The sequence below is a fragment of the Schistocerca gregaria genome, chromosome 9 (assembly GCF_023897955.1).
Source record: "Schistocerca gregaria isolate iqSchGreg1 chromosome 9, iqSchGreg1.2, whole genome shotgun sequence".
In the NCBI taxonomy this organism is placed as follows: domain Eukaryota; kingdom Metazoa; phylum Arthropoda; class Insecta; order Orthoptera; family Acrididae; genus Schistocerca; species Schistocerca gregaria.
In genome coordinates this window covers 121,216,437-121,504,794 of record NC_064928.1, presented here as the reverse complement: position 1 = coordinate 121,504,794, position 288,358 = coordinate 121,216,437, and the positions used below count along the sequence as shown (strand labels likewise).

Genomic DNA, 288,358 nt, shown 5'->3' with positions numbered 1-288,358 from the left:
ATATACTCTAGGGCACGAAAGATGGTGACCAGCTCAGCAGTGTAAACGCTGCAGCCAGCCGGCACTGAACGTTGTACGGAATTGTCCCCTAGAGCTAGCTCATAACCAACACGACCAGCAACCATTGATCCGTCAGTGTAAACAACGGCAGAGCCAATATACGTAGCGAGGATGGAAAGAAAGCGGCGGCGGAAGGCCTCTGGAGGGACTGAGTCCTTTGGGCCCTGTGCCAATTTCAGCTGAAAGCGAGGGCGAGGTCGAGGCACACACCACGGGGGTGTATGCAGATGTGCCCGGAAAGGAGGCGGAAGAGGTAAAGCCCAAGCCCGGAGAGAAGCTCTCTGACGCAGACCGCAGCATAAGCGGCCAGCAATTGTTGGCGCCGTAACCACAGTGGAGGGACACCTGCCTCCACTAGTATGCTGTTCACAGGGCTGGTACAGAAAGCACCAGTGGCAAGGCGTATCCCACTGTGGAGGATTGGGTCCAGCACCCGCAACACAGATGGGGATGCTGAGCCATAAGCCAAGCTCCAATAATCCAGATGGGACTGGATTAACGCCTGGTAGAGCCGTAAAAGGGTAGATCGGTCGGCGCCCCAGTGGGTGTGGCTGAAGCATCGGAGAGCATTTAGATGCCGCCAACACATCTGTTTAAGCTGCCGAATATGAGGCAGCGAAGTCAACCGAGCATGAAAAACCACACCCAAAAACCTATGTGTCTCCACCACAGCAAGAAGTTCGCCATCGAGATAAAGCCGCGGCTCCGGGTGGACAGTGCGTCGCCGGCAGAAATGCATAACACAGGTCTTGGCTGCTGAAAACTAGAACCCATGAGCTACAGCCCAAGACTGCGTCCTACGGATAGCGCCCTGAAGCTGACGCTCAGCAGCTGCAATGCCAATAGAGCTGTAGTAAAGACAGAAGTCGTCAGTGTACAGGGAAGCGGAGACAGAATGTCTCACCGCCGCAGCGAGCCCGTTTATTGCAATTAAAAACAAGTAGACACTGAGGACAAATCCCTGTGGTACCCCGTTCTTCTGGTCTCGGGAGGAACTATGGGAGTTGGTGACTTGCACGCGGAAGGTACGATACGACAGAAAATTGCGGATAAAGATCGGCAGAGGGCCCCGAAGACCCCAACCATGAAGCGTAGAAAGGATGTGATAACGCCATGTCGTATCGTACGCCTTCCGCACGTGAAAAAGACAGCGACCAGGTGCTGACGGCGGACAAAGGCAGTATGGATGGCCGACTCCAGGCTCACCAGGTTGTCAGCGGCAGAGAGGCCTTTACGGAACCCTCCCTGAGACGGAGCCAGAAATCCCCGTGACTGGAGTACCCAACTCAACCGCCGGCTCACCATCTATGCAAGCAACTTGCAAAGAACGTTGGTGAGGCTAATGGGGCGGTAGCTGTCCAACTCCAAAGGGTTCTTGCCTGGTTTCAGAATGGGGATAACAATACTTTCCCGCCATTGCGTCGGAAACTCACCCTCGACCCAAATACGGTTGTAAAGGTCGAGGAGCCGTCGCTGGCAGTCCACTGAAATGTGTTTCAGCATCTGATAGTGTATGCTATCTGGCCCAGGAGCGGTATCAGGACAAGCACCGAGGGCATTGTGAAATTCCCACTCACTGAATGGAACTTTGTAGGGTTCCGGATGGTGGGTTCAAAAAGAAAGGCTCCGACGTTCCATACGTTCTTTAATGGTGCGGAAGGCCAGTGGGTAATTGGAAGAGGCGGAACTCAGAGCAAAATGCTTTGCCAAGCTGTTGGCAATTTCGTGGGAGTCTGTACAAACTGCTCCATTCAGTGAGAGTGCAGGGACGCTGACAGGGGTCCGATAGCCATGGAGGCGTCGGATCTTGGCCCAGACCTATGATGGAGACACATGGAGGCCAATGGTGGACACATACCGCTCCCAGAACTACTGCTTGTTTTGTCGGATAAGGCGGCGGGCCCGCGCACCCAGCCGTTTGACGGGGATGAGGTGTTCAATGCAGGGATGTCGCTTGTGACGCTGGAGCGCCCGCCGGCGATCTTTAATGGCCTCAGCGATCTCAGGCGACAACCAAGGCACAGTCCTTCTCTGAGGGGACCCAGAAGAACGGGGAATTGAATATTCTGCGGCAGTAACGATGATGGTGGTGACGGAGTGAACCACCTCATGAATGGCGGCATTAGAGAGAGGCTCAATAGCAGCAATGGAGGAGAACAAGTCCCAGTCAGCCTTATTCATAGCCCATTGGCTAGGGCGCCCGGAAGAGTGAGGTGTTGGCAGTGACAGAAAGATCGGAAAGTGGTCACTACCACACAGGTAGTATGCACTCTCCATTGGACGGAAGGTAAGAGGCTAGGGCTGCAGATCGAAAGGTCGATGGCGGAGTACGTGCCATGCACCATGCTGAAGTGAGTGACTGCACCATCATTTAAAATGAAAAGATCGAGCTGTGCCAATAAACGCTCAAGGGTGGCGCCTAGACCTGTTGCCATTGACCCACCCCACAGATGATTATGGGCGTTGAAGTCGCCCAGTAACAAGAAAGGTGGCGGCAATTGGGCTAGCAGTGCAGCCAGGTCATGCTGCGCAACATCATCATCTGGTGGAAGGTAAAGACTGCAGACGGTAACAGTCTGTGGCGTCCACACCTGAACAGCGACAGCCTCTAAATGTGTTTGTAGAGGGACAGACACGCTGTGAAGAGAGTTAAGGACATAGATGCAGACGCCACCAGACACCCTTTCATAAGCTGCCTGGTTCTTATAATAACCCCAATAGCCACAGAGGGCGGGGGTTCGCATTGCTGGAAACCAAGTTTCCTGAATAACAATGCAGAAGAAAGGGTGAAGGCTGATAAGTTGTCGGGGCTCAGATGATGGAAGAAACCGGTGCAATTCCACTGGAGTATGGTATTGTCCATGTCTGAGAAAGGCGTGATGGGACTGGGAAGGCAGATTATGCCGCTGGGTCACCTGCAGCCTCCGATGGAGCACCCGTGCAAGTGTTATCCATTGCGTCTGAGAGACAGGCGAGAGCGAGGTCCTCAGCGGACACAAGAATTTCCCCCTCATCCTCAGACGCAGAGCATGTAGGTAGCGGTGGGGTAGGTGCCACCGCAGGTGCCTTGGTCTTAAGGGTCTTCAATGTCGTTTTCTCTCGCTGTTCCTTTGGTTGCCGTTGTTGAGAGGGCTTAATGGAGTCAGTCTCCAGGACCGAAGATGATCGCGAAGCTCGACGACCAGCGACCTGTGGCTCCTTCAGCCACTGGTTTGTGTCTGCTGTGCCGCTGGTAGGAACCTGGGAAAAGGGAGTAACCCAAGGGATCCCTTCTGAGCGAGAGAAGCCGAAGATGACTTACGCTTCTCCGACTTAGAAGTGGTGACTGGTGTCCCCTGTGGTTTAGTGGGTGCTGCTCCGAGGTAGATGGTGTGGGACCAACAGCGAGAGAAGGGGCCCCCATCGTCAAGGGGGCAGGTGAGGTCCTCTGACTCTGAGCGCTGACTGTTTGTGGTGCAGCTAAAGGAGCTGGAGCAGGAGTGACAGTGGAGGCATAAGATGACATCATGCACATGGGATGTAGCTGTTCAAATTTCAGCTTAGCCTCAGCGTAAGTCAGTCGGTCCAGGGTCTCATATCCCATGATTTTGCGTTCTTTCTGTAAGATCCTGCAGTCTGGCGAGCAAGGTAAATGCTCTCCATAGTTGACACAGATGGGAGGCAGGGCACATGGAGTATCGGGATGAGATGGGCGTCCGCAATCTCGACATGTGAGGCTAGAAGTACAGCGGGAAGACATATGGCCGAACTTCCAGCAGCACTTAAAGCACTGCATCAGGGGAGGGATATAGGGCTTGACGTCACATCGGTAGACCATCACCTTGACCTTCTCCGATAATGTATCCCCCTCGAAGGCCAAGATGAAGGCACCGGTAGCAACCTGATTGTCCCTCGGACCCGATGAACACACCGGACGAAATGAACACCTCTACACTTTAAGTTGGCGCGCAGCTCGTTATCAGACTGCAAAAGTAGGTCCCTATGGAAACTAGCACCCTGGACCATATTTAAACTCTTGTGTGGTATGATGGTAACGTTAACATCCCCCAACTTGTCACAAGCAAGCAACCTGCGTGACTGGGCGGAGGATGCCGTTTTTATCAAAACTGACCCAGAGCGCATTTTGGACAAGCCCTCCACCTCCCCAAACTTGTCCTCTAAATGCTCTACAAAGAACTGAGGCTTCATGGATACAAAGGATTCCCCATCAGCTCTGGTACAGACGAGATACCTGGGCGAATACATGTCACTGTCATTTATTGCCTTTCGTTCCCCCCATGGTGTGGCCAGGGATGGGAACGATTTGGGGTCATAAACGTTAGCTTTAAAATGAGCCCTCGAACGCTTAAAGACTGCTGGTGGCTGGCCACCAGCAAGAGATGATGTGCCACTTTTCATTGCTTGTCATCCACCCTGATACCACCTACTCCGACCAAGGGCCCTTCCCATGGGCGCCACCCAGCCACAGCAAGGGCCACCTGGCTGGATGGCCATTGCTGGGAGTCCCGATGCCCCAGGGAGATGGACCTCTACTCCTTGGCATACATGGGGAGTAAACGGCGCAGGCATCAGCAGAGCGATCCCTGTGTTGTCAGGGAGCTACAACCAACAGGGTACATGGCGGCCCCACCACAATGGACTGGCTACCGTGCTGGATCTTAGCTGCAAAAATGTATAAGGTCGTCGTCGCAGCTAAAAGCAACACTGCACAGTGCAATGTGGTAATCGCACCCAGGGACGTTTCCTCGCCCAAGAGGTGGAAAACGAGCGGGACACCATTGCAACGACGAGAAAGCCGGCTGAAGGTCTCAATGCACGACAGATACAGTGCACCATGTAAGGCGCCCTTCCCCAATTGGCTCGCTCGTCAGAAGAATTTAGAAAGATGGTCAAACCCGAGAGGAGACCATCACAAGGCCGAAACATTTGAGACTCCATTTAGTCGCCTCTTACGACACGCAGGAATACCACGAGCCTATTCTTACCCCTGAACCCGCACGGGGAGGTAACAGTATGAACTGGTTTTTTTGCATTACCAGATCGTTAAGGCGCAACATACAGTAGACCATGCAATAAAGGCACCTATCGTCAGTCAGTTCGAACGTGTTTGAATGTCCCACTTTCTGTCTACGCATGATTGGGAACTGGAGTCAGTTAAGGTCATTGGTACAATGGGTATCAGAAAAACCTCTCTACTTGCAGGATTTGTGAGGATCATATCCTGCATGACGTAAGTTCGCATTGTTTTCATCTGCAAACGGGTAGTGTAACAAATGATTGTGACAACATCAAAGACTTATTGTACTATAGAAAGCTTACCTGTTACGCTCAATGTACTATCAAAGGGAATTGAGTTAAGAAATGTGAAAACCATGTAAAACTCACTTGTTCCTCTTCACGCTTCCGCACAAGAAGATCCTGTATATTTTGTTATCGTAATTTTATGATTAAGTAATGGTAAGATGGTAGAGGTTTATTTAGTACCACACTACATTAATCAAAAATCTTATGTATTTTTCTGTCGGTTAAATTACCTGGAAGTCGTCCAAATTACAAAGTACATCATTCGAGCCTGCAATTTATAAACTTAACAGAGGCCGATGTTGCTTACTGTTTTGATGCAAAGGTGACTTTTTGCGTTAACTGTGACAACTGGTATCATCATGTTTACTCTTTACCATCTACGACCTCTGGCTATGGACATCTCGACGTTATTACTACAAAAAGGCACTAAAGGTAAACAACTTTTCCCATATCACTGAATGTAGCAGCTAAACATCTTCCTTTTCTTGTCGGCTATATGACGTGCTACACTGTTGAGACAAATTTAACTTTCAAACATTTAACGTTTAAAGGGTGTACTGTCACGTAAAATGGGGATATGAAACTTCCCATCAGACTAAAACTGTGTGCCAGACCGAGACTCGAACTCGGAACCTCTGCCTTTCGCGGGCAACTGCTCTACCAGCTGAGCTACCCAAAGACGAGTCACAATTTGGCCCCACAGCTCCAGTTCCGCCAGTACCTCGTCTCCTACCTTCCAGACGTCATAGAAATTTTCCTGCGGACCTTGCAGAGCTAGCGAAAGCAAAGGTTCCGAGTTCGAGTCTCGGTTTTAATTTGCCATGAAGTTTCATATCAGTGCACAGTCCGTTAAAGAGCGAAAATTTCATTTTGGAAAGGGGGATACATTGCGAGTGTAGCAGTATTGACAAGTTGCAGACGACTGGAACGGCGTAGTAATATTCGAATCATAAGCATAAATAAAATTTATCTAACATACAGGTTCTCTCCTAAGAAAACAAATCGGCATAGAGTTGTGTAAACAATTTTTGTTTATAATTATGCAGTGACTTCTGGCCATTTTGTATATGGTGAAAAAAACATCCGAAAGAAGGGTTCTGCGGCGATACTTACACAAAATCCTTAAAACAGTAGCAAATGAGCAAGGAGAGGAAACGGGAAATAAAAACCAGGAAAAACGTAAACCAGCCGAAGAGAAGAAAGGGAGTACCAAGAAGACTGCGAAGAGCAGCGAACCGAACCCCAAAAGAGCTTTTTTTGACGACGATAATGATGAAGAAAATTTTTTCAGACTAAACACCAGAAGAGCAGTGGTTTTACTACCAATGCTGCTCCCTCTGCGCCCATCAAACCCCGTACAGGAGTTGAGGAACGCATTTTTATTTTTATTTGTGAAAACTGTACAAATGTAATTTGAATCAAGTTTTAAAATAAAATCTATTTATGAGGAGAAGAAAACAGCCTTGGTTGCGATATTTAAACTACTGTTAATTTACACCTACATCTACATCCATATTTTGCAGGCCAACGGCCGGTGCGTGGAGGAGGGTACCTTGTACCACTATTAGTCACTTCCCATTCCTCTCGCAAACAGGGCGAGGGGAAAACGACAGTCTACATGCCTCCGTATGAGTCCTAATTTCTCGTATCTTATGTTCGTGGTCCTTTCGCGAAATGTACGTTAGTGGCAGTAGAATCGTCCTGCAGTCAGCTTTAAATGCTGATTTTCTAAATTTTTTCGGTTGCGTTCCTCGAAAAGACAGTCGCCTTCCCTCCAGGGATTTCCATTCGAGTTCTCGAAGCATGTCCGTAACACTTGTGTGTTGTTCGAACCTACCAGTAACAAACTTAGCACCCCGCCTCTGAATTGCTTCCATGTCTTCCTTTAATCTGACCTGGTACGTATCCCAAACACTCGAGCAGAAGTCGAGAATAGGCCGCACTGGCATCCTGTATGCCATCTCTTTTACAGATGAACCCTAATTCTTCTAAAATTCTCCCAAAAAACAGAAGTCGACCATTCTTCTTCCCTACCACAATTCTCTCATGTTCGTTCTATTTATTCATTAATGACGCACGTTTCGCGTAATTACTTGATCATAAGGTAATTTAACTACTAGATATTATACTTCAGAATCTGCATATTATAATCACTCATTTGTATCCATTCCCGTCTACTGCTTCTCAGCTTAAAAAATAGGAGTACCTTAACCCAGCCACATTGCTTGGCTCTCCCATGTAGTGTAAAACTTTGATGTTACTTATAATCCGTCTTGATTGCAAAATTTTTATTCATATTACCGGTTTAGGTTGATTCAGATGTGACGCAGCATGTGAAAGTTGCTGGAATTGGTCGGGTTATTCCTGTAACTGAAATATCAGATCTGAAGATGGTTCTGAATGAACCGAAACCGGTCATATGAATAAAAAATTTTGCAATCAAGACGGATTATAACTAGCATTATACAATCACTGATTGCTGCTATCCCATTAGACATTATGTCTGTTTTTGCAAAGTAAAACTTTGAAGTAAATCAGCCATGAACTTTGCGAGGGTTTTTGAAACGACGTTAAACAACTTTTCCTTTTATATCTTGCATCGCTTTTTCTCAACACATTTAATGGTACAGGGACGAATGAGGTATTGTTAGAAAAGCTTTCCAACCAGCTTCTGACACTGCATATAGATTTTGCGAATAAACTTACTATTTGTGGAAAATTGTAATAAACGGTACTTACCTATCATAAACAAAAAGGCATCTTGGATGACCAGCTTCATACCTATATTTTACTCAGTTAACTTGTTAATCACGAATAAGAAACTACCTTTCCATTTCATCTTATTACAAATACCATTTTATTTGTTTTAAAGTACTCATTAACTGAATAGTTTGTATAAAGCGTTACCGTAGAAAATAACCGTGACCACTGCGGTAGTCCACTAACTCTGCCTGTTGTACAAGTTGACGTTTCTAAACGAATATAGTTTCCGAAACGACAGTGATCCTTATCCCAAGAATTACACTTATTCCAATACCGTCATTATTTACAAGGAGAGGAAGTTTCGCAGGACCCCCTGTGTTTACAATTGCTAAGATGACAGTTGCCTGTTAAAATTGCATTTGCGATCACTATATACAAATCGCATGGACAAACACTTGAAAGAGTATATCCGTATTTACCAAATCTCGTCTTTACTCACGGATAAATGTATTCAGCCATTTTAATGGTAACTAAATCAATTAACATGTTTGTATCTCTTAAAGAAAATGCAGAACAGAAAGTGCACATGGATTACATTTTTACGTCAAAAGTCCTTTACACCAAGAAACTGAAATGCTCTATAAATAACTTTGTTCAAAATTATGTGCCTGGAAATGCATATACAAGGATTTATCATAAATTCATGATTACCATTTCATGTCGTTCGGTTCATTTTTAGGGTTCTGTACCTGTCGGTAGAAACGGAACCCTTATAGCATCACTCTGTTGTCGATCTGTCTGTGTCCGCTCGACTCTTCAAGATGTTTCTCTCGGCAACGGGCAGATGCAGCGTACCAAAATCGGTGTGACATATTTAGGTCTACAGTCTCTTGCCGATGTAAAAAGTGAAACCTTTAAGTGAAAGCACTCAAAGGTTACGGCTATTTATGTCAAATGTTCTGATACAGACTCATTCCTCAAAACCTAGGAGGGTTTCACACTACAATCAAACGAAAAAGTCCAAAAACTGTTAATCTGACAATCTATTAAATGAAAAAAAAAATTTTTGTCATTTGTTATCAGGGTGTGTGACTGTCCGTCGGTCTGCTAAGAGGCCTTTTTCTCAGGAACTGGTTGAGCAATAAAGCTGAAATTAATATCACATTTAAGTCTACGGTTCTTTCGCGGTATAGCAAACATTAGCTTCTAAGTCAATGCAATCAAAAGCAACTGCTATTTATATCACGTATTTTGATATTCGTGAACTCACCCATCAGAACCGACAGTGGACTTCCTGTTGGTCTAGAATCATGAAAGTATCGAGAACAACGGTTCTACTATACAAGTAAATAAAAATGCGATAATTGTAAATTTTTAATCATATCACATAAAAAAAAACGTTTTATAATTTCTTTTTATCCGACTGTCTTCCTGTCGCTCCTTCTGTTGCGATCCGTTTTTACATGAACGGGTATACGTATGAGGTTGAAATTTATGTTGTGCAGTTCTTCGGCAGTTTAAAAATTTCAACTTTCTAAATCAACGCAATCAAAAGATACGGCCATTTATGTCACATGTTTTGACACAAACTCACTCGTTAAAACCTGTAGGATACTTCCCCTTGAGGTAGAATCATGAAATTTGGCAAGAAGAAAGGTTTTACAATGCAAGTAAATGAAAAGAATAAGAAAATCGTTAATTTGTAACGATAGCGCACGGAAAAAATTTCTTTTGTCATTTGTTTCTCTGTCTATATACACAGTGAACTTTGTACGGAACACGTAGTGTCCTACTCGCACTTGGCCAATTTTCCTTAAAGATGTTTTCTCTTCACCGAAGACTACATGCTGCAATTATTTAAAGCTATAAAACTGCGAAAGTTTCTCACAAGTCGCATGCTATTAGCATAAATTACTTTAAATTTGTGCCACCTGAAAATTCTTTTACTGGAGGAAAGTCAGTTTGGAAATACGCACTCCAGCTTTCAGTTCGTAGCGTATCATAGGGGTAAGCTATAAGGAGAGATGGGTGATATTCTATATGTACAAGAACCAAGAAGAAACAATAAGAGAGGAAGATCAAGAGCGAAGCGCACTTACTGAAAAATGTGTAAGACAGGGACGTCGCCTTTCGCCCCTGGTGCTCAATCCATAAGTCGAAGAAACAATGCTAGAAATGAAAGAAAAGTTGAAGAATAGGCCTAAAATTCAAGGTGAAAGGGTATCAATGATAAGAAAGGCTGACGACACTGCTATCCTCAGTGAAAGTATTGCAGAATCTGTTGAATGGAACGAAGAGTCTAACGAATGAAGAGTACAGATTGAGAGTAGATCGAAGAAAGGCGAAGGTAATGAGAGATAGCAGAAATGGGAAGAGCTAGAAACTCATAAGGATTTGCTACATAGTAGAATTCCTTAACTACTTCGTGAGCATCAATCCTGATGATTTTTGTTAGGGTTTTGCGCCCTAAAACCATAACAAAAATCATCAGGATTGATGTTCACGAAGTAGATTAAGGAATTCTGCTAGGTATCAAAATAACGCATAACGTGCAGAAAAAGGAGGGCATCAAAACCAAACTAGTACCGGTCAAGAGGAGTCTGCTACTATCAAAAATAGTTCTTAATTTGAGACAGAAATTTCTGGGGATGTACGTTTGGAGCACAGCATTGGACTGTAGGAAAACATGTCCCGTATGAAGACCGGAAGAGAATCGAAGCATTTGGGATGTGATGCTACGGAAGAGTGTTGAAAATTGGGTGGACCGGTAAAGTAAGGAATACGGTTCTGCCAAGAATCGGCGAGGAAAGGAATATAGGGAAAACACTGACAAGAAGAAGGGGCGAGATGATAGAACATGTGTTAAAGACATCAGGGAATAATGTCCACGATACCAGAGGGAGCTGTAGAGGGTGCAAACTGTAGAGAAAGACAGAGATTGGAACACATCCAGCAAATAACTGAGGACGTATATTTGCAAGAGCTACTCTGAGATAGTGAAGAAATAGGTACAGGAGAGGAATTCGCGGCGGGCCGCTGAAAAACCAGTCAGAAGAGTGATGACTGAAAAAGGCCTGACGTCATAAAGCTGTCGCATAGAGCTAGTATGCAGTATAAAGGCCAGTTCTCACAAGAGCGCGGCGTGCGGCAGCGGCAGCAGCAAGCGTTTCCCGCTTTGACGCGGCGGCTCGCGGAACTGGCGTTCCCATCTGGAAGCGGCAGACGCTAGCGGTAGCCAATGGCGGACAGCCACTGGGGTACGGGGTGGGATCCACCGAAACGACCGGTGTGTTTGAATAACTGTATCTTACACCTACATGAAGGAAAGACGAAGTTGGATATACCAATTTTTCATTTTCTACACAATGTACTCTTTCACATATTTCATTATCCATGTTTTCTCATTTCAACATAAACAGATTTCATGACTACCGTTCATGATTGTTCACTATCTCCTAACACATTGAAACAATGTACGATAAAAGAGATTATTCAGATAGTTAAGCGAGACAAAAATTTAAAATGTGATACGGTAGCGGGTACACGAAAACAGTAAGAACACAAAGGCTAGGTGGAATTGATGAAAGTGGAAGCCACCTGATAGAATTTCCCACAGAGCATAATGTAATCATCGCCAGGACCTTGCTCAAGAATCACGAAAGAATAATATATATTTGGAACAGAGTTTTCGAAACCAGATTTTAAACTGTAAGGCATTTCCTGGTGCAGAAGCAAACCTGACTGAAGACTGTCAATAGCAAGAAAAGCGTTCTGAGAAAGAAAATTTGTTCACATCGAATATAAATAATAATGGTTGGATACTATTTTACAAACGTATTTGTGTGGAGTGCAGCCTTGTACGTACGTGAAACGTGGACGATGAACAGTTCTTTCAAGAACTTTCAAAACGTGGTGATCAATAAGAATGCTGAAGATTAGATACGAGGATCGTGTGGCTAAAGCAGAGGTACGGAATTAAATAGAGGAGGAAGAGGAAATTTTGGCACAACTTTGACAACAATAGGGGTTAGTTGACAGGACGTATTATGGGGCGTCACAGATTCTGATAATAATCATCTGTTGGAATACTATTCTACTGTTTTATCTATTAATGTAAGCAGTGAATTTACTCTTCCACGCACTCCTCCACAAAACATTCCAACCAAAACTGAAATCAGCTGAACACCAAATCTTTCAACCACTGTCTGACAAGTGGCACACTAGAGCTTGGACTTACGCTACGGCCGGGCGGCGGAGAAGAGGCCGGGGGCGGTGGTGGTGCTCGTGTCCCTGGTGGTAGAGGTGGTCGCGGTAGTGGCGCTCGTGTCCCTGGTGGTAGAGGTGGTCGCGGTGGTGGAACCTCGACCCCAGAAAGCAACTCCCTGTGTGCGGCGCCGACCTGCCGCGAGGCTGCGACTGCGAGCGCAGACGTAGGCGGCTCGTTGTCTGCTCGGCTAGGCGCTAGGTGGGCCGTGCAAGGTGACTGGCGGAACAGAGCAGCCGCAACAAGGCGGGAGCCGACTTGCGCCAGCTGCCGCCGCCCAGACTGGCGCCAGTCTACCGACGTCTCCAGAAAGTGTAGTTACATCTCGCTACTTTTCAGTTCGTACCTTACTGGTAATCAATACTTTGAAAGTTTACCGTCCAGCCCCCTTGCCTAGGGACCCCAGATGACAGATGATGTCGTCAGGCCCTGAATCGAAATTGTGCAACGGATAACTGGGGAGGGGAGCTTGAGAGCGCTATCTAGAGAGCGTGCCCTTTCTGTACGATACTAGGCAAGGAGCTGGAGGGCTCACACGCTGATGTGTGGCTCCCTGCATGCTATATCTTTTATTTTAAATAAAAGCCTTTAACTTGACTTCTTTGTGATTTTTAAGGTATGTTAAATATTGATGACAATTGATTACGTATTTATTCTAAATATTATCGCTCGATTTTACAGCGCATGCAGCAATTGTTCCACTTTACAGATATTACAATTTTACAACTTATAGCTCGGGTATATTATACAGGGTGTTACAAAAAGGTACGGCCAAACTTTCAGGAAACATTCCTCACACACAAATAAAGAAAAGATGTTATGTGGACATGTGTCCGGTAACGCTTTATTTCCATGTGGTGCTAGAACATGTGCCTTTACAAGTACGACACAACATGTGGTTCATGCACGATGGAGCTCCTGCACATTTCAGTCGACGTGTTCGTACGCTTCTCAACAACAGATTCGGTTACCGATGGATTGACAGAGGCGGACCAAGTGACGCTGGTACGTTCTCTTTCTGTGTGTTTCCATTCCATGATTAATGTGTTTTGAAGAGAAGTAAAAAAATGAGTTCTATCATGGAAAGTATGCGTTTCCGGACACATGTCCACATAACATATTTTCTTTTTTTGTGTGTGAGGAATGTTTCCAGAAAGTTTGGCCGTACCTTTTTGTAACACCCTGTATACTAATCTGCACGCACATTTCTACGGGCAAGACGGAATTGCGTTGGCCAAATGTATAGCACCGAAGTCTCCTAATATCTTACATAGGACATCCTCTATGTGAGGAGGATAACGGGCAAACTGGGGACCAGATACACTAACACAGGGGCTCAAATTTCCTAAATTAACGAGACCATTCATTTCCTTACACAATCCGAAGCTGGAAATAAAAGAATTATTAAAAATATTGAAATACCTCTCTTCCATGCGTGAACTCGCCAACATAAAAACAGTGCAATGGATAATGCACTTGCCAACATCAAAAAGAGAAATAATTTTATACACAACAATGTTAACTATTGTTGTCGTTGTTGTTGTCTTCAGTCCTGAGACTGGTTTGATGCAGGTCTCCATGCTACTCTATCCTGTGCAAGCTTCTTCATCTCCCAGTACCTACTGCAACCTACATCCTTACGAATCTGCTTAGTGTATTCATCTCTTGGTCTCCCTCTACGATTTTTACCCTCCTCGCTGCCCTCCAATACTAAATTGGTGATCCCTTCATGCCTCAAAACATGTCCTACCAACTGATCCCTTCTTCTAGTCAAGTTGTGCCACAAACTTCTCTTCTCCCCAATCCTATTCAATACCTCCTCATTAGTTATGTGATCTACCCATCTAATCTTCAGCATTCTTGTGTAGCACCACATTTCGAAAGCTTCTATTCTCTTCTTGTCCAAACTAATTATCGTCCATGTTTCACTTCCATACATGGCTACACTCCAAACAAATACTTTCAGAAACGACTTCCTGATACATAAATCTATATTCGATGTTAACAAATTTCTTTTCTTCAGAAACGCTTTCCTTGCCATTGCCAGTCTACATTTTATATCCTCTCTACTTCGACCATCATCAGTTATTTTACTTCCTAAATAGCAAAACTCCTTTACTACTTTAAGTGTCTCATTTCCTAATCTAATTCCCTCAGCATCACCCGATTTAATGTGACTACATTCCATTATCCTCGTTTTGCTTTTGTTGATGTCCGTCTTATATCCTCCTTTCAAGACACTATCCTTTCCGTTCAGCTGCTCTTCCAAGTCCTTTGCCGTCTCTAACAGAATTACAATGTCATCGGCGAACCTCAAAGTTTTTACTTCTTCTCCATGAATTTTAATACCTACTCCGAATTTTTCTTTTGTTTCCTTTACTGCTTGCTCAATATACAGATTGAATAACATCGGGGAGAGGCTACAATCCTGTCTCACTCCTTTCCCAACCACTGCTTCCCTCGACTCTTATGACTGCCACCTGGTTTCTGTACAAATTGTAAATAGCCTTTCGCTCCCTGTATTTTAACCATGCCACCTTTAGAATTTGAAAGAGAGTATTCCAGTCAACATTGTCAAAAGCCTTCTCTAAGTCTACAAATGCTAGAAACATAGTTTTGCCTTTTCTTAATCTTTCTTCTAAGATAAGTCGTAAGGTCAGTACTGCCTCACGTGTTCCAACATTTCTACGGAATCCAAACTGATCTTCCCCGAGGTCCGCATCTACCAGTTTTCCATTCGTCTGTAAAGAATTCGCGTTAGTATTTTGCAGCTGTGACTTATTAAACTGATAGTTCGGTATTTTCACATCTGTCAGCACCTGCTTTCTTTGGGATTGGAATTATTATATTCTTCTTGAAGTCTGAGGGTATTTCGCCTGTCTCATCCATCTTGCTCTCCAACTGGTAGAGTTTTGTCATGACTGGCCCTCCCAAGGCCGTCAGTAGTTCTAATGGAATGTTGTCTACTCCGGGGGCCTTGTTTCGACTCAGGTCTTTCAGTGCTCTGTCAAACTCTTCACGCAGTATCGTATCTCCCATTTCATCTTCATCTACATCCTCTTCCAGTTCCATAATATTGTCCTCAAGAACGTTGCCCCTGTATAGACCCTCTATATACTCCCTTCTTTGGTTATAACTGGTTTTCCATCTGAGCTCTTGATATTCATACAAGTGGTTCTCTTTTCTCCAAAGGTCTCTTTAATTTTCCTGTAGGCAGTATCTATCTTACCCCTAGTGAGATAAGCTTCTACATCTTTACATTTGTCCTCTAACCATCCCTGATTAGCCATTTTGCACTTCCTGTCGATCTTAGTTTTGAGACGTTTGTATTCCTTTTTGCCTGCTTCATTTACTGTAATTTTATATTTTCTCCTTTCATCAATTACATTCAATATTTCTTCTGTTACCCAAGGATTACTAGCAGCCCTCGTCTTTTTACCTACTTTATCCTCTGCTGCCTTCACGACTTCATCCCTCAGAGCTACCCATTCTTCTTCTACTGTGTTTCTTTCCCCCAATCCTGTCAATTGTTCCCTTATGCTCTCCTTGAAACTCTGTACAACCTCTGGTTCTTTCAGCTTATCCAGATCCCATGTCCTTAAATTCCCACCTTTTTGTAGTTTCTTCAGTTTTAACCTACAGGTCATAACCAATAAGTTGTGGTCAGAGTCCAAATCTGCCCCGGGAAATGTCCTACAATTTAAAAGTTGATTCCTAAATCTTTGCCTTACCATTATATAATCTATCTGATACCTTTTAGTATCTCCAGGATTCTTCCATGTATACAACCTTCTTTTATGAGTCTTGAACCAAGTGTTAGCTATGATTAAGTTATGCTCTGTGCAAAATTCTACCAGACGGCTTCCTCTTTCATTTTTTAGCTCCAATCCATAATCACCTACTATGTTTCCTTCTCTCCCTTTTCCTACTGGCGATTTCCAGTCACCCATGACTATTAAATTTTAGTCTCCCTTCACTAACTGAATAATTTCTTTTATCTCATCATACATTTCATCAATTTCTTCATCATCTGCAGAACTAGTTCTCATATAAACTTGTACTACTGTAGTAGGCATGGGCTTTGTGTCTACCTTGGCCACAATAATGCGTTCACTATGCTGTTTGTAGTAGCTCACCCGCACTCCTATTTTTTTATTCATTATTAAACCTACTCCTGCATTACCCCTATTTGATTTTGTATTTATAACCCTGTATTCACCTGACCAAAAGTCTTGTTCCTCCTGCCACCGAACTTCACTAATTCCCACTATATCTAACTTTAACCTATCCATTTCCCTTTTTAAATTTTCTAACCTACTTGCCCGATTAAGGTATCTGACATTCCACGCTCCGATCCGTAGAACGCCAGTTTTCTTTCTCCTGATAACGACTTCCTCCTGAGTAGTCCCCACCCGGAGATCCGAATGGGTGACTATTTAATCTCCGGAATATTTTACCCAAGAGGACGCCATCATCATGTAATCATACAGTAAAGCTGCACGTCCTCGGGAAAAATTACGGCTGTAGTTTCTCCTTGCTTTCAGCCGTTCGCAGTACCAGCAAAGCAAGGCCGTTTTGGTTAATGTTGCAAGGCCATATCAGTCAGTCATCCAGACTGTTGCCCCTGCAACTACTGAAAAGGCTGCTGCCCCTCTTCAGGAACCACATGTTTGTTTGGCCTCTCAACAGATACCCCTCCGTTGTGGTTGCACCTACGGTACGGCCATCTGTATCGCTGAGGCACGCAAGCCTCCCCACCAACGGCAAGGTCCATGGTTCACTCCGGGGGGGGGGGGGGGGTGTTAACTATTAACTCTCTGAAATAACATTAATGCCAAGCACAATATTATAAAAGTTTAATTGAAAGTTTCTTTACATTAATCCTAAGCACAATAATATGAAATTTTAATTGGAAGTTGTTCCTAGACTTACATTATGATGTTGATCAGTACTACGAAAATCGTCCGATTCCCGATCAAAGTTCGGTACTACTTAGAATGACGATCATGTCTACGGTGGATGATTAGTTAAGTGACAAATTTGAGTGCAAGATTATCCAAGGTCGTTCGACATTATATTGGACATAAGCTGGTAAACCAACAAAGTTTACACCTATGCGCGCAATATTTACCTTAATTGCGACGTGCTGCTGTCTGCAAGGGCGCTCCCTCCCACTGAAATTCCAATAAAACTAATCTGGCCTTTGCTGAGCTTTCCAACAGTAATTTTCCCAATGTTTCTCGATATGCAAGAAAATATTAACTCTGCCCTAGTCTTATTATATGGCGATATACACGTACATGGTTGGAGCAGTGTGCATATTATAGTGCCCTCTCAGTCCTGGCAAGAACAATTAACTCATCTGGCTGGTTTGTTTCTCCACAGTTGGAGCTAAACGTTGCTACAGTTAATTTCTAGCTGAAGTGCAGCCACTGTGAATACAGTGTCCACATAGATTTCTTCTCAGAGTCGCACAGAGCATTAAGCCCTCCATTCTGCACCTGAAGCCAGTTCAGAGAAGAGTCCCCTTAAAATTTCTCTCTTGTCCTACTCATGGCAGAACTGCCTCCCTCCACTTGTGTTCCTTTTTCACATCACGTCTTTTTTCGACCAATAAGAGCGTTCCTCTTATTTTGTAGAAACTCTCTCTACCAATCACAATGTTCCTTCTATCAAACTGCATCGAAACTTCAGTTTTTTCTCCTTCACAGTGCATCCCCACTAATCGGACATTTTGTGCCCATTCTAGACGCCTAAAATACATTGACCTTTCCATGTGTCGCACTCGCTGGACGAAAATGCGTCACTTGCTTTTGTTCGTATCCCATTGGAATTCCGAAACGTAGCTTTCTAAAGCTTTCTTTTTTCCCTTTTGCAGATGTGCTGCTACACGACTTTTCTGGCCTGAATTACCTGGCCCAGGGTCACTGACCTTCCTCCTGCCTCCCCTTTAAGTGGTTTCCTGCACAACTCCCACAGCACAGCTTTGCTACTTTGCTATACTGTTGTGGGGCTGACTTTTCAAAGCTAAAAGTGACTTGTGTTCCCTGTTCCACCTTCCACTCAAAGACATGCATTGTATAGGAACCATGTGTTAATTACTGTCAATTGGCTGTCATCCCTTTTTGCATTACATACTGATAGACAAATGTTCGCATAACCGCCGAATTACATTATGGGTCATCTTCACCTTCTCATTGCGAAGTGTAAAGGTCTCATGTAAAGTGCGAATCTGACCATTTATTCTGCCACCTTACAAACTCATTTACTACTTTAAGTATCTTATTTGATAATCTAATACCCTCAGCATCACCTGATTTAATTCGACTCCATTCCATTATGCTTTTATTTTTGTCCATATTATATCCCCAAAACACTGCCCATTCCTTCCAGCTGCTCTTCCAGGTCCTTTCCTGTCTCAGAGAATTACAATGTCGACAGCAAACCTCGTAGTTTTTATTTCTAAATAGCCTTTCTCTCCCTGTTTTATCCTTGCCACCTACATAATTTGAAAGAGAGTATTCCAGTCAACATTGTCAAAAGCTTTCTCTAAGTCTACAAATGCTAGAGACGTAGGCTTGCCTTTCCTTAATCTACGACGGCTACTCGGAAGTCAGGAACGATAGGTCGCGAAATTGAAAACACACACAAAATCAAAACTGTTTTATTTGCACCAGTTAGCTACAACTTCCAGCTACTTATCTCCATAGTTTCCGATGCGACTTTGACGTTTGTCATAGCCTTGTACCAACTTTCCAATACCCTCGTTATAGAAGGCAGTCGCCAGTGCTTTCCGTCAATTCTCTACGATGGCCTACAGCTCGTTGTCTGTGTCAAAATGTGGTCTTCGTAACCAGCGGTTCATATGAGCAGAGATAAAACTCAGAGGGAGACAATTACGGGCTGTACTGTGGATAAACATTTTCAACTGAAAACGATGCAGGAGCATCTTCATTCCACTGCAGAATGTGGCTGAGAATTGTCTTGAAGGAGAAACTGAATGACAGTTATGTAATGTTGGCTGCATAGCTTCAGGAGGAATTTCTTACCAGGTCCCCGTGCTTGGCGGGAGACGCTATTGTTCTAGGTATCTTTATGTATTCCCAGTGTGCTCAGAACAAAAAAGAAAGATGTAACGCGATCGACGGGCATACTGTCCAACACACCTGTGCAAGACTTCATCGGATTTTCACTGTGGTTTCCATTTTGCGACCGATCGCCCCTTTCTTTCCGAATATTCCTCGTATCTTCTAAGATAATTTGTAGGGTCAGTATTGCCTCACGTGTTCCAACATTTCTGTGGAATCAAAACTAATCTTCCCTGAGGTCGGTTTTTCCATTGGTCTGTAAAGAATTCGTGTTAGTTTTTTGCGACCGTGACTTATTAAACTGATAGTTCGGTAATTTTCTCACCTGTCTACACCTGCTACCTTTGTTATTGGAATTATTACGAACTTCTTGAAGTCTGAAGGTATTTCGCCTGTCTCATACGTCTTGCTCAGCAGATAGAAGAGTTTTGTCGTGATTGGCTCTCTCAAAGCTATCAGTAGATCTAATGAAATGTTGTCTACTCCCAGGGCCTTGGTTCGACTTAGGTCTTTCACTGCTCTGTGAAACTCTTCACGCAGTATCATACCTCCCATTTCGTCTTCGTCTACGTCCTCTTCCATTTCAATAACATTGCCCTCAAGTACGTCCTTCTACAGACCCTCTATGTACTCCTTCCACCTTTCTGATTTCCCTTCTTTGCTTAGAACTGATTTTCCATTTGAGCTCGTGATATTCATACACGTAATTCTCTTTTCTCCAAAGGTCACTTTAATTTTCCTCTAGGCCGTATCTGATACATGCTTCTACATTCTTATATTTGTCCTGCTTAGCCATTTTGCACTTCCTGTCGATCTCGTTTTTAAGGGGTTGTATTCATTCTTGCCTGCTTCATTTACTGCATTTTTATATTTTCCCCTTTCGTCAATTGAATTCAGTATTTCAATACTTCTTCTGTTACCCAAGAATTTCTACTAGCCCTCGTCTTTTTACCTACCTCTGCTGCCTTCGCTATGTCATCTCTCAAGGCTACCCTTTCTTCTTCTACTGTCTTTCTTTGCCCTGTATTTGTCAATCGTTCCCTAATGTTCTCTCTGAAACTCTCTACAACCTCTGGTTTAGTCAGTTTATCCAGGTCCCATCTCCTTAAATACCTACCTTTTCGCAGTTTCTTCAGTTTCAATCCACAGTTCATAACCAATAGATTGTGGCTGGAGTCCACATCTGACCCTGGAAATGTCTTACAATTTAAAACCTGGTACTAAATCTCTGTGTCACCATTATATAACCTGTATGAAACCTTGCAGTGTCTCCATGTATGTAACCTTGTCTCATGATTCTTAAACCAAGCGTCCGTCATGATTAAGTTATTCTGTAGGGAAAATTCTACCACACGGTTTGCCCTTTCATTCCTCCCCCCCCCCCCCCCCCCCCCCAGTCCTTACTCACCTACTACGTTTCCTTCTCTTCCTTTTCCTAGTATCAAATTCCAGTCCCCCACGACTACTTAATTTTCGTCTCCCTTCACTATTTGAATAATTGCTTTTATCTTATCACACATTTCTTCAATCTCTTCGTCGTCTGCAGAGCTAGTTGACATATAAATTTCTACTACTGTGGTAGGCGTGGGCTTCGTCTCTATTTCGTCTACAGTAATGCGTTTGCTATGTTGTTCGTAGTAGCTTATCCGCTTTCCTATTTTCTTATTCATTATTAAACCGACTCCTGCATTGCCGTTATTTGATTTTGTATTTTTAAGCCTGTATTCACGTGACGAGAAGTTTGTTCCTTCTGCCAACAAATTTCACTAATTCCGACTATATCTAGATTTAACGTATCCATTTCGCTTTTAAAATTTTCTAACCTACCTGTCCTCTTAGGAGATCTGACATTCCACGCTCCGATCTGCACAGCTCCAGATCTCCTGATATCGACGTCCTCCTGAGTAGTTCCCACTCGGAGATCCGAATGGGGTACTGAATATTTAACCCGAAAGGGCGCCATCATCATTTAACCATATAGTAAAGATGCAAGCCATCGGTAAAAATTACGGCTGTAGTTACCCCTTGCATTCGGTAGCTTGCTGTACCAGCACAGCAAAGCCGTTTTGGCTAGTGTTACGAGGCCATATCAGTCAATCATCCAGATTGTTGCCCCTGAAACCACTAAAAAAGCTGGTGGCCCTCTTATGGAATCACACGTTTGTCTGACCTCTCAACAGATACCTCTCCGTTGTGGTTGCATGTACGGTACGGCTATCTGTATCAATGAGACACGCAAGCCTCCCCACCAACGGCAACGTCCATGACTCGTGGGGGTGGGGGGCACATCACACTACGGTCACGCAAATGCCGAATCCAACTGCCCGGATGTATGGAGAAGGATTCTACTCATCTCGCGTCCACTCTCCCACTAGCCGTCTGTGTGACACCACACACGGATAAATACTTATCAAAGCTCTTTGATCAAATCTTTCTCAGTGTGTTAGATCTTCTAGCAAAGATCATTGATAAAAGTTAGAGCGAGGGCCGTTGCTCGCATGTCACCTCGCTTGGTTTAGTGCGTTTAAGCCATAAAATGACGAAGTATGTTTGTTGCGTCGCTACTACCACAGCGATCACTCAGAGTATGAAGGCTACGACACTTCTCCTAACAGAAAGCACACTGACTACAAAAACCATGATGAGCCATTTGTGTGTTACAGAGAAATGGTTACAGCAATTAGCTGCATACAAAGTTCCTACTACAGACGATTTTAAGCTTATGTCTAAAAAGAAAGAATGTGGAAGCAGAGGGAGAGGTGAAAATGTAACATGCATAAGTGACATAAATGCATTTATCTGTACTCAAAGTAACCTTATTAGTCTTCATAAATTCCTCCTTAGGTTGTTTACATATTCGTCACATGTTCCTGGAAGAATGTGTATATTGGTACACTGTGAGATTCGAGTACTATATTACAAGATAGAATAGCTTTCGCTTGTTGCTAAAAGTTAACGTAATCATGAGAAGATCATCAGAAATAGCATTCATAATTTAAATAATTTTACTCTGCACCAGTTACGTATTTTTTCACGACTTTCACGATGCTTTACGAGAGTTTATTCTCGAGATCAAGTACAAATATTTACATAGTTATGTTAAGTAAAGTATCGAAAAATCGGACAAAAGATGTCTGTCCGATTGGAGTAAACCATAAAAATACAACTGTAGGTAAGAGAGGCAGAACAACACCTATACAAGCATCACATAGAATATCTATGCAAATGTTTCCTCTTAATGATGAGAATAAATTTTCAAAAGCGAAAAAATTGGTATTTAGTGAATTGTTTCCTTATTTAAACCGTGAATGACACAGCTGCACACTATCAAAAAACATCAGGAATGATGAATGATCTGGAACCGCGCGCCGCGGAATTTGAATCCGCGCCAGACGTTATGGACGTCGAAGACCCACAGAGGTCTCTGCACTGTAAGCTGTGGCGGCGCACGCCTCCAGGCCCACTTTTAGCGGAACACGTGGTCCCAGCGGCCAATAGCGGCGCCCCCGAGAGCGTACTTAAGCGCCGGCCTCTCGCACATCAAGTATCGCCGTATGTACGTAACATTTTATTCTTATTTTAAGTTGTCATGTCACTCAGCTGAAGAGCGGCGGATTGTGCCGCTGACAGCCCTCCTCTGCCGCCCGGGGAATGAAATCACAACAAAGAAAGAAAAAAATAGCACATCAAGTCTGTCTTATCTCGCTTATGTCGGTTGGCACCTCACTTGCGCTAGACTGCTTTCTTCCTGGTTCGTGTACGAGTTTGTTTCCTTGTGACTCTGTTGTTTGGTCTTGTCGTATTCGTTCTGTCCTACATTGGTCGTGTCCGTCCTTCTCTGTTGTGCTGTTGTTTGCAGGCCTCTCTGCAGGTCCTGCCACGCCTTTCGTCAGTGCTACACCGCGACCGTCCTGGTAGCAATTACAACAAATGAAATTAGAAAGTAATATGAGTATCGTATGTGGTCCCGCCACACCTTTCGTCAGTGCTACACCGCGACCGTCCTGGTAGCAATTACAACAAATGAAATTAGAACGTGATATGAGTATCGTATATGGTCCCGCCACACCAATCGTCAGTGCTACACCACGACCGTCCTGGTAGCAATTACAACAAATGAAATTAGAAAGTAGTATGAGTATCGTATATGCAGATATGTGATACCAAATTCATGTGGGCAAAATGAAGTTTTGTTCTCCCATTCTCAAATAATTTTCATTGTTCTTTATGTCGTCGCACGGTAGCTCACGAAGCAAATGCTGGTCAACTTTCCGAGCTTCCCTTCTCGCTACCAGTTGTTTCACCCACACTTGTTCCCATTTCTCTTCATTTTCAAGCACTGAGCTTGCCACCAACATGTCGTGATGTACAGGCGATATGTTTGGCTTTCATTCACGAATAAGAATGGCGAAAAAGTTTACAATTGTGTAGTAGCTCCACTCAAGTAGTTTGGTCAATGAAGGTCTTTTACAGTGAAATACGGGCCTCATGCTTCAGGTGTTTGTGTTGGCTGGCAGGAACACTACACCGTTGACATCACACAGGTGAGCACTCAGGCCGGTATTTATCGTAAGCCACGACCGCAGTGTCTATGCACTGATAAGCCAGAACATTGTGACCACTGCCCACAGCAAGGTCAGACGCCGCCTGGAGGAGTTGAGGGAGCTTAATATGGGAAGAGAAGTATATGGGGCACAGAGACGAATGGAGGCTATTCTAACGGCGAAATGGGCCATAAAGTGGGACATCTGTTGCGACAAGCGTCTGTGACAACCGGTAAATTACTATACTAGTAGAGAGATGAGGCTCCTGGCACAATTTTGATATGCAAATTATTTAAATTGATCAATTAATTATCCGCAGCCACAACCCTCCCCCGTCCCAATTCCGACATGTGTTTTCCTCAGCCTGCACGTGGGTCCCCACACCCTCCCCTCCCAGTTCTCCAAATACCCTCTTGCCTGGGATTTCGAATTATGGATGGATTTTTTTTGTGCCAGGGCTATGTTGACGTACAACCATGACCAACATCCCCCCCCCCCCTCCTAGAATTGCCGAAAAATTAAAAATAGTGGTTCCGTTTCTGGGTCTCAAACCGTGGTCCTTCTGGATGGAAAGCCCAAGTGCACCCTACAACACAATGAAACTGCCCAGATGCAGTAGGAGCATATTCAGCATGTGCAGAGACAACTTGACTTCAACAACAAACAGTTTCTGCAAATACATCTTCTACTATCATCTACGTTATTGCCTACCGACTAGAATAATGTCGACAGAATCACTCACCTGCAAGCGTATGCAACTAGTGAAACCGCCGCCATTCGCCAGAAGAAGAAATTTGAGCAGCCAGCAAAGATATGGAACACTACGCCTCGACTGGATACATCTCGAACAGTGGTGAACCTTTCATCTCATCCCATCAGCAACGCAGCTACAGAAGCACTAGCTAAAGCACTAAACTTTGCTGTCACACCTGAGCGGATTCACACGGAATAAATTATGAACCCGTGGAAACAGCACTCCGACATACATCTGCGATAGAAGCTGAGAAAATCAGACAGGAAACCGTTCGAGTTCTACTACGTGCCAAGCCACAGAAACAAAACCTTAACAGAGAGGAAAGAGCAGCAGCTATCAGGGAACTGAAGAACAACGATGAAATTGTGATATTAACAGCAGACAAAGGCAATGCTACTGTCATCTTAGACACCTCGCTTTACGAAGAGAAGATGAAAGAATTATTAAATGATCCCATCTACAAAGAACTAAGGGCGGACCCTACGGCCAAGATAATTCGTAAGACGCAGGCCGCGATTAAGTACTCGAGAATTGACGCTGACACAGCCAAGGGTCTTATTCCCAGTCTCTCCTAGAATTTACGGTGTTTCAAAGATACACAAGGAAAGTTGTCCTTTGAAGCGAATAGTGAATAGGATCAATTCGCTTACTTACAATTTGGCAAAGTACCTAGCCTGCAAACTAAGACGTCTAGTTGGCAAGACGGACTTTTATGTGAAGAACTCGACACACTTTATAGAATGCCTAAAGGGGGTAACAATTCTACCTACGGCCATCATGGTCAGCTTTGACGTGAAATCACTATTTACGAACGTGCCAGTAGATGAAACCATCCGCATCCTACAGGAGCATGTCCCGCCAGACATAAGCGAGCTGGTTGAGTTGTGCCTGAATTCAACGTACTTCAAGTGGCAAGGAAAATACAACGAGCAGACAGACGGCGTAGCAGTGGGGTCTCCCCTAGCTCCGTTGGCAGCTGACATATTCATGGAAGCCTTTGAAGCAATGGCCCTCGGTTCAGCTCCTTTACGCCCACGTTGCTGGTTCAGATGCGTGGACGAGACACGTTCTCTATATGGCCTCATGGTGATACGGAGCTACACAAGTTTCTCGAATATTTGAACAATATGCACGGGAAGATACAGTTCACGCTGGAAGTAGAGAAGAATGGTGCTATCCCACTTCTAGACGTCGAAGTGTACATGAGAACGGAGGGCATACTGGAGCACAGAGTATATCGCAAGCCTACACATACAGACAGGTATCTGCACGCCCATTCCTACCACCAACCAGCGCAGAACAACTCTGTCATCCGCCCTTTGGCAATCCTTGCGCAGCGCCGAAGTGATGCTCAAAACATAACATCTGAGTTTAAAAGGTTACACACAATGGCTATAGCCATAAGTCGATAAACTCAGCCTTGTCGACGAACACAAGCAAGAACGATAAGCAATGAATAGAGAAACTGCAGCCAACAGTGCGCTTACCTTATCTGAAAAACGTCACTGACCGAATAGGCAAACACATCCGCCGCGTTAGGGTGCAGCCTGTCTTCTACAGGGCTATTACAAATGATTGAAGCGATTTCATAAATTCACTGTAGCTCCATTCATTGACATATGGTCACGAAACACTACAGGTACGTAGAAAACCTCATAAAGTTTTGTTCAGCTGAAGCCGCACTTCAGGTTTCTGCCGCCAGAGCGCTCAAGAGCGCAGTGAGACAAAATGGCGACAGGAACCGAGAAAGCGTATGTCGTGCTTGAAATGCACTCACATCAGTCAGTCATAACAGTGAAACGACACTTCAGGACGAAGTTCAACAAAGATCCACCAACTGCTAACTCCATTCGGCGATGGTATGCGCAGTTTAAAGCTTCTGGATGCCTTTGTAAGGGGAAATCAACCGGTCGGCCTGCAGTGAGCGAAAAAACGGTTGAACGCGTGCGGGCAAGTTTCACGCGTAGCCCGCGGAAGTCGACGAATAAAGCAAGCAGGGAGCTAAACGTGCCACAGCCGACAGTTTTGGAAAATCTTACGGAAAAGGCTAAAGCAGAAGCCATACCGTTTACTATTGCTACAATCCCTGACACCCGATGGCAAAGTCAAACGCTTTGAATTTTCGGCGCGGTTGCAACAGCTCATGGAAGAGGATACGTTCAGTGCAAAACTTGTTTTCAGTGACGAAGCAACAGTTTTTCTTAATGGTGAAGTGAACAGACACAATGTGCGAATCTGGGCGGTAGAGAATCCTCACGCATTCGTGCAGCAAATTCGCAGTTCACCAAAAGTTAACGTGTTTTGTGCAGTCTCACGGTTTAAAGTTTACGGCCCCTTTTTCTTCTGCGAAAGAAAACGTTACAGGACACGTGTATCTGGACATGCTGGCTCATGCCACAACTGGAGACCGACAGCGCCGACTTCATCTTTGAACAGGATATTGCTGCACTTCCATCATGATGTTCGGCATTTCTTAAACAGGAGATTGGAAAACCGATGGATCGGTCGTGGTGAAGATCATGATCAGCAATTCATGGCCTCCACGCTCTCCCGACTTAACCCTATGCGATTTATTTCTGTGGGGTTATGTGAAAGATTCAGTGTTTAAACCTCCTCTACCAAGAAACGTGCCAGAACTGCGAGCTCGCATCAACGATGCTTTCGAACTCATTGGTGGGGACATGCAGCACCGAGTTTGGGAGGAACTTGATTATCGGCTTGATGTCTGCCGAATCACTAAAGGGGCACATATCGAACATTTCTGAATGCCTAAAAAAACGTTTTGACTTTTTGTATGTGTGTGCAAAGCATTGTGAAAGTATCTCAAATAATAAAGTTATTGTAGAGCTGTGAAATCGCTTCAATCATTTGTAATAACCCTGTATAATGGTCGTAGGATCCAGGACGTGCTTGGCTCCACCAAGGACAAGGTGAACGCATTACACACTGCAGGCGTTTACAAGGTGGAATGCGAATGTGGAGAGGCATACATCGGCGAGACTGGTAGGCCAATAGCAACGCACATTCGGGAGTACGAGAGTTATATTCGTGTAGGGCAACACAAGAAATCCGCAGTGGCAGAATATCACCATGACTGCGGAAAAGAAATAAAATTCAGCGAAGCCTGTGTGTTGGCCAAGAAGCCAATTACGATGAAACGCAAAATCAGAGAGGCCATCGAAATACTTAAACACCCTAACAACATGAACAGGGAGGACGGACTCAGGCTTGCTCCATCTTGGCTGCCAGCAATCAGAGCCCCCAGACCTCACTGTCAACACGAGGCACGAGCACCACCGGCGAGTAACTGTCTTCCGACGTCCGGCAGTTGGTAAACAGCAGCCAACTTCTCATTCGGCGGTGACCACCATCATGGTACATAGCACAAGACCCAATAGACAACAGAGGTCACGTTCTCCCTCCACCACAATACCTTATTAAAAATAAAGTTCCCTCTCCTTCTTCCTTAAGTGACCAATAAACTAACTACCTTTTAAAATTATGACGTAATGGCATGCGCAGTGAACACTAACAACAAAATATAAAGGACAGTGCACAGCTAGAACGCACCATTAGACCCAGAAGAAAGTCGCTGCAATCGTGGCCGAAACGTTGGTTTTTTCTCCAGCAGCAGTAGTTTTTACATTATGATGTGGTACCAAACCCAGAAAACTTTTATGTCGTCAGGTGAGGAAGGTTAGGTTAGTGTACTGTATTTATTTTGGTTGGGAAACGGAAGAAAAGATTGGTCCTAATTACGTAATTTATCACATAGATCAGTCCTAATTACAAAACTGTATGCATAATGCTAAACAAGAACTGCCAAAAATCGGAATACAGCTCAAAAATTGAAGCTATCCAGCTGGGAAAAAATTTCACAATACCACTCAAAACTAGTGGCAGACGCACTCAAACTCTACCTTTCACCTACAATGTAGCAGCAAAAAGGCTGGAGTGTAAGGAACTATCTTTATTTTTTTCGTGGAAAATATATTCAACTGACAAGATATACAGACAGGAGTTTAACAAGTTCTGGTGTGCATACTGTAAGACCTTCGTTACACACACCATCAGACTATTTGACTAGTCGCTCTAACGAAGTAGGCGAGTGTCACCAATATATCTCGTGGTCTTATCGTGGCCTGTTTATCTTCTGCCGTTAGGTCAGACGATAGAAATGCCACTGGCATGCTTAGAGTAGCAGATTGACGGTGACCAACTTTAAACAGAACTTGATTAATTTTCACACACATTTATTAAAATAGACATTACGTAACTTGATTCTGGATGCTGTTTACAATTGACAATACGTTAATCTTATTCTCTGATACTTGACAAAGTGTCTATACATTTACCTTCATGGCTATGTACAGGAATATGATAATCTTATTAGTTGCACACTTAAACTTGACTACAGACTGGTACAGACTAATGTAGACTGGTACAGACAGGTGCAGATAAATGCAGACAAATGCAGACTGATACAGACTGACTAATCGGAGGTCTGTACACATGTCATAATACCTCGCGTGTTAAGGTATTACTGCGTGAGTGTGATCCGCAAGGAGAAAAGGTTCTATGTTAGCAACAATCTCATTGGCTGCGTTACATATCAGTACGTGGATTAGCGGAAACAGAATTTGGTCCGTCTCTAAGGCAGCGCCATCTCGTAGTGCGGAGACGGACGAGCGCTGCGCCTGCGCTGTTGTGCTCAGCGGGGCGCGCTCTAGTGGGAAAGTTGTGTATGCGCTGAGTACGTGGAACTACCTGTTAGCGTACAGCTGAGGGCTGTATCTATCGCTGTTTGACAACAGACATACAGATGTCTGCTTGACCACCACCTTGCAGCCCAGGTAATCAAAGCCACCACAACTGATGGAACATGCACCACTGCTGCAATTACACATCGAAATTGTCGTGAAAAAAAAAATCAGCACTCGCAGTGAACATGTCGTCGTGCAACTGTACTGGGGAAAATAGTCCTCTTAAAAGATTGCAGAGGGGGCGGTAGCAGAGCATGCATTCTCCTCGATGTACCATCACAAAATGCCAAAAATCTGAGGGCATCTTACCTCGCCTCATCCCTTCTCGTTCCTCCCTCCCTCGCTAATCTATGGGGGAATGCAGGCTTTTACAAACAATCACCTGAAACTGCCGAGGGCCTCGCGCAGTTTTTCTGAGGCCCAACACTGTTCTGCTAGTGGAAAATAGATACCCGGCCCACCTTAAGGCAATGGTCCTTCACCAACTCAGAAGTGTGTAAATCCAACTAATCAATAGGAACTAAATGAAAGCTGCCCCACCCAACACGCTGCGGCCTGATGGGGACATACCTGCCTAGTATGACCACCCACACATACACACTGGACCATCCCCTATAGCGCCCCACGCAAGGAACTAAAACAATTCACTGTAACAATCGTATTTAATGTCATCACATGTCTTGTAATCGAACATCTATTAAAAAAGAAACCACAATCATGATGATTATTAATGCACTCTTTCCTCAAAAATAGGCGCAATCCATTTTCTTTTAGTTTTATGAGCAACATCGGTATAGTTTTTAACTTCGACTGCAGAATACATCTCGTGTTTCATTATTTGTGAAAACCGATTAAGTGCACCGCCACTGATTACATATGACCAAAATTCAGAGGTGAGGATATACACCCCCAATACATGTCCAACCTACTTAAAACTGGAAAAACTTCCTCTGTTTGACTGCAAGAACTAACTGTCACCACAGAATGTCCTCATTATTTCAAAACCGTCATAGGAGTAACGCAGAAGCGAGAATTTAAACTCCAATGAAAAAACATCTATATTAAGCAATTTCATTCAGCTTGATAGACCACTTACCAGACCTGAGAGTCTCTATCACTTTCAGATAAGTGGCTGTAAATAAACTGTCACGCATGCGTTTATTCCAAACATTTCAGAAACATAAAATAGCATTAGAGAATACAATGATTCATGCCATTAGCTCACATTTCGAAAAAAACACAATCATTTTGGTTCTACAACAAGAAGCTATAATTCAAGAGAATGTTGATATTTTGCTCCCTTTTTCAAATTCTGCTTTACCAATGCAGTGCTATATCACAACTTCATTTATGAAACAATTCCTGAGAGCCTGTTTTGTAATGGAACCTCCTACAAAATTTTACCACATCTCTCTCTCTCTCTTCTATTACATCAAAACATATTACCGTGTGTGCTTACATTTGACATTTTGGCTCCATAACACAACTCCACCGACATGTCTGTAAAGTTTCTATAATACAGCAGATTCTTGCATTCTAGTTTTGTAAGCAATTTCATCATCACAGACTGTTTCACACAATCTACACATATGTTGGGTAAAAACACCATCCTTTCTAGGTTCCACAGTGATCTATAATTCAAATGTTGTCTACTTTATAATTAGAGGTTATGAAGTCTGAAAGAATGCAGGACATGTAACACAGAAGAGAAATGTGCAGCGGGGTACATCAAACCACTCAGAAGATTGATGAAAACAAACTGTCTGATATACATGGGATGAAAAAGTAGAGTTTGATATACTTCATTTACATCAAATGGTGTCCAAGAGATGTGTATGCGTTTTGGAGCTGTGCCAGAGTATTAAACGACCTCTGAGGTATTATCATAAACCCATTCACACTGTTTTGTAATTACAGTCACCAAGGTATCATTGTCGGTCACATAGCAAGCGAGTGGTCAAAACTGTTGTGAATAGGGCAAATACTGTTTCCAATGCAGACAATAATTATAAAAAATTGTTATACACGTGGAAGATTAACAGGGTTCCAACAGTCAAAGCCAAATTAACAAAATTACAAGAAAGACGTCATGTTGGTTAATATCCCTTCGGTAGCTAAATAGCTTTTACTTCATATATTTATTATTATGCTCCTGGACAAAAAGTTATTTGGTGCGATAAAGGTAAAGGAGACACCATGAATAAAAAAATAACTGCATTCACACCTGTCACAGCTACACTGTAGAAGTAGTCTTCTGGGGATAGCATACATGCCAACAGGACCAGTTGGACAGACAGCTGACGCACGGGCCGTTAGATTATTGGTCCATATACAATGGGGCACATGTGCAGCAGTTGAACGAACGTGAGCAGTGTTGGCCAAGCTGTTCATGCGTCTGTGTAACAGGGCTACTAGGCACTGAGCTGAGTGCCACCTTAAATGTCCACATTCTAGACGTCAAAGTTGAAACAGCCTACTGTAGAGCATACAGACTCAGGTCTGCCGCCAAGCGGTGGTGTAGCGGCAAGTGTCAGGCCTTACATCTTCTGAGCTGTGTAGCGGAGCTGGATGACTATTCTGGACATCAGTTTCTACCCCCAGTTGCTACCTCTATATACCCTGCACAACTAGCAAAGTTTTTCAGTAACACTTCGTTATACTTGTTACACACCCTTGCCTCTTACTGTGTTTATTCACTAAAAACGCATTCACAGAAAACATCGCAGAAATGTTCAGAGGTTGTTGAGATGGACCCATCAGTCCAGCACATTACGTCACTATAAATTTCATTTGTCATATTCCATGGATCCCACAGAAAGTGGTTTCTATGATGTTGAAAGAAGCCAGTGATGGTCATGTTATTTACTTGAAGTGAATACAATGAAATTACTTAATATCACTAAATGTTATTGTATTGCAATGCTAGTACTAAATGGTTCAAATGGCTCTGAGCACTATGGGACAACTTCTGAGGTCATCAGTCCCCTAGAACTTAGAACTACTTAAACCTAACTAACCTAAGGACATCACACACATCCATGCCCGTGGCAGGATTCGAACCTGCGATCGTAGCGAATGCTAGTGCTAATTACAATATAACCTAATCTGTGTATTGCGTTTGAGCGGGTACCGATGGAGAAGCTTCGTCCCCTCCGTAGCCGTAAGCGGTTCACAACCCCACAACAGGCCACAGCTGTCCCCTCACCCCACTGCCGCCCCACACCGAACCCAGGGTTATTGTGCGGTTCGGCCCCCAGTGGACCCCCACCGAACCATCCCCTCCCAGGAGAGTCTCATACAAGACGATTATAACACCAAAGTTAGCTTGGTAGAGTAGTTATGGTGTACACGTACATAGAGACAGTGTTTGCACAGCAATCACCGACATAATGTAACTGAGGCAGAATAAGGGGAACCAGCCCGCATTCGCCAAGGCAGATGGAAAACTGCCTTAAAAACCATCCACAGACTGGCCGGCACACCGGGCCTCGACGCTAATCCCCCAGGCGGATCCGTGCTGGGGTCTGGCATTCCCTAGTACTTGGGAAGCAGCAAATTAGACCACGCGGCTAGCTGGGTGGGTATATAACCTAATACTTAAATATTAACAGGTCCTGTGAAAGTATTGCTGAGTGGAGTTGAAGTAGTTCCTGAACAGCATTTTCTTGACTTCAGTCTTCCACATCACAACTTTATCCGCAAGACATTTAACATGCTCTAGCAGAGTGCTCAATACACGAGTACCCACACATCACTCCTTTTGCAGGACGAATCACCTAAACCGTGCACTGCAAATTGTGGAAATGGTTAGTGCTATTGATGTGCAGTTTTCACAGAACAAATTGATAGTCAGTTGCTCCTACTGTTAGCCAATAAACAGATTTTAATAACACTGAGTAAGTGTGTTTCACAGACACACACTTTTTTAAATGGAACACCGCCTACTGACACTAACAAACCAAAAGTAGGGTAAATTAGAATTTCAGAGGTATTTATTGCAGCATTCTAGTGAGAGTCGTTTACGAAATATCGTATTTAGAAAAGTTTCCACACTTACACTTTTTTGTGCCATTCAGTCACTGGGTACGATGTTGCTATGTTTGCATACGGTGTGCTTGTGTGTTCCTCAAGCGCACTGCGACTTGCTAGTCAGTCGGTGCGTGACAGTCCAAGCAGTGGGTGTTGGGTGGACGATGGAGCGCAGCCTACCAACGCAGGACAAGCTGACGCACTCGTGGTGTATGGAGAGCGTAGGGAGAACGCAGTTCGTCCTTGTACGGTGTGTATCCCACTAGACGTCTGTTATTTGCCAGCCTCTTCACCCATTTACGTGAAAGTGGTAGTGTAACACGCAGACAACGTAATACGAAGAAACAAGTGACGGCAGAAGAGGTGGAAATTAATGTTCTTGCTGCTGTTGCAGTTGATCCGCACATTGGCTCCCGTGTAATGGGATGAGGAACTGACACGGGGCAGACAAATGTCCTACGCATTCTCCATCGACATAAGTTCCACTCAGAGTACGCGAAAGAACTTGCCCCCTTCTAACAGCCGTGTACCGCAAGTCTCTGGAGGAACGGAAGGTTCCAAATGATTGGAAAAGAGCACAGGTAGTCCCAGTCTTCAAGAAGGGTCGTCGAGCAGATGCGCAAAACATGTTTTTTGCTCGATTATCATGTCGTTTTTGGAAACCCAGAATCTACTCTGTAGGAATCAACATGGATTCCGGAAACGGCGATCGTGTGAGACCCAACTCGCTTTATTTGTTCATGAAACTCAGAAAATATTAGATGCAGGCTCCCAGGTAGATGATATTTTCCTTGACTTCCGGAAGGCGTTCGATACAGTTCCGCACTGTCGCCTGATAAACAAAGTAAGAGCCTACGGAATATCAGACCAGCTGTGTGGCTGGATTGGAGAGTTTTTAGCAAACAGAACACAGCATGTTGTTATCGATGAAGAGACGTCTACAGACGTTAAAGTAACATCTGGCGTGCCACAGGGGAGTGTTATGGGACCATTGCTTTTCACAATATATATAAATGACCTAGTAGATAGTGTCGGAAGTTCCATGCGGCTTTTCGCGGTTGATGCTGTAGTATACAGAGAAGTTGCAGCATTAGAAAATTGTAGCGAAATGCAGGAAGATCTGCAGCCGATGGGCACTTTGTGCAGGGAGAGGCAACTGACCCTTAACATAGACAAATGTAATGTATTGCGAATACATAGAAAGAAGGATCCTTTATTGTATGATTATATGATAGCGGAACAAACACTGGTAGCAGTTACTTCTGTAAAATATCTGGGAGTATGCGTGCGCAACGATTTGAAGTGGAATGATCATATAAAATTAATTGTTGGTAAGGCGGGTACCAGGTTGAGATTCATTGGGAGAGTCCTTAGAAAATGTAGTCCATCAACAAAGGAGGTGGCTTATAATACACTCGTTCAACCTATACTTGAGTATTGCTCATCAGTGTGGGATCCGTACCAGATTGGGTTGACGGAGGAGATAGAGAAGATCTAAAGAAGAGCGGCGCGTTTCGTCACAGGGTTATTTGGTAAGCGTGATAGCGTTACGGAGATGTTTAGCAAACTCAAGTGGCAGACTCTGCAAGAGAGGCGCTCTGCGTCACGTTGTAGCTTGCTCGCCAGGTTCCGAGAGAGTGCGTTTCTGGATGAGGTATCTAATATATTGCTTCCCCCTACTTATACCTCCCGAGGAGATCACGAATGTAAAATTAGAGAGATTCGAGCGCGCACGGAGGCTTTCAGACAGTCGTTCTTCCCGCGAACCATACGCGACTGGAACCGCAAAGGGAGGTAATGACAGTGGCACGTAAAGTGCCCTCCGCCACACACCGTTCGGTGGCTTGCGGAGTACAAATGTAGATATAGATCCCTTCACATCTGTCGCCATCAAGAGCTGCAGTGAGACGATTATGAAAATTGTCGTAAATCCCTTACATGGCCATCAAGACAGGATACTACAGATGTATTATGTATTTCGTTTAGTGGTGACGCCACGTTTATCAATCATGGCCACGCAAGCCACCGAAGCGTGCACTACTGGTCTGTTAACAACCTAACAGACTTCGTCATTTGTAGTATCGCAGTCCATGGAGTGTAAACATGTGGCGTGGGACAGTGAACCATTAGCTCATAGGCCCATGTTCATTGACGGAACACTGAACGCACACACATCACGGTCTCCTAATAGACCATCTTCCACAGATGCTAGAAGATATTACCCTGCAGGTAGGAGCAACCTGGGGTACTGACATGATGGCTGTCCTGCCCATACTGCACGAGGTACTCTAACGTGTCTTCACGAACTGTTTCCAGTTCGTTGGATTGGATACAGAATTGTTGTGCCTCGGCTGCCCCACTTCGCGGATTTGACACTTGTAGACTTTCTTCTGCGGGGAAAGCCGAAGTATGCTGTCTACGAGGAATCTCGAACTACATCCAGTGATATGCAGCGACATATTACTGCACCCTGCTCGGACGTCTCCACTGAGATGACAGCACGTATGCGGCAGTCGTTCCATACCAGACTGGAAGCGTATGCTGCCGCTGCCGGTGGCCATTTTCAACACAACCTGTGATGTTCTGTGGCGGAGTGCGTGCTACCACAGGGACCGTACAAGTCTCGGTGTGGAACAATTCAAAATAAGTCTCGTAAATGACTCTACATCCACATTTACATGGATACTCTGAAAATCACATTTAAGTGCTTGGCAGAGGGTTCATCGAACCACCTTCACACTTTACTATTATTCAAATCTCGTATAGCGCGCTGAAAGAACGAACACCTATATTTTTTTCCGGATGAGCTCTAATTTCCGTTATTTTATCATGGTTATCGTTTCTCACTATGTAGGTCAACATCAACTACATATTTGCGCATTCGAGGAGAAAGTTGGTGATTGGAATTTCATGAGAAGATTCCTCTGTAGTGAAAAACGCCTTCGTTTTAATTATATCCATCCCAAATCCTGTATCATTTCAGTGACACTCTCTCCTCTATTTCGTCTTAATACAAAACGTGCTGCCCTACTTTGAACTTTTTCCATGTACTCCGTCAAACCTATCTGCTAAGGATCCCACACCGTGCAGCAGTATCCTAAAAGAGAACGGACAAGTCTAGTGTAGGCAGTCTCTTTTTGTTACATTTCCTGCCAGTAAAATGTAGTCTTTGGTTCGCCTTCCCCACAACATTTTCAGTATGTTCCTTCTAATTTAAGTTGTTGGTAATGATAAATCCTAGATATTTAGTGGAATTTACAGTCTTTATATTTGACTTATTTATCGTGTCACCGAATGGAGTTTTAGCAAACATGTGGATGACCTCACACTTTTCGTTATTTAGGGTCAGTTGCCAGTTTTCGCACCATACAGATATCTTTTCTAAATCGTCTTGCAATTTGTTTTGATCTTCTGATGACTTTACTAGTGGATAAACGACAGCGTCATCTGCAAACAACTTAAGATGGCTGCTCAGATTGTCTCCCAAATCGTTTATATAGGTAGGGGACAGTAAAGGGCCTATAACACACCTTGGGGAACGCCAGAAATCACTTCTGTTGTACTCGATGACTTCAATTACTACCAACTGTGACCTCTCTGACAGGAAATCAAGAATCCAGTCACAGAACTGAGACGATATTCCATAAGCACGCAATATCACTATAAGCTGTTTGTGTGGTACTGTTGTCAAAAGCCTTCTGGAAACCCAGAAATACGGAACACATTTGAAATGCCTTGTCAATAGCACTCAACAGTTCGTGCAAGTAAAGTGCTAGTTGTGTTTCACAAGAACGATGTCTTCCAAATCCGTGTTGACTATGTGTCAAAAGACCGTTTTCTTCGAGGCAATTCATAATGTTCGAACAGAACATGTGTTCCAAAAGCCTGTTGCATATCGACGTTAACGTGTGGGCCTATAATTTAGTGGATTACTCCTCCTACCTTTCTTAAATATTGATGTGACCTGTGCAACTTTTCAGTCTTTGGGTAAGGATCTTTCGTCGAACGAAGGGTTGTATATGATTGTTAACTATGGAGCTATTGCGTCAGCATACTCTGAAAGGAACCTAACTGGTATATAGTTTGGACCAGAAGACTTGCTTTTATTATGTGATTTAAGTCGCTTCACTACTCCGAGGATACCTACTTCTATGTTACTCTGACAGCTGTTATTGTTGCGAATTCTGGAATATTTACTTAGTCTTCTTTGGTGACGGAGTTTCGAAAGACTGCGTTTAGTAACTCTGCTTTGGCAGCACTGTCTTCGGTAGTATCTCCATTGGTATGGCGCACAGAAGGCATTGATTATGTCTTGCCACTAACATACTTTACGTAGGGTTAGAATCTCTCTGGAGTTTCTGCTAGGATACGAGACAAAATTTCGTTGTGGAAACTATTGGAAGTATCCGCGCTAAATTTCAGTCTTCTGTAAAAGATCTCGAATCTTGAAATTTGTGTCTGTTAAAGTTTGGCATGTTTTTCTCGTTGTTCCTGCAACATTGCTCTGTCCCTTTTTTGTACCATGGGGGATCAGCTCCGTCGTTTGTCAATTTAGTTGGCACAAATCTCTCAATTGCTGTCGATACTTTTTCTCTGAATTCAAGCCACATCTGGTCTACACTTACGTTGTTAATGTGGAATGAGTGGAGATTGTCTTTCAGGAAGGCGTCAGTTGAATTTTTATCTGCATTTTTCAACAGGTATATTTTTCATTTAATTTTGAAAGATCTGGGGTTACAATACTGAATCTCGCTACGACAACCTTGTGTTCACTAATCCCTGTATCCGTTTTGATGCTGGTTGCTAACTAAGGATTATTTGTTGGTAAGAGGTCAAGTGCAGTTTCACAACCGTTTATTATTCGCTTGGGCTCATAAACTGACTGTTCGAAATAATTTCCAGATAATGCGTTTAGCACAGTTTCGGATGATATTTCATGCGTACCTCCGGAATTAAACATTGCGACATATTGATGGTAAATTAAAGTCACCATCAACTATAACTGTGTGAGTCGGATACATGTTGGAAATCAAACTCAAGTTTTATTTGAACCTTTCAGCAACTGTATCATCTGAATTGGGAGGTTGGTAAAAGGATCAAATTATTATTTTATTCCGGTTGCCAAGAATGACCTCCGCCCATACTATCTACTTCAATTTCACGACAGCATAAACTACTTCTAACAGCAACAAACACGCCACCGCCAACTGTGTTTAGCCTATCCTTTCGGAACACCGTTAGGTTCTTCGCAAAAATTTCGGCTGAACTTATCTCCAGCTTTAGCCAGATTTCAGTGCCTATAACGATTTGAGTATCAGTGTTTTCTATTAGCGCTTGGAGCTCTTGTACTTTCCCAACACAGCTACCACAACTTACAACTGTCATACCAATGGTTCCTGTATCTACGTTCTTCCTGTGTTCGGCCTGCACCCTTTGTGACTGAAGCCCTTTTTGCGATTTCCCGAGACCCTCTAACCTAAAAAACCGCCCATTCCACGCCACACGGCCCCGTGCAGCCGCCTCCTGCGTGTCGTGGACTCCTGACCTATTCAGGTGAACCCAGAACCCAACCACCCTATGGGGGAAGTCGAGGAATCTGCAGCCTACACGGTAGCTGAACCGTCTCAGCCTCTGATTCAGACATTCCACTCGACTCTGTACCAGAGGTCCGCATTCGGTCCTTTCGACTCTGCTGTAAATGCTCAGCTCTGCTTTCATCTTGCAAGACTGGCAGCCTTTACCACTTCTGTTAGCCGTTCGAAACCAGAGAGTATCTCTTCCGATCCAAAGTGACACACATCATTTGTACCGACGTGAGCCACCACCTGCAAATGGCTGCACCCTGCACCCTTCATGGCATTCGCAAGGACCCATTCCACATCCGGAATGACTCCACCTGGTATGCACACGGAGTGCACATTGGCTTTCTTCCTCTTCTTGGCAGCCATGTCCCTAAGTGTCCCACAACGCGCCTAATATTGGAGCTCTCAACTATGGAAAATCCCACTCTCTGTGATTGACCGGATCTTGCATGCTGAGAGGTTTCTTTTGAAACAGGACAGGCGACTGCATCTGGCTGAGCGACACAGACAGCACCTAGAACCTGTTTGTCAGACAAACCGGGGAAGACTTTCGTGCGGCCGCCTGTGCAGTCTTTCACTGCCTACCCATTCGACTACAGGTGAGGGGTAAGCCTCAGTGCGCATTATAACAGGGCAGGCCACTGGCGAGAACCGATCAGAGGACTCGGACGTGCTTGACGTTCATTGGATCCCCACAGCTGGCCCACAACAGTAGTGCCCATCCTCTGCTATTTGAAGCTGTGTAACTGAAGCTATCACAGCCTGGAGCTAAGAGCGAAATGCCACCAATTCAACTCGCATCAGGACACAACAATCACAGTCCCTATCCGTACAAAAGACCGTGGAAAACTAAACTACCTAGATAAACGGACTATCAGCACGTGCTGCAGAACACGAAAACGCAGAAACTGTGTCTAATAAATTAGATTTATATTGAGAGATTCAAAAACCTAACTCTCGAAGGACTCTGATAAAACTAAATAATTCGCCCCTGATTAGGAATTTGTAATATGTCACAAAATCTGTTTATTTGCTGACGCAAACGGAAGTGCGATAACTGTGGCCATTAGATCTTAAATTAACACACAGAAACTCAAGAAACTAAAACTATCAAAGCACACAGATGAAATTACGCAATTCTCTCCTAGTTGGGAACTCGTAAAAGTCACAAAATCGGCTCCTTCCCTGTTGCTGCGTCTGTCTCGGGCAGTCGCTGCTGCCTGACTGGCTGACTAACGCCAACAAACCTAGAATCCTGAAACGAAAAGATAATGACTCATTTACCCTACTTTTAGTTTTTTAATGTCACTAGGCACTGTTCCATTTTAAAAAGTGTGTGTTTGCACAAAACATATACTTTCTAAATATTATCGAGTCTGTTTATTGGCTAAGAGTACCAGTCTCTGACTACCAATCCATTCTCTTAAAACCGCACATTCATAGCACTTCCCGTTTGCGGTGCACGTTTCAGGTGATACACCCCTACACCTTGTTTTTCGTGCTACCACCATATTTATGCTTTTCCCTTTATTTGAGAAACGGGGAGCAACGTTTGTTGCACTGCTGATGCTCACAGATGCTTCCCGGTGACGCTGGGCGTCCTTCAGTACTCGCCGACCCTCAGACGTCGGAATAACGCAGCACTAGCAGGGTCTACTAACCAGGTCTGCCACACATTATGCACCCTAGTAAATTGATAGAGCGATTTTCAACAAGAAAAACGTTAAAAATGAGGATCTCTAAGTAGGGAGAGATTTTTGAGAAGCGAATAAGGAACTTTTATTTCAGAATTAATTTATTTTATTTACAACAATGATTAGAAAAACCTTTGGACCAAAATGTTTGAGATCATTGACAAAATAAAATGAATATATCGTACACTTCCTGGATCACTGTTTTAATCCGCGACCATGGCGTAGGTTGTGGAACATTTAGTTTGCTGGGCCTATCCCTTTCATAGGGAGTCGATGACTGAATTGTAGGCAACACACAACGCATAGATGTAGCACAGGCTATCTACACCCTGCAGACTCTGAGTACAGTATTTTAAGAATATAAGCGTGTGTTACGAGAATTATAGTTGGCATAGGTCTAGAACATTCTGCATATACCTCTTTAAGAAACTTTGTAACTTTTATAGTGATATAGCGAGCAAAAATTTTTAAAGAGCTATCTGCAAAATGTTCTAGAGCTGAGATCCAACATAATTCTCATAATATGGTTCTGTGTTTTGAAACTACCGCTGTCATAAGTTGAGTTTTCTCAAAAAACGATTTCATAACTCATTAGTAAATAGAAATTTTTAGAATAAATTGGTCCTTTCATATTTAAATGACCCGTATTAATAATAATGGGAGGCAACATCTGTAGCTGAGCTAAGGCACTCTATTAATTCTAGGCAGTGAATTTCCAATTAAAATTATGCTCTGTCTGTAACCCCAAAAAATTAAACATTTTCGTATTTAACTGTGTAACGAACCTATTTTCATAGCTTGTAGATAAATATGACAAGTAATTAACTGTTTGTACTGAGTTACTATGGTGAGTGGTACTACTATTTCTTCCAATACTTGTATGAGTTACAAAAACGACAAAATTTACATCTTCTTAAGCTGTAACTGGAAGATCATTTATGTGTACCAGAAACAAGAAAGGATTCAAAACAGTTGTTGTACACCATTTTTGATTGCTTCAGATGCTGAGTGCATAATGATATATGATTGACGTGAACTGATACGCTTGTTTGTAAATAATGTCTTATGTCAGACATTAACGCAAAATTCTGCGTGTAACCTGTAATTCCCTTTGGCAATGCATAGCATGTAATTAGTATTATCATTCTTATCAGCAAACATCTTCTGTTCTGCCTGTTATGGCGCTGTATGAATTGAAAATAAATGAAATACACATGTTTGATTAAGTGCTTTATTGTACATGTTATAATACATGTATTTTATGAAATGTTGACGACACATGAGACCACTGATGGTGCTGTACACATGTATGGATGTACTACATACTTAAAGTTGTGTTTCCTGTTATACATACAAAATCAAATATGCTGAGACTTCGAAGTGCTATAAGCTCCTAGTCACAGAAACAAGGAAAGTTTTTGGTTCATAGAAAGTCCAGAACCGACACTGGGACACTGCAGAGTTGTGTAGTCCTTTTGTAGCACGAAAGGGCACAGTGATACAGTCACTTTTCTGTCAAAACACACACGGGCGCACATCAAGGAGGGTCTTATGGGCATACTGTAATACTCCATATACCTGAAGCTGAGTAGGCGACAAACAAAATTTGTCTCAGCAAGTGACATTAGATGAAAACAGTTATGCGCTCAAGGAATGTCGGCCTAAAGTTATGAACTTTGTAATCACACATTTGTGACAGAAAATGTTGTCTCTTAACAATTTATTCAATACATATATCAACATCGATAGCCTCAGATATATTTTCACAGCATTTAAACTTTAATGCTGTTTGTTACATGATTTAAAAAGTTATCTAACATGAGTATATTATCACTAAAAGAGAACATCGTTTAAATGTATGGGAATAAATACAAAGACATATTTTAATACTCATGTAACATCATAAAACTAGCATAAAACTATCATGGAGTGAGAAAATGATTTCCAGTAGTTCGCAGCAAAGGCAAAATGATATTTTGAGTTGTCGTGTATAAACAATGAGCTGCTAAAATGTGAAAGAATTTTTTCAGTAATAGGCAGCAAAGACAGACTGTTATTGGGAAATATCAAATAACAACACTTAACTATTACCATTGAGAGCAAAGACGGAGGCGTACTTCAAATTGTTATTTAATAATGCTCATATATTACAAAGTGAGAACATTTGAAGGTTAACCTGTCCTCAATTTGTTTTCATTATTACTCCATTCTTAAAACACATGGCCGCCAAGCAAATAATGTACCATTTGCACATTAATTCATAAGGAAAAAGAGTCAGCAAAGTCAGTCTGAAGATGATACATAATTCGCATTTTCATCAAGGTCACCTCGTGTTTAGAAAAGCTCAGTCAGTCCTACCTGATGCGTACCACATGTCAGTCACATCTGTTGCGGAACATTTGTCCCATCTTTTACCTGGTCAATTAACAGGTCGTACGTAAGATTGTCGTGAAGGATTTGACAACATATGACTCAAAATGACTGGGTTTTATTTCTTGCTCCGTCACTTGATCGCACTGGAATTGTTATTGTCCGGTAGGTAGTACGTCATTTCTGTCACGCAAGCATATCCGAGGTGACCTAGTCAAATTCAGAGTGTTTCTGTCGTTCGTGGGGCTGTCGTGAAGAGTCTATTCTGTGCTAAGTCGTGAAGATGGCCAGTCTATAACATGTTAAATCGTGCTGTATGTCTTTTTTTTTTCCTCGCTGCGTTTGTCCGTATTCCAGTTGCCTGGTTGTCCTCATCATGTGGGTTATATGTTGACAAGAGACGAGAGAAGAAAAGTGAAAAAAAAGTGAAGACGTACTAGGCGAAGATCAGTGTGATTTCAGGACGGGCAGAGATAGCAGCTGAGTCAGTCTGACGTTCCGCTTACTGGCGGGAGGCAGAATGAAGAAAAATCAGGACATTTCTTGATCATTTGTGAACCTGGAGGAAGCCTCAACGATTTAAGGTGCAATAAGATGTTCACAACCACGAAATACTGAGGCTCAAGTACGGAGGCAGTTGAATAACAATTACACAAAAGTGCGGTGGCAGTGCGTCATTTGTAGAGCTATTGTGAGGAATGAAAGGTGATACATTACTATCCTTTTTTTTAATCATCCGTTCTATTATAGTTGTTCTTGTTCTGTTCGTCGAATAAGGTTGAGGGAACAGGGACATTCAGCCTAGTAACATCTTCCTACTGTAGGAAAACCTAAGAAGCGTTTGACAGTGTAAGGTGTAACATGAAATAAACAAACCGTACAAGATTACTGAGCCAGATGGATAATATGCAGCAACTACAAAGCCCTAATGGGTGTAGTATAAATAGAGGGCAAAGAAACACAGCTGTTATTAAGAAGAGTATGGGAAAGGTTTGCAGCAACTTGTAAGTGAACGTACGAGAAAATTTTGAAAATGGGATTAATGTGTAAGGAAATAACACACGATTCCTACGATTAGCAGACAATTAACCCTTCTGGGCTGATGAAAGCGAGACTTGGAAGACCTGTTGATAGAATTGGAAAGGATACTTAGCGCAGTATGTTGATGAAGAATAAAGATACGTAAGACGGAAGTGACGAAGAGCAGTAGAAACAGGACTAATGACCTGCTTAATATCAAAACTACAAGCGACACGGTACTGGGCGTTGTTAGGAAGAAAGATTAAAAAGGGTAGCGAAGCAAATGTATATATCAGGACAACATGCGCAAAGGTGAAGAGAGCTCTCTACGAAAAGAAAGAGCACCAGTGGTACGAGATATCGGTTTGGAAATTGGAAAGAAATTCCTAAAGCATGAAAGTATGTGTTTAGATGGACGGATTGAGTTTGAAATAAAGGAAGACTACAAACAATAGGCGGGGAAGGAGGTCTATGAAAGTGTGTTACCAGCAGAAAGATCAGATTGCTGTCTTCTATGGCACATATGAACAGTCAGCTCGAACCTGGATGGACCAATAGAGGGGAAAGTAGTAGAGCAAAAGACAGGGACACAAAACACATTCTATAGGGTAGACAAAATATAAGGGGCATTCAGATAAAAATGGGAGAGATAGGAAAAATCTTAGTAAATTGTTTATTACTCCAAAAGTAATCGCCGTAATTGTTAATACATTTATCCCACTGTGAGACAAGACTGCCAGTGTCTTCATGGAGAAATGTCGGCAGTTGCCACCGGAACAATGGTTGTACTCAGGAATGCATCCCTTCGTGTAAAGCAAACCGGCAACCACGTATATCTTTGTTCAGGGCCCAAAAAATATGGATATCGCATGGCGAGGTATCGGGACTGCATGTAAGGGCTCCCCAGCGAAACTTACGCAGCGTACTCAAAACAACCGTGGCAACGTGTGGCAACATGCGGGCTCACATGTTGCCAAGGCTGTGTCGGGTTTGCTGGGGAGCTCTTACACGTGGCTGCCAATTTGCTTCAGACAAAGAGATGCATTCCCGAGTACAACTATTGTTCCGGTGGCAACTGCAGACGTTTCACCATGAAGGCACTGACAGTTTTGTCTCACAGTGGGATAACTGTATTAACAGTTATGGCGATTACTTTTGGAGTAATAAACAATTTACTCACTTTTTCTATCTGTATCGTTCCCATTCGACTGTCCCTTGTAAAGCGACAGAAAATATTTTATGCACCTTAAGACAGGCAACGAGTGCGGAGAATCTAGGTCGCCTGCCTATCTTAAGGTACATGGCATGTTTTCCGGGGCACTTTTACTTTCCATGTCCTATGAATGACTTTGCACACTGTGTTTGCGGTGATATGAAAAGATGCGGACAAGGTAGAAAAAGTTGGAACACAGTCTCCAAAGACTGAGGAATCAAAATAAAAGCAAAGAATAGTCGGCAGTTTCCTTGATTTCACTGTGAACACTTCTGTACGTATTCAGTCTGTGTGCAAGTATACAGTCGCAGATACGGTCTATCGTCGTGCACGTCCAGGAAATAAAAGTCACCGTGCTTGTCACGTCGCCGTCTGTTATCAGTCTCAAATGTTTTACCGGTCCCTTCTATCAACGAAGTGAATAAAAACATTTTGGTGCATCTGAACTGCAAGCTGTTTACAAGTCCGAACCATACTTCTATAAGGAATGGATAATGCAGTGGCATCGTATGTATTGCGCCACGAAAAGTCACACGGAAAGTTAATACGTAAGTAGACAAGTATCGTGTTTCTTTTGTAGCGTGAAGTCACGTTATGGAAGCTGTTCATCACGTGAGAAGTCGTCCGTCCTTTGTCATTTCTCGTGCACGTAAATGTAGCGTCTTCTGTACCGTCCCACTAGAAAGATTATACGTCTCACATCGACGTTTCATGTTCAATAGTTTGAAGTCATGTAATGGATGGTGTTTACAGAGTGGAAACTCGTCCATTCTTTGGCATTTCTCTCGCACTTAAACGTCGCGTCCGCGGCATGAAGAGTATTTCGTGTCGTTCGTCAGAACAGGTCCAAATTCACGTAACACTAATCCTGTTTCTTCTCAGAAAGTCGTCCATTTGCCACTGTGCCGATAGTGCCGTCATTACATTATCTGTCACGTCCCACGGCCGTCTTCTGTCTTCAAACAACTTACGGGAATTCGGCCAGGTAGTATTAACAGCGACCGCCGATATTTCGTCGGGAGCACGCCCCGCCATTTTCAAGGTAAACCGCAACCCATAAGTTTAAACTTCCTGACAGATTAAAACTGTGTGCCGGACCGAGACTCGAACTCGGGACCTGCACTCTGCGGAGTGAAAATCTCATTCTGGAAACATCCCCTAGGCTGTGGCTAAGCCATTTCTCCGCATTATCCTTTCTTTCAGGAGTGGTAGTTCTGCTAGGTTCGCAGGAGAGCTTCTGTACTGTTTGGAAGGTAGGAGACGAGGTACTGGCAGAAGTAAAGCTGTGAGGACGGGGCGGGAGTCGTGCTTGGTAAAGCACTTGCCCGCGAACGGCGCAGGTCCCGACTCTCCGACCGGCACACAGTTTTAATCTGTCAGGAAGTTTCACATCAGCGCACACTACGCTGCACAGGGAAAATCTCATTCTGGAAGCCGTAAGTTGTTAGAAAATTGTATACGCCAGGAGAAACTCAGGTCCCACGTCTTCTGTCGTCTAGAACGTCTTAAACTTAGCTTCAAATTCACAGAGGGTCGGAACCTCGAAATGTTGTCCCGACAAAGTGCAGGATGTGCAACAGCGCAAGACAGACGCTACACTCAAGTCGATGTCGACGTCAGTATCGAAGTCTTTAAGGTAACTGCGTCGTCAGGACGACAGCAGGGAATGTTCGCGTTAAGTAGTGTGTCTACCTCCGTAAGAGAGGTGAATAAATAACAATTGTGAATAGATAACAACTGCATTTCCTGAAATAGAATACGCCATGGTCAGATAAAAGGAGGAAGATTCTGGTGCAAGAGTAAAAACATGACGTAACTGCTGTAGTGGTTGAGCACGAGACGTGACAAACATTTTTGTGTATTTCGCCAGCCCTGTCAGTTCAGTCCCAAACACGTCTCGAGAACCAGCACGAAGCAGACAACACAAACACTACAGCCTGTGTTTCAGCTGTAAAAGTAGGAAAAGTGAAGTGTTATTTCAACGTAAGTGTCCCAAATTGTCACACATTGTGCGAATCGTGTCGTTCAAACCCCTTCCTCGTCTTGATTAAGGACAACTCAGAAGCTCCTCAACTGCTATGGTTCTGTATTGTAGTCGAAACGGCATGAGAACTGGGGAGGTATCACTCTATCATCGCTGCACTTTTTGGTTCAAAATGGTTCAAATGGCTCTGAGCACTATGGGACTCAACTGCTGTGGTCATTAGTCCCCTAGAACTTTTTGGTGAGACTGGTAGTTATACACGTCAATTTACATCAACATCTGTTCATACACGCAAGCCGGACACGTGCAAATGTTTGGGTGCCCAGTTGCAGCTGTGAGTGTCTGGACATAGTGAAGACCACCTAGAAGATGCAGCAAGCTACGTACGCCTATACCCAGTTCACATCACCAGAAACACATATTCCGGTGTTCCTCACATATTATTCGTCCCCGTTCCTGCTGAAAGTAATTGAAAACTGCAGTCATGGGCCAGGAGGAGAGCTCGAAAGTTTAATACTTCCTGCCAGTATTATCATACAACCCTATACACTCCCAGACAAGCAAAATTAACCAGAAACCCCCAAATACAAGTCTGTCTTAGAGCTGAAAAAACAGAAATGAAAGTGACTTTTGAATGTAAGTGCCCTCATATTATCATGCATACTGCTGATCTTGACAGTCAAATTTCTTGCATGTCTCGATAGAGATGTGAGTCAGAAATCGTCAAATGTTACAGATGAAAGTACGTGAAAACTTCGGAGCTTCCCACGAGAACGCACCCTTATTTTGATACTTGTTGGGTACTACCAGTCAAGCTTCACCGACGTCTAAGCAGACACACAGAGAACAGCAAATGGTTAGGTCAACAGTTCAAGCTAAGAGCGCACGAACACGGTTTTCTATCAGAAGAGTCCTACACTTCAACACGTGCTATGTGCATCAGGTCCCACTCTCTTCTATACAAACTCATCAGGCGCCCCCTAAATATTATGTGAGATCCACTCCAGCTGAAAGTGCACAAAAGCTGTAATGATTACCCAACACAACTGCCTAACATTTAAATGTGTACTGCTAGTCTCGTCCATATATTCCCATACGTGCCTGTATATAACATATGAATCGACACCCTCATATGATGATGTCTGTATTACAAATGTAAATTCATGAGCCTGAAGTTTCATCTTCTGTGCCCCGTTTGTGCCCCCCCCCCCCCCCCATATGTGTTCTGTGATATCTTAGTTGCCACTTCCATGATTTGATACAGAGACGAATGAGAGATAGTTCAAATATTATGGTCCTGTGTTCTAGCTGCAATAGAACGAAAGCCGACGAGGTTTCCCACTACATGTACTCCGCGTTCTGACATGTCTGAGTGTCATGCTTGTCAAATTACGTCCACATCTGGTCAAAAGCAAGTCACAAACTCACAGCTGTCGGGATCCCTCCCTCCAGCTAAGAGTGAACGAGCATGAACTGGTTTCCCACCAGAAGAGCCCCACTTTTTAACATACGCAACAAGCTATATACATCTAGTTACAACCACACCACGACGAACAAAGATTCAGAAACCCCCCATATATTATGTGTCTCCAATCCTGCTTAATGTACTCATGAAATGTAGTAATTATCCAGGGTAATTGGTCGTTAATTATGTCCTCTTGTCCATGTAGTCACACACCTGGGCGAGCAATAATAATCTGAGTATCCCAAACGTTACAATCAGTATTACACTCTTAAATGCGCGAAAAGTGGTTCCCTAACGTAGATGCCTCATAGTATGATGTGTTCTGCAAGTCATGTCGGTCTAGAATCCACAACGTCCTTATCGAGGTATAGGTCGAGAGCAACTCAGACATTACCAATCTGTATTCAAGTTGAAAGTACTTGAAAATTCAATGGTTTCCCACTAGAAGTACCGAATGTTTCGTTGCATTATGGACCCACAAATGTTTGGCCTCCATTCCAATCACGAGCACACGAATATTGAGTGATTTCCTATCAGATGGGCCCCGGTGTTGGACATGGGTTACAAGCTACGTATCGTTGGTCTCACCATCTGAACAAAAAACACATTCAGACCACCCTCACATGTTTTTGGCGGCCATTCTAGCCTGCGGCGCCCGAAAACTGAAATGTTTCCCCTGCAGAAATCCTTGATGCTTTGGCACTAGCTAAAACTGTTGTCTGCGTCTTGCGAACTCTGCGAGTCATATATGCCCCTACATGTATTTTACCTTCGTTGAAGTCGTAAGTAGCGCGAAATGGTCCTCGCCTCGTAATATAGAGAGGCCCTCTCAGAGAGTATCACCTGCCTTTCGGCACCCAAGTCTGCAGTGTTCCATGCACCGTACTCGTCAAGTTGAGTCCGTTTGCGGAGTCCATCCTTTGGATGCGTCACCATCACTCATCCCGATGCCGGTGCGTGTCGAAGAGCCCCCTCTGCGCCCGGCGTACTGCATTCCAGAAGGCGACGCCTGCTGACCCGTCGCCTGGACCGTTTTGGTACCTGGCACGACGAGCTTCGGCCAGGGTCTCTTCCATGCGCTCTTGCACGGTGCCGAGGTACCGCGAGAATGCCTCGGAAGTGCTCTTCAACAGACTCAGCCCCAACCTCATCTTGAACTGGGCGATCCTTCGCAGGACATCCGTGAAAGACATCTGGTTGTGCTGGACAGATGCCGAAGAGCTGTCGGCAGCATTAGTGGGAGATTCCTCGACTGGAGGGCCTCTGAGCGTAACCAGACCTTCACCTTCTGTGCTGTTGGGTGGTGCTGCTGTGTGGGATTCCTCTGTCGGCGACACTACCTCAGTGACGAAGACGGCTGGTTCACCACTGGTGTCCTCTGACAGACGTGCCTGATCAGTTGTGGTCTGTGAGTCCATGTCGGCAGCTGAGAGTCGTGTGCTGCTGCTCGTCTCTTCATCAGCCTCACTGAACGGTGTGGCAGATTCGGTCGTTACTGGCAAATTTGTGCTCTTCTCCACCATAATATTTGTTTTGCTTGTGCTTGTAAGTCCACCCAAAGTAGAAGTCTTCGAGTCTTGGACGGGACTCGAGTCGACATTTATCCATTTGATGGGCTGTTTAGCACTTCCGATCTCCTTCTTTGGTGGCCACTTCTTCTCCTTGGCCCAGACCACATCGATGTCATTGTCCAGAAGCAGCGAGTCTGGACTGACCACTTCATCTTCAGCAATGTCTCTGCGCTTGCGCGCCTCGATACGTGTAGCTTCAGTGGCTCCAGCTTCTCGCACAGTCACCGTACCTGTGTCAGTGCCGAGGCTCCGAGGTCCGTGTTCTGCGATGGCAGACGAAGCCTCGGCGACCTGGTGGTGCCTGACTCGGCCTCCGTACGCCACCTCCACTGTGCCCACTCTGTCCCCGGCAGCGACCACAGAGTACCCGATGGCCTTGTCCTGCTGGCGCTGGCGCTCTTCAGAGAAGGCTTGCGAACTGTCTCCCGTGCCGTACTTTGGAACGTCAGCCGTCCTCACGTGCACGGCCTCCGAACCGTAGAACTTCTCCGGAGACACGGATCCTGCGGCCGCCACCGGCGACGCTGCTGTGGCCGCGTGCTTTGGAGTGGCCTCCAGCCGTTGGTGGTACTGAGGTCGACGGTAGTCAGCAGCGGCAGCGGCAGCGGCAGCGTGGCCACTGTAGTACGGTCCGGGCTGCCCTGCTGAAGGTGGAGTTGTCGACGACGCCATCGCCCCATAAGAGGCCGAGTAGTGGTGGCCACTGTATCCGGACGCTACGGGCCCTGCCGAGTAACTGTATGTGCCATCAGAGTCATCACTGGCCTGCGGCTGATGGTAAGACGATATTGGTTCGTCCGCTGGCGCCATACCTTCAAACACCTGGAACAGTTTTGATTCCATTAACAGAGGTGTCTTGAGATTCGTCCTGATAGTGTAGTATCTATCAAAAAAAAAAAATGGTTCAAATGGCTCTGAGCACTATGGGACTTAACATCTACGGTCATCAGTCCCATAGAACTTAGAACTACTTAAACCTAAGTAATCTAAGGACAGCACACAACACCCAGTCATCACGACGCAGTATTATCAATTAAGACTGTTACAACAAAGAGTAAAAAAAAATGCACCTGACAATGAATTCAGTCACACAGATATCTCATCTAATTTCCTTCTGAAATTAAGAAAATTACATATTTTTTTCAAAAATACGAGTAAAAGCTCATATGACTCTGAAGGTGTTTCCAGCAGGATTCTAAAAATTTTTCACTTGCTAAAAGTAGTATCTTGTCCGAAATATGTAATACATCAGTAACTCAGAGCATTTCTCCAGAAAGTCTGAAATATGTCAACGTTAAGGTCTCTATGAGAAAGATAATAGGAAGGATATCAACAACTACAGACCAGTTACACTGTTGTTGTTGTGGTCTCCAGTCCTGAGACTGGTTTGATGCAGCTCACCATACTACTCTATCCCGCGCAAGCTTCATCTCCCAGTACCTACTACAGCCTACATCCTCCTGAATCTGCTTAGTGTATTCATTTCTTGGTCTCCCTCTACGAGTTTTACCCTCCACGCTGCCCTCCAATACTAAATTGGTGATCCCTCGATGTCTTAGAACATGTCCTACCAACCGATCCCTTCTTCTAGCCAAGTTGTGCCACAAGCTCCTCCCCACTTCTATTCAATACCTCCTCATTAATTATGTGATCTACCCATCTAATCTTCAGCATTCTTCTGTAGCACCACATTTCGAAAGCTTCTATTCTCTTCTTGTCCAAATTATTTATCGTTCACGTTTCACTTCCATACATGGCTACACTCCATACAAATACTTTCAGAAACGACTTCCTGACACTTAAATCTATACTCGATGTTAACAAATTTTTCTTCTTTAAGAAACGCTTTCCTTGCCATTGCCAGTTTACATTTTATATCCTCTCTACTTCCATCATCATCAGTTATTTTGCTCCACAAATAGCAAAACTCCTTTACTACTTTAAGTGTCTCGTTTCCTAATCTAATTCCCTCAGCATCACCCGACTTAATTCGACTACATTCCATTATCCTTGTTTTGCTTTTGTTCATGTTCATCTTATACCCTCCTTTCAAGACACTGTCCATTCCGTTCAACTGCTCTTCCAGGTCCCTTGCTGTCTCGGACAGAATTACAATGCCACCGGCGAACCTCAAAGTTTTTATTTCTTCTCCATGGTTTTTAATACCTACTCCGCACTTTTGTTTTGTTTCCTTTATTGCTTGCTCAATATACAGATCGAATAGCATCGGGGATAAGCTACAACCCTGTCTCACTCCCTTCCCAACCACTGCTTCCCTTTCATTCCCCTCGACTCTTAGAACTGCCATCTGGTTTCTGTACAATTTGTAAATAGCCTTTCGCTCATTATATTTTACACCTGCCACCTTCAGAATTCGAAAGAGAGTGTTCCAATCAACATTGTCAAAAGCTTTCTCTAAGTCTACAAATGCTAGAAATGTAGGTTCACCTTTCCTTAATCTATTTTCTAAGATAAGTCGTAGAGTCAGTATTGCCTCACGTGTTCCAACATTTCTACGGAATCCAAACTGATCTTCCCCAGTTACACCACTGACATTATTGCAGGAAATTTTTGAGAAGGAGAAGTACTCTACGAGGTTCTTTCAATAAGTACTGCACCACTTTTTGCTGTGAAAGTACACCATATTACTTCCAACTCCCCTGGCTACAAAACCCTATTTTTCACATGGCACCACTCTGTTGGTCGGCGTCGGAGTCAACATCTTGCTGCCTTCATAACCCCCTTCCCCCCCTCCTCCCCCCCCCCCCCGCCTGCCCCATCATACTACTACTGGCTGAGTGCATCCTTCATTGGTCCAAACAAATGGGAAACAAGGTGCGAGATCTGGGCTGTCGGGTGGATGAGGAATAGCAGTCCAGTGAAGTTTTGTGAGCCCTTCTGGAGTGCATGGGCACGCGCGAGGCCATGCATTGTTGTGGAGGATGAGAAGTTCGTTTGCACTCTGTGGCGACAAACATGCTCAAGTCGCTCGGTCAGTTTCCTGAGGGTAACACAATACACTTCAGCATTGATCGTTGGCCCGTGAGGGAGGGCATCAGTTAGGATAACCCCTGCACAGTCTCGGAAGACTGTCTCCATGAGTTTACCAGATGAGCGTGAGGCTGTGAACTTTTTCTTCGAATGAGAGGTGGCATTGTGCAACTGCATGCACTGCGGTTTTGTTTCCGGTTTGAAATGATGAACACCTGTGACGATGTTGTGCAAGAATTGTCACCAACAGCCTCGTATCGCTCAAGCAATTCCGCACACATGATTCTTTGTTGCTCCTTACGGTCTTCCGTTAGGCGGCGAGGAACAGAACAGGTACACACTTAGGTATACCGCAAGTGGGGAGCGAGTGTGTCAGCACTACCAACAGACACGTCCAGTTGTGCGGCAAGGTGTTTCATTGTGATCGTCTATCACTTCGAATGAGAGTGACCGCACGTTCCAAAATTTAAAGCAGTCACAGTTGCGTCCGGCCGGCCGGCACGCGGAACGTCGGACAGGTTTGCGCAACCTTGTTGCGATGATGACTGACGCCTCGCCCAACAGCTCACCGTGCTTTTGTTCAAAAACGGCTCAAATGGCTCAGAGCACTATGGGACGTAACATCTGAGGTCATCAGTCCCCTAGACTTACAACTACTCAAACCTAACTAACCTAACGACATCACACACATCCATGCCCGAGGCAGGATTCGAACCTGCCACCGTAGCTGCAGCGCGGTTCCGGACTGAAGCGCCTAGAACCGCTCAGCCACAACGGCCGGCCGTGCTTTTGTTAACTGCCAGCTCTCCGTATACATTCTGCAAGTGCCTATGAATGCCTGCGATGCTCAAGTTTTCCGTCAAAAGAAACTTAATGACAGTTCGGACACCACTTCCGTTACAGACGCCATTTTGAACGCTACATACAACGCTGCCACCTATCGGAACTTCATGAAACTATAGGGACCGAAGCGAGAATCTTTAACGATGACCCACAACAAATACTGAATTTGTCAAGTGAAACTGGCTGAGAAAAAAATGCGTTGCATTAATTATTGAACGGCCGTTGTAGAACAGCATCCTACATGAGGAACAGTAATATCCTTCGTATACCAGTCTCGATTTCAGGAGAAGTGCTCGGCTGTTTTACTGGCATTAACATATTTAATCATCAAATGTTACAAACAATAATTAAAATTGCAGTACCATTTTGATTGTCTGAGACATATGTAACGCATCTGACTGTGTTCATCACACTACCCCCTAGTTAAATTGAGATTATATGAGGTTGATGAAACAGCCAACCAATGGATAAAAGTCTTATGTAACTATAAGAATGCAGAAATTTGTGCCTAGTAATTTAACCAAAGCAAGCAGCACAAATTCTTCTGACTGAGGAGAAATCAGTTATGGTGCCTCACAAGACTCACTGTTAGGTCCACAATTGTTTTTCGCATATGTTAAAGGAGGTTCGCCTCATATGCAACAAGTGGCAGACAACACTGGTAGAAAGTAGAGGTGACGACTGTGGCCTGTATCATCAGCCTGGCTGCTGGTACACCATAGGCTTTCTGGTCGCCATGGCACAAGGAGTAGCAGGGATGGTGAGTCTCTCACCCAGCCACCCTTTACCCCAGGGAAAAATCCCCGGTATTCATCCTGGCAGCAGGCCGCTGTGAACGGGGACTGTTCTGGAGAGACTGAAACGGGGAAACACCCCACCCCACCCCCTTCCTAACCCCGGATTGGATCTAAGATTTCTGGGACCAGAGTCTAGCTCTCTGCCCGCTAAACCACAACGCCCGCTTATGACGTTAGTATTGTCATCAATTCAGTCATACATACAGGTGCCAATGAAATGATAAGTAATGTTCATAAAGCACTATTGAATGATTTTCTGCAAACAGTCTCAGTGCCAATTTACTAAAGAATCAGCATGTTCAGTTCTGCACATCTAGATGTACTACACCAATGACAAATCTAACACGTGATAAAGAATACATTAGGTTTGTGCATAAGTTCGTTGTACATTTGTTTTGCATGTTGATATTCCGTTTGTTATTGTTTTATTTATTCATTGTCACCTTTTATTTGCAGTTCACTGTTATTATCTGAGTTTAAGTACTGCCATTTTCTCATTTGGATATAGCGAATGAAGCTGAGGGTTCTAGAAAGTGGAGTGGCGAGTGATGAAATCGGAGCATTTCCGATATGTTCTTCTGTTTCAGTTTAGCAGAGCGGTGACAGCACCAGAGACAGCTAGAAACTTTTGCACCGGGATAATACCATTGGAAAGAGCACGGCAAGAATATGGTTTCTCGTTTTAAGAAGTATTTTTCACATTAGTGGATCTCCACATTCAGGAAGACCTTTAGAGTTCGATGAAAACGCATTTATCTACAATGATCCACGTCAGTGAACTCGAGAACTGGCAAATGGGATGAACTGCGACAATCCCACCATCGTGTGACATTTGCAGGCAATGGGGAAGGTTCAAAAATAGGGTGTATGGGTAACACACGCTCTAAGCCAAAAACACAAAAATTAGCAGGTGGCCATATCTGCATCTCTGCTTACTTGTTACCAGTTTCTTGTTAATGAGCTCTGAAAAGAACAATTTCTGCTATTTAGTTGATATGTCATTGCCAGGAGATCCTGTGGATAGTCTGGCTGCCTGTAATCACTGTTGCTCAATTAGCACCACCCAGGAGTCACGTGTAGGGTATTTTAAGGTTAAACCTTCAAAATCTGGAGACTCCAACCCAGTGTGAGTAAAACAGAAGTGTGTTGCTCCCATCTAAATAACCGGTTGGCAAACGTAAAACTGGAAGTAAGTTTCAGAGGCAGAATTCTTCGTCATAATTGGAACCCAAAATATCTTGGTGTCATCCTGGATCGTACACTATGCTTCAAACAACACCTTCTTAATTTTGCTCAAAAGTTGAGAACAACATCCTCCATAAGCTACCTGGGGATCTTCAGCAACCACCCTGCGATCTTCAGCTCTGGGCTTGGTGTTCTCAAGTGCTGAGTACTGTGCACCTGTTTGGACGAACAGTCATCATACAAGGCTTGTTGATACCCAGCTGAACACGTCAGTGCGCTTAACATATGACGCAATCAGATCTACTCCAGTTTATTGGCGTCCACTGTTAACCGGTATAATGCCTCCTGATCTACGCAGGTATACTGCCCTTATGAGAGATTTCCACAAGATCTCCAGGAATCCTAACCTACCCGTGCATAGCGACCTGCCACTTTTAAATCGCAAGAGACTGAAATCACGCCATCCAACTCTGTGCAATGCTGTTGATACGGTTGCTAAGGATTTCAAACCTCTTGAAGAATGGAAAGGTCGGTGGGAAGCAGTGACAGACGTGCACCTGCAAACCACCTTCTCAGGTGCTGAACTTCCAAGTGGATTCGACCTAACACGCAAGACCTGGACTGCACTCCACAGAATCCGTACCGGCCATGGCCGACGCGTTGGAAGTGGAAGAAGCTCTGACTGCGGGGCTCCATACCAGACTGTTCACCACACTGTCAGTGAATGCAGGATTCGAGCCTATCACGGCGCCAAAGAGGACTTCCTGCTAGCAACTCCAGATGCAGTGCGCTGGATTCAAGGACTGAATATTCGGTTGTAAAGACAAAGTTTCTTGCGTGTCAATATGTACATACGTATATGTAATTTAATTTCATGATACGTCTGTATTAGCCATACGCTAAATAAATAATGTTACCAGTTGGCTCGTGTACAACACCGAGCATTCCCATCCTGTATCGTTACTGACGAGAAATGGTGCCTTTATGTTAACTTGAAAAAAAGAAAGGAATGGCCGAGCCCAAAGAAAGCATCAACTTCCCGTACAAAATACCTGCGAGCATCCACAAACGGTAATGCTATGCATCTGGTGGAACAGCGTTGGGGTGGTGTACTACGAATTGATTCCCCGCGGTGTAACGATCACGGCTGACATTTATTGTCAACGAACGAGACGTTTTGCGACGCAGTCCATGGACAACGACCAGGCAGACAGCGTGAAGCGACCCTAGTCCACGACAACGCCCGCCCGCATCCTGCCAGAGAACACTACACACGGGTTGCGTTGGGGAGTCAGTCCGCACCCACCTTATTCGCTTGATCTCGCGCCCTCAGATTTATACCTCTCCAGCTGTCTACCGAACAACTTTCAAGAAACTTCCGTTTTTGGTGAAAATGCGCTCCGAACACAGCTCGACGAAATCCTCGCCTCAATATCACGTCATTTCTGATATCTTGTTTCAGAAGACAGTTTATGACATATATACACTCCTGGAAATTGAAATAAGAACACCGTGAATTCATTGTCCCAGAAAGGGGAAACTTTATTGACACATTCCTGGGGTCAGATACATCACATGATCACACTGACAGAACCACAGGCACATAGACACAGGCAACAGAGCATCCACAATGTCGGCACTAGTACAGTGTATATCCACCTTTCGCAGCAATGCAGGCTGCTATTCTCCCATGGAGACGATCGTAGAGGTGCTGGATGTAGTCCTGTGGAACGGCTTGCCATGCCATTTCCACCTGGCGCCTGGGGACAGATCCGGAGATCTTGCTGGCCAGGGTAGTTGACTTACACCTCCTAGACCACGTTGGGTGGCACGGGATACATGCGGACGTGCATTGTCCTGTTGGAACAGCAAGTTCCCTTGCCGGTCTAGGAATGGTAGAACGATGGGTTCGATGACGGTTTGGATGTACCGTGCACTATTCAGTGTCCCTTCGACGATCACCAGAGGTGTACGGCCAGTGTAGGAGATCGCTCCCCACACCATGATGCCGGGTGTTGGCCCTGTGTACCACGGTCGTATGCAGTCCTGATTGTGGCGCTCACCTGCACGGCGCCAAAAACGCAGACGACCATCATAGGCACCAAGGCAGAAGCGACTCTCATCGCTGACGACGACACGTCTCCATTCGTCCCTCCATTCACGCTTGTCGCGACACCGCTGGAGGCGGGCTGCAAGATGTTGGGGCGTGAGCGGAAGACGGCCTAACGGTGTGCGGGACCGTAGCCCAGCTTCATGGAGACGGTTGCGAATGGTCCTCGCCGATACCCCAGGAGCAACAGTGTCCCTAATTTGCTGGGAAGTGGCGGTGCGGTCCCCTACGGCACTGCGTAGGAATCTACGGTCTTGGCGTGCATCCGTGCGTCGCTGCGGTCCGGTCCCAGGTCGATGGGCACGTGCACCTTCCGCTGACCACTGGCGACAACGTCGATGTACTGTGGAGACCTCACGCCCCACGTGTTAAGCAGTTCGGCGGTACGTCCACCCGGCCTCCCGCATGCCCACTATACGCCCTCGCTCAAAGTCCGTCAACTGCACATACGGTTCATGTCCACGCTGTCGCGGCATGCTACCAGTGTTCAAGACTGCGATGGAGCTCCGTATGCCACGGCAAAGTGGCTGACACTGACGGCGGCGGTGCACAAATGCTGCGCAGCTAGCGCCATTCGACGGCCAACAGCGCGGTTCCTGGTGTGTCCGCTGTGCCATGCGTGTGATCATTGCTTGTACAGCCCTCTCTCAGTGTCCGGAGCAAGTATGGTGGGTCTGACACACCGGTGTCAATGTGTTCTTTTTTCCATTTCCAGGAGTGTACTAAAACAATAATAATGATTACCATTGTCCCTGTACGCACTCATTACCGTTCTACAGCCGTCTGTCCAACCATATATTCCTCATTTCCCAACATTCTTCGCTGGTGCATTCTCGCTATACCAGAAAACATCTATTTTGTACACCTATAAATTTTTTATATCTTCCAATACTAACATTGCTATTATTTTCATTCTTTCCTTTCTCACACGTTATGTCTGCTTAAAAATGGAAAGTGACGCGAACCTTGATCAAGAGTGACTTCCTTTTAACTGTACGGTATATGTTATATGGCATTTAGGAACTTTCGGGTGATTGAGCATGTATCAATAATTACAGGTTTCTGTAGTTGTATATATACGTTTGGATGTGGGGTATTGCGTTGATGTTTTTTTTTTTTTTTTTTGATCATCAGTCTACTGACTGACTGGTTTGATGCGGCCAGCTACGAATTCCTTTCCTGTGCTAACCTCTTCATCTCAGAGTAGCACTTGCAACCTACGTCCTCAATTATTTGCTTGACGTATTCCAATCTCTGCCCTCTACAGCTCCCTCTAGTACCATGGAAGTCATTCCCTCATGTCTTAGCAGATGTCCTATCATCCTGTCCCTTCTCCTTATCAGTGTTTTCCACATATTCCTTTCATGTCCGATCCTGCGTAAAACCTCCTCGTTCCTTACCTTATCAGTCCACCTAATTTTCAACATTCGTCTATAGCACCACATCTCAAATGCTTCGATTCTCTTCTGTTCCAGTTTTCCCACAGTCCATGTTTCACTACCATACAATGTTGTACTCCAGACGTACATCCTCAGAAATTTCTTCCTCAAATTAAGGCCGGTATTTGATATTAGTAGACTTCTCTTGGCCAGAAATGCCTTTTTTGCCATAGCGAGTCTCCTTTTGATTTCCTCCTTGCGCCGTCCGTTATTGGTTATTTTACTGAAGAGGTAGCAGAATTGCTTAACTTCACTGACTTCGTGATCATTAATCATGATGTTAAGTTTCTCGCTGTTCTCATTACTACTACTTCTCATTACCTTCGTCTTTCTCCGATTTACTCTCAAACCATACTGTGTACTCATTAGACTGTTCATTCCGTTCAGCAGATCATTTAATTCTTCTTCACTTTCACTCAGGATAGCAATGTCATCACCGAATCGTATCATTGATATCCTTTCACCTTGTATTTTAATTCCACTCCTGAACCTTTCTTTTATTTCCATCATTGCTTCCTCGATGTACAGATTGAAGAGTAGGGGCGAAAGGCTACAGCCTTGTCTTACACCCTTCTTAATACGAGCACTTCGTTCTTGATCGTCCACACTTATTATTCCCTCTTGGTTGTTGTACATATTGTATATGACCCGTCTCTCTCTATAGCTTACCCCTACGTTTTTCAGAATCGCGAACAGCTTGCACTATTTTCTATTGTCGAACGCTTTTTCCAGGTCGACAAATACTATGAACGTGTCTTGATTTTTCTTTAGCCTTGCTTCCATTATTAGCCGTAACGTCAGAATTGCCTCTCTCGTGCCTTTACTTTTCCTAAAGCCAAACTGATCGTCACCTAGCGCATTCTCAATTTTCTTTTCTATTCTTCTGTATATTATTCTTGTAAGCAGCTTCGATGCATGAGCTGTTCAGCTGATTGTGCGATAATTCTCGCACTTGTCAGCTCTTGCCGTCTTCGGAATTGTGTGGATTATGCTTTTCCGAAAGTCAGATGGTATGTCGCCAGACTCATATATTCTACACAACAACGTGAATAGTCGTTTTGTTGCCACTTCCCCTAATGATTTTAGAAATTCTGATGGAATGTTAACCATCCCTTATGCCTTATTTGATCGTAAGTCCTCCAAAGCTCTTTTAAATTCCGATTCTAATACTGGATCCCCTATCTCTTCTAAATCGACTCCTGTTTCTTCTTCTATCACATCAGACAAATCTTCACCCTCATAGTGGCTTTCAATGTATTCTTTCCACCTATCTGCTCTCTCCTCTGCATTTAACAGTGGAATTCCCGTTGCACTCTTAATGTTACCACCGTTGCTTTTAATGTCACCAAAGGTTGTTTTGACTTTCCTGTATGCTGAGTCTGTCCTTCCGACAATCATATCTTTTTCGATGTCTTCACATTTTTCCTGCAGCCATTTCGTCTTAGCTTCCCTGCACTTCCTATTTATTTCATTCTTCAGCGACTTGTATTTCTGTATCCCTGATTTTCCCGGAACATGTTTGTACTTTCTCCTTTCATCAATCAACTGAAGTATTTCTTCTGTTACCCATGGTTTCTTCGCAGCTACCTTCTTTGTACCTATGTTTTCCTTCCCAACTTCTGTGATGGCCCTTTTTAGAGACGTCCATTCCTCTTCAACTATGTTGCCTTCTGCGCTATTCCTTATTACTGTATCTATAGCGTTAGAGAACTTCAAACGTATCTCGTCATTCCTTAGAACTTCCGTATCCCACTTATTAGCGTATTGATTCTTCCTGACTAATGTCTTGAACTTCAGCCTACTCTTCATCACTACTATATTGTGATCTGAGTCTATGTCTGCTCCTGGTTACGCCTTACAATCCAGTATCTGATTTCGGAATCTCTGTCTGACCATGATGTAATCTAATTGAAATCTTCCCGTATCTCCCGGCCTTTTCCAAGTATACCTCCTCCTCTTGTGATTCTTGATCAGGGTATTCGCTATTACTAGCTGAAACTTGTTACAGAACTCAATTAGTCTTTCTCCTCTTTCCTTCCTTGTCCCAAGCCCATATTCTCCTGTAACCTACACCTTCCCCTACAACTGCATTCCAGTCGCCCATGACTGTTAGATTTTCGCCCCCTTTACATACTGCATTACTCTTTCAATATCCTCATACACTTTCTCTATATGCTCATCTTCATCTTGCAACGTCGGTATGAATACCTGAACTATCGTTGTCAGTGTTGGTCTGCTGTCGATTCTGATTAGAACAACCCGGTCACTGAATTGTTCACAGTAACACACCCTCTGCCCTACCTTCCTATGCATAACGAATCCTACACCTGTTATACCATTGTCTGCTGCTGTTGATATTACCCGATACTCATCTGACCAGAAATCCTTGTCTTCCTTCCACTTCACTTCATTGACCCCTACTATATCTAGATAGAGACTTTGCATTTCCCTTTCCCTACCAAGTTCAAGCTTCTGACATTCCACACCGTGACTCGTAGAACATTATCCTTTCCTTGATTATTCAATCTTTTTCTCACAGTAACCTCCCCCTTGGCAGTCTCCTCCTGGAGATCCGAATGGGGGACTATTCCGGAATCTTTTGTTAATGGAGAGATCATCATGACACTTCTTCAACTACAGGCCACATGTCCTGTGGATACACGTTACGTGTCTTTAATGCAGTGGTTTCCATTGCCTTCTGCATTCTCATGTGGTTGCACATTGCTGATTCTTCCGCCTTCAGGGGCGATTTCCCACCCCCAGAGACAAGAGAGTGCCCTGAACCTCTATCCGCTCCTCCGCCCTCTTTGACAAGGCCGTTGGCAGAATGAGGCTAACTTCTTATGCCGGAAGTCTTCGGCCGCCAATGCTGATTATTTATCAAAATTTAGGCAGTGGCGGGGATCGAACGCGGGACCGAAGACGTTTTGATTATGAATCAAAAACGCTACCCCGAGACCTAGATCACGGGTCTGGGTTGACGTACTGGTGGATATTGTGTGGTATGACTCCTGTAGTTGATACTATAATGTGTATAATGTTAACTTTATCCTGATGCCACATGTCCTTGACTTCCTCAGCCAGTTGGATGCATTTACAATTTTTTCTCCTGTTATCTTTTGTATATTTGTTGTATTGGGTATGGATATTTCGATTAGTTGTGTTAATTTCTTCTTTTTATTGGTGCGTATGCTGTCAGGTTTGTTATGTGGCGTTGTTTTATCTGTTATAATGGTTCTGTTGTAGTATAATTTGTATTCATCTTCCTCCAGTACATTTTGTGGTGCATACTTGTATGTGGGAACGTGTTGTTTTATAACTTTATGTTGTAAGGCAAGCTGTTGATGTATTATTTTTGCTACATTGTCATGTCTTCTGGGGTATTCTGTGTTTGCTAGTATTGTACATCCGCTTGTGATGTGATCTACTGTTTCTCTTTGTTGTTTGCAAAGTCTGCATTTATCTGTTGCGGTATTGGGATCTTTAATAATATGCTTACTGTAATATCTGGTGTTTATTGTTTGATCCTGTATTGCAATCATGAATCCATCCGTCTCACTGTATATATTGCCTTTTCTTAGCCATGTGTTGGATGCATCTTGATTGATGTGTGGCTGCGTTAGATGATACGGGTGTTTGCCATGTAGTGTTTTCTTTTTCTACTTTACTTTCTTTGTATCTGTTGATATTATGTGACCTAAAGGGTTGTAGAAATGGTTATGAAATTGCAGTGGTATAGCCGATGTATTTATATGAGTGATTACTTCGTGTATTTTGCTAGTTTCTGCTCGTTCTATAAAGAATTTTCTTAAATTGTCTACCTGGCCATAATGTAGGCTTTTTATGTCGATTAAGCCTCTTCCTCTTTCCTTTCTGCTTAATGTGAATCTTTCTGTTGCTGAATGTATGTAATGTATTCCATATTTGTGGCATTGTGATCATGTAAGAGTATTGAGTGCTTCTGTCTGTGTTACTCCATTTCACTACTCCAAATGAGTAGGTTATTATAATAATTATTATTACTACTGTTGCCATTATTAGTGGCAGCAGTGGTATTAGGACGTGTAATGTCAATATTAACTTCTTTAACTTATGTTGTTGTTGTGGTCTTCAGTCCTGAGACTGGTTTGATGCAGCTCTCCATGCTACTCTATCTTGTGCCAGCTTCTTCATCTCCCAGTACCTACTGCAACCTACATCCTTCTGAATCTGCTTAGTGTAGTCATCTCTTGGTCTCCCTCTACGATTTTTACCCTCCATGCTGCCCTCCAATACTAAATTAGTGATCCCTTCATGCCTCAAAACATGTCCTACCAACCGACCCTCTTCTGGTCAAGTTGTGCCACAAACTTCTCTTCTCCCCAATCCTGTTCAATACTTCCTCACTATTTATGTGATCTACCCATCTAATCTTCAGCATTCTTCTGTAGCACCACATTTCGAAAGCTTCTATTCTCTTATTGTCCAAACTATTTATCGTCCATGTTTCACTTCCATACATGGCTACACTCCATACACATACTTTCAGAAATGACTTCCTGACACTTAAATCTATACTCGATGTTAACAAATTTCTCTTCTTCAGAAACGCTTTCCTTGCCATTGAAGTCTACATTTTATATCCTCTCTACTTCGATCATCATCAGTTATTTTGCTCCCCAAATAGCAAAACTCCTTTACTACTTTAAGTGTCTCATTTCCTAATCTAATTCCCTCAGCATCACCCAACTTAATTCGACTACATTCCATTATCCTCGTTTTGCTTTTGTTGATGTTCATCTTATATCCTCCTTTCAAGACACTATCCATTCCGTTCAACTGCTCTTCCAAGTCCTTTGCTGTCTCTGACAGAATTACGGTGTCATCGGCGAACCTCAACATTTTGATTTCTTCTCCATGGATTTTAATACCTACCCCGAATTTTTCTTTTGTTTCCTTCACTGCTTGCTCAATATACAGATTGAATAACATCGGGGAGAGACTACAACCCTGTCTCACTCCCTTCCCAACCACTGCTTCCCTTTCATGTCCCTCAACTCTTATAACTGCCATCTGGTTTCTGTACAAATTGTAAATAGCCTTTCGCTCCCTGTATTTTACCCCTGCCACGTTCAGAATTTGAAAGAGAGTATTCCCATCAACATTGTCAAAAGCTTTCTCTACATCTACAAATGCTAGAAACGTAGGTTTGCCCTTCCTTAATCTAGCTGCTAAGATAAGTCGTAGGGTCAGTATTGCCTCACATGTTCCAACATTTCTACGGAATCCAAACTGATCTTCCCCGAGGTCGGCTTCTACTAGTTTTTCCATTCGTCTGTAAACAATTCGCGTTAGTATTTTGCAGCTGTGACTTATTAAACTGATAGTTCGGTAATTTTCACATCTGTCAACACCTGCTTTCTTTGGGATTGGAATTATTATATTTTTCTTGAAGTCTGAGGGTATTTCGCCTGTCTTTAACTTATAGTAAGTATTATTTATTCACATCGTCACTATAACACTCACATCATTTTAAAACTACTTGTCATGTTAAAACCATTATTTCTTAGATAACTTTGAAGTAAAAAAGGTGCTGAATATGTGAAACGCTGGTCTTATATAAGAGAGGGCCTGATGGCTATAATCGGATTAAACATATAAATAAATAAAATAAAAATGTTATGGGTACATTCAGTAGCAAGAACTGATTTAAAAAGTATAACTAATAGGCAATATTCATCTTCAGCTATCTATAACGCTATTGCAAGCACATCTGGTTCCAGGAATGACTTTCTTACTGACATATAAACTCAGTCAGGACTATCTCGAGGATTTTTTCAGTGCTGTGAGAAGTCGATGGGGGCAGAGTAATACTCCCACGGCCTGACAGTTTGAAGCTGCTTTCAGAACATATTTGGTACACATTCGAATTGATCCATCTACTAGTGCTTATTGCTCTGCCAATGTAATAATAACTCATACGGTTTATTTCACTCTGCATTTGGCTCCCAAACAAAACATAAAAGTGGAATGCCACTTTGCGAAACTGAATATTTTGAACAGAAAAGACATAGGTGGCTTTCCTGTTGTACCCAACGATGATGTTTTTCTGTGCAAAATAGTCATGAAAGTATTGGACAAATGTTTATTTGTAATGGGAAAAGCCCTTTGAAGAAATTAGTGGTCTCAGATTTGCAAAACATAAGGGATCATATTGTCCTTCAGCTCAACAAATATGTTTGAAATTGTCGTCTCCTTGATAATCACATCCATAAGTTGAAAAAAGCTCTACCGGTTGAGTATCTTCTAATAATACTCATACATCATGAAATGAGACTGTACTGTGAGTAGTTACATCACCACATTCAGATTAGAAATTTCCATACAAAAATTGTTTTTTAAAAAACCACTGAGTCTTTGTTTGTTTTGAAAAAAAAAGTGTATGTGGAGGTGGCCTTTACACCTGCAGAGCTCAAGTCACATTCATCTGGACTGTAATTTTTGTTGAAGTAAATTAATGAAGTTGAGCGTCATTCTTTAAACTATATCTGTACCTTTCTTAGCCTCTATTGCTGACAAGTGAAAAATTAATGCTTTTTATTGCTTTTATTTCGTAATTAAGAAGCTTCCAAGATTCTATGCCATAAATGTGTTGTCATCCTAATTTTCACAGCAGCGAAGAATTCGATTAAATGAAACTGATTCTAAAAGACTCATGCTAAGTGGCCCAGTAATAAATTTTCACAAAACAAGGACAAAAAGTCTTTTTTCTGCGGCACCAACACTGATAAAATAAGTACCTGTATTAAGACCACCAGTTCTGTCACTATTCTGTTGTATTCATTGAGGAACTAAGGAACCTTTTAAGCTTTTTGGCACCAGACCAGGAAGCGAAAAGTTTGTCACCATAGACCATTTCTCCTTGCCAGCTTATCAGAAAAGGTAGGATCCTTTATCTCTAACACATATCATATAGCCTACTGCAGATCCTACAGAAGTTAATGTATTTCCTGAAAGTGAGAGTGATCCTGTTAAATGGAGGTTGTTTATTTCATAATGAATTGTCTTCTGAGGTAGGGCACTCAAAGCGAATAATGTGTTTGGTCGCCAGAAGTAAACAGCAGTAGTATTGTGTAAAGTAGAAAACAATAAATTGTGGTGAATATCTTTTAAAGCTTTTGGAATTCTTGACTCACTTCCCAATACATACACTCTGAACGGTTTTTATTATGGCCAACAAAAACAAGCTTCAAGTGCACTGTGGTGTACACAATCCCAATAAAAGACATTCAATACAATCTTCAAGCACACTTTGACTTTTTGCACAGGGTTCAGAATGAAGATTCTGCTACAAATGTATGGTAACCCACAAAATTCCGTCTAACATAAACAAACTGGGAATTTCTGTTAATTGAAAAGAAAAAATTACTTAATTAGACACTCTCTCTAAAAATTATCTAAAGATAATCCATGGATTAAAAAGTCCTGTTAGTTACATGACAGGTAAGCGTGTTTGTTGTAATGTTATGTGCCAAGTAGTAATGCACTGTTTCCTAGCTAGCAGTAGTAGATGAACAACAACTACTTAGTAAAGTTTTTTTTCAAAGTAGTACTTTCCTTTTTTAACTTTCTTGATTAAATTTAGCAGGTGTAGGCATGGATGGTACAAAGCAATGCAGTGGTAAGTAGAGTAATGTAAATGCAGATTAAGATCTACAATTTGCTTATTTTATGTTAGTATCAATCTTGAATCCTTCCACATCAGTGAAAGTCCAGCTTCTTGATGGGAGTTTGTCACAGTTCACATTTTGTACTTTGTACTACTAGCAGAAGTAATGGCCTTCATATATGCTCAGAGAATTCTTGTTTTTACTCCGTACAGATTAGGAAAACTGATGAAAATCTCAGTTTAAAGTGAACTAGTATACAATCCTTACAAAGATATTTCCATAAGTTGCACAGGTAGGATGTACATTTATTCTTAGGTGTAAAGTTTGGTGAAGGGCTAATATTTTAAGATGACAGGATGTTAATATCTAACTCGTTAGAAGAGTCCTATCTATAATGAATGTTTTCAAATGTTTGATAAGAGTAGAAACTGTAGCAGTGACCTAAAATTTGTAAACTGGATCTTCTGCTTGTGAGGCAGATGTGCTGACCTATGTATGCGAAGTTCGGGTGCTTTTCCAGTGTCGGAGAGCCTTATCAATTCTGGGGGTTTAAGAAGGGGAAGATGGGCTGAAGGTGTAAACTAGAGGACACTGGACCTGAACATTTCATGAAGCTCTGTTGGCCACAATGCTACAGTCCTACAGTGGTTAACACATCTGCCTAGTAAGCTGTCAATCCAGGACTTGGTTTCACGCCTCAGTGCTGCAGAGATAGAGGCATGTGCAGTATGTTATTTGTGTTTTATACTTTCTACAGTGAACTGCACAGTACAGTTGTAGAGAAACAGCAAGTGGCACATACCTCCCGGAGGACAGCTTCTTCAGGCTTTCCGTCAGGCCCAGCGCCCTCGTAGTAGAGGAAGCCCCCCTGGTGGGGGTACCGCAGCCTGTGCGTAGCCTCCTCTTCTTCGTATGTGCGCCGAGCGGCGACTCCTCCACCAAATGGGTACAGCATCAGACCTGCGAGGCCGGCCGTCACCACCAGTCTGCAAGGTGAATGGTGAAATCGGCCATAAGTCCACAATGGCTGAAGACCAACAATGGATTGCAACAGCCTCATATCAAACCTAGTAACTCAGGGCCATTAACAACAGTCTGACAGATAACTGGCGGTTCAGCAAGAGGTGTGCGCAATGGTTGAAGGGCAACAATGGACAATAATGGCTTGATGTCAGCTCTGGTAACCAAGGGCTGCCAGAACCATGCTGCAAGGTGGTCGGACAATTCAGTAAGAGATATGTGCAGTGGATGAAGGATAACAGTGGATCACAATGGCTTCAAATCAAATGTGTTAACTCAGGGTCATTAACACAAGTCCGCAAGGTAACTGGACAGGTCAGCAAACGTAGAGCACAATGGCTGAAGGACAACCATTCACAGTGGATTCTTATTAGATTTTGTAACTCAGAGTCACTAACACCAGTCTGCAAGGTCACTGGACATATCGGCAAGAGCAGTTCGCAGAGGTTGAAAGACAAAAAAAATGGTTCAAATGGCTCTGAACACTATGGGAGTTAACTTCTGAGGTCATCAGGCCCCTAGATCATTGACCTACTTAAACCTAACTAACCTAAGTACATCACACACATCCATGCTTGAGGCAGGATTCGAACCTGTGACTGGAGCGGTCGCTCGGCTCCAGACTGTAGCGCCTAGAACCGCACGGCCACTCCGGCTGGCAGTTGAAAGACAACTTGGATTGCAATTTCTTCAAATCTTGTAACTTAGGGTCATTAACACCAGACTCCCTAGTGACTGAACGGTTCAGCAAGAGGTATGCACAGTGGTTGAAGGGTAACAGTGGACCACAATGGCTTGATGTCATATCTGGCAGGGTCGTCAGCACCAGTATGCAAGTTGGTTGGACAATTCAGCAAAAGACATGTGCAGTGGTTGAAGGACAATAATGGATCGCAATGGACTGATGTCAGATATGGTAATTCAGAGTCATCAACACCAGTCTGCAAGGTTACCATACAATGCAGCAAAAGAAGTGCATGGTGGTTGAAGGACAATAATGGACTGCAAGAGCCTCATATCAAATGTGGTGGCTTAGGGTCATTAATACGAGTCTGCAAGGTGACGGGACAATTCAGCAAGAGGCATGCACAGTCACTGAAGACCAACAATGGGCCATTAGAACCTGATGTCAAATCTGCTAACTGAGGAGGTGAGGGAACGGCTGTATGTGCATACATTCTCTGCAAATCACTGTAGATTTGTTGTAGTACAGAAAAATTGAGCAGCTGCTAGGCGGCGACCATTTTTGCTACTGGAAAGGAAAAGGCACCAAAGAGACAGTTCTGACATTGCGCTTGATAATAGGGGCAAGTCTTAAGAAAAATCAAAACAAGGTTATAGGTTTTGTCGACCTACAAAAAGGTTTCAACAATGTAGAAAGGTGAAAGATGTTCAAAATTCTGAGAAAAATAGGAGTAAGCTACAGAGAAATTTTGAGTAATATACAATCCGTGTGTATACAAGAACCAAGATTGAACAATAAGACTGTAAAAACAAAATCGCAGTGGACATATTAAAAAGCATGTAAGACACTGATGCAGTGGATCGCCCTGCTTTTCAAGCTATATATCGAAAGCAACGATAGAAAGAACGGTATGGTTCAAGAGTGGGAGCGAGATTTGGGATTAAAGAAAATCAGCATAAGATTTCTGATGGCATTTGCTATATTCAGTGAAAGCGAAGAAGAACTGATGGAAATGTTGAATGTAACGAACAATCTCTTGAGCAAACGCTATGGACGGACAGTAAATTGGAAGAAGACAAAGTTAAGAAGGAGTAGCAGATATGAGAGTACCAAGAAACTTAATATCAGAAATGGGAATAACAATGCAGGTTAAGTTAAGGAATTCTGCCACCTATGCAGCAAAATATCCAATGAGGACATAAACAGCAGACTAGCGCGACAAGGAGAGCATTTCTGGCCAAAAATGTCTCACTAGAATCAAATACCAGCTTTAATTTGAGGAAGAAATTTCCAAGAATGCACGACCGGAGCACAGCATCACATGGGAAGTAAATCAGGAACTGTTGGAAAACGGGAAAGGTATGAAATCAAGGCTTTTGAGGTGAGATCCTATAGCAAGATGATGAAAATAAGGTGGACCAATGAGGAATGAACAGTCTGTGCGAAATCGGTGAAGAAAGAAACAATACGAAAACAAGAAAAATACTAACATGATGAGACATGTTTTAAGTCCCTAGGGAATAACCTCCACGGTACTAGAGAAAGCTGTAGAGGTAAAAATTGTAGGGGAAGACAGACTATAATACATCCAGCAAACAACTGAAGACGTAGTGGGCAAGTGGTACTCAGAGATGACGAGGTTGACAAGAATTTCTTGGTGGGCTGCATCAAACCGCCAGTCAGAACTGCTAAATCTTGTCATCAAGGATTTATCTCAGTTCACTATGTATCGTACAGTATGTTATTGACATTAACGGTTTATGATTGTAGTTCTGTTATTTGTTTAATACATATTAAAAAATGTGTGTCGGACGGAGACTCGAATTCAGGACGTTTGCCTTTCACGGGCAAGTGCTCCACCGTCTCATCTACTCACAACCCCTCACATAGCCAGCACCCAGCATTATGCTACAAATGGTGATGTAAATTCCAGAAACCCATCTGAAGATGAACCTGAAAGGTTTGAAAACCGGTTCGTGGAATAATAAATAAGTACTCAATAATCTGACTGGTTGCAGTTTTACGTATTTACATTCAGTTAACAGTCATTGGCTCTGAAATATCCGTAATGCATAAGCGTAATCTAATGACAATAGAGATTATTAAGCAATATCCATAACGAAATTTCTTGACAGAAGTCGTGTAGTGAATTCTCTACTCTCATGAGAACTGAAAGAATACGAAAAGTGTCATCCAAACATTTCAGAACATACGCATATATTTGCTCGAGCATATATACAGGGTGATTCACAAAGATACGCAAATATTTTAATATCTGATTCTACAAGTAAAACCGAAGAAAAAGAGCAGCGATGGGTGTGACGGGGCAACGCCTCGCAGGAGCAATGCGGCCCCGCGCGGAATTGTTTTCAGTATGGAGTCCGTATGAACTGCTTTGCTAGCTACTACCCTTATAGATGAGGCGCTTTATTTGAACGATACTGGTATGGATGCTGTTCTTTGGTCCTCCCCGTTAGAGGTACGAGGTGCATTCAAGTTCTATGGCCTTCGATTTTTTTCTAATTAACTACTCACCCGAAATCGATAAAACTTCCGTTACTTCTCGACGTAATCGCCCTGCAGACGTACACATTTCTCACAACGCTGACACCATGATTTCATGGTAGCGGCGAAGGCTTCTTTAGGAGTCTGTTTTGACCACTGGAAAATCGCTGAGGCAGTAGCAGCACAGCTGGTGAATGTGCGGCCACAGAGAGTGTCTTTCATTGTTGGAAAAAGCCAAAACTCACTAGGAGCCAGGTCAGGTGAGTAGGGAGCATGAGGAATCACTTGAAAGTTGTTATCACGAAGAAACTGTTGCGTAACGTTAGCTCGATATGCTGGTGCACTGTCTTGGTGAAACAGCACACGCGCAGCCCTTTCCGGACATTTTTGTTGCGGTGCAGGAAGGAATTTGTTCTTCAAAACATTTTCGTAGGATGCACCTGTTACCGTAGGGCCCTTTGGAACGCAATGGGTAAGGATTACGCCCTCGCTGTCCCAGAACATGGACACCATCATTTTTTCAGCGGTTACCCGAAATTTTTTTGGTGGCGGTGAATCTGTGTGCTTCCATTGAGCTGACTGGCGCTTTGTTTCTGGATTGAAAAATGGCATCCATGTCTCATCCATTGTCACAACTGACGAAAAGAAAGTCCCATTCATGCTGTCTTTGCACGTCAACATTGCTTGGCAACATGCCACACGGGCAGCCATGTGGTCGTCCGTCAGCATTCGTGGCACCCACCTGGATGACACTTTTCGCATTTTCAGGTCGTCATGCAGGATTGCGTGCGCAGAACACACAGAAACGCCAACTCTGGAGGCGATCTGTTCAACAGTCATTCGGCCATCCCCCAAAACAATTCTCTCCGCTTTCTCGATCATGTCGTCAGACCGGCTTGTGCGAGCCCGAGGTTGTATCGGTTTGTTGTCACACGATGTTCTGCCGTCATTAAACTGTCGCACCTACGAACGCACTTTCGACACATCCACAACTGCATCACCAAATGTCTCCGTCAACTGTCGATGAGTTTCCATTGGTTTCACACAACGCAAATTCAGAAAACGAATGATTGCACGCTGTTGAAGTAAGGAAGACGTCGCATTTTAAGTATTTAAAACAGTTCTCATTCTCGCCGCTGGCGGTAAAATTCCATCTGCCGTACGGTGCTGCCACCTCTGGGACGTACTGACAATGAACGCAGCCTCATTTTAAAACAATGCGCATGTTTCTATCTCTTTCCAGTGCGGAGAAAAAAATCGGAGGCCTTAGAACTTGAATGCACCTAGTAACTGTTAAGGCTCACCTTCCCGTTGTAGAGTACTACGTTGGCGTAATTGTTATTTGATTTGACTCTGTTGTGTGCGGGTTTTTAGTCCCCTCCAGTACGCCGAGTTGCACAGAATTTCGGGCTCGATAATTAATTGTTGATACGTGTTATTCCGAAACTTCTGTCTCTGAACTGAGGGACCCTGGAAGGTGCACTACTCGCCCTCTGAAAGTGCCTCGGGGTAACCTTAGTTTTAACAAGTTCGTTAAAGGCTAAAATGGTTCAAATATATCTGAGCACTATGCGACTTAACTTTTGAGGTCATCAGTCGCCTATAACTTAGAACTAATTAAACCTAACTAACCTAAGGACATCACACACATCCATGCCGAGGGTTTGAGAGAGGCCTCGCCTCACTGTGACTGGCTGGTCGAATTATGCTCTATCCTGATTTGTGGAGTATTTGAATGTGACAATGACCCGATATGTGAGGATGTGAGGCCAGGCGTATTCATCGTTACGCTTCCGGCCGACCACACCCATCCACCACAAGGGAGTGTCGCTGCATTGCGCACCGAACATAAAGTAATCTCTGCATTTGAAACCATTCCGTGACTGGGAATCTTAGACTGCTCATAACTGGCGTCACACTGTGTAGAATCGTTATTTTGCGCTATAGTGGATGACCCACATCAGCGGATATCGCGGTCATCTAGAGAGAAGTTCCATTCTCCCGACATCGTGAAGAGGCATAGAAGTGTTACCCTTGGGTTAACGACGTAGGGAACCATCATCTGCGACTTCAGGTCATTGCAAGTAATATTTGACAGAACTCTGATGCCACAATGGTATGTAAGGGATGTCCTGCATTCTCAAGTCTTATCCCTCATGTCACACTATCGTGCTGCCATTTTTCAACAGGACAACACTCATCATCATATGGCACTGGTCTATATAAACTATGTCCGTGACGTTGAGGTACTTCTGTGGCCAGCAAGATCCCCATATATATTTCCAATGGAACGTATGTGGGGCCAACTAAAATGTCAACTATGTCCCATTGTCAGTATTCAAAATACCGGGGACTTGTTACAAAAGTTGTGGAAACATTTGTCTCCTGAGGAAAGGATACAATGGCTTTGTGGTGTCACCGCCAGACACCACAATTGCTAAGTGACAGCCTTTAAATGGGCCGCGGTCCGTTAGTATACATCGGACCCGCGTGTCGCCACTATCAGTGATTGCAGACCAAGCGCAGCCACACGGCAGGTCTATCCTAGAGAGACTCCCTAGCATTCACCCTATTGTACAGCCGACTTTGCTAGCGATGGTTCACTGTCTACATACGCTCTCATTTGCCGAGATGACAGTTTAGCATAGCCTTCAGCTACGTCATTTGCTACGACCTAGCAAGGCGCCATATTCAGTTACTAATCTGAACAGATAATATTGTGAATCATGTACGGTCAAGAGCGACGTTCATCATTAATGGATGAAAGTTAAGTATGAAACTAATTACGTCCACTTTCTGAATTATAATTCCTTGTCATGTTCTAGACCTCACGTCAGTATAGTTCTTCCCTCCTCACGCCAGCCTGCGTGAGCTAAAACGCGTGCATTTCGGCCCCCATTCCTAACACGGTGTTGGCTCTTCTGCCAACACAACAGGCTTTATGGCACCCTTCCCAATAGAAATATTGCATGCCTCCAGCCCAGGGAGGATGCAACATGATACTCATAAGTGCGCTCATACTGACAACCTTTTTGTATATTTGATACAGTATTGTAATTCTATTCACATGCCAGAGATAAAGAAAATGTCTCACACAAAATTTCATCCAGCGAGTACAACCAGCAGAAAAAGAAGGACATTAAAGAGTGGCAGTCTGGGAACACTGTAACCACATGTATGGTAACTGCCTGTGTCAGCAGGTAATTGTCGTCCTCTAGAGCTGGCGCAGTGGATGGAGTTTTGGGTTAGCATGCAGGAGGTCGAGGGTTCGATCCGGGGTTAAGGCGATTTTTTTTTTACATTGCTAATTTCATTCTGACATTTCATACTGTAATATACACAGTTTCTTAGGTCATATGTATCCTAAATTTACAACATTACGTAACACTGAACATAACAAATACTTGGTTGGACAAATAAGAAATAGACAGTTGAAACAAATCACCTGCAATAGGACAGAATAGCTACAAAAATACTATCAATTTCGGGATTCTAAAAATGATCGCACAGTACAATAACACAACATTTACTTGTCACTTATACTACATGTAATATGAGCGCTCAGATGTCGCACATTAGCAACCAGTGACAATAATAATGTCCAAATTAATGACCACATGACCTTCATAAGAGAACACGTTGTACTCAGAACAACAGATGTTCAAAGCGACCTCCTGCAGTCCTAACATTGCGCAGCCCGCCGGAACGTACAGCTCTGGACCCTTCGCAGCAATACTGCGTCCACAGTAACAAGAGGAGCATGAACATGCGCTACCAATTCTTCCACATTTGTCAGCAGAGTAGAGTACACGTGCTCCAACAGGAAGAAATCCAGGTAAGATGAACGCGGTGACCATACAACTGGATCTCAATGTCCGACCATTTCCCTGGAAATATACTGTCCAAATACTGTCGCACATTAATTCCGGAGTGTGGATGTGCAGTATCATGTTGGAACATGTAGTGGAACTGCGGTGTGACCGCCGGACACCACACTTGCTAGGTAGTAGCCTTTAAATCGGCCGCGGTCCGTTAGTATACGTCGGACCCGCGTGTCGCCACTACCAGTGATTGCAGACCGAGCGCCGCCACACGGCAGCTCTAGTCTAGAGAGACTCCCTACCACTCGCCCCGTTGTACAGCCGATGGTTCACTGTCTACATACGCTCTCATTTGCAGAGGCGATAGTTTAGCATAGCCTTCAGCTACGTCATTTGCTACGACCTAGCAAGGCGCCATATTCAGTTACTAATCTGAACAGATAATATTGTGAATCATGTACGGTCAAGAGCGACGTTCATCATTAATGGATTAAAGTTAAGTATGAAACTAATTATGTCCACTTTCTGAATTCTCGTTCCTTGTCATGTTCCAGACCTCACTTCAGTATAGATCTTCCCTCCTCACGCCAGCCTGCGTGAGCTAAAACGCGTGCATTTCGGCCTCCTCAAGTAACACGGTGTTGGCTCTTCTGCCAGAACAACAGGAACATCTGCAGCGCATCAGGCAGATAGTTTGAAAGGAATGCACGACACCTTCGTGCAGTCAACCGGTCAGGCAACATGTAGGGGCCCAAAAACTTTTCACCCAATATTCCGGTCCAGACGTTGATACCAAAGCGAATTTGATATCCACGGTCGTGGGTGACGTGCGGGTTAATCCCACACCATTGGTGGGCATTGTGCATATTGAAGACACCTTAACAAGAGAATGCTGTTTCACCCGACCACACTACGGTGTTCACGAAGTCACCGTTGGCTTCCTGTTGTTGTTGGAACCATTCCCAGAATTGCACTTGCTGATGGCGATCTGCAGAATGCAGGTCTTGAGGGTGAAAGGGGCGCAGCCCACGCTCATCCACCACGTTAACGGCCGTGCGTTGCGAGCCACGCGGCTGCAGTGCTACACTACATGTACTTCGTTGAAGGTCTTTGTGTATGACTTCCAGAACAGCTTCCTCAGTAGGTGGAAGACCTCTGTCAAGCGATGCTGGAAGGAGAGAAGCTGACTCCTGAAGGCGCAGCCCCAGACGACGAAATACATTTCTATCTGTACTGCGTCGACGAGGATGACTAGCAGCATATTCACGAGCGGCAACACCAGCCTGGTTATCATATGAACAAAGGACCAGAAGCATATCCACATATTCATCGTTTCTGTATGCCATACTTCTGTCACACTGGCTTAGGGTTTACAATGACAAAATTCGGTACGTGTACGCGTGTGCATTGGAGTTTGCCACGGGTGCGTTATTCAGCTCACAAATAGCCCCTATCTGGTGGACTGCGTAAACAGTATAAACACGCCATCAGTTCTACGCGCTGTTTCGCCTAACGGGCATTACCTGTCTGACAGATACTGTTCTGCATGATTCATCCCGACACCCCTAATTGTGAGATGTTCAGTTACGAACTACACTGTTTACCTAACAGTAATAGACGTGATGCTTCTACAATCCCATCGATATAATACTAATAAAAACAATAATGCATTGAGATACGTACTAAACAGCATGCGGTTACCAGAATCAATGTTGAAAGACGTAATTAGTGGGACCACGGTGATAACAGTGACAAATAATAACCGAGTTTGGATATTATTCGCAAAGCACGTTTCTGGTCCTTTTTTCAATCTACTGACTGGTTTGATGCGGCCCGCCACGAATTCCTTCCCTGTGCTAACCTCTTCATCTCAGAGAGTAGCACTTGCAACCTACGTCCTCAATTATTTGCTTGACGTATTCCAATCTCTGTCTTCCTCTACAGTTTTTGCCCTCTACAGCTCCCACTAGTACCATGGAAGTCATTCCCTCATGTCTTAGCAGACCTTATCAGTCCACCTAATTTTCAACATTCGTCTATAGCACCACATCTCAAATGCTGGTCTACTGGTAACGTAAGGCCCTAACTAAATGTTATGGACCTGAACGAGGCAAGAATAATCTATGGAACCATTGGAAGAGGGTGCAAAGAAAACAGGTTTCGCATCTAGTAGAATAAATTGGCGTCCACGACGTGGAAAGGGCTTCTTTCAAAGCTGACCAATCTTCCATTTCTACAATTGCAGTATGTAACTGCAAATGTTTTCTAGAGGACCCGCTGCAATCGCTTTTGACGATTAAGATGCTAGATACCATATCACCTGGACTACATTTACCAAATAAAAAAAAAAGGGTCAACCCAGGATAAAACTATCGACCTCCTTCATGCTAACCCAAAACTCCATCCCCTGTACTAACTGTACAGCACGACGAACATATGCTGGCAGAACATAGTGTGGCCAGATTGTCACTCTTTAACGTCCTTTTTCTGCGGGATGTACTCGCTGGATGAAATTTTGTGAGAGAGATTTTTTTTTTAATCCGTGGCTTGTGAGGAGTCGCGCTGCGAACCCCGAGTGCGCGAATTTCGCTTCACCCGATATATATGTACAGGGGTGGTCCCTTGATAGTGACCGGGCCAAATATCTCACGAAATAAGCGTCAAACGAAAAAACTACAAAGAACGAAACTCGTCTAGCTTGTTGGGGGAAGCCAGATGGCGCTATGGTTGGCCCGCTACACGGCGCTGCCGGAGGTCAAACGGATATCACCTGCGTTTTTTTCTTTTTAAATAGGGACCCCCATTTTTATTACATATTCGTGTAGTACGTAAAGAAATATGAATGTTTTAGTTGGACTACTATTTCGCTTTGTGATAGATGGTGCTGTAATAGTCACAAACATATGGCTCACAATTTTAGACGAACAATTGGCAACATGTAGGTTTTTTAAATACTATACTGAAAGTAGGTACGTTTGAACATTTTATTTCGGTTGTTCCAATGTGATACATGTACCTTTGTGAGGCTACCATTTCTGAGAACGCACGCTGTTACAGAGTGATTACCTGTAAACACCACATTACTGCAATGAATGCTCAAAATTATGTCCGTCATCCTGTATGCATTTGGCAATACGTGTAACGATATTCCTCTCAACAGCGAGTAGTTCGCCTTCCGTAATGTTCGCACATGCATTGACGCATGTTGTCAGGCGTTGTCGGTGGATCACGATAGCAAATATCCTTCAACTTTCCCCGCGGAAAGAAATCCGGGGACGTCAGATCCGGTCATGAAATATGCTATTCGATATCGCTTCAACCGCACGCGCGCTATGTACCGGACATCAATCATGTTGGAAGTACATCACCATTCTGTCATCCAGTGAAACATCTTGTAGTAACATCGGTAGAACCATATTTAGGAAATGAGCATGCATTGCACCATTTAGATTGACATCGATAAAATGGGGGCCAATTATCCTTCCTCCCATAATGCCGCACCATACATTAACCCGCCAACGTCGCTGATGTTCCACTTGTCGCAGCCATCGTGGATTTTCCGTTGCCCAATAGTACATATTACGCCGGTTTACGTTACCGCTGTTGGTCAATGACGCTTCGACGCTAAATAGAACGCGTGCAAAAAATTGTCATCGTTCCGTAATTTCTCTTGTGCCCAGTGGCAGAACTGTACACGACGTTCAAAGTCGTCGCCATGCAATTCTGGTGCATAGAAATATGGTACGGGTGCAATCAATGTTCTAGCATTCTCAACACCGACATTTTTGAGATTTCCGTTTCTCGCGCAATTTGTCTGGTACTGATGTGCGGATTAGCCGCGACAGCAGCTAAAACACCTACTTGGGCAACATCATTTGTTGCATGTCGTGGTTGACGTTCCACATGTGGCTGAGCACTTCCTGTTTCCTTAAATAACGTAACTATCCGGCGAACGGTCCGGAAACTTGGATGATCTCGTCCAGGATACCGAGCAGCATACATAGCACACGCACGTTCGGCAGTTTGATCACAATAGCCGTACATCAACACGATATCGACCTTTTCCGCAATTGGTAAATGGTCCTTTTTAACACGGGTAATGTATCACGAAGCAAATACCGTCGGTACTGGCGGAATGTTACGTGATGCCACATACTTGTACGTTTGCGACTATTACAGCGCCATCTATCACAAGGCGAAAAAAAGGGTCCAACTAAAACATTCATATTTCTTTACGTACTACACGAATATGTAGTAAAAATTGGGGTTCCTATTTTTTAAAAAAAAACGTAGTTGATATTCGTTTGACCTGTGGCAGCGCCATCTAACGGTCCAACCATTTGCCTTCAAATGGCTCTGAGCACTATGGGACTTAACATCGGTGGTCATCAGTCCCCTACTTAAACCTAACTAACCAAAGAACATCACACACATCCATGCCCGAGGCAGGATTCGAACCTGCGACCGTAGCGGTCACGCGGTTCCAGACAGAAGCGCCTAGAACCGCACGGCCACACCGGCTGGCTTCCCCCTTCAAGCTAGACGAGTTTCGTTCTTTGTAGTTTTTTTCGTTTGATGCTTATTTCGTGAGATATTTGGCCCGGTCACTATCAATGGACCACCCTGCGGAGAGAGAGAGAGAGAGATAGAGAGAGAGAGAGAGAGAGACTCACCCGATGAGGCCGACGCCCACAGAAGGCATGACCTCGCGGGCCAGGTAGTTGTAGATCCTGGTGGAGAGCGGCCGCTTCTCCTTGTTTCCAGCCGGTCTGGTGGCGTTGCCTGGACTCTTCAGCTCTGGAGACAGGTCCGTCACCTGCGGACACAAACACGCTTAAGCACCACAGAATGAAGGAACTCACAACAGGCTGTCTCAGTAGCTGGCGATCAGTTTCAGCCACCAAGGTCATTTACTGGTGGTTATGAGTCCATCGCGATGGGAGAACACAGACTGTGCAGTCTGTCTGTGTGCTCCCACAGTGATGGGACTCATAACCACCGGTGATCGCAAATAAAGGTGCATTTGTTGTTTTTATTTGACAACAGATGAACGGCATGTGCTGAGATTCGATCAGGATAGAGCCAGTGCAAAATGTCGATAGTTCTTAACCGCAAGGCTGGACGAGTAGTACATCTTCGAGTGGTAAGATCTTTGACAGCTAACAGAGCTAGGTGCACGCGGTAAAAGTTTGAGTAGTGGTGAGGAGATGCACAGAGACAGCAGACGTGTTTAGAGTCGGAGCTAGATGCCTGCAGGAGGCAGCCTGGTCGTGACAACATCAAAGTAAGAATTGGCGCTACGCACATAATATGCTATATACTGAGCGAAACTCGGCACATACCTAGGGAAACTAGCAAGTACAATTAATAAAATAGGTTTTCTTTGGTTAAATAATGTCTAAAAGCTAGATAGAAATCCCATTGTTGATGCAATAAGCGTTTTGTGGAACTTTCTCGTAAATCCATGATATAGAAGTTTTTTTTAGTTTTTCACATGTGCCTTAAAAGTTTGAACAATACATATTTTTTTAGATAAAATTATTCGTCTCACACCTTATGTCGTTCTCCGCATCCTGTGCTTGCATTGAACCAAAAGGAACATTAAAGTAATGTTCCCATGAGTAGAGCTAATAATTTCATTTATCAGAGTAAAATAATCTATATGCCATTTCGTAGTTGGTAAATTATTCAGATCAGGACAGAATATTTATTAAGTAACAAACAGGGCCAAAATGAGTTAAGTTATCTAGAATGACAATTTTATGCCATTGCACTACGGCTGAGTTGAATATGTTTTATTATCGGCTAAAAGGGAAGGAGTGCACGAGCTAAGTCCACAGCCGCAGTCAGTTGGTGACTTTCATTTATTTTTACCACTAAACTTTCATGCAGTCAGATGTGTATTTTGAGTATTAATTTTCCAACAATATTTTCATGCAGTCAGATAAAGTTCAGTTCAGTTAAATACGCAGTTAGATGGAAGTTTTGTTAAAGACTTAAGCAGTCACATGCAGTTCAGTCTAGTTTAAATAGAGAAGTTTTATTAACAACACTTTCACAGATAATTAACATAGTTGTAATTAACACAGTTGTGGAATCTCCACGATCATGTTTCACATCCTGGACAATAAATCTTAAGAGGTTCTCCTGGTTCCGTTGAGTCTTGCCGACTCAGTAGAAGGTGCAGCACCTCTCAAGATGTCCAGTGTAAGTCTGGATAAAACTTCAGGAATTGAAAAGTTGCGTGGAACACGACCGTGCACTCACAAGATCCATCAGCGTGCTCCCTAGCTGCGACGGTTCGCCTATGTGGCACGTGCTACGGGCCCAACGCCGTTGGGGTTTCCGCTGCAGCACTGCCCACTTTTCCAGAGAGAGAACTTACTTTACTTACTTTTTCGTGTCCGGAAACTACAATTTGTTTGCCCAATATTGGGCAACGTCCAATGGTTCTTCTTTAGTCAGCCATAGATCGTCGAGGGTGCATCTGTGGGGGCAGGCAGGGCATTGTAGAAGATGTTCCATGTCCTGTCGAGTGCTGCAGTCGCATTTGTCGTCATTTTCGTCCAACAAACCCCATTTGATCAGATTAGATTTCACAGGAGCCACCCCAGTTCTGATGCGGTTAAGCATTCTCCAGGTTTTCCAGTCACCAGAAACGCCGTTTGGTGGGTCCTCTCTTAGTGGATAGTAGATGGGGGGCTCATCTAAGGCGCAGCTCAGGAAACGGCGTCTGGATTTGAGTCTGCTGGGGCCACATTCTAGGCCAAATATTGAGTGACAGGCATCAAAGGTTTGTTTTATCTTCTCTGTATGTTCATGGGCTTTCCTACGTGAGTCAGGGTTTGTGAAACCTGCGGCCTTGTGAAGATTATCTATGGGGGTTCGTTTCATGCAGCCTGTCACTATCCTGCATGTTTCATCTACCTTTTTTGTGTGGGCGGATATGCACCATGCCGGGCAGGCATACTCGGCAGTTGAGAAGCACAAAGCTTGGGCTGAAGTTCTGACCACGGTAGGTTTGGCACCCTATTTTCTATTGAACACCTTTCTTATTAGGAAGTTTCGTGCTTCTACTTTTTTGCGTGTTTTTTTCGCAATGATATTTGTATGTCAATGTTCTGTCCAGCACGACGCCAAGGTAGGTGGGAGTATCTGTGTGTTCTAGTAATGTCCCATCCCAGGTAACATTGAGCCTGTACTTTGCCTGCCTCGAGTTCAGATGGAATGCACTCACTTGAGTTTTGGACGGACTGGGTTTTAGAGAATTATTTTTGTAGTAGGTTGACATTGTAGAAAGGGTGGTTTCTAGTTTCTCCTCGATGGCTTCAAACCTGTTGCCTTGAACTGTTATTACCAGTTCGTCTGCATATATAAAAGTTTTGGTTTTGTCTGGAGTTGGTTGGTCATTTATATATATGTTGAATAGGATTGGCGCCAACACGCTCCCTTGGGCGAGCCCATTTTTCTGATTCCGCCATCGACTCTTTTTCCCCTCAAGCATTACGAAGAACTGTCTATTTTGGAGCAGGGATTCGATTATCTTGACTAGGTGGTAGTCTTGCAGGGTCTCCAGAGAGAGAAAAATTAATCGAGACGCTCTTGAACTGAAAATAATGACATTGTATAGGATTTTGTTCGTATGATTGTGCAGTGTCTTTAAAACAAATAATAAATCACTCGAGATTGAGTGTATTTCCGAACTTTGGAAGAAAACTTTTGGTACAATTCAATTTTATCAAAGCACATTTTAATAGAGATATCATGAGCAATTAGCTGAACACATGAACAGCTTGCATCCAAACATTCAGTTCACGGTCGGGACAGAGAGAGAAGGAAAGTTGCCATTTTCAGATGTTTTGGCACATAGGAAGTCGCATGGACGTGTCGGCCACTCAGTCTACCGTAAACCGATCCACACTGGTTTATGGCTCAAGCGCGCTGAGTTTCCACCATTCAGTCCAGAAGAGAGCCGTTTCGAATACTTACATCTACATCTACATGATTACTCTGCAATTCACATTTAAGTGCTTTGCAGAGGGTTCATCGAACCACAATCATACTATCTACCATTCCACTTCAGAACAGCGTGCGGGAAAAGCGAACGCCTAAACCTTTCTGTTCGAGCTCTGATTTCTCTTATTTTATTTTGATGATCATTCCTACCTATGTAGGTTGGGAACAGCAAAATATTTTCGCATTCGGAGATACAGTTAGTGACTGAATTTTCGTAAATAGATCTCGCCGCGACGAAAAACGTCTTTGCTTTAATGACTTCCATCCCAACTCGCGTATCATATCTGCCACACTCTCTCCACTATTACGTGATAATACAAAACGAGCTGCCCTTTCTTGCACCCTTTCGATGTCCTCCGTCAATCCCACCAGGTAAGGATCCCACACAGCGGAACAATATTCTAACAGAGGACGAACGAGTGTAGTTTAAGCTGTCTCTTCTGTGGACTTGTTGCATCTTCTAAGTGTCCTGCCAATGAAACGCGACCTTTGGCTCGCCTTACGTACAATATTATCTATGTGGTCTTTCTAACTAAAGTTGTTCGTAATTTTAACAGCCAGATGCTTAGTTGAATTGACAACCTTGAGAATTGTACTATTTATCGAGTAATCGAATTCCAACGGATTTCTTTTGCAACTCATGTGGATCACCTTACACATTTCGTTATTTAGTGTCAACTGCCACCTGACACACCATACAGCAATCTTTTCTAAAGCGCTTTGCAACTGATACTGGTCTTTGGATGACCTTACTAGACGGTAAATTACAGCATCATCTGCGAACAACCTAAGAGAACTGCTCAGATTGTCACCCAGGTCATTTACACAGATCAGGAACAGCAGAGGTCCCAGGACGATTCCCTGGGGAACACCTGATGTCACTTCAGTTTTACTCGATGATTTTCCGTCTAATACTACGAACTGCGACCTTCCTGACAAGAAATCACGAATCCAATCACACAACTGAGACGATACCCCATGCAGCTTGATTAGAAGTCGCTTGTGAGGAACGGTGTCAAAAGCTTTCCGGAAATCTAGAAATACGGAATCTACTTGAGATCCCCTGTCGATAGCAGCCATTACTTCGTGCGAATAAAGAGCTAGCTGCATTGCACAAGGACGATGTTTCCTGAAACCATGCTGATTACGTATCAATAGATCGTTCCCTTCAAGGTGTTTCATAATGTTTGAATACAGTATATGCTCCAAAACCCTACTGCAAACCGACGTCAATGATATAGGTCTGTAGTTGGATGCATTACCCCTACTACCCTTCTTAAACACTGGTGCGACCCGCGCAATTTTCCAATCTGCAGGCACAGATCTATCGGTGAGCGAGCCATTGTATATGATTGCTAAGTAGGGAGCTATTGTATCAGCGTAATCTGAAAGGAACCTAATCGGTATACAATCTGGACCTGAAGACTTGTCCATATCAAGCGATTTGAGTTGCTTCGCAACCCCTAAGGTATCTACTTCTAAGAAACTCATGCTAGCAACTAGCAACTTACAGAGCTACAACTGTTTTCTACTAGCAAGGAATCCGTTGACTGTGAGATTGCAAAAAGCCCATGATTTTTGGGGCGTTCGACGCCTCACGTATTGTCTACCATACAACCAAAACATTGGATGCTAATGCCAACAGATGGGGCTGCAGGTATCCAATGGTGAGCACAGTACGAGGTTACGGAGTGTGATCGAACTGCTTAGTTGACGAATAACTCACAACAGTGCAACGGTGGTAGTGATGTTGATACAAAGCAGAACAATGGCAACAACAAACCAAGAAAACATTGTATTATATCTACAACAACAATTGTCGAAGCTGAAATTTCGTCAGAAAGGAACCAAGGGATTTCGCGGACTGAGGAAAAGGTGGTAGATGAACTATAAGCGTTTCTGAAAAATGAGTGTATGGAATTTGTGGCGTCGCGTATGTTAGACTGTCCCGACAATGTACATGAGAAGTACAAGGATGGCGATATGTGCTTCAGAAGTGAAAGTGACACTGAAACAGTTGTCGAGCCATGTAGTCCATCATCCTTGTCGGACAGGGTGCAATAGCTCCCGTCTCCAAGGAAACACAATAAAGGACAATTGCTGGTAGCCACAAATCCCGTCTCCAGGGAAACATTGTAAAGGACAAGCGTTGTCTAAGGAGCTGGTACTGAACACAATTACGTATATGGAAGAAAAACAATTTTGAACAGATTTCGAATAATTCCGTAACAATATGACGGTGTAGTGCAGAAGAAAAGCTACGGATATTCAAGGGAGGACAAGGCGCACTTGTTACAAAAACTGGTGTTTGCGTGTTTCAAGGGTAGTGATATTCGATACAATTTACAGGATGGTGACCTATTACATCATGCACATCAAACTGAGCGCGACATAGATTACACTGATTTCAAGGGAAGCAGTGGATGGCTGCATAACTTCAAACAGTGTTACAGACCTGGAAAACGTAAGATAACGAAACTTCAAACAAAGAGTCAACTTGACGGTGCACAGCGAACTGCAGAATCGACCGGAAAATTTGTAGATGAGATAGACAAACTCATCCCATTGTTCAATATGGAACTTGTTTTCACCTCCGACCTGTCGGGATTTGAAGAGGAAATGCGTATGAAAGGAAATTAGAGGTACCAGGAGAGTTGTATCAACAATTGATAATATCAATGCCTTAACGCTTTCGTACACAATTATGCCGAATGTTAATCTGGATGGTAAATTGGCTTATTTCATGAACTACATTATTCGATACTGTTTCAATATTACGCACAAGATCCTTCACTATCAAGCTGGTGTCATCGGCAAACACTCCTCACGGTACCTGACAACAGTTAAATCTTGCTCATTCATCTGTAACAATTTCATGAAGAGCTGTTGGAGTGCTCAACATAATCCCTTCCCACACCTTTAGGGATAGTTCTCGATATGGGTCTCTTTCCACAATGTTTGGGTTCGAGATCGTGTTCCACGTCGCCTCGAGATGCGGATCCAGACCAAATCGGGACTCATCTGTGAAAAGAACATCGGTCCCAGTTGGGACGTCAGGCTGGCATGTTCACCACTCCACTCTTAATGTTCCGTCGCTGTGAAGACACGCCAGAGGTAAACAAACAGCAGGTCTCCAACAATAAAGAACAGTTTGCCGAAGCCTTCTACACACCGTTTGCCTCGATACAAGACGTCAGATGCCAGATGCGAGGTCAGATGCCAGTTGCTGAACAGTAATAAGGCGATACCGCTGTACCCTTACGGCCAAATAACGGTCTTCTCTTTCTCATGTCTCACGTGGTCCGCCCTGTCCTGGTCTCCAGGATACAGTTTCGGTCTCTACAAAATGTCACCTCATCCTGGAAAAGACAGAACGATTCACATTAAGCCATCCGGCCAGATCAATTTGCGGTTCTCCTGCTCCATTCTTCCTACGGCCCTCCACAGCAGAGAGTCTGTAGACGCCTTCTCTGTGTCATACTGCACCGGCCGTCACTGTGTACGCAGTGACTGCGGGTGTCGGACTACCCTCCAAACACTGCCCCGCTTCACAGGCGTCCTGACGTCATTGTTGGCATGGCTGTCCATTGATCTGAATGCCATCTTCTGTGCAGAACCCGGTCGTATCAACATCTGTTGACAGCTTGTGGTGTGCATACTGTAAGACCTTCGGTACACACACACCATCAGATTATTTGACTTGTCACTCTAACGAAGTAGGCGAGTGTCAGCAATATGTCTCGTGGTCTTATCGTGGCGTGTTTATCTTCTGCCGATAGGTCGGACGATAGAACTGCCACTTGCATGCTTAGAGTAGCAGACTGACCGTGACCACCCTTAAACAGAACTTGATTAATTTTCACACACATTTATTCTGGATGCTATTTACAATTGTCAATCTGAAGTTCCTTTGGTCTTGGTACGTTAATCTTATTCCCACATATCTCTGATACTTGACAAAGTGTCTATACTTTTATCTTCATGGCTATGTACAGGAATATGATAAACTTATCAGGCGCAGACTGAAACTTGACTATAGACTGGTACAGACTAATGCAGACTGGTACAGACTGGTGCAGACAAATGCAGACTGACTAATTGGAGGTCTGTACACTCGTTATAATACCTCGTGTATTCAGGTATCACTGTGTGAGTGTGATCCGCAAGGAGAAAAGGTTCTACGTTAGCAGCAATCTCATTGGCTGCGTTACATATTATCACCCGGATCGGCGGAAGCAGAATTTGGTCCGTCTCTAAGGCAGCGCCATCTCGTAGTGCGGAGACGGACGAGGGCTGCGGCTGCGCTGTTGTGCTTAGAGGGGCGCGGCTCTAGTGGGAAAGTTGTGTACGCGATGACTACTATGTACACTACAGGTACTCAAGGTACCCTGCGCCACACACACTGTCAGGTGACTTGCGGAGTATGTATGTAGATGTAGATTGTCTTTCCAACCGAAATAGGACGAGAAAAGAAAAGATTTGTATTACTTATTGAACGCCCCTTGAATATATGGCTATGCGCAATGGCTGGAAAGACAATAGCGGGCTTTAGTTTCGCTACCGAGCTGCGCAAGATGCGCTGGACCAGAAAATTGAATAAGCTGCTGTTCCGCGGCACGCCTACGAAGAGATGGCGGAGCGGCCACCGCCTGCCTACCTTGCTCTCGGCCGGCTGCTGCTCCTGCTGCGCCGTCGGCCTCTTGCGGCGCTTGTTCTTGTTCTTCTTGCGCTTCTTGCTGCCGCCGCCGGGAGCCCCTGGGCGCCGCTGTCGCTTCGTCGTCGTCTCCTCCGGAGCCGTCTATAATAAAAGTTGTGCACGCATTATTGATAGTTACTGTGTCTCTTATTTTTTTATCATGTTGTTGTTGTTGTGGTCTTCAGTCCAGAGACTGGTTTGATGCAGCTCTCCATGCTACTCTATCTTGTGCAAGCTTCTTCATCTCCCAGTACCTACTGCAACCTACATCCTTCTGAATCTGCTTAGTGTAGTCATCTCTTGGTCTCCCTCTACGATTTTTACCCTCCATGCTGCCCTCCAATACTAAATTAGTGATCCCTTCATGCCTCAGAACATGTCCTACCAACCGGTTCCTTCTTCTAGTCAAGTTGTGCCACAAACTCTTCTCCCGAATTCTATTCAATACCTCGTCATTAGTTATGTGATCTACCCATCTAATCTTCAGCATTCCTCTGTAGCACCACATTTCGAAAGCTTCTATTCTCTTCTTGTCTAAACCATTTATCGTCCATGTTTCACTTCCCTACAAGACTACACTCCATACAAATACTTTCAAAAACGACTTCATAACACTTAAATCTAACTCGATGTTAACAAATTTCTCTTCTTCAGAAACGCTTTCCTTGCCATTGCCAGTCTACATATTGTATCCTCTCTACTTCGATCATCATCAGTTATTTTGCTGCCCAAATAGCAAAACTTCTTTACTACTTTAAGTGTCTCATTTCCTAATGTAATTCCCTCAGCATCACCCAAGTTAATTCGACTACATTCCATACGGGTAAGCTTCTACAAACAGCATAGTGAACGCATTATTGTGGCCAAGATAGACACGAAGCCCACGCCTACTACAGTAGTACAAGTTTATATGTCAACTAGCTCTGCAAATGTCGAAGAAATTGATGAAATGTATGATGAGATTAAAGAAATTATTCAGTTAGTGAAGGGAGATGAAAATATACACTCCTGTAAATGGAAAAAATAACACATTGATACCGGCGTGTCAGACCCACCATACTTGCTCCGGACACTGCGAGAGGGCTGTACAAGCAATGATCACACGCACGGCACAGCGGACACACCAGGAACCACGGTGTTGGCCGTCGAATGGCGCTAGCTGCGCAGCATTTGTGCACCGCCGCCGTCAGTGTCAGCCAGTTTGCCGTGGCATACGGAGCTCCATCGCAGTCTTTAACACTGGTAGCATGCCGCGACAGCGTGGACGTGAACCGTATGTGCAGTTGACGGACTTTGAGCGAGGGCGTATAGTGGGCATGTGGGAGGCCGGGTGGACGTACCGCCGAATTGCTCAACACGTGGGGCGTGAGGTCTCCACAGTACATCGATGTTGTCGCCAGTGGTCGGCGGAAGGTGCACGTGCCCATCGACCTGGGACCGGACCACAGCGACGCACGGATGTACGCCAAGACCGTAGGATCCTACGCAGTGCCGTAGGGGACCGCACCGCCACTTCCCAGCAAATTAGGGACACTGTTGCTCCTGGGGTATCGGCGAGGACCATTCGCAACCGTCTCCATGAAGCTGGGCTACGGTCCCGCACACCGTTAGGCCGTCTTCCGCTCACGCCCCAACATCGTGCAGCCCGCCTCCAGTGGTGTCGCGACAGGCGTGAATGGAGGGACGAATGGAGACGTGTCGTCTTCAGCGATGAGAGTCGCTTCTGCCTTGGTGCCAATGATGGTCGTATGCGTGTTTGGCGCCGTGCAGGTGAGCGCCACAATCAGAACTGCATACGACCGAGGCACACAGGGCCAACACCCGGCATCATGGTGTGGGGAGCGATCTCCTACACTGGCCGTACACCTCTGGTGATCGTCGAGGGGACACTGAATAGTGCACGGTACATCCAAACCGTCATCGAACCCATCGTTCTACCATTCCTAGACCGGCAAGGGAACTTGCTGTTCCAACAGGACAATGCACGTCCGCATGTATCCCGTGCCACCCAACGTGCTCTAGAAGGTATAAGGCAACTACCCTGGCCAGCAAGATCTCCGGATCTGTCCCCCATTGAGCATGTTTGGGACTGGATGAAGCGTCGTCTCACGCGGGCTGCACGTCCAGCACGAACGCTGGTCCAACTGAGGCGGCAGGTGGAAATGGCATGGCAAGCCGTTCCACAGGACTACATCCAGCATCTCTACGATCGTCTCCATGGGAGAATAGCAGCCTGCATTGCTCCGAAAGGTGGATATACACTGTACTAGTGCCGACATTGTGCATGCTCTGTTGCCTGTGTCTATGTGCATGTGGTTCTGTCAGTGTGATCATGTGATGTATCTGACCCCAGGAATGTGTCAATAAAGTTTCCCCTTCCTGGGACAATGAATTCACGGTGTTCTTATTTCAATTTCCAGGAGTGTAGTAGTCATGGGTGACTGGAATTCGAGTAGGAAAAGGGAGAGAAGGAAACGTAATAGGTGAATGTGGATTGGGGCTAAGAAATGAAAGAGGAAGCCGCCTTGTAGAATTTTTTGCAGAGCATAACTTAATCATAGTTAACACATGGTTCACGAATCATGAAAGAAGGTTGTATACATGGAAGAACCCTGGAGATACTAAAAGGTATTTTTTATTATAAGCACCGATAAGGCAGAACATTATGACCGCCAGCGTATTATCGATATAAATCCGTCCAGGCGATAGCAGCGTCACCTGGCGAGTAACGACTACCAGTCAGACACACACACAGTGCATGTAGTATCAGGTGGAGTGCTGTCTGTGTTCAGAACGGGGAAGGCGCGCGATATGTCTGAGTGTGACCAAGGGCAGATTGTGATGGCCCAGAGGCTCGGTAACTGCACGACATGTCAAATGTTCAAGAAGTGCTGTGGTGAAACCAAGGTGAAACCACGTCCAGACATCGTGGTTTGGGTGGCCGCCCCTCATTACAGACGTACATTGTAGACTGGGCAGACCAAAATCCAGGCGATCATTGTAGGCAAAACCACCCCTTCCTTCCGCCTCCTCGATTTCTATCTAACCATCTATGGCCGTCCTATTGCCATCACACCCACCCATACGTACCTTGGCGTCACCCTCGACCGTCGCCTCTCCTGGACCCCCCCATCTCCAGACAATCCAAGCCAAGGCACACTCCCGACTCCGTCTCCTAAAGCTCCTTTCTGGCTGTACGTGGGGTCTGGACCCCTCCACCATACATCACACCTATAAATCCCTCATCCGCCCTATCCTTTGTTACGCCCATCTGGCCTGGATTTCCGCCTCCCCCCCTACCTTTTATAAATCCCTTCAGATCCTTGAATCCCATGCTCTCCGCCTCGCCTATCGCATCCATCTCCCCTCCTCCACGCAGATCCTGTATGACCTCATTCCGTTCCCCCACCTCCTCCTTTTCCTTGAAAGGATACAGATCCTGTACACCTCCCATAAACTCGCTCCTCCTCACTCGCTTGTCTCGCCCATCCTCTCCCACACCCGCCCGCTGCCGCGCCTGTATTCCCACGTCCCACCCGGTCTCCATCTCTCCACCCTCCTTACCCTCTCCCAAGGTGGCTTGCGCCAGCTCCCCCTCCCTGACGATGTCCTCCTCCCCTCCATCTACCCCTCCTATCAACTTTGATCCTCCCCTCCCACTTCCTGTATCTTTTCCTTTGGGCACACTCCCTCCCCTCTCTCTCCTTTTCCCACTATCCCCTTCCTCGACCCCCACCCGGGCTTCCACTACCCCTTCCTCCCTCCCCTTATCTCCCTGCCCGTGGCATCTCTGCTCTCCCCTCCCCCTCTCCCACCCCCGCTCCCACCTCCTCTCTTGGCAGGTCCCGGACTTGTACACGCTCAGTGGACATTCGCGCGCCGGAGATCATCGCCATCAGTGTCTCGTGTGTATGCCTTCGTTTTGTGTTTATTGTTCTTTCGCCATCATGCCACCACTGATCACATGTGCCGTCGCAGTCATCCGTGTTACGTGCGCCGTGTCAACAGGTTTTAGTGTTTTTTCTTGTCCAGCATGAACGGCTTCGTGTATATTGTTTTTCAGTGTCTACAATTTTTTTACCCGCCTTTTGCCTTGTACCATCTGTACCACCGTTATGTTTTATATTGTATCACTCTCGGCTGAAGAGCAGCGTATTATCCTGCTGACAACCCACCTTTGTACAAGGTGTTGAAAATAACAATAAAGAAAAGAAATAGACTGGCAGTGTGTTGAAACAGAACAGGCAGCGAATTGTAGTGGAACTATATATATGTGTGTGAAGTTTTATGGGACTTAACTGCTAAGGTAATCAGTCCCTAAGCTTATACACTACTTAACCTAAATACCCTAAGGACGAACACACACATACATGCCCGAGGGAGGACTCGAACCTCCGCCGGGACCAGCAGCACAGTGTGTAGTGGAACTGACGTCATACTTTAATGGTGGGCGGCTCTGCTGCCGTCAACCCACGCATGTGCCAGTGTTAAAATCACGACGCCGACAACTACGACTGGAATGGCCACGTGACCATCGCCACTGGACGATGGCGCAGTGGCAGAGCGTTGCACGGCCTGACGGATCCCAATACGTTCTTCATCATGCCGATGAGAGGGCGCGAATCTCCTTGACACCTCTACTACGGTACGGAGAAAAGCCGGCGGCTGCTCCATTATTCTCTGTGGAACATTCACGTGGTCGAGCGGAAATTGTGCAGTACACCGTGACGGCCAAGGAGTATCGTACACCAGTTGCAGACTGCCTACACCTCTACATCTACATCTACATACATACTCCGCAATCCACCATACGGTGCGTGGCGGAGAGTATCTCGTACCACAACTAGCACCTTCTCTCCCTGTTTCACTCCCAAACAGAACGAGGGAAAAATGACTGCCTATATACCTTTGTTCGAGCCCTAATCCCTCTTATCTTATCTTTGTGGTCTTTCCACGAAATGTAAGTTTGCGGCAGTAAAATTGTATTGCAGTCAGCCTCAAATGCTGTTTCTCTAAATTTCCTCAGTAGCGATTCACGAAAAGAACGCTTCCTTTCCTCCAGAGACTCCCTCCCGAGTTCCTGAAGCATTTCCGTAACACTCGCGTGATGATCAAACCTACCAGTAACAAATCTAGCAGACCGCCTCTGAATTGCTTCTACGTCCTCCCTCAATCCCACCTGATAGGGATCCCAAACGCTCGAGCAGTACTCAAGAATAGGTCGTATTAGTGTTTTATAAGCGGTCTCCTTTACAGATGAACCACATCTTCCCAAAATTCTGCCAACGAACAGAAGACGACTATCCGCCTTCCCCACAACTGCCATTACATGCTTGTCCCACTTCATATCGCTCTGCAATGTTACGCCCAAATATTTAATCGACGTGACTGTGTCAAGCGCTACACTACTAATGCAGTATTCAAACATTACAGGATTCTTTTTCCTATTAGTCTGCATTAATTTACATTTATCTACCTTTTCATGGTGACAATGTTTCCCGATGGCAGTGCCATTTTTCATCAACATAATGCGCCGTGTCACAAGGTCAGGAGTGTGATGGAGTGGTTCGAGAAACACAGTGACGAGTTCCAATTGCTGTGCTGTCATCCACCCCCTCCACAAGTCGTAAGATATGAAACCGATCGAAAACATGTGGGACGTGATTGAACGTGGCGTAGGAGCTCATTGCCCCCTCCCTGGAATTTAGCGGAATTTGGTGACCTGTATGTGTGTAGACGTGGTGCCAACTCCCTCCAGCGACTTAACAAGGCATCATTGCTTCCATGCCACGAAGTGTCGTCGAGGTTGTCCGTATCGGAGGTGGACATGCCGACTGTTAGGTAGGTGGTCGTAATGTTGTGGTTGATCAGAGGATACCATCTCCCGATGTCGTTTCTTTACACAGGAACACCATATCTCCCTATAATAAATGATAATTAATTGAAACGCTCAGCTGCCGACAGGTGTTGATGATATACCCCGATGGGGACAGCTGAATGTGGTGTCGCCCCCAGACACCACACTTGCTAGGTGGTAGCCTTTAAATCGGCCGCGGTCCGGTAGTATACGTCGGACCCGGGTGTCGCCACTATCAGAGATTGCAGACCGAGCGCCGCCACACGGCAGGTCTAGTCTAGAGAGACTCCCTAGCACTCGCCCCAGTTGTCCAGCCGACTTTGGTAGCATGGTTCACTGTCTACATACGCTCTCATTTGCAGAGACGACAGTTTAGCATAGCCTTCAACTACGTCATTTGCTACGACCTAGCAAGGCGCCCTATACAGTTACTATAATTACTATCTTCAAGAATGTATTCTGAACAGATAATATTGTGAATCGTGTACCGTCAAGAGCGACGTTCATCATTAATGGATTAAAGTTAAGTATCAAACTAATTACGTCCGCTTTCTCAATTCTAATTCCTTGTCATGTTCCAGACCTCGCGTCAGTATAGTCCTTCCCCCCTCGCGCCAGCCTGCGTGAGCTAAAAAGCGTGCATTTCGGCCTCCTCTAGTAACAAGGTGTTGGCTCTTCTGCCAACACAAAATTGAAAACGTGTGGCAAGACCGGGACTCGAACCCGGGATCTCCTGCTTACATGGCAGCAGCTCTATCCAGCAGAGCCACCGAGGACACAGATAAATAGTGCGACTGCAGGGACTTATCCCTTGCTCGCTTACCCTTAAGACCCACATTTCCAACTGTCCACAATGTACATATGTAATGTACCTAATATATATTAGCCCGTCCACTCATTACTCGCGCACACTAAGGTGACGATTTCGTAAGAGTTCGGGCAACCTGTGCAGATTTGCACAGACGAAGGTCAATGGCTGGGTAGCCTTTAACTACACTCCTGGAAATGGAAAAAAGAACACATTGACACCGGTGTGTCAGACCCACCATACTTGCTCCGGACACTGCGAGAGGGCTGTACAAGCAATGATCACACGCACGGCACAGCGGACACACCAGGAACCACGGTGTTGGCCGTCGAATGGCGCTAGCTGCGCAGCATTTGTGCACCGCCGCCGTCAGTGTCAGCCAGTTTGCCGTGGCATACGGAGCTCCATCGCAGTCTTTAACACTGGTAGCATGCCGCGACAGCGTGGACGTGAACCGTATGTGCAGTTGACGGACTTTGAGCGAGGGCGTATAGTGGGCATGTGGGAGGCCGGGTGGACGTACCGCCGAATTGCTCAACACGTGGGGCGTGAGGTCTCCACAGTACATCGATGTTGTCGCCAGTGGTCGGCGGAAGGTGCACGTGCCCATCGACCTGGGACCGGACCACAGCGACGCACGGATGTACGCCAAGACCGTAGGATCCTACGCAGTGCCGTAGGGGACCGCACCGCCACTTCCCAGCAAATTAGGGACACTGTTGCTCCTGGGGTATCGGCGAGGACCATTCGCAACCGTCTCCATGAAGCTGGGCTACGGTCCCGCACACCGTTAGGCCGTCTTCCGCTCACGCCCCAACATCGTGCAGCCCGCCTCCAGTGGTGTCGCGACAGGCGTGAATGGAGGGACGAATGGAGACGTGTCGTCTTCAGCGATGAGAGTCGCTTCTGCCTTGGTGCCAATGATGGTCGTATGCGTGTTTGGCGCCGTGCAGGTGAGCGCCACAATCAGAACTGCATACGACCGAGGCACACAGGGCCAACACCCGGCATCATGGTGTGGGGAGCGATCTCCTACACTGGCCGTACACCTCTGGTGATCGTCGAGGGGACACTGAATAGTGCACGGTACATCCAAACCGTCATCGAACCCATCGTTCTACCATTCCTAGACCGGCAAGGGAACTTGCTGTTCCAACAGGACAATGCACGTCCGCATGTATCCCGTGCCACCCAACGTGCTCTAGAAGGTATAAGGCAACTACCCTGGCCAGCAAGATCTCCGGATCTGTCCCCCATTGAGCATGTTTGGGACTGGATGAAGCGTCGTCTCACGCGGGCTGCACGTCCAGCACGAACGCTGGTCCAACTGAGGCGGCAGGTGGAAATGGCATGGCAAGCCGTTCCACAGGACTACATCCAGCATCTCTACGATCGTCTCCATGGGAGAATAGCAGCCTGCATTGCTCCGAAAGGTGGATATACACTGTACTAGTGCCGACATTGTGCATGCTCTGTTGCCTGTGTCTATGTGCATGTGGTTCTGTCAGTGTGATCATGTGATGTATCTGACCCCAGGAATGTGTCAATAAAGTTTCCCCTTCCTGGGACAATGAATTCACGGTGTTCTTATTTCAATTTCCAGGAGTGTAGTAGTCATGGGTGACTGGAATTCGAGTAGGAAAAGGGAGAGAAGGAAACGTAATAGGTGAATGTGGATTGGGGCTAAGAAATGAAAGAGGAAGCCGCCTTGTAGAATTTTTTGCAGAGCATAACTTAATCATAGTTAACACATGGTTCACGAATCATGAAAGAAGGTTGTATACATGGAAGAACCCTGGAGATACTAAAAGGTATTTTTTATTATAAGCACCGATAAGGCAGAACATTATGACCGCCAGCGTATTATCGATATAAATCCGTCCAGGCGATAGCAGCGTCACCTGGCGAGTAACGACTACCAGTCAGACACACACACAGTGCATGTAGTATCAGGTGGAGTGCTGTCTGTGTTCAGAACGGGGAAGGCGCGCGATATGTCTGAGTGTGACCAAGGGCAGATTGTGATGGCCCAGAGGCTCGGTAACTGCACGACATGTCAAATGTTCAAGAAGTGCTGTGGTGAAACCAAGGTGAAACCACGTCCAGACATCGTGGTTTGGGTGGCCGCCCCTCATTACAGACGTACATTGTAGACTGGGCAGACCAAAATCCAGGCGATCATTGTAGGCAAAACCACCCCTTCCTTCCGCCTCCTCGATTTCTATCTAACCATCTATGGCCGTCCTATTGCCATCACACCCACCCATACGTACCTTGGCGTCACCCTCGACCGTCGCCTCTCCTGGACCCCCCCATCTCCAGACAATCCAAGCCAAGGCACACTCCCGACTCCGTCTCCTAAAGCTCCTTTCTGGCTGTACGTGGGGTCTGGACCCCTCCACCATACATCACACCTATAAATCCCTCATCCGCCCTATCCTTTGTTACGCCCATCTGGCCTGGATTTCCGCCTCCCCCCCTACCTTTTATAAATCCCTTCAGATCCTTGAATCCCATGCTCTCCGCCTCGCCTATCGCATCCATCTCCCCTCCTCCACGCAGATCCTGTATGACCTCATTCCGTTCCCCCACCTCCTCCTTTTCCTTGAAAGGATACAGATCCTGTACACCTCCCATAAACTCGCTCCTCCTCACTCGCTTGTCTCGCCCATCCTCTCCCACACCCGCCCGCTGCCGCGCCTGTATTCCCACGTCCCACCCGGTCTCCATCTCTCCACCCTCCTTACCCTCTCCCAAGGTGGCTTGCGCCAGCTCCCCCTCCCTGACGATGTCCTCCTCCCCTCCATCTACCCCTCCTATCAACTTTGATCCTCCCCTCCCACTTCCTGTATCTTTTCCTTTGGGCACACTCCCTCCCCTCTCTCTCCTTTTCCCACTATCCCCTTCCTCGACCCCCACCCGGGCTTCCACTACCCCTTCCTCCCTCCCCTTATCTCCCTGCCCGTGGCATCTCTGCTCTCCCCTCCCCCTCTCCCACCCCCGCTCCCACCTCCTCTCTTGGCAGGTCCCGGACTTGTACACGCTCAGTGGACATTCGCGCGCCGGAGATCATCGCCATCAGTGTCTCGTGTGTATGCCTTCGTTTTGTGTTTATTGTTCTTTCGCCATCATGCCACCACTGATCACATGTGCCGTCGCAGTCATCCGTGTTACGTGCGCCGTGTCAACAGGTTTTAGTGTTTTTTCTTGTCCAGCATGAACGGCTTCGTGTATATTGTTTTTCAGTGTCTACAATTTTTTTACCCGCCTTTTGCCTTGTACCATCTGTACCACCGTTATGTTTTATATTGTATCACTCTCGGCTGAAGAGCAGCGTATTATCCTGCTGACAACCCACCTTTGTACAAGGTGTTGAAAATAACAATAAAGAAAAGAAATAGACTGGCAGTGTGTTGAAACAGAACAGGCAGCGAATTGTAGTGGAACTATATATATGTGTGTGAAGTTTTATGGGACTTAACTGCTAAGGTAATCAGTCCCTAAGCTTATACACTACTTAACCTAAATACCCTAAGGACGAACACACACATACATGCCCGAGGGAGGACTCGAACCTCCGCCGGGACCAGCAGCACAGTGTGTAGTGGAACTGACGTCATACTTTAATGGTGGGCGGCTCTGCTGCCGTCAACCCACGCATGTGCCAGTGTTAAAATCACGACGCCGACAACTACGACTGGAATGGCCACGTGACCATCGCCACTGGACGATGGCGCAGTGGCAGAGCGTTGCACGGCCTGACGGATCCCAATACGTTCTTCATCATGCCGATGAGAGGGCGCGAATCTCCTTGACACCTCTACTACGGTACGGAGAAAAGCCGGCGGCTGCTCCATTATTCTCTGTGGAACATTCACGTGGTCGAGCGGAAATTGTGCAGTACACCGTGACGGCCAAGGAGTATCGTACACCAGTTGCAGACTGCCTACACCTCTACATCTACATCTACATACATACTCCGCAATCCACCATACGGTGCGTGGCGGAGAGTATCTCGTACCACAACTAGCACCTTCTCTCCCTGTTTCACTCCCAAACAGAACGAGGGAAAAATGACTGCCTATATACCTTTGTTCGAGCCCTAATCCCTCTTATCTTATCTTTGTGGTCTTTCCACGAAATGTAAGTTTGCGGCAGTAAAATTGTATTGCAGTCAGCCTCAAATGCTGTTTCTCTAAATTTCCTCAGTAGCGATTCACGAAAAGAACGCTTCCTTTCCTCCAGAGACTCCCTCCCGAGTTCCTGAAGCATTTCCGTAACACTCGCGTGATGATCAAACCTACCAGTAACAAATCTAGCAGACCGCCTCTGAATTGCTTCTACGTCCTCCCTCAATCCCACCTGATAGGGATCCCAAACGCTCGAGCAGTACTCAAGAATAGGTCGTATTAGTGTTTTATAAGCGGTCTCCTTTACAGATGAACCACATCTTCCCAAAATTCTGCCAACGAACAGAAGACGACTATCCGCCTTCCCCACAACTGCCATTACATGCTTGTCCCACTTCATATCGCTCTGCAATGTTACGCCCAAATATTTAATCGACGTGACTGTGTCAAGCGCTACACTACTAATGCAGTATTCAAACATTACAGGATTCTTTTTCCTATTAGTCTGCATTAATTTACATTTATCTACCTTTTCATGGTGACAATGTTTCCCGATGGCAGTGCCATTTTTCATCAACATAATGCGCCGTGTCACAAGGTCAGGAGTGTGATGGAGTGGTTCGAGAAACACAGTGACGAGTTCCAATTGCTGTGCTGTCATCCACCCCCTCCACAAGTCGTAAGATATGAAACCGATCGAAAACATGTGGGACGTGATTGAACGTGGCGTAGGAGCTCATTGCCCCCTCCCTGGAATTTAGCGGAATTTGGTGACCTGTATGTGTGTAGACGTGGTGCCAACTCCCTCCAGCGACTTAACAAGGCATCATTGCTTCCATGCCACGAAGTGTCGTCGAGGTTGTCCGTATCGGAGGTGGACATGCCGACTGTTAGGTAGGTGGTCGTAATGTTGTGGTTGATCAGAGGATACCATCTCCCGATGTCGTTTCTTTACACAGGAACACCATATCTCCCTATAATAAATGATAATTAATTGAAACGCTCAGCTGCCGACAGGTGTTGATGATATACCCCGATGGGGACAGCTGAATGTGGTGTCGCCCCCAGACACCACACTTGCTAGGTGGTAGCCTTTAAATCGGCCGCGGTCCGGTAGTATACGTCGGACCCGGGTGTCGCCACTATCAGAGATTGCAGACCGAGCGCCGCCACACGGCAGGTCTAGTCTAGAGAGACTCCCTAGCACTCGCCCCAGTTGTCCAGCCGACTTTGGTAGCATGGTTCACTGTCTACATACGCTCTCATTTGCAGAGACGACAGTTTAGCATAGCCTTCAACTACGTCATTTGCTACGACCTAGCAAGGCGCCCTATACAGTTACTATAATTACTATCTTCAAGAATGTATTCTGAACAGATAATATTGTGAATCGTGTACCGTCAAGAGCGACGTTCATCATTAATGGATTAAAGTTAAGTATCAAACTAATTACGTCCGCTTTCTCAATTCTAATTCCTTGTCATGTTCCAGACCTCGCGTCAGTATAGTCCTTCCCCCCTCGCGCCAGCCTGCGTGAGCTAAAAAGCGTGCATTTCGGCCTCCTCTAGTAACAAGGTGTTGGCTCTTCTGCCAACACAAAATTGAAAACGTGTGGCAAGACCGGGACTCGAACCCGGGATCTCCTGCTTACATGGCAGCAGCTCTATCCAGCAGAGCCACCGAGGACACAGATAAATAGTGCGACTGCAGGGACTTATCCCTTGCTCGCTTACCCTTAAGACCCACATTTCCAACTGTCCACAATGTACATATGTAATGTACCTAATATATATTAGCCCGTCCACTCATTACTCGCGCACACTAAGGTGACGATTTCGTAAGAGTTCGGGCAACCTGTGCAGATTTGCACAGACGAAGGTCAATGGCTGGGTAGCCTTTAACTACACTCCTGGAAATGGAAAAAAGAACACATTGACACCGGTGTGTCAGACCCACCATACTTGCTCCGGACACTGCGAGAGGGCTGTAGAAGCAATGATCACACGCACGGCACGGCGGACACACCAGGAACCGCGGTGTTGGCCGTCGAATGGCGCTAGCTGCGCAGCATTTGTGCACCGCCGCCGTCAGTGTCAGCCAGTTTGCCGTGGCATACGGAGCTCCATCGCAGTCTTTAACACTGGTAGCATGCCGCGACATCGTGGACGTGAACCGTATGTGCAGTTGACAAACTTTGAGCGAGGGCGTATAGTGGGCATGCGGGAGACCGGGTGCACCTACCGCCGAATTGCTCAACACGTGGGGCGTGAGGTCTCCACAGTACATCGATGTTGTCGCCAGTGGTCGGCGGAAGGTGCACGTGCCCGTCGACCTGGGACCGGACCACAGCGACGCACGGATGCACGCCAAGACCGTAGGATCCTACGCAGTGCCGTAGAGGACCGCACCGCCACTTCCCAGCAAATTAGGGACACTGTTGCTCCTGGGGTATCGGCGAGGACCATTCGCAACCGTCTCCATGAAGCTGGGTTACGGTCCCGCACACCGGTAGGCCGTCTTCCGCTCACGCCCCAACATCGTTCAGCCCGCCTCCAGTGGTGTCGCGACAGGCGTGAATGGAGGGACGAATGGAGACGTGTCGTCTTCAGCGATGAGAGTCGCTTCTGCCTTGGTGCCAATGATGGTCGTATGCGTGTTTGGCGCCGTGCAGGTGAGCGCCACAATCAGGACTGCATACGACCGAGGCACACTGGGCCAACACCCGGCATCATGGTGTGGGGAGCGATCTCATACACTGGCCGTACACCTCTGGTGATCGTCGAGGGGACACTGAATAGTGCACGGTACATCCAAACCGTCATCGAACCCATCGTTCTACCATTCCTAGACCGGCAAGGGAACTTGCTGTTCCAACAGGACAATGCACGTCCGCATGTATCCCGTGCCACCCAACGTGCTCTAGAAGGTGTAAGGCAACTACTCTGGCCAGCAAGATCTCCGGATCTGTCCCCCATTGAGCATGTTTGGGACTGGATGAAGCGTCGTCTCACGCGGGCTGCACGTCCAGCACGAACGCTGGTCCAACTGAGGCGCCAGGTGGAAATGGCATGGCAAGCCTTTCCACAGGACTACATCCAGCATCTCTACGATCGTCTCCATGGGAGAATAGCAGCCTGCATTGCTGCGAAAGGTGGATATACACTGTACTAGTGCCGACATTGTGCATGCTCTGTTGCCTGTGTCTATGTGCATGTGGTTCTGTCAGTGTGATCGTGTGATGTATCTGACCCCAGGAATGTGTCAATAAAGTTTCCCCTTCCTGGGACAATTAATTCACGGTGTTCTTATTTCAATTTCCAGGAGTGTATATATGTAAAGATAGTAACTGTTCTAGAAAGAACAGATACAATTGATGACAGTGCAGCTTCTCTAGAATAAATGATAATTAATCACATTTTCAGCTGACCTCATTTAGGTAAATCAACAACACCTGTCGGCAGCTGAGGGTTTCGATTAATTATCATTTATTCTGGAGTAGCTGCACGGTCATCAATTGTATCTGTTCTTTCTACAACAGTTACTATCTTTATATATATAGTTAAAGGCTACCCAGCCATTGACCTTCGTCTGTGCAAATGCGCACAGGTTGCCCGAACTCTTACGAAATCGTCACCTTAGTGTGCGCGAGTAATGAGTGGAAGGGCCAATATCAGTTAGGTACATTACATATGTACATTGTGGACAGTTGGAAATGTTGGTCTTAAGGGTAAGCGTGCACGGGATAAGTCACTGCAGTCGCGCTTTTCATCTGTGTCCTCGGTGGCTCTGCTGGATATAGCGGCTGCCATGTAAGCAGGAGATCCCGGGTTCGAGTCCCGGTCGGGGCACACGATTTGAGCCGTCCTCAACGACGTATATCATCAACAGCTGTCGACAGCTGAGGGTTTCAATTAATTATCATTTATTTTAGAGAAGCTGCACGGTCATCAGTTGTACCTGTTCTTTCGAGAACCTACTTCATATACCTATCTCCCTATTTCTTAATCAAATGTAATGACTCTGTCATCATTTTCAAGATTTCGTTCAACACTAATGACGAAAAATACACAGTTAGTTTAAATTTATTGTTTTCGTTATAAAAATTATTTTAAAGGCGTTTTTATAAAATCAGTGTAGAAGATGTCATCTACTGACAATCTGTTTACCTAACACGCACGACAGCTGTTGCAGTTAGATTCTATACATAAGCGTGCACGGAATGTCGGCCATACATATCGATACAAAGAATTTAGAAGGCACTATCTATTGACACTCTACTTTTACTATTATGGAGAACAGCATTTGGACTCGTTTATTTTCTTTAAACTAGCGTTGTGTATTGCGGGAATAAATGAATTACATCAGCATTCGTCATCACAGGTAATTCGTCATAACGTTTAAAACGTTACGTTACGCTTCTGCCAATATCAGTACCATTAATGTATATCAAAATCCCTAAATTCTGTTATTGTAATTACGATACTTTTTCAATTCCATATAAATCAATGAACAAAATGTTTCGCAGTTCTGTTCAACGGTGATTCTACATCCAAAAACAGATGACTGTACAACAGTTACAGCACATGACGTTTCCAGTTTGCTACCTAGAGAGGGACTGGTTTCGCTAAGTTCTCATTCTGTCTACCTTGAAGAAACAAACAAGGTTCAACTGTAGCCTGCCGAACCTCTAAATCCGTCCGGTTTACCGCCTCATCAATTGATTTTAAAGAAAAATGCCTTTATTATGTGAATCTGAATTCTTAACGCTAATGTAGCATTAATTAATGTTGCAACATTAATGGTAACTCACTTGGGCGAGTACATCATCACTCTAGATTCATTGACTCCGCCGATAAAACTGTGCTCATACTTCGCACCAAACTCACACCTCCTGACATAGCCATGCCTTTCCAATCGATAAGAAAACAATTCCCAACAAAAGTATCCTTCGCAATGACCATAAACAAAGCATAAGGTCAAACGCTTCAAAGGACAAAGTTGTTTTTGCCAGAATCAGTTTTTCGCATGGGCATTTAAATGTGCCTTTTTCTAGAGTTCGCAAATTCAGTTATCTTTTTGTTTGTGCTGAAGACACATACAGCCAAAAAGTAGACGATGATCGTATTGCAACAGCTAATATTCTTCTCAAAGTAGTTTTCTAAAATACATAAGTTCAAGAGAGAAAAATTAATCTAAGAAAGAAAATATCTGCTTTTTATATGTTGTACAATTAGCCATATTGTACTTAATAATGTCGGTCTTTTACAGTCAGGTCACTACAGAGATTGTTACTACAATTAAAAATATAACATCTTTTATTAACAGATACTTGCATCTCCAATACTGTATTGCCAATCGGTGACTGAGCAGGATAGAGTGCGGATTATTTTCAAGGGACAAATAGTTTTAATAATTTTAAGAAGGAATGGAAAAACTTTTTCGATAATCTCTTGAATGTAGACGACACCACCAAAAGCGTTGCAACAGCAGCATCGTAAGGAAGAAGAAGAAGAAGAAGAATGAACTGCGCAGAGAAGATGGAGTAACAATACCAACAGCGGAAAATGAACTGCCGAGCGTGGGAGACTTAGGGGAAGCAATGAGAATGCCGAAGAGAGAACAGGAACCAAAAATAGACACCTGAAAGAAGGATGAGATATCCATGAAGAGATTATATACCACCTAATTTGTTTAATTTGAAGGAGAGAGAGCAATAATGCCACAAAAACGCCGTTGCCCTCGGTTGTTAAGTGAAGGCTGTTGACCAATGCATTGTTTATACTGAGAGGTAACGCTTGAAATCAGGCATTTTCGGCACGCTCTTGACACAGTGCATCTCGGAATACTGAATTCCCTAACGGTTTCCCAAATGGAATGCCCCAAGCGTCTAGCTCCAACTACACTAAACAGCCAAAGAAACTGGTAGACCTGCGTAATACCGTGTAAGGACCCCGCGAGCACTCAGAAGTGCCGCAACACGACGTGACATGGGCAGGACTAATGTCTGAAGTAGTGCCGGAGCGAACTGGGACCATGAATCTTGCAGGGCCGTCCATAAATCCGTAAGAGTACGAGAGGTTGAGACCTCTTCTCAACAGCACGTTGCGAGGCATCCCAAAAATGCTCAATAATGTTCATGTCTGGGTAGTTTGTTGCCAGCAGAAGTGTTTAAAGTCAGAAGAGTATTCCTGGATCCACTCTGTATCAATTCTGGACATGTGGAGTGTCGCATTGTCCAGCTGGAATTGCCCAAGTCTGTCGGAATGCACAATGGACATGAACTCAAGCAGGTGATCAGACAGGATGGCTACGTACGTGTCACCTGCCACAGTCGTATGTAGACGTATCAGGGGGCCCCATATCACTCCAACTGCATACGCCCCACACCATTACAGAACCTCCGCCAGATTGAAGAGTCCCCTGCTGACATGCAGGGTCCATAGATTCATGAGGTTATCCCCGAATTGATACAGAGTGGATCCAGGAATACACGTGCATCCCCTCGATACAATTTGAAACGATAGTCGTCCGACCAGGCAACATGTTTCTAGTCATCAACAGTCCAAGGTCGGTGTTGACGGACCCAGGCGAGGCGTAAAGGTTTGTGTCGTACAGTCTCAAAGGTACACGAATGAGCCTTCGGCTCCGAAAGCCCATATCGATTATGTTTTGCTGACACTTGTTGATGCCCCAGAACTGAAATCTGTACCAATTTGCGGAAGGGTTGCACTTCTGTGACGCTGAACGATTCTCTTCAGTTGTCGTTAGTCCCGTTCTTGCAGGACCTTATCCGGCTGTAGCGATGTCGCAGATTTGATCTTTTACCGGATTCCTGATATTCTTGGTACAGACGTGAATGGTCGCACGGGAAAATCCCCTCGTCATGGCTACCTAGGCAATGCTGTGTCGCATCGTTTAATCGCCGACTATAACATTACGTTCAAACTCACTTAAATCTTGATAACCTGCCATTGTAGCAGCAGTAACTTATCTCACAACTGTGCTAGACACTTGTCTTATATAGGCGTTGCCGACCGCAGCCCCGTATTCCGCCAGCCGGCCGGTGTGTCCGGGCGGTTCTAGGCGCTTCAGCCTGGAACCGCGTGACCGCTACGGTTGGAGGTTTGAATCCTGCCTTGGGCATGGATGTGTGTGATGTCCTTAGGTTAGTTAGGTTTAAATAGTTCTAAGTTCTAGGGGACTGATGACCACACAGTGCTCAGAGCCATTTGAACCATTTTTCGTATTCCGCCTGTTTACATATTGAATCCGTATGCCGTATGCCTATGCCTGTTTCTTTGGCGCTTCAGTGTAATGAAACTGACACAGGCATGTATATAAGAGAGGACATACACCGCGAAAGTGAATAGAAAGTTGGCAGATAAATTCAAGGTGAAGACGGGATTGTGACTGGGACACCGCGTCTTCCTCCTTCTGTTTAATCTGGTTCAGCGAAGAGCCTGAAGACAGGAATACAGCTGGGTAGAAGGATCAACGCCCTGGTCTATGCGGACGATGTAGTTTTAATAGCACAGAATGAGCAGTATCTGATTCATTTGGCAAGAGTATTAGTGGAAAAGGCAGTGAGAGCAGACCTGGAGATGAAATGGGTGGGACCAAATACCTCATTGTGAACAGAAAGAACGATGACAGACCTTTAGATGTAGACGATGAACTCTTTGAGAGGATAAAAAGCAAATATCTTGGGGCAGTACTCGATGAAAGGAATGAGATACACCAGGAAATAATGGTAAGAATCCAGTCAATGTTTGCACTAGGAAAGCTGCTTAAGTCCCGGCTTCCGTCAAGATCCACAATAACTGGGACAGCCCGTCGTCCTGTGTGGAGCAGAGACGTGGACTCTGGCCCAAAAGATGGAGATAAAACTCATGGAATTTGAGAATTCTGAGACTGATTTTTGGTCCAACGAAGGATAGAGACGAGTGGAGAAACGGGAAATACCGCGATTTTGCTGTTGTACAAGTCGCTGGACATTCCGGCTGTGATTATAGACAACGGACTGAGGTGGTACGGGCACGTAACGCGGCAAGAAGGTCATCTCAGCAGGCAGGCGGTGGAAGAAGGCATCCAAGGCAGCAGATCGGGGAGGAGCGGAGGTGGGGGGGGGGGGGGGGAGGGGGGGGGGGCGACCGCTACTGACAAGGAGACGGCACGACCGTGGGGTCGGGGATTTGTCCGAAATTTAGTGTGGTGAAAGAGGACCCCTAACACCTCACGTGGTTAAAATATTAGGACGCGTTACTCGGAAAATCCCGAGAAATATCGATCCAAAGTATCTTAGGGGCCTTATGAGTATAAAATGTTAGTCAATTGCCAAGCCGCCGTCTGGCCTAGCTGGTTAGGGCTCGGATCCGGACTCTTACGCCAAAGGTCTCGGGTTCGATTCGTTCTCTGGTACTTCTTTTTCTTCTGTTTCATTTTCTTTTGTTATTCCACCAATTGTTCAAAAAGTTTCCCAAACCTACATTATTTTAGCTCACGAACGTAAAGTTTTTCATTGAATGAAAAATATCCTTGCTCGTTGTTCTATTTCTTTTTATGGGGTTTTAAGGTTTAAAGGGGCTTTGTAAGATTCCCCTTGAGATTATAACGGTCGTCTGCGCATAGGACTGTGCGCGAGCCGTGAGAAGTAAATGGCAGTTTGTTTTTCGATTTCGTCGTGAACAGACGTGCCTGTTTCAAATTTCAACATGTCATTCCGATCCGAGGTTAAATATGTCGAAGAAGTTTGCTGGCTCATCTGGAATAGGAGAAGAAATGCCTGAAGAATCCATTCGTAGTGATCTGTCAAAATTACGATTGAAGGACGCAGTGGTGTATTATGAAAAGCTTTGACGGAAAATAATTCAATTGCAAAAAAAGGGTGTCGCCAATTGAAGAGAAAAGAATATCTTTCACAATGGGAGAAAGATATTAAAAGTGGTGGTACGCGAATGGATAAATTTCAGGAGATAGATTCGTGGACCTACGACAGTTTCGTGGAAGCAAGGCAGCAATATCAGCAAGTCACGACAAGAAATTTACAGCGATGGGCAATGGCTGCGGCTGCACAATTCGTCGATTTCAAATTCAAGGCGTCGGATCGATGGGTCACGGCATTTAAACAGAAACACAGAATTTCACAACGCAAGATCACGAAACTGGTTTCGAAAAAAGAAGCGGCGTCAATGGAGGACATCCAGGCGTCTGCGGAGAACTTTCGTCGGCAGACGTGCCTTTTAATTCATCAGTACCATGACGATTATGTGATTAATACTGACCAAACAGGTTAATACATGTTTTCTGCGTACAAAATGTTGTTACCGATGTAATATACCAACGAGCATGAGCACGAATATTTTTCAGTGAATGAAAAACTTTCCGTTCTTCAGCTAAAATAATGTTTTAAAAATAAGTTTGGGAAACTTTTTGAATAACTGGTGGAATAACAAAAGAAATGAAACAGAAGTGCCAGAGGAGGAATCGAACCCGAGACTTCTGGCGTAAAAGTCCGAGTCTGAGCCCTAACCTTCTAGGCCAGACGGTGGACTAACATTATATACTCATAAGGCACCTAAGAAACTTTGGATCGATTTTTCTCGGGATTTTCCGAGTAGTGCGTTCTAATATTTTAACCAGGTAAGGTGTTAGAGGTCTTCTTTCACCGCACAAAATTTCGGACAAATCCCCGACCCCACGTTCGTGCCGTCTCCTTGTAAGATGGACTGAGGGGATCAGAGAGGACATACGTATGATGGGACTAGCTGCAGAGCACTGCGTCGGTCGAGGAAGATGGAGGAGGCTGAATGGCGAGGATAAGAACCCACTGCGTTGTGTGTGGCTAATCTAATAAATAGTAGTGAGTAAGTAAATTAAGAAATACCGGAACTAGCCACTGCCTTTCTACTCCGCTTTTTGTTGTTCCGATTTTCCCGTTTACAGGTGTTGCACGCACACTTTTCCACTTCTATCTTCCACAACAGCATTACCTACGTTGCCCAATGGATTCGCACAATGCGAAACCATTTCTTAGAAACAGTTGTTCTGCAACAGTGATTCGAGTAGTTTCGTCATTTTTTTTTGTTTTTTTTTTTTTAATACTATGGGACTTTATATCTGACGTCATCAGTACCCTAGACTTAGAACTACTTAAGCCTAACTAACCTAAGGACATCACACACATCCATGCCCGAGGCAGGATTCGAACCTGCGACCGTAGCAGCTGCGCGGTTCCGGACTGAAGCGCCTAGAGCCGCCCGGCCACATCGGCCAGCCGTCAATTTTTTATTTGCTTGCTGTGTGATCCCGGCATTGACTTTTGGGTGTCTGGCTATTACAGCTACAAATGAAGCGAGCGAGTAGCGGATAATGAAGCAAGCAAATAAACCCAATAAACATAAATCCAGAAGACAATAGTTCGCCCTATACAACAAATGCGCAAGTGCAATCATGCAAATGTTAAATCTCTTTTAGTGTCTAAGGTCACGTTTTGCATGTTGAGCTTCATGTGAAACGATGTGTATATGGTACATGTATGAGGACAGATACACTGGCGCACTTTCATGAGGCTGTTCGCAAATAGGTAGCACGGACTTTCGACAGCAAGTGAATGGTTATCGCTCGCCTGTACCGTAGCCATTCAGGTACCCTAACATCAACCCGTTAGATATTGTATGCGGAAATTTTAAAAGGTTTTCTGTATACCAGCCATCTTGACAGCGTCGATGAACCCCAGGAATGCATTGTGTATGGATGTCAATGTATTCAAAACACGTCTGGGATATTTGAATGTGTATGGCGAAGTCTGCCACCACACGAATGTTGGTCATTTGGAACACGTGTTGTAACGTGTTTGTCCTCAAGTGCATCTCTGCAGTTTGGATCCTCTGGTGCTCTCTTATAAGGTGCTCATTAACTCAATCTTAATACTTCGTATTGGAGAAATCATTAGTTGCTGGACCTCTGTTTATTAGGCCTGTTTATTGTATTGCTGCCCACAGACCCCTCTCGTTTGTACCTATAACAGGCAGATACCCTGTATATAAACATAGACTAAAATACCATTGAATCTGTCACCAAACAGCGTATCGTCAATAAACAGTATGCATTTGGTGCTTTTATACATCATTCTTCATGTGAATTCCATCGAGCCATCACCCCCATTCTAGAGATCAAATGCTCATCAGTCAGCTAAAGACCAAACCCAAGAAACATAGATTTAACAAAATATGGACCATTATCGATTATTTTTAGAAATGGTCGTCCTTCCCCGCCTCTACTTTTAGACTTATTTCAAGTCGCGCAAGATTTTTTTCGTATATAGTAAGCCCTATGAGCACCAAGTGGAGTTGATGTTGGTATTTAATACGTAAACTTACAGCCCAACAAACAAACAAAGTATTTTTCCCATGTAGTACCAAATTTAGTTGAAATTGCCAGTCATACTTCACACATCAATTGTATTACTTAACAAACTTTCCCACATCCATCTCCAGAAGCATTGTTCAGCTCATGCGTTCTACTGAGATTTCTTCTTTATGGAATCGGTGGAAGATATCAAAAGACTTTAGAAACAAAAATGTAACTCCATTACATGATGGAGAAATACATCTATGGTAGAGGCGAGCGACCATTCAAATTCAACACAACTTTGAAACATGCAAAAACCTTGATCACACAATTCTTTATTATGGATTACTCGTTTCTAAATTTTATCATCAGACTGAAGATTTAAATCAATTTTAGTAAAAAGGGCATGAAAGTGAACACACAGACTGTAATATATTCAGTATATTTGCTCACTTCCATGAGTTTTCTACTACAAAAGATTTAAATCTTCAGTCTGATGATGAAATTTTGAAAGGAGTAATGCCTAACAAATAATTGTGCGTCCAAGAACTTCCCATATTTCAAAGTTGTGCCAAAAACGTTACCGTTTTCAAAATTGTTTTCAATACATTTTATTTTGTGGCATTCACCCATATGGAATGTGGCTGTACCTTTTCTACCATGAATTCCAGCTCAGATCGGAACATAACAGTGATTCTTTGGTGTGTGGAAACAACGAAGAGGTACTGGCAATGAAGACTGTGAGGCTGAACATTAGGTGTGCCTGGAAGGAAGGAAAATTAGGATTTGTCCTATCAATGACGAGATCATGACGCACAATATCGTAATTGGGACTGGTAGGGGAGGAAATACGGTAAGTCCTTCCAAAGGAACTATACCAGGACCTGCCTTATGTGATTCAGGGAAATAATGCGAAAACCTAAATCTAAATGACAGAAAATGGGATCTGAATTTTTGTTATTGCAAATGAGAGTCAGTCTTTTAATGAACGATCTCGCTCCGTCAGGCAAGCAAGCAAGGATAACTCAGTCAGTAGGAATAATCTATCCTATAGACAAAGGCCTGGATGTGCATCCTGGTTTGGTACATACACTACTGGCCATTAAAATTGCTACACCAAGAAGAAATGCAGATGATAAAATGGTATTCATTGGACAAATATATTATACTAGAACTGACATGTGATTACATTTTCACGCAATTTTGGTGCATAGATCCTGAGAAATCAGTACCCAGAACAACCACCTCTGGCCGTAATAACGGCCTTGATACGCCTGGGCATTGAGTCAAACACAGCTTGGATGGCGTGTACAGGTACAGCTGCCCATGCAACTTCAACACGATACCACAGTTCATCAAGAGAAGTGACTGGCGTATTGGGATGAGCCAGTTGCTCGGCCACCATTGAAGAGACGTTTTCAGTTGGTGAGAGGTCTGGAGAATGTGCTGGCCAGAGCGGCAATGGAACATTTTCTGTATCCGGAAAGGCCCGTACAGGACCTGTAACACGTGGTCGTGCATTATCCTGCTGACAGGTAGGGTTTCGCAGGGATCGAATGAAGGGTAGAGCCACGGGTCATAACACATCTGAAATGTAACGTCCACTGTTCAAAGTACCGTCAATGCGAACAAGAGGTGACAGAGACGTGCAACCAGTGGCACCGCATACCATCACGCCGGGTGATACGCCACTATGGTGATGGCGAATACGCGCTTCCAATGTGCGTTCACCGCGATGTCGCCAAACACGGATGCACCATCATGATGCTGTAAACATAACCTGGATTCATCCGAAAAAATGACGTTTTGCCCTTCGTGCATCCAGGTTCGTCGCTGAGTATACCATCCTAGGCGCGCCTGTCTGTGATGCAGCGTCAAGGGTAACCGCAGCCACGGTCTCTGAGCTGATAGTCTCTGCTGCTGCAAACGTCGTCGAACTATTCGTGCAGATGGTTGCTGTCTTGCAGAGATCGAGACGTGGCTGTATGATCCGTTACAGCCATGCAGATAAGATGTCTGTCATCTCGACTGCTAGTGATACGAGGCCGTTGGGATCCAGCACGGCGTTCCGTATTACCTTCCTGAATCACCTATTCCATATTCTGCTAACAGTCATTGGATCTCGACCAACGCGAGCAGCAATGTCGCGATACGATAAACCGCAATCGCGATAGGCTACAATCCGACCTTTATCAAAGTCGGGAACGTGATGGTACGCATTTCTCCTCCTTACACGAGGCATCACAACAACGTTTCGCCAGGCGACGCCGGTCAGCTGCAGTTTCTGTATGAGAAATCGGTTGGAAACTTTCATCATGTCAGCAAGTTGTAGGTGTTGCCACCGGCGCCAAGCTTGTGTGAATGCTCTGAAAAACTAATCATTTGCATATCACAGCATCTTCTTCCTGTCGGCCAAATTTCGCGTCTGTAGCACGTCATCTTAGTGTTGTAGCAATTTTAATGGGCAGTAGTGTATTCTTCCACTATAGCAGCAGTAACCGATCTAACAACTGCGCCCCACACTTGTCTTACATAGGAGTTGCCGACCGCAGCGCCGTTTGCATGTATCTGTATTTGCATACGGATGCCTTTACCAGTTTCTTTGGCGCTTAAGTGTATATTATGCGTTGTTTCCGTCGTTCATAAATTATCTTTATCTTGTGTTATCATAACACGCAAATTTTGTCGAAAACTAACACAATCACATTCTTGTTGTTGTTGTTGTTGTTTTTGTTGTCTTCAGTTCTGAGATTGGTTTGATGTAGCTCTCCATGCTACCAACCTTGTGTGAATGCTCTGAAAAGCTAAGCATTTGCATGTCACAGAATCTTCTTCCAGCCGATTAAATTTCGCGTCTGTAGCACGTCATCTTTGTGGTGTAGCAATTTTAAAGGCCAGTAATGTAGAACATAACACGTGCTGAGGAAATAAGGTGAGACTGACTAACCTCAGTGGAGTCTTCAGCAGCCTCTGCAGGCCCGTTAGCGGCTACAATTGTGACTGAAGTAGGGGTCGTGGTGGTGGTGGTGGTTGTGGTGGTGGTCTTGCCCTTGTTGGTCGCGGCCTTGGCTGGTTGTTGAGCAGTCGTGCTAGTTGGCTGTGGGGCCGCTGTGGTCGTGGTGGTGGTGACGGTCGAGGAAGTGGTGGTGGTGTTGGCGGCCGGTCGACGGCGGAAGGCGGCGGCGGTGGGGGCGGCAGGGGCCGGCTTCGCCTTGGAGGGCGGCTGCCGTGTCAGTGCGGGCAACAGCTGCACTCCGTCTGGCTCCGCCGTTCGGTTCGCCTTCGCTGGTGGGGGGACAGCCGTGGTCGTGGTGGTCGTTTTAGGCGGCTTCTTGGTCGCCGGCACAGCCGCTGCAGTAGTGCTCGTGGTCGTGGTCCTGCTGGTAGTGGTGGTGGTGGTGCTCTGAGGTCTGGCCGTCGAAGTCGCAGTTGCCAGCTTCGGTGGATTGGCAGGCCTGCTGAAAAGTGTCAAAGAGCATGCGAGTTCAGCCCACTGCTAATGCACGGTGCTGGAAAGTGGGTCCCATACACAAACGGACCACTCGACCGACTCATCCGCCCTTCGCCGGCCGGTGTGGCCGTGCGGTTCTAGGCGCTTCAGTCTGGAACCGCGTGACTGCTACGGTCGCAGGTTCCAATCCTGCCTCGGGCATGGATGTGTGTGATGTCCTTAGGTTGGTTAGGTTTCAGTAGTTCTAAGTTCTAGGGGACTGATGACCAAAGATGTTAAGTCCCATAGTGCTCAGAGCCATTTGAACCACTTTCATCCGCCCTTCGGAAACCATTCCGACTCTTTCGCACGTGTGTTGAAATGGTTCAAATTGCTCTGAGCACTATGGGACCTAACATCTCAGGTGGACTCCCGGATATGGAGCAGATGGAAAATATGATATCTACATTGTATCTAGGTTGCCCCTGAGCGCGTGTTTCCTAGAATATTAAAGAAATTGAATCCGCAGTTTATGTGTCGTTCCCAGGATAGACTTCCCATAACATTTCTTCCTTTTTAGTGTTCTGAAAAACACTACAACGAAGAATTTCAATAAACAATCGACATCCCACTGGCACAGCGTTATCAACAATCGATTCTCGAGAAGCCTATTTCCATTCAGCCTACCAAAAAGGCATCTCCTGATAGAAATCTTTACAGTTGACTAGAAAATAGCCGTCGAAACTCTGTCTAAATCTGCCTGCCTCCTCTTACGCATGGCGGTGATGATAAAGAACCGACAGAATATTTTCTGAGTATAACCCACAATACCTTCACCTTACTCAGCAAGACCTTTGTTAAGACTGGTACAGAGCTGTCCGAATACTTCAGTTTTACGATGGTACACTGACGCTTGAAATATCTGCTGGATAGACACCGAACACTGCTATTTTGGCTCAAATGGTTCAAATGGCTCTGAGCACTGTGGGACTTAACAGCTATGGTCATCAGTCCCCTGGAACCTAGAGCTACTTAAACCTAACTTTCCTAAGGACATCACACACATCCATGCCCTAGGCAGGATTCGAACCTGCGACCGTAGCGGTCGCGCGGTTCCAGACTGAAGCGCCTAGAACCGCTCCGCCACTCCGGCCGGCCTTCGCACATGTGTATGATGGGCTCTGTGATATGGGTCGGTCAGTTGGACTGGCAGATCTCTACCTGTTTGCCCCAACTGGTACCTGCCATCTCACACTCCATCTGTGCGGACAGGTAGAGAGGGGCTAGGAGTGTCCACCCATACTCCGATGACTCTGCGAGGAGAGTGGCAGATAAGCAGATAAGTGGGTCTGTGAGTCGGTGGCTTAACAGAGCACGCTGCTGATTCTGTAGCGCTGCTGGAAGTGCAGTTATAATCAAATTGAGTGCTGCAGTGAAAGCTGTATACAGCGCAGGATGCTGAAATATCGTAGGTTTGCTCGTTAATTGGCGCGACCAGATGCTCTTCTGATGCAACAGGAGTTGCGTAAACAAGGCTGCGCATCTCTCCTCACACAAAAAAGTCCAGAGGATACATATCTGGGGATCAAGCAGGCTATAGTATAGGACCACCTCTGCCAATCCACGTTTCTGGGAACCGTCGGTCCAGGAACTGACTAACACGACGACTGAAATGTGCCGGCGCCCCGTCATGTTGGAACCACATGCGTTGTCTTGTAGGTAGCGGGACGTCTTCCAGCAATTATGGCAATGCTCTGGCGAGAAAATAGTAATAGTCCCTGCCATTTAATGGCCTAGGTAGCAGATACGGCCCAATTAAACAGTCCCCAACAACACCGACCCTCACATTAACGAAGAACCGCACTTGATGAGCGCAACTAACTGTGGCTAGTGGGTTATCCTCACTCACGTGAATTGTTGAAGACTCCATCACGTCCGAACGTTGCTTCATCGGTAAACAACACAGAGGATGGAAATGTAGCACGCATTGCACAGTGTTCCAGGTATCACTGCGAAAACTGTGCTCTGGGTGGATAATCAACTCGTTGAGGACACGATGTAACTGAAATGGTCTCGAAGGACTGTTCTTGCCGGCCGAGGTGGCCGAGCGATTCTAGGCGCTACAGTCTGGAACCGCGTGACTGCTACGGGCGCAGGTTCGAATCCTGCCTCGGGCATGGCTGTTTGTGATGTCCTTAGGTTAGTTAGGTTTCAGTATTCTAAATTCTAGTGGACTGATGACCTCAGCAGTCCCATAGTGCTCAGAGCCATTTGACCCATTTATGCACCATGTGAAAATATGACTCTGTAAGCAGTCAGAATGTGGTGTGAGTGTGTGAAATGTGGATACCATCAAACACAAGATAGCGGTGGTTCTGGCACGTTCATTAGGATTTGGTCTTAAGCTCCAACATGTGTTCAGTATGGTCCCACGAGTCAGAAACATGATGTTGTTGTTGTTGTTGTGGTCTTCAGTCCTGAGACTGGTTTGATGCAGCTCTCCATGCTACTCTATTCTGTGCAAGCTTCTTCATCTCCCAGTACTTACTGCAACCTACATCCTTCTGAATCTGCTTAGTGTATTCATCTCTTGGTCTCCCTCTACGATTTTTACCCTCCACGCTGCCCACCAATACTAAATTGGTGATACTTTGATGCCTCAGAACATGTCCTACCAACCGATCCCTTCTTCTAGTCAAGTTGTGCCACAAAATCCTCCCCAATTCTATTCAATACCTCCTCATTATTTATGTGATCTACCCACCTAATCTTCAACATTCTTCTGTAGCACCATAGTGCATCCGTAACAAAGCTGGTCGACAGTTGCTTGCAGCATATCCAATGTAGTAAGACTGATATGTCGTCGCATGCTATCGTTCAGATAAGGGAGTGTCTGGATACATCCGTCATAGACACGATCTTTCACATACGACCAGGGGCCACACATCTTGGAATTGCCTAGACAGGATGTGGTCATTACCAAAGCTTTCTAAAAGTTAATATTTCACCTGGCAAACGACATGTGGTGTTGCCCAATCTTGCATAAAATTCGTTTTGTAGATATGGTTAATTACTTGCAAAGCTGAAATCATGTGCTCTGTATAACGTGCGGATGTCGCTGTACACATAACAAACCCACGAGTTGCCATCTTCTCGAAGAAAAACAGACCTTGGATGAAGGAGCTTGTGCAGCAACACCACACTGTCACATAAGCTGACTGCAGTGGATGTTCCTGCATAACATGTGGTGGAGTAGAACCCTATTTGCGCCATTTATGTGCTTTCACAGCATCTTGCGGAATAAAGAGTGCCTCGTCTGTCCATAGAATATTGCCTAGACACATGTCATCTGTTTCCTTACATGCCAAAAAAAACCAACGAAGAGGAAAGTCACGGCGTTGTAGCCTGTCTTTAGTCTTCATTTCGTGCACATTCTGAATCTTGTAGCGTAATATGCGCCGCGAAATATTTTTAACTGTTGACCAGGTGAGAGAGAATTCCCATGACACAGCTCGGCCACTGGCTGAAGAAATTGAGGCATGTGCTGCACATGATACAGAAATTTCATGGGAATGGACCGCCCTCTCTCCCTGCTGCACCACTTAATTCACCTGTTTCTTCAGATTTCTTGGTCATATTCTTTAGGCCGTTTATTGACATGGAGCCTCTTCGCAGCCGTTGGGGATAGTCCCGCAATGCAGTGCTGCCGTTATTGCCGTTCTGACAAAACGACAGTAGCATCAATGCAAGGTCTCTTCAATAGCCGTAGTTTTCCCCTACGGAACACTTCAACCTCCTTAACGATTTACACCAACAGTCACTGCACAAAGGAAATCAACACGCATCGCCAAGCAGCAGACAGCATACTGATCTCAAAAAACCAAACATTTTACATTCTGACTGATTACAGAGCCGTATTTTCACCTGGTGGCAGAAAGTAGAACAACTATTTTTGCGGCGTACTCCGCGAGCTGACCGATAAATGAACATACCTACGATGTTTCGGCGTCCTACGATGTATGCAGCCCGTGCTTCAGTACTCCGAACACATTCAGTTTAATTAGAACCTCCGGGTACATAAAAAAAGAACCAGAAGTAGCCGAAATGTGAAGGGTGATCGCCAACCTGATTGTAACTGGTGTCCACTCATTCATTTCGGTTTTGGTCTAAGCACTTCTCGGACGAATTGCTTTCAAACGATGAATTCAAAAGCGTGTCTCAGCATTTTATTGCACCCACTATCAGTTCACAGGCTAAGGGTTCGCGAGTTGTATGCTCACATAAAGAAGAACATAACATGAAAGAACGGTTTCTCTTTTCTTGCTAACCTTGTTCCTTATTGAATGATTTATTTATTTAGCTATTTATTTCAAATTTAAAGATGTGTTAAGTGATATTTTAAAATAAGTTGTATATATTACAATTTTGGCTTGCCATCTTTCTTGTAGTTGTTTGTTATGTTTTTATCTGTATCATTTGACACGGAATAAATACTTTTTTTAAAATAACAAACCATTTTAGCTTGAAATATAAATAAAATTTTGTTGTAAAAATTTTTTCATTTATTTGTGGCAGGGTTACACAGCAACCGGTTTGGAATTATTTCAGAACAAAAACAGTCTTGGTCGCAAAGTTATTTAATGTCAATAACGCGTTCACCCTTTCTGGCACCACCATATTGTGTAGAAGTAGCTGGGTATGTAACGCATTCGTCTTAAATCTATACAAAATGAAAAACAAACGTAAAAGTAATTGGATGTGTAACCCATTTGTCATAGAAGCACATAAAATTAAAAGTGGATCTTTTTATGACGTATGGGTTACATCTCCACTTACTTTTACTTCCATTTTCCATTTTGTATAGATTCACGACGGATGGATTACATATCCAGCTACTTTTACACAATCTTATGAAGCCTCAGAAAGGTTAAACGCATTATTGACACCAAATAACTTTGGAACCAAGACTGTCTTTTTCTGAAAAAAAATTTGTTGCTTCACGAAGAATGTAAAAAGATACTAGGATAGAGGAGAGATGTGTTGGTGCCATCTCTGACTGTTACTGGTGGTGAATAGCTTGGAATGGTTTCTTCAAGCTGTCGACTGCCAGTCACAACAAAATACTTTATAGTTAGTAGCAGAGAAATGGTATTATTAACCCTATGATTTAGCATTAGGTATTCCTCCATGTACAACCCTGGTTGCTTCCTGTTGTGTACATAGTTCGGCGTAGTCATCGTGTACACAACTTTCCCAATAGAACGCACACCGCTAGGCACAACAGCGCAGGCGCAGCGCTCGTCTGTCTCCGCACTACGAGATGGTGGTGCCTTAGAGACGGACCAAATTCTGCTTCTGCCGATCCGCGTATTAATATGTAACGCAGCCAATGAGATTGCTGCTAACATAGAACCTTTTCTCCTCGCGGATCACACTCATGCAGTGATATCTGAATGCTCGAGGTATTATAACGAGAGTACAGACCTCCAATTAGTCATTCTGCCTTAGTCTGCATTAGTCTGCACTAGTCTGCATTAATCTGCATTTATCTGCACCTGTCAGTACCAGTCTACATTAGTCTGTACCAGTCTATAGTCAAGTTTAAGTCTGCGCCTAATAAGAGTACTATATTCCTGTACATAGCCATGAAGATAAATGAATAGACACTTCATCAAGTATCAGAGATATGTGAGAATAAGATTAATGTACCAAGACCAAAGGAACTTCAGAGTGTCAGTTGTAAACAGCATCCAGAATCAAGTTAAGTAATATCTATGATTTTTTATTATTTTGATAATTGTGTTAAAATTAATCAAGTTCTGTTTAAAATTGGTCACCGTCAATCTGCTACTCTAAGCGTGCAAGTGGCATTTCTATCGTCTGACCTAACAGCAGAGGATAAACACGCCACAATCAGACCACGAAACATATTGCTGACACTCGCCTACTTCATTAGAGTGACAAGTCAAATAATCTGATGGTGTGTGTACCGAAGGTCTTACAGTACACACACCACACTGCCTTGACCTGATTGCCATCACATTAGACTACATTGACACTAGTGTTAACTATCCTTAACTATTATTTGACTTATATGTACTATTTGTCGCTGTATTTTGGCACATTATGCCTGATTCATAATTCTATGTGTTATATTTGCTGTTAATATCATATTCGTCCTCCTACTGCTGTTTCTCTTGAGTGTCACTGTTTCACAGTCACAGTGGGTGTCCATATCCACCTTCGCGAGATGCATATAGGCATCTCTATTACGCTATGTCTGCAGGTACTCTTTATGTGTTGGTTTTGAAATACTGTCTCTTAATACATGTAAGTGTCCCCATTCTTCCCAGTGTCTTATTGCTGTGTACGTATGTACTTCTGTGTCTATGTGTAGTGTGGCGGCCGTTGTGGCGGAGCGGTTCTAGGCGCTTCAGTCTGGAACCGCGCGACCACTACAGTCGCAGGCTCGAATCCAACCTCGGGCATGGATGTGTGTGATGTCTTTAAGTTAGTTAGGTTTAAGTAGTTCTAAGTTCTTGTGCTCACAGCCATTTGAACCATTTGATTGTAGTGCATGTCCACTGTTCGCTTATTGCCCGCAGTGTGTCCGGGGGAACATTCTTCCACAAGTTTGCTTGTAGAACTGTCTGTCTCACACTCACACGGTTTAAGTGCATGGAATAAGGTCTGGAAGCAGTTAAGAAATATATCACATCATAGGCGCGGTCGATATGTTCCCGTATGTTAGGGAGGAAGCCGTACAGTCTACATCCCTTATCACTTAGTTCCCGATCGCCTTGCGGTTTATCCCAACCTCACGTTTTCCTTGTGGAAAGTAAATGCAGGAGAGCTGCCCTCAATTTCACTTCCTTTCTCTCGTTCATTTCACGTATGTTGTGTACCCATGTAAGCACTTGTGGTGTGCATACTGTAAGACCTTCAGTACACACACCATCAGATTATTTGACTTGTCGCTCTAACGAAGTAGGAGAATGTCAGCAATATGTCTCGTGGTCTTATTGTGGTGTGTTTAGGTGCCATTAGGTCAGACGATAGAAATGCTTTGCACACTTAGAGTATCAGATTGACGGTGACCAACTTTAAACAGAACTTGATTCATTTTCACACATTTATTAAAATAATAACAATCATAAACCTTACTTAACTTGACTCTGGATGCTATTTACAATTGACAATCTGAAGTTCCTTTGGTCTTGGTACGTTAATCTTATTCTCACATATCTCTGATGCTTGACAAAGTGTCTATACATGTATCTTCATGGCTATGTACAGGAATATGATAATCTTATTAGGCGCAGACTGAAATTTGACTATAGACTGGCACAGACTAATGCAGAGAAATGCAGACTAATGCAGACTAATGCAGACTGACTAATCGGAGGTCTGTACACTCGTTATAATACCTCGAGTGTTCAGGTATCACTGCACGAGTGTGATCTGCGACGAGAAAAGGTTCTTCGTTAGCAGCAATCTCATTGGCTGCGTTACATATTAATACGCGGATCGGCAGAAGCAGAATTTGGTCCGTCTCTAAGGCAGCACCATCTCGTAGTGCGGAGACGGACGAGCGTTGCGCCTGCGCTGTCGTGCTTAGCGGGGCGCGCTATATTGGGAAAGTTGTGTACGCGCTGACTACGTGGAACTATGTACACAACAACACTGCTAGCCAGAAATGTATTGCCGGAAACATTGCCAGGCAACAGTGGTCAACAATGTTCCTCTACATATGGTCGGGAATTGCGTGGCCGCAATGTTCCCGGACAACATCAACGGGACACACTGAGGCGACGAAAGTCGTGAGATACCTCCTAATACTGTGCCAGACCTCGTTCTGTCTGGCGTATTGCAGCAACTCGACGTGGCCTGGACTCGCTCGAATTCCACTGCATAAATATTGAGCCACATTGCTTGTATAGCTTTTCATAATTACGAAAGTGTTATCTGCGCAGGATTTTATGAACCAACTGACTTGTCGATTATGTCCCATGTTCGATGAGATTGATGTCGGACTTTCTAGGCGGCAAAATCATTTGATGGAATTGTCCAGTATGTGGTGATAAATTGTGACCCAGTGATATGGAGCATTTTCATTCATAAAAATTGCACCATTTTTTGGGAACATGAAGTTCATGAATAGCTTCAGTTGGTCTTCAAGCAGCCCAACGTAACTGTTTCCAGTCAGTGATCGTATTCGTTGGACCGGAAGACGCAGTTCATTCCACATAAACACAGCCCCACCGTTATGGAGCCACCACCAGCTTGCACAGTGTATTGTTGACAACTTGGGTCCATGGATTCGTGGGGGGTGCACCACACCCCGTCATCAGTGCTTACCAGCTGAAATCGGGACTTAGCTGACTATGCCACGGTTTTCTCACAGTCTAGTGTCTACGCTACATGGTCATAAGCCAAGGAGAGGAGCTGCACGCGATGTCGTGTCGTTAGTCTGCTGCATAGCCCAACCGCCAAATATCACTGTACATCTCACATTGATTGTCTGTTAACACTGACAGTGCCACGTAAAGGACACTGCTCTCGGTCGTTAAGTGAAGGCCGTCGGCCACTGCCTTATGTGTGATGAGACGTAACGCCTGAAATCTGGTATTTTCGGCGTGCTCTTGACACTGTCGATCTCGGAACATTGCATTCCCTAACGATTTCCGAAATGGAATGACCCACGCGTCTAGCTCTTTCTAAAAATCTGTGTTCAGACAACACCTGCTTTCTTTGGGATTGGAATGATGATATGCTTCTTGAAGTCTGGGGGAATTTCGGTCGTCTCATACACCTTGTTCACCAGATGGTAGAGTTTTGTTAGGACTGGCTCTCCCAAGGCTGTCAGTACTTCTAATAGAATGTTGTCTACTCCCGGGGCCTTGATCCGACTTTTTCAGTGCTCTGTCAAACTCTTCACGCACTATCATATCTCCCATTTCATCTTCATCTACCTCCTCTTCCAATTCCATAATATTGTCCTCAAGAACATCGCCCCTGTAGAGACCCTCTATATACTCCTTCCACCTTTCTGCTTTCCCTTCTTTGCTTATAACTGGGTTTCCATCTGAGCTCTTGATATTCATACAAGAGGTTCTCTTTTCTCCAAAGGTCTCTTTAATTTTCCTGTAGGCAGTATCTATCTTACCCCTCATGATATAAGCCTCTACATCCTTACATTTGTCATCTAGCCATCCCTGCTTAGCCATTTTGCACTTCCTGTCGATCTCATTTTTTAGACGTTTGTATTCCTTTTTGCCTGCTTCACTTGCTGCATTTTTGTATTTCCTCCTTTCACCAATTAAATTCAGTATCTCCTCTGTTACCCAAGGATTTCTACTAGCCCTCGTCTTTTTACCTACTTGATACTCTGCTGCCTTCACTATTTCATTCCTCAAAGCTACCCATTCTTCTTCTACTGTATTTCTTTTCCCCATTCCTGCCACTTGTTCCCTTATGCTCTCCCTGAAACTCTATACAACCTCTGGTTTAGTCAGTTTATCCAGGTCCCACCTCCTTAAATTCCCACCTTTTTGCAGTTTCTTCAGTTTTAATCTACAGTTCATAACCAATAGATTGTGGTCAGAGTCCACATCTGCCCCTGGAAATGTTTTACAATTTAAAATCTGGTTCCTAGATCTCTGTCTTACCATTATATTATCTATCTGAAACCTTTTATTATCTCCAGGGTTCCTCCATGTATACAACCTTCTTTCATGATTCCGCGTTAAGAGTCTGTTAATTCCCGTCGTGCAGCCATAATCGTGTCCGGAACTTTTACACATGACTCACCTGAATATAAATGACACCTCTGTCAATACAACGCCCTTTTATACCTTGTTTACGCGATACTACCGCCTTCTGTGAAATTCCATATGGCCACCCCGTGACCCTTGTCATCTCAATGTGTAAACGCTTCTAGCTGGAAATGTACCACCGCAAACATTGCTGGGCGACAGTGGCTGTCAGTGTTACTGTACGTGTGGCTCTAAATTGAGTGGCCACAGTGTTGCCAGGAAGCATCATGGGAATATATATTCGGTAATGTAGATTTTTTAAGGTCTCACAAGGGAACCTCCCCATCGCACCCCCCTCAGATTTAGTTATAAGTTGGCACACTGGAGAGGCCTTGAAAGATTGAACGCAGATCAATCGAGAAAACTGGAAAAAGTTGTGTGGAACTATGAAAAAAATAAGCAAAATATACAAACTGAGTAGTCCATGCGTCAGATAGGCAACATGAAGTGGGCTCCGCAGCACCGTGGTCCCGTGGTTAGCGTGAGCAGCTGCGGTAGGAGAGGTCCTTGGTTCAACTCTTCCCTCGAGTGCAAACTTTTTTATTTTCAGACAATTATTATCTGTCCGTCAGTCCGTCCGCCAGATGCGAGGTAACTGCGCCGTAGTATTGGGACGTTCTATGAAAACGTTAAAAACATATGTTTTGACAGAGCGCAGGGGAAACTGTGCGACTGTGAAACTGTTGCATTCGTTTGTTGCAGTTTATGCGACAAACTCTTATGTTTTCATCACTTTTTGAGAGTGATTATCACATCCACAAGAAAACCTAAATCGGGCAAGGTAGAAGAATCTTTTTGCCCATTTGCCAAGTGTACAAGTTAGGTGGGTATATTCCTGTCATGTGACGCACACGCCGTCACCAGTGTCGTATAGAATATATCAGAGGTGTTTCCCTGTTGAGGAATCGGTTGACCTATGACCTTGCGAACAAATGTTTTCGGTTCCCATTGGAGATGCACGTCCTTTCGTCTACTAATCGCACGGTTTTGCGTTGCGGTTGCAAAACACAGACACCAAAGTTATTACAGTGAACAGAGACGTCAATGAACGAACGGACAAATCATAACTTAGCGAAAATAAAGAAACTAAACTTTTCACTCGAGGGAAAACTTGAACCAAGAACCTGTCGTTACAGAGCTGCTCACGCTAACCACGGGACCACGGCGCTCCTGAGCTTTGCCTATCTTGTGCATAGACTACTCAGTTTCTATATTTTGCTTTTTTTTTTCATAGTTCCACACAACTTCTTCTTGTTTTCTCCACTGATCTGTTTTCAGTTTTTCAAGGCCTATCCACTGTGCCAACTTAAAACCGGTTCACTTGTCAGTATCACGCCTTTGGACGAAACTGACACATATTATACGATGTCACTACACGTGTACCTCACTGCGGCTGGACTAGTAATTTATAACTGAGCCGAGCTGGTTCATCTTGCAGAAAGCAGCAAAAGCGGACGGGGTAACAAGCTATCTGTACATGAGTGTACTGCATTATTTTGTGGGCATGTCTGTAGGCTGCGAATGCATTATTTCGACAGTTTACAATTAGAGAGCGTGTTTGCAGAGCGTTTTACATGCATTATTTTGACAATTTAGGAGTTGCTTGCGTGTCTGAACATCAGTGTACCACATTATTTCGGTAGCAGTTTGCAGGCCTCTAGCCTATTTATTGTGAGCGCAAGCACCTCAGGGCGATTGTTTGGGTCAGCATAATGCGAGGGTTGGAACTTAAATAGTGGCAACTGTGCAAACTATTTATTTAGAATCGATACAAAAGAGTTACATTGTTTCGCCTGTTACTGTCCTTCAAAGTAGTCACCAGTGTTGTGCAGAATCTGTTGCCAGCGATGTAGAAGGCGTAGTATACCGTCATCAGAGCCTGTTATGTTGATGCGAATGGAGTGGCCTACTGCCTGTCGAAACTCTGGAACAGTTCTAAAGTGAATGCCAGGAACTGGTTCCTTCGTCTTCGGAATCAAATCAAAGTCACAAGGACTTAAGACCGCAGAGTATGGTGGGTGATACAGTACTTTCCAATCCCATCGACCGAACACAGTAGCCACAACTTGTGCTGTGTGCGCCCGTGCATTGTTGTGCAAAATGATAGACGGGTTGCTCACAAAGTGACTCCGCTTCTTTCGCAAAGCTGGTCGCAGGTGATGCTCCAAAAACGAAAAGTCATACTGTACATTGACGGTCTGCCGTGGATGAACGTAATGCGTTAGGATAACACCATCACAGTCGTACACCAGAATCACCATAACTTTAGACCGTTCCGTTCGCACCATCAACAGAACAGGCTCTGCTAACGGTATAGTACGCCTTCCACATCGCTGGCAACGGGATCTACACAACCTGGTGACTAGTTTGAAGAACAGTAACATGTGAAAACATGTAACTCTTTTATATCGGTTGTGAATAAATATTTGCCGCTATTTAATTTCGAACCCTCGTAAATAACCTACATGAGATCCGCCCCAAAATAAATTTTTCCAACTTCCCACTTGTTGTGTACATAGTTCCGCATAGTCAGTGCGTACCGCTAAGCACAACAGCGCAGGCGCAGCGCTCGTCCATCTACGCACTACGAGATGGCGCTGTCTTAGAGACGGACCAAATTCTGCTTCCACCGATCCGCGGATTAATATGTAATGCAGCCAATGAGATTGCTGCTAACGTAGAACCTTTTCTCCTCGCGGATCACACTCACGCAGTGATACCTGAACGCGCGAGATATCATAACGAGTGTACAGACCTCCGATTAGTTAGTCTGCACTTGTCTGCATTAGTCGGCATTAGTCTATAATCAACTTTCAGTCTGCACCTAATAAGATTATCATATTCCTGTACATAGCCATGAAGAGAAATGTATAGACACTTTGTCAAGTATCAGAGACATGCGAGAACAAGATTAACGTATCAAGACCAAAGGAATTTCACATTGTAAGTTGTAAACAGCATCCAGAATGAAGTTATGTAATATCTATATTTTTTATTATTTTAATAAATGTGTGTGAAAATTAATCAAGTTCTGTTTAAAGTTGGTCACCGTCAATCTGCTACTGTAAGCGTGCAAGTGGCATTTCTATCGTCTGACCTAACGGCAGAAGATAAACAAGCCGCAATAAGACCAGGAGACATATTGCTGACACTCGCCTAATTCGTTAGAGCGACAAGTCAAATAATCTGATGGTGTGTGTGCCGAAGGTCTTACAGCACGCACACCACACCACTGAAAGAAATAAGTAAAGTACACTGCTTTCTCTCCAGCAGCTGGAGACACACTAAATCCTTTTCCTGCCGTTTTTCCCCTGACCGCCATCTTGGATTACGTCATAGGAGGGACGACAGCGCCCTCTCGTGGTGGTACTGAGTATGAGGTCAGCTGGAATCCGGGCATCACGAGGAACACACTGGATGGAGCTATTGCCTATGACAGCTCAAAGTGTTTAAATAAACACGGCACGCAAAATAAAGACTTACGTCCATCCTATCCAGCAGCCCAGCACAGACTGTCCTTTTCCCGCAAATTCCAAGAAAGAGGTGATGGTTGGATGACAGTTTAGTGGAGGTAGCCCAAGTGATTTTATCGCCAAAATTTTCCCGACTTTTTTTAGGTTAGTGGAGGTAGCCCAATTGACATATTATACGATGTCGCCATATGTGTACCGCACTGCGAGTGAATTAGTATTTACAACAAAAGCAGCAACAGCGGACAAGGTAAGAAAGGCGCTCACCTGTGCAGCAGCGGCCTAAACTGCTGGACAAACTTGTTGTTGGCCGCGGTGGAAGGCGGCGGCCGGGGAGTCTGGCTGCCCCCCGGGGGCGGCTTCCTGCCGCCTGCGGCCTTCTGCGGGGGTGGCGCCGCAGTCGTACTCGCGGCCGCGCCGGTTCCCGCCCCCGCTCCCGCCCCCGGCCTGCCGCTGCCGGCGCCGTTCTTCTTGTTCTTGGCGGGCGCCGCGGTCGTGGTCGTGGTCGTACTAGGCTCCTCTGGAGGTGGCGACGAGTTGCTCCCACTCAGCAGTACCCAGGTCGAGATTCCTGAAGATGGCGTTAGCACCGTGTCGAAACTCTTTTTTCCGAAATTGACATATAGCACTCAGTATTGGGCGAGTACCTCAGGTGTCACCCCTAAGACTCTCGGAAGACAATATGACTGCCATTTTTTACTCCGAGCAGCCTAATTCGAGGCTCGAGTTTTCAGTACACGAGGCGCTGCCATACAGTCCTTTACCAGTGACAGACAAAACGGCTGACACTCTGGAATGTAGTTCAGCCGCAATTTTTGCTCTGGTAAATGGGGTGTAATCAGTAGGGAAGATTCAAAACCATTTTACGAAATATGAATATGATCCCGAGCAGCAAATGATATTTACGCTTTTTCAGCCCTCTTGTCCCCCTTTGCTTTAATCTCAGAGGAGGTAGGAGGGTGTGCGACATCAACACATGTACGAACAAATTGCATCTGTTGGTCTACGTCAAAGACGTGCTGAGTAACGTGCTCATCTTTCATGTATTGCTTCGTGTGGAGTGCATCCTCCATTGAACCAAACAGATGGATGTCCTGTGTTAGGCAGTGACGAACCCATCGGGCACACACTTTTGACTACGCCAACTGATGGACCAAAGCCTATCAGCGAGATATCCAGTTGAAGAATGAGGAGTGTGACTGTGATCTGTCGATCCCCTCGAATGAGAGTGTCCGCACGTTCCTACACTGCAGGAGTCATGTTGTGTGCGACCGGACGGCACGCAGGAGATCGTACACGTTTACACGACCTCACTGCAATGACGACAGGCGCCTCCGCCAATGATTCACCGTGCTTTTGTTCACTACAAGGTCTGTAGACGTTCTGTACGCGTCTCAGGATATTTACAATGCTCTGGTTTTCCACCCAAACAAACTGAATGACGTATCTCTGTCTGGGACACACCTCCATTACTATTTTGAAGGCTGTGTGTAGCGGAATTTCATCAAGCTGTAGGGGTTGAAGCGGGAATATTCCACGATGTCCCACAACAAATTCCGAGTTTTTTTATCCGGAATTTCCCCAGAAAAAAGTGTGTTGCATTAGTAATTGAACGCCCCACCTCAGACTTAAAGAAGAATATAATAATTCCAATCCCAAATAAAGCAGGTGTTGACAGATGTGAAAAATACCGAACTATCAGTTTGATAAGTCACAGCTGCAAAATACTAACGCGAATTCTTTACAGACGAACGGAAAAACTGGTAGAAGCCGACCTCGGCGAAGATCAGTTTGGATTCCGCAGAAATGTTGGAACACGTGAGGCTATACTGACCTTACGACTTATCTTAGACAATGGATTAAGAAAAGGCAAACCTAAATTTCTAGCATTTGTAGACTTGGAGAAAGCTTTTGACAATGTTGACTAGAATACTCTCTTTCAAATGCTAAAGGTGGCAGGGGTAAAATACAGGGAGCGAAAGGCCATTTACGATTTGTACAGAAACCAGATGGCAGTTATAAGAGTCGAGGGGCATGAAAGGGAAGCAGTGGTTGGGAAGAGAGTGAGACAGGGTTGTAGCCTCACCCCGTTGCTATTCAATCTGTACATTGAGCAAGCAGTAAAGGAAACGAAAGAAAAATTCGGAGTAGGTATTAAAGTACATGGAGAAGAAATAAAAACTTTGAAGTTCGCCGATGACATTGTAATTCTGTGAGAGACAGCAAAGGACTTGGAGGAGCAGTTGAACGGAATGGACAGTGTCTTGAAAGGAGGATAATGGAATGTAGTCGAATTAAGTCGGGAGATGTTGAGGGAATTAGATTAGGAAATGAGGCGCTTAAAGTAGTAAAGGAGTTTTGCTGTTTGGGGAGTAAAATAACTGATCATGGTCGAAGTAGAGAGGATATAAAATGTAGACTGGCAATGGCAAGGAAAGCGTTTCTGAAGAAGAGAAATTTGTAAACATCTAGTATAGATTTAAGTGTCAAAAAGTGGTTTCTGAAAGTATTTGTATGGAGTGTAGCCATGTATGGAAGTGAAACATGACGATAAATAGTTTAGCCAAGCAGAGAATAGAAGCTTTCGAAAAGTGGTGCTACAGAAGAATGCTGAAGATTAGATGGGTACATCACTTAACTAATGTGGAGGTATTGAACATAATTAGGGAGAAGAGGAGTTTGTGGCACAACTTAACTAGAAGAAGGGATAGGTTGATAGGACATGTTCTGAGACATCAGGGGATCACAAATTTAGTATTGGAGGGCAGCGTGGAGGGTAAAAATCGTAGAGGGAGACCAAGTGATGAATACACTAACCAGATTCAGAAGGATGTAGGCTGCAGTAGGTACTGGGAGATGAAGCTTGCACAGCATAGAGTAGCATGGAGAGCTGCATCAAACCAGTCTCAGGACTGAAGACAACAACAACCTAGATCCGTGACATCGAGTCATTTCCGCGACGGGGGGCCGGCCACGTACCTGGCTGGGGGCGCGCCGTGCTGCCGCCGCCGCCCCCGCGAGTCCTGTCCACCAGCTGCTGGACGCGGCGCTCGTCGGCCAGCTCGTGCTCCTCCAGCAGCACGGGCACCGCCTCGCCCTGCCCGCCCACCTGGCCCTGGCCGTGCTGGAGTTCTGCCTGCGCCCTGAGCTGCTGCACCAGCGGCGGAGTCCTCGTGTCCTGCAGCAGCTGCCCGGCCACCGACGCGATGGACGGCCCCAGCGCCGGAGAGCCTCTGCGCGGGGACCAGCGGCGAGTGCCCGCGAGCGCGCCGCTGCTGCTGTCGACACGGTTGTAGTCAGTCGACTGACTGTATGTCGGGATGTAATCTAGCCTAACGCATACTAGCAACCCTCGATAGAGTGCACGCAGAATATAGTGGCACGTAGATGAGCATAGGGCAGGGCACACACGGGGAGAGCCACAGTGGGTGGGCTTGCAGGCAGTCGCTGTAGTGGAAATGCCGAGCGCTGAAAGGAAGTGGCGTTCTTAACTCAAGCCTACATTTTTTGTAAATATTAAGTAGAGCCCGTCCACACCCATCGTTGCACGGTGATTATCCATATATAGGGTGTTACAAAAAGGTACGGCCAAACTTTCAGGAAACATTCCTCACACACAAAGAAAGGAAATATGTTATGAGGACATGTGTCCGGTAACGCATACTTTAGAGCTCATTTTATTACTTCTCTTCAAATCACATTAATCGTGAAATGGAAACACACAGCAACAGAACGTACCAGCGTGACTTCAAACACTTTGTTACAGGACATGTTCAAAATGTTAGCGAGGATACATGCATCCACCCTCCGTCGCATGGAATCCCTGATACGCTGATGCAGCCCTGGAGAATGGCGTATTGTATCACAGCCGTCCACAATACGAGCACGAAGAGTCTCTACATTTGGTACTGGGGTTGCGTAGACAAGAGCTTTCAAATGCCCCCATAAATGAAAGTCAAGAGGGTTGAGGTCAGGAGAGCGTGGAGGCCATGGAATTGGTCCGCCTCTACCAATCCATCGGTCACCGAATCTGTTGAAAAGCATACGAATACTTCGACCGAAATGTGCAGGAGCTCCATCGTGCATGAACCACATGTTGTGTCGTACTTGTAAAGGCACATGCTCTAGCAGCACAGGTAGAGTATCCTGTATGAAATCATGATAACGTGCTCTATTGAGCGTAGGTGGAAGAACATGGGGCCCAATCAAGACATCACAACAATGCCTGCTCAAACGTTCACCGAAAATCTGTGTTGATAACGTGATTGCCCAATTGCGTGCGCATTCTCGTCAGCCCACACATGTTGATTGTGAAAATTTACAATTTGTTCACGTTGGAATGAAGCCTCATCCGTAAAGAGAACATTTGCACTGAAATGAGGATTGACACATTGATGGATGAACCATTCGCAGAAGTTTACCCGTGGTGGCCAATCAGCTGCTGATAGTGCCTGGACACGCTGTACATGGTACGGAAACAACTGGTTCTCCCGTAGCACTCTCCATACAGTGACGTGGTCAACGTTACCTTGTACAGCAGTAACTTCTCTGACGCTGACATTAGGGTTATCCTCAACTGCACGAAGAATTGCCTCGTTCATTGCAGGTGTCCTCGTCGTTCTAGGTCTTCCCCAGTCGCGAGTCATAGGCTGGAATGTTATGTGCTCCCTAAGACGCCGATCAATTGCTTCGAACGTCTTCCTGTCGGGACACCTTCGTTCTGGAAATCTGTCTCGATACAAACGTACCGCGCCACGGCTATTCCTCCGTGCTAATCCATACATCAAATGGGCATCTGCCAACTCCGCATTTGTAAACATTGCATTGACTGCAAAACCACGTTCGTGATGAACACTAACCTGTTGATGCTACGTACTGATGTGCTTGATGCTAGTACTGCAGAACAATGAGTCGCATGTCAATACAAGCACCGAAGTCAACATTACCTTCCTTCAATTGGGCCAACTGCCGGTGAATCGAGGAAGTACAGTACATATTGACGGAACTAAAATGAGCTCTAACATGGAAATTAAACGTTTCCGGGCACATGTCCACATTACATCTTTTCTTTATTTGTCTGTGAGGAACGTTTCCTGTACCGTTTGTAGCACCCTGTAGATCAACTGCCATTTCTCCTTTTGTCAGTATTGAGCTCTAAATGTAACAAAATCCGCGATTTATTTTCGTCTGACTTGTTAACCATTTATAACGTTCAGAGAAGCGTCACGGGTGGAGAATCTTGAGCAAAACCTACATTTTTCTTCATGCCACGTTAAAATTTTCTCCCTTTGCCAAAACACAGTGTCATCTCGCTAACATGTTGCACACACGCGATTGGATGGAATTCTGAAACAGTGGTTTATTAAGTCTATTAAATGAGAAACTCAGGAAGAGTAAGGTCAGTTGTTTATGAAAAAGCACATTCTCGGTACAAAAATAGACTTGAAATGTCTTAGCTTTTGTTCCAAAACCCATAGCATTTCTTGTTTCACCAGGTATAGATACATCAAACGTTTTATGAAATATGAGGAATGTTGTGAATATTTCGCTCCGGCTGTAGTGCTGGCTCACTTGATCGCAAATGAGTGTGCTACATCCATTTTCTCGAGACTTGTGACTGATATAAACCATTGCCCAAGTCTTAAGAAAAGTTCACTATGTTAGCTACATATCGAACACAGCAACATATGTAATATACAACAAAGGCAATATCAATGCACGTCCTATTTTTCATTGCGAAATTTTCTTATTTCGCCAGGTATCTTACTTCCATGAAAATATCACAATGACTATTACCATTAACTAAATGGCATAGAAAGTTGTAACTAACACAAAAAGGAAAACTTTTTACCTAATAGTTTCTGTAAAATCGTTTGAGAAAAACGGATGGCCATGCGCCACGATTCTGCCATCGGCAACCGGCTGAAAGGTACCAGACTGTCAGCCTCCCCTCCCAAACAAACGAATGAACTCTCCCATCGCTCTGGACGAAAACTGGTCACTGCACATCAGCCACCGTACCCTGCGCAGACTCTACCAGTGGCCGTAGGTGAATACATTTATCAAAACAAAACACGGGGGACCCGTGCAAAACTTTCACACTTTTATACATTTAAATAGTGACAGTATTTCGAATGAGTGTAGTCGCTGGGATAAGAGCAACTGTGCGAATGAAGAGAAAACATCTTCAAAAATGAACAGAATGATGTGAAACAATAATTATGATACATCCTTGTATATACACTTCCATGCACATAACTCTGAACAAAAGTCTTTACGCAACATTACAGTATCTTGGTGTAATCGATATTTGACAGAAGAATGTAATGTTCATGCAATTTTTGTTTTTCATTTTCTCGATGGGACACAAAAATATTAGTTGAGTTACTTAACCGTGAAAAGGCAACATAAATTGTCCCAGAGTAAAGACAGGATTTCATGAATGCAGTCCTGCTCTTTGAAGTGTTTGTCAGTGTGAATTGTTTACAGTGATTGCAAATGCAATTTTAATAGGCAGCTGTCTTCTTGACAATTGAAAAGCCATGCTTCGATCAGATGGTGTTAAGTTTATCTCTGGTATTAACCATAGAGAACTAGCGTACTGTCAAGTCGTTTTGCAAGACTGTCACTGCAAAAATGTACGTCAGGCTCTGTAATACTATAAAGTGCCGTATCATACCTATAACTACCAAAAATCGAGTGCATCTGAACTGTGACACCTATAGCAAAAAAGCAGAATGCAATATCACTTGCCCTTGAAAGTTACGTAGCTGGTATATTCCCGGTATCAAATGGATACTGTTAAAATGTCTGCGCAACATATATAAATAATCCACGACACTAGGGATGTAGTGACGTTCGAAATATACGGGACGCTATGCGGACAAACACACGACGTCCCGATAACACGTGACCAGGACGGCAATGTATGTTGACAACACAAAATCTGTTCTGCGCATGTGAATGCTCACTCCAGAGATATTTACTCTATGGTATTAACATACATTTCCTGGTGTCAGCTGAGAATTAACTGTAAACAGGGGACGCGTGTGAGACTTTCGCTCCTTTATAGTTGTAAAGGCACTATAATGCCCTTTTGCCTATGGTACTTAAAAGTGTGTTTTATTTTAAAATTTTCCACAAGTAGTAACTTTTAGTGCAAGCTCAGTATGTAGTGTCAGAAGGTGGTTAAAAATCCTTTGTAACAATACCTCAGATATCCCCATATGGTTAGTTTGTGTTGAGAAATCTGATGTTGCTAGAGAAATAAGATATATGATAATAACTTTATCTAAATCTATCTCTATGTAAACGATATTCTTTGTAAATTGCTAGTTTCATCCAGTAAAATAAAATAATTTTGAAATTTACTGACAAGAAACGTTATTTACAGAAATTTTTCATTAAATTTTGTAATATTTACCTAAAAAATTTCTGTAAGGCCAATTTAAATACTTCCATTGCCAGCAACGTTAATGATTAGACGCTTAGCTTACAATTGCAACCTCTCTGGCCTCCCCCCCTTAGCAGGAAGAAACAAAGTATAGTTAGGAATGTTTGCGCAGACGTGATGAGTAGTTTGTCGAAGCCGAACACCAATGGTCTGTGTGTTTAAACATATAGAAGCTAAAATGAATGACTTCTTATTATTTACTAGTTAAAGTTATTCGTTGAACTGTTACCATTTTAGGAAGTTCCAGATTTCTGTATACAGGAAAAACTCGGGGCAGCACTTATAACCTGAAGAGGGTAATGACGCTAATATAGAACTAGCTACATATCAGATTCAGAATTTACCTTTGTGGACATGGCTGATCTGAGAATTGGTTAGGTGCAGGTAGGACTCGCGGTGTAATGGTTCCGTACAAAATTATGTATATACACAGTTCATCCATTCCGGGAAACGAAGATTTCGACGAATTGTGCCTGTTACCTGTATCGATATAGGCAAAATATCGGACCCAGGGATTCCAAGACTTTAGAGAATATTTTAATTTGAAACTCCAAAGCCGATAACAAATGCCATAAGAAAAATTTTGTTTTGTGATATAAATTAACAATTTTCTGATTGTTTTTCTTTACTTGTTCTGTGAAACCTTTCTTCGTGGCAAATTTGATGATTATAGACCTATACGTTTTGATGAGTGACTTCGCCAGTATCAAAACATGGGACATAGATGGCCGTATCTATTGACTGCACTGGTTTAAAAGCTTCACTTTTTTACTCCATCAAAGGTGTACAGACCTCAGTATATGGTACAAATTTAAACTTGCTACATCTACCAGTTCCTGGGAAGAAGGGGCCTCAACAGATGGAGGGACAGACAGAAAGTCAGTCAGATAACAAATGGGAAAAAATTATTTTCGTGTGATTTAATAATAAATTCGCAGTTTTTAGATTTGTTCATTTGGTTTTAGTGTGCATTCTTCCTTATTGCCAGATTTCGTGATTTCAAACCAACGGGAAGTGCCCTGTAGGTTTTGATGAGTGAGTTTGCGAGTATCAAAGTATGTGACATAAACAGCCGCATCTTTTGACTAAACTGAATTAGATGCTAATGTTTATTATATCATCAACGTCGAGTTGTTTATCCCATTTCAAGCACAATATTTTGACGACAGAGCCAGCTATATTTGTTGCTTCAAGGCGACAGGGTTGTTCGTCTAAATGTCATGCACAAAACGGAACCAAAATCTCAGCCATCCACTGAAAAGTATACAATTAAGAAAGCCAGAAGAAATATGAGTTACTTTTTATGTTTATTTGGATTCACGATTATGGCCTTTCTCGCGGTTAATCTTCAGACCAATATCTAATTACTGAGAGTCGCGACGATTCATTCACAGCACAACGATAACAGTAATTGATCAGCTGCGCCTCGCAACAATGAGCTATAAGTCTGACGATGATCTATAACAGGGATATAAACGTTAATCCAAATAAACATAAAGAGTAATATATTAAATAATATTTCCGTCAGAGTCGCAAATAGTATTTTTATTAGTGACTAGTTTCGAGTTTTTCCTTCGTTCTAAAACCATTAACCGATATTGTGAGATGCAATTTTATTAACAAAACATGAAATACAAGCATTTTTTGTACTCAGATTACAGGAGTGCAACAAATCTTATGTGGTGCACTTGCATTTATCATATTTCACTGTACATAACAGATTTGTTTTCAGCACAGCTACATAACAAATATTACTTGAATTGATAGAGTCAAGATTCGATAGGCGTCTTTAGTTGATTGGACATAAAAATTTTGACAGGTGCTTTTAGTTGTGTATTGTGTGTCCTTATGTTCTGCCTCTCAGAGATCATAGTGTAACAGCTAAATCCATAGATGATGTGTCGGTAAAGGTCTGAGACATTATCGCACTGTTTTATAAATTACTGATATGTTATAACCTAATTACCTTATTGAATCATTAATCATTTTTAAAAAGAGCAAAAACAATATTGTGTTTAAAGTCGAACTGTTCGTTCATCAACTTGTTCGGCTCCTTAGTTTTCTGTTCTTCAAGTAAATCTAACTTTATTTCCTTAGGTGCCATGTGTAAAATTTCCACAGCACTGTCAGTACCACCCAATGTACGTTTTGTGTTTTGCAAATGATGGCCAATAGCAGTCTTGTTGTTTGGACTGATATGTTCCTTGTATCTAGTTACAAATTTCCGACCAGCTTGGCCTGTATAAAAACGTTCACATGCTTCACATTGTAATCTATACACATCAGATGCATTTTCATTATTTCCAATCATATGTCTTAGTTTATACCTTCATTGACCTGCAGTTCGAAATGCTATTTTGAGTGTTAAGGGAAAGTGCGCGCTAACATTTCGATGATACGGCCATATACTACAGTATTAAAAACTTTATTCTTTCCTTGTGTGTTTTGTTTCTTTTTTGTATGTTTTGAGAATTTGTGTAACTAAGCTTCTCTTAAATCCTTCGCTACTGTTACTTGTTGAAATATCCATAACTCCCGTTGTATTTCCGTTTCATCTAATGGAAGCTTACATAAGCGAGCTACCATACCAGATAAATAAGTCATTTTATATTCTGCTGGATGGTTAGAGTCATCCCTTATTGGCGGCGCATGATAGCCGTGCTGTCTAGGGCACCTTGTCACGGTTCGCGACGCTCACCCCCATCGGAGGTTCGAGTCCTTCTTCGGGCATGGGTGAGTGTGTTGTCCTTAAGTTAGATTAAGTAGTGTGTAAGCCAAGGGACCGATGACCTCAACAGTTCGGTCCCATAGGAACTTACCGCAAATTTTTTCATCCCTTATTACTGTTTCTGAGTGTGTTGGTTTACGATGAATGGAAAATTTCAACTTATTTTCTTCCCTTGGTTTTTGACATAAGTGTAATAAGTGTCGAAGTGTTGGCTTGACCTTCTCGATCTCCAGATCCTTCTCCACTAGAGCATGTATGGGATATCATCAAACGGCAACTCCAGCGCCATCCAAAAACAGCATTAACAATTGATTACCAAATGCAACAATCATGGAACTCCACCCCACAGACTGGCATCCGGCACCTACACAACACCTTGAAGCAGATTCTGGCCGTTTGACCGGTTATCAACGTCCCAGCATTTCACATTTGCAATGACTTTTCTCTCGCTTGCATTAAAATGTAATCTTGCGACGTTAATAACTTAGTCAAATTTGTTCCCAAAATTTCCCTACCCTACATATTTATTTCTTGGTGCTGGGATTTTTTTCCGTCAGTGAATATTGTAGTACATACAAAGAGATTAGGAGTCTTGCATCAGACCACTCTTCTGACCACAACAAATAAAACAAAAGAACTTATAACGTACTTTATTTACATTTCTGCTGCTGGAACATCTAGTTCAGTTATCTTTATTGCTTGCAAATGCCACGCGTAGATCGACTCTTTCTAAATGTCAGGAATTTACATTTGCCCACGAAACTGAGTAGTTAATAAATACATCATAATGTAAATTAGCTCACGAAAGTGGTGCCCAACACAAACATCTCTACAACAAATAGCTTCTTTTTTATGACTAACAAAAGTAGCATTAGGACGTTCATCCACTGAAGTAGGCAATATTCCCAGCAAGAGGCCACATCTTTCAAAACCTTACAGCCCGCTCACACGCGGCCGACACGACCAAGCCTGATTTGACGATCTCAGATCAGAAGAGATTTTCTCTCGACAAAATTATCAGCTGATTTCAATATTGTGGGGTCATGTGGTCTATATTTGAAAAACGAATAAGGTCTTTCGACCTTCTCTAGTGTTGCACACGCAGTTAGAAAAAAGCACGTTATTTTTGTGTGAAAACGTGCAGAATTTCATTGACCATACATCGTTTTCAAGTTGCCAAAAAAAAAAGTTCGAATGTGTGTGAAATCTTATGGGACCTAACTGCTAAGGTCATCAGTCCCTAAGCTTACACACTACTTAACCTACATTATCTTAAGGACAAACACACACACCCATGCCCGAGGGAGGACTCGAACCTCCGCCGGGACCAGCTGCCCAGTAGCTGTAGCGGCTAATCCCGCGCGGCTTCAAGCTGTCATGGAACGTTGCTGAGGTTATTTGTCAGGTACGAGGTGTGGCTATAAAATAACGGGAGCGATGCTGACACAGATGAAGTATGAGTGCGCCAAAGATGAACGGCCAATACCTGTGAAGCTTGAAGCCTTCTAAGTCGAATGCGGCATCTGCGGTGTCTGTAGGCAAATCTAGGTGACCGTGGCCTTCGTCTGTGCAAGAGCTATCATTTTGTTCACTTCACAGAGAGCAAATCAAGATGATTTTTTTTCGACATTCGTGGAATTGTGTATCTTCATGGGGTTCCTGAAGGTCAAACTATTAATCAGAATTACTACCTTGCAGTTATTGCTCAACTCCGTGAGAGAAAATGAGATAACGACTCGAATTGTGGAAGAAAAAGTCATGAATTCCGCATCAACGCACCGCCTCATACCGCACTGTCAAGAGGTCTCAATAGTTCAATTCTTTTATCTTGGCGGTTCGCGCATGCCCGCCCAGACGCGGAAGATTGCTGCGTTGCCAGTTGTACGTGCCAAGGGAAGCAGCGTCATAGTATAGTTCGCAAACTTACGTTTAGAGGGGAGCGCCCAGTTTATGAAGTAAAGCCACCACGGTGGCATTAACCTTTTCGCTGCCCCCCACATTCCGCGATGTGCGCGATTTTGTCATCATTGCATTGATCGCCTGTGCAGACACATGGTGTTTCGACTGCTTTGACACACTTTTTCATAAAAACTATCTGGCCCAAAAATTTGATTTTTACGCGTCTTCTTGACTGATTCCTTCCTCCCATAAATGATTTAATTTTGTTTCGATGTTCAATGCAGTTATTGTGCAGCATTAGATGTAAACCAATGCACGAAATTTTGAAGTGTTTGCAGAGGTAAAAGTCCATAGTGTATACTTTCCATATGGTCGATTTTAGTTGCCACTAGAAATTTCAAAAAATTACATTAAAATGAATAAAATTTATGAAGTAAGACACTTCGATATTGTTTCTAAATAAAGAAAATATTAAGCACTGAACAAGGTTTGAACTCAGCAGCCATACACATATTTTTCATTATTTTTTTTCGTTTTGTTCGTTATTGATCGTTGTGTTTGGTCGTTGCGGACGTCGCAAGACATCCTGTTCAAGTTCGGTGGTTGATCCTTCCACTCAGTTTTTTATTACAGAGGCCAACCGAGTCTCTGACCGAACACACTGAGCTACCGTGCCGGCATTTTAACCATTACACTAACGCAGCTCGTCATTCAATGCATCTCCCGGAGGACTTTAAAATCTCACGCAAAATACCGACAAATACTGTTGGTATGACTATGAATTATTCACTTTTCGTCTAAGTACAATAAGAAATAACAATTACTGCTGTTAGTGAGAATGATTCAAACACCTTTCCTTGCTATCACCTGAATTATGAGGCTTGTTGCTTGTTTGGTTTAATTAATTAATAGAATAAGAAGCAATTGGTATAAAGAATGCTTTTTTCAAACTTTCTATAAAAGAAAGGCTGCTATCAAGACATTGCTTTTGTTCAATTACTTTATTTATGATGAACATTTCTAAAACTGAAGACACTCGTCCGTGCTGTGCACTGCTGTCGAGCTCTGGCAACGTCGTTCTCTATTCATTGGCTGGCTGTGTTTTGTGACGTCAGATGCGCAGAACGAACCTAAACTCCGCCGCCGTCATAAATGGCGCGCACTTTGGTGGACTACACCATTCCACTCTTAGACCATGCTTCAGCGGGTGAGTTTTATCATTTCCCCGAGGTCTAATCCGCATCAGGAGGAACAAGATTTCAGTCCTGTGACGCAGTAAAAGAAGAAGCTGACACGTCATCAAGAAGCTCACAGTGGAAGACCTCCAGCACTGTTTACACCAGTGGAAAACTCGAATGGAGTGGTGCAGGGATGGAGGAGGCCAATATTTTGAGGGTTACACTAACTAAATATGTATGTTTTAGAAATAAAGTGTTTTACAGCAATAGTCCCGTAATTTTAAAGTCACATCTTGTGTACTGTGCACTAACGGTCCTACCACAATTCTGGCCGTACGTGAAACAATACTTTACACGCAGCACGAGACAAACCTGTGCCCCACTGTCTGCTCAGTTTTGATTCAGACACAGAAAGTATTCGGTTCGGAGAAGCTGCCATCATCAAAGAACTTAATATTAAACTGAGCTATTCTGACCACTACCTACAATTAAATACACAACAACTACGTTCAGTTTCACTAACTACAAGTGATCCTTGTACTTACGTAGTTTTCTATAATTAAAGGAAATTTGTGCATAGCTACATACCAGCAATCTATCTCCGTAGTCCCCGATACAAAGTGCCAAGCAACACCCTCTATTACTGTGCAAGTTGATAACAGGACAACGAAGAAAAGTACAGTTACTGCCCCATTTCTACGAGTGCTCTTGAAATTTCGTGCATGCGAGCTTCTGCTGAGATGACACTTTACCTTGGGCAGGCATCTCTGCATTCTGTGCTCACGTCGACAGTACGACCAGCGTTCCGTCACAGTTCAGATCTTCTTTCAACAGCGATCAGTCCACACACCATGCCAGGAAAGGTCTGTCCCATAGCTCTGGATGAAATCTTGTGCGCAGTTTTTGGTGCTCCTCACGTGTCTGCTTGGCACTGCTACGTGTTTTTCTTTTTTTTTTTTTTATCAGTCCTGTCTCTATCAGTGGTGAGTAACTCGAGCCGTATCGCGTAAACAAATTCAATATATTTTGTAGTTCTTCATGTGGCCCTTATTTAAAGACAGCCACTCGGCACAAAACATCCTATCACAACGAGGTGCATTCAAGTTCTAAGGCTTCCGATTTTTTTTCTACTTAACTACTCACCCGAAATCGATGGAACCGGCGTTACTTCTCGACGTAATCGTCCTGCAGACGTACACATTTTTCACAACGCTGACGCCATGATTCCATGGCAGCGGTGAAGGCTTCTTTAGGAGTCTGTTTTGACCACTGGAAAATCGCTGAGGCAATAGCAGCATGGCTGGTGAATGTGCGGCCACGGAGAGTGTCTTTCATTGTTGGAAAAAGCCAAAAGTCACTAGAAGCCAGGTCAGGTGAGTAGAGAGCATGAGGAATCACTTGAAAGTTGTTATCACGAATAAACTGTTGCGTAATATTTGCTCGATGTGCGGGTGCGTTGTCTTGGTGAAACAGCACATGCGCAGCCCTTCCCGGACGTTTTTGTTGCAGTGCAGGAAGGAACATGTCCTTCAAAACATTTTCGTAGGATGCCCTTTGGAACGCAATGGGTAAGGATTACGCCCTCGCTGTCCCAGAACATGGACACCATCATTTTTTCAGCACTGGCGGTTACCCGAAATTTTTTTGGTGGCGGTGAATCTGTGTGCTTCCATTGAGCTGACTGACGCTTTGTTTCTGGATTGAAAAATGGCATCCAAGTCTCATCCATTGTTACAACCGACGAAAAGAAAGTCTCATTCATGCTATCGTTGCACGTCAACATTGCTTGGCAACATGCCACACGGGCAGCCGTGTGGTCGTCCGTCAGCATTCGTGGCACCCACCTGGATGACACTTTTCGCATTTTCAGGTCGTCATGCAGGATTGTGTGCGCAGAACACACAGAAACGCCAACTCTGGAGGCGATCTGTTCAACAGTCATTCGGCCATCCCCCAAAACAATTCTCTCCACTTTCTCGATCATGTCGTCAGACCGACTTGTGCGAGCCTGAGGTTGTTTCGGTTTGTTGTCACACGACGTTCTGCCTTCATTAAACTGTCGCACCCACAAACGCACTTTCAACACATCCTTAACTTCATCTCCACATGTCTCCTTCAACTGTCGATGAATTTCAATTGGTTTCACACCACGCAAATTCAGGAAACGAATGATTGCACGCTGTTCAAGTAAGGAAAACGTCGCCATTTTAAGTATTTAAAACAGTTCTCATTCTTGCCCCTGGCGGTAAAAATTCCATCTGCCGTTCGGTGCTGCCATCTCTGGAACGTATTGACAATGAATGCGGCCTCATTTTAAAAGAATGCGCATGTTTCTATCTCTTTCCAGTCTGGAGAAAAAAAAAAGCGGAGGCCGTTAGACTTGAATGCACCTCATATTTATGAATCCTAAGTGACGCCTTTCAAAATGTCCTTCCAATTCAGGCACCAGGCTTGAAGGCAGGGGCGTAATGTTAGGTCGTGCAATGCAGGCGGCCCAGTAGTTTAGGGGCCCACAGAAAAGCAAATTAAATATAAATGCTATTCTCATTTAGATTAAAAGTGAATATAAGAAATTAAAATATACACAAATGTAAATACATAATCATATATAAGATAAACAGTCATATCAACTGCCCATCTGCACAGGAATGGTCAGAGCAGAACAGTTTCGTAGAGTCGGCCAATGTTGAATTGAGTGTAGCACGGCTGTAACAGTGTGTAAAAACAGCTTGCCCTCGACGTCTCGCTTATCACTTGGTTTGCAGAGTCTTCCTCCGTCGTCGCAGAAGAGTGGTGCACATCAATTGTTACAACAACGAAAATGTATATCAAAATATCACATCTAGGCAGAAAATTATTGTTTCTTGATATGCAGTGTGCCTGAGATTGTATTATGCGCATATTTTCTAAACATTTAACTTTTTCCATAGCTTTATTCGACAACAACGTCAATTATCCAATAAAATGTTTTGGTGTGGTAATGTCCAATCAACACGCAACTCAATTGAGATGAGCTCTCTTCTCTTTCCAAACTTACACTTGAACACTTTACCAGGTTTTTCATATTTAACCGTGTAAATTTACCGTTTAATGTTAAGTACTAGGATCTAAGTGGCGCATGAAAAAGAAAGAAGTAGCGAGAATTAGAAAAAGAAACAAACACGTTAGTGAAAACGTGTAATTTGAAACTTCCTGGCAGATTAAAACTGTGTGCCGGACCGAGACTCGAACTCGGGACCTTTGCCTTTCGAGAGCAAGTGCTCTACCAACTGAGTTACCCAACCACGACTCACGCCCTGTCCTCTCAGCTCTACTTCTGCCAGTACCTCGCTTCCTACCTTCCAAACTTTACAGAAGCTCTTTCTTGCGAACCTAGAAGATTCTGGAAACATCCCACAGGCTGTGGCTAAGCCGTGTCTCCGCAATATCCTTTCTTTCAGGAGTGCTGGTTCTGCTAGGTTCGCAGGAGAGCTTCTGTAAAGTTTGGAAGGTAGGAGGCGAGGTACTGGCAGAAGTAAAGCTGTGAGGAGGTCCTGTGAGTCGTGCTTGGGTAGCTCAGTCGGTAGAGCACTTGCCCGCGAAAGGCAAAGGTCGCGAGTTCGAGTCTCTGTCCGGCACACAGTTCTAATCTGCCAAGAAGTTTCACATCAGCACACACTCCGCTGCAGAGTGAAAATCTCAATTGGGAAACGTGTAATTTGTTATGTTTCTAGTGACATTAATCGCTCGACGGTTACAGAAAGTTGCAATATCACAAACGAGTGAGCTTCTGAAGTAAAAAGTGATAATAGCAATTGTTAAAGTGAATTAGAAGTTTGTGACAAAATGGCTAAACATATAATTTGGCCTATTAATATTGTAGTTTATTAAAATGATTGTGCAGGTTATCAGTTAGATGTAGATGAGGAAACTAAAACGTTAGACGGAATCCTTATCAGCCAGCGAATCCCTTGCCCAAAGATTCCAAGTAGGAAAACAGATTTTTCTCCAATAAATATTATGACAAATTCATACTGACAGGACAAAGAATTTGGAGAGGCTACCTGTGTTGGAGCGCGCACAGAAAGAAAGTGGGTTACCTGTGCAGAGGGGGCCAATCTCAAGCAGCACAGGAAACGTTCCCTTGTTATCTAACAAGGCAGCCGAATGGCTCTCGGCTGCCAGCGACCCACAATGAACGAGAAGACATTCTTTGCTTGTTTGCGGCTCACCGGTTGGCGACGCGCTAAGCTGATAAAATCGAGGCACGCATACTGCAATACTTCTCAAACGATTTTTCAGAAGGTACTCGGCAAAAAAAAGTTAGATTTTTACTTTACTTATAACTGTGTATATAATCTTCATGGTGAAATGCGCACATCTCGGCGTTTGTCGTACTTATTGTGATATTCGCATTTACGTAAGACGCAGCGCGAAAATCTAAAAGGTTTACAATGAAAATGTGGGTCGCTATCATTTTGCGTTTGGTGCTTATTACACCGTATGTTGCTGCGTATGTAATGTAGCTAACACACGGAATTTTTCTTTAGACTTTGGATGAGATCTGTCTCCTATCTCGAGTATATAGACTTTATGCAGCACAATCATTTTCGACCGCACTCAGGAGAGATTAAATATTCATAACATATCTCCTAAACCGTTCGAGATGTGAAAACAATACTTAGGAAAATTTCAAAACACAGAGAGTAGGGTATTTGCCATATGCTTAACAAACAGAACTGTCTTATCTACATCAATATAGCTGAAGCATTAGTTTCTTTTCAATCCATATCTTAACTTTCAAAAATTCATCGAAAATGGAATTTGCTAGTAAGAAAATAAACATAAAATCTCTTATGTTAAGTGAAAGATGACATAGTGAGGTTTCGTGTAAGACACTGACCTCCTGGTCACCCTTTTGTATTTTTAATACGACACTCTATTTCAAGATTCTGTCACAATAGCTATTGCAGCGGGAGTGTGTGCAATTTATACTGACTATTGGCAAAAGAAGAAAAATTAAAACTGTCAACAAGATAAAAATGTAGCCGTTACTCATAACTGATGAAGCTTCTTCAAATGAGACATTACACGTATGTAGGCAGAACTTGTTGTTATAGCGTCATGTTGTTTTTTGTGTGGCTTTGGGCAGCTGTAATGAAAGCGAAGACTAGGTGTTTTGTCATGTTGCGTTAGGATATTCATTTCTCGGACAAGATCAATTACGAAATTGCCTGTGATCGATGCATTTAGGTTGAATATTCATACAGTTGTGTAACCTGCTGCATGAGCAAAATTCTACAGGGCACAATAAATGAGTTGTCAACGTGCTGTTGTCATTGTTCAAAAGCAAGTATTACTGCTTAACAAGCAGCGGCATTGCTTTGGCTGTGACAATCTTTCAAGGAGCATTTGATAATGTATAAAATAAAACTGAATCACTTTATTACGTGTTACGCATCGAGCTAAGAAATGAATCTTTACTGGCAATCTAGCATTTCTATTGTGGAGCTAACAGAAATACACAGAAATGAAAAAAAAACGTGGTAATAGACAAGTATAACGAAAATAGTGCTTTGTTAGGACGGACAGTTGCTCGACATTAAAGTGTACATTAGACTACATTTCTACGTTTTTAGACCAATTTACAAGAACGGCTTATCACTGCCTTTAAATAACATAAACTTCGTGTACACTTGTCTGATGTATTTACCTCTGTTCTTCATTGATTTAGTTTTGCAGAAATGATGTAACCTACAAGTGAAGTACTGTTGTAACAACAGCACAACATAGAGTAATGACATTCCTCTCCAAACACAGAGAAAACGCTTAGGTGATCAAACCCGGTAAATAGACTCGATCTGTGTCCCAACATTCTGAATAGATCGAGATATAAAGTTAAGGGAAAAATCATTCTCCTCTACTGACGTTTTGACAGTTCGTTAATACCCTTTCTACAACTCTGAATATACACTGAGCACGATTTACGATTCAGAAAAAATACTTTTACGTTGGTACACACCGAGTGTGTTGACGGAACCAAATATGGCGGCCAGTGTTTCTTGTTGCTCTTAATGCATACATATACTCCGTTCATCATTAGAATAAACCTCATGTAAACATTACGCCATGTATTCTTCCGCGTTTGCTGGAACCTCATTGGATTTTGTTTCACGTGGAACGGAAGCCAATCTGTCTCGATTACAGTCAAGTACGGTAATGAGGATACGTTTTATGCTGTGTGTTAGGCGTACATCGACTCAGCGATAATACAGAACAACAGCTTTTCCGGCGCATTTAACTTGGAAAGCACTGACCAGCTATCTGGTCCAACTAACCTGCAGTGAGGTGAAGAGTTGTAAAAAGAGACAAGCAGAGAACAATATCACCTTGAAAATCACCAGAGAACAATATCACCTTGAATATCACTTAATTTTTGAGCAGAAGGAAATAACGGTAAAACTCAGGCGATACGCTTCTTAGGTGATCTGAACGAAAAAATGGTCTGGATCTTACGTAACATAGTACTGTAATTAAAACGAGAGCGATGAAAATCTCTTACTTTAAAAAGGGTAATTTTTCCACATGAGTTCTGAGCGGCGTAAAAGCGCGCTGTTGGGATTTCACCACGTAGTTAAATATTGAAGCCGCTGAAGGTATTACAGTAAGTCGCCTGGTAATCTCTGAATTTCTTCCGTATCGGACTCCGAAGAAAGCGGTACATTTCAGTACCGCTGCGCTGATAAGGAGACGAACAGGAATAGGATCTCAAGCCACTAAAACGAAACGATCAGCAATAGGATCTAAAGCCACCAAAAAGTCCACATTTCCTCCTCCTCCTCTATTATGACGCCCTGTTCTGCATTTCGCAACTGTGCGGCTGTGACGTGTAACAAAGCTTCGTGCATGAGTTCCAGTAAATTTGGCAGCTTAAATGTTTAGTTATTTCTCGCGACAAATCCCCTAACTGGGTTCCATATCAATTCTATTGGGTTCAGAGGGCAGTGGTCCGGTGACGACCATAAAAATGCAGCATTTGTAACGCTGTTCTCCACGCCGTGAAAATTGTTTCCCGTCTTTGTGGTTCGTGTGGGGCCACATCTGTCCTATAGAACACAGGGCATATTCAAACAAAGAGTATTTCATTTTTCTCCAAAAAATTTCACAGAAGAATGCTGAAGATTAAATGGGTAGACCACATAACTAATGAGGAAGTATTGAAAAGGATTGGGGAGAAGAGAAGTTTGTGGCACAACTTGACCAGAAGAAGGGATCGGTTGGTAGGACATGTTCTGAGGCATCAAAGGATCACCAATTTAGTATTGGAGGGCAGCGTGGAGGGTAAAAATCGTAGAGGGAGAACAAGAGATGAATACACGAAGCAGATTCAGAAGGATGTAGGTTGCAGTAGGTACTGGGAGATGAAGAAGTTTGCACAGGATAGAGTAGCATGGAGAGCTGCATCAAACCAGTCTCAGGACTGAAGACCACAACAACAACAACAATGTTTTATTGACTTCATAATCTGTAATAATCTTTTATAATATATCGATAATTAAGAATGTGTATTTGCAGTAAAAACCAGAATTGTGCGTGCGATATGTAATTAGAAACGAGATGTCCTACCGCCTACCATGCCGGTCAATTATTAGTCAGCAACGCTACTGATTACGCCAAAGCGACCATTACAATTGCGTCTCTAATATTTAGTACATCATGTTTCTCAACAAAGGTCAAAGCTCATTTTGCTCTGTAATTTGTGAAAAGCATTAAGAACAACTTGTTTCTGGCCATTAACGGTGTTCCGCGCGCGTATTTCACTGCGAAGCAGAAGAACAGTCATCCATTTCCGCGGTACATATGAACAGCGAGACAATCCAGAACACAAGTAGCATTTACTGCGACTGTGGCTGTACAGATTTTTGAAATAAAAAGTACGTCACTAAAGTGTGATTAAGGAAAACGTTGATCGCTGTGAATACATCAGAACGTCTTAAAGTTTCATTTACAGTGACATAGTAATAAAATATCTAATACATAAATTGGACCTACTTCCAAGAGCGGAACAGCACCAGTACACGAGAGCTACGGCTGCTGACCGATCATCGCGTTTAAGTTTGTTTACAGCAGGTTTATTCTTATGATGAACAGAGCTGATTCTCTACACTTCTCTGGACACAAGGGTACGACACGGGCACTCAGGTAGAAAACATATCTGTATGGTGCAGTAATTGGCAATTAACCCTAAATAACGAAAAGTGTGAGATCTTTCACATGAGTGCTACAATAAACATGTTAACATTCGTTTACACGATAAATCAGTCACATGTAAACGCCGCAAATTCAAAATGGTTCAAATGGCTCTGAGCACTATGGGACTTAACTGGTATGGTCATCAGTCCCCTAGAACTTACAACTACCTAAACCTAACTAACCTAAGGACATCACACACATCCATGCCCGAGGCAGAATTCGAACCTGCAACCGTAGCGGTCGCGCGGTTCCAGGCTGTAGCGCCTAGAATCCCTCTAACCCTAGCCGGCGCCGCAAACTCATCTAATACCTAGGAATTATAATCACGAACAATTTGAATAGGAAAGAAAACATACAAAAGATTGTGGGGAAGGCGTACCAAAGACCGCGGTTTATTGTCAGAACACTTGTAAGATGCAACCGCTCCAGTAAAGAGGCTGCCTACACTATGCTTCTCCATCCTCTGTTTGGAGTACTGCTGCGCAGTCTGGGATCCTTACTAGACAGGCTTGAGTACATCGAGAAAGTTCAGAGAGGGGTAGCAAGTTTCGTACGATCGAGAAATAGGGGGGGGGGGGGGGGGGCAGTGTCGCTGAAATTATACAGGATTTGGTATGGACATTACTAAAACAAAGGCGTTTCTCCTTGCAGCAGGATCTTCTCATGGAATTTCAATCACTAACTTTCTTCCCTGAATGCGAACGCATTTTTTGATGCCGTCTTTCATAGGGAGAAACGATCATCATAATAAAATAACGGAAATCAGAGCTCGCTCGGAAAGACGTAGGTGTTCGATTTTTCCGCACGGTGTTGGGGAGTGGAATAATAGGGACACCTAAATGTGATTTTCAGAGCATCCATGTAGATGTAAACGCAGATGTAAATGAAATGCACTTGGAGACAAAAACATTACACTTGTTTCACATAGTCAATATTCATCGTGTAATAAGGCTTCAGCACATACCTCACTAATGCCCATACATGTTCAAAAATCCCAGATATGTTCCGAATGCATTCACGTCCATTTACAACGCATACCTGGGGTAACGACACTAGCAACAAGACTGGAATACGCCAAAGCTTTTAAATGGCTCAACAGAACAAAAAAGAACGCGACGCGCTCAAGTCGGGGCACTTAGCAGGCCATAGTATTGATGAGCGATGACCGAACACTTGCTGTCGAATATTCGTGGTACTGTCCTTGGTAGGAGTAGGTGTCAATGATCACAACCGGTTTTGGTACCGTGTACAGCAGATACGACCCTGTCTCCTGGGAAAAACTGTTCTCCCTGGGGCAGTTAGGTGCGGGCTTCTCGGAGCGAAACTTATTCACGCAGCTCAGGAACGGTCTGTGTTCGCTTAGCAGGGCAAATAGTGACTCCTCATATCCCAAATGACAGAACTGACCTAGAAAACTTCCATTATAATTAATTTTCAACCTTAAAGCCACGCCGAGCCGTTCTAGGCGCTACAGTCTGCCTCGGGCATGGATGTGTGTGATGTCCTTAGGTTCGTTAGTTCTAAGTTCTAGGGAACTGATGACCTCAGAAGTTAAGTCCCATAGTGCTCAGAGCCATTTGAACCTTAAAGCAACACTCCAGTGTGTGACACACCATACTCACTCGGTCTGACTTACTACAAACTTCTTATCAATCGCTTGTATACTTCTATACCAACTACGTTTTAAACAAAACAGTTGATATGAATTAGACACCTTTGTCATACAAATAATACAACATAAATATAACCATAATACATAACTGATAAGCAATTACAAACATTCAACTCATGAGACCACCTCAGGGACATTCTGCGTCACTGGCTTATTTCTACCTTTCTTTCTTCTGCTTTCTTTACTCAGTTCCCTTCCCATTTTGGAAGGAGCAGCCAGCAACTGAAGGATTGGTTCCGGTTCACCTTGAAATGCGTGGAGTCAATTCATATGGACAACTGTGATCCGAGTGGAGCGTTCTCTTTTAACGTTAACTGGGGGTGTCGTTTCGAATACCTAATAGAGCCACTGGTACTTCTTTGTTTCCCCCTTCGTGGTATTCGGGTAATTTCACTTTTTTCATTGTGCCTGCCTGTCTTTATAGAGCTTCCATGTTCTTTTTTCACATGAAACTAATTCCCAAACAGGGGATACATTCTCTTCTGGAGTATGTTGGCATATTTCAAAAGATGAGGGCACTTTTCTACCAAAATCAGAACGATGCTTTCATGAATTTTTGATTTATATGTAGTCAGGACAAATAGTAATATGGTGTTGTAAAGTTATTATCGATATTACCTATAAAGGTCTTATCTAACATCTTTGTCTGATTTACTTAATGTGATTTCTGTATAACTATGTTATTTGATGTAACATCCATGTAAATGCTTTATTGATTATTTATGATCATTTACATAATTGTAATTAATGTATGGATGAGATTTCAAAATTATTCTGTTTTAAAAGAATGAAAATGTTATATTTTACTGGCTTATTCAAAGGGAAAGTAGGCTTGCAATCACGTAAAACTTGGAGGGAAGTCTGTCCGCAACGGAACTGTCTAAGTGGATATAGAAAAGGTGGATCCGGCAGTCTGACCAAAAAGCTTCTTTGTGGCCTGAGTCAGCCGGTGGCTAGCAGGTAGAGTGCGCGTCTTGTGAACTGAGAGAGGCAAGAAGAACTGCAAGATTATATAACGTAGGCTCGGATGCGGAAGTTATGCGCCTTATTATTCGTGGCATACTTTGATTAGCTCTGTACTATGAAAATCACACTAAGAAGAGAAGTTTCAGAGCTTGTTACTCAGGGAGAGCCATGGATAATTTTGCAGGCCTTTTTTATTAGCACAATACGAGGTGCATTCAAGTTCTAATGCCTCCGATTTTTTTCCTCCAGACTGTAAGGAGATAGAAACATGCGCATTGTTTTAAAATGAGGCCGTGTTCATTGTCAATACGTCCCAGAGATGGCGGCACCATATGGCAGATGGAATTTTACCGCCAGCGGCAAGAATGAGAACTGTTTTAAATACTTAAAATGGCGACGTTTTCCTTACTTGAACAGCGTGCAATCATTCGTTTTCTGAATTTGCGTGGTGTGAAACCAATTGAAATTCATTGACAGTTGAAGGAGATATGTGGTGATGGAGTTGTGGATGTGTCGAAAGTGCGTTCGTGGGTGCGACAGTTTAATGAAGGCAGAACATCGTGTGACAACAAACCGAAACAACCACGGGCTCGCACAAGCCGGTCTGACGACATGATCGAGAAAGTGGAGAGAATTGTTTTGGGGGATCGCCGAATGACTCTTGAACAGATCAGTGTCAACCACGTGGGTGCCACGAATGCTGACGGACGACCACATGGCTGCCCGTGTGGCATGTTGCCAAGCAATGTTGACGCGCAACAACAGCATGAATGGGACTTTCTTTTCGTCGGTTGTGACAATGGATGAGACTTGGATGCCATTTTTCAATCCAGAAACAAAGCGCCAGTCAGCTCAATGGAAGCACACAGATTCACCGCCACCAAAAAAATTTCGGGTAACCGCTGAAAAAATGATGGTGTCCATGTTCTGGGACAGCGAGGGCGTAATCCTTACCCATTGCGTTCCAAAGGGCACTACGGTAACAGGTGCATCCTACAAAAATGTTTTGAAAAACAAATTCCTTCCTGCACTGCAACAAAAATGTCCGGGAAGGGCTGCGCGTGTGCTGTTTCACCAAGACAACGCAGCCGCACATCGACCTAACGTTACGCAACAGTTTCTTCGTGATAACAACTTTGAAGTGATTCCTCATGCTCCCTACTCACCTGACCTGGCTCTTAATGACTTTTGGCTTTTTCCAACAATGAAAGACACTCTCCGTGGCCGAACATTCACCAGCCATGCTGCTATTGCCTCAGCGATTTTCCAGTGGTCAAAACAGACTCCTAAAGAAGCCTTCGCCGCTGCCATGGAATCATGGAGTCAGCGTTGTGAAAAATGTGTACGTCTACAGGGCGATTATGTCGAGGAGTAACGCCAGTTTCATCGATTTCGGGTGAGTAGTTAATTCGAAAAAAAATCGGAGGCCTTAGAACTTGAATGCACCTCGTAGATCGACGCTGCCGCCGCATTCAGCTCAAATTATCAGTTGAATACTGTATCACTGCATGGACCAGTTATGTGGTTTCGTTTTCAATAATAATTTTATGTTCTGTAAACTTTGTGCCGAGCCACCGTATTTTATCCTTAGTCATTTACCTAGACAGGTTCCTATCCCCAATGGTATGATGAATCCAAGTATTCCGTTTTGCTGAACTGAAAAGCAATTACCGGTTTTAACGAAAGTTAATACACATTGTGGAGTTGTAAGTACATAATTGTTTCGTAAGCATAAGTTTTTAAATACTCATAAATCGACAGTTCAAAGATTTTCCTTATTGAAATAATAGTGTTTACAATTTTATGTGTTATGCAGTTCATAATGTTTCCCATATTTTGTTGTGACTAAAGTGATCAGACACGATCTGAATCTAACAATAAATTAGTTTCTGGGTGACCATGCTAATAACTGAGCCAGATTTAAATAAATTACAATAACAGCAATCAAGAGTAAGTAACTGGTTACAAATAGTCAAACTATGCACGATCAGTATGTTACAAATTCCAATTGAGCTAAATAATATGAGGCAGTGAATGTTCCTTGAGAATGCAAAAAATAATCAGTAGAAAAGATATTATTACTTCATAGTTGTCTTCATAGTAGCAATTTCCTATAATTAAACTGACAAATGGACATCTTGCCCAAGTCAGTGGTGCTCCAACATTAGTAATCATTTATCTATAATTGTCATCATCTTCCTATTGTAATGTACAGACAGTAAGTGTCATTGAGACTCAGTTGCTGCCTAAACGCACTAATACTAATCCTGCGTAGTTTCATGTTAAATCATTGGTACATTTCTTGCTAAATTTTGCTACTGTCTTGCATCTCACCAGATCAAGTTAAGTCAACCACAATAGTTAACTTTTTTATGAACCATGATAGTACCGCGTACAACATTGCCTAATTAGACTGGCGACCGTTTCCTTTCCTGTAATTATAGTACAATAGATTTGTAATTTAACTGATGGAAGAAGAAAATATAAAAATGCAGTAAATGAAGCAGGATGAAATGCATACAAACGTCACAAAAATGAGATAGACGGGAAGTGCAAAATGGCTAAGCAGGGATGGCTAGAGGACAAATGTAAGGATGTAGAGGCTTATCTCCCTAGGGGTAAGATAGATACTGCCTACAGGAAAATTAGAGAGACTTTTGGAGAAAGGAGAACCACTTGCATGAATATCAAGAGCTCAGACCAGTTCTAAGCAAAGAAGGGAAAGCAGAAAGGTGGAAGGAGTATATAGAGGGTCTATAAAAGGGTGATGTACTTGAGGACAATGTCATGGAAATGGAAGAGGATGTAGATGAAATTGGAGATAGGATACTGCGTGAAGAGTTTGACAGAGCACTGAAAGATCTAGGTTGAAACAAGGCCCCGGGAGTAGACAACATTCCATTAGAACTACTGAGGGCCCTGGGAGACCCAGTCCTGACAAAACTCATACCATCTGGTGAGCAAGATGTATGAAACAGGCGAAATACCCCCAGACTTCAAGAAGAACATAATAATTCCAATCCCAAAGAAAGCAGGTGTTGACAGATGTGAAAATTACCGAACTATGAGTTTAATTAGTCACAGCTGCAAAATACTAACGCGAATTATTTACAGACGAATGGAAAAACTGGTAGAAGCCGACCTCGGGGATGATCAGTTTGGATTCCGTAGAAGTGTTGGAACACGTGAGGCAATACTGACCTTACGACTTACGTTACAAGGAAGATTAAGGAAAGGCAAACCTATGTTTCTAGCTTTTGTAGACTTAGAGAAAGCATTTGACAACGTGAACTGGAATACTCTCTTTGAAATTCTAAAGGTGGCAGGGGTAAAATACAGGGAGCGAAAGGCTATTTACAATTTGTACAGAAAGCAGAGGGCAGTTATAAGAGTCGAGGGTCATGAAAGGGAAGCAGAGGTTGGGAAGGGAGTGAGACAGGGTTGTAGCATCTCCCCGATGTTATTCAATCTGTATATTGAGCAAGCAGTAAAGGAAAGAAAAGAAAAATTTGGAGTAGGTATTAAAATCCAGGGAGAAAAAATAAAAACTTTGAGGTTTGCATATGACATTGTAATTCTGTCAGAGACAGCAAAGGACTTTGAAGGGCAGTTGAGCGGAATGGACAGTGTCTTGAAAGGAGGATATAAGAAGAACATCAACAAAAGCAAACGAAGATAATGGAATGTAGTCGAAATAAGTCGAGTGATGCTGAGGGAATGAGATTAGGAAATGAGACACTTAAAGTAGTAATGGAGTTTTGCTATTTCGGGAGCAACATGATGGTCGAATTGGAAAAGATATAAAATGTAGACTGGTAATGGTAAGGAAAGCGTTTCTGAAAAAGAGAAATTTGTTAACATCGAGTATAGATTTAAGTGTCAGAAAGTAGTTTCTGAAAGTATTTGTATGGACTGTAGCCATGTATGCGAGTGAAACAGGAACGATAAATAATTTGGACAAGAACAGAATAGAAGCTTTCGATATGTGGTGCTACAGAAGAATAATGAAGATTAGATGGGTAGATCACATAACTGATGTGGAGGTATTGAATAGAATGGGGGAGAAGAGGAGTTTGTGGCCCAACTTTACAAGAAGAAGCCACCGTTTGGTAGGATATGTTCTGAGGCATCAAGGGATCACAAATTTAGCATTGAAGGGCTGCGTGGAGGGTAAAAATCGTAGAGGTAGAACAAGAGATGAATACACTAACCAGATTCAGAAAGATGTATGTCGCAGTAAGTAGTGTGAGATGAAGAACGTTTCACATGATAGAGTAGCATGGAGAGCAGCATGAAACCAGTCTCAGGACTGAAGACCGCAACAACAACAACAACAGATTTGTAATAGAACGTTGGTTCGATTCCCGTTTACCTTGCTACTGCTTCCTTTCATTAGAAATCTTTAAGGAAACAAATTTAGCATTTTGCTCAGTGTCCTACTGTGTCGTTCGCTCATGTGAACAGAATCCCCACAGATCCCTCACGCGGAAGCGCCGTTTGGGGAAGTCGTGTCTGGGGGTGCTGGCAGAGCACTCGCTGGTGACGGCGGCCTGGTTTCGGTCGCTGTGATGCCGTCATAGTTGGGAGTGTTTGAGCCGTTGCAGTACGTAGTACCGAAAGTGTGCCTGCGCAGCTTAAGGCCTGTACTACGTACACACCGTTTCACCATATGGAACATTATTCAAAACGTAGCCTTAGACATTGACATTGCCGAACCACTGTCTTGACTGCGCTTTTGTGCACGTCATATTGGGGAAACCATTGGTTTGGGGTCCTAAGTTGACAGGTATTGTTCCGTGTTTCATTGTCCTCTACTCGTCCCTTCCGATGGTACCCACAATAGTGAAATTTTTTAATATCAACAGTACGTAATGTTTGTGGGACACGAATAATAAGATAGCGAATTAAATGTCAATAAAACATTTATTGTTACAAAAATTCATATATGCACTGCAGGGTTACGCCTCAGCATATACAGCCACATATTAATTCCACATACAGTTTGAATTTCAGTCCGAGCGCGAAAGTCGTCCAACAACTCAGGTACAGCCACACACGTCCTGTTGTACGGTGTCTTACCAGACAGATTGTTGTGAGAGGTATTCAAGGGATAAGTAATGCATTTAATACTTTGTACCATCCAACTTACAGCACGGGGTTTCTAATTATATGAAAACAGAAACCACACTGTAAATACTTGGGATTTGCTGCACAATTTGCGAGAGCGTAGTGCTCAATATCAGACGTCACTAGCAAGTATTGTTTTTGTTTTTAGAAGCACCGCTGCGCATGCTGGCGCTTCCCCAGTTGTTAAATAATGTTTTGGGTCGGGTTGGTAGGGGGAAGAGACCAAACCAAACAGCGAGGTCATCGGTCTCGTCGGATTAGGGAAGGACGCGGAAGGAAGTCGGCCGTGCCCTTTCAAAGGAACGATTCCGGCATTTGCCTGGAGCGATTTAGAGAAATCACGGATAACCTAAATCAGGATGGCCGGACGGGGGATTGAACCGTCGTCCTCCCGAATGCGAGTCCAGTGTGCTAACCACTGCGCCATCTCGCTCGGTAAATAATGTTTTGAAATGGACTGTACCTGCAATCCTGCCCTCAGAAGTGGAGCGTTCTCTGTGTCAACAAATACCAGCACGACTAATAGCAGCCGGTGATCCTGATAACGTACCATTGTAGAACAAGACATAGCCCCCAACAACAGTGGTATTTTCCATTGCATAGGTCAAACTTTGATCTCAGGCACTAACTGAGTGTTTTTCATATGCGCTAACAATTTCAAGTTCAATTTCTGGATGCACCTGATTTGTAGGATGACCTTCGCACTTGTCTGTAAATTAATTACATCATTATTTAATTTTCCTGTGTAAATGTCGTGCATTTTAGTAGATGGCAAACTGGATCTCGACAAAAAATAAATAACAGTGGTGTGAATAAAACCATTTTCAAATGTCTTTATGTGTAGATCAGATCCATCAGTGACAATACATTTCCTAGTTCAATTTCCATATTTCCTTACTCTTCTGCCAGTTTCACACAAACACACAACACACACGTTTCTCATATACAAATTAACACGTAACTCAGCGTCTAAGATACTGTTCGTTATGACTTTTGTACGATCGTACATTTCTAGTAAATTTTCATTAGGGTATTCCCCTTTCAACATGCAAGTATCGCGGTATTTAGTCACTCATTTTCTCTGCTTGCCTTTCCTAAGCAACTTGTATAGAGCAGCACAAGGAAACTTAAACTTATCTATTCGTGCATTGCCAGTCGACTGAAGTTGGCAACACTGTGGAATAATGAGCATGAGCAACCTCTGCAGTCTGCCAGGAGATGAAGATTAACATAAGCAAAAACACTTAACCTACGAATAGCTTGTAATTCGAAATGTAGTCAATTTTCTTGTGATGGATTACATTAACAAGCTGAAATGGGCAGGCAGCAACGACAATGCATTTCATGGTTGGTTGGATAGATGAATTCCTGCAGCTTGTATAGGTTTCGTGAACGACGTCTTGTTTTTAATAAAATAAAATATTTTTTTAAAATCATCCGAGAGATGTTCCTTGACTGATGAAAGAGCCATTCAGTTCATGAGCACTCTTTGCATATGAGCAAGATGACGAGAGAAGGGCAGTTCAATCATACTGTGTCGCTGGCTGTTACTTTTCTTCGAAAATTATGAAATGATCGTGTGGCATTTTTGGCCGGAAGACCCGATCTGGGACTGTTCGGCTGGCTAGTGCAAATCTTTTTCACGCCACTTCGCCACTTGCAAGCGTCGATTACGATGGAATGATGATGCGAACAACACAAAACTCTCCGAGCCGATAAAATTTTCGCCTTAGCCTGGAATCGAACCCGGATCTGCCACATGACAGTCAACGACGCTGACCACACTTTTCTTCTTTTTTTCCATTTTTCTCGGAATTTGGTCTGGGACGACGCCGCATGACACCCCTCCAATTTCGTCGTTGAATAATTCACTCAGCTACTGTGCCGGCGACTAGTCGGCTTCCGAGTCGGACTTCAAAAAAGATTGGCGATAGTGACAGCTGTTGTAGACAGAGGAGTGTTACTCGAACCTGCACTGCACGACCATTCACGCAGTACAGGAAGACAGAAAATTTAGATTACTAACTCTTAAAAGTCACGTTATATTCGTGCAACATAAATTATGTTAGAAATTACTACTTCTTTTAATTCAGATTATCGAAATAGAAATTACGCCTTTCGTCACATCAACAGATTTGTTTTAAAACTGTGCGCAGTGACATTTCTGATACTGTGAATCTTTGCGTCGGATCGAGCTGCTTCTGCAAGTGCCTGTCTATATGATTACTTGCATCTGCTGTTAAGAAAAGCGGTGTTATAAAAAGCACGCATAAAGAATATTGCGATAGAAACAGGTTATTGTTGTGGATACAGGCGTTTCTTACTGGTGTGAAAACGTGAAAGAACGTGGTAACTAGACAAAATATTTCATTCAACATGATTAAAGACACTACAGGGTATGAACATGACAAAGGTTACAAGTCTGTGAACAAACATATTGTGTATGAAGCTTCGTCATGTTATCATCTTTGTACACAGATGCTATGTATTAAACTGTTTCGTGATAACAACTTTGTACACAGACTTTTATGTTTGTTGACATGTAATGTAACTTCACCTTATCCGTTCTGCAAAAGTTGTGACAAACCATTAACTGTACGAATTTCTCACAAAGATATTTCTGCTATCATTCACTTTATGAACGTTCTTTTATTCTGACGAGATGTTTCGAGAATTTAATCTCATTTTAATGTGTTTCTTATGTACATATTTAACAATGATAAAGCAGTCATGAGTTACTCCCAGGGTGGTTCTACAACCACTATAAAAACGTATCATCTGTAACGTACCCACATTTTCTTCTGTAAAAAATATGTAATGTTAATCTTTGAGTTGTAACAGTAGTGTCACAGTTGCTGCAGCGACAAATTATTGTTACACAGTAAACAAATACTACTGCTGCATGATAGTAAAATCTCGTAGAGTTAAATATTGAATACAGTAATTTTTTCACTTACCAGTCAAAAAAAAGAGAATAGAAATCATAAAATGCGGCACCTCCGGTCTATCATACAAGTACACAATCATATATAGAAAGTAAAATAAAGTAAATGGAAAAAATTTACCTGCAGAGGATAATAAATTCTCGAAAGCAAATATATCTTGAAATTCAGAAAGTGATTGGTAGCAGTCATTCATTTCTCTGTGAGAAACAGCTTTAAATGTAATGGGTATATCATGCAATATCCTAAAGCGTAGCAAATTTACTGCTTTACATTATAATGTTATCTGCGTGTCTGGAGCTATTTTCCGTTTCTACACTGATAAGAAACGCAACTCTTTTTGATAATAAGGTACTTTTATTACAATATTTTCTCTATGCTGACTATGTAACATTGTTTTGGTGAACAACAGATGCAATAAACCATACAATATGACGCAATCAGATGGTATAATAGCCGAAGTATCAAGAGAGGAGTTCACATTGTCAAAAATAGTATACTGCATAATTTGAAATTAAGCATCTTTGGTTGATAAAGGGGTAAATTTATCTGTGCATTGATTATTGTGCTTCAGTTGTTATCAGTAGGAAGTTCAGCTTGGACTTCTGATAGCTCTGTTTAGTTTTTCAAAAGTCCCCGTTGCCTTGTGATGCATTGCAGTATAAGATGGGGAACGCACCGAGCTTAAGAATTTCCTTACTACAACCGCCATAAGGGAATTTTCACAGTGTCATAAACGACTTCTTCAGTCACTACGAATGGTGCTGCAGTAAGTGAAGAGGTCTATTCTTCACACATGAGCATTTATTTTGTGACTAATCAGAAACACCAGTCGACCAGTTCATCATTTGTTCTTCTGTGATTCATGTGGAAGTATCCTCAAGGTAATGCGTGTACTGGATAGCCAATAACTGCTTTTGAAATAGCGTCCATTGCCTAAAGGTCTATAGCTCTCTCATTAATTAGTTGACAGCTGTCCAAAACGAGACGATGGGGCTGGCCGAATGAGAAACATACCAGCGAAGCAGCCTTCTACAAGATGGGGAAAGATGACCCCATGTAATGTCAATATACTCCACTTTATCGATCACCATTTGTACTATATAGTAGTTAATATATAATGGGAGGAGTAATGATAACCACTGAGCACACAGTTGAGGCTTTGAGCGGTCGGCAGGCCCTCGAACGTGACGTGATTGAAGACGTACAAACACACAGATCAAAGAAAAGAAAGACATATTTAAGTACAGCTGCACCGTGATGACAATATTTCACACGTATATTATTTTTTTGCCCACTCTGAAGAAGATACTGTACGGAAGCTAGGCAAAACTGTCAGTATTGTTTATGCGCCTATTCACCGCTGAAGGCCTCAGTTACACGATGATTCGCTACCTTTATTACTTTCTACTATCTGAATTCCATCACAGACTTTCCAAAATCACCTCCATACACTACGTTTCTATTTATACTGCATGTCACCTTCGATTGTAAACCACCACACCAACCACATTATCAACACGAATACCTCACCACTTGCTACTCTTCCATTGGATGAGAAGATATTTGCAGTGTGGTACACTTTTCCCAGCGACAGTAGACGACTGCTGTTGAAATGCCATGTGAGTTCCATTGGCTTCAAGTGCCCATCAGCCAACCCCTGTACGGCGAGTATGACCAGGAGCTGCGCTTTTTCCGCCGGCTGCCTTTGGAGTACTCCCACAGCTTCCCATTGTAGTTACACCTCCTCCCATCACAGCGCCATGGGAAAGGCGCGGGTGTCGTGATCACTCGACTGAGGGGTTCCTCCAATCTCCCAGTGTCGTCCTCTCTCCGAAGAGACTCACGCCTCCAGCCGAAAGTCCTGCGCCAAACGAGACCAGCGAACATCCAAGGGAACATGAGAAACATGAGTCCAAAGCCCCCTACCACTAAAATGGCCAGTGGTGCGAAGATTACCTTCCAGAAGTTGAGGGATAGGGGGTTGAGTGCACTGGTGGAAGTCAGCAGAGTCTCGAAGTAGCCGCCAGATCCTGAGGACACTGCCGTCTGTGAAGGTTTGTGTGGCCTGTGTGGTTTGTGGGGTCTCACGGGCTTTATTGGCTTCTGTGGCTTGGACGGCTTTGATGTTGTTTCTTCTTCTTCCTCCTCATCCTCCTCATCCCCCTCATCATCTTCATCATCTTCATCAGAGCCTGGTGACTCATAGTCATCACCCCCCAGTGGAGGCCTGCCTGTCGGCCGGATCACTTCCGGAGATGACTGGGAACTGATACTGTTGGTGTTTGTGATGTCTGAGTTTATGACGATACTGACTTCTCCACAGCTCTCTTTCTGGCTGTTGGCATTGTTCACTGATCCTGAGGCACTTATCACTATGCTGGGACAACCGTTAGTGCTTTGTGGTGGAAGAGTGTTCGAAGGGGAGTAGTGAGGTGGGCGTGTTGCGACAGGTTGGTGCAACTGGACAGTGTAATCGTATTTGGGTGTGGTGGAAGGGGGAAGTGGTAAGTATCCATTTGTCGAAGGCTCCTCCACAATTATGATCACGGGCTTCTTCTTTGGTGGCTCTGTCGACTGGTGATACAGTGGATAGTGTGCCGTTGTGGTGTAATGATGGTGGCTGTAGTCATCCCAGTGGGCAGGAGAATTTGCCCAACTGGAACTGCCAAGTGTCACTGGTTTCTTGATGACACCAGTGATACCACCGTCATGGTGCTGCTGGATCAACACTGGGCCTTGGTTTTGTGGATGGCTTTGGTGGTGATCACTGTATGGGTGATTGTCAGTGTATGTGTGATACATGATGAGGTCATCAAGAGACTCTATGCCAGAGCCACCTCCTGGCCACGTCTTGAGGCCCCCATCACCTGTCTTGGACGTGGTGGATACAGGGACATAAAGGTCAGTAGGAAGTGGTTTTGGGCCTGGTCTTGTGAGAGCAGAAGCTGCAGGGGTCTTCAGGTCTGGAAGACTGTTTGCGATGAAATTGGTGACCAGTTCAATGGACCCGTCATTGATCTTTTTACCAACTTTCATATAGTTTCTACCTGACAGCAATTCTGGTAAGGAAATATCGCCTCCATCATTAGTTTGGATCAAGCCACCACGTGTGTTCACACTTTCTTCATCATCATCTTTAGTTCTCAGTTCAGTGATCACCTCAGTAGAGTCATCTTGGGTTGTTTTCTCGTTCATCATGTAGTTTCCATCTTGTAATAGTCTTGGTGAAACTTCTGCTGTATAATTAATATACCTCAACCTCCTATAAATGCCCACACTTTCACGCTCGTTACCTGTTGTTACTGAGCCCCTCAGCTGCACGTTTCCCTGTGTGTTTGACATCTCTGTACTTTGAGATTCTGCTTTTCCCATCCTTATGGCATCAATTCGAGCTGGTTTAAATTTCTGAAGTGTTGCCTCCTCCAAAGCAAGTTCTGAATTATTCCACGTATATATAGACTCGTTATTCATGAGAACATTCCTAAGAACTACAGATGAATAATTATTCCAAAAATTGTGCCCTGCATACCCCATTTTCTCATGATATCTGAAACTTTCTCTCTCTTTTTCTGAAAAACTTCCTTGACCTTTGCTAAAAGAACCAAGAGGACCATATTTAGTCGACTTTTGTTCAGACACATGTTCCTCGCTGTTCTCAGTGCTTTCATTATTTAACTGATACCTGATTTCGAATAGGGGATTAGTGTAATATGCGGGTTGTGACTTATTCACCAACCTGCCAGTATAACTGACCAACTGGCCTGATTTCCCAAAGGACTTCAAAATCGTTGATACATTGTTTCTATGTTCAGGGCCTTCACATCTGAAGCATTCTGGTTTTATGTGTTCCAACTGTCCGTCTGGTGAAGTGAGAGGTGTGGCTGTTTCGTTACCAGACCAACCTGACACGTTATCTGAGGGTCTCCATCTGTCATTTAGAGGAAAAGGTAACATAACATGTGAGAGCAATTTAGCGTTATCGATACTATGAGTCCTGGAAGGGCGTACTGCACTTCTCTCTATAGGTACGTTGTCAATCCTTACGAAAGCGTGATTGTCAAGCGTTTTTTCTATAATTTTCCTCCACTCATTGTCAGCAGGTTCACTATTAGAAATCCTTCTGAGCTTCGTTCTGGAGTCTCCTACTGGTTTTGTGTGAAGTGTGTCAATACGAACGAGGGGATCGTGGCTTCGATTTTCTAAAGGATATGAAAAATTTAAGACGACCTGTTTCTGCCCATCAGCATGTCCCGAGGTATTGACCACAAGAGCTTCTGTGTCGCAACCAGATGATGTCTTATAGTGGAGTCCCTTATTACACGGGTGGCTCAAATTACCTATACCATTATGGGGAGGCACAGTGGAGAGAATTATGTCATGGGGACTGTCTCTCTCAATAGGAACATTTTTACCCGAGGATGGCTCTCCAGCACTTTTGCTACGGATTTTAGTGACAGACTTGACAGCATCAGCCAGCTGCAAAAAGTTGGCACGCCACAGAGATGGGTTCCCACCACGGTAGCGTCCAGCACGGTGACTGGACAGTCCAGATTGCGGACTGTCTGCTGGCGCTGGAGCTGAGAGCCCTGCAGGATGTCTGGAATACCTGTTGTTCACGTCACGGGCCACTTCTTTTTCCTTTTGAGAATCCCGCGGAGCAGCCGCCGTGGTGCTGGGCAGCGCCCCACCGGTGATGACGTTGTCCGCTTCTAGTTTCGTGGTCGCTGGATCTGCTGGCAGAAAAAAGAACGAGTCAGAGAACCTGCACTGCTCGGAAACTGTGGACTGAACTACCGTGCAGCTCACGTTGCAGAATGGCCAGATTTATCAACCTTTGGATGTATTACTGAGTAGCAATAGCTTAGCAGAAGGAGTATGTGTTTGTGGCAGTAGGACATTCCACGGTCATTCAGGAGGGAAGTGCACAAGAGCTGTGTTCTGTGCGTAGTTTGCGTGCAAAGAATAAACTGAAACTTGAAACTTCCTGGCAGATTAAAACTGTGTGCCCGACCGAGACTCGAAATCGGGACCTTTGCCTTTCGCGGCCAAGTGCTCTACCATCTGAGCTACCGAAGCACGACTCACGCCCGGTCCTCACAGCTTTACTTCTGCCAGTATCTTGTCTCCTACATTCCAAACTTTACAGAAGCTCTCCTGCGAACCTTGCAGAACTAGCACTCCTGAAAGAAAGGATACTGCGGAGACATGGTTTAGCCACAGACTGGGGGATGTTTCCAGAATGAGATTTTCACTCTGCAGCGGAGTGTGCGCTGATATGAAACTTCCTGGCAGATTAAAACTGTATGCCCGACCGAAACTCGAACTCGGGATCTTTGCCTTTGCCGTGTCTCCGCAGTATCCTTTATTTCAGGAGTGCTAGTTCTGCAAGGCTCGCAGGAGAACTTCTGTAAAGTTTGGAAGGTAGGAGACGAGATACTGGCAGACGTATAGCTGTGAGGACCGGGCGTGAGTCGTGCTTCGGTAGCTCAGATGGTTGCCGGCACGATAGCTCAGCGTGTTCGGTCAGAGGGTTACCTGCCCTCTGTAATAAAAAAACTGAGTTAATCGAAAAACAACGAACTTAACCGGATGTCTTACGACGTCCGCCCCTAGCAGATGCAACGAATGAAAAAAACATAATGGTAGAGCACTTGCCCGCGATGGCAAAGGTCTCGAGTCTCGGTCGGGCACACAGTTTTAGTCTGACAGGAAGTTTCATATCAGCGCACACTCCGCTGCAGAGTGAAAATCTCATTCTGGAACCAATAAACTGTTTGTGTGTGTCCTTCGCAGTCAATGCTCAGTGCCTTTTTGTGTACCCTCCCTTGTACTTAAACAAGCCACAAATATCTTCTTTTTTTGTCATTGGCGTGACAAAAGTTATGGGACAGCGATATGCACATATACAGATGGCGGTAATATGACGTATCTATCGCTTGAGCCTTGTCTCGCAGTTACGCAGGGTCAGCCATCGTTAATCGGATTTGGCATGTTAATGTTTAAGGGTTGACCGGATGCCCTTCCTGCTGTCGCCCCGTATACCCCAGGACGGAATTAGTCTACCCCAACTGTCTGCGTCGAGTGTAATCCATGGAATAGTGCGAATGCATTCAGATGCCTGCGAGCCGTGTAACTGAGGCGGAACACGGGGACCAGCCCGGTATTCACCTAGCGGGATGTGGAAAACGGCCTAGAAACCACATCCAGGCTGGCCGCCACATCGACCTTCGTCGTTAGTCCGCCAGGTGGATTCGATCCGGGACCGACGTGCCTACCCGAGTCCAGGAAGCATCGCGTTAGCGCTCTCGGCTACCCTGGAGGATGGCGGTAATATCACGTATACAAGATATAAAAAGGCAGTGCATTGGTGGAGCTGTCATTTGTACTCAGGTGATTCATGTGGAAACGTTACCGTCTTGATTATGCCCGCACGACGGGAATTAACAGACTATGAACGCGGAATGGTAGCTGGACGTAGACACGTGAGATATTTCGTTTCGGAAATCTTCAGGGAATTCAGTATTCCGTTGATTCACACTGTCAATAGTGTGTCGAGATACCGAATTTCACGGATTACCTCTCATCACGAACAACGCAGTGGCCTACGGTCTTCACTTAACGGCCGAGAGCAGCGGCGTTGTCACTGCTGACAGACAGACACCACTGCGTGAGATAACCGCAGAAATCAATGTGGGACGTACGACGAAAGTATCCGTTAGGACAGTGCGGTGAAAATTGGCGTTAATGGGCTATAGCAGGAGACAGCCGACGTGAGTGCTTTTGCTAAACACGGCAATCGCCTGCAGCGCCTCTCTTGCGCTCGTGACCACAGTGGTTGGACCGTAGACGACTGGCAAACTGTGGCCTGGTCAGATGACTCCCGGTTTCAGTGGATACGACCAGCTAGTAGAGTTCCAGTGTGGCGCAGACCCCACGAAGCCACGAGCCCACCTTGTCAACAGGACACTGTTCAAGCGGGTGGTGGCTCCATTATGGGGTCGGCTGTTGTTTACACGGTCCTTTTGTCCAACTGAACCGATCATTGACTGGAAATGGGTATATTCGGCTAGGTGGAGGCCATTTGCAAGCAATCATGAACTTTCTTGTTCCGGAACAACAATTTCATGTCACCTGGCCACAACGTTCGCAATTGTTTTTGAAAGTCATTGTGGACAATTCGGGTGTACAGCCATATTGCCCGACATGAATCCCATCGAATATTTACAGGACAGGTACGTGCCGAGTAAAACTGTGAGGGACGGGAAAAACCCACCGTAGTTCAACAACAAACTTAGGAAACTACTGCGAAAGCAAAGAGAGCTTCACTGCAAGTTCAAACGCAGCCAAAACCTCTCAGACAAACAGAAGCTAAACGAAGTCAAATTTAGCGTAAGGAGGGCTATTCGTGAAGCGTTCAGTGAATTCGAAAGTAAAATTCTATGTACCGACTTGACAGAAAATCCTATGAAGTTCTAGTCTTACGTTAAATCAGTAAGTGGCTCGAAACAGCATATCCAGACACTCCGGGATGATGATGGCATTGAAACGATGACACGCGTAAAGCTGAAATATTAAACACCTTTTTCCAAAGCTGTTTCACAGAGGAAGACCGCACTGCAGTTCCTTCTCTAAATCCTCGCACAAACGAGAAAATGGCTGACATCGAAATAAGTGTCCAAGGAATAGAAAAGGAACTGGAATCTCTCAACAGAGGAAAGTTCACTGGACCTGACGGGACACCAATTCGATTCCACACAGAGTACTCGAAAGAACTAGCCCCCCTTCTAACAGCCGTGTACCGCAAGTCTCTAGAGGAACGGAAGGTTCCAAATGATTGGAAAAGAGCACAGGTAGTCCCAGTCTTCAAGAAGGGTCGGCGAGCAGATGCACAAAACTACAGACCTATATCACTGACGTCGGTCTGTTGTAGAATTTTAGAAGATGTTTTTTGCTTGCGTATCATGTCGTTTCTGAAAACCCAGAATCTACATGGATTCTGGAAACATCGATCGTGTCAGACCCACTCGCTTTATTTGTTCATGAGACCCAGAAGATATTAGATACAGGCTCACAGGTAGTACCATTTTCCTTGACTTCCGGAAGGCGTTCGATACAGTTCCGCACTGTCGCCTGATAAACAAAGAAAGAGCCTACGGAACATCAGACCAACTGTGTGGCTGGATTGAAGAGTTTTCAGCAAGTATTGCGAATACATAGAAAGAAGGATCCTTTATTGTATGATTATATGATAGTGGAACAAACACTGGTAGCAGTTACTTCTGTGAAATATCTGGGAGTATGCGTGCGGAACGATTTGAAGTGGAGTGATCATATAAAATTAATTGTTGGTAAGGCGGGTACCAGGTTGAGATTCATTGGCAGAGCCCTTAGAAAATGTAGTCCATTAACAAAGGAGGTGCCTTACAAAACACTCATTCGACCTATGCTTGAGTATTGCTCATCAGTGTGGGATCGGTACCAGATCGGGTTGACGGAGGAGATAGAGAAGATCCAAAGAAGAGTGGCAGACTGCAAGAGAGGCGCTCTGCATCGCAGCGTAACTTGCTGTCCAGGTTTCGAGAGGGTGCGTTTCCGGATAAGGTATCGAATAATCGAATATACATGGTGAGTCACCTAACGTTACCGCTGGATATATTTCGCAAACCACATCAAATACTGACCAACCGATTCCACAGAACGAACGTGAGGAGGTGCTAGTGTAATTGTTTAATACAAACCTTACAAAAATGCACGGAAGTATGTTTTTTAACACAAACCTATGTTTTTTAAATGGAACCACGTTAGTTTTGTTAGCAGATCTGAACATATAAACAAATACGTAATCAGTGCCGTTTGTTGCATTGTAAAATGTTAATTATATCCGGAGATATTGTAACCTAAAGCTGACACTTGAGTACCACTCCTCCGCTGTTCGATCGTGTGTATCGGAGAGCACCGAATTACGTAGGGATCCAAAGGGAACGATGATGGACCTTAGGTACAGAAGAGACTGGAACAGCACATTACGTCCACATGCTAACACCTTTTTATTGATGTTTTTCACTGACGCACATGTACATTACCATGAGGGGTGAGGTACACATACACACGTGGTTTCCGTTTTCAATTACGGAGTGGAATAGAGTGTGTCTCGACATGTCAGGCCGATAGATGTTCAATGCGGTGGCCATCATTTGCTTCACACAATTGCAATCTCTCGCGTAATGAATGTCGTACACGCCGCAGTACATTTTGTGTAATGTCGCCGCAGGCTGCCACAATACGTTGTTTCATATCCTCTGGGGTTGTAGGCACATCGCGGTACACATTCTCCTTTAACGTACCCCACAGAAATAAATCCAGAGGTGTAAGATCAGGAGAACGGGCTAGCCAATTTGTGCGTCCTCCACGTCCTATGAAACGCCCGTCGAACATCCTGTCAAGGGTCAGCCTAGTGTTAATTGCGGAATGTGCAGGTGCACTATCATACTGATACCACATACGCCGACGCGTTTCCAGTGGAACATTTTCGAGCAACGTTGGCAGATCATTCTGTAGAAACGCGATGTATGTTGCAGTGCACTCCGATACACACGATCGAACAGCGGAGGAGTGGTACTCAAGCGTCAATTTTAGGTTACTATATCTCCGGATGTAATTAACATTTTACAATGCAACAAACGGCACTGATAACGTATTTGTTTATATGTTCAGATGTGCCAACAAAACTAAAGTGGTTCCATTTTAAAAAACGTAGGTTTCGTGTTAAAAAACATACTTCCGTGCATTTTTGTATGGTTTGTATTAAACACTTACACTAGTCCCTCTCCTCACGTTCGGTCTGTGGAATCGGTTGGTCAGTATTTGATGTGGTTTACGAAATATATCCAGCGGTAACGTTAGGTGACTCACCCTGTATTGCTTCCCCCTACTTATACCTCCCGAGGAGACCACGAATGTAAAATCAGAGAGATTCGAGCGCGCACCGGAGGCTTTCCGGCGGTCGTTCTTCCCGAGAACCATACGCGACTGGAATATAAAAGGGAGGTAATGACAGTGGCACGTAAAGTGCCCTCCACCACACACCGTTGGGTGGCTTGCGGAGTATAAATATAGATGTAGATGTAGACAGAATCGAGAGGTCAGTTCGTGCACAACATTCTGCACTGGCAACACTTTCGCAGTCATGGACGGCCATATATGCAGCATGGCTCAGTATTTCTGCAGGGGACTTCCAACAATTTGTTCAGTCCGTGCCATGTCGAAATGCTGCCCCAGTCTGGGCAAAAGGAGGTCCGACACGATACTAGGAAGCATCCCACGACTTTTCTCACCTCAGTGTAATTAGAAGTTGCCTTCGCGGTATCGGTTAAGTGTTAACAAAGGCCGGCCGAGCGCTTCTAGGTGCTACAGTCTGTAACCGCGTGACCGCAAAGGTCGCAGGTTCGAATCCTGCCTCGGGCATGGATTTGTGTGTTGTCCTCAGGTTAGTTAGGTTTAAGTAGTTCTAAATTATAGGGAACTGATGACCACAGCAGTTAAGTCCCATAGTGCTCAGAGCCATTTTTTGTCAACAAAGGAGAGAAAACAACATTAAATTTCCTTGTGTTTTCTTTACCTAGTAGCATCTGTGTTTTAGCATGTTCCAGATTTTCACAGTAGCCCGCATCTCGTGGTCGTGCGGTAGCGTTCTCGCTTCCCACGCCCGGCTTCCCGGGTTCGATTCCCGGCGGGGTCAGGGATTTTCTCAGCCTCGTGATGACTGAGTGTTGTGTGATGTCCTTATGTTAGTTAGGTTTAAGTAGTTCTAATTCTAGGGGACTGATGACCATAGATGTTAAGTCCCATAGTGCTCAGAGCCATTTGAACCTTTTTTTTTTTCACAGTAATGTGGTCTAACTAATGTTTTCAGCCTCGCAAAGATAATATAAGAAAAATGTGGTATGAAATCGAAACCACCTACATCTGCTGAAAACCTACGTAATTATTAGTTATTTATTAGTTAATTTCTTGGACATTAATCGAATGATGTCGACATTTCGTTAGATATTGTAATAACGTTATAAGAAACAAGAAATAACTCGGACAGGTCCGCGAATTGAGGTCTGAATGTTATGTTCGTTAAAGTCCAGATCAAAAATACTTTCGAAGCCCAAAGGAAACAGTAATAGCTTTCAGTGACAAAGAATAGGCTGCAAATTTTTTGGTTCAACGAAGGAGGAAGAAAACACGTAAAACTTCAGCACTGTGTGAGACCGATTTCGTTTAGTAAAATCTGAACAATAATTGAGCAAATGGAAGTACGATTTTCATGAAGTTCAAAATATGCACCACAATGAAATTCGCGTAAGTGTGAAAGAAAAAATATGCGAAGGATTCAAAAGTGCACGTCGGAGTTGGCGCATCATTAGCGAGGGATATGTACAATACTGGGTGCTCCGAATTGCAACTGACATGAACGTTATTGATTTCCAGGCTCGAATTATTTGGTTAAACATATTCAGGAAATTATATACAAAAGGAAATCGCAAAATAACGACGTTTACTTCAAGTAAGTGTGTATAGGAGATGTCATTTATAGATAACTCTATAGAGAAATTCATAGCTGACGTAAAGGCGAAGCTTCTTGTTATCCCCTAAAAGCTGCATAAAGGCAGGCAATCCAATTCTGAGCGATTATTTATTATTTCTAGCGAAAAAAAGGCAGAGTCGCTTGTGCAGTCGATGGATGTTACGACATACACGTTTATAACGATGCCAGTGATAGGTATCAGTGTATTACTGTTTCCGCAGCTTCATATCTGTGTTCAGGAACCTCAAGGCACGCTACGGCCAAAAATTTAAAAAAATACTATTTATTTGCAAAGTCTGTAAAGGCAGGAGAGAATAATTTTTAATACTACACCCGAAACGTCTTCTTAGCAGTTGCGGAAAATAATTGATTACCTTAGTTGGACTCTTGACCCGATATCTTTGTCTTTAAGTCGACGAAAAGAATGTTAATATAATTTGGATTTCACGCAAAACTAATACGAGTAGTTATATTCAGTCGCGCAATAAGTAATTTTTCCACAGTGTACAGCATTTTTCGGGAAATTGTTGGACAGTATGATTTCTGATAGCTGTTTGTCACTTCAAGTTTATCAGCATAAAAGTGTTGTTAACTTCAGTTATTTATGAATTGTCAGTCTGCATCTTCACGTTTTACGAATTTGCTCAGGTGTGCCTGGTACGCAGCACAATATGCGAAACAACGCCCGTGGACATTTGGCCATTTCTTACTCCATCCCAATTCTGTCTAAATAAAACTAGTAATTACTGCGAAGTGCCTGAATGCATTGATTTTTCTTTTATCAGGCGTGCCTTGTGCAAGGAAAATGTTTGATTTAGTCGTCCAGTAGGCACTTCTCATTTTTGTGATGACTACAAAGAATAAACAAGGAACTGTTTCATTGTTAGTATTAATAAAATATTTCATGTCAACAAATTAAAGTCCCGACCGATGGAACTCGTCTGTAATGTAACATCGTACACGGCTGTGATTTGTTTCCTTTGCCAGTCACATGTCCAAGAATAATGTGCAACAATTTAGCCGTCAATATGAACTGCAATTTATTCGTAAAAGTAACGATTTGAGACATTTTTGGTATGGTTTAAGTGCTTGAAATTCGGGTGTGTGCACTTTTGATTTCGCACTACGCCGCACTACATTTTCTTGTCACAGCTGTGTCTGCTTATTCACCGGATCGCGCGCTAGGCAGAAAGGGCTCTACAAATCGCTGTTATAAGCGGTTCTTCGTGCGGCAAAACTGAGTAAGTTTATATTTTTTAAATACTTGCACAGTGGCTTAGCAGCTAAAATTTCAATATCACGTCGAGTACACGTATCGTGCACACAAGTCACATCGTTTCTGAGCCTTCAGCAGCACGTTAAACTCAGCACGCTCAACGTTGACGTTCGACAACACGGTCCGTGTGCCGACGGCTTTAGCGCGTCAACAGACGTGCTTACGTCTGTCGTCTATATGTTGCTAAACGCGCAGTGTACTTGCATTGCTAGGAGCGTCTACTGTCTCTGGTGGGAAAGCGCCTGCGGCACTGGAGTAGACAACCCGACGGTCGGAGTGTAGTGCGGGTAGCGTTGTGACTAGGCGAAAGGCCACCTGTGGTAATACATTGCTCAACACAATTAAAGATCCCTTTTTGCCAACACAGTAATTGCGACTCAGAAATCTGAAATTTGCCTCATTCTTTCTCTGTAATGGTGCAAAAATGAGGTACCCTGGGACGTCACCTTCGGTCTCGACGACGCTTGGAATAAAACATGAAGGAAAAATGCCACAGCTCGGAAGTTCGTGTGACGTGAAAGATGGGCTAATGACGTCACACTGGAACCAAATTTCACTGAAATTCTACGCCTCACACGATGGGAAAGTCGTCACAGCCCTCCTTACCCCCTTTTTAGCCCTTCCTTTGACGCCTCTGCGACGGCGGTCAGAACCTGGGCGCCTAGGGTTGAATCACGCACTTTTCTTATCAGCGGTCGAAGAAAACATTTCGGAACTAATCACCGATCAGAATCGACCCAAAAAGTTCTCTTGGGGAGGAATAAATGACGTTAATGAAACCAACCCTTTCCTTGAGGCGTTGATTCCGGCACTTTTCCTGCTCGACATTGCTCCCAAATACCTATCTGCTGGCGCTTACGACTACTTCGCAGGATGCCACTGTAAAGACACGTTCTTACAATTCATAATAAAGGTGGGGCAAATTGAGGTCTGCTTCGGCTCACTTACAAATTTCGTCAAATGGTTTGAACGATTCCTTGAAGTTCCAGCAGATGCAGTAGAGCAAAATCTGCTGTCGCGCTGCGCTCGAAACGGGTGCGATCACACTCAATGGGCATGCGGACGCACAATGTCCTTAGACGAGGACTGAAACTGCCAAGGGTGTCAGCAGTGCCGAAGGATGTGCAGAACACCTTCCTGTTGCTGCGAACTGTCGTTTCTCACCGCGAACTGTGTGGGAATAATCGGCCGAAGGAAAGGTGTGGCTTTATTGGCGCCACCTCTGACGCCTTTTCCTGTCCCTTCTAAGCGGCGGTGTGTCTGAAATGTTTCTCTCAACCTCTCATACGAAAATATAGTGCATAATATGTTTGTAGGTGTAAGCAACTCATGAACAAATAGAGCATATCAAACAAAACAAAAATGGCTCTGAGCACTATGGGACTAAACTGCTGAGGCCATCAGTCCCTTAGAACGTAGAACTACTCAAACCTAACCAACCTAAGGACATCACACACATCCATGCCCGAGGCAGGATTCGAACCTGCGACCGTAGCGGTCGTGCGGTTCCAGACTGTAGCTCCTAGAACTGCTCTGCCACTCCGGTCGGCTAGGACATATCGGACACGCCTGAATAAGAGCGCGGTGAAATACAGTCACTCGATCTTTCCCTTGAGTGTGAAGTACGTGGCTAAGAGGGTGATCAGAGGACATGAGCTGTGTGTCCGACTCAGTCACAGAGTGAGAAAATTATACGCCTACAGCCGTCCTTATGATTTTATTTATTGTGTTGAAACCAGTTTCGGCGCTTCAGTGCGCCATGTTCGGGTCTGTATGCATAAAACACTAACGATACCATTATCAACTTATCAATCAAGCAAAATAAAAACAGATTAAAAAAGAATGAGAAACAAGGACAAGACTCTACAAGTGAATTTACAGCAAACACTTCATAGAAAGAACAGATACATCCAATGTCACATACCTAAAGTGTACCATAACGAATTTCCACTCAATACATTGTACATTCCATGATTTTTATTCGGCAGTCGAACATACATTATCCACACAAACCTGAAATAATCTACTGAAAAACAAAATAACTGTAGAAGGTGATAAATGTGTAAATGATACAATGCCTCATAAACAAGTAACGAGAAGGAACATGATCTGTGTGCCGTGTCAAAGTAAAAAAGCTGAGCTGTGCACAGTTGAAGGCCATACCTATGTCATATACATAAACTGAATGTCCAAGACGTGTCAGAAAGCCGAATACGAGATGCGACAATAAAGTAATGAGACTGATTTTCTTTGCAAGATGTGGCAACCCTGCAGGCTTGCGTAGGCACAATATCTTCGACCTTGGTCTATAAGCTGCTTCTAGTCCAAGCGGCACATTGATGCGACTACTCAGTCGTGAGTTGTGCTGTAATAAGTTAACACGTGTTTGTGTCTCTCGTCGCGGAAATGGAACCACATAATATTGCACAACGGTATGCCATTTCTTTTTGCTTTAAATTGGGTGAAAACGCGACGACAACTTACGGTAAGCTTCAGAAGGCTTTTGGGAAGGAGGTTATGTCAAGAGCTCAAGTCTTCCGTTGGCACAAAATGTTTAGTGAAAGCAGAACGAATGTTGAAGATGGAGAACGCAGTGGACGGCCATCAACCTCACAGACGGATGTCAACTTGGCCAGCGTGCGTGGACTCGTACGATCTGATGGAAGATTATCCTTGAAAATGATTTCAGAAGAACTGAACATCAATCGAGAAACGGTACGTCTAATAATAACGGAAGAGAATTCAACGAACTGTGGATGAAGCCAGATCAACAGGCACTACATGCATTGATCAAAAATGATAGTGCATTGAGAACGGCTAGTTTCTAGCTGAAATCTAGATCTGCCAATAAAATTTGATATGGACGACTGATAGCTGAAATCTATTATTTACAAGTCAATAACTGAAGATCTTGGTATGAGAAAGATTTTTGCAAAAATGGTCCCCAAAAATCTCATTTTTAATCTCAAAAGAAATTTCAGTACTACCACAGCCACATTATTCACCAGATATCGCTCGGTGCGGCTTTTTTCTATTTCCAAGAGTCGAAACAGCGGTCAAGGGACATCATTTTCAAACAACACAAGATGTGCAAAAAGCTGTGACGAGGGTCTTGGAGGATATTACACAAGATGAGTTCCAGAAACGTTTCCATCAATGGCAGAAGCGCTGGAAAAAGTGTGTGCAAACAGAAGGGAACTACTTTGAAGGAGACAACATTAAACTTCACTAAAACGGTAAGCAAAATTTTTTCACCCCAGTCTCATTATTGTTGCGCCTCGTATAAGGCACACCTCAAATCGTATGTAGAGCGTCTGAAAAACGGCCACAAGATGATGAAAACATTCATGTGCGAATGCATATACACATCATGCACTGCCGTGAAACAATCGCACACAGGGATGCTAAGTAGCCTGAGAGGATGCAGAGCATCATAAAAGATGACTCAACAACATATCAACATGAAATGCCAGAAAAGCCCTCTGACTAGCACACTGCTCAGTAAGTCCTCATATGTGTTAAACGTAAGTGACCACAAAGAAATAAAGGAGATCTAAAATAACATATTGTCATGAATAAATATACTGTAAACAGTACTAGCCTAGGTCTTTCGATAACATTAAAACCAAAAGCTATTACGTCTATGCAATTGCATTTTCTAACGCAAATACCAGTGGTACAAGTCGCGTAAAAGTCAAGCCACATTATTAATTTACCAGTGGTCAACAAAATAAATAAAATCGTAAGGACGGCTGTCGGCGTTTCATTATCTTGCAACAGTAAATGGCCGTCGTCCCAAACAAGGACGGCATACATAAGCACTTATAGAGTGGCTCAAGAACATTTGTATTAGAAGATCGTATGTAAGGAATATTGTAATTCAGTATAGAGCTATTAGAGTATTTTGGTTAATTTTTTATGTGGTTGAAGCGTTTGTAAATGCCGAACGAGTAAATAATTTCAGTGCTCGGCGTCCTGGTTCTAACCTCCGTGGTAATGGCTCTGAGCACTATGGGACTAGAACTTGTTGTTGTTGTTGTTGTTGTCTTCAGTCCTGAGACTGGTTTGATGCAGCTCTCCATGCTACTCTATCCTGTGCAAGCTGCTTCATCTCCCAGTACCTACTGCAACCTACATCCTTCTGAATCTGCTTAGTGTACTCATCTCTCGGTCTCTCTCTACGATTTTTACCCTCCACGCTGCCCTCCAACGGTAAATTTGTGATCCCTTGATGCCTCAAAACATGTCCTACCAACCGATCCCTTCTTCTAGTCAAGTTGTGCCACAAACTTCTCTTCTCCCCAAACTTAGAACTACTTAAACCTAACTAACCTAAGGACATCACACACATCCATGCCCGAGGCAGCATTCGAACCTGCGACCGTAGCGGTCCCACGTTCCAGACTGTAGTGCCTAGAACCGCTCGGCCACACCGGCCGGCTCCGTGGTAAAGGCATCAAAAGAAGAGGTGGGTAAGACGGAGCGTGACATCCGTTCCACCTTGTGGCACGTCCACAGTGTCGCTGGGCATGACGGAATCTTATACTAATGTGGCGTCATTAAATCACCTCACACGTCACACGAACTTCTGAGCTATTGTCTTTTATTTTTTTTTTTTTTTTTTTTTCGAATGAGTCGACGCCTTGGCGTTCGAAACGGCACCGAGACAGAGTGTCGGCAAAGGGCGCTACGCTTACTCTCCATTCCAGACGCAAAGGCACCTTTGAGGCGTCACTGCGATGACGACAGGCGCCTCCGCCAATGATTCACCGTGCTTTTGTTCACTACCAGGTCTGTAGACGTTCTGCTCGCGCCTCAGGATATTTACAATGCTTTGGTTTTCCATCCAAAGAAACAGAACGACGTATCTCTGTCTGGGACACACCTCCATTACTATTTTGAAGGCTGTGTGTAGGGCCGCCATCTATCGGAATATCATCAAGCTGTAGGGGTTGAAGCGGGAATATTCCACGATGTCCCACAACAAATTCCGAGTTTTTTTTTATCCGGAATTTCCCCAGGAAAAAGTGGGTTGCATTAGTAATTGAACGCCCCACCTCAGACTTAAAAAAGAATATAATAATTCCAATCCCAAAGAAAGCAGGTGTTGACAGATGTGAAAATTACCGAACTATCAGTTTTTAAGTCACAGCTGCAAAATACTAACGCGAATTCTTTACAGATGAATAGAATGATAGAAGCCGAACTCGGCGAAGATCAGTTTGGAATCCGCAGAAATGTTGGAACACGTCAGGCAATACTGACCTTACGACTTATCTTAGAAAATGGGTTAAGGAAAGGCAAACCTACATTTCTAGCACTTGTAGACTTGGAGAAAGCTTTTGACAATGTTGATTAGAATACTCTCTTTCAAATCCTAAAGGTGACAGGGGTAAAATAAAGGGAGCGAAAGGCCATTTATGATTTGTACAGAAACCAGATGGCAGTTATAAGAGTCGAGGGGCATGAAAGGGAAGCAGTGGTTGCGAAGGGAGTGAGACAGGGTTGTAGTCTCTCCCCGTTGCTATTCAATCTGTATATTGAGCAAGCAGTAAAGGAAACGAAAGAAAAATTCTGAGGTATTAAAGTACATGGAGAAGAAATAAAAACTTTCAAGGTTGCCGATGACATTGTAATTCTGTCAGACAGCAAAGGACTTGGAAGAGCAGTTGAACGGAATGGAGAGTGTCTTGAAAGTAATAAAGGAGTTTTGCTATTCGGGAAGAAAAATAACTGATGATGGTCGAAGAACAGAGGATATAAAATGTAGACTGGCAATGACAAGGTTAGCGTTTCTGAAGAAGAGAAATTTGTTAACATCGAGTATAGATTTAAGTGTCAAAAGTGGTTTCTGAAAGTATTTGTATGGAGTGTAGCCATGTACGGAAGTGAAACATGGACGATAAATAGTTTAGACAGGAAAAGAATAGAAGCTTTTGAAATGTGGTGCTACAGAAGAATGCTGAAGATTAGATGGGTAGCTCACATAACTAATGAGGAAGTACTGGATAGGATTGGGGAGAAGAGAATTTTGTGGCTCAACTTGACTAGAAGAAGGGATCGGTTGGTAGGACATGTTCTGAGGCATCAAGGGATCACCAAGTTAGTATTGGAGGGCAGCGCGGAAGGTAAAAATTTTAGAGGGAGGCCAAGAGATGGATACCCCAAACAGATACAGAAGGATGTAGGTTGCAGTATGTACTGGGAGATGAAGAAGCTGGCACAGGGTAGAGTAGCATGGACAGCTGCATCAAACCACTCTCAGGACTGAAGACCACAACAACAACAACCTTTGAGCCAAATTTCAAACTTCTGAGTCGGCATGGGAGACAATTTTTACGGTGTTTCGAAAACGTAATCCTTTTAATTGTGTTGCACAGAGTAATGCCCTCTTTTCCCGTGCTCCTGACTTCGTCCGTCATGTGCAATTTGGCTCCCGTGGTAGCAGAAACCCTTCACTTCGTTTACTTTGTTGTCACCGGTTTTGATGTTAAGTTTATCGCTCATCTCATGCCTGGTGCTTCTCCTCAGTTTTGTCTTTCTCCAGTTCGCTCTCAGTTGCTAGTGTGTGCTCATTGTACTGTTCTTTCTGTTCAGCTGGTCCTCTGATTTCTACTGACTCTCACTGACGATAGCGATTTCGCCAGTGAATCGTATCACTGATATCCTTCCTCCCTGAATTTTTGTCGCTTTCCAGAATTTTCCTTTCATTTCCACCATTGCATCTTCCACGTACAGATCGAGCAGTAGCGGAAAAGTATTGCACTCTTTCTAATCCGAGTTTTGCATTTGTGGTCTTCCATTGTTTTTGTTCCATCTTGGGAATTACTTCAATAATGTGCATAAATCTATCCCTCCAGTTCAGCGACGCTACAGTTTGTTCCATTGCGTACAGAGGCCGAATTGCAACAACTCTCATCGTAACATACTTGAGACATGTCATGGTTTGTCGTTATAAACCGTTAACGAAAGAGTATACGAATAAATGACACATTACAACCTCAAGTTTTCAACGACTGCAAGTGTTCCACCTTTCAACCTGGATGTCAATACTTTATGTTTATCACTCTTTTTCTTACTTCTGCCGGCCGGAGTGGCCTTGCGGTTCTAGGCGCTACAGTAGGGAGCCGAGCGACCGCTACGGTCGCAGGTTCGAATCCTGCCTCGGGCATGGAAGTGTGTGATGTTCTTAGGTTAGTTAGGTTTAATTAGTTCTAAGTACTAGGCGACTGATGACCTCAGAAGTTAAGTCGCATAGTGCTCAGAGCCATTTGAACCATTTTGAACATGAAATATTTGCATTACAGGTGTTATCATTTCATGTATCAAGTAATTTGTGCCACGTGGGGTGGCCGCGTGGTCTGAGGCGCCTTTTCACGGTTTCTCGCCGCTGTTCCTGTCGGAGGTAAGAGTCCTCCCTCGGGCATGGGTGTGCATGTGTGTTGTCCATAGTATTAGTTTAAGTTAGACTAAGTAATGTGTAAGCTTAGGGATCCATGACCTCAGCAGTTTGGTCCCATAGAACTCACCACAAATTTCCAAAAGTAGCGTTCTATATTTTAACGGGTGTCATTTGTGACCCTAAAGAAGTATTGATAGCTCTGCCAATAATAGTTTGCGTGAAAAGTGACACACACACATTGATGATCCGAAACACAGGGGATACAGGCAATGTTATGCTGTGGGCTTTCGTCGGACTTTTAGATGGGAGCGCTAGTTGTAGAACGTCGTTAAAAATGTTGACACGGCGCACTTTGCCTTGTGTACATCCATCTTATACAAACACGAACCAGCAGCGACTAGGCACGCCTGCTGCAAGGCGGTAGCGGTCACTGCGGGCTAAGGCGGTGCTGGGTATTTACCCTTCTCACTACCCGTCCTAATACATATCGATAAAACGAATATCGCACTAGACTAATCTGAGACCCCTCCATCGAATGTGCACGTAAAAATCCGCTTTAATAATCATGTTATTTTCAACAGAACAAGAAACCGACGCTTTCCTTCGACATTGGACGTCGCATGAAAGACATGGTAGTGTTTGTTTGGTGTCAGTCGATATACACATCGCAAAATCGAAACTGCACATACCTGCCGAAACATCAGAGAAAATGAACCAGACGGGTCTTAGGAAGAATTCCTATACACTCTCTGAGGAAAAAAACAAAAAAACGACCCACCACTATGGAATTTTCCGAATGGGACGTCAATAGCTAGATGTGATGTAAATGTACAGACAAACAAATGGCTACAATTCCAGAACATATGGATGATTTATTCGTGAGGAAGGGCTTCACAAACTCAGCAAATCAATAATAGGATGGTCCGCCTCTGAACTCAAGCAAGCAGTTATTCGGCTTGGCATTCATTTACAGAGACGCTACATTTTCTCCTGAGGGGCCAATTCAAATTCTGTCCAACTGACGCGTAATATCGTCAAAATCGCGAGATAGTTGGAGGGCCCTTCCCATAAGGCTCCAAACGTTCTCAACTGCATAGAGATCCTGCTACCTTGCTGGCCAAGGTGGGGTTAGGCAAGCAAGAAGACGAGCAGGAGAAATTCTCGTCGTGTGTGGTAGGGAATTATCTTCCTGAAACATAAGCTTTGGATGCCGTGCCGTCAAGGGCAACGGAACAGGGTGTAGAATGCCGTCGACGTACCACTGTGATTTAAGAGTGCCTCAGATGACAACCAAAGGGGTCCTGCTGTGAAAAGAAACGCCATCCCAGACCATCACTTCTGGTTGTCGGACGAGGGTCAGGCTGGTATCGCATCCATGTCCGGGGCTTCACCAGACACGCCCTCGCTGTTCATTGGAGCTCATTTCGAAGCGGGACTCACCACTGAAGATAATTTTACTCCAATGAGACTCCAGGCCGAAGACGAGTCTGGAGACGCCCTGGACTGCGCTGGGATACCACCGGGAGCGTTGGTCTGAGGTGCCATTTCTTTCCATAGCGGGACTCCTTTGGTTTTCATCTGCGGCACCCTTACTGCACAGCGGTAAGTCGACGATATTCTACTTACCGTAATGGTGCACTTCATGGCGAGCCATCCTGGGCTCATATTTCAGCAAGATAATGCCCTCCCGCACAAGGCAAGAGTTTTTGCTGCTTCTACCCTACTTTGACCAGAAAGATCGCTGGATCTCTCCCCAATCGATACCGTCTTGTGGCAGGTCCCTTGAACCATTTGGGGAATGCTAGGCCGCATGACTGCTTGCGTAAGGGCTAGAGGCAGATCCACGCGTTATGGACTTGCGCAATTGCGAAGCTCTTTCTCTTGAGTAAATCGCCCAATTTTTTCTGAAATTGTAATCATTTATTTGTCTGTACATGTACATCAAATCTACCGATTTGCATCCATTCGAATAATTCCTTCGTGATACATCTTTTTTTTTCTATTTTTGTCTTAGATTGTATTTAGGTTATCTGTCATGTTCAGTAGGAGGTCATTAAATATATCAAGAAAAGAAACTGACCCAAAAAAAGGCCGTTGGTGCCCCCGTTTTACGTGGTTTGAGTCAGAGTCAGATTAAACCTCTTTCCCTGTTTGTTGACACCACATGGCAGTGTTTTGCGCCCTACTTTGTAGATGTGAAGGGAATCATGGTCGAGCTTTTTTCCTTAATCCCATAATGTTTCAGTTTGTGCAGAAGTGTTGCATGGTCCACACGTTTAAACGCTTTTGTTCAATCAAGAAAAATACGTACTCTCCTTAACGTGTTGTTTAATAAAAGTTCCTACATTTTTTAACAGCGTTTAAAACTAACTGTAGTTTACAAACTTCAAATACCTAGAATTGACGGAAACAACGTTATTGAGTGAATTTGAATCAGTTGAGACAAAGGCAATTACTACATTTCTGGAGAACTCACCCTGTGGTCGCGCGTCGCACGCCAGGGCTGCCAACAGCAGCAGCCATACTGCTGCAAGTCGCCGCAGCTGTCGCCGCTCTCCCATCCTGCAACACAAACAGTGAACGTTGGTAGCCGTGCCGCCTGTACCCTTACAGGAACAATGAGAGTTGCTCTCATTTTTCCGAATACTTTCATATAATCACACCACATACTAGAGAGCAATTAGATTTATTTTGGGGAAGAATGAGCTATTTCTCATAAAAACTATTAATCTGAAATATATTCGCAGGTGTGTATATGAACAATCAGCAGCAATTAAAATACGTGTCGGACCGGGAGTCGAGCCCGGACTCCTAGCTTAACCATTTTTATTTTTTATTTTTTTTGTAATGGACCGGTGGGGCTCCAAGTGGTAGTCACAGGAGTTGGCAGCGGTCAAATCCCGAGGCCCGGCCACAGTGGCCCCCCACCGCCAACGAGCCTGTAGGGCACATAAAAGTAGGAGCCATGGGAATCAACAAAAGTAGAAGGCTTTTTTTATTCACTTATTACTATTTATTTTACTTTAAGTTTCACTATTATTAGAAATTATGTCAAACAAAAGTCATCTACACAGAAGGAAAAACAGGAGCCTAGGTTTTAAAAAAATAGCATTAGGCTACACGAGCACACTTCATTGCCAGACCCAACCTCCCATATGCCGTCCACCATGTGGCTACAACCTGCACTCGCACATTCATTATGTATATTCCCATATAACGGAATCATTTTAATTCAAAGTCGCTTGCCCGGTGTCGTAATTGACAATTTATTGTAATTTATCATGTTGTGTGGTAATATAAAACCAGAAATCATCTCCACGCCTGACCTTTTTTGAGAATATATAAAATATTGGATGTCTCTCTAACAGCTGACGGCAACTTTCTTCATTTTGAAATGAGGTTCTGGAACATTTCGAGAACCTGCTGAAATTACGTTCCAAGATGTGTTGTGGACGTCATTCTATCTAGACGTAAGTATAAGTTACTAATCTCACAGTACTGTTACATAGACGTAGAATAAAATTATATATAAATGTAATGTCAGTAGGAACGCTAGAAAATATCACCAATGTGGAAACAAGCTTGTCGTGAACACATGTAAAGGCAACAATAAGTAAACATTTGTATATAATTTTGTAAACGTATAAAGTACATGTCGTATTATGAGTTCTAAAGCAGCCCAAGTCGACTGCTGGTGATGGGTGAAGTGGAAACGCGAAAGAGGGACCGCAGCTACAGACACCGAGACATGGCAGACCTCCGGTACTGGTGGAGAGAGATCGTGGAGCACTGTGGATCGCAGATGTGAAAAACCGCAGGAAATCAGGGGAAGGAATCGTTCGTGATACAGGCGCCACCAGCAGTGCGGCTAGCATATTGACTGCGCGCGGTTACAAGGAGTGGGGCAGCACAAATGTCTGTAGACGCTTGAGCTGGTTTAAACAGCGACGCCGTTGGGCAGTGATCAGTTCAATGCCATGGAAGCGTTTGGGTTCCACAAATGCCTGGAGAATGTTACCTGCCACAATGTGTGGCGCCAAAAGTGAAGTACAGTGGAGGTGGGGTGGCAATATGTGGGTATTTTTCGTGGTTAGGGTATCGTCCTCTAATCGTACTTCAGAAAGCGTTAATTGCGAAAAGACATGAAACGTTCTAGAGCATTGTGTACTGGGCACAGTAGTTGCTGGTGTCGACATGACGACACAGCCGGTCGTAAAGCAGCACCAATGAGGCAATGGTTGGCCGGAGTGGCCGTGCGGTTCTAGGCGCTACAGTCTGGAACCGCAAGACCGCTACGGTCGCAGGTTCGAATCCTGCCTCGGGCATGGATGTGTGTAATGTCCTTAAGTTAGTTAGGTTTAAGTAGTTCTAGGGGACTGATGACCTGAAACGGAGTGGCCTGCCCAGAATTCCTGTCTGAACGCAATGGAACACCTTCAGGATCAATTACAAAGTTGACTTCACTCCAGACCACCTGCTGTGGTTTCGGTTCTTGAGGAATCAAATGGTTCAAATGGCTCTGAGCACTGTGGGACTTCTAAGGTCATCAGTCCCCTAGAACAGGCTGTTCCAGCCGAGCTGCAGGGAGCCGGAGCGCTCACTGCGGCAGCTCGGAGCCCGCGTGGAGGGGGAAAGCGAACTCACTGCCCCTAGCCGCATGCAGCCGCAACTGACGCAATAATCCGTGTTCAATGGCAGCTATGACTAGCCACGGGAGCCCTGTACCTCTATTGGAGGTTACCCTTCTATTCATTGAGAGGAATGGTCGCCCGCAGTGTCTTGTATGTTGTAAAATTCTGCGAAGAGGTACAATATAGAACGACATTATACACGTCTTCAGGCAGCGCACTACGGTCAGGTAGAAGGCGTTGCACGCAGAGAACTCGTAGCCAGGCTTAAGAACGACGTACCAGGAGACATAAGTTTAAAAACGGTTTCGTAATACGGAGGGTATCAAAACATGCAACATAGTTCGTGTTCTGTAATGCGTTTATAATTTTCAGGTGAATGAGAGCGGGAAAAGATGACTGAATCTGCAATTCGAGCAAGCTACAGGGTCGCTCACATCATTGCGACGAGTGGCAAGCCGTTTTCGGTGGGACCACTGGTAAAATCGTGCATGGTAGCAGTTGCAGAATGTTTGTTTCCAAGGGAGGTGCAGGCAATTGAAGGGGTTTGCCTATCGAAGCAAACAATGTCTCGTCGAATCCTGGACATGGCAGCGGATTTAGAGACACAGCTCAGGAAAAAGGCGGAGAGCTTTGTTGCATTTTCGCTAAGCACTTGACGAAAGTACCGACATATCGGACTGTGCTCAGCCTGTAGTCTTTGTGCGTGGTGTCGACATGGGGCTGCAAGTAACTGAAGGACTCTCGGATGTGGTACCACTCGACTACAACGACGTGACATTTTTGAAGCTGTTTGTAAATCTGTGGACAATATGAATTTGCCGTGGGAAAAGCTCCATTCTGTAGCGACAGACGGTGCACCACAAATGATCGGGCGTCACCAGTTTTGCTTCTCGTTTGAAAAATAAACTCAGGGACGAATTCGGGAAAGACATTTTGACTCTTGATTGTTTTATTCACCAAGAGGCACTGTGTGCTGAAACAGTAGAGCTAGGTGGCGTAATGAAATATGTCGTAAAGTGTGTGAATTTTGTGCGACGTCACGGTATGAATCATCGCCAATTCAAAGCATTCCTGAAAGATATGGAAGCGGAGTATGGGGATATACCTTACCACAGTATAGTTCGTTGGCTGAGTCGGGGAAAAGCTCTTGATGTTTTCTTTGCCATTCGCGAGAAAATATCTCGTTTTCTCGAAATGAAAGGGCAAGAAATGCGTTGTCTGAAAGATAAAAAATGGATATCAGACCTGGCGTTCCTAGCTGACATAACTATGCATCTGAATAATTTAAATCTGTCATTGCTGGGCAAAGGGCAGCTAATCGTTGACACGCACGACCAGATCAAAGCGTTCATGGAAAAGTTACGTTTATTTGAGAGGCAGATGAATAATGGACATTTAACGTTCTTCAATCGTCTTGCATTTTTTAAAACTACCTGAAGGTACTACTTTCGGAGATTACCAATCAAAGTTAAAGCAGCTCATCAAGTCGTTTGAAACACGATTCCGAGACCTAACCAGTTTGGAAATGGAACTTAAGGTGTTCAGCACTATTTTTTTCAGTTTCCCCCGATGACTTGTCATCGTCACTTCAATTGAAGATTACTGATTTGCAAAATTCAACGTTGAAAGAGGGGTACAACAACACGTTGGGTTTGTCACGATGGTATCGTTGATTACGGCAAAAAAAATTTCCCAAACTTCAGATTATGTGCGTGTTTGGATCTAGGTATTGTTGTGAGCGGCTTTCCTCAGCAATCAAAAGAGTAAAAAGTAAGGAGCGATCGTTTCTTCAGGATGCACACAATGAAGGCCATCCTCCGCATTAACGCTGCGAACACTTTGACGCCTGATATTTCCGATCTTGTAATGAAAAGAAAATGTCAAGCTACAGAGACCCAATAAATTTAGTATGCAATTTCTTGTAAAACAGTTGTGCCTTATTTATTTCCTGAACATCGTATTTCCTCGTGTGGCATGTCACCACCTCTTGGCAGCTAAGAATATGAGGCTGTCGATCTTGTAAGACGCAGCTGGTACATCGAAACGCTTGCTTTGCCACCTGCCTCAGCCAGCCGTGCCACGTGCCGGCCCACTCGAATGGCCACAGCGAGCGACACGGCTCCCTGGAGCAGGGAGCGCCCCGCGGCTCACAGCGGAGCCGACGAGGTGGAACAGCCTGCCCTAGAACTTAGAGCTACTTAAACACATATCCATGCCCGAGGCAGGATTCGAACCTGCGACCGTAGCGATGACACGGTTCCGGACTGTATCGCCTAGAACCGCTCGGCCACTGCGGCCGGCCTCGAGGAATCATGATCTGTCATTCAATCACAGATACATCGCTGACAGTCCCCTACACAGTTAAAGCCGCCATAAAGGTGAAGGGTCGGAACACCCCATTATAATGCCAACTGACAGGTGTCGCTAGGCTAGTGCAGCCGCTGGTGAGGTGAAGTACTCACGGTGGTGTCTGCCGGCGCTGACCAGTCCACGTCCACGCAGCGACTGAGTCCCCAGTGGGACAGTAGTCGCACCTCGGCGCAGAACGTCCCCAAATGAGGGGTTTTCACCGGCGGGACACGCCTGTTTGTCCACCGCGGTCGCCACCCCCGTCTTCCGCGTTTCCCCCTGTCCCTGCCACACTCCCACTTCCGGCCGCACTTTGCTGGTCACCAGGACTTTCACTCCCTGCTTTTGCCGCCCGGCGTACTTGATTACCAAGGCGATGCGCGTATGGACGTCTGGGAATGTCGTTCCGCGTGTGTCACCCTAACGGCGCCGCACCGCACCCTCCTCTAGCCCGGAACTGTAACTTGAAATTCGTGGTGTGGTGATCACAAACGCAACAAAATTCATTCACGGATTATAGTGTAAGGCCGCAGTTGGGCCGGCTCGATTTCTCTGACGATACTGAAAATAGGCCTACCACCAGTACCCGTAAAAGAATCGCAGTCTTAATCGTGAGTTGTTCCACTAACAAGGGTAAGGCCTCAGACACGGCCAGCCGATTCGGCTCAGATTTGTCAGATCGCTTGTGTACAACCTAAAAAGAAGGAATCTACGATATTTTGGGTCAACACCCCCGCATTTTTGAGAAAATCGCCCCTAAAGGTTATGACGAGCGGTCGACTCGAAGTTGGCGGGATCGATAGATAATTGCAAATAGAGCAGTTTTCATCATGAGGTATGGGGTCCGAAGACACATACTTTTCCAGAAATCGGTGTAAGAAACTTTTACAACTGCCGCTTCTGTACCCACGTGGTCAACGCTTTTCGCCAACAGCACCGATTGTTGATTTACTTACCTTGTTAACCCTCCTATCCCTATCAATTGAAATGAAAAATACGAACGAAAAGAATAACATCCGCTCGGTTTCTTCGAGGTTCGAACCCGGGTTTTCCGATTCCCAGCCAGTTACCTCTTTTTTTTTTTTTTTTTTTTTTTTTTTTTTTTTTTTTTTTTTTTTTGTTTTGTTATCTCATTTTGTTCGTCATTATTCGTTGGATCTGTTCGTGGCGGACGTTCCCTGACGCCCGTTGAAGTTCTTTGTTGATCGATTCACTCAGTTTTTTTTACTACAGAGGGCAACTAACCCTCTGACCGAACACGTTGAGCCACCGTCCCGGCGAATTTTATATATATTTTTTGTCGGCGCGGACGTCGCATGGCATCCTGTTCAAGTTCGGTGGTTGATCCTTCCACTCAGCTTCTTATTACAGAGGCCAACCGGCTCTCTGACCGAACACGCTGAGGTACCGTGCAGGCAAGCCTTGGCCGTTGCGCTATCGGAGCTGTAGGCGACAGACGTTAACCACGTGGGTACAGACGCGGCAGTTGTAAAAGTTTCTAACCTCGATTTCTGGAAAGGTATGCGTTTTCGGACTCCATACCTCATGATGAAAAATGCTCTATTTACAATTATCTGTCGATGCCGTCAATTTGGAGTCGATCGCTCGTCATAACCTTTAGGGGTGATTTTCTCAAAAACGTGGGGGTATTGACCCAAAATATTTTAGATTCCTTCGTTTTAGGTTGTACACAATCGACCTGCCAAATATGAGTAGAATCGGTTGGCCGTCTCTGAGGCCTTCCCCTTGTAAGACATAAAGCAAGAGTGGAAAGTGGTAGGATTTCCACTACGCTCTTCTAAGCGACTAGTATTCAGATTTGGAACGTCATACTGATACGGTAATGGCGATTAAATTTCTGCAGCTAACAGTGTAAAACACGAGCTATTAACGTGATATCGTCATGTTCACAATATAAAGTTACGAGATCTGCATCTACATCTACATGTGTACATGTACATGATTACTCTGCAATTCATATTTACGTGCTTGGCAGAGGGTTCATCGAACCACAATCATACTATCTCTCTACCATTCCACTCTCGAACAGCGCGCGGGAAGAACGAACACCAAAACCTTTCTGTTCGAGCTCTGATTTCTCTTATTTTATTTTGATGACCATTCCTAGCTATGTAGGTTGGGCTCAACAAAATATTTTCGCATTCGGAAGAGAAAGTTGGTGACTGAAATTTCGTAAATAGATCTCGCCGCGACGAAAAACGTCTTTGCTTTAATGACTTCCATCCCAACTCGCGTATCATATCTGCCACACTCTCTCCCCTATTACGCGATAATACAAAACGAGCTGCCCTTTTTTGCACCCTTTCGATGTCCTCCGTCAATCCCACCTGGTAAGGATCCAACACCGCGCAGCAATATTCTAACAGAGGACGAACGAGTGTAGTGTAAGCTGTCTCTTTAGTGGACTTGTTGCATCTTCTAAGTGTCCTGCCAATGAAACGCAACCTTTGGTTCGCCTTCCCCACAATATTATATATGTGGTCTTTCCAACTGAAGTTGTTCGTAATTTTAACACCCAGGTACTTAGTTGAACTGACAGCCTTGAGAATTGTACTATTTATCGAGTAATCGAATTCCAACGGATTTCTTTTGGAACTCATGTGGATCACCTCACACTTTTCGTTATTTAGCGTCAACTGCCACTGCCACACCATACAGCAATCTTTTCTAAATCGCTTTGCAACTGATACTGGTCTTCGGATGGCCTTACTAGACGGTAAATTACAGCATCATCTGCGAATAACCTAAGAGAACTGCTCAGATTGTCACACAGCTCATTTATATAGATCAGGAACAGCAGAGATCCCAGGACGCTTCCCTGGGGAACACCTGATATCACTTCAGTTTTATTCGATGATTTGCCGTCTACCTGGACGGAGACTAGGAACTACTAAGCGATGTAGAGTGAGTTACCTCGAATGAGCCATCTCAAATTTTGTCTAATCTTAAGCCAAAGTAGACCACTATGAGCAAAATTTAACCAATGGTTTTCATTATATGTTTCCAAATAGTTTGTAAACTCCTTCGAAGGCGACCTTTCTACTGTTACCCACCTTGCTTTCGAAAGTATATAATTCGCTTTCAGATATGAAAAAAAATTATATGAACTGTTCAACCACGTATTTACATGTGTACAGTCGTTAACAGCTATTACACTCGCCCATTCACGCAACCTCTGCTCGGCCCACTAAAGGAAACCAACCGCTTTCCTTGCATGTTTCGTTTTTCAAATATTGCATCAACAGTGAATATTTGTGACTTCCGTGTCTATTATTGTGAAATACGAAAGATAATGTTCACGCTACATTTAATATAAAACATTTTTATAATATTTCAGGATTTTATTCTTTTTAGGTGGCTTATTGGTAGCCAACTTCCCCTGTAAGATGGCGTCATACAGTAACGAACGAAAATATATGTTCTCCTGCTTAATAGCTCTTAGCGACTCAGTAGACCAGCGAAGCCGCGAGCCCTGGATGCGACAGTGCTCCACAGGTTACCGCAAGCGTGTGGCACCAGCAGCCTAAAGCCGTCGGCACACGGACCGTGCTGTCGAACGTTAACGCTGAGCGTGACAAGTTCAACGTGCTGCTCAACGCTCAGGAACTATGCGACTCGTGCACACGGCGCGTGGGCCCCAACGTGGTATACGCGATCGCAACGCACTCCAGCACCAGTTCAGGGATGTTTCTAGTTCGTAAATCACACTGTTTACTCAACGGGCGAACGTAAAATTCCCACGTTAGCTCTATTAAACGGCACATTTCCTCCACATGAAAAACAAAGTACCATGCCCAATCAATAATGACAGAGACATACAAAAGTTCCATTACAAACAGTGCGGTACAAATTTGGAATACTTCTCCGCATAAGATAAACATTATTTCATCATTCGCACACTTTATTAAAACCCCAAGGTCAGTCTTACTTAATCACTGTTCCTACCCAGTAGCAGAATCTTTGCAACATGTGAATTACGAAGCGTAAAAGAAAAAGGAGCAAAAATCTTTATACAAGTAGCGCAAGCTGTCCTGTAAATTAAGCCAATCGAACAAAAGTGACCCCTCAAAAAAAGTTGAACTTATACTTACATTACATCAAATATCATAGTATATACTTATATTAAACTAATAATAAAGTATCAGAACCTAATAGAAACGCTAATGTTAGGAAAAAAATTTAGCAGTGTCAAGACGCGAAGCTCCGTCCCAACTAGCAAATCAATGCGAGACGTCGCAAGTAATCAAAGTATGTTAGCCGTTGCAGAAAACCTTATTGTAGATATGTTACTAATTGAAATTTAATTATAACAAATTGTACTGAGAACAATGCGTTTTTGGTGGATCTTCCGTGTGTCAGAAGCCTACTCTCATAAGACGCAAGTTACAATAATTCCTTTGCCATGAATATGATGTTTCTCGTTATTTTATTGGAACGAATCACACAGTTAACAACGGGTTTTCCAATGATTCTGAATGTGCTGGTGCTCAGAAACAGCATATATACATATACGCTTGAAATGAATGCCAATATGGCGCCTCACAACTCTGTTCTGAAGGGAGACGGCGTGCTTGTGCCGTTGTGCCATCTCATTGGTCAACGCTCAGACGCACGCTCAGAATATCTGACCTGCCACATATTGCTCTGCCAGTTCGGAAAGACTCCCGGACTTGCTATTCCACGCTACGACGTCAGAAACTCGGCACGCTCAACGCTCAACGTTCGGGTGCACGGTCCGTGTGCCGAAGGCTGAAACACACGTCACGCACTCCCTGTGAATCTCGGCCCTGTGGTTTTGTGGGGCTGAGCTGGCGCCCCACAGCGACCTTGAAGTGTCACAGCAGGTTCGGGTTTGGCGAATTTGGTGAACAAGACGTCAATGCGACTTCTCCAGCAGGTAGCTCAAACCACTGTAGCACGATTCTGCCATTGTGACAGCTAATGACGTACCTTCACTGCATGACAAAAGACATGCGATAGCAACATGCACATATGCAGATGGCGGTAGTATCACGCACACAAGACAAGGTATAAGAGGGCAGTGCATTGGAGGAGCTGCCATTTGTACTCAGGTGATCCGTGAGAGGAGGTTTCCAACGCGATTATGACCACAAGTCATTCCGGATATACACTGAACGTCAAGTGGAAATTGCAGCTAGACGCACGGGACCTTGAGTTTCGTAAAATCGTTAGGGAATTCAGCATTCCGAGATCCATAGTGTCAAGAGAGTGCCGAGAATACCAAATTTCAGACATTATGTCTCTTCAAAGACAACGTAGAGGCCGACAGTCTTCACTTAACCACCGAGAGAAGCAGGGTATGCCTAGAGTTGTCACTGATCATATCGGTTAGACCGTACATGACTGGAAAACTAAGGGCTTATCAGATGAGTCCCGAATTCTGTTCGGAAGAGCTGATGGTACGGCTCGAGTGTAGCGGAGACACGAAGCCTGGGACCCAAGTTGTCAACAAACAACTGCTCAAACTGGTAGTGGCCCCATAATTGTGAACGCTATGTTGACATGTTAATGGACTGGATCCTCGGCTCAAACTGAACCGATGATTGACTGAAATGGTTATACAGGGTGAAAAGTATGTAAACCGGAGGTTGTACGGGACATCAAAACAAATATTTTCCCCTAATGTCATTTTTTACTATGAGGAGTATTTAAATCGGTAGAGGAAGATTTCTATGGCGGCAAATTAATTAAACCAACAAACACTTTTCCATTTTTTATGACCAAGAGACAACACATTAACTCAACCCAATTTCAATTACAGTAGATTTTCAAAAATTCCTCCATTGACACGTAAACAAATGTTACACCGTCGGATCATGTTCTGTCTGACACGGGCTAAAACCCCAGGAGTATCCTGAATTGTTCCTACTGCTGCTACTATCCGAGCAACCAGATCCTCTTCTGATGCAACAGGAGCTGCGTAAACAAGGCTATCAGCACACACACACACACACACACACACACACACACACACACACACACACACACACACACACACACACAAAACCAGAGGAATCATATCTGGTGATCGAGCAGGCCATAGTATAGGACCACCTCTGCCAATCCACGTTTCTGGGAACCGTCGATTCAAGAATCGACGCACACGACGAGTGAAATGTGCCGGCGCCCCGTCATGTTGGAACCACATGCGTTGTCTTGCAGGGAGCGGGACGTCTTCCAGCAATTCTGACAATGCCAATGCGAGAAAATTGTAATAGTGATTGCCATTTAATGGCCTAGGTAGCAGATACGGCCCAATTAAACAGTCCCCAACAACACTTACCCACACATTAACAAAGAACCGTACTTGATGAGCGCAACTAACTATGGCTAGTGGGTTATCCTCACTCATGTGAATTGTTGGAGACTCCATCACGCCCGAACGTTGCTTCATCGGTAAACAACACAGAGGATGGAAATGTAGGATGCATTTCAAACTGTTCCAGGTATCACTGCGAAAACTGTGTTCTGGCTGGATAATCAACTCGTTCCAGGTTGTCGACACGCAGTAAGTGAGATGGTCTCGAAGGACTGTTCTTGCCGGCCGAGGTGGCCAGGCGGTTCTAGGCGCTACAGTCCGGAACCGCGCGACATCTACGGTCGCAGGTTCGAATCCTGCCTCGGGCTTGGATGTGTGTGATGCCCTTAGGTTATTTAGGTTTAAGTACTTCTACGTTCTAGGGGACAGATGGTCTCAGAAGTTAAGTCCCATAGTGCTCAGACCCATTTGGACCATTTTTGACTGGTCTTACATTCGTCTGATTCGTTTCCATGTTACGTGCAATTGCACGAGTGCTGATTGAAGGATCCCGCTCCACTTGCTGCAAGATAGCTTCCTCAAATTGCAGCGTTCTTACCGTGAGACGGCGTTCCTGTCCAGGCAATCTGCTAAATGACCCAGTCTCACGCACACGTTGGTACACAGCAGCAAAGGTCGTATGATGCGGGATGCGGCGATTACGATATTGTTGATAAACCCGCTGTGCAGCTCGTCCGCTGTGGTGCGTTACGTAGTACGCACCAACCATATCAGTGTACTCGCTACAGGTGTATCGCTCCATATGTAAACAAAGACAATGCACTACTACACAGGTGGACAGCAGTTGCCTACAACTGAAGAGCGTAATACGCCCTCTAACAACTGAAGATCGTAATACGGCCTCCGCCGGTTTACATAATCCTCATAGGAAAAAAGTACATTAGGGGAAAATATTTGCTTTCATGTCCCCTACAACAGAGTTTGTCGGTTTAAATACTTTTCACCCTGTATTCGGTTACCTGGAGAGCATTCGCAGCCACTCAACAAACACATGTTCCTAAACACCGATGGACTTTTTATGGAACACAGTGCACCATCTCAGCTGGCCACAATTCTTCGCGACTGGTTTGAAGAACATTCTGCACAAAAAAATGTTCAAATGCATGTGAATTCCTAAGGGATCAAACTAGAGTTAATCTAACTTACGCTAAGAACAACACACTCACACCGATGTCCGATAGAGGACTCGAACCTCCCGCGGGCGCCTCAAGCCGCACGGTCTGCACAATGATTTCGTCACGCATATTATGCGACATGAATCACATCGAACATTTATGTGATATAATCGAGAGGTCAGTTCGTACACAAAATCCAGCACTGGCAACATTTTCGCAATTATGGACGGCTTTAGAAGCAGCGTGGCTGAATATCCTAATATCGTGTCGGACCTCCTTTTGCCCGCCGTAGAGCAGCAACTCGAACGGCCATGGACCGAACATGTCGTTGCAAGTCTTGTAAGTAGGCTGTTAAGGTTTTTTTTATTGGTAACGCCGCCGCCACGTAGCGCTCTGTATGAAAATCAGTGGCTGTGCCGTGTGCAGTCTGTGGCTGGTTGGCATTGTTGTAATACTCGCCATTGTAGTGTTGGGCAGCGGCAGCTGGATGCTAACAGCGCGTAGCGTTGCTCAGTTGGAGGTGAGCCGCCAGCAGTGGTGGACGTGGGTAGAGAGATGTCGGAGTTTTGAAATTTGTAAGAATTGGTGTCATGAAGTGATATATATATTATGACTACTAAGGTAAATACATTGTTTGTTCTCTATTAAAATCTTTCATTTGCTAACTATACCTATCAGTAGTTAGTGCCTTCCGTAGTTTGAATCTTTTATTTAGCTGGCAGTAGTGGCGCTCGCTGTATTGCAGTAGCTTGAGTAACGAAGATTTTTGTGAGGTAAGTGATTTGTGAAACGTATAGGTTAATGTTAGTCAGGGCCATCCTTTCGTAGGGATTTTTTGAAGTCAGATTGCGTTGCGCTAAAAATATTGTGAGTCAGTTTAAGCACAGTCTTGTATAAATTTTTCTAAGGGGACGTTTCAGTCTCCTGCAGAGATACTGAGTCTTTCTGCCTCTATAGTGGTCCACAGGCCCCATCATTGCAAATGTGTTGGCAGTGCAGGATTTTTTGCACGAACTGACCTCTCGATTAGGTCCCACAAATGTTCGATGGGATTCATTGCCAGGTTATATGGGTAGAAAATCATTCACTCGAATTGTGCACAATGTTCTTCAAACCAGTCGCACACAATTGTGGCCGATGACACAGCGCATTGTCTTCCATAAAAAATTCCGTCGTTGTATGGAACATGAAGCGCATGAGTGGCTGCAAATGGTCTCTCAGTCAATGATCGGTTCAGTCGGAGCAGAGGATCCAGTCCATTACATATCAACACAGCGTACAGCACTACGGAGCCACTACCAGTTTGCACACTGCCCTGTTGACACCTTGGGTAGGTGTCCGCTACACTCGAGCCGTACCATCAGCTCTTACCAACAGAATTCGGGACTCATTCATAAGACAGTGTTCGAGTCATGCACGGTCCAGCCGATATGGTCACAAGACAGAGAGAGGCGCTGCAGGCGATGTCGTGTTTTTAGCAGAGACACTCCCGTTCGTCGTCAGCTGCGATAGCCCATTAACGCACAATTTCCTTACCTAATTGATACGCTTGTCGTACGTTCCACATTGATTTCTGCGGTTATTTCACCCAGTGTTGCTTGTCTATTAGCACTGACAAGCCTACGCAAACGCAGCTGCTCTCGGTCGTTAAGTGAAGGCTGTCGGCCACTTTGTTGTTTGTGGTGAGAGGTAATGCCTGAAATTCGTATTCTGGCGCTCTCTTGACACTGTGGTTCTCGGAATATTGAATTCCCTAACGATTTGCGAAATGCAATGTCCCATGCGTCTAGCTGCAAGTACCATTCCGCGTGCAAAATGTGCCGAGAACACCAAATTTCAGACATTACCCTTCACTGCGGTGAACGTCGCTAATCGTGCGCAGTGACAGCCTCAATAGAAAGAAAGATAATGCTAATGAATGTAGCCCTTTTCATAACTACGACATTACTTAATTGGACTGACGACACACAAATTACCTAGGATATACCAATCGAGTATTTCAGAACGTTGGCACTTGCCAACTTGCAACAAACTTTGTACATAATTTCAAACTTTTTCTAAACCTTTGCTCGCTTTCGTGCTCAAAGTCAAATAAGTCATTAGTAAAGCAATCATAGGTCTGAAGCTGTTCTACACATGGATATTGCCTCATTAAAGAACCGAGCAATATTTATTTACTGGCAGTATTTATTTCGCTGATTTACATTGAGCTCAGACATGCCTGCGGAGTTCTGTTGCGGTCCGGGTAACTACCCCCGTCGGAAGTAAGAGTCCTCCCTCAGCCACGGTTGTGTGTGTCGTCCTTAGCGCAAGTTAGTTTAAGTTAGATTAAGTAGTGCGAAAGCTTACGGACCGATGACGTCAGCAGTTTGGTCCCATAGGACCTTACCGCAAATCACCAATTTTTTCCGCGTACTTGCGAGTAAGACTCGAGCACCAAGGCTTCCGTGCACACTTAATTATGTAATTATACAGCTAGTACATGCACCCCTAGAATCAAAAACCTCGACGAATTTTCGCCGTTATCGACACTTGCAAGATATACGTCGCCGGAATTCCAAGACTTTCGAGAACGAAAAAAAATTTTTTTGTGTGATATAATTACAAATCAACAATTATCGGATTTTTTTTTCCTTTACTTTTAGCACGAGAGCTTGCTGCGTGCCAAATTTAATGATTCTAGATTTACGGAAATACTGTATACGTTTAGACTGGTGAGTCTGCGATTACGAAGCCTTGTGAAATAAATGGGCATTTCTTTTGATTGCATTGACTTAAGGGGGGGTAAGCCATCAAACGTGCCGACTTGGAGCAGGAGAGGCATCACAGGACATTTTAATTTTCAGTGTCTATACTTTTACAAAAAAATTCATAAAACTTTGTCAGCATCACCAGGAAGGATTCAGGATTCACACTCATTGCAATGGAAGTTCGAAAACAAACATTTTTTTTACGTGTGTAATTTCATCATTTTTTTACTTACTAGTGGGTGCATAATGTAAGCTTTTAAGGGGGGTAGGACGTCAAACGGACCGACTTGGAGCAGGAGAGGCACCACAGGACATTTTAATTTCCACTGTCTATACTTTCACAAAAAAATTCATAAAACTTTGTCAGCATGACCAGGAAGGATTCAGAATTCACACTCATAGCAGTGGAAGTTTGAAAACATAGCGAAATAATTTTGTTTTACATATGAAATTTGATCATTTTTTTCACTTACTAATGGCTGTATTTGTTACTATAGGTACACTTTTCTTCATAAGTTAGAGAGATTCTTCGATGAATTTTGCACATCATACATACCATACTCACAGGTGTATGGAACTCTAGAATTTATTTAATTTATGAAAAAACGAATGAACTGTTATATTTTAAACTTCATGTTTAGAAAAAACACAAGTTTTGTAGTTAATTACCTCAATTTTTACCACAGTTTTTAATAGATTTCGAAAATTCTAGAGTTTTTATAAACCTTTAAGTATGGTTTATATGCTGTGCACAATTCATCGAAGAATCTCTCTTACTTATGAAGAAAAGTGTACCTATAGCAACAAATACGGCCATAAGTAAGTGAAAAAAATGATGAAATTTTACACGTAAAAAAATTATTTCGTTATGTTTTCGAACTTCCACTGCTATGAATGTGAATTCTGAATCCTTCCTGGTCATGCTGACAAGGTGGGTTTTTTTTTTTTTTTTTTTTTTTTTTTTTTTTTTTTTTTTTTTTTTTGTTGTAAAAGGATAGACAGTGGAAATTAAAATGTCCTGTGGTGCCTCTCCTGCTAAAAGTCGGCCCGTTTGACGTCCTACCCCCCTTAGAAGCTTACGTTATCGGCCCCGCCAAGGGACCATAGACCTTACTTAGTATGCGTCGTAAATGTCAACTTGGTGCATCGACCCGTTTCTAAGGACAAATGTTTTCAGCAGACAGACAGGCAAGAAAGTGAACGGTTCCGTTTCTACCGATTAAGGTAAACATTGACTTATCAGGACGGATTCTTGGCTGGGGATCAGTAGTTTGTTGTTGTTGTTGTTATGGTCTTCAATCCTGAGACTGGTTTGATGCAGCTCTCTATGCTACTCAATCCTGTGCAAGCTTCTTCATCTCCCAGTACCTACTGCAACCTACATCCTTCTGAAGCTACTTAGTGTATTCATCTCTTGGTCTCCCTCCGCGATTTTTACGCTCCACGCTGTCCTCCAATACTAAATTGGTGATCCCTTGATGCCTCAGAACATGTGCTACCAACCGATCCCTTCTTCTAGTCAAGTGGTGATACAAACTTCTCCCGTCCTATTCAATACCTCCTCATTAGTTACGTGATCTACCCAGCTAATCTTCAGCATTTTCTGTAGCATCACATTTCGAAAGCTTCTATTCTCTTCTTGTCCAAACTATTTATCGTCCATGTTTCACTTCCGTACATGGCTACACTCCATACAATTACTTTCAGAAACGACTTCCTGGCACTTAAATCTATACTCGATGTTAACAAATTTCTCTACTTCAGAAAGGCTTTCCTTGTCATTGCCAGTCTGCATGTTATATCCTCTCTACTTCGACCATCATCAGTTATTTTGCTCCCCAAATAGCAAAACTAATCTAATTCCCTCAGCATCATCAGTAGCTTGTTAGCTCAGAGAAATATAAATGAAAAAATAAAGTAAATGTGAGTGAACTACGCTGGTCCTCATGGTCCTGTGACATGGTCTTTAGACTGCTTCCAGAACGAATTTTCACTCGGCAGCGGAGTGTGGGGTGATATGAAACTTCCTGGCAGATTAAAACTGTGTTTTGGACCGAGACTCGAACTCGGGACCTTTGCCTTTCGCGGGCAAGTTTGAGTCTCGGCCCGGCACACATTTTTAATCCGCCAGGAAGTTTCGGTCTATAGACTTTTAATACCGCTGCTCGACAACGGCTAATAAAATTTTGAACCTCAGTTTCTCGAAAACGCTTGAGAAAGGACGTCATACTTGTGGTGTGCGTACTGTAAGACCTTCGGTACACACACCATCAGATTATTTGACTTGACGCTCTAACGAAGTAGGCGAGTGTCAGCAATATGTCTCGTGGTCTTATCGTGGCGTGTTTATCTTCTGCCGTTATGTCAGAAATGACGCCTGCACATTTAGAGTAGCAGATTGACGGTGACCAACTTTAAACAGTGCTTGATTGATTTTCACACACATTTATTAAAATAATAAAAATCGTATATTCTGGATGCTATTTACAATTGACAATCTGAAGTTCCTTTGGTCTTGGTACGTTAATCTTATTCTCACATATCTCTGACACTTGACAAAATGTCTATTCATTTATCTTCATGGCTACATACAGGAATATGGTAATCTTATTAGGCGCAGGCTGAAACTTGACTATAGACTGGTACAGCCTAATGGAGACTGGTACAGACTGGTGTAGACAAATGCAGACTGACTAATCGGAGGTCTGTACACTCGTTTTAATACCTCGCGCGTTCAGGTATCACTGCGCGAGTGTGATCCGCGAGGAGAAAAGGTTCTACGCTAGCAGCAATCTCATTGGCTGCGTTACATATTAATACGCGGATCGGCGGAAGCAGAATTTGGTCCGTGTCTAAGGCAGCGCCATCTCGTAGTGCGCTGTTGTGTTTAGCGGGGTGCGCTCCAGTGGGAAAGTTGTGTTCGCGCTGACTACGAGGAACTATGTACACAACAATACTAGGCCAGCATGTGCTGCATCTGTGTGATACTGTCGCGCGCGAGACGAGCAAATACGGCGCAGCCCGCTAGCTGCACGCTCGCCTTGCTGAGACCGGCGTGGCCCGCTTTGCCGCGCGCTAGCGCCCGGAACGTATTATACCGTTGCGATGCGGCAGCCAACAGCCGTGACCCAGAAGGCGTGCGCTGTCTTCCTGCACCGTGCGAGCGCGCTTCCTTCCGCCGTGCCTGCACGCACGCCTCGCGCCAGTAGCGACAGACACAAGGCCCCTCGACGCAATTCGAAATGTATTGCGGAGCGGCACGTTACTTTTTTACCGCCCTTCCAGTGTCCAGCAATGTTCATTTGTCTAGCTAAAAGCTGTAGTAGAAAATACTAGACCACTACTGTCTATTGATGGTCGCAACATACACAGAATTGTCCGGTAAACGTGATGTGGCTAGCTCCGGGTATAAAAGTTTTAACTTGTCAATGGGAGTTATTTAAAATGGAATGATCATATAAAGTTGATCGTCGGTAAAGCAGGTGCCAGACTGAGATTCATTGGAAGAATCCTAAGGAAATGCAATCCGAAAATAAAGGAAGTAGGTTACAGTACGCTTGTTCGCCCACTGCTTGAATACTGCTCAGCAGTGTGGGATCCGTACCAGATAGGGTTGATAGAAGAGATAGAGAAGATCTGAGGGAGAGCAGCGCGCTTCGTTACAGGATCATTTAGTAATCGCGAAAGCGTTACGGAGATGATAGATAAACTCCAGTGGAAGACTGTGCAGGAGAGACGCTCAGTAGCTCGGTACGGGCTTTTGTTGAAGTTTCGAGAACATACCTTCGCCGAGGAGTCAAGCAGTATATTGCTCCCTCCTACGTATATCTCGCGAAGAGACCGTGAGGATAAAATCAGAGAGATTAGAGCCCGCACAGAGGCATACCGACAATCCTTCTTTCCACGAACGAGACTGGAATAGAAGGGAGAACCGATGGAGGTACTCAAGGTACCCTCCGCCACACACCGTCAGGTCGCTTGCGGAGTGTGGATGTAGATGTAGATGTACAAACCGATCCGCATGAGTCATTAAGCTGCCTAATCATCACAGACGAGGGCTGAAAGTATCATTACGACACGGCAACAAAGAAACAAAGCAAGCAGGGGAAAGGTGAGGATTCAGTATCACTGAAAAAGGCGAAGTGCCAGCAATGATCGGGCAAAGTGATGCCGAGTGTTAGTTGGGACTACCACGGTGTGGTGATGAGAGATGACGCTCGTAAGGTGCTAACCGTCACAGGAACACACTACGTAAATACCCTGTCAAGGCTACGAGAGGCAATCAAAACGATGCGTCATGTGAAACTCTCCGATGGGGTATTTCTGTCCACGACAACGCCCCACACCTTCTCTCATTGGCAAAGTCACACATGCTGTTTCTTCCTGCTGTCAAATTTTACGTGGTCCCCGGTGTTATGGTACCCAGTGACCGCATCTCTTTCCTCGGATGAAGAAACCATTCCGTGGCAGACATTTGCACAATGGCGACGAGACGATTTTCGAAGTTAAGTGTCTCCTGAACAGCCGAAATAAGGACTTCTGCAACCAAATTCTCCAACACGTCATTCATTTTGGGAAAAATTGTGTCGCTCTCTGGGCTGACTACATAGGGTGTGCCGGCCGCGGTGATCTCGCGGTTCTAGGCGCGCAGTCCGGAACCGCGCGACTGCTACGGTCGCAGGTTCGAATCCTGCCTCGGGCATAGATGTGTGTGATGTCCTTAGGTTAGTTAGGTTTAAGTAGTTCTAAGTTCTAGGGGACTGATGACCACAGTAGCTGAGTCCCATAGTGCTCAGAGCCATTTGAACCATTGAACATAGGGTGTAAAAGAACTATATACGCAAAATTTTAATACGTTTACAGGACATTAAAAGAAACACTTACGATAAAGATCACAGTTAATACTGCCAAGTCAGTACTAAGTGGCAACACAATGTAAAGTTCACACACACACCGCAATCACACACGTCAGTTTACGGTATTTGCACCCGTTACCGAACTTAATAGAGTTCACCAGATCGTTTAGTTATGAAAATTGTCGCTCAAATGTTTTGCACTCTGCTCTACACGTAATACCTGTTCCAGTCTTAGATCGCACAACACGCCGCGCGATTTTAGCTAACAGTCAAAAGCAATAATTATGATACTCCGCCGGAAATTCCACACGGCTTTCACTATACCGTTCACTTAAATACACTTTGTACTACTTCGCGAACTCGTAATTAGCATTTTTCTGCGATTTTACAGTACTTTCGTCGGAGCTGCTTTCAATGAGATGTTAGTAGTTCGAACCCTCAGCCCCGACTCTCCTATAGCGATGGGGAGCTCGTGAATGAGTCGTTCAAATGAACGCTTTACTCCAGTGAAGTGTGAACTAACCACTCAATTTCAATGAGCTGGTACTTCAAACTCTTCACAGGTAGGACACTCCACACTTTTTTCTAGTTCACTCACTCTCTTCCCCTCTCCCACTACATCGGCGCTACGTCACTCATCCTCCCTTCACTTCAGTCCTCCCTCTACTGCCTGTCGACGAATTTTACGAGGGTTGGGGAGGTGAGTGGCGAGAAGAAAGCAGCGTCAGTTGCTTCCTGCAGTGCTGTCATCATTACCCGTGACTATTTGTGCAGTTAAACTTTGCGTCTACGGGTAACCTACCGTTGGCAGCGCTTGCAGACAAATGAATATTAAAAGATACAAACGAAGAGGCTGGCTGTGTGAACACGCACAGCCAACATGAAAATAAAAGGTTTGTTAAAACACTGAAAGAGGAATTTTACCTGAAATCGTACCAATGACTACAGGTGATAGTTTACATTTTGAATCTGGAGGGTTATTATTCTCAACAAAAATAAAATCTATAGGAAAACTTCGGAATAATTACTTAACGTAGGTATATAGACTTTGTGACAGTGGCAAACATACTCATTCTATTTTGGATAAATTTTAAAAGGAACATAAAATTGGACTGCATTTCGTTGGTAGCCCTAGTTTTCAATCCATGAATACAACAAATAATGTTTCATTTGGCAGATAAAGACTTTTTTGGGCGCTTCATGAGAAAATGTCGAGCAAGATTAAATGTAATACCTTCTTTATATGTGACAGGCTTTCTCTGTTTATCTTTCCTTTGTCCCCTTCGACCATGCTCTATTTAAGTTAACTCAGACGCTGTAAGAGCGTAAAACGTTGCGTGCACGTTACTGCATAGTTCGGCCATCTGTCGGTAAAATTATGAAGTATTACGGCTTTGCTGTGCTGGTACTGCGAACGGCTGAAAGCAAGGGGAAACTACGGCCGTAATTTTTCCCGAGGGCATGCAGCTTTACTGTATGATTAAATGATGATGGCGTCCTCTTGGGTAAAATATTCCGGAGGTAAAATAGTCCCCCATTCGGATCTCCGGGCGGGGACTACTCAAGAGGATGTCGTTATCAGGAGCAAGAAAACTGGCATTCTACGGATCGGAGCGTGGAATGTCAGATCGCTTAATCGGGCAGGTAGGTTAGAAAATTTAAAAAGGGAAATGGATAGGTCAAAGTTAGATATAGTGGGAATTAGTGAAGTTCGGTGCCAGGAGGAACAAGACTTCTGGTCAGATGACTACAGGGTTATAAACACAAAATCAAATAGGGGTAATGCAGGAGTAGGTTTAATAATGAATAGGAAAAATAGGAATGCGCGTAAGCTACTACAAACAGCATAGTGAACGCATTATTGTGGCCAAGATAGATACGAAGCCCACACCTACTACAGTAGTACAAGTTTATATGCCAACTAGCTCTGCAGATGACGAAGAAATAGAAGAAATGTATGATGAAATAAAAGAAATTATTCAGATAGTGAAGGGAGACGAAAATTTAGTAGTCATGGGTGACTGGAATTCGAGTGTAGGAAAAGGGAGACAAGGAAACATAGTAGGTGAATATGGATTGGGGCTAAGAAATGAAAGAGGATGCCGCCTGGTAGAATTTTGCACAGAGTACAACTTAATCATAGCTAACACCTGGTTCAAGAATCATGAAGGAAGGTTGTATACATTGAAGAACCCTGGAGATACTAAAAGGTATCAGATAGATTATATAATGGTAAGACAGAGATTTAGGAACCAGGTTTTAAATTGTAAGACATTTCCAGGGGCAGATGTGGACTCTGACCACAATCTGTTGGTTATGAACTGTAGATTTAAACTGAAGAAACTGCAAAAAGGTGGGAAATTAAGGAGATGGGACCTGGATAAACTGAAAGAACCAGAGGTTGTACAGAGTTTCAGGGAGAGCTTAAGGGAACAATTGACAGCAGTGGGGGAAAGAAGTACAGTAGAAGAAGAATGGGTAGCTCTGAAGGATAAAGTAGTGAAGGCAGCAGATAATCAAGTAGGTAAAAAGACGAGGGCTAGTAGAAATACTTGGGTAACAGAAGAAATATTGAATTTAATTGATGAAAGGAGAAAATATATGCAGTAAATCAAGCAGGCAAACAGGAATACAAACGTCTCAAAAATGATATCGACAGGAAGTGCAAAATGGCTAAGCAGGGATGGCTAGAGGACAAATGTAAGGATGTAGAGGCTTATCTTCCTAGGGGTAAGACAGATACTGCCTACAGGAAAATTAGAGAGACCTTTGGAGATAAGAGAACCACTTGTATGAACATCAATAGCTCAGATTGGAAATCCAATTCTAAGCAAAGAAGGGAAAGCAGAAAGGTGGAAGGAGTATATAGAGGGTCTATACAAGGGCGATGTACTTGAGGACAATATTATGGAAAAGGAAGAGGATGTAGATGAAGATGAAATGGGAGATATGATATTGCGTGAAGAGTTTGACAGAGCACTGAAAGACCTGAGTCGAAACAAGGACCCGGAGTAGACAACATTCCATTGGAACTACTGACAGCCTTGGGAGAGCCAGTCCTGACAAAACTCTACCATCTGGTGAGCAAGAGGCATGAAACAGGATAAATACCCTCAGACTTCAAGAAGAATATAATAATTCCAATCCCAAAGAAAGCAGGTGTTGACAGATGTGAAAATTACCGAACAATCAATTTAATAAGCCACAGCTGCAAAATACTATCGCGAATTCATTACAGACGAATGGAAAAACTAGTAGAAGCCGACCTCGGGGAACATCAGTTTGGATTCCGTAGAAACACTGGAACACGTGAGGCAATACTGACCCTACGATTTATCTTAGAAGAAAGATTAAGAAAAGGCAAACCTACGTTTCTAGCATTTGTAGACTTAGAGAAAGCTTTTGACAATGTTGACTGGAATACTCTCTTACAAATTCTAAAAGTGGCAGGGGTAAAATACAGGGAGCGAAAGGCTATTTACAATTTGTACAGAAACCAGATGGCAGTTATAAGAGTCGAGGGACATGAAAGGGAAGCAGTGGTCGGGAAGGAAGTAAGACAGGGTTGTAGCCTCTCCCCGATGTTATTCAATCTGTATATTGAGCAAGCAGTAGATGAAACAAAAGAAAAATTCGGAGTAGGTATTAAAATCCATGGAGAAGAAATAAAAACTCTGAGGTTTGCCGATGACATTGTAATTCTGTCAGAGACAGCAAAGGACTTGGAAGAGCAGTTGAATGGAATGGACAGTGTCTTGAAAGGAATATATAAGATGAACATCGACAAAAGCCATACGAGGATAATGGAATGTAGTCGAAATAAGTCGAGTGATGCTGAGGGAATTAAATTAGGAAATGAGACACTTAAAGTAGTAACTGAGTTCTGCTATTTGGGGAGCAAAATAACTGATGATGGTCGAAGTAGAGAGGACATAAAATGTAGGCTGGAAATGGCAAGGAAAGCGTTTCTGAAGAAGAGAAATTTGTTAACATCGAGCATAGATATGTCAGGAAGTCATTTCTGATAGTATTTGTATGGAGTGTAGCCATGTATGGAAGTGAAACATGGACGATAAATAGTTTGGACAAGAAGAGAATAGAAGCTTTCGAAATGTGGTGCTACAGAAGAATGTTGAAGTTTAGCTGGGTAGATCATATAACTAATGAGGAGGTATTGAATAGGACTGGGGAGAAGTTTGTGGCACAACTTGACCAGAAGAGGGGATCGGTTGGTAGGACATGTTCTGAGGCATCAAGGGATCACCAATTTGGTATTGGAGGGCAGTGTGGAGGGTAAAAATCGTAGAGGGAGACCAAGAGATGAATACACTAAGCAGATTCAGAAGGATGTAGGTTGCAGTAGGTACTGGGAGATGAAGAAGCTTCACAGGATAGAGTAGCATGGAGAGCTGCATCAAACCAGTCTCAGGACTGAAGAACGCAACAACAACAACAACAACAACAACGAAGCTTTATTGTAAGAGCGAGGCGAAGCGAGCGTAGCCGCGGCTGAGCGGCAAACTGGGCAACCTCTCCAGGCTTCCGTACTTCATAAATGAACTACTTCATTTGAACGCTTCACGGCTAAGAGTGAAATGAATGAAGTAGTTCACGGGGATGAACGAGTTCGACCCATCTCTACTCCCCTAGATCACACCAAAGGCTTTGTTCCCAGCATAGATTGGCGCGAGCCTGCATTTTTCTGATTGGCTGATATCAGAAACAGCAAATCAGGTTGCAGTATTATCTCACGCTGACCCGCGCTTTACTTCGATGACTATCATAGTAAAACATTTCTTTCTATGGCAATTGCTAAATAAATAAATTTAGAAAAGTATCAAATATAAAATTACTCTTTCTGAAATTACCGATTAATTTGTGTTCTACTCACGATTTATTAGTACCATAAACTGACTGCACATTTCATTATAGTAAATCCCCTGTATAAATTAACTGGTACTTCGTGAATAAACGAAACAATTTTCAATTACTTCTGTTCTTCTTCACTCATACAACAGTCACACTGCTAATTACTACACATATAAAACTATTATAATTACGCAAATACATTAAACATTAATCAAACATAAGTTTACAACATTGTTTTGACTACAACTGCTAGCACTGTCCGTCAACTGCTGACCTCTGCCGCCTACTAGTAGAACTACATGCAGCTCTGTAACTCAGGTCCATGTCAGCTGGTGACATCTGTCGATGGCTCATGACTATAACGATATCGTGACAGAAACGATGCGAGGGCGCTACGCCTCAGTATCCAGATGGGTAAGTAAATTCCCGTTACAGAAGTAGTCGATACCACCTACCTAACAGCCGCATAAGAGCGGCAGCGCGTCGTGGCATGGAATCAGTAAGGCCTCGGTACGATGCTCGAGGGAGATTGCACCACATCTGCGCACGCAAGCCATCTAATTCCCGTAAATTCCGCGGAGGGGGACGATGCGCTCTCGCACCACGTTCGATCACATTCCAGATGTGTTCCATCTGATTCACATCTGCCGAGGAGGGGGACGGGGTGGGCAGCACATCCTCCAACCACTCCACCACACTCCTAGCCTTGTGATATGGCGTATTGTCTTGCTGGAAAATACCACTGCCGTCGGGAAATATAGTCGTCATGAGGGATAGAGAAACAATTAAAATCGCTCAAAAGAGGAAAGGCCGCTGGTCCTGATGGGATACCAGTTCGATTTTACACAGATTACGCAAAGGAACTTGCCCCCCTTCTTGCAGCGGTGTACCGTAGGTCTCTAGAAGAGCGTAGCGTTCCAAAGTATTCGATAAGGCCACAGGTCATCCCCCGTCATCCCCGTGATCATTGGTTCCGCGCTACTCTATGCTAGGAACAAAGCCTTTGGTGTGATCTAGGGGAGTAGAGATGGGTCGAACTCGTTCATTCCCGTGAACTACTTCATGACCTGTGAAAGGGACGTCGAACAGATGCACAGAACTATAGACATATATCTCTAACGTCGATCAGTTGTAGAATTTTGGAACACGTTTTATGTTCGAGTGTAATTACTTTTCTGGAGACTAGAAATCTACTCTGTAGGAATCAGCATGGCTTTCGAAAAAGACGATCGTGTGAAACCCAGCTCGCGCTGTTCGTCCACGAGAGTCAGAGGGCCATAGACACGGGTTCCCACGTAGATGCCGTGTTTCTTGTCTTCCGCAAGGTGTTCGATACAGTTCCCCACAGTCTTTTACTGAACAACGTAAGAGCATATGGACTGTCAGACCAATTGTGTGATTGGATTGAAGAGTTCCTAGATAACAGAACGCAGCATGTCATTCTCAATGGAGAGAAGTCTTCCAAAGTAAGAGTGATTTCAGGTGTGCCCCAGCGGAGTGTCATAGGACCGTTGCTATTCACAATATACATAAATGACATTGTGGACGACATCCGAAGTTCACTGAGACTTTTTGCGGATGATGCTGTGGTATATCGAGAGATTGTAACTTTGGAAAATTGTAATGAAATGCAGGAGGATCTGCAGCGAATTGACGTATGGGGCAGGAAATGGCAATTGAATCTCAATGCAGATAAGTGTAATCTGCTGCAAATACATAGAAAGATAGATCCCTTATCATTTAGCTACAAAATAGCAGGTCAGCAACTGGAAGCAGTTAATTCCATAAATTATCTGGGAGTAGGCATTAGGAGTGATTTAATAAGGAATGATCATATAAAGTAGAACCGCGAGACCACCGCGGCCGGCGGTAAAGCAGATGCCAGACTGAGATTGATTGGAAGAATCCTAAGGAAATGCAATCCGAAAACAAAAGGAAGTAGGTTACAGTACGCTTGTTCGCCCAATGCTTGAATACGGCTCAGCAGTGTGGGATCCGTACTAGATAGGGTTGATAGAAATAGAGAAGATCCAACGGAGAGCAGCGCGCTTCGTTACAGGATCATTCAGTAATCGCGAAAGCGTTACGGAGATGACAGATAAACTCCATTGGAAGACTGTGCAGGAGAGACGCTCAGTAAGGGCTTTTGTTGAAGTTTCGAGAACATACATTCACTGAGGACTCAAGTATTATATTCCTCGCTCCTACATATATCTCGCGAAGAGACCATGAGGATAAAATCAGAGAGATTAGAACCCACACAGAGGCATACAGACAATCCTTCTTTCCACGGACAGTACGGGACTGGAACAGAAGGGAGAACCGATAGAGGTGCTCAAGGTACCCTCCGCCACACTCCGCTTGTGGAGTATGAATAATGAAGGGGTGTCTGCAACCAGCGTACAATACTCCTTGGCCGCCAAGGTGTCTTGCACGATTTCCACTGGACCCATGGATGCCCATGTGAATGTTCCCCTGAGCATAATGAAGCCGCTGCCAGGTTGTCTCTGACCTGCAGTACAGGTGTCAAGGAGCTGTTCTCCTGGAAGACGGCGGATTCGCTCTCTCCCATCGACACGATGAAGAAGGTATCGGGGTCCATCAGACAGTGCACCGCTCTGCCACTGGGCCTACGTCCAGTGCTTGCAGTCCTGTCCCAATTTCAGTCGTAGTTGCCGATGTCGTAGTGTTAACATTGACACGTACATGGGACGTCGGCTGCGGATACCCATTGTTAGAAGTGTTCGGAGCACTGTGTGTACACACACACTCGTACACTGCTCAGCATTAAAGTATGACGTCAGTTCCAGTACAGTTCGCTGCCTATCCCGTTTTACTGGTCTGCACAGTGTACGACGTCCGACATCTGTAATGAAGGGTGGCCGCCGAACCCTACGACGTCTGGACGTGGTCTCACCTTTGTTTCGTCACTCATCACAGCACTCCTCAGGGACCCGACACGCCGTGCTGTTTCCGAAATGCTCGTGCCGAGCCTCTGGGCCATCACAGTCTGTCCTCGGTCAAACTAAGACAGATCGTGAGTCTTCCCCATTCTACACATTGACATCACGCCCACTGATACTACATGTACTGTGTGTGTGTCTCACTAGCAGTCATTCCTCGCCAGATGATGCTGTACGGGTTTGTTTCGATAGTAAGTTGGTGGTCATAATGTTCTGGCTAATTAATGTATGGTCACATACACTATATCATCAAAAGCATCGAGGTATCTATTAGTGGGCATTTATATGGGGCGTGTCCATCCTTTGCGAGTGGCGTGAACTCTGCTGGGGACACATTGAATGAGGTGTGATATGTCTGCGTAAGCAGAAGAAACTAACGATCAAAGTCCGAAAACAATTTATTGGACTGTTCAATTAACCGAAACAAATTCTCCAGGTATAACACCAACACAAAACAGTGATCCGTCTTCGAATCACAACTACATACAAGAATAACATAGAAAACAACTGAAATAATTTGCTACTAGTCTCCGCCAGAGACTTCTCCGATATACCGAGCCTAATCCAGAGATCAGTGAGAGAATCCAAGCTGGGCTGCTGGGGCAGCAGCTATCCACGTCTGCTAGTGGTCGATGAACTGCCGATGTGCGGCTGAGCGCCGGCCTTTATAGCGCTTCAGCGGATGAGTATCTCGGAACTATTTTCTATCACGTGGTTTGACGTGTGAAAATAGTTCTGGGATCTGCAGCGACCTCTTCCTTATGTTTATGTGGGCCGGTAGTGACCCCTGGTGGCCGCTGGTGTCTTTGCTATGGTGTTGTTGTTGTGGCCTTCATCAATGTTGCCTGTCGGTTATGTAGTGCTTCGGTGTGCCTGCAAAGCGGGCAACCCGCGGCTGCAGGCTGTCAGTTTGGTTGCTGATACCTTAGGCGCCGTGATGTCTGGTGGAGACGGCAACAACAAGGTCTATGAATGTCTGTGGAGAAATGATTGCCCATTCTATCTGAAGAGCGGAGTTTGACACAGTGATTACAGCGAAGTCGACATTTTATGTTGTAATGTACAGTATCTTTGGATGTAGGTAAACTTGCATTACTGTAATAGACGAAACCAATGTTTTTAAAAGTTCTCTATATTAATTCATAGTTATGAGATACTATGTGATGAAAAGTTCGGGACATGAATTACTGGACATCAGTATGGAATTCTCTGGCTGGGCTGCTTGAGAATGTGCCTGAGCTGTGGCGGCTCATATCGATAGTGTCACCCTGGTGGTTTATCTTTCCTGCCACGGTCAGGGTGGTAAGCAGCGCCCTCTGGGGCCTATGCGAGGAGTAACGAAGCGAGGTCCTGTGGGGGTGGGGGGGTTGCTCTCCAGGACGTGATGGAAGACGGTTGTCAGGTTGACGCAGCGAGTGTGGGACCGGACCTATCGCATGGAGATATAGAAGTTGGCTCTGAACGGAAGGTGCCGGAGCAAGCAGCGGGAGGCGGGCGTCCTGTAATTTGTGTGAAGGAGTGACGATTTTTGTATTGGATGTCCCAGTGGTTCCCGAGAGTTGCGGTGGCTGCTGTCGGAGAAGAGAATTGGTCTGTACATGGAATGATGTTGATATTTTGTCGATTGCGGCCATAACTCCCTATGTGGGGAGATCCTCTGAGGGACTTGTATTGTACTGTTGCAGTGCAATCCATCTGAAACGTGCTGCCTAAAACTTGGGACTCCAGCTCTCTGATGTTATATATTACTGTTTAATCTTAAATGTCTTGGATGTAATATGGTTGTTGAGGATTATGTAATTGATTTTGATCGCTGGTTCCTTAAAGGAAGTATTTCGTTTTAAAATACGTGCTCGGTCAGAGCCTATTTAAATATGATTTTAACTCATCATTCAAATTTTCTAGTCTTGCTTTCTTAAAAGGCTTTCAGTTAAATGATTGCTATTTGCCTGTTTAAATGTTTGAGTGACTGAAAGAAAAAGAATATTATTTTGTAATTTGTACTGATTGTTCCTTTTGGGTAATACCTGACTCGTGTTCAATAAATGAGTGTCTAGTCAGTGGTGATGCACTGTTCTATTGCTAGCCTACCCCTTCCAGTCCACAGCCTATTGAGCTGCTTTGTGTCGAAATTGTGATCAGAATACCCCTCTGACCTGACACCTCAGTGCCTTTGGCAATAGGATAGGTTATGTGGTTTCTGCATGACGCAGCTACACCCCACTTGTCCATTACAGTTCGCCGACACCTCAACAATATCTTTCCCCCGACGTCGACTAGGACGTGGAGACTCTATCGCACTGCCTGCTAGACCACCGGACTTGAACCTCTGGGTTTTTACCTCTGGGGTCATCTGAAAAGCGTTGTTTATGCTGAACCGGTCAACAGCGCTATCACGACGCCTGCGTCGCTACTCGGAGAGAGGCCGGGACGTGCGGAAGAGTGCAGCAGTCCATTATGTGACTTGTGAACGCGTGCACTGCGTCACGTGGAGGCCACCTGGAACATCTGTTGTGACGTGGATGCGATGCAGCTCTGTACTGTCTTCCGGGACGATCTGTTGTCGTTTCACGCACACCGTCCACTTCCAGACTCACCTTCATAGGACCGTTTTTCTCCATTTCCAGTTAGGAATCTGCACCTGCAGTTTTTCGGGTTTTTTTAAATGTTCATCCTCTGTATAAGTCTGTCGGTAAACTGAAGAGCGAGCGAGCGAGTTCCCACTCTGTCAACCAAGCTACGTCACAGGGCTTTTCTACAGGCTGTTTCACAACGCACTACCGGCCCTGCCGTGCCGTGGCGTGCGCTTTAAATCTGTGGCGACACCGTGTACAGATACATCTCGGCTGCGTTCATTTTTATACAAAAAGCATTAAGACCTTAAGGAATACATACAAAGAACGACAGCTTCTTCCGAAAAAAAAATATTAAAAATACACTCCTGGAAATGGAAAAAAGAACACATTGACACCGGTGTGTCAGACCCACCATACTTGCTCCGGACACTGCGAGAGGGCTGTACAAGCAATGATCACACGCACGGCACAGCGGACACACCAAGAACCGCGGTGTTGGCCGTCGAATGGCGCTAGCTGCGCAGCATTTGTGCACCGCCGCCGTCAGTGTCAGCCACTTTGCCGTGGCATACGGAGCTCCATCGCAGGCTTTAACAATGGTAGCATGCCGCGACAGCGTGGACGTGAACCGTATGTGCAGCTGACGGACTTTGAGCGAGGGCGTATAGTGGGCATGCGGGAGGCCGGGTGGACGTACCGCCGAATTGCTGAACACGTGGGGCGTGAGGTCTCCACAGTACATCGATGTTGTCGCCAGTGGTCGGCGGAAGGTGCACGTGCCCGTCGACCTGGGACCGGACCGCAGCGACGCACGGATGCACGCCAACACCGTAGGATCCTACGCAGTGCCGTAGGGGACCGCACCGCCACTTCCCAGCAAATTAGGGACACTGTTGCTCCTGGGGTATCGGCGAAGACCATTCGCAACCGTCTCCATGAAGCTGGGCTACGGTCCCGCACACCGTTAGGCTGTCTTTCGCTCACGCCCCAACATCGTGCAGCCCGCCTCCAGTGGTGTCGCGACAGGCGTGAATGGAGGCACGAATGTGTCGTCTTCAGCGATGAGAGTCGCTTCTGCCTTGGTGCCAATGATGGTAGTATGCGTGTTTGGCGCCGTGCAGGTGAGTGCCACAATCAGGACCGCATACGACCGAGGCACACAGGGCCAACACCCGGCATCATGGTGTGGGGAGCGATCTCCTACACTGGCCGTACACCTCTGGTGATCGTCGAGGGGACACTGAATAGTGCACGGTACATCCAAACCGTCATCGAACCCATCGTTCTACCATTCCTAGACCGCCAAGGGGACTTGCTGTTCCAACAGGACAATGCACGTCCGCATGTATTCCGTGCCACCCAACGTGCTCTAGAAGGTGTAAGTCAACTACACTGGCCAGCAAGATCTCCGGATCTGTCCCCCATTGAGCATGTTTGGGACTGGATGAAGCGTCGTCTCACGGGGTCTGCACGTCCAGCACGAACGCTGGTCCCACTGAGGCGCCAGGTGGAAATGGCATGGCAAGCCGTTCCACAGGACTACATCCAGCATCTCTACGATCGTCTCCATGGGAGAATAGCAGCCTGAATTGGTGCGAAAGGTGGATATACACTGTACTAGTGCCGACATTGTGCATGCTCTGTTGCCTGTGTCTATGTGCCTGTGGTTCTGTCAGTGTGATCATGTGATGTATCTGACCCCAGGAATGTGTCAATAAAGTTTCCCCTTCCTGGGACAATGAATTCACGGTGTTCTTATTTCAATTTCCAGGAGCGTATTATTAACATAAGAACGGAAGTCAGAATTCTACTACAAACATAGAACCAAATGCCTGTTCATGTGAACGTATGTTCCTGTATTACTAATCGTAAAACGAACCCCATATAATGCAATCAGTCTGGAGAATTTAAGGCTTGTTCTTATTTTGTGTTTCTACATTCTTTGAAGGACTGCATTGAAACTTAACAATTCTTGCAACACGAAGAGTGTTTAAAAAGTAAGTAGAAAATTATAATTTTGTGTGTTGTATTAGTCCGATTTGCACTACTTTTTTGTCACTGTCTTTGTAAACATGACTCAAAAGTATGTGTACAATGTTATGCATATTGGGTATTTACTCTGTTGTTAGCAACCAGAAATGTTACATGTGTTTTGGTAGCGACAACGATTATTTGTTTTGTGTAAAATATAAATTAGAGAATCTATATTAAATTTTGTTATCAGAATGGAATAAAGTGTATGAAATTTTTGTTGTTGTTGTTGTGGTCTTCAGTCCTCAGACTGGTTTGATGCAGCTCTCCATGCTACTCTATACTGTGCAAGCTTCTTCATCTCCCAGTGCCTACTGCAACCTACATCCTTCTGAATCTGCTTAGTGTATTAATCTCTTGATCTCCCTCTACGATTTTTACCCTCCACGCTGCCCTCCAATACCAAATTGGTGATCCCTTGATGCCTCAGAACATGTCCTACCAACCGATCCCTTCTTCTGGTCAAGTTGTGCCACAAACTTCTCTTCTCCCCAATCCTATTCAATACTTCCTCATTAGTTATGTGATCTACCCATCTAATCCTCAGCATTCTTCTTATATCCTCGTTTCAAGACACTGTCCATTCCATTCAAGTGCTCTTCCAAGTCCTTTGCTGTCTCTGACAGAATTACAATGTCATCGGCGAACCTCAAAGTTTTTATTTCTTCTCCATGGATTTTTCTTTTGTTTCCTTTACTGCTTGCTCAATATACAGATTGAATAACATCGGGGACGGGCTACAACTCTGTCTCGCTCCCTTCCCAACCACTGCTTCCCTTTCATGTCCCTCGACTCTTATAACTGCCATCAGGTTTCTGTACAAATTGTAAATAGCCTTTCACTCCCTGTATTTTAAGCCTGCCACCTTCAGAATTTGAAAGACAGTATTCCAGTCAACATTGTCAAAAGCTTTCTCTAAGTCTACAAATGCTAGAAACGTAGGTTTGCCTTTCCTTAATCTTTCTCCTAAGATAAGTCGTAAGGTCAGTATTACCTCTCGTGTTCCTGCATTTCTACGGAATCCAAACTGATCTTCCCTGAGGTCGGCTTCTACTAGTTTTTCCATTCGTCTGTAAAGAATTCGTGTTAGTATTTTGCAGCTGTGGCTTATTAAACTGATAGTTCGGTAATTTTCACATCTGTCAACACCTGCTTTCTTTGGGATTGGAATTATTATATTTTTCATGAATTTTTTAGAAATGGTAAATATTGCTTTTGGTGAGCCTGTTAAGAGTAAACTGAGGGCGGAGAAGTGGTATAAACATTTCAAAGCATGCCTGAAAGGACAGCTGTTTTACAAGCATGGATTAGATTAAAAATGCTCACTTAAGAGACGTATAAACTGTCCCGAAGAAACAGCTCCTAAAGTATTTCGGGAATTGGAAATATCACTGGCATAAGCGTATAGTATGTATTGGGGAATATTTTGAAGATGATAAATCGCTGTAGGTTAACAAATAAAGTTCTTACCAAAAAATAAAAATGAATATGTGAACGCACCTCGAATGTCAATCTCTTTCTTAGAAGTTCAGAGTCGGCGTACATGTTTCGAAGGAAATTTCAGCAGTGTCTAGAATAACTATTGCGCACGTTTTAAGCAATATGTCTTAGAATCAGGTGAATAGTGACCGAGATACAGATTTAGTGTTCCATAAGCATCAAAGCTTTTACGTGATTTTGAAACTGTCTATAACGATGAGTTTCCTCCCAAAATTATTAGTTTTCCTTCGTGGCGATTCCAGCAAACCATGCGGCTTATTTTTCCGTTCCTTATTTATGTGTCCTATTGGGTGACGCTGACTTTTGCATGGATTGCAGCCCTTTAATTGTGACTGGTAATATTAGCCAACAGTTCTTTTTGGGCCGCCTCTTTAATACACGCTGTAAGAACATTAGAGACGATCGAACGTTCGTTACTCCGTAAATACCTCCACTTCTTCGTATTCTGCATATTTTCTTGCAATGCTAGACGATTATTCACCACTTCCGAATATCGCAGTACATCAGTAAATACACAAAGTTAACTCACTGACACCGGCAACTAAGATCCCACGAAGAGAAACGACGTATGTCACTGCACGCCGATCTCCACCGCAAGACCGTTAATGTGCAACAGATTTTGGGTGCCCCTGTAGGCCGGTGGCAGCGTTCTTCCGGGAAAGGCCACTTCCCCCACCAAAAGCGCTGCTCGCTCTTGACTTTACAGACAGACTATAATTTGCACTCCCTAAGGCCTCCGGAGTAGACAACATTCCAATAGAACTACTGACGGCCTTGGGAGAGCCAGTCATGACAAAACTCTACCAGCTGGTGAGCAAGATGTATGAGACAGGCGAAATACCCTCAGACTTCAAGAAGAATATAATAATTCCAATCCCAAAGAAAGCAGGTGCTGACAGATGTGAAAATTACCGAACTATCAGTTTAATAAGTCACAGCTGCAAAATACTAACGCGAATTCTTTACAGACGAATGGAAAAACTGGTAGATGCGGACCTCGGGGAGGATCAGTTTGGATTCCGTCGAAATGTTGGAACACGTGAGGCAATACTGACCTTACGACTTATCTTAGAAGAAAGATTAAGGAAAGGCAAACCTACGTTTGTAGCATTTGTAGACTTAGAGAAAGCTTTTGACAATGTTGACTGGAATACTCTTTTTCAAATTCTAAAGGTGGCAGGGGTAAAATACAGGGAGCGAAAGGCTATTTACAATTTGTACAGAAACCAGATGGCAGTCATAAAAGTCGAGGGGCATGAAAGGGAAGCAGTGGTTGGGAAAGGACTGAGACAGGGTTGTAGCCTCTCCCCGATGTTATTCAATCTGTATATTGAGCAAGCAGTAAAGGAAACAAAAGAAAAATTTGGAGTAGGTATTAAAATTCATGGAGACGAAGGAAAAACTTTGAGGTTCGCCGATGACATTGTAATTCTGTCAGAGACGGCAAAGGACTTGGAAGAGCAGTTGAACGGAATGGACAGTGTCTTGAAAGGAGGATATAAGATGAACATCAACAAAAGCAAAACGAGGATAATGGAATGTAGTCAAATTAAATCGGGTGATGCTGAGGGAATTAGATTAGGAAATGAGACACTTCAAGTAGTAAAGGAGTTTTGCTATTTAGGAAGTAAAATAACTGATGATGGTCGAAGTAGAGAGGATATAAAATGTAGGCTGGAAATGGCAAGGAAAGCGTTTCTGAAGAAGAGAAATTTGTTAACATCGAATATAGATTTATGTATCAGGAAGTCGTTTCTGAAAGTATTTGTTTGGAGTGTAGCCACGTATGGAAGTGAAACATGGACAATAACTAGTTTGGACAAGAAGAGAATAGAATCTTTCGAAATGTGGTGCTACAGAAGAATACTGAAGATAAGGTGGATAGATCACGTAACTAATGAGGAGGTATTGAATGGGATTGGGGAGAAGAGAAGTTTGTGGCACAACTTGACTAGATGAAGGGATCGGTTGGTAGGACATGTTTTGAGGCATCAAGGGATCACAAATTTAGCGTTGGAGGGCAGCGTGGAGGGTAAAAATCGTAGAGGGAGACCGATAGATAAATACACTAAGCAGATTCAGAAGGATGTAGGTTGCAGTAGGTACTGGGAGATGAAGCAGCTTGCACAGGATAGAGTAGCATGGAGAGCTGCATCAAACCAGTCTCAGGACTGAAGACAACAACAACAACAACCAGTTCAGGTAGCAGTTCGCCGCTCTACCTCTGAAGATGTATCGCACAGTCTGAAATGAAACGTTAGGGGAAAGTTTTATGGATCGAGCACGGTCCATCAGCCCGGACGTTTTGTGCAAAGTGTTAACGCGCGTCACGGAAAATGCGTCGGTACTGCAAAGGTTAATGCCCAGCCGTGTAGATGTCGAAAATGTGCCGTTATGCAGCTCCTGTGACCTGAGGTAGGGAGCTGTCGCTGTTACTGCACGTCAGCGTAATTAGCGCGCTCGGCTGTATTCCACTAGCGGTACGTGACGGAATCCGTTGCCAGGGCGACCGTCCTTACGCAACGGCGCAGTCGATGCAGCTCGACGGTCGGCGCGAGCGGGAAGGAATGTGGGGGACCGCGCGCTGTGTGACCTTGACCGCCGAGCTGCCGCTAGCCCACAAGGCTGCCACAGTCCGCTCTGCCGACTGCTTCCGCACAACCTTCCTAAAAGCAGGCCGGCTTGCTCTTTCACTCTACTCTCTCACCATAAGAACACACCTCAACAGAGGAAAGTCCGCTGGACCTGACGGGATACCAATTCGATTCTACACAGAGTACGCGAAAGTACTTGCCCCCTTACTAACCAGCCGTGTACCGCAAGCCTCTAGAGGAACGGAAGGTTCCAAATGATTGGAAAAGAGCACAGGTAGTCCCAGTCTTCAAGAAGGGTCGTCGAGCAGATGCGCAAAACTATAGACCTATACCTCTGACGTCGATCTGGTTTAGAATTTTAGAACATGTTTTCTGCTCGCGTATCATGTCGTTTCTGGAAACCCAGAATCTACCTTGTAGGAATCAACAAGGATTCCGGAAGCAGCGATCGTGTGCGATCCAACTCGCTTTTTTGTTCATGAGACCCAGAAAATATTAGATACAGGCTCCCAGGTAGATGCCATTTTTCTTGACTTCCGGAAGGCGTTCGATACAGTTCCGCACTGTCGCCTGATAAACAAAGTAAGAGCCTACGGAATATCAGACAAGCTGTGTGGCTGGATTGAAGAGTTTTTATCAAACAGAACACAGCATGTTGTTATCAATGGAGAGACGTCTACAGACGTTAAAGTAAGCTCTTGCGTGCCACAGGGGAGTGTTATGGGACCATTGCTTTTCACAATATATATAAATGACCTAGTAGGTAGTGTCGGAAGTTCCATGCGGCTTTTCGCGGTTGATGCTGTAGTATACAGAGAAGTTGCAGCATTAGAAAATTGTAGCGAAATGCAGGAAGATCTGCAGCGGATAGGCACTTGGTGCAGGTAGTGGCAACTGACCCTTAACGTAGACAAATGTAATGTATTGCGAATACATAGAAAGAAGGATCCTATATTGTATGATTAGATGATAGTGGAACAAACAATGGTAGCAGTTACTTCTGTAAAATATCTGGGAGTATCCGAGAGGAACGATTTGAAGTGGAATGATCATATTAAATTAATTGTTGGCAAGGCGGGTACCAGGTTGAGATTCATTGGGAGAGCCCTTAGAAAATGTAGTCCATCAACAAAGGAGGTGGCTTACAAAACACTCGTTCGACCTATACTTGAGTATTGTTTATCAGTGTGAGATCCGTACCAGATCGGGTTGACAGAGGAGATACAGAAGATCCAAAGAAGAGCGGCGCGTTTCGTCACAGGATTATTTGGTAATCGTGATAGCGTTACGGAGATGTTTAGCAAACTCAAGTGGGAGACTCTGCAAGAGAGGCGCCCTGCATCGCGGTGCAGCTTGCTCGCCAGGTTTCGAGAGGGTGCGTTTCTGGATGAGGTATCGAATATATTGCTACCCCCTACTTATACCTCCCGAGGAGATCACGAATGTAAAATTAGAGAGATTAGAGCGCGCACGGAGGCTTTCAGGCAGTCGTTCTTCCCGCGAACCATATGCGACTGGGACAGGAAAGGGATGTAATGACAGTGGCACGTAAAGTGCCCTCCGCCACACACCGTTTGGTCTCTTGCGGAGTATAAATGTAGATGTAGATGATGTAAACAATGACAAACGCCGAGTGGACGTCATCTGCGTGTTGTGCCAACAGTAAAATTCGGAGGCGGTGGTGTTGTAGTGTGGTCGTGTTTTTCGTGAAGGGGGCTTGGACCCCTTGTTGTTTTGCGTGGCACCATCACAGCATAGGCCTACACTGATGTGCTAAGCGCCTTCTTACTTCTGACTGTTGAAGAGCAATTCGAGGATGGCGACTGCATCTTTCAACACCATCGGTCACCCGTTCATAACGCACGGCTTGTGGCGGAGTGGTTACACGACAGTAACATCGCTATAATGGACTGGCCTGCACAGAAGCCTGATCTGAATTCTATAGACCACCTTTGGGATGTTTTGTAACGCCGACTTTCGCAGTGGTTAGCACACTGGACTCGCATTCGGGAGGACGAGGGTTCAATCCCGTCTCCGGCCATCCTGATTTAGGTTTTCCGTGATTTGCCTAAATCGTTTCAGGCAAATGCCGGGATGGTTCCCTTGAAAGGGCACGGCCGATTTCCTTCCCAATCCTTCCCTACCCCGAGCTTGCGCTCCATCTCTAATGACCTCGTTGTCGACGGGACGTTAACCACTAACCACCACCTAACGCCGACTTCGTGCCAGGCCTCACAGGCCGACATCGATATCTCTGCTCAGCGCAGCTGCCATTCCCCAAGAAACCTTCCAACACCTGACTGAGTGTATGCCTGCGAGTGTGGAAGTCGTCATCAAGGCTAAGGGTGGGCCAACACCATACTGAATACCAGCACTACTGATGGAAGGCGCCACGAACATGTAAGTCATTTTCAGCTAGGTGTCCGGATACTTTTGATCACATAGTGTATTAGACATTTTGTTTCGGAACTCGTTAGGGAATTCAATATTCGGCGATGAACAGTGTAAATAATGTGCCGAGAATACCAAATTTCTATTTCATATACACCCTGTTCATTTGCATGTTCAAACGAAATATGACCAGTCACACAGTTTAATGCAAATACGAGTAAACATTGAAACTTCCTTGCAGATTAAAACTGTGTGCTAGACCGAGACTTGCTCTCGGGACCTTTGCCTTTCGCGGGCAAGTGCTCTACCAACTGAGCTACCCACGCACGACTCACGCCCCGTCCTCACATCTTTACTTCCGCCAGTACATCTCCTACCTTCCAAACTTTACAGAAGCTCTCCTGCGAACCATGCAAGACTGGCACTCCTGAAAGAAAGGATATTGCGGCGACATGGCTTAGCCACAGCCTGGGGGATGTTTCCAAAATGAGATTTTCACTCTGCAGCGGAGTGTGCGCTGGTATGAAGCTTCCTGGCAGATTAAAACTCTGCGCTGCACCGAGACTCGAACTCGGGACCTTTGCCTTTCGCGGGCAAGTGCTCTACCAACTGAGCTACCCAAGCACGACTCACGCCCCGTCCTCACATCTTTACTTCCGCCAGTACCTCGTCTCCTACCTTCCAAACTTTACAGAAGCTCTCCTGCGAACCATGCAAGACTAGCAGTCCTGAAAGAAAGGATAATGTGGAGACATGGCTTAGCCACAGCCTAGTTGATGTTTCCAGAATGAGATTTTCACTCTGCAGCGGAGTGTGCGCTGATATGAAACTTCCTGGCAGATTAAAACTGTGTGCTGCACCGAGACTCGAACTTGGGACCTTTGCCTTTCGCGGGCAAGTGCTGTACCAACTGAGCTACCCAAGCACGACTCACGCCTCGTCCTCACATCTTTACTTGCGCCAGTACCTCGTCTCCTACCTTCCAAACTTTACAGAAGCTCTCTTGCGTACCATGCAAGACTAGCACTCCTAAAAGAAAGAATATTGTGGAGACATGGCTTAACCACAGCCTAGGGGATGTTTCCAAAATGAGATTTTCACTCTGCAGCGGAGTGTGCGCTGGTATGAAGCTTCCTGGCAGATTAAAACTCTGCGCTGCACCGAGACTCGAACTTGGGACCTTTGCCTTTCGCGGGCAAGTGCTCTACCAACTGAGCTACCCAAGCACGACTCACGCCCCGTCCTCACATCTTTACTTGCGCCAGTACCTCGTCTCCTACCTTCCAAACTTTACAGAAGCTCTCCTGCGAACCATGCAAGACTGGCACTCTTGAAAGAAAGGATATTGCGGCGACATGGCTTAGCCACAGCCTGGGGGATGTTTCCAGAATGAGATTTTCACTCTGCAGCGGAGTGTGCGCTGATATGAAACTTCCTGGCAGATTAAAACTCTGTGCTGCAACGAGTCTCGAACTCGGGACCTTTGCCTTTCGCGGGCAAGTGCCCTACCAACTGAGCTACCCAAGCACGACTCACGCCCCGTCCTCACATCTTTACTTGCGCCAGTACCTCGTCTCCTACCTTCCAAACTTTACAGAAGCTCTCCTGCGAACCATGCAAGACTGGCACTCCTGAAAGAAAGGATATTGCGGCGACATGGCTTAGCCACAGCCTGGGGGATGTTTCCAGAATGAGATTTTCACTCTGCAGCGGAGTGTGCGCTGGTATGAAACTTCCTGGCAGATTAAAACTCTGCGCTGCACCGAGACTCGAACTCGGGACCTTTGCCTTTCGCGGGCAAGTGCTCTACCAACTGAGCTACCCAAGCACGACTCACGCCCCGTCCTCACATCTTTACTTCCGCCAGTACATCTCCTACCTTCCAAACTTTACAGAAGCTCTCCTGCGAACCATGCAAGACTGGCACTCCTGAAAGAAAGGATATTGCGGCGACATGGCTTAGTCACAGCCTGGGGGATGTTTCCAAAATGAGATTTTCACTCTGCAGCGGAGTGTGCGCTGGTATGAAACTTCCTGGCAGATTAAAACTCTGCGCTGCACCGAGACTCGAACTCGGGACCTTTGCCTTTCGCGGGCAAGTGCTCTACCAACTGAGCTACCCAAGCACGACTCACGCCCCGTCCTCACATCTTTACTTCCGCCAGTACCTCGTCTCCTACCTTCCAAACTTTACAGAAGCTCTCCTGCGAACCATGCAAGACTAGCAGTCCTGAAAGACAGGATATTGTGGAGACATGGCTTAGCCACAGCCTAGTTGATGTTTCCAGAATGAGATTTTCACTCTGCAGCGGAGTGTGCGCTGATATGAAACTTCCTGGCAGATTAAAACCCTGTGCTGCACCGAGACTCGAACTCGGGACCTTTGCCTTTCGCGGGCAAGTGCTCTACCAACTGAGCTACCCAAGCACGACTAACGCCCCGTCCTCACAGCTCTACTTCTGCCAGTACCTCGTCTCCTACCTTCCAAACTTTACAGAAGCCCTCCTGCGAACCATGCAAGACTGGCACAACTGAAAGAAAGAATATTGTGGAGACATGGCTTAGCCACAGCCTAGGGGATGTTTCCAGAATGAGTAAACATGGTTTAAATTGATACTGGAAACTGAAACTCCGTCAGAACAAGTGTTGATGGTCCAATGGTACTGACTGACCCCCGTGTCATCTTCGTTTCATAGGTGCCAATCGATTCGGCTATGGAGGGGCAAGTGGTCAGCACACCGCTCTCCCGGCTGTTGTCCTTTTTCGTCACCGGGGCCGCTACTTCTCTGTCAGATAGGCCCCTAATCGGCCTCACAAGGTCTGAGTACAGCCTGTAAGCCAACAGTACTCGGCAGACCCGGGCAGTGACCCTTCAAACTTCTAGCCAAGCCCAACAACCGTTGGCGAATCTTATACTGAGCGGTTAGAAACTCGTTTACCGTATTCCCTACAACCAGCAGCATTGTTTCCATTACAAAAGTACCGACTGTCTCTATGGCCATCCGTCTGTTAAGATTCCAGTTACCGAGCGAGGTGGCGCAGTGGTTAGCACACTAGACTCCCGTTCGGGACGACGATGGTTCAAACTTGCGTCCGGCCATCCTTACTTAGATTTTCCGTGATTTCCCTAAATCGCTTCAGGAAAATGCGGGGATTGTTCCTTTGAAAGGGTACGGCCGATTTCCTTCCCCAGCCTTTCGTTATCTGATGGGACCGATGACTCCACAGATCGGTCTGCTCCCCCCAAATCAACCGACAGACCAAAAGTCGTACAGAAAAGCCATGTCGGCATACTCAGCATTCCTAAATAGGTGTGACATGGTTAAACGTGCTGCGTCTTCCGGACAAGAGACAGCCAGGGCTAAAGGCACCACAGGTGCCAGTGCCATAGAGATTCGCCACTTGCGCGAGTTCCACCAGCGCCACGTACGGTGCTGAGGATAAAGATATCGACTTCGCCTCGGCCAGTAGCCGGCCGACTACAATCTGCCAATGTCCGGACGGCAACAGACAAGAGCCCACTCGGAAGATAGAAGAGCAGCTCCCGCCCACTTGTTTATAGTTCCTCGTCGAGGGCTGACTTACAAGGGGAGGCCACGACGTTTGGAACGTGAATTTACTGCAAAACTTCGTACACTCGTAGTACTCCCTTAGGACAACAAAATGTGTAAGCAATAGCGCGTACTTCTCAAACGTTATTGAGAAAATCGCAAGATAATTTCGATCATCAAATATATACATCCGTGTGTGGCCGCTTTTTACCAGATAACATTGGCAGGCGAGTGGTTAACGTTCAAGCCGAGATTTGAGAAGTTGATGTTAGTGCGTCAGGAGCGACAGCGTGGTGTTTTTTGTCGCTGTACTGAAGTTTCTGGGCTGATGAAGAGATCTGAAATAAAGGAAAGTGTGGGGAGGATTGGGTTTGTTGAGAATTTGTAATCGTTTTGTTCCTTAACGATATTTACTTGTATGAATAAAGTTTCAAATAAAGACTACAACTTGTAGCAAAGAAAAAAAAGCCGGTAATCGCTGGATCGCGTCCCACTCGTCAGTCTTTTTTTTTAATTTCTAACACAGTCATTTTCTTTACTATTTATATTACAATTGATGTAATGGGAAAATATGTGTAATAGGATGAACTATTGTTAAATTTACAATGTGTTGTGTACATAGTTCCTCGTAGTCAGCGCGTACACAACTTTCCCACTTGAGAGCGCCCCGCTAAGCACAACAGCGCAGGCGCACCGCTCGTCCGTCTCCACACTACAAGATGGCGCTGCCATAGAGATGGACCAAATTCTGCTTCCGCCGATCCGCGTATTAATATGTAACGCAGCCAATGAGATTTCTGCTAACGCAGAACCTCTTCTCCTCGCGGATCACACTCGCACAGTGATACATGAACGCGCTAGGTATTATAACGAGTGTACAGACCTCTGATTAGTCAGTCTGCATTTGTCTGCACCTGTCTGTACCAGGCTACATTCGTCTGTACCAGTCTATAGTCAAGTTTGAGTCTGCGCTTAATACGATTGCAATATCCCTGTACATAGCCATGAAGATAAACTTGAATAGACACTTTCTCAAGTATCAGAGATATGTGAGAATAAGATTAACGTACCAAGATTAAAGGAACTTCCGATTGTCAATTGTAAACAGCATCCAGAATCAAGTTACGTAAGGTCTATGCTTTTTATTATTTTAATAAATGTGTGTGTAAATTAATCAAGTTCTGTTTAAAGTTGGTCACCGTCAATCTGCTACTCTGAGCGTGCAGGTGGCATTTCTATCGTCTGAGCTAACGGCAGAAGATAAACACGCCACGATAAGACCACGAGACATGTTGCTGACAGTCGCCTACTTCTTTAGAGCGACAAGTCAAATAATCTCATGGTGTGTGTACCGAAGGTCTTACAGTAAGCACACCACACAATGTCACTTGGCAGTCTACAATTTTTTATTATCACAAATAATGTAATATTCATAACTACCGACTAGTAAACGACCAAACGCATAAAATGATACTGAAAATGTATGCTTGTCCGTGTCTTCAAAATTGTTCGTATTTAATCCAAAGAGAAATTGCTTCTCGTGAAGACGCTATTAAAATACATTCGGTATTGCATGACCAATGATCAGCGACGATATTTAAGGAAATGCTGTGTTATGCATGGTTTGCTTCCAAATTAACGGCTGGAAGAGAGGTTTTTGAAAATGTTAACGAGGTTTGTTTTTCCACGGAAAACCTCAAAAGACCTTGCGTGTGCGGAAAAGTAGCATTTATTCAATGCAGCTGGTGCCGTTTAACTTTGTTTTTCATGTTTTTACGAAAAATACCATCCCGCAACTTGTAATCGTGATGTCGAAACGACGATTAATTGTACATCTTTCGAAAGCCGTCTGTGCCGGTCAAAACTTGGAGGTAACAAGTCGTTTCGGGGCTCCTTCCAGGTATAAGGGACTTCTCAAATCACGGACAAGCATACATTTTCAGTATCACTTTAAGTGTTTGGCCGTTTACTACTCGGTAGTTATGAATATTATACACTCCTGGAAATAGAAAAAAGAACACATTGACACCGGTGTGTCAGACCCACCATACTTGCTCCGGACACTGCGAGAGGGCTGTACAAGCAATGATCACACGCACGGCACAGCGGACACACCAGGAACCGCGGTGTTGGCCGTCGAATGGCGCTAGCTGCGCAGCATTTGTGCACCGCCGCCGTCAGTGTCAGCCACTTTGCCGTGGCATACGGAGCTCCATCGCAGTCTTTAACACTGGTAGCATGCCGCGACAGCGTGGACGTGAACCGTATGTGCAGTTGACGGACTTTGAGCGAGGGCGTATAGTGGGCATGCGGGAGGCCGGGTGGACGTACCGCCGAATTGCTGAACACGTGGGGCGTGAGGTCTCCACAGTACATCGATGTTGTCGCCAGTGGTCGGCGGAAGGTGCACGTGCCCGTCGACCTGGGACCGGACCGCAGCGACGCACGGATGCACACCAAGACCGTAGTATCCTACCCAGTGCCGTAGGGAACCGCACCGTCACTTCCCAGCAAATTAGGGACACTGTTGCTCCTGGGGTATCGGCGAGGACCATTCGCAACCGTCTCCATGAAGCTGGGCTACGGTCCCGCACACCGTTAGGCCGTCTTCCGCTCACGCCCCAACATCGTGCAGCCCGCCTCCAGTGGTGTCGCGACAGGCGTGAATGGAGGGACGAATGGAGACGTGTCGTCTTCAGCGATGAGAGTCGCTTCTGCTTTGGTGCCAATGATGGTCGTATGCGTGTTTGGCGCCGTGCAGGTGAGCGCCACAATAAGGACTGCATACGACCGAGGCACACAGGGCCAACACCCGGCATCATGGTGTGGGGAGCGATCTCCTACACTGGCCGTACACCTCTGGTGATCGTCGAGGGGACACTGAATAGTGCACGGTGCATCCAAACCGTCATCGAACCCATCGTTGCTGTTCCAACAGGACAATGCACGTCCGCATGTATCCCGTGCCACCCAACGTGCTCTAGAAGGTGTAAGTCAACTACCCCGGCCAGCAAGATCTCCGGATCTGTCCCCCATTGAGCATGTTTGGGACTGGATGAAGCGTCGTCTCACACGGTCTGCACGTCCAGCACGAACGCTGGTCCAACTGAGGCGCCAGGTGGAAATGGCATGGCAAGCCGTTCCACAGGACTGCATCCAGCATCTCTACGATCGTCTCCATGGGAGAATATCAGCCTGGATTGCTGCGAAAGGTGGATATACACTGTACTAGTGCCGACATTGTGCATTCTCTGTTGCCTGTGTCTATGTGCCTGTGGTTCTGCCACTCTGACCCCAGGAATGTGTCAATGAAGTTTCCCCTTCCTGGGACAATGAATTCACGGTGTTCTTATCTCAATTTCCAGGAGTGTATTATTCGTGATAATAAAAATTTGTAGACTGCCAAATAACATTCTAAATTTAATAAAAGTTCATCCGATTACACGTATTTTAATCATTACATCGACTGTAATATTAATAGCACAGAAAATGACTGTGTTAAAAATGAAAGAAAAAGACTGACGAGCGGGATTCGATCTAGCGACCCAGCGATTACGGGGCTTTCTTTTTTAATCTCATTTTGTTGGTTTTAGTTCGTTGCATATGCTCGGGGCGGACGTCGCGGTTTTTTTTTGTTATTATTATTATTACAGAGGGCAGCTAACCCTCTAACCGAACACGCTGAGCTACCGTGGCGGCAACCACTCGTCTGCCGTTGCTTCCTGGTAAGAACGGCCTCGCACAGGTATATGTATTTGGCGATCAAAATTATCTCGTGATTTCCTCAATAACGCTTGAGAAGTACGCGCTACTGCTTACACATTTTGTAGTCCTAACGGAGTACTACGAGTATACGAAGTTTTCAGTAAATCCGCGTTCCAGACGTCGTGGCCTCCGCTTGTTAGACAGGAAACGGCATTTAGTGAGCTCTTAGAAGTGAACAGACAGTTACTGTAAATTGCATTTGCTGTGTACTGTGAAGTTTATCTACGATTATTTCCACTTAGCCATTGAGGGTCTATTTTGCTTTAAATTATATGCGTGGTTGCTGATTTCATATTTCAACTAGTTACAAGGATGAGTACACTAAACTCATCTGTGTGACTTGGTTACTAATTTGTTGGAGTATTGTAGAATCTTCGTTGTCCTGTACTGTTACCTGACCACGGGACAATGCTATGTAACAGTGGCAGGGAGAAATTGTCTTAGCGGTGTACTGCACCAGAAGCCATTTTACGATCTCACAAGCACGACGTACCGTAACAACAGTGGCAACTCGGCCTTCACAGCAAATCTGACGACGAGGCTTTACAAAAAAATATAACAGTAAAATAGTTCAGCAAATTAGAATCACAGTTTAAAAATTCCGTTAAACCAAGTCGAGAAAAAGTTCACAATTTGAACTTCAAAAATAAAATTGCAGTCGATAAACAAACACGTATCAACTGAAGTACCAACATGCGAAACACCTGGACCACTCAAACCCATAAAAATTGGACACACATTATAGGGAATGTATTATTCACATTAGTCGATACTGCCACGTTGTAAAATACTCGTATTTGCTGTTCGTCATGAAACACCGTCTGACAGCTCTAGTAGCCGCATGCTGTGACGGGAGGCATTAAGAGCTGATGCAGCTGTCGTGTCCAGGACAGGACCTGCAGTAGATAGGGGAGGAACGCGAAGGAAGTGGGCCCGAGCAACGGCGCTCAATGGCGCGACGCGAAGAGGGGCGGCAAGAAGCACCCCCACTCACAGGCATCCACCGGAGAATCTACTGACAAAAGAAAACCCGTGTATTCTATCGCGCAGCAGATTGTCAAAACTGAGTAAGGAGAAAAAAATCGGCCAGGTCCGCGTGAGAGGCGCGCACTGTGGGTATCGTACAAACTTAATTATGTATATAAACAGTTAGTCCATTCCGGGAATCGAGAACGTCAACAGGCAACAGGTCCCGAGTTCGAGTCTCGGTTCGGCATACAGTTTTAATCTGCCAGGAAGTTTCATATCAGCGCACACTCCGCCGCAGAGTGAAAATCTCATTCTGGAAACATCACCTCGGCTGTGGTTAAGCCATGTTACCGCAATATCCTTCCTATGAGGAGTGCTAGTTCTGCATGTTTTCGCAGGAGAGCTTCTGTAAGGTTCGGAAGGTAGAAGACGAGGTACTGGCAGAAGTAAAGCTGTGAGGACGGGGCGTCATTCGTGCTTGGGTAGCTCAGTTGGTAGAGCACTTGCCCGCGAAAGGCAAAGATCCCGAGTCTCGGTCCAGCACATGAGCCAGGAAGTTTTATATTAGTTGGTTGTATACCAAAACGTCTTCGGTCCCGGGTTCGATCCCCGCCACTGCCTAAATTTTGATAAATAATCAGCATTGGCGGCCGAAGACTTCCGGCATAAGAAGTCAGCCTCATTCTGCCAACGGCCTTGTCAAAGAGGGCGGAGGAGCGGATAGAGGTTCAGGCCACTCTCTTGTCATAGGGGTGGGAAATTGCCCCTAAAGGCGGAAGAATCAGCAATGATCAACCACATGAGAATGCATAAGGCAATGGAAACTACTGCATTAAAGACACGTAACGTGTATCCACAGGACATGTGGCCTGTAGTTGAAGAAGTGTCATGATGACCTCTCCATTGGCAAAAGATTCCGGAATAGTCCCCCATTCGGATCTCCGGGAGGGGACTGCCAAGGGGGAGGTTACCATGAGAAAAAGATTGAATAATCAACGAAAGGATAATGTTCTACGAGTCGGGGCGTGGAATGTCAGAAGCTTGAACGTGGTAGGGAAACTAGAAAATCTGAAAAGGGAAATGGAAAGGCTCAATCTAGATATAGTAGGGGTCAGTGAAGTGGAAGGAAGACAAGGATTTCTGGTCCGATGAGTATCGGGTAATATCAACAGCAGCAGAAAATGGTATAACAGGTGTACGATTCGTTATGAATAGGAAGGTAGGGCAGAGGGTGTGTTACTGTGAACAGTTCAGTGACCGGGTTGTTCTAATCAGAATCGACAGCAGACCAACACCGACAACGATAGTTCAGGTATACATGCCGACGTCGCAAGCTGAAGATGAACAGAGAGAAAGTGTATGAGGATATTGAAAGGGTAATGCAGTATGTAAATGGGGACGAAAATCTAATAGTCATGGGCGACTGGAATGCAGTTGGAGGGGAAGGAGTAGAAGAAAAGGTTACACGAGAATATGGGCTTGGGACAAGGAATGAAAGAGGAGAAAGATTAATTGAGTTCTGTAACAAGTTTCAGTTAGTAATAGCGAATACCCTGTTCAAGAATCACAAGAGGAGGAGGTCTCCACAGTATCCTTTCTTTCAGAAGTGCTAGTTCTGCATGGTTCGCAGGAGAGCTTCTGTAAAGTTTGGAAGGTAGGAGACGGTACTGCCAGAAGTAAAGCTGTGAGGACGGGGCGTGAGTCGTGCTTGGGTAGCTCAGCTGGTAGAGCACTTGCCCGCGAAAGGCAAAGGTCCCGAATTCGAATCTCGGTCCAGCACACAGTTTTAGTACAATTAGGATCCGGTTAGTTTAGCATCGCGTCAGTGTTGTCCTGATTAGCCGACCTGTTAAGTGATACAAAGGAAACCAATCGTATTTCCTGCGATTTACTGTACAACTTATGCTACAAGTTAGTTGTGAATAATCTTAGTGTTCGCTATGTATGCTATTTTCTCTTAATATGTCTACAGCCGTTGAGTTTTGCGTCAAGTTATTTTTCATGCCGTGAAAACTACATGTCTTAGCATCCGTGGTATTTCATAGGCTGTAAACATGCATACTGCTGTATTTCATAGCTTACTACGTGACATTTTACTTTAAATGAAGACTGGTTGTGATATATACTAAACGGTTCCTCATTTAAAGAATTTTATAGGATTTTATTTTAAAAAAATAAATACAATGACGAGCTTTTTTTCTACGGAGCTCTTGATAGTACACTATTGAGTGCTGATCTGTAAATCTGTGATGTTAAATAGTTTTATGATAACAAATATGTACACATGTTTTAGTCTATTGTGCCGGATACACACTGAAGTTTGGTTTAATGTTACTAACAAATACATACACATGTTTTAGTCTAGTGTACTGGATGTACACATAGATTTGATTTAGCTTTCACCATTTTTAAGCTTATGCGATATTATGATTACCTGTCCCTTGTAAACTTCATTTGTACACCCTTACTCTTTTATTATGCAGGGGACTGAATATGGCAAAATGAATTACCAAACTGGTCGCTTTTGAAATTAAAGAAAATATCTTAAAGTGTACAACTGTTGGTAAAGTTTATTGAATTGAAAATTACGGCCGGCCGGTGTGGCTGAGCGGTTCTAGGCGCTTCAATATGGATCCGCGCGACCGGTACGGTCGCAGGTTCGAATCCGGCATCGGGCATGGATGTGCGTGATGTCCTTAGTTAGATTAAAGTAGTTCTAAGTTGTAGGGGACTGATGACCTCAGATGTTAAGTCCCACAGTGCTCAGAGCTATTTGATCCATTTTTTTGAATATTACGTACCAGTCGTCGTGCCCTGGTCATAATGGACCAACGGAGATTACAAGGTGACTGTTGTTCGACACCCCACTTACTTTCCGGATTTGGCCTTCCCCAGATTAAATCAGCCCCGGGAGGCTTCGTACACGTTGCGTGCGACCGCAGTGCAGCAACTCCGCTTGCAAACAGGTTTCCAAGAACGGATGTCACAAATGTTTTGTAGCTAATGAGAGATACCTTGGGGATCACTGAAGGTACTTTATTTCTAACTCTCGTTTCCTTTATTTTTTGAGGGCAGTGACCGAAGTTTCCAGACGTACGTTCTACATCTACAGCGACACTCCGTGAGCCATTTTACGACGTGTGACGGGAGGAACTTCTGGTACCATTATATGATGTCCTGCCTTTTCCATTCACGAGTTGCACGTGGAAATAATCGCTCTCGGTAAACCTCCACATTGGCTCAACTTTTTCCGATTTTCCCGCTGCGGTCATTTCGTGTGACATATCCAGGAGGCAGTTATGTGTCACCGTCTGTCCCTGGACGTACTCTCTGGAAATTGAACAGTGAACCCTTCGTGACAAGCGACTCGTAGCGACTGCCCGTGGACTTTACTGACAGTGTGAACTCCACATCGCACCCCCTTCAGATTAGAGGTAAGATGGCCCAGTGGATTGTCTGTCAAAAACGGAACACAGATCAAGCATGAAAGCAGGTGTACTGAACTGTCAATAAAAGTGCAGGCACGGCATCTCCGCGTGTTCGATAAGAGGGTTAGCTGCCCTCTGTAAAAAAAAAAAAAAAAAAAAAAAAAAAAAAAAAAAAAAAAAAAAAAACCTGGATTAATGGATCAACTATGTACTTGAACAAGCGTCATAGGACGTCCGCCCAGAACAAATACAATGGCCACCAATGAACAAAATGAGATTTAAAAAAAGGGGCTGCTTGCCCTCTGTAATAAAAAGAAACTGAATAGAGGAATTTACGATCAACTTGAATGGATGACATGTGACGTCCACCCATACCAAACGCAACAAGCTATATCGAACTAAATGAAGGGAAAAAAAGTGGTTAAGGAGTTGCACTGGCGAGAGGACGAGCCATGTTTCAAACTCTCTCGTGCATTTTTTTTTCTTTATTGAAATTTGTGTCTGTGTCGTGGTGTAACGTCCGTTTGCAGCAGCGATGTGTAATGTAGTGACCTATAATGACACGTGATTTTGTCAAGTACTCTATTAGCAACCGCAAGAAAGTGGCTTTCCAAGGGGAACCGCGAATGTTTGATGACAAGACGACAAGTCAACCTAATCGTCGGAAAACACGTTCGGTGTGTCATACACGGCAATGGTGACAGCATCGTGTGTATTATGATGGGAATCCCCTATCGAAGCACCTAATTTGTCACACAGTTTCTCTGTCAAAACATACATTTTTAACGTTTTTGTAGTTGCGTCTCGTTTTGGAACTTTTGACTCTTGAATTTCTTTGTTGTAACATAGTCCACACCCGTTTAGTTGTTGTTTTCATTTCTGTGAGACGTCTATGTGGTGTCTCACCTGCTCTCACAATTCATCACATTTACTTGCGACGGTAACGTATTCTTACCACATGGCTCATATTCTGTAACCAATGTATAGTATGACAACTGCCAAGACTACAGAAAGAGAACAAACAGTTCATAATGTTGGGGGAGAAAAAATCCGGCACGAGTGAGGTTTCAACAAAGCTCGCCCTTTTGGCAGTCTAACACTGTAGCCACTTATCCACGACGCTTCTTGGTTTATTGTTTGCGGTATATTGTCATTCTTGCGCCGTTCACTGTTTTTATTATGCTTTTTTTCAAGGTACAGTACACACCCGTCCTGTTTTCATGCTTGATCTGTGTTCAGTTATTGACAGGCAGTCCACTAAATCTGAGGGGGGAGCGATGGAGAGTTCCTCTTGTAATTATCTCCGTTGCGGCCTTGCGCTTACTAAACTATTCTCTACTGAACGAGCCAGGTCACGATGAACATGTGAACCTGTGTTCAAAATGGTTCAAATGGCTCTGACCACTATGGGACTTAACTTCTGTGGTCATCAGTCCCCTAGAACTTAGAACTACTTAAACCTAACTAACCTAAGGACATCACACACATCCATGCCCGAGGCAGGATTCGAACCTGCGACCGTAGCGGTCGCGCGGTTCCAGACTGTAGCGCCTAGAACCGCTGGGACACTCCGGCCGGCGAACCTGTGTTAAAATGGTATAATCAGTGCTATATGTGGACACTGGCTGCAAAACTTGTTACGTATAGGGCTGGTAGTGAAGAAGTGATAAACTGAAACTTTACGGTTGATGGTCTAGGTTTGCTGCATGAATAGTGAAAACGTACTAAGCGATAAACTTTTTTGCTCTCATTATTTTCTGTGTGTTGGGAGGTGGTGGCGGATGGGGCCAGCGAGAAGAAGATTCGAAAAACTCGATATTAGCAGCAAAGTTTGCTGGAAGCCGCTGAGTGGCGCCATTCTCAAATGCTGGGTGAATATAATCTGGTAAGCTATCGCCCTGTGACTTGCACAGCCTCGGAACATATACACAGTTTTTAATGTAATACTTGTCTTATCGTACTAAATTATTCACAAAAGATTAAGTCTTTTAACCAGTAGATTACGACAGCATTTTAATTTTGAAATTCTGTCAGTCATTATATCAAGTACTGAATATCTATATTGTAAGAAGGAAGCCCTCGGTCACAAATATTAAGTCAAAATTGACCTGGCTTCGACGCTACTATGAGCGTCGTCTTCATAATCAGACTAACTGTACTAAAACATTAGGTATGGAGTACATTAATAAAATTAAAGTTTGTACTGACTCGAAAAGATGCAGTACTTACAAGTCACATATCAAAAAAGTCTTGTTGCAACCCTTGTTCACAGTACGAGCATCCCTTAGCGGCTCGCCATCTCACAACTGTTCATGACGTCGCCTTTCCGGCTCAGATCTTTCTTAATATGTGACTTGTAAGTACTGCATCTATTTCCAGTCAGTACAAACTTTAGTTTTATTAATGTATTATATACCTAATATGTTTTAGAACAGTTAGTCTAATTCTGAAGACGACGCTCACAGTAGCGTCGAAACCAGGTCAATTTTGACATTATTTGTGACCGAGGGCTTATTTGTTACAATATAATTCTGACACGGTCACTGAACCTTAGCAGCTATGTTCAAAGTTTTATTGAATATCTGTTTTTTTTTTCTTTATTTTGCCACAGGAAGGTACTGGATAGATAACCTGGAGCTGGTACTCTGACCATGAACCGTGAACCATGAACCGTGTTAGTCGGTTGGTAATACAATCACGGAAACACTTTGCCCGCACCCTATACCTTGTTTACCACGTGACGACGCAAAATTGTTTCGAAAACCTTCCTGTGATCGAGAAACACGGCGTAAAATTGGCCTCCGGTGTCTAGCTCGGTCGAAACCTCGACACAGTGCTTTCTGTGCGAGGAGGGCAGTCGCGCACGGGTGTGGAGCGCTCCTGCAGCGCCGTGACGTTTCGCTCCTAGAGAAAGGCGGCATCGTCGGGAGCTGGAAGTGTGCCGCGCGACCCGGAACGCAGCTATGCGCGGAGATGACGGCGGGCCACCGGGAACACGGCCGCGCGGCGCTGACGCAACGCCAACCCACGCAGTCGATGACCCCTCCTTCGCGGGATCTGCTCTTCCTCCGCTGCGACCCACTTGGGCCGCCGACTCCCGCTATTCGCCTTCTGCAGTTGGCCCCCCTGCTGAGTCACCACAGTGCCGTCTTCACAGCGCCACAAAAGCCCCTGTTCCCGTTCTGTCATTCAGCAATGGCTCTACACGGCAAAAAAGATACCGGCACCACCGAGCCACTGTGTAGAACACTCAGTTTGCTCTACTGTACAATGTTCAGCGACCTCGTAACACACACACTTCCCAGGGACATTTAGAGCATACCGAATTTTACGGGCTTTTTTCTTCAAAAAATTGCCTCCAATATTCAGGTGCGTCCTACACTCGAAATTAATACAAAAGTGTCCAGTGTTTGATTTAAAATGCCCGTCAGTCTTGAAAACGGCCAGATATTCGATGCCGCGGGAAAGCTCTTTCTGTCTGGCAACAGTGGATTCGACTGACAGCAGCAGTGCATCGATGCGACGAACATGACCTGAGAGGGATTGACAAGATTTTTCTGTCTCCCTCCCGCCCCGCTATAACAAACCCAGAATACTGTCTAGCCTATGACGAGTCATTACAGTCTATGGTGCCAGTGAACTTGAAATGAAAGTAGTTTATATTATCGATAAGAGTACATTATTTTTGTTAGTAAGTAGTTTCGTGACGGGAAAAAAAATAAAAGTTATTATGACGCGGGCTATAGATTCCAAGTAATAGAACATGCAGCAGAAAATGGAAACAGAGTAGACGAGTGACATTTCGGGCCTCCACTAAGCCATTCGTGATTGGTAACGGTCTAGTAAAGAACTCAAGAAAGTGAGGTAGACTAAATTTGTAAATAGATGACTGAATGCAAAATGGCCAAACTAGAAGATGACGCATTTAAATGGATTCAAGGACACCGTTGAAATGGCACTGATATTAGTACAAAAATGATTCACACATTCGTAAGCTAGCTCTGCAGTGGAACTTAACACACATTAAGAACGGAGCTGGTTGATGCTACAGGTTTGTGAAGCGTCGTCAATTTAGCATGTGAAGCAAAACCAAAACATGTCAGAAAAAACTACAAGCGTATGAAGAGAAAACATTCAACATCGTAAGAAGACTAGTGTGGAACTAAACCAAAGAGTGAATGTTGCCGAAACTCCTCTGCCATTTGATATACCGATTAACAGAACTGCTGCCATAAACGGTGTTGAAACTGTAACTCAAACAACAAGTGGACGTGAAAAAATGCACTAGGCTGCTGTCCTTTCATGTTGTGTTAAACTAATTATTATTTTCAAGTCAAAACAACGCCAAAACCTGAAATACCGCCAGGTGTTGTTGTTTTTGTACATGATATGCGCCGACCTGTGTGGCCGTGCTATTCTAGGCGCTACAGTCCGGAACCGCGCGACCGCTGCGATCGCAGGTTCGAATCCTGCCTCGGGCATGGATGTGTGTGATGCCCTTAGGTTAGTTAGGTTTAAATAGTTCTAAGTTCTAGGGGACTGATGACCTTAGAAGTTAAGTCCCATAGTGCTCAGAGCCATTTAAACCATTATATGTGTTGGATGGACGACTGTGGCATTAAATTACGGATTAACAGAGTGTGTGAGGGAAGGAAAGGTCCTTTATTCAAGAACTCTTCTTGTGCTAGATCAGTTCAGTAGCCATTTGGAAATTTCTGAGCCGGCCGGGGTTGCCCTGCGGTTCTAGGTGTTTCAGTCTGGAACCGCGTACCCGCTACGGTCGCAGGTTCGAATCCTGCCTCGGGCATGGATGTGTGTGATGTCCTTAGGTTACTTAGGTTTAAGAAGTTCTAAGTTCTAGGGGACTGATCACCTCAGATGTTAAGTCCCGTAGTGTTCAGAGCCATTTGAACGATTTTTAAAATTTCAGTGAAAAAGGAATTGAGACAGGGAAATAGAGAGTTTGCTGTCATTCCCGAAGGAGTTACTTCACAATTGCTCCTTTTGGTGTCTCGATAAATAAACAATTTGAAGTGTATCATACAGAGGAATGGAACAAATGGATGATGGATGAAACCCAGCATGAATTCACGACCTACAGTCAAAGAAGTGTGTCAGGAGATAAAACAGTCGTAGTCCAGAGTGATAAAAGACATTATGGTTAAATCTTTCAGCATAAGTAACGCTCTCTGTGGCAGTGAACACAATTTTATACAGGGTGTTACAAAAAGGTACGGCCAAACTTTCAAGAAACATTCCTCGCACACAAAGAAAGAAAATACTTTATGTGGACATGTGTCAGGAAACGCTTACTTTCCATGTTAGAGCTCATTTTATTACTTCTCTTTAAATCACATTAATCATGGAATGGAAACACTCAGAAACAGAACGTACCAGCGTGACTTCAAACACTTTGTTATAGGACATGTTCAAAATGTCCTTCGTTAGCGAGGATACATGCATCCACCCTCCGTCGCACGGAATCCCTGATGCGCTGATGCAGCCCTGGAGAATGGCGTATTGTATCACAGCCGTCCACAATACGAGCACGAAGAGCCTCTACATTTGGTACCGGGGTTGCGTAGACAAGAGCTTTCAAATGCCCCCATAAATGAAAGTCAAGAGGGTTGAGGTCACGAGAGCGTGGAGGCCATGGAATTGGCTCGCCTCTATCAATCCATCGGTCACCGAATCTGTTGTTGAGAAGCGTACGAACACTTCGACCGAAATGTGCAGGAGCTCCACAGTGTATGAACCACATGTTGTGTCGTACTTGTAAAGGCACATGTTCCAGCAGCACAGATAGAGTACCCCGTATGAAATAATGATAATGTGCCCCATTGAGCGTAGGTGGAAGAACATACTGACCAAACTAAAATGAGCTCTAACATGGAAAATAAGCGTTTCCGGGCACATGTCCACATAACATCCTTTCTTTATTTGTTTGTGAGGAATGTTTCCTGAAAGTTTGGCCGTTCCTTTTTGTAACACCCTGTATATGAAGAGGTCGACGATGACGACGAAGAGGAAGAATAAGAAAGTTCAGACGACGATTTTCAGGGATTTTAAAGGTCAGTTCGGTTTTATAAACTAAGATTTTTTTTATAGTATGGCTTCGCAGGCTAGTAATAACAAGGTAAAAATGTTATTTTTTAATAATTTCCTATAAATTAAGGTGCGTCTTATAGTCCATAGCGTTTTACAATCCTTAAAATACGGTATGTCGAAGTCTCCACACTCAGGTGACAAAAGTCGTAGGACAGCGATATGCACATATATAGATGGCGACAGTATCAGTACATAAGGTGTAAAAGTGCAGTCCTTTGCCAGAGCTGTGAGTTGTGCTCAGGTGACTCATGTGAAAAGGCGTCCGACATTATTATGGCCGCACGGTGGGAATTCACAGACTTTGAGCGCAGATTGGTAGTTCGGTGCTAGACGCACAGTGCTTCGAAATAAATTACACTTGAGGGAGGAGAAATAAAAGAAATATATAATTGCTGATTATTTGTAGTTCTGTTAGAAACAGCTAAGAGCCTGAAAGATGTTGGTCGGAATGGATGATAGTTTGAAAAGTAGTTGTAAGATGAACATCGGTAACAGTAAAACGAGGCAATGGAGTGTATCTGAATTCAGTCAGTTGAGGGATTTTGATTAGAATGCGGAACGCTGACAGTAACAGACTAGTTTTGCTGTTTGGATACCTGAAGAACTGACGACTGAAGAGAATAAGGGGATGCAAATTGTACACTGGAGGAATGCTTTTCTGAAGAGAAGAAATACTCTGACATATAAACTTAGGAGTTAAGACGTCTTCTTTGAACATACTTGTCTGTAGTATCACGTTGCATGTAAGTTATAGATGGACAAAAAAATTACACACAAGAAGAGAATTGAGGATTTTATAATGTTAAGTTACAGAAAAATGTTAAAGGTGAAATGGTTAAATCGCGTAACAAATGGAATCGGTGAGAAAAGTGCTCTGTTGCACAGTAAGTCTAGAAGATGGGGTAGGACGTATCCTGAAGTCACCATTTCGTAACCGAGGTCAGTGGGGGCAAAAATTCTAAGAGTAAAGATTGGTTAGAGTTGGAAGGTTCAAGTGGATGTGGGTTACAGTAGTTATGCAGAGGCGAACAGGCAGCGTATCGTGGAGAACCTTAGGAAACAGAATTCGGACTGAAGACCACGCAAACGATGTAATTTTAGTAGGCCTCATTGATAATTTTAAATTTATCCGTGATTAGCAGTACTCAGTTTGAAAACTGAAATGAATACTCAGCGACAAACAATGCGAAAGCACTAATTTACACTATTGGCCGTTAAAGTTGCCACACCACGAAAATGACGTCATACAGACGTGAAATTTAACCGACAGGAAGAAGATGCTGTGATATGCAAATGATTAGCGAGCATTCATACAAGGTTGGCGCCGATGATGACACTTACAACGTGCTAAAAGTTTCCAACCAATTTCTCATACATAAACAGCAGTTGACCGGCGTTGCCTAGTGAAACTTGGCTTAGCAGAATATGGAATCGGTGGGTTCAGGAGGACAATACGGAAGGCCGTGCTGGATCGCAACGGTCTCGTATCACTAGCAGTTGAGATGACAAACATCTTATCCGCGTGCCTGTAACGGATCGTGCAGCCACGCCTCGATCCCTGAGTCAACAGATGTGGACGTTTGCAAGACAACAACCATCTGCACGAACAGTTCGACGACATTTGCAGCAGCATGGATTATCAGCTCGGAGACCGTGGCTGCGGTTACCCTTGACGCTGCATCCCAGACAGTAGCGCCAGCGATGGTGTACTCAACGACGATCCTGGGTGCACGAATGGCAAAACGTCATTTCTTCGGATGAATCCAGGTTCTCTTTACAGTATCATGATGGTCGCATCCCTGTTTGGCGACATCGCGATGACCGCACATTGGAAGCTTGTATTAGTCATCGCCATTGTGGCGTATCACCCAGCGTGATGGTATGGGGTGCCATTGGTTACGCTCGATAGCCACATCCCACCCATACACGAAAATTAATGAAACAGCGCAAATTGATGGGGCAGTAGAAACCCTCATTAACGCCGTCCAGGACGTAATGGCTGGCACCACACCTGATCGCACCTCACAATAACACAGTGCTGCCCTGCCCCAGGAAATCCTGGGCGTAAACTCAATGAGGAATCGCCTCGGGAGACAATGGCAGCGCACCAGGCGTCAGTACTTCCAACGGCACCTTAACAGGCTACAGGGCATCATACACGACAAAATACAAACACATAGAACACAACAGTGGAACCGAAAACTCGAAGGGCTGAACACCGCACGACCTGGCGGGTGGCAACTAGCCCGACACTTCACCAGGGAGAAAATATACACCCCAACACTTCAAGGGCCTGACGGACCAGCATACTCAGCGGAAGAGAAGCAGAACTAATGGCCCGCACACTCGCAGCGTCATTCACACAGAACCTGGTACCATCTAATCCAGTGTTCATACTTGCTACTGACCAGGAGGTTACACGCATTCTAGCCCAACCATCGCGCGACGACATTCGACATGCTAGCACAACCGACGTCTCCTGGGCTATTCCACTGCTAGGAAAGCCCCTGGTCATGATGGCATTCCAAACCGTGTCCTCCAGGAGTTCACGGATAAAGCAAATGAGTACCTAACACACATAACGAATGCCATACTAAAACACCAACATTTCCCCGCCTTTTGGAAGACGGCTAAGGTCCTGATGTTCAGGAAGCCGGGGAAAGACCACAGCCTCCCACAAAATTACCGACCCATCAGTCTTCTGAGCTCGCTCAGTAAGATTGTTGAGAAGGTGATTCTGAAACGCATAACTAGGCACTGCATAACAAATGACATCCTGAGACCGGAGCAATGCGGCTTCAGGAATGACCAGCCCACAACACAACAACTCTTACGGGTCGTTGAACATATAACATATGGCTTTAAAGCTACAGGGGCGGTGTTCTGGACATCGAAAAGGCTTTCGACCGTCTATGGCACAACGGCCTCATTCGCAAACTCAGCGACATGGGATTTCCCGACGGACTGGTGCGTCTAATACACTCACACCTCACAGACAGGAGTTTCAACACTGACGTGCAGGGAAAACAATCGACACGGTATACACGTGGGAGTACCCCAGGGAAGCATCCTAGGACCCCTACTATTTGACCTCTACATAATCGATCTCCCAACCACACACAACACAACGATGGCAGTCAACACGGATGACACAGCCATACTCGAGCAAGATTGGAAAGCATCGAACATTACGTCAGGCCTACAGACTGCACTCAGAGTGGCCGAGCCTTCGTTGGAGAAATGGTGTGTTAGAGTAAACGTCGACAAGTGCGAAGCCGTTCTGTTCACTAGAAGACCGAAGCAACTGCGCAAACACTGATGCTGCAGACCAATAAATCTACATGCACGCCCAATACGTTTCCGTGAGAAAGTCAAATAACCTCGTTGTCTGGCTGGACCGGAAATTACTCTGGGGGGACCACATACAACACATGACCAACCGAGCAAGCGCGAGGCTCAAACAGCTCTACCCTATGCCCAACAGGCGTAGCACACTGAACAGTAGGGTGTCGAGGTCCGTGTACACAACTACTTATCCGACACCTGTCTGGGGATACGCTGCGCCTACACGCCTGCGCCGTCTGCAGCTCATACAAAACAAAGTACAAAACAAAAATCATAAGCAATGCTCCACTATACACACGCATCGCAGACCTTCACCGGGAATACCGACTTGAGACTGTCACGGAGGTAATTCACAAACTCACCACAAGACTATACAGAAACTCCAGAACCCGTTTATTCTGAATCTGGGGAACTACGACCACAACCATAGATGGAAACATAAAAGACCAAAAGACTTACTTGTAAGGACCTAACATCTATGGCCAAGCATACGCAAACATAACGGTACAGGCGAGCCCCTGTTAATCAGACGCCATTACTGGATATCCAGCTGGAATACACTGCCGAACAACTGGCACTACGCAGGGAAGCCGTACCCTACACTGCATGCAGACAAGCTCCACACATCCCCCACACAGTGAGATGATCTATGGCCGATCTCCCACTACTGTATAACGATCTCGATTGTTCCAGGAATGTAGCGGCTGCAGCAACTGGGGTACATCGCCATCGCTTGCCACTGTAACGATGCATCATACCCATACTAACAAATCTAACCTTGCATGAACTATCGCAGCTAGTAAGCCACAACTGCTCTTACTGCCCATCCCACTGTCGCAGAGGTTTTTTTCCCACGGCACGAGCGATGGCACCTTTTTCCTTCTGCTCTTCAAATCGCTACCCTCATTCGCGTTTCGTCCACAATCTATCACCTGATGGACCGTGTTAATGCGTAATCTTACCCAGACGCACGGATAACATCACAGCCCAGCATCCTGTGATCCACTAATTAGATAACTAACAAGTTGACGGAGGTGACAGTAGAACTTTTGGTTTGGTCACCACGTTGGTGCGGGCGTGGAGGGGCCCCATCTCTTTAAACACCTCTCGCGCGCATTGACGGCACTTTGAACAGTGGACGTTACATTTCGAATTTGTTACGACCCGTGGCTCTACCCTTTATTCGATCCACGCGAAACCCTACATTTCAGCAGGATAATGCACGACCGCATGTTGTAGGTCCTGCACGGTCCTTTCTGGATACGGAAAAAGTTCGACTGCTGCCCTGGCCAGCACATTCTCCAGATCTCTCACCAATCGAAAACGTCTGGTCAATGGTGGCCGAGCAAGTGGCTTGTCACAATACGCCAGTCGCTACTCTTGATGGTCTGTGGTATCGCGTTGAAGCTGCATGGCCAGGCGTATCAAGGCCGTTATTACGACCAGAGGTGGTTATTCTGGGTACTGATTTCTCAGGATCTATGCACCGAAATTGCGTTAAGATGTAATCACATCTCAGCTCTAGTATAATATATTTGTCCAATGAATACCCGTTTATCATCTGCATTTCTTCTTGGTGTAGTGATTTAAATGGCCAGTAGTGTAATGCGCTTGAAAGGCACATGCCATCATCGTCAGAAATATCTTCACAGACGTACCGTCACTGCACTGAACGCATTTAGAAATGTTAATTCCTGCGAAAGCCTTAGAATAGTGTCATTACGCTATAAAGGTAAGAAAGGAAAAACATACGAATGTGTACAAAGATTCCGTCGTCACATCCCTTGCAACCACGTAACATTCCTAAAACGTAGCCCGCCAGTAGAACGTACGCTGAAGTATTTTTGCTGAAGTGCGTTGGGCTGTGTTTTAAGGTCACATCTTTACGTGGGCGGAAGCACACCATCAACGTTTCACGGCGAGAGAACCTGGGAGAACAGGGGATGATCTGACGACGACGTCGCTTTCCGTGTCATTCCGTTTCGTGCGGTTGACGTCGCAATATGGACTGATGCAAAGTGACGCCGCGTCAGTAGCGAGGACCTGGGAGTTGGGCGCCGTCAGCTGGCGGGTTATTCCCACAGTGGCTAGCGTTCACTGCCGTGAGAACATGGCGGCCCCTATCCGACCACTGGCGGGCAAGTGTGGGAATTCCGGCTGTCCACTCGTGAGTTCTTCTGAGACACACGTGCACATGTTCACCACGGAGAGGAGCGTGTTGGTAAAATCGCGATTTGTCGCTTTGTAGCGTTTCTTTTTTTTTCGTTGTATTTAATTTTCGTAATGGCGAATTATGCTTGGCTGCATCTTCCTCCTCCCTCTCCTGGCCCCGTTTCTTATCTTCTTGGGGTCGGTATGTTAATCGGTATGCGGTAATTTTAGTTCAATGGGACTGAGCACTATGGGACTTAACTTCTGAACTCATCAGTCCCCTACAGCTTAAACTATTTAAACCTAACTGTTAGCCGGCCGAAGTGGCCGTGCGGTTGTAGGCGCTGCAGTCTGGAACCGCGTGACCGCTACGGTCGCAGGTTTGAATCCTGCCTCGGGCATGGATGTGTGTGACGTCCTTAGGTTAGTTACGTTTAACTAGTTCTAAGTTCTAGGGGACTAATGACTTCAGCAGTTGAGTCCCATAGTACTCAGAGCCGTTTGAACCATTTGAAGCTAACTGTTGTGTACATAGTTCCGCGTAGTCAGGGCGTACACAACTTTCCCACTAGAGCCCGCCCCGCTAAGCACAACAGCACAGGCGCTGCGCTCGCACTACGAGATGGCGGTGCCACAGAGACGGACCAAATTCTGCTTCCGCCGATCCGCGTATTAATATGTAACGCAGACAATGAGATTGCTGCTAGCGTAGAACCTTTTCTCCTCGCGGATCACACTCGCGCAGTGATACCTGAACGCGCGAGGTATTATAACGAGAGTACAGACCTCCGATTAGTCAGTCTGCATTAGTCTCCATCAGTCTGTACCAGTCTAAAGTCAAGTTTCAGTCTGCGCCTAGTAAGATTACCATATTCCTGTAGATAGCCATGAAGGTAAATTCTTAGACACTTTTGTCAAGTATTAGAGACACACAGGATGTTACAAAAAGGTAGGACCAAACCGTCAGGAAACATTCCTCACACATAAAGAAAGAAAATATGTTATATGGACATGTGTCCGGAAAGGCTTACTTTCCATGTTAGAGCTCATTTTATTACTTCTCTCAAAAACACATTAATCATGGAATGGAAACACACAGCAACAAGCGTACCAGCGTGACTTCAAACACTTTGTTACAGGATATGTTCAAAATGTCCTCCGTTAGCGAGGATACATGCATCCACCCTCCGTCGCATGGAATCCCTGATGCGCTGATGCAGCCCTGGAGAATGGCGTGTCGTATCACAGCCGTCCACAATACGAGCACGAAGAGTCTCTACATTTGGTACCAGGGTTGCGTAGACAAGAGCTTTCAAATGCCCCCATAAATGAAAGTCAAGAGGGTTGAGGTCAGGAGGGCGTGGAGGCCATGGAATTGGTCCGCCTCTACCAATCCATCGGTCACCGAATCTGTTGTTGAGAAGCGTACGAACACTTCGAGTGAAATGTCCAGGAGGTCCATCGTGCATGAACCACATGTTGTGTCGTACTTGTAAAGGTACATGTTCTAGCAGCACAGGTATCCCGTATGAAATCATGATAACGTGCTCCATTGAGCGTAGGTGGAAGAACATGGGGCCCAATCAAGACATCACAACAATGCCTCCTCAAACGTTCACAGAAAATCTGTGTTGATGACGTGATTGCACAATTGCGTGCGGATTCTCGTCAGCCCACACATGTTGATTGTGAAAATTTACAATTTGATCACGTTGGGATGAAGACTCATCCGTAAAGAGAACATTTGCACTGAAATGAGGATTGACACACTGTTGGATGAAGCATTCGCAGAAGTGTACCCGTGGAGGCGAATCAGCTGCTGATAGTGCCTGCACACACTGTAGATGGTACGGAAACAACTGGTTCTCCCGCAGCACTCTCCATACAGTGACGTGGTCAACGTTACCTTGTGCAGCAGCAACTTCTCTGACGCTGACATTAGGGTTATCGTCAACTGCACGAAGAATTGCCTCGTCCATTTCAGGTGTCTTCGTCGTTCTAGGTCTTCCCCAGTCGCGAGTCATAGGCTGGAATGTTCCGTGCTCCCTAAGACGCCGATCAATTGCTTTGAACGTCTTCCTGTCGGGACACCTTCGTTCTGGAAATCTGTCTCGATACAAACGTACCTCTCCACGCCTATTGGCCCGTGCTAATCCATACATCAAATGGGCATCTGCCAACTCCGCATTTGTAAACATTGCACTGACTGCAAAACCACGTTCGTGATGAACACTAACCTGTTGATGCTACGTACTGATGTGCTTGATGCTAGTACTGTAGAGCAATGAGTCGCATGTCAACACAAGCACCGAAGTCAACATTACCTTCGTTCAATTGGGCCAACTGGCGGTGAATCGAGGAAGTACAGTACATACTGACGAAACTAAAATGAGCTCTAACTTGGAAATTAAGCGTTTCCGGACGCATGTCCACTTAACATCATTTCTTTATTTGTGTTTGAGGAATGTTTCCTGAAAGTTTGGCAGTACCTTTTTGTAACACCCTGTATGTAAGAATAAGATTAACGTACCACGGAACTTCAGATTGTGAATTGTAAATAGCATCCAGAACCAAGTTAAGTAATTATTATGCTTATTTTAATATATGTATGTGAAAATTAATCAAGCTCTGTTTAACGTTGGTCACCGTCAATCTGCTACTGTAAGTGTGCAAGTGGCATTTCTATCGTCTGACCTAACGGCAGAAGATAAACACGCCACGATAAAACCACGAGATATATTGCTGACACTCGCCTACTTCGTTAGAGCGACAAGTCAAATAATCTGATGATGTGTACTGAAGGTCTTACAGTACGCACACCACACCAACTAACCTGACATCCATGCCTGAGGCAGAATACGAACCTTCGACCGCAGCAGCAGCGCGGTTCCGGACTTACTATGTATACATAGAGATAAATGCACGAATACATGTACTACCCTCTCACATTTTTTGGCTAGCATATATTATCCCAGAATTATATTAAAAATAGTTCTCATTCCTCATTTCTGGGAGAGTTCTTTTAGTTACACGGCAAATCTCCTGTTATTCCCAACTTGGAAACTCTCTGTCTTTTTCTCAGGCGAAAACAGTGCTACGAATGCGAAACGTTACGTATGTATTAACTGAAGTCCCCTCAATGAGCGCACCAAGTTTCCGTCACTCCCGACAGGTAGCGTAGCTGCAGGTCAGTTTCAAAGTGGGGTCTGTAGGTGATATACGATAGAAGCCATGTGCGATCGTTGAATTTCTCACTGGAGAGAAAGAAATTGTGGGGAATATTCACAAACGCTTGTGCAAAGTCTATGGAGCATCTGCTGTCGACAGAACTGCAGATAGTCGCTGGGCACGGAGGATGGGGTCATCAAAATGTGATCCGGCGCAGCTCTATGAATTGCAGTGGTCGGGGAGACCATCCACGGCCGTCACACCTGACTTGTTGCAGCGAGCTGATGCTGTCATTCGCGAGGACAGACGCATAACGACTCGGCAATTGGTTCAGTCTCTGTTAAATGGCAAATGAACTGTGGATGCAATTGTCTGCACTCCTGGATATTGAAAAGCGTGTGCAAGATGGGTCCCGCGGGGTCTAACGGTGGGTCACAAATCGCAACAGAAAAACATTTGTCTTGCTTTGTTGCAACTTTTGGAAACTGAGGGGGAGACCTTCTTGCCCCGGATTGTGACAGGTGAGCAAACCTGGGCTCACCAATTTGAGCCTTAAACAAAACGACAGTCGATGGTATGGCGTCATTCCCACTCCACACAGAAGAAAAAATTCAAAGCAACTGCTTTCGCCGGTAAGGTCATGATCACCATGTTCTGGGACTGTGAAGGTGTGATACCAAGAGGCGCCACCATTAATTCGGAAGCATACGTCAACACATTAGCAAAACTCAATTCGCGCTTCCGGCGCCTCCGGTGCCACAGCAAACTAGTTGATGTTTTGCTGCGGCACGGTAACGCTCGGCCCCACACAAGTCTGAGGACTACTGATCACATCGCAAAACAGGGTTGGATAATATTATCCCATGCACCTTACAGCCCTGACCTTGTCACCTCGGATCTCCAATTGTTTGGGCCATTAAAGGACGCCATCCATGGAAGAAAAAATGGTTCAAATGGCTCTGAGCACTATGGGACTTAACAGCTGAGGTCATCAGGCCCCTAGAGGTGTTGTTGTGGTCTTGTCCTGAGGCTCGTTTGATGCACATCTCCATGCTACTCTATCCTGTGCAAGTTTCTTCATCTCCCAGTACGTACTGCAGCCTACAGTCTTCTGAATCTGCTTAGTGTATTCATCTCTTGGTCTCACTCTACGATTTTTTCCCTCCACTCCGCCCTCCAATACTAAATTGGTGATCCCTCGATGTCTCAGAACACGTCCTACCAACTGATCCCTTCTTCTAGTCAAGTTGTGCCACAAGCTCCTTTTCTCCCCAATTCTATTCAATACCTTCTCATTAGTTATGTGATCTACCCATCCAATCAGCATTCTTCTGTAGCACCACATTTCGAAAGCTTCTATTCTCTTCTTGTCGAAACTAATTATCGTCCATGTTTCAGTTCCATACATGGCTACATACAAATACTTTCAGAAACGACTTCCTGGCACTTAAATCTATACTCGATGTTAACAAATTTTTCTTCTTCAGAAACGCTTTCCTTGCCATTGCCAGTCTACATTTTATATCCTCTCTACTTCGACCATCAGCAGTTATTTTGCTCCTCAAATAGCAAAACTCATTTACTACTTTAAGTGTCTCATTTGCTAATCTAATTCCCTCAGCTTCACCCGACTTAATTCAACTACATTCCATTATCCTCGTTTTGCTTTTGTTAAACCTAACTAACCTGAGGACATCACACACATTCTTTCCCGAGGCAGGATCGGAACCTGCGACCGTAGCGTTCGTGTGGTTCCAGACTGAAGCGCCTAGAATCGTCCGGCCACTGCGGCCGGCTTCATGGAAGACATTTTGAGGATGATGAGGAGGTGATTCACAAAGTGAAGCACTAGCTCCGCCACCAGGACAAGGAAGGATACCTACAGGGCACACACGCCCTTGTTTGACGCTGGAGCAACGCCATGGAATCGGTTCATTTGTGTGTGTAGTCAACACCGACTCAAAGGAAGGCCTCGGCGCTTGTTGGTGACGTCACTTCAGCTAGCCAGGCGAACGCCAGGTCTGTTGCAGGCAGAAACGCCTGGGCGTGGTTGTCACTATAAATCTCTTATTTTTGGACAAAATGTTTGGTATTATTTTGGATTCTGCAGTTTTATTTAGATGAAAGAGTTTCTTGCTATCGTAAAGCTACAAATGAACATTATAGTTCTGTGTTACTGAATCCTGTCGAAACAAACGTAAATCAATATGAGAAGGTGCTTTGCCCCATTGCAAGCTTCGGAAATTTTACATTCAAGTAACTATATTTACTTGATACATTTTGTTATCAAACCTCACCCCAACCCCCTTGCAATTAACTCGTTTCTTTTATTCATTTATTTTTTATTTTTATTTTCGTGTGACATCGTCACTGGAAATGTGAACTAATTTACATGTGTAGATGTCCAATTGTTGCCAGTCATTAGATTACAGTCGTTTTCAACGAAAGAAATTCTAAACAGGAAACAAAATGGCTTCATACATCTAAAATACTGCTCAGCTTAAACTTTTTTTAAAGATGCACATTAGAAAAAATAAATATTCCCCTTTTGCAACTGAACGGAGAATCTTTATAAGATACAAAAATTTTATTTGACGAAACAAGTATCTCTCTTTTGCCTCTTCTTCTGTTGCCCACCCCTCCCCCAACGTGTACAATCGCAAGATATTTCATTAACATTCAGTGCTCCTCACCCCATAGTCAACCAAGAAACCTAAAGAAGAGCACCAATATGTCCGCAGTTTCTTGTAAAAGCAACCCAGTAGAAACGTAACTTTCTCAGATTTACAAATAAGGTAAAGAAGCGCGAATTCTGCTCCTGCTGGCCATTAAGTTGTTTTTGTATGTTAATCCTTAAAACAGGTGGAAATTTAAGTCCAGGAGTACACTATTTGTTAAGAAGTGAAATCAATCGCACAATTAATTGATTGCAGAAATCTCTCAAAACAGTGTGTGTCGGTCAACTACAACCAATAGTTTCACACTTTACTGTGTCAGAGAGAGACACCACCACTATGAGTATGCCTGCAACAGACCTTGCGTACGCAGTGCCTAACTGACGTGATGCCACGAAGAAGCCCCGAGGCCTTCCTTTGAGTCGGTTTTGGTGTAATTCTCATTGTTCAATAAAGAATTGTTGAACAAGAAAATGCGGTTGCATTACTTTGTAGGCAACGCTCGTAAATACGAAAAGGAGAGGGGGACTGTTCCACAGAAAAGCAGTCGCAATTGCTTGGTAGTAGAGTTGGGCAACACGATTCTTTCTCCCGATTCGATTCCTACGATTCAATCTCACACGATTCCTACGATTCGTTCACGATTCTTTCACGATTTATTCTAGTCTGCGATGGCACGCTTCTTACGGAATGCAGAAAGTTCTACATCTTACTCACAGATGGCAGGACAGGTCTAAAATTGTCAATGGGGTTAGAATCGAACTCATAAGATGTGCCAGAAATATTTTATTTATGAGTAAAGATGCATTTGAAAAATTATACACGACTGTGCTTAAACTGACACACAATATTTTTTTAGCGCAACGCAATCTGACTGTCAATAATCCCTACAAAAGAATGGCCCTGACTAACATTAACCTATACGTTTCACATATCACTTACCTCACAAAAATCTTGGTTACTCGAACTATTGCAATACAGCGAGCGCCACTACTGCCAGCTAAATAAAAGATTCTAACTACGGAAGGCACTAACTACTGATAGGCATAGTTAGCAAATGAATGATTTTAATAGAGAACAAACAATGTATTTACCTCAATGGTCATAATATGTATATATCAGTTCGTGACACCAATTCTTACAAATTTCAAAACTCCGCCATCTCTCTCCCCACGTCCACCACTGCTGGCGGTTCACCTCCAACTGCGCAACAGCCAGTGATTTTTATACAGAGCGCTTCGTGGCGGCGGCGTTACCAATAAAAAAACCTAAACAGCCTACTTACAATATGAAGTTAAAAGTGTGATTCTCGATTTATACGTGTAATGCCTTAATTGTTGAAAGGTCACGTTTGATTTGATTGCATCTATTGTTTTATTTCAGTATGCCAGGAAAGAGGAGTCGATTTGAGCGGAAGGTGGTGCAAAATTACGTGGTATGCCAGTTTGGTTGTGTATCGTGAAGGGGCCTAACTACAGACGTCTGTTTTATAATAATAAAATCTAGCAGTGAGGCAGACGTCGTTTGGCTCATATCATTCTAAGTTTTTCTGTGCTAAGATGTCTTTCCAAGTCCACATCACCCTTGTCATTCATAACGCAGCTGACAGCCCTCCCACACAGCAAATTTAGCGTAACTTTCATTTCTTCTAAATACAAAGCATAGGTATTTGGCTTTTAATTTGTCTGAGAACTTGCCTCTGTCACTACTATTTACGTGAGAAGACGATATACTTCTAAACAATAGGATTCAATCGTATACGTCGACATTACTTCACTAAAATTTAATATGAATCTGAACAGGCCAACATTCGAAAGCTCGAATTGGAAATAAATAATTAAAAAGCTTTTGTTTAAAGACGATATTACACGGCGATCCGCCAAGAAAGGTATTGGTTAGAATGCCTACATTCTCTCTATATAGGCTCTGTAATATTGGTCTAGTGCGACAGCCATTTAGTGGCGGGAGTTGTGGAGCTAACAGAAGTAGCAAATTAGCAGTGAAGTAATGTCGCTGTATACGATTGTATCCTACACTTTAGAAGTATGTCGTCTTCTCACATAAATAGTAGTGGCAGAAGCAAGTCCTCAAACAAATTAAAAGCAAAATACCTATGCTTTGTATTTCGACGAAGCAAAAAATAAGCTAAATTTGCATTGTGTGAGGGCTGACAGTTGAATTATTGTGAAATATAAGGTGCTGAGGAATTGGAAAGAGCACAGAAAAACGTAGGATGATACGAATCCGCGCATGTGCACTATATAGGGATACTAAATGGGAAATGCCTTTTCGCTCGTTCCCGTCAGCCACCGCCAAGTGTCAGCTTGGTTTTCACGAGTAATATTAAGGCCCACGAACTTCGTTTGTTCGTTCCGAGCTTCCTTTGTTCACACCAGACCTGGCCACTGTTTCTACGTTTCGATACAGTGTATCGATACGTGGAACTGTTTCAGTGTTTCGGAACGGCTGTGGGTCACTGTTTCGATGCAGTGGTGTTTCATTCCGCCCCTGTCTCGGATAACCGCACCAGATTCGATCTCGAGCCAGACACAGAAGCTGTATCGTTGTTTCAAAATAAGGCTGTTTCAGTCCACCTGTGCTTGGAACGGACTGATTGTATCGAAACAGTGATGTTTCATTCCGCTCTGTGTCGGACGAGATTCGGGCCGGCACAGGTACTGAAACACAACATACCACTTCATGAAACACTTTCAAGAGTGTCGAAATCTTTTTGACAGGCAATAGCATGAAGCTTAACATTTCCGAAAATAAAGCTTCGTTTCTATCTGACTGTCCTATTCCGAAATGGCGTAACATCTGCTTTATAAACACTAACCAAACAATAAAACAACGCATACTATTCTCATTCAAAATAATAAATATGTGAAAATCATTCAGTTAAATTACACTTTTTTTATAACATACGCTTCTCTGTTCATGTGCAGTAATCATATTAAGAAACCCAAGTAAACCTACCACATTTTGAACAAAGAGGCGTAGAGTGACAGTTACTAGACACATACATAAATTTGATGTAGGTATAATTGCAAGCAATCTGATTGACATATCACTTATAGTGTAATGGTGAACGGGAAGGGCTGGGGACAGTGGTGAATTTATAGTAAAGGTTCGAAACACCTTGAAAGACAAAAAAATTTTGTGTTATATTATATTATTTTTTCGAATTATCTGTGAGTCTATAGTCAATGTGCCTATTATCCACAATGATTCCCTTTGTGTACATGGAAATAAGCAGGATGGGTATATTACCCATACTAACGGAATGTGGGAATCCCAGTAGCAGTTTGCTCCCACCTCCAGTTCCGTTCGTGGTGGTTCTTCTGTCTTCAGATATGGCTGTTCTCAGCCAATTGAAAAGTATGAAAGTCACACGACACGAAAGCAGTACATTCGCTGCAGGAAATACGAAATGCCTATACGCCTAAGTGATAGTTTCATACTTTCTGCAATATGATTAGCGCTCTCGCTCCTCATTTGTGTTTATATGGACATACTTATACAGTAGACATTCAAGATGATAAAATGTGTAGGTTTATTAGATTACTAAACACGAACTGTTTCACTGTTTCGAAACAGCGTATCGAAACATTACATTGTACTGTTTCATTTGTTTCGAAACAGTTACGTGTTTCAGTTTGCCCATCTCTAGTTCACACGCATCCTCCACTCGACTGCAATCTGGCGGTCGTAATCATTCGGGACGACTCGGCATGATTCGGGAACTTGCCTTCGGAGCATAGCGTACTAAGAATCGATGAATCGTTGGAACTTGGAATCGTCACGACTCGGAAACACGCAATCGCTCTTACGATTCTTTTGAACGACGATTCGATTCTTTGTTTACAGTCGTTCAAATGAACGACTCATTCACGAATCGCCACAGCCCTACCTGGTGGTGCTCAGCTCACTTCACCGTTCCGACCAAGTCGGAACAGATGGCGGAGATACGTGTCCGCACCCAAAATCTTTTCGGGTGCTAGGAAAATCTGTTCCAGCCTAAAGTGTAATCACGACACCGAAGAACAGATTCCGGCACTTTGCCGCCGTCAGTGTCCCGCGAGTCGGACACAATGGCGGCCGCTCGGCGCGTGACGCACGTGTACGGCACACGACCTTGGGCTGGCTGCCGGAGGAGCGGCGGCGTAGCGGTGCGGCGTAGGCTAGGCGGGAGCGCAGCCGGTCATTGACCCCAGGCGGCATTCCCCGTGTCTTACCAAACCTCCACCTGGCGCCGACGCCATTCTAGATAAACAATCCCCGGTTTCGGGCGCCGCGGGCTGCCTTCAGATCTGCGGCACTACAGTACCATCCTACCACAGCTCGAAAAGAAACCTGACACGCTCTTCCAGTGACATCAATACTGAAGAGCCAAAGAAACTGGTACACCTGGCCGGCCGGTGTGACCGAGCGGTTCTAGGCGCTTCTGTCTGGAACCGCGCAACCGCTACGGTCGCAGGTTCGAATCCTGCCTAGGGCATGGATGTGTGCGATGTCGTTAGTTAGGTTTACGTAGTTCTAAGTTCTATGTTGCCAAACACGGATGCGAGCATCACGATGCTGTAAACAGAACTTGGATTCATTCGAAAAAAAAAATGACGTTTTGCCATTCGTGCACACGGGTTCGTCGTTGAGTACACCATCGCAGACGCTCCTGTCTGTGTTGCAGCGTCAAGGGTAACCGCAGCCACGCTCTCCGATATGATAGTCCATGCTGCTGCAAACGTTGTCGAACTGTTTGTGCAGATGTTCGTTGTCTAGCCAACGTCCCCATCCGTTGACTCAGGGATCGAGACGTGGCTGCACGATCCGTTACAGCCATGCGGATAAGATGCCTGTCATCTCGACTGCTAGTGACAAGAGGCCGTTGGAATCCAGCAAGGCGTTCCGTATTACCTTCCTGAACCACCGATTCTGCTAACAGTCATTGGATCTCGACCAACGCGAGCAGCAATGTCGCGATATGATAAACCGCAATCGCGATAGGCTATAATCCGACCTTTATCAAAGTCGGAAACGTGATGGTACGCATTTCTCCTCCTTACACGAGGCATCACAACAACGTTTCACCAGGCAACGCCGGTCAGCTGCAGTTTCTGTATGAGAAATCGGTTGGAAACTTTCATCATGTCAGCAAGTTGTAGGTGTTGCCACCGGCGCCAACCTTGTGTGAATGCTCTGAAAAACTTATCATTTGCATATCACAGCATCTGCTTCCTGTCGGCTAAATTTCGCGTCTGTAGCACGTCATCTTAGTGTTGTAGCAATTTTAATGGGCAGTAGTGTATTCTTCCACTATAGCAGCAGTAACCGATCTAACAACTGCGCCCCACACTTGTCTTACATAGGAGTTGCTGACCGCAGCGCCGTTTGCATGTATCTGTATTTGCATACGGATGCTTTTACCAGTTTCTTTGGCGCTTAAGTGTATATTATGCGTTGTTTCCGTCGTTCATAAATTATATTTATCTTGTGTTATCATAACACGCAAATTTTGTCGAAAACTGACACAATCACATTCTTGTTGTTGTTGTTGTTGTTTTTGTTGTCTTCAGTTCTGAGATTGGTTTGATGTAGCTCTCCATGCTACTCCATCCTGTGCAAGTTTCTTCATCTCCCAGTACCTACTGCAACCTACATCCTTCTGAATCTGCTTAGTGTATATATCTCTTGGTCTCCCTCTACGATTTTTACCCTCCACGCTGCCCTCCAATGATAAATTTGTGATCCCTTGATGCCTCAGAGCATGTCCTACCAACCGGCCCCTTCTTCTTGTCAAGTTGTGCCACAAACTCCTCCCCAATTCTATTCAATACCTCCTCATTAGTTATGTGATCTACCCATCTAATCTTCAGCATTCTTCTGTAGCACCACATTTCGAAAGCTTCTATTCTCTTCTTGTCCAAACTATTTATCGTCCATGTTTCACATCCATGCATGGCAACACTCCATATAAATACTTTCAGAAACCACTTCATGGCACTTAAATCTATACTCAATGTTAACAAATTTCACATTGTACAGTACTGTTTTAGCTGTTTTTTTAACAACTAGTGTACACAACAACAAATGTAATATAATAACGATATCCAGTCTGAAGGCGAACCCGTCGGTTCGAAACCGGTAACGGCGCCGCTTTTGGAAATAAATTGCATCATCAATAGTGGCTGGTTGCTGTTTTTATTCTTTCCAAGGGTCAATTTGCATTCTGTGCGCAGCCACAGCCTCCAAAATGTCAGTTGTCGAGAAAATAGCAGGAACAAAGTTTTTGTTCCTGCTGAGGTTAATACTGAGGCACCGGGTTTTATTTAAGATAATACATGTACCGAAATACAGAATTAGGTTTTAACTCGTACAACTGCACTCAACAAAAACCATTTAACAAATCTGTTAAATTTCTGGAACAGAGGGAAACACGGCTTGACGCATCGCTCAAAAACTTTCTCCATCATTTGGCACCTGGATAATGTTTCAAATGGTTCTGAGCACTATGGGACTCAACTGCTGTGGTCATTGGTCCCCTAGAACTTAGAACTACTTAAGCCTAACTAACCTAAGGACATCACACACATCCATGCCCAAGGCAGGATTCGAACCTGCGACCATAGCAGTCGCACGGTTCCGGACTGCGCGCCTAGAACCGCGAGACCACCGCGGCCGGCGCACCTGGCTAATGTTTAGCGTCATGCAAGTGAGTACGGAAACACAACAGCACGGAAAACGAGTTTCTTGTAAACATGACACTTAAAACGTTTTCCATTTTCATTCATATAAAATTTTGTTGCGAATGGAACGTGTTGTTAGCTATGAACTTTAGTGCTTCGTTTTACCGAGGAAGAATGCCCTCCGTATTTTCCTGTCCACATTTTTAAAATTATATTTCCGTTCCTTTATTATTTGCACTCTTATATACTAGTACAGACTATTCCGAAAGTATTCGTTCAAATTAATGCAGGACGTAGGAGAACATTATATCAGATGTATTTAGTTTTAGTACATAGGTTCCTGACGGCTGCTTCAGACTCTACGGGCGGTTCAGCTCGCTAGTTACAGCAATGGCATTCGAATATGAGTGGCGTTTTTATATACGAGTAGCTGCTGGAGCACCATATGGTATGATAAATAAAAACGTTATACGTACATATAATGTATATATTTTACCATACGGCGCTCCAGAAGGTACGTAAAAACACTCACGTATTTCAATGCAATGTTGTGACGAGATTTAAAAGCATTCAGTGAAGAACTTCCGGAGACTTACGGTTTCGTACAAATGAACATTTACAGATACATCAATAAAAATGAAAATGTTTGTGTGTAAAACCTTTTATCTCTGTAACTCCGTCACTGGTTGCTTCGAAACTGTGACGAAACATTGCATCCGAATAAGCGCGCGTTTTTGTATACCTAAATGGCTCTGAGCACTATGGGACTTAACATCTGGGGCCATCAGTCCCCTAGAACTTAGAACTACTTAAACCTAACTAACCGAAGGACATCACACACAATCATGCCCGAGGCAGGATTCGAACCTGCGACCGGGCTGAAGCGCCTAGAACCGCTCGGCCACCAGCGGCCCGCTTGTATGCCTACTAAGGCGCCACAGGTAATATATAAAAATTTGTGTAATAATTATAGAGGAAATCAGTAAAACGAAAATGTTTATACGCGCGGAACTGTAAATTTCCGGAAATTGTGATCCCAAATGATTCGACGTTTTGACACAAATTGCATTGGAATACGTGCGTATTCTTAGATCTATTTGTAACAGTATATAACACGTAAATAACTATGCACTATATAAAGGAGAAACGTTATTACCAAAAATTTTGACATTTTCTTGACCGCTTTACTTTAATTGTTTATACCGTGATGTATATAGTGAAAGGTTGTTAGCAAAGAGGAAAGTTATATTTATGGCTTATCGGTTTATGATTAGAATACTACCACAGAATCTCAATATGCAATAATAATAAACGAGGCTCAAGGTCAGAGAAAGGAGGAAAGAGGAAATGGATAGAAGGGCAGGAGAAAATAGAAAGGATAAAAAGAGAGAGATGGGGGGTAGGAGAGTATGGAGTGAGTAGTAGAGAGGAAGATGGACACAGAAACACTGGAGGTGGTGGACAGACAGAGGGGGAACGAAGAGGAGACGGACAAAGAGAGGGAGAGGAAGAGACGGAGAGAGGAAGGGGAGAGAAGGAGAGCAGGACGTGCAACCAATCCTCATACATATTAGAAACACCTGCTTTCCCTTTTCTTTGTTTTTCCATTTAACGCTCTAATGCGTCACAGAGGCGCAAGATAAAGAGGAACAGAACTAGTTACAGAAACTTCTCAAGTTTGCATTCTTAAAGGACATCATATTCGACGTTGGCTATAGAAATTATTTATTTCATAATTGCAGTTTCGACCTAAGGGGCGTTTTCATACATGTCACCGTAGGAGGATTTCAAAGTCCTACATGTACTGAAGCAACTCCTTTCCAGAACCACTTGAAAATGGCCCAAAGACCTAAATTGCAATTGTGAAATAAATAATTTCTACAGTCAATAATTTCTACATGACTGTGAACCCTGACCACGAAAATTAATGTAAACATGCTTTAGCGGGTTATTTGCGTCCATCTGCAAGCGTTCAGGCTCTCAGCATTTCCGTAACACTCACCGTGCGTCAAACGACTCTGTGGATATCCCTGTGTCCCTAATTCGTATCCCCCGGTAGTTCTGTTTGGTATGGATCCCGGACACTTGAGCAGTGCTCTAGGGCGGGGTGCACTACTACTACTTTTCCAGTAACCTACCGATGAAAGAAAGTCCTCCACAGATTGTCGGTCCTACCAGAATGTTAGTTTAATGTGCCACTTGTTAAACACTACCAGGTGCTTCGCAGCGCGTGGTCATCCATGCGCAGACCGTTTCCTGTGTCCTGCAGAGGTACGAGGTACCTGCCGAATGTAATAAACCGAGCCAAAATCGATAATAGAGAGCGTAGTTATGTATTGAGTGCTAACGTGGACTACAAATCTGAAACACATGAAAAAGCTCCAAGCAATAGAAATAGACTTCTGGAGAAGATCAACAAGAATTTCCTTAAAAGAGAAAGCAAGAAACGACGCAGTAAAACAGAGAATGGAAGTAAGAGAAAGAATACGTGACGTAATGGATAGAAAGGAGTTACGATGGCCCGGGCATGTAAGGTGAATGGAGGAAGCAAGAATTCCGAAAATGATCCTGGAATGGGAACCGGAGGGAAAGAAGAGAAGAGGACGCCCTATGACCACCTGGCTCCAAAATGCACGATTAACAATGAGAAGATTTGGCGCAGAGAAGAGGATATGCATGATCGAAACACCTGGAGGGACATCCTGAGGAGATACATTAAGATATTATGTAAAAAAAATGTAATAATTTCCGGGTATTTGTTATGTTGGAGAAAAACGTTTGTATAGAGCAGGGCCGGCCAGAAATTGTGCACGCGTGCGGTGCTCCTGCACATGTGCAACTTCCGGGTCACAGCGTGCACGCAGCAGCCGTCAGCGTTCATGCAGTGCATGTTTCTACCCACAGATGTCGCTTTATCCACTTGCTGGGATACTCTGTACCGGCGCATTCTAGTGCTCTGTACACAGCTTCCAAGCCAACCATGGGAAGGTATTTCGCGTATCAAACATTTAAAATACTGTCACAGTCTACTCATTGAGACGTTTACTTTTATGTTAACAGTTTAACCCAGTAAGACAAGCCATACAGTTAACAACCGTGGGTTTTTATTAAGTCAGCTTGACTGACGGCACGTAAATACGCGTAATGTTTTGATCTAGTATTTAAGAAAGAGACCACTGAGCGACTTCCAACGAACCTTATTCATGATTTCAAATAACATTAAACTAGTGCAAGGTTTCCTATAACTAATTCTCGGTGCCCTCAGTTACGCCCACATAATTTCTGTCTCACTGACCTCTGAACAGAATGATAACCGCAGACCTCTCGATGATCACCTGTGATTTCAACACCATTATTGCTATATCTTTCATCAGTTCCGTCTGAAATCTGCATAATAACCGACAATTAGGTGAATGTTATGTTTTATCGACTTTAGCTGCGCCTAGCCCTACACGAATTAAAAAAAAAAAAACTGAATGTAAGTATACATTGGAAGAATCGGTTTAATGACCAAATTTTGGTAATAATGTAACATGGAGCAGAATGAGGCAATAATGCACGGTTAGTAAACAATAATTTTTAATTATCAAAGGAATAAATCCAAACACGTTTATGACTGTTCGTGAGAAATGATAATCGAGTTGATATGTCTCATCCATTTTCTTAAGGACACTTAATTTTGCTTGCCGTTCTTCACTCTTGAGTACACTACACTCGTCTTTGTGATATGTATTGTAGTGTCTTTCAACTGAAAACTTACGCTGGCCGCCTATTATTCGGCGGCATACCAAACACTGTGAGTTTTCACCAACGGCTACAAAAAAGAATTGCAGTTCCCAGTCATTTTTACTGAGAACATAGATCTCACGTCCTTTGCTTTTTCACAGTACCTGGCAATTCTCTGTTAAGGTTACGGTTACCAGGGGTAAACGAGACTGGGTGTGTAGCACTCTTGCTTGTACCACATAAACAGGGAAGTGGAGCCGCCGCCGTTCATTTAGGACACGTGTCTAATAACAGATGTCGCTGTCGCACACGTGCGCACATGTGCAGCACTTCCGCCCGTCTGCACACTGTGCAGCGTTTGACCGGCCCTGGTGTAGAGGAAAATCTCAGTAAATAATAAAATAAGTCCGTACAACTCAGTGGCTCCGCGGAGATCACTCGAGGTTCCGTGAAAACTTTCCACAGTAGGCGGCGCCTCCCAACAACATTCCGAGCAGATGCAGGCCACGCGCCGCTCCCTCACCAGTCCCTTTTACACGAGCGAGTTTCTTGTCTCAACTGACCGATCGCGGCGCGCGATTCTGTTGCAGCGCCGCCCTTGGCGTTTTGTACCAATACTGTTTCACCTGTCACGATTGGTTCTTTCCATTTACATACATTAGCGCCGAAACTGCGTGTGTTGTGATGGCTGTTTGTTCTGCAGTTTGCCGGCCGCGGTGGCCGTGCGGTTCTAGGCGCTACTGTCTGGAACCGCGGGACTGCTACGGTCGCAGGTTCGAATCCTGCCTCGGGCATGGATGTGTATGATGCCCTTAGGTTAGTTATGTTTAAGTAGTTCTAAGTTCTAGGGGACTGATGACCTAAGATGTTAAGTCCCATAGTATTCAGAGCCATTTTCTTCTGCAGTTTAGCACTTGTACGTTGAAAGTGGGGTGCCGAGGGACTAAGCTTTTTACAAAAAATCGAAATATAGAAACTATAGGAACACGTGAGGCAATACTGACCCTACGACTTATCTTAGAAACTAGATTAAGGAAAGGCAAACCTACGTTTCTAGCATTTGTAGACATAGAGAAAGCTTTTGAAAATGTTGACTGGAATACTCTCTTTCAAATTATGAAGGTAGCAAGGGTAAAATACATGGAGCGAAAGGCTCTTTACAATTTGTACAGAAACCAGGTGGCAGTTATAAGAGTCGAGGAACATGAAAGGGAAGCAGTGGTTGGGAAGGGAGTGAGACAGAGTTGTAGCCTCTCCCCAATGTTATTCAATCTGTATATTGAGCAAGCATTGAAGGAAACAAAAATGGTTCAAATGGCTCTGAGCACTATGGGACTCAACTGCTGTGGTCATCAGTCCCCTAGAACTTAGAACTACTTAAACCTATCTAAGGACATCACACACGTCCATGCCCGAGGCAAGATTCGAACCTGCGACCGTAGCAGTCGCACGGTTCCGGACTGCGCGCCTAAAACCGCGAGACCACCGCGACTGGCAAGGAAACAAAAGAAAAATTCGGAGTTGATATTAAAATCCATGGAGAAGAAATAAAAACTTTGAGGTTCGCCGATGACTCTGTAATTCTGTCAGAGACAGCAAAGGACTTGGAAGATCAGTTGAATGGAATGGACAGTGTCTTGAAGGGAGGATATAAGACGAACACCAACAAAGCAAAACGAGGATCATGGAATGTAGTCGAATTAAATCGGGTGATGCTGAGGGAAAAAGATTAGGAAATGAGACAAAGTAGTAAAGAAATTTCGCTATTTGGGGAGCAAAATAACTGATGATGGTCGAAGTAGAGAGGATATAAAATGTAAACTGACAATGGCAAGGAAAGAGTTCCTGAAGAAGAGAAATTTGTTAACATCGAGAATAGATTTAAGTGTCACGAAGTCGTTTCTCAAAGTATTTGTATGAAGTATAGCCATGTATGGAAGTGAAACATGGACGACAAATAGTTTGGACAAGAAGAGAATAGAAGCTTTGGAAATGTGGTGCTACAGAAGAATGCTAAAGATTAGATGGGTAGATCACATAACTAATGAGGAGATACTGGACAGAATTGGGGAGGAGTTTGTGGCACAACTTGACAAGAAGAAGGCATCGGTCGGTAGGACATGTTCTGAGGCGTCAAGGATCACCAATTTAGTACTGGGGGAACGTGGAGGGTAAAAAATCGTAGACGGAAACCAAGAGATGAATACACTAGGCAGATTCAAAAGAATGTAGGTTGCAGTAGGTACTGGGAGATGAAGAAGCTTGCACAGGATAGAGTGGCATGGAGAGCTGCGTCAAACCAGTCTCAGGACTGAAGAACACAACAACAACTTACAAACTAAATGTAATAACCAGCAACGATAACTAAAGCAAAATTCATAGCATATATTCTTCTCAAAAGCAGTGTGTAAACTCACGAGACCTGACAGGATAGGAAAAGTGTCGTCCAAACATATTGAAACATGACACATTTATATGGTCGACAAAAAATACACTCCTACATGGGTGGTATCAACTTTGTATTTGCAAATGGCAACCTCCATTTTCATTGCATATTCTTATTCTACGCCAAAAATACTTATAGTTTACTCTAAACATTGTTTTCCATTTGTGGTAGATGGCGCTGTAACCGATGAATATGTAGTGAGCCTCTTTAGAAATTACAATGAAATGAACATCCTTAGCTGCTTACAGGCGTTGACGTACATCAACGGGGACAGATGAAAATGTGTGCCCCGACCGGGACTCGAATGCGGGATCTACTGCTTACATAGCAGACGCTCTATCCATCTTCCTTTTTTTTAACCTTATTTTGCTCGTTTTAGTTCGTTTTATCTGCTCGGGGCGGACGTCGCAAGTCCCCGTTTCATTTCGTCGTTTATCCATTAACTCAGTTTTTTTTTTATTACAGAGGGCTGCTAACCCTCTGACCGAACACGCTGAGCTACCGTGCCGGCATCCGTCTGAGCCACCGAGGACACAGAGGATAGTGCGACTTCAGAGATTTATCTCTGGCACGCCTCCCGCGACACCCACATTCTCAACGTATTGTCCCGCACTACATTCGTAGTGCCGCCGCCCACTATACTCATTACTCGCGGCGCGTTGCCGTTTCCCGTAAGAGTTCGGTCACTGTTTGTGCATTCGCACAGAAGAAGAAGATGGTCAAGTGGCCGGTGAGCCTTAATATACTAAGATGGTATCTGCTCTTTCGGACATGTCCGAAAGAACAGATGCCATCTTAGTATATACAGGGTGTTACAAAAAGGTACGGTCAAACTTTCAGGAAACATTCCTCACACACAAATAAAGAAAAGATGTTATGTGGACATGTGTCCGGAAACGCTTAATTTCCATGTTAGAGCTCATTTTAATTTCGACCACCTACGCTCAATGGAGCACGTTATCATGATTTCATACGGGATACTCTACCCGTGCCGCTAGAACATGTGCCTTTACAAGTACGACACAACAGGTGGTTCATGCACGGTGGGGCTCCTGCACATTTCAGTCGAAGTGTTCGTATGCTTCTCAACAACAGATTCGGTGACCGATGGATTGGTAGAGGCAGACCAATTCCATGGCCTCCATGCTCTCCTGACCTCAACCCTCTTGACTTTCATTTATGGGGGCATTTGAAAGCTATTGTCTATGCAGCCCCGGTACCAAATGTAGAGACTCTTCGTGCTCGTATTGTGGACGGCTGAAATACAATTCTCCGTTCTCCAGCGCTGCATCAGCGCATCAGGGATTCCATGCGACGGAGGGTGGATGCATGTATCCTCGCACATTTTGAACATTTCCTGTAACAAAGTGTTTGAAGTCACACTGGTACGTTCTGTTGCTGTGTGTTTCCATTCCATGATTAGTGTGATTTGAAGAGAAGTAATAAAATGAGCTCTAACATGGAAAGTAAGCATTTCCGGACACATGTCCATATAACGTATTTTCTTTCTTTATGTGTGAGGAATGTTTCCTGAAAGTTTGGCCGTACATTTTTGTAACACCCTGTATATAGCCTCTTTAGAGCCGAAAAAGAAACCTTGATTCTGAGTGTTTATTTCTTATGCACTTGGCACGTTCCACATCATAGCGGTTACCGTGAGACTGATCAATGGAACACGTAACTAACTAATTAACTAACTAACGCCTTTGATTTTATATTTCGTTTACGATGTAAAGTTAAGCCTTTCTGTTCTAACAGTTGAAATTTATGATCAAAATTTACTTTAGTGTTCAAGTTCGATTGTACAGTGCAGTATGGTTAGCCTTTTAAACGTCTGGCTAGAAACTAGGTTTAGCGTGATCTAGGAACAACGACGTGCATGTAATAGTTTTCTGTTCCCATCGGGGACTGCATAGACGTTCTATTACTTCATTACAGTGGTTGTGGTTTGTATTGCGCCGGTAGCCGCGTAGTAGACACGGCAGGAGTTCCGGCGGTTGGGTGGAAACACACACCGAAGTCAGTCAGCCTGAAGGCGGCTTTCGAGGATGCGGCCACCGAAGTCAAGCAGTCCGATGGTTTGGGGCGTAGGGAAGTAGCTTATCTGCCAGAAATCTCTATCTCTAGCAATATTACTCCTACTGTGCAGCCGCATCTACAAACAAGTGACGTTTGAAAGTATTAACCGTTGGGACACAATCGTTTACGTTTACATCGTAAATAAAATGTGGAATTAGATTCGCCTATTGTTATTTGCAAAAAAAGGGCAAACTTGATATTTGTCGATTAAGGCGCCATTTTGCCACGAATGAAAAACAATGGTAGGCTTGTGTGGCCGTGCGGTTCTAGGCGCTACAGTCTGGAACCGACGCGACCGCTGCGGTCGCAGGTTCGAGACCTGCCTCTGGCATGGACGTGTGTGATGTGCTTAGGTTAGTTAGTTTTAATTAGTTCTAAGTTCTAGGCGACTGACGACCTCAGAAGTTAAGTCGCATAGTTCTCAGAGCCATTTGAACCATTTGAAAAACAATGGTTTGCGTAAACCGTACGTACCTTTGGCCTAGATGCGAATATGTGATTAAAATGGAGGTTCTAATTTGAAAACACAAAGCTTATCTCGCCCATGTAGGAGGGGGAGGGGGGGGGGTTTGTAGATGGCCAGTTGTAGCACAGACGGATGTCCCGTTCAGCAATATCAACTTTTCAAGTAGGACATTTTTTCGTACTATGCGTCATTTTCGATATGTTGATTGTCTCAAGTTAAATAAAATATCCCGTATAGAAGGCAGTATATATTTTACGTTATCCTTTGTATCTTCTCTTCTTGCTAAGCGGCATTTAACTTCGAAAACTATTGTTTTATAAAATAAATCTGACTTTTTCACTGTTGAATTAATTTTCATTAAACACGCTTATCTATTTATTTTCTTACTTTTGCATAATGTGCGCTTTGTCTCTGTAAAGTGTAAAACATATTTGCTTTCTCATATTTCGTCTTTCTTATAGGATAATAACAGTAGCAAAAGCAGCAGGACGTCGTGCAACATTTTTAGTTTATCACGATAACAAACAAAACCACACAATAAAGATTAAGAAAACACAAGATGTGTTTCCTTAGTAGGAGTGAGGTCGGTTAGAATAGGCTTTTCCATGTTAGAAGACGTCGCCGTGTTTCTTCGCATGCGCAGCGTGCAGCATACTCAGAAATTCAAAACCCCAGACTCGGCAGTCGGCACAGCGGTTCATTGACGTCATCGGGCACAGAAGCACTCGCGGCGTGCTTGGCTCCTCACACCGAAACCTCCAGTTGGCAGACAGCCAGATCACTACCAGACGTTGCATATCGACAGAGTATCGACCAGAATACCGATATAGTTTGTGCTATGCACTGTCGTCCAGAAGAACGTGCGCAACCAGTGAGTACTAACAAGGGAACCTCCCCATCGCACCCCCCCTCAGATTTAGTTATAACTTGGCACAGTGGATAGGCCTTGAAAAACTGAACACAGATCAATCGAAAAAACAGGAAGAAGTTGTGTGGAACTACGAAAAAAATAAGCAAAATATACAAACTGTGTAGTCCATGCGGAAGATATGCGACATCATGGATAGTCTGAGCTTAGGAGCGCCGTGGTCCAGCAGTTAGCATGAGCAGCTGCGGAACGAGAGGTCCTTGGTACAAATCTTCTCTCGAGTGATAAGTTTACTTTTTTTATTTTCGCAAACTTATGATCTGTCCGTTCGTTCATTGACATCACTGTTCACTGTAATACCGCAAAATCGTGCGATTAGTAGACGAAATGAGGTGCCTCTCCAATGGGGACCGAAAACATTTGTTCGCAAGGTCATAGGTCAACCGATTCCTCCGCAGGAAAACACGTCTGATATATTCTATACGACACTGGCGACGGCATGTGCGTCACATGACAGGAATATTTTGTCGACCCAGCTAACTTGTACACTTGGCGAATGGGTAAAAAGATTCTTCTACCTTGCCCGATTTAGGTTTTCTTCTGGATGTGATAATCACTCCCAAAAAAGTAACGAAAACATAAGAGTTTGTCACATAAACTGCAACAAATGAATGCAACAGTTTCACAGTCGCACAATTTTCCCTGTGCGCTGTCAAAACATGTTTCTAACGTTTTCAAATTTATTCGTGTGTAGACCGTCAAATTCTGCATATGTCCAAGCAAATGTCCTGGAATTTTGGACAGTGAGTGCCTGAACTTTGATAATTGTCTGAAAATAAAAAAATTAAACTTTTCACTCGAGAGAAGACTTGAACCAAGGACCTCTCCTTCCGCAACTGCTCACGCTAACAACGGGACCACGGCGCTTCTGAGCTCTCACTATCCTTGTTATTACCTATCTTGTCCATGGACTACTCAGTTTGTATATTTTGCTTATTTTTTTCATAGTTCCACACAACTTCTTCCTGGTTTCTCGATTGGTCTGTGTTCAGTTTTTCGAGGCCTATCCAGTGTGCCAACTTATAACTAAATCTGAGGGGGGTGCGATGGGGAGGTTCCCTTGTAAGTAACACCTGACATACAGAGCATAGGAAAGGCATAACTGTGATCGTCTTTCGTCTTGGACTCCCATGGGATTCGGTAGAGCGTTAGTACGTTGTATCGAGGCACCCTCTCATAGCAATTTTTGTACTTACTACGTGTGGAACTGTTATATGTGACAGCATGCTCCTGACGTATAAAAAAACTGTTCGGAATTTATAGATGTTTGGCAGGGCTGCCATCTAGCAGTCAATTATTATTCTTGTTCTTCTTCTTATTATTATTGTTATTATTATTACTATTAATCCTTCCGTACGTATGATCCAATTGTTTATTTATTCCTTTATGTATGTTTGTAATGGGGATTAAAATGGTTCAAATGGCTCTGAGCACTATGGGACTTAACTTCTGAGGTCATCAGTCCCCTAGAACTTAGAACTACCTAAACGTTACTAACCTAAGGACATCACACACATCCATGCCCGAGGCAGGATTCGAACCTGCGACCGTAGCGGTCGCGCTGTTCCAGACTGTAGCGCCTAGATCCGCTTGGTCACTTCGGTCGGCTAATGGGGATATTCAGCCGCCAAATATTTGTCAAAATTCATGGTGGACCTTGAGCTTTCCTTTATTTTGCACAATGCGTTTCGCTACTAGTTTCGGTCAAGTGACTGTTATCAAGCATAAGCTGGCATGAACAGCTGGAAAGTTAAAGCATAATACGACTAATTTGCTCTTTTGAGCTCACGCTAGTACTACTACGGTGGAAAGTTTTACCATAATACTGCTATGGTGGGCTCAAAATAGCAAATTACTCGTATTATGCTACAACTTTCCAGCTGTTCATGCCACGTTATGCTTGATAACAGTCATTTGACCGAAACTAGTGGCGAATCGCATTGTGCAAAATAAAGGACAGCTAAAGATTCAACACGAATTTTAATAGTTTATTTATTCATCTGTGGTGGTTGTTTGTGCTTATTAAGTGAAACTCCAAACGTTCTCTGTATGTTTACTACTTTCAAATAACGAAGCGGAAGTGCACCGCCAGTAGAACATTGCTATAAACTCCGAAAATTTTGTTTATACGAGGTGCATTCAAGTTCTAAGGCCTCCGATTTCTTTCTAATTAACTACTCACCCGAAATCGATGAAACTGGCGTTACTTCTCGACGTAATCGCACTGCAGACGTAAACATTTTTCACAACACTGACGCCACGATTCCATGGCAACGGCGGAGGCTTCTTTAGAAGTCTGTTTTGACCACTGGAAAATCGCTGAGGCAATAGCAGCACGGCTGGTGAATGTGCGGCCACGGAGAGTGTCTTTCATTGTTGGAAAAAGCCAAAAGTCACTAGGAGCCAGGTCAGGTGAGTAGGGAGCATGAGGAATCACTTCAGAGTTGTTATCACGAAGAAACTGTTGCGTAACGTTAGCTCGATGTGCGGGTGCGTTGTCTTGGTGAAATAGCACATGCGCAGCCATTCCCGGACGTTTTTGTTGCAGTGCAGGAAGGAATTTGTTCTTCAAAACATTTTCGTAGGATGCACCTGTTACCGTAGTGACCTTTGGAACGCAATGGGTAAGATTACGCCCTCGCTGTCCCAGAACATGGACACCATCATTTTTTCAGCACTGGCGGTTACCCGAAATTTTTTTGGTGGCGGTGAATCTGTGTGCTTCTACTGAGCTGACTGGCGTTTTGTTTCTGGATTGAAAAATGGCATCCACGCCTTATCCATTGTCAGAACCGACGAAAAGTAAGTCCCATTCATGCTGTTGTTGCGCGTCAACATTGCTTGGCAACATGCCACACGGGCAGCCATGTGGTCGTATGTCAGCATTCGTGGCACCCACCTGGATGACACTTTTCGCATTTTCAGGTCGTCATGCAGGATTGTATGCACAGAACCCACAGAAATGCCAACTCTGGAGGCGAGCTGTTCAACAGTCATTCGGCGATCCCCCAAAACAATTCTCTCCACTTTCTCGATCATGTCGTCAGACCGGCTTGTGCGAGCCCGAGGTTGTTTTGGTTTGTTGTCACACGATGTTCTGCCTTCATTAAACTGTCGCACCCACGAACGCACTTTCGACACATCCATAACTCCATCACCACATGTCTCCTTCAACTGTCGATGAATTTCAATTGGTTTCACACCCCGGAAATTCAGAAAACGAATAATTGCACGCTCTTCAGGTAAGGAAAACGTCGCCATTTTAAGTATTTAAAAACAGTTCTCATTCTCGCCGCTGGCGGTAAATTTCCATCTACCGTACGGTCCTGCCATCTCTGGGACGTATTGACAATGAACGCGGTCTCATTTTAAAACAATGCGCAATTTCTATCTCTTTCCAGTTCAGAGAAAAAAATCGGAGGCCTTAGAACTTGAATGCACCTCGTTCGTCAGCAACATGTTGTCAATGTAACAGTTTCACACGTACTACCTTACACCTAACTGGCAAGAACGTGGCTCGAACAAGGGATCCGCGATACACTAAACTATGGCTCTACCAATTTCCATGAGAGAGCTCACAGTTGTGTTTTTGCTGTGTTCCATACGTCATCAGTCACCTATTATTACACACGTTCATACTGACGACAGTGAACACTACAGACTATGTCGGAGTTTGGATCGATACTCAGTCGATAAAAATTAAAGCGTTAAAGTCCGGCCTCTGTGGCCGAGCGTTCTAGGCACTTAAGTCCGGAATCGCGAGGCTGATATTGTCGCCTGTTCGAATCCTGCCTCGGGCATGGATGTGTGTGATGTCCTTAGGTTGGTTAGGTTTAAGTAGTTCTAAGACTGATGACCTCAGATGCTAAGTCCCATACTGCTTAGAGCCACTTGAATCTTTTTTTTTTTTTTTTGAAGAGCCATAGAATCTGGTATAGGCATGCTTATCCAAATATCTACATCTACATCTACATCGATACTCCGCAAGCCATCTGACGGTGTGTGGCGGAGGGTACCCTGAGAACCTCTATCGGTTCTCACTTCTATTCCAGTTTCGTATTGTTCGTGGAAAGAAGGATTGTCGGTATGCCTCTGTGTGGACTACAATCTCTCTTATTTTATCCTCATGGTCTCTTCGCAAGATATACGTAGGAGGGAGTAATATACTGCTTGACTCTTCGTGAAGGTATGTTCTCGAAACTTCAACAAAAGCCCATACCGAGCTACTGAGCGTCTCTCCTGCAGAGTCTTCCACTGGAGTTTATCTATCATCTCCGTAACGCTTTCGCGATTACTAAAGGATCCTGTAACGAAGCGCGCTGCTCTCCGTTGGATCTTCTCTATCTCTTCTATCAACCCTATCTGGTATGGATCCCACACTGCTGAGCAGTATTCAAGCAGTGGGCGAACAAGCGTACTGTAACCTACTTCCTTTGTTTTCGGATTGCATTTCCTTAGGATTCTTCCAATTAATCTCAGTCTGGCATCTGCTTTATCGATGATCAACTTTATACGATCACTCCGTTTTAAATCACTCATAATACGTACTCCCAGATAATTTATGGAATTAACTGCTTCCAGTTGCTGACCTGCTATATTGTTGCTAAATGATAAGGGATCTATCTTTCTATGTATTCGCAGCACATTACAGTTGTCTACATTGAGATTCAATTGCCATTCCTTGCACCATGCGTCAATTCGCTGCAGATCCTCCTGCACTTCAGTACAATTTTCCATTCTTACAACCTCTCGATACACCACAGCATCATCTGCAAAAAGCCTCAGCGAACTTCCGATGTCATCCACCAGGTCATTTATGTATATTGTGAATTACTATTACTACTCGTGTAAACAGACAGAATAGGGAGGTGCGGTCGGCAACGCCTACATAAGATAAAAAGTGTGTGGCGCAGTTCTTAGATCGGTTATTGCTGCTACAGTGGCAGGTTCTCAAGATTTAAGTGAGTTTGAAGGTGGTGTTATAGAAGGCGTACGAGCGATGGGAAACAGGTAGCGATGAAGTGGGGATTATCCCGTACGACCATTTCACGAGTGTACGATGAATATCTTGAGTCCGGTAAATAATCAAATCTCCGACATTGTTGTGGCCGGAAAAACATCTTGCAAGAACGAGACCAACAACGACTGAAGAGAATCGCTCAACGTGACAGAAATGCAACACTTCCGCAAATTACTGCAGAGTTCAATGATGGGCCATCAACAAGTGTCAGCGGTGGTCCAGCGGTTCTAGGCGCGCAGTCCGGAAACGTGCGACTGCTACGGTAGCAGGATTATCCCGTACGACCATTTCACGAGTGTACGATGAATATCTTGAGTCCGGTAAATAATCAAATCTCCGACATTGTTGTGGCCGGAAAAACATCTTGCAAGAACGAGACCAACAACGACTGAAGAGAATCGCTCAACGTGACAGAAATGCAACACTTCCGCAAATTACTGCAGAGTTCAATGATGGGCCATCAACAAGTGTCAGCGGTGGTCCAGCGGTTCTAGGCGCGCAGTCCGGAAACGTGCGACTGCTACGGTAGCAGGTTCGAATCCTGCCTCGGGCATGGATGTGTGTGATGTCCTTAGGTTAGTTAGGTTTAAGTGGTTCTAAGTTCTAAGGGACTGATGACCACAGATGTTAAGTGCCATAATGCTCAGAGCCAGCCGAAACAAGTGTCAGCGTGCGAACTCTTCAACGAAACATCGTCGATATGGGCTTTCGGAGCCGAAGGTCCACTCTTGTAGCCTTGATAATTGCACAACACAAAGCTCCATGTTGTGTTGGCTGAAGAGCCAACACCGTGTTACTAGTGGAGGCCGAAATGCACGCGTTTTAGCTCACGCAGGATGGCGTGAGGAGGGAAGAACTATACTGACGTGAGGTCAGGAATGACTACTCAGAAAGCGGACGTAATTAGTTTCATACTTAACTTTAATCCATTAATGATGAACGTCGCTCTTGACGGTACATGATTCACAATATTATCAGTTCAGAATACATTCTTGAAGAAAATGGCGCCTTGCTCGGTCGTAACAAATGACGTAGCTGAAGGCTATGCTAAACTGTCGTCTCTGCAAATGACAGCGTATGTAGTCAGTGAATCATCGGTAGCAAAGTCGGCTGTACAACTGGGGCGAGTGCTAGGGAGTCTCTCTAGACTAGACCTGCGGTGTGGCGCAGCTCGGTCTGCAATCACTGATAGTGGCGACACGCGGGTCCGACGTATACTAACGGACCGCGGCCGATTTAAAGGCTACCACCTAGCAAGTGTGGTGTCTGGCGGTGACACCACACTTCACGCCTTTTCAACGCCGACATTGGCCTGTTGATGACTTGAAACATGTTGCCTGGTCGCACGAGTCTCGTTTCAAATCGTATCGAGCGGATGGACGTGTACTGGAATGGAGACAACCTCACGAATGAATGGACGCTACATGTAACCTGAGGGAGGCTCCGTAATGGTGTGGGGCGAGTGACAGCGCACCCCTGACTCGTCTGGATACGCCTCTGACAGGTGAGATGTGCGTAAGCACCCTGTCTGATCACGTGCATCCATTGGTGTCCATTATGCATTGCTTGGGCGATTCCAGCAGGACAATGTGACACTCCGCACGTCCAGAATTGTTACAGCGTGGCTCCACGGGCCCTGTTCTGAGTTTAAACACTTCCGCTGGACACCATACACCCCAGAGATGAACATTGTTGAGCATATCTCGGATGGTTGTCAGAAAAGATCTCCACCCCCTCGTACGGTTACTGATTTATCAACTGCTCTGCAAGATCACGGTGTCAGTTCCCTGCGGCACTACTTCAGACATTAGTCGAATCCGTGCCACGTCGTGCTGCAGCGTTTCTGCGTGCTTGCGGGGGCCCACATACCATATTAGGCAGGTGTACCAGTTTCTTTGGCTCTTCTTTTTTATAACGTTTGGTAACAATCGGACTCTCTTGACACCTGGAGGCCTTGGTGTGAGCTGCACGTAGGCACCAAAGGCACACGCACATCTAGTCCATTTTCCCCGAGAAATTCGCTCGTGATAAAACGGGCTTAAGGGAGTTCAAAATGGTTTTTCTTCATTTTGTGAAATGCACAATTTTTAATTTTTCAACATTTAAAGTAATTTGTCAATCAATGCACTACTTTGAGATCTTATCAGGATCTAACCGAAGTTTGTAGAGTATCGTTCAGACTGTAGATCGTTGTAGATTACTGCATCATCTGCCTAAAGTCTTTGATTGCTATTGGTATTGTTTGCAACGTCATCAGCATACAACATGAAGGGTGCCAGTTCAGTTCCCTGGGGTAAACCCGAACTTACTTCTCATCTGACGATGACTCACCATAAAACACAGCGACCTCCCTACCAAAAAGTCCTCATTCCAGTCACAAATTTTACTTGTGATCCCATATGATCGAACTTTTGATAAAATAAGCGTCGGCGTGGTACTGAAACAAATGATTATGGAAAATCGGGAATACTGCATCTACCCGACTGCCTTGATCCATGGCTTCCAGGATTTCATGTGAGAAAAGTGAGAGTTGGATTTCATTTGATCTATGTTTTCGGGATTCATGCTTGTCGTCATGAAGGAGGTCGTTCTGTTCTCATTATGTTTGAGCTCATAATGTGTTGTAAGATTCTACAACAAATGGATGTCAAGCGTACTGGACAGTAGTTTTGTGGATCACATCTGCTACCCTACTTGTAGACAGGTATGACGTGTGCTACCGGGTAAGACATTTTTTTCAAGGGATCTAAGACAGATTATCGTTATCAGAGGTGGTAACTCAGGAGCGTATTGGGTATAGCTTCTGACAGCGATAGCATCGGGCCCTGCGACGATTTTAGCTGTCTGTCAACACTACTGTCACCAATATATGTTTCACTCATTCTTTCAGTGCAACAAAAATTAAACTGGGGCATCACTCCTGAGTTTTCCTTTGTAAAGGAACATTTCGAAATTGAGTTATGCATTTCTGCTTTTGCTTTGCTACTCTTAGTTCCTGTTTCTGTCTCACTCGCTATGGACTGGACACTAACTTTGGTGCCACCAACAGAGTTCTTTGGGTTTTGCGAAAGATCTTTCGGCAATTGAAACTTGTATGTCAATGTTATTATGAGTGCAAAATGGTTCAAATGGCTCTGAGCGCTATGGGACTTAACATCTGAGGTCATCAGTCCCCTAGACTTAGAACTACTTAAACCTAACTAACCTAAGGACATCACACACATTCATGCCCGAGGCAGGATTCGAACCTGCGACCGTAGCAGTCGCGAGGTTGCGGACTGAAGCGCCTAGAACCGCTAGGCCACCGCGGCCGGCGGATAAAGGAGTCGCGGAAAGATGGCGGCTGGAAGAGTGAAGAGGGACGTGACTCCAGTGCACAAGTTACCCTCCACCACGTACCGTAAGGTGGCCTGCTAAATACGAGCGTACGTTTCATCTACATCTACATCTACATGATTACTCTGCAATTCACATTTAAGTGCTTGGCAGAGGGTTCATCGAACCACAATCATACTATCTCTCTACCATTTCACTCTAGAACAGCGCGCGGGGAAAGCGAACACCTAAACGTTCCTGTTCTAGCTCTGATTTCTCTTATTTTATTTTGATGATCATTCCTACCTATGTAGGTTGGCCTCACAAAATGTTTTCGCATTTGGAAGAGAAAGTTGGTGACTGAAATTTCGTAAATAGATCTCGCCGCGACGAAAAACGTCTTTGCTTTAATGACTTCCATCCGAACTCGCGTATCATATCTGCCACACTCTCTCCCCTATTACGTGATAATACAAAACGAGCTGCCCTTTTTTGCACCCTTTCGATGTCCTCCGTCAATCCCACCTGGTAAGGATTCCACACTGCGCAGCAATATTCTAACAGAGGACGAACGAGTGTAGTGTAAGCTGTCTCTTTAGTGGACTTCTTGCATCTTCTAAGTGTCCTGCCAAGCAATCGCAACCTTTGGCTCGCCTTCCCCACAATATTATCTATGTGGTCTTTCCAACTGAAATTGTTCGTAATTTTAACACCCAGGTACTTAGTTGAATTGACAGCCTTGAGAATTGAACTATTTATCGAGTAATCGAATTCCACCGGATTTCTTTTGGAACTCATGTGGATCACCTCACACTTTTCGTTATTTAGCTTCAACTGCCACCTGCCACACCATACAGCAATCTTTTCTAAATCGCTTTTTAAGTGATACTGGTCTTCGGATGACCTTACTAGACGGTAAATTACAGCATCATCTGCGAACAACCTAAGAGAACTGCTCACGTTGTCGCCCAGGTCATTTATATAGATCAGGAACAGCAGAGGTCCCAGGACGCTTCCCTGGGGAACACCTAATATCACTTCAGTTTTACTCGATGGTTTGCCGTCTATTACTACGAACTGCGATCTTCGTGACAGGAAATAACGAATCCAGTCGCACAACTGAGACGATACTCCATAGGCCCGCAGCTGGATTAGAAGTCGCTTGTGAGGAACGGTGTCAAAAGCTTTCCGGAAATCTAGAAATACGGTATCAACTTGAGATCCCCTGTCGATAGCGGCCATTACTTCGTGCGAATAAAGTGCTAGCTGCGTTGCACAAGAACGATGTTTCCTGAAACCATGCTGATTATGCATCAATAAATCGTTCCCTTCGTGATTCATAATGTTTGAATACAGTATATGCTCCAAAACCCTCCTGCAAACCGACGTCAATGATATAGGTCTGTAGTTACATGGATTACTCCTACTACCCATCTTAAACACTGGTGCGACCTGCGCAATTTTCCAATCTGTAGGTACAGATCCATCGGTGATCGAGCGGTTGTATATGAGTGCTAAGTAGGGAGCTGTTGTATCAGCGTAATCTGAAAGGAACCTAATCGGTATACAATCTGGACCTGAAGACTTGCCCGTATCAAGCGACTTGACTTGCTTCGCAACCCCTATCTGCTTCTAAAAAACTCATGCTAGCAGGTGTTCGAGTTTCAAATTCTGGAATATTCCATTCGTGTTCCCTGGTGAAGGAATTTCGAAAAACTGCGTTCAATAACTCCGCTTTAGCGGCACAGTTGTCGGCAACAGTACCATCGGCACTGCGCAGCGAAGGTATTGACTGCGTCTTGCCGCTTGTGTACTTTACATACGACCAGAATTTCTTCGGATTTTCTACTAAATGTTTCGTTGTGGAACCTATTAAAGGCATCTCGCATTGAAGTCCGTGCCAAATTTCGCGCGTCTGTAAATTTTTGCCAATCTTCGAGATTTCGCGTTCTTCTGAACTTCGCATGTTTTTTCCGTGGCCTCTGCAACAGCGTTCGGACCTGTTTTGTGTACCACGGGGGATCCGTTCCATCTCTTACCAGTTTATGAGGTACGAATCTCTCAATTGCTGTTGCTACTGTATCTTTGAATTTGAGCCACATCTCGTCTACATTTGCATAGTCAGTTCGGAAGGAATGGAGATTGTCTCTTAGGAAGGCTTCTAGTGACGCTTTATCCGCTTTTTTAAATAAAATTATTTTGCGTTTGTTTCTGGTGGATTTGGAAGAAACGGTATTGAGCCTAGCTACAACGACCTTGTGATCACTAATCCCTGTATCAGTCATGATGCTCTCTATCAGCTAAGGATTGTTTGTGGCTAAGAGGTGATTCATAATGTTTGAATACGTTCGGACACAGATCGCGGGAAGCCGCGCAGAACTCGGTGCGGCGTCGTTTGGTGGGCGCGCACTCACCTCTCTGTGCGTTGCCGGCGGCGGCCCGTGTGCCGTGTGTTGCGGAGCTGGTGCGGAGCTGTGGAGACGGTGCCGGTTGCTGTCCGCTGGCTCACTGGCGGCAGGTAGCAGTCGGCGCGGCCTGGAGGGGCGCAGGAGCCAGCAGGTAAGGCAGGGCCCGTTACACAGCGACCCTCTTCCCTGCCGCGCTAGCGGGACCCCGCGCGTCCGTAATAACCCCAGGAATGCCGCCTCCTCCTCCCAGTGTTGACGCCTCGTTCCTTATTCCTCCGACGCGATTAATGGCACGGCCGACAGCTGTGACGTCTGTACTGGGCCAGCCACACCCAGTGTGTAGCTAGGGACACGGGATCGAACAAAAGTATCTACGGCTTACATTCTTCATTTGTGTGGCCATAGCGTACTTCAGTATATTTTTCCTCTTTCGTTGCAACTACAAAAATGCGTGATTTTTTACACCAGATGCGTTTCAGCGGACAGCATCATCAGTGCTCTGTAATTAAGTTATTTATCTTAATTTTATCCATTGTTTTTCAGTGTTTCGTCCGCGACTGTTTTACTTTCGTAAAATGAAGAACAAACCGCTTTCAGTCACAAGTTATGTTTATTTTTCTGCACTATGCATTTCGAGCCCTGGAGGCTCATCTTCAGGTGCTTTTTCGTGATTTACATCAGGTTTTTTAGTTCTTTGCCTTTTGATATTACATTTTTGTATTACAACATGGCATATTCTCAACAAAGCACTGTGAAAGTTGGTGGTGGCTCCAAAATGGTGTGGGCTGTTTTTATGTAGAAACCACTGAGTCCTCTCGTCCAGATTAACCGATAACTGACTCTAAATGTTTACGTTCTGCACTTGGAGGCCATTTGCAGCCATTCACGGACTCCTTGTTACCAAACAACAATGGAATGTTTGTGGATGACAAAAGTTTCATGACAGAACATTCTGAAAAATTCGAGCAAATGATTTCGCCACTCAGGTCGCCCAACATGACTCCCATCGAACATTTGTGAGACATAATCGAGAAGTCATATCGTGCACAGAATTTCCTATCCCCCAACACTTTCGCAGTTATGGGCGGGTATACAAGCAGCGTGGCTCACTATTTCTACGCAGGACTTCCGAGGACTTGTTGAGTCCATGCCACGTAGAGATGCTGCACTACGCCGGCCAAAAGAAGGTCCGGCGCGATATCATGAGGTTGTTGTTGTGGTCTTCAGTCCTGAGACTGGTTTGATGCAGCTCTCCATGCTACTCTATCCTGTGCAAGCTTCTTCATTTCCCAGTACCTACTGAATCTGCTTAGTGTGTTCATCTCTTGGTCTCCCTCTACGATTTTTACCCTCCACGCTGCCCTCCAATACTAAATTGGTGATCCCTTGATGCCTCAGAACGCGTCCTACCAACCAGTCCCTTCTTCTAGTCAAGTTGTGCCACAAACTCCTCTTCTCCCCAATAGCAAAACTCCTTTACTACTTTAAGTGTCTCATTTCCTAATCTAATTCCCTCAGCATCACCCGACTTAATTCGACTACATTCCATTATCCTTGTTTTGCTTTTGTTGATATTCATGTTATACCCTCCTTTCAAGACACTGTCCATTCCGTTCCTTTGCTATCTCTGACAGAATTACAATGTCATCGGCGAACCTCGAAGTTTTTATTTCTTCTCCATGGATTTTAATGCCTACTCCGAACTTTTGTTTCTTTTACTGCTTGCTCAACATACAGATTGAATAGCATCGGGGAGAGGCTACAACCCTGTCTCACTCCATTCCCAACCACTGCTTCCCTTCCAAGTTCCTCGACTCTTATAACTGCCATCTGGTTTCTCTACAAATTGTAAATAGCCTTTCGCTCCCTGTATTTTACCCCAGCCACCTTCAGAATTTGAAAGACAGTATTCCAGTCAACATTGTCAAAAGCTTTCTCTAAGTCTACAAGTGCTAGAAACGTAGGTTTGCCTTTTCTTAATCTTTCTTCTAAGATAAGTCGTAGGGTCAGTATTGCATCACGATTCTAACCTACCTGCCAGATTAAGGGATCTGACATTCCACGCTCCGATCCGTAGAACGCCAGTTTTCTTTCTCCTGATAACGACGTCCTCTTGAGTAGTCGCGCCCGGAGATCCGAATGGGGGACTATTTTACCTCCGGAATATTTTACCCAAGATGATGCCATTATCATTTAATCATTCAGTAAAGCTGCATGCCGTCGGGAAAAATTACGGCTGTAGTTTCCCCTTTCTTTCAGCCGTTCGCAGTACCAGAACAGCAAGGCCATTTTGGTTAATGTTGCAAGGCCAGATCAGTCAATCATCCAGCCTGTTGCCCCTGCAACTACTGAAAAGGCTGCTGCCCCTCTTCAGGAACCATACGTTTGTCTGGCCTCTCAACAGATACCCCTCCGTTGTGGTTGCACCTACGGTACGGCTATCTACACTCCTGGAAATTGAAATAAGAACACCGTGAATTCATTGTCCCAGGAAGGGGAAACTTTATTGACACATTCCTGGGGTCAGATACATCACATGATCACACTGACAGAACCACAGGCACATAGACACAGGCAACAGAGCATGCACAATGTCGGCACTAGTACAGTGTATATCCACCTTTCGCACCAATGCAGGCTGCTATTCTCCCATGGAGACGATCGTAGAGATGCTGGATGTAGTCCTGTGGAACGGCTTGCCATGCCATTTCCACCTGGCGCCTCAGTTGGACCAGCGTTCGTGCTGGACGTGCAGACCGCGTGAGACGACGCTTCATCCAGTCCCAAACATACTCAATGGGGGACAGATCCGGAGATCTTGCTGGCCAGTGTAGTTGACTTACACCTTCTAGAGCACGTTGGGTGGCACGGAATACATGCGGACGTGCATTGTCCTGTTGGAACAGCAAGTCCCCTTGGCGGTCTAGGAATGGTAGAACGATGGGTTCGATGACGGTTTGGATGTACCGTGCACTATTCAGTGTCCCCTCGACGATCACCAGAGGTGTACGGCCAGTGTAGGAGATCGCTCCCCACACCATGATGCCGGGTGTTGGCCCTGTGTGCCTCGGTCGTATGCGGTCCTGATTGTGGCACTCACCTGCACGGCGCCAAACACGCATACGACCATCATTGGCACCAAGGCAGAAGCGACTCTCATCGCTGAAGACGACACATCTCCATTCGTCCCTCCATTCACGCCTGTCGCGACACCACTGGAGGCGGGCTGCACGATGTTGGGGCGTGAGCGGAAGACGGCCTAACGGTGTGCGGGACCGTAGCCCAGCTTCATGGAGACGGTTGCGAATGGTCCTCGCCGATACCCCAGGAGCAACAGTGTCCCTAATTTGCTGGGAAGTGGCGGTGCGGTCCCCTACGGCACTGCGTAGGATCCTACGGTCTTGGTGTGCATCCGTGCGTCGCTGCGGTCCGGTCCCAGGTCGACGGGCACGTGCACCTTCCGCCGACCACTGGTGACAACATCGATGTACTGTGGAGACCTCACGCCCCACGTGTTGAGCAATTCGGCGGTACGTCCACCCGGCCTCCCGCATGCCCACTATACGCCCTCGCTCAAAGTCCGTCAACTGCACATACGGTTCACGTCCACGCTGTCGCGGCATGCTACCAGTGTTAATGACTGCGATGGAGCTCCGTATGCCACGGCAAACTGGCTGACACTGACGGCGGCGGTGCACAAATGCTGCGCAGCTAGCGCCATTCGACGGCCAACACGGCGGTTCCTGGTGTGTCCGCTGTGCCGTGCGTGTGATCATTGCTTGTACAGCCCTCTCGCAGTGTTCGGAGCAAGTATGGTGGGTCTGACACACCGGTGTCAATGTGTTCTTTTTTCCATTTCCAGGAGTGTATATCGTTGAGGTACGCAAGCCTCCCCACCAACGGCAACGTCCATGCTTCATGGGGTATCCTATGGCTTTTCTCACCTCAGTGTATGCTCCAAAACGCCGTCCGGGGTCATACCTTGCGTCCTACTGGCGACAAAAAGTAGGCTCAAGTGTTTTGGATGCCCTTGGGCAAGGGACCATTTGCGTACCCAACAGAAGGATCGTCATAGCGTTACTATCCTACAGTACACGGTCAAAGTGTGATGGATTTCACACACTGCCTGCAGTCTAGGCAAATGAAGTAAATCGATTCTTTATTTTTGCATTTTCAAATATCTTTATCCGTTACCAAGAAACAATCCAAAAACTATCTTTCTGGGTACCAAAACCCAGCCGCGGATTCCGAGACGGCTATGAGCAGAATATGGCTGTAATTTTTACGATGTATGAAAAATCTTGAAAATTTTCTTCATATCTCTATTCGTTTCCGAAATACAGAGATTCAAATTTACGCTACTTGTACACGTAAAATACGCAACCTCATGTTGCTGTACTGGAGCACATGCAAAATTGCAAAATTTTTCACACGTAAAATCTGGTCTGTGGTATAAAATTGTTATTCCAAAAAAATGGTTCAAATGGCTCTGAGCACTATGGGACTTAACAGCTGTGGTCATCAGTCCCCTAGAACTTAGAACTACTTAAACCTAACTAACCTAAGGACATCACACACATCCATGGCCGGGGCAGGATTCGAACCAGCGACCGTAGCAGTCGCGCGGTTCCGGACTGCGCACCTAGAACCGCGAGACTACCGCGGCCGGCTGTGTTATTTCAGTTTCTCATAAGTGACCTATTTAAATTTTACTGAACAATACATTTCTTTTCGCATGTGGTAAATTCCCTGCTGCTGTAGCAGGGAAAAGAGGAGAACCTGCCGAGAAATGCTCCTATTGGGTCACAAAAAATGCACTATGTTCCTGTTTATTTAAAAAAAAACTCTGACTGAAAAGTGGGGTACCAGCTGCCTCATACTACCTTCCTCAGCACCATTAAAATTTTTCCCTAAAAGTTTGGATGGCAGTGACAAAGAGGCGGCAAATTAATAAATACTGGAAGATTGCACACAGTTGTGATGGTAAAGAAAGATCGAAGGCGACAATGGCAGTATGAGAGAAAGAGATGGACACAGTGGCAGTGGAACATAGTTGAAAGTGACAGAACAGTGCTTGGAAAAGAGTGAAAGAGAATGCCAGGGGTGGGGTGGGAAGAAAAAAGAGAAAGAGCAAGTGGAAGTGGGTGAGAGCCAGTGATAATGAGAGACAGCGTCTACGACAATAACAAGGAAGAGAGAGATGATGAAAGAGGGTAGAAACAGCAGTAGTGGAAAGGAAGGAAAGAGACATTAGCAGTAAGAGAGAGCAAGAGGGAGACTGTGACAGAGGAAACTATAGTAATAATACAGAGCGAAGGAGCAGAGGCTGTGGCACAGGAGACAATGACAGAGAGACACAAAGAGATAATGACATTGAGTTGGGCAGCATGAGTGAATCAGACAGGGCAACTCGGAGTGGATGAGCATGAGTAACGGCGATAGAGTAGTGCGTGCGAGGGAGTTACGGATAGAGAAGCTTATGGGACTTTGAGGTGAGTTGCATGTTAAAAAAGCGCGAATATGTACGCATGTCAAACTTTTGGGGAAAACTTTTAAATGTGCTAAGGAAAGTAGAGTGAGGTAGCAGGTACCCTACCTTTCAGTTGGAATCCTTTAAATAAACAGGAACATATTCGCATCTTTTGTGCTGCGATAGAACATTTTCCCGCTGGTCATGAACAGTATCGAAAGAAAAGTATCGTAGCGTAAAGTATAAGTAGTGTCGAAAGGGGAGTATTGCACTCATAATAGCCTCGGGCGTGGATGTGTGTGATGTCCTTAGGTTAGTTCGGTTTATGTAGTTATAAGTTCTAGGAGACTGATGACCTCATGTTAAGTCCCACAGTGTTCAGAGCCATTTGAACCATTTTGCACTCATAATAATATTAACATAAAAGTTTCAGTTGCCGAAAGATCTTTCACAAAACCCAAAGAACTTCTGGTCGTATGTAAAGGCTGTTGGTGGCACCAAAGTTAGTGTCCAGTCCCTAGAAAGTGAGACAGAAAGTGAAACTGAGAGTAGCAAAGCAAAAGCAGAAATGCATAACTCAATTTCGAAATGTTCCTTTACAAAGGAAAACTCAGGAGTGCTACCCCAGTTTAAGTTTTGTAGCACTGAAAGAATGAGTGAAACATATATTGGTGGCAGTAGCGTTGACGAACAGCTGAAATCGCCCCAGGGCCCGATGCAATCACTATCAGATGCTATACTCAATTAGCGCCTGATTGGTTCAAATGACTCTGAGCACTATGGGACTTAACAGCTGAGGTCATCAGTCCCCTAAAACTTAGAACTACTTAAACCTAACTAACCTAAGGACATCACATACATCCATGCCCGCGGCAGGATTCGAACCTGCGAACGTAGCGGTCGCGCAGTTCAAGACTGAAGAGCCTGGAACCACTCGGCCACCTCGGCCGGCAATTAGCGCCTGAGTTACCACCTCTAATATCGATAATCTGTCTTAGATGCCTTGAACAAAATGTCTTGCCCGGTAGCACACGTCATACAGGAATGAGATTTTCACTAAGCAGTGGAGTGTGCGCTGATATGAAACTTCCTGGCAGATTAAAACTGTGTGCTTGACCGAGACTCGAACTCGAGACCTTTGCCTTTCGCAGGCAAGTGCTCTACCGAGCACACAATTTTAATCTGCCAGGAAGTTTCATATCAGCGCACACTCCACTGCAGAGTGAAAATCTCATTCTGGAAACATCCCCCAGGCTGTGGCAAAGCCATGTCTCTGCAATATCCTTTCTTTCATGAGTGCTAGTTCTGCAGGGTTCGCAGGAGAGCTTCTGTAAAGTTTGGAAGGTAGGAGACGAGATACTGGCAGAAGTAAAGCTGTGAGGATGGGGCGTGAGTCGTGCTTGGGTAGCTCGGTAGAGCACTTGCCCGCGAAAGGCAAAGGTCCCGAGTTCGAATGTCGGTCCGGCAAATAGTTTAAATCTGCCAGGTAGTTTCACGTCATACCTGTCTACAAGTAGGGTAGCAGATGTGATCCACAAAACTACCGTCCAGTGCGCTTGACATCCATTTGTTGTAGAATCTTACAACACATTATGAGCTCAGACATAATGAGAACAGAACGACCTCCTTCATGACGACAAGCATGAATCCCGAAAATATAGATCAAATGAAATCCAACTCTCACTCTTCTCACATGAAATCCTGGAAGCCATGCGTCAAGGCAGTCGGGTAGATGCAGTATTCCCGATTTTCCAAAATCATTTGTTTCAGTACCACGCCGACGCTTATTTTATCACAAATTCGATCATATGGGATCTCAAGTGAAATTTGTGAGTGGAATGAGGACCTTTTGGTAGGGAGGTCGCTGTGTTTTATGGTGAGTCATCTTCATATGAGAAGTAAGTTTGGGTTTACTGAATTGAACTGGCACCCTTCATGTTGTATGCTAATGACGTTGCAAACAATACCAATAGCAAACTAAGACTTTGGGCAGATGATGCAGTTACCTACAACGAAGTACAGTCTAAACGAAGCTCTACAAACATGGTACCTCAATCTAACGTTGCATTTTTAAGTGATTACTGGCATATCACATCACATTCTCAATCAACTGCCATCCTCCCTCGCCTATAAACACATGGATATCATGACAGAATGCATTACAACTGCTGTTTGTTAGCGTGGGAAATATCTAGCAGTGGCGTGAGGGATCTGCAGAAATCAGTTTAATACCACTTTCCTTAGCTGAGTCATTTTCTAAATCTTGATAAAATCTCAAAGTAGTGCACTGATTGACAAATTACTTTAAATGTTCAAAAATGAAAAATTGTGCATTTCACAAAATGAATAAAAAACCATAGTATCGTTTGACTACAATAGCAGTGAGTCGCCCTTGGAATCTGTAAACTCATTCAAACATAGTAGAGACATGAAAGAGAACGATCACACGTGCTCATTCGTGGGTAAAGCCCGATGGTAGACTTTGGTTTATTGGTAGAATGCTAGGGAAATGTAACCAGCATACAAAGCAGATTGTTTACAAATGTCTTGTGCGATCCAGCTTAGATCTTTCAGAGTTTTGTAAAATTCTTCTCGCAGTATCGTACCGTCCGTTTCATCTTCATCTATGCCCATTTTCCTTTTTATAGTATTTCTTTCAAGTTCAACTCGCTTGTAAAGACATTCAATATACTCCTCACATCTTTGAGCTTCCTCTTCTTTCTTAGGACTGGTTCTCCATCTGAGCCCTTGATATTCATACACTTATTTCTCTTCTTACCAAAATCCTCTTCAATTTCCTGTAGGCGTTATCCATCTTTTTTCTACTGAAATATGGTTCTCAATCCTTACATATGTTCTCTAACCATTTCTGCTTAGCCATTTGCATTCCTGACAGTCTCATTTTTTAAACATGTGTATTGGCTTTCGCCAGCTTCAGTTGCTTCATTTTAAAATTTTCTCCTTTCATCAATTAAAGTCAATATCTGAAACTTCCTGGCAGATTAAAACTGTGTGCCCGACCGAGACTCGAACTCTGGACCTTTGCCTTTCGCGGGTAAGTGCTCTACCATCTGAGCTACCGAAGCACGACTCACACCCGGTACTCACAGCTTTACTTCTGCCAGTATCCGTCTCCTACCTTCCAAACTAAAGCTGTGAGTACCCGGCGTGAGTCGTGCTTCGGTAGCTCAGATGGTAGAGCACTTGCCCGCGAAAGGCAAAGGTCCCGAGTTCGAGTCTCGGTCGGACACACAGTTTTAATCTGCCAGGAAGTTTCATATCAGCGCACACTCCGCTGCAGAGTGAAAATCTCATTCTGGAAAGTCAATATCTCTTGGATTATTCAAGGGTTTCTACTAGGCCTTTTCTTTTTACCTGTTTGATCCTCTGCTGCTCTGACTATTTCATCTCTTAGAGCTACCCATTCGTCTTCTACTGTATTCCTTTCCCCCACTCTAGTTAATTGTTGCCTATTGCTACCTCCCTAACTCTCAGCCACCGCTAGTTCTTTCAACTTATCCAGGTCCCATCTCCTTAATTTACTAACTTTTTCCAATTTCTTCAGTTTTAATCTGCAGTTGATAACCAATAAATTATGGATCCCTACTAGTACTGGGAGGCTATGCCAGTAGCGCTCAAGAATGTGACTGATAGGCCTGGTTGCAGCAAAGCTTTAAGACTGCATGACAGTTCTACTGCGGCCACTGTTTGTACTGCTAAACCTGGGGCAAGCGGTTCTGCTGGCTGACGAGCACAGGCTGTCTGACAGGCTGTAACGCTAGCAGCCATGTCGTTGGTAACTTGTAGCCATCTTCCCTGTTCAAGGTTGTTAGGGCGTTCGATTATTTCAGCGAACTCTCTTATTTTTCACTGTTGAATCCTCAGCTGTCGTGCAAGCAAGTGACGCTCTAGAAGATTGGTAGAACAGCCACATTTCTGGTGGTGTTCAGCAGCCACTAACTTGTTGTTATGTCCCAGTTGCATGTAACTTTCACGCTCTGATGCTCAAGTACTAATGGGTCTCCCAGTTTCACCAACATAGACATCACTACATTCACACTGAAGATAGTAGACACCTGCAGTGTGGACTGTATCGACGTGATCATTACTGGATGTCAACAGATCTATGTACTGGGTATATCATTTTTAGGAGCATTCCACATGATACCTGCTACAGAGTACTGACATGAGTAAACGTAACAATAGCGAGTGGGTGAGATTCGCAAAACCACTGTGCCATCCAGGTACTGTGGCTTTGCACAGCTGCATGGGTACTCTACCATGCCTCCCTCCTCAATGCAAATTCCCATTCACACTTGACTAATAAGCAAGAAACCCAAGTTCAAATACTGGCCATGGTACAATTCGTCGCTTCAGAGTGTATATATACATCATAGACATCTGAGATTTTAAAATTTCTTTGGAACCCCAAAGGTTCATTTGATTAAAGTATCTTTGTCTGGATTTCAGGCAGGATCCCCCATGTCGTTTTATGGTGAGCTTCTTCTCCAAAAATGGTTCAAATGACTCCAAGCACTATGGGGCTTAACATCTGAGCTCATCAGTCCCCTACTTAAATGTAACTAACCTAAGGACATCACACACATCCATGTCCAAGGCAGGATTCGAACCTGCGACTGTAGCAGCTGCATGGTTCTAGACTGAAGCGCCTAGAACCGCTCGACCACAGTGGCCGGCTTACTATTCCAATACAGTCGTAGAACCTCTGCAATGTACTTCGAGTTTAGGAGGAATATCACGTGGGCTGAGGAGTAAATGGGAATTAGGACTGAGGTGGGTGGCATACTGGGTTTGTCCATGCCACTGTGCGTATCCAGTATGACAGGGTGGCATAGTGGGTAGCACATCTGTACAGTGGTTCGAATCTCAGCCTTGGTAAAAATTTCCATTCATCACTTCAGTCTGCAAATATACATAATAGATGTTTGAGACTTGAAAAGGTCTGTGAAGCCATATAGTTTCATTTGATTAGTAGAGAGAATACAAGTTAAATGAGCAGATGATTTGGGGATGTTTATCCTGCGTAATCTGCTACCATCGCCTAGTGGTCAGTGTGTCTGACTGCTATGAGAGGCATCCATAGTCAGTTCCCAGTATTGCCAGGGAACATTCCTCGACGGTGCTTTGGAACTGGGGTGTGAGGGCACGACGGGGAACTTGAGCTCACTGAACGCCAACTGAACAGCTGCTAGAGTGAGAAGTTGCATTTCCTAAGTATGGAAAACTGACAACGACTAGGCGAGTAGTGTCCTGAGTCTGTACCCCTACACACTAACACCATTGACAAAGGATGGCGTAGCGGCAGTCGTTGCTGAGTTCCCCATCAGGGTCAGCACACACTGCTGGTATGTCGTGGGAAAAATAGTACACAGAGCTGCTACATCTATCAGAAGCGATGGGTCTATTCTGTCAGGGTACCCAGTCGAATTAAGACTGGGTGACAGGTCACTTCCCGCTACTTCAGATCTTTGCCAGAATTCATCAGTCTTACTGGCTGGTGAGCAATGGCATTACAGTCTCTAGCCAAACAATGACCAGGTGTTTTTATTGGGTGAGAGATATAAAGAGATATGAGAGATACGAAGATCGTACTAACCATAGGAAAATACGAACACCATCTGTATTGAGGTAGGTCAGGACAGCAGGGATACCACAAGATCCTGAGTTACCTTGTTGAAAGATACTGTCATACAGACCTCAAAGGCAGGACAATGTCTCTGAACACGTCAGAAACACAATGTCTGCTGTCCAAATTACTGTCTATATGAATTAGAAGTGACTGTGTTGTGAGGATGTCGAGATGCTTTTCTCACAACCAGCACTCCTCTGAAAAGGCAGCTGCCACTCCTGTTTCCATTGTCATCATTTTTTTGGGTCATCAGTCTACTGACTGGTTTGATGCGGCCCTCCACGAATTCCTTTCCTGTGCTAACCTCTTCATCTCAGAGTAGCACTTGCAACCTACGTCCTCAATTATTTGCTTGACGTATTCCAATCTCTGTCTTCCTCTACAGTTTTTGCCCTCTACAGCTCCCTCAAGTACCATGGAAGTCATTCCCTCATGTCTTAGCAGATGTCCTATCATCCTGTCCCTTCTCCTTATCAGTGTTTTCCACATATTCCTTTCCTCTCCGATTCTGCGTAGAACCTCCTCATTCCTTACCTTATCAGTCCAC

General features: G+C 44.5%; 1 protein-coding gene across 1 annotated transcript; it reads right to left on the bottom strand.

Annotated features, from left to right (window-relative positions):
• Nucleotides 1–48,587: 48,587 nt before the first annotated feature.
• Nucleotides 48,588–277,094, bottom strand: LOC126291459 (uncharacterized). Its single transcript, XM_049984971.1, has 11 exons — nt 277,074–277,094; nt 276,698–276,885; nt 181,951–182,036; nt 163,831–163,954; nt 130,004–130,302; nt 127,292–127,595; nt 113,257–113,767; nt 88,127–88,267; nt 80,127–80,269; nt 68,225–68,408; nt 48,588–51,230 (listed from the first exon to the last, which is right to left on the bottom strand). Exons 1-11 carry the CDS (start codon nt 277,092–277,094, stop codon nt 49,773–49,775), a joined length of 3,459 nt encoding a protein of 1,152 aa, XP_049840928.1. The 3' UTR covers nt 48,588–49,772.
• Between the last annotated feature and the right edge of the window lie 11,264 nt (nt 277,095–288,358).

What these genes read in the sequence shown, in the direction of transcription:
- LOC126291459 (XM_049984971.1), bottom strand. Translation starts at nt 277,094, where the DNA reads ATGGCCACACAAATGAAGAAT. An exon ending in GTGCGACGCGCGACCACAGG is followed by an intron (nt 163,955 to 181,950) that starts GTGAGTTCTCCA and finishes TTCTGCCAGCAG; the next exon opens with ATCCAGCGACCACGAAACTA. An exon ending in CTGCTGAAGACTCCACTGAG is followed by an intron (nt 88,268 to 113,256) that starts GTTAGTCAGTCT and finishes CTTTTATTATAG; the next exon opens with ACGGCTCCGGAGGAGACGAC.